Source organism: Schistocerca piceifrons, chromosome 3 (assembly GCF_021461385.2).
Source record: "Schistocerca piceifrons isolate TAMUIC-IGC-003096 chromosome 3, iqSchPice1.1, whole genome shotgun sequence".
Lineage (NCBI taxonomy): Eukaryota > Metazoa > Arthropoda > Insecta > Orthoptera > Acrididae > Schistocerca > Schistocerca piceifrons.
Genome location: NC_060140.1, coordinates 268,172,880 through 268,387,052, shown reverse-complemented (window position 1 = coordinate 268,387,052; position 214,173 = coordinate 268,172,880). Strand labels below are relative to the sequence as shown.

Sequence of the window (214,173 nt, the reverse complement as noted above, 5' to 3'; positions counted from 1 at the left end):
TGAACAGGACGACCTAAATCCCACCATGGAGGGCAAACAACTTGAAAGAGTACAGTGTGCAAAATTCCTGGGTATGCACATTGATGAGAAGATTAATTGGAAGGACCATGTGGTGAACTTAGCACTAAAACTAAATTCAGCATGTTTTGTGCTTAGAATAATTTCAAGAGTTTGTAGTAATGACTGTACCAGATTAGTATATTTTGGCTATTTTCAGTCCATTGCATCCTATGGGATAGTATTCTGGGGAAAAACAAATTGTCGTCTAAATGAGATTTTCAAATTGCAAAAACGTGCTATTCGGATAATGACCCACAGCCCACCTCAAACACATTGTAGGCCCCTTTTTAAAGCATTGAAAATTTTAACAATTCCATCATTATACATTCTGAAATGTCTGTTGGTGATCAAAAGAAATCAGGACAAAATGAAAACCAATACAGACTTCCATAATTACGATACACGGCAATGTAAAGATCTCTACATACAAGTTGTAACAAGGACCCGAAGCCAGAAACATGTATGTAATCAAGGCATCAAACTTTTTAATGCACTACCAAAACATATCAAAGAGCTGGAAAATGAGGATAAATTTAAAACTGTTCTAAAGAACCACATGCTTGACAAATGCTATTACAGCATAAGTGAATATCTCTGCGCAACTGTATAAAATATATGTTTAAGTTAATAAGACAAATGAAATTACATCAGTGCATAATAAATTATGTTATAAAACACTTATTAGTTGTATATTGTATTAAACATAAGATAGATTAGTATGAATTCAGCACAGATACAAATTTTGTAAAGATATTATATAGTTGTTAAAATGTACCCTGACAAATCCTATATCACAAATGTGATCATTGCGATGATAATAAATAAATAAATAAATAAAATAAATACTCGTAGATTACATTTTAATGAAAAATTTCTTTAAATACCATGATTCAATTTCTTTACAACAATTTTTACACTCTCTCTCATTCTTTTTTATTTCTCTCTCTCTCTAACACACACACACACACACACACACACACACACACACACATACACATTCTTTTTTTTTATTTGTTTGTTGTGCTCGACCATCGGCGAGGCACGAAAACGCCTGTGAATGAGTTTCTTAGTTTTGAGTACGCTTACGAAAGAAATATAAAAACAACAATGAGAGCTACTGATTTATGATGCTTAGTTTGCAGTCAGTCCTGAGTATTATTAGTAACTACCCTCCAGTCCCTAAACCTAGTTACAGAAATGCGAATAAGACGCATTACGTATTCTAGGCCATAGCAGCCGCGACTTGGAGACACCAGCTATGGTCACTTCCCAGCCCGCTGCAGGATCACAACGGTTCGTCTTCTTCCTGCTGGTACTGTAACTGAGATTTGGCAACAAGGCAACGTATGTTTGGCAACTCTGTGGTCGACGAGTTACTTCCTGGTGTGCATGGAATTAAGCCTCAAAGTTCACTTGATTTTACCTGTCATTTCCATTGAATAATCTGAGTTATTATCGCTTGAAGTGTAACAAAAGATTGTAAATTTACGGTTTTCAGCCCAGGAAAGTCGTTGCAGGTGGAAATCGCAACTAATCTCGACCTTTAAATAGTGGTTTACGAGTTCTAGGCACTATGGCCTTCTTAAGAGGAAGCTCAGACCCATACCTCTTCGCCAGCTCTGTGGTAACGTGCTGACCTGTGAAACATTGTCTATTATGGTTCGCAGTTCCAGTCTCACTGATTGCAACCTTTTTATCCCTTCTGTGAAAGAGCTACAAGCAGTCGGATCAAACATCAATAAGGAAATCGCAAGAAAATACTTTCGGCTCATAGTGCAATGTTGAAAAACTTACAATGCTGCACAACAGGTAACACGTCTTTCCGCTGCTGACAAGCGAATTTTGGGTTTCTAGGAATACGTAACTATATTTATGAAATGCCACATTAGCATACCTCTTGAGTATGACACAGCATACCAATTAAACACAGACCCAATCAAAATCTAAGTGAGTAGTATTTTACTAATTCGTGTCGATAGAGGCACGCTTGTGTACAGATACTCGGTTTTATTAAAACAGACTTTCATCGTAAAGTTATCGTGGTTAGTTTTATTTCATTTCTTATAATACAGTTAAAGCTGTCGAACAATGTTTGAAGAAGAATAAAATCTCACTACCACACGACAGCTAATGTAGAAAATACTTTTTTGACATATTATGACACGATGCGCTCTCCCCACACATCTTCGAGATGCATCTGCTGCCTGGTGTCTGTTAAACCTGAATAGAACAAAATGTCACAGTAGTTAGCCCTTTTTCCACATGTGACTACTTTGGGTTGAGAAGTGAAGGGAATTATGTTCAAAGTTCCATTAGATTGATAACTTCAGCAGACAGCAGAATTGCGTTTTAAAAAATGTAGCACTGAATGTATTCGAACTCGCGACATCTCATCTACGCTACTAGCTTACACGTAGCTACAACAGCTCCAGAGCTCGACAACTATTCCTCCGGAACTTTTGGATTCCACAGCACTGTGAGATTATGCATATGGCCAGGTCTTGACTTCTGAGAGACAAACAGTTACAGCTTTTCTTTTGGACTGAACGACGTTTTCTACAAACAGATAGCGCAATAGAATAGCTCAAGTGGAAAGGAACACCTCCTATTTAAACTTCTGCATCCTACACTGTTGGCAGTTCTGTGTAGATGGCAGTTACGTGATTTTATTTCGGTGATTACAAAATAGAGTCGAATGTATGCACTGGGTAGCCGAGGCAGCTAGTTCATGGTGATTCGGTCAACCAAGTAAATGAATTTACTGAACATGCTCCAAATTACTACAGGGAGCCTGTGTGTCAGAATTCTCATCCAGTGTGGCGCAACGGCGTTACGATAGAAAAATGAGTCGCAGAGAAGAGGATTTCGTGGTCTGTTGGACGGATGGTAGGTTGTTATACCTATGGTCTGGGTTCGATTCCCGCTTCTGTCAATGATTTTACATAGGGAGAGACAGATTCCATTCTCTCCTGGCTACACCAAGTGAAGAAGATATAATGGCAGTGTGGTCTGAAAATTCACATTAAAGATGATATTCCTTCTCTACCAAGTAGACGGTAGGTTGAACCACAATAAAGTCTGGAGTGGCGACATGTAGATACTCTATCACCAGTAACCTTTCTTATACTAGTTATTTATTTCAAGTGACGAAACAAACGCTATGTATGGTCACAGGACACTTATTCCATCTTTTATCTGAACTTCTGTATGTCGATAAAATTGGTTCTGAACTGGGAATGCAACTCAGACCGTCCTTAACGCGGAATTTGATCCCTTCGTGACAATACAGCTCGGCTACAATTTGTTGTTTGTTCAAAACTGCAGATTCCTCAACATCTCCACAATGGGATCGAATCCTGGCCCGGCACTAAAGATTTAATTATGTATTATCAAGCTCTAGCATGAGAACACCTATCAGCTGGTGGATAATTATTTTGATTTTTGATGTATTTTCATTCGTTCTCAACACTAACGATATCTGACGTTTTTAACTCCCAGTGAGACACAGAACTATTTGTGAGATGACTGCAAGTTCAAGATGTTATTCTGATCAGCTGGTGGAGAAAAATTCGGTAGCTGACGTCTCTTTGTGTGTAGTCAACAATGATATATGTGAGGCTCTATTTCCAGTGAGCGCTGAACTCTTCGCCATATTATTTCTAGTTCAAACATGCTCACATGTCACTGCTGGTGCAACAAACCCATATTTAACGTTCGTTTTCTCTAGAATATAACAGCGATAGGTGCCGGGTTGGTGCCTGGCAAGGAAAAAATTAATGTTTCGTCTCGTCATTTCAGTTAAAACATCTAGCTACTGCCGCGAAAATCCGATATGTCACATTTGAGTGTGCTTCGATAGCAATCAGATTAGGTTCTGGGTTCGAATCCGTGTCCAACACAGAGCTTTACCTCACGGCATTTCAAGTAAGTTACTTGTGAAGAAGCAATATTTAACATCTCTCGTAGTTCGTTAACAGGGACAATAGATGCCGGGTAGGAATTCGCGTCTGTTAAAAATGTTTGCGTTATGGAATTTAAAGTTGATATCTGCTAACTGATACTGTCTAAAATCGAGGTATATCACTCTCTGCATGCCTAATCAGGAATGACTGTTAGTTTCCGTCAGTCACGAAATCTTTGCTTACTCTGCATGAGCTGGGTTTGAATAAATATACGGAACAAGACGGTTCGTCGTGTCATTTGAAGTTCATACATATCGTGAATAACTTAAATTTTTAATGTCATTTTGTGTTAAATAATAAGTACGGTATGTTACTTTGAAGAGGAAATCATGAATACGACGAACTTACTACGTGCATTACCAATCTGACGTAATAATGAGAGTGGTGACATGTCAGGTATGTCATTTATTGTAATAAATGTGAGCTTACAAGCCTTAAGGACAGTCTTATCTGTGATAAGGTGTTCCCCGATATTTGTAGTATCGTGGTATTACTTTACATCTTGAGTTATTGCGATACAGAGCAGTGTTTTCTAGTGGTGACTTGTTGGAACTATTTTCAATAGTTACACGACTGTACCAAGGAACGATGAGAATGGCTCTGAGCACTATGCGACTTAACTTCTGAGGTCATCAGTCGCCTAGAACTTAGAACTACTTAAACCTAACTAACCTAAGGACATCACACACATCCATGCCCGAGGCAGGATTCGAACCTGCGACCGTAGCGGTCGCTCGGCTCCAGACTGTAGCACCTAGAACCGCACGGCCACTCCGGCCGGCCAAGGAGCGATTAGAGGACCTGCTAGACAGCTGCGTTATGCCGTTTGCATGCGAATCAGGCGAAATGCATTTCAGGTCGTTCGGATACTTTTGAGCACGACTGTACATCTCGAGGTGAAAACGTACGAAAATGCACAACTGCACTTTTGCGAACTTCTGTTTTATTTTCGCATCAATACTGTTGTGAACCCACCATCTGGTATCAATGCATTACATTATCATCCATTATATATAATCATTTTGATAGTACACTTGATATTATAGATGAGTAGGACACAAGACAGGACATAGATAACGTCCGTTTGACGTCAACAGTGTGTAACATTTTACTTTTTTTGAATAGGACAATGTTCCTCTCCAATAATGTTTAGATTAGTTACAATAAGCTTACGCTGCAAGAGAATTCGCTTGTATTTTTCAATATGTGGTCTGTTGTCGGTTTGATGGCCTTCCATTACATCGGCCGGCAACTCCACCGAGGGCTGTCTGGAGTAGGGTGGGGATAGCAATGCGAAAGTTGCGAGCTGTCGAAGACGATCTTCATATTCCTAATGCGATTAGGACATCGTATACTCTTGACGACGTTTAGCACCTGTGCGGTCAGTCACCCAATTTCAGAATTCATGTTGAGTAATCCTGCTAAATTCCCATAATGTTGTCTTTTTATATTGATGAGTAATATGGATAGTCGTCACGTTCATGTGCCGTCTACAACGCAAATTTAATGTTACTATCCTAGGAACTAACCTGCAATACGTTTTGTATTTCATAATCGGAACTATCTGCATTAACCGTCATCGGAGCAATGTCAGGGAACAGAATGCAGCAGTGCCTTGGTACCTACTTGGGGACCTGCTTGAGTCGTGTTCTAAGGAAAGGGTAGTTGCTGGTTCACATTATATTACACTAGCGAGAAGTACCGACTTTTCCTTTTCTCTGCAAACATCCAGAACTAAATTCAGTAACTAAATGCTAAGAATATATTTGCATTGTGCCAACTCAAAGATCAATAGATATGGATATAGATATAGACTTTTAAATTTAAAGCCATTCTCGTTCTGCGTTGGAATAAACATCATTCATTATTTGTTTGTTCTTGTTACGATTATTATTGTCATTCTCTCACTTTCAAGAGTTTTCACATCCCTATTTAGTATCGGTGCACATGAAGAGTGGCTATGAAAGAAGGGAATACTGAATGTTACGTCATGCAGAATACACTCTTTTACTTCGGCTCCTCGTGATCAACGCTACAGGAGAAGTGAGATACATAAAGTTGACAGTGTGAGGACAGACATGCTGGCACAACTCTGCAACTACACAGTGTTACCAGATAAAATGGTGCTGCGGAATCGAAAGTGTAGTACGGATTTTGCCACAGTAGCAGACAGCTGCTAATTTCGGACCATGACCATGGATTACACTTCGGTCAGTGCTGGTTAGAGTGTTGCAACTGTAAATGGAAGGCTTTGTTTGATAGTCTTGTGCTGATGCTGTCTGAATAAATTATGCCATTGGATAAAAAGCGGTTTAGTTTTGAGACCCAACCCACGAGGGGGAAGGCACAGTGGTCTGCTTCAGGAATTCCAAGCAATAAAACACAAAAAACAACCCAGGAAGGGTTCGAACAGCTACTTTCATGCAGACATGCATTTGGAATCTGTTCATCGTTACGGGGTCAAACAAGAGGGTAATATCACTGAAACAATGATCAGGTTACTTAGTATATAATAGAGCATACATATTTCAAGGAGGAAACGTATGAAGACGCAGACTTCCTCGTTATCAATATGTGCGGCATGTCTTTCGTGTTAACGAAAGTAATATCCCGCTTTACCTCTTCTTACGTCTCAAATGAAATGAATGCCATGAAGAATCGAATATTTGTTGACTACGTCTCTTCTTGCTTCCATCCTTACCAACATATTTCTTCATTCTCGTGGTAATCATGACATTCTATGTGTATGCTGCAAAAGATTGCACGTGGACAAATTCGACATCGAGGTGCAAAGCGTTTGGTATCTTACATTATATTCCATTCGAATAAGCTTCCGATGTATTTATACTTCGTTTGTATTTTTAGATGATTATGAACGTTACGGAAAATTATCTCACATGCTTTATGTTGAATGAGAAACATTGAATGGCCCGTTTTGCTTTCTCTACGTTGAAATGGTATAATGTCGGCGTCAACAGCCTTCTTCCACGCTGGAAGCTGAAGCTTGTATCATTCTGGATTAATGATAATTGAATGTCTCAAATGTATACATAGCCCACAAGGCGACGTCAGAAACCATCAGGGGAGAACGCCGCATAAAAAACAAACGTGCGCGCGCGTCTCCACTCTGAAGAACCGTATCGGAGAATCACGGCAAGCATTTCGCTGAAGAGCTGCCTCGTAAGAGAGCTGAGAAATGGCAGCGTCGTAGCAAGTATTTGGCAACACACTGATAGTGCATTTACTTCCGGGTGTAGGCCGGCATTACCTCGCTAAATTCACTTGACATTTGTTTTCCACATCGAAGACTCGTACGATATAATCCACTGTAAGATGAGACACTTAGAAGGCATATTTAATTTATGGACTCCAAGAACGGCGTTCTTCACGTAAGTAACACCTGTTTGTGTGTTTTAAGGTTGCGTTTTGAGGCTCAGGCAAAATCGCAGTGACTATAGTCCGTCTGTTGTCGCCAGTGTGTCGTTAGCTCAGAGGTTATTCGTCGTATTGTGGCTTTTCTAACGCGGGGCATTCTGAATTGGAATACTCCCCTTTCATTATTAGTTCCGGGACGTGACTATTTTCCTCGGACAAAGACCAATGCTGTGAACTGGATTCGCGGACATGCCATTCACTACCAATGAACATTTCTGAAGTATTGAACGGAACACATCAATTTCGAGAAGACGTGACTCAACATATTACCAGCGGGGCGCAGAAGGCGTCTGATCAATTACACAACAAAAATAAACAAAAAAAAAAAAAAATGAAAATAAAAATAAAATTCAGAAAAAGGAAGATTTTGTTTTGTTTGTAATGATAGCCCTAACTTTGAATTCCCATATTTCCCCTGGTATATAGGCAGCTCTCTGGGGTAGGTTTAGTCAGGAGCCAACACCTGAAGTGGACCAGATTTTTTTTTTTTTTTGTTATAGGATGGAAAGTGGCGGTGGCACTTAGTTTCTTTTTTTAGTGCCATTTTCCTAAGGGGCTTTAAAATAAGAGAGAAAAAGGGGTAATGGTAAAAAGAAGTAAAAGGAAAAAAGCAAAATTGAAAAAAAAGTGGTTCCCTTGTGAGTTGCGGTGCTCATATTATATGACATAGCAGTTCCAATCTCGGTGGAAGCCGCTGACTACAACCTTTTATTTTCCATTTTAATTAATGGAGTTGCAAACTGCTAGTAAAAATTCCTTATACGAAATCTGAAGAATGCCTTTAAACATCAATCTTCGTTCGATTTCGACTTAGTAAATTAATATCATGGATGTCTGCTTTGCAAATGCCAAGGTGCTTCACTATAAAATAGATCCTGAAAAGATTCAAACCGACTGTCAACGATTTAAATTTGAGCTTTGTTCGTCATATAGGTCTAACATGTCAGGAGGTTGTTTATGAAGTGCACATGTTGATTAATATAGTTCCCTTCTTCTAAATTTTTGCAATAGCATTTAACTGTAGACGTTTTCTAACACCGGCGTTAGTAATTCCTTTCCGTTCTCTGAAACCTCCAAAACGACAATTTTTTCTGGTTTAAATCTGATGACCTTAACTATCACTTCCGATCAACATTAAATACTTCATGAACCCATACATGTAACTCCAAATGTGCAGTGTTCCTGCACTGCTACAGAGCATGCATTGCAAAGTATTCACACAGTTTATCGCATAGACTTCCCTTTAAGGAATGAAACGAGAACTGTAATACACTTTACACCACAGACGCTCACTCTGGCTTGACGAAAACATCCGAACATTGACCAAAAGTTGCACAAATAATTGAGTTTGAAAGGAAAAGAAACGAGGTATGAAGCATTTATAAATTCATCGAATGTAGCGAGGTTGTTTAATTTCGTCCCAGTCTATAAAACTAATTTCGGGCCATACTCGGCTCTTGCCGATTAATGTAATATAATACCCGCCTACTAATCAGGGCGTCTGTCTCCGTTGCTTTTGAGTGTGAATGGAAATTGTAGAAATTTTCTGTGGAGCAACATTTAATAATAAAGCGTTTTAAATCATCAAAAGCGATGAGCGGTAGCAGGCGTTTTCGATAAAGAACGGGGGAGTGCAGCGCCGCTGCTGTCGCCACGGCCGCTGCCGGTAGCCAGCCAGTGGATCCCGGAGCTTTGCCGCATACGGCGTCCAGAGGAGGGCAGTCTGCAGGAAATCTGTCACAAAATCGTTACTGGATAAAATTTTGATATCGGTGTGTCAGAAAGCGAAATAGATTGAATCTGCGCTACCATTACATTCACGTCTCCAGCATTCAGACAGAAGAGGCTATAAAAAAATGTTATGCCAGCTGCTCTCGATCCACTGACATTATGAACAGAAACAACGCACGCTACCGCTAGACCACAGGCGTAATCAGCCTAGTGTTTCTCTATCATGGGACAAGTTTTCCTCCAGGAAGTGCCGCAGTCTACAGTGTTGCCAGATTGTGCAGATAACCGGACTTAGAGAATTAGCGAGTTGGCCATTTTTTTTTGTCCCATGTCGCGATCGGCGCGGACTTAGCCTCTGAAGCGGCCGGCCGCCGGTCGAGTTTTATGTCAAAGAGTGTACATGATGACTCCTCTTCTATCCACATTTTTCCACAGAAATAGCCTGTTAGTTTATAGTTCTCTATGTTTAACATATAGTTTTCTGTATTTACATGCTGCTCACACAAAAATAAGTCTCATACTTCAACACCCTTTCATCATTCTAAGTTATATAAACAGAGAAGTAGTTACTAAACTTTTCTTTAGCGCTCCAATATTCTGATGTAACACATAACTTCTCCAACCCAAGAACACTGTAATTTATTGCTCAAACAGTACACACACACACGTGCGCGCTCATACACACACACACACACACACACACACACACACACATGTGAAAGTCAACGTACAATGTAATTAGCAAAACATTAGTGGCCAGCAGAGCTTTGCCCTCCAACCTATATAGTCATTAGTTCCAACAGGGGGCACAGCCAGTATGCTGCACATGCAACTGCTGTCATATTAGCAGGCCTGGTGGTCTTTAGTGACCAAATAATGCACAAACATTGCGCACAAAATATGGAGCGGTGAACATCCTAAATTAGTAGTTACAGCACTAGTCTTCCTTCGCGGAGAAGCGAGCACTGTGCTCACGTCCATTTCTTCTGTGATCAACATACGTTGTTGAGTCATGTGATGCACTGCCACTGTTGCCTAGGGTCAGAAGCAGGGTGAGCAAGGACGGATATGGCGCCCACCCCCCTGTGAGAGGCCATATGGAAGGACAAGTGACGCCGGTGCAGCTTCCATTCCCACGTCCAAGTCCAGCCCTAGGGAAGGAGGTTGTGGCACAGGCGTGGAACAGGTAGCACCGGCTGTGATGGAGGTGGCTGCAACAGCATGGGAATGGGGTTCAGCCGTGGCCCCTGACAGCTGAAAGGGGTACTCACAGCAGAAGAGAGAGTTGTGAAAATGTTGGCAGAGAAGGCAAGGGCACTGCCTTCAATAGAGAAGACAACTGGGTGGCTGAAGGACACAGGGATGGTGGAGGTGCACCCAGTGCACAGCTGTCTAAGTTGGTTTACGTATCGCCACCCCTCACCCCTTCGGCAGCCCTGTGGACAACGTAGAGGTGTCGACCATGGGTATTCTCGATTACTGCCATTTTGGCCGGCAGCCAAACCCACGAGCCCAAATAGCTGTGCCAGGCCAGAAGTGATGTGACACCAGTGCCAGTGGACGACCGAAAAACATGTAGTACAATCTTGGGCTCACAGCTGTCCAGCTAATCTGCCAGACTCTTATTGCCAACAGATGTGAACCTATAAGAACTGAGGTGTCAGTAAGGCACTACTTCTAGTGGCTGAAACGTATGTTTACTCTTGAGTATTAAATGTTTTCGAGTATAGATTTAAATGTCAGGAAGTCGTTTCTGAAAGTATTTGTATGGAGTGTAGCCATGTATGGAAGTGAAACATGGACGATAAATAGTTTGGACGACAAGAGAATAGAAGCTTTCGAAATGTGGTGCTACAGGAGAATGCTGAAGATTAGATGGGTAGATCACATAACTAATGAGGAGGTATTGAATAGAATTGGGGAGAAGAGGAGCTTGTGGCACAAATTGACTAGAAGGCGGCATCGGTTGATAGGACATGTTCTGAGGCATCGAGGGATCACCAATTTAGTATTGGAGGGCAGCGTGGAGGATAAAAATTGTAGAGGGAGACCAAGAGATGAATACACTAAGCAGATTCAGAAGGATCTAGGCTGCAGTAGGTACTGGGAGATGAAGAATCTTGCACAGGATAGAGTAGCATGGAGAGCTGCATCAAACCAGTCTCAGGACTGAAGACCACAACAACAACAACATTAAATGTTTACACTTGTCATTTTCCTTTCCCTTGTGATTGAGGTAGAAAGGAGGACCTGTGACATGGCAAACACCACTTTTTTCTTCAAAAATCTTAAAAGTCCTGAGATATGGATTGGGGGCCATTGTTTTTAACTAATGTATACAGAAGGCCTTCCTTTGCAAAATTTTTTGACAAACCTGAAAGTAGACAGACAAAGCATCAATTGCACCAAGCCAGTAGAAAGCCACAAAATATACATGAATTCATTCTCAGGGTTGCTATGAATCCAGTCATTGTGTCAAAGAAGAATGGGGAGCCACCTGATGGGTGGCACATTGTGGGCAGGCTGCAACAACTTGTGCTATTTCCCCATCAACACCTGACCAAAAACAATGTCTGTGTGCTAATGATTTTGCACAACACACCCCAGTGGTTTGCAGGTAGTAAACACACAACCTCATGCTGAAGAGCAGACGGGCTTACAACAGGAGGGTGGTGTTCTCTGTAGCTAACAGCAGCACTCCATCCCAAACAGAAAGATGATTTTGTAGACCAAAACAATTTCTCGAAGGATCAGAGGCACAGACCAGACATTTGTCTGGCCAGTTGTGTCACACAAGAGAAACAAGTTTACTTAAAACAGGATCCACGGCTGAAATTTTTCTGCTAGTGATAGGGAAACCATTAACACCATTTTGCGCTTCCACATTTAAGTTAAAGCAAAGTAGTTCCTCTTTATCAAACTCTGGATCGAGATCAAGCAGTAAACATGATAAGGCATCAGCATTTGAATGTTGCACCCTAGATCGAAAATTTATCTCATAATTTTATCATGACAGGAAAAGAGTCTGCCACTGTAAGCAATGTCAGCTTTGTCCTGCAAGGACACTGAAGGTTTAAAAAGGGGCACCAGTGGTGTGTGGTCTGTGATCAGGTGAAACTTAGAAAAACATGGATTTTTTGAGAGCATCCACCATCACCAAAGCCTCTGGAATAAGGCTGTTGTGCTGAAGTTAAGGATATAGAGACATATACAACAAGGTGTTCAGATCCATCTGCGTATTTATCAACAAGGACAGCAACAAGGTCAAATTAAACTGATTCGCACCCATCACTAACACAAGGTGGAAGCCAGGCTGAAAAGTGACCAAACAAGGGTTCAACTGCAGCTTAGACTTCAGCAACTGGAATGTCCAGTCACAAGCTAGGGTCCAGTATGAATTTATGGTAGTACACAGGTTTTCCTAACAGTGCCTGTAATTCCTTACCAGACATTGGGTGTGGCAATGCAGCAACAGCATCAATATGCTGGTACAATGGTTTAATGGCAGCCCGCAACACTTTAAAACCAAAATAAATAATGGATGGTTGAAAAAAATGTGTCTCGTCCAAATTGCACTTTAACCCTGTAGACTGTAAAACAGAACACGAAGGTTCTGCAAATGTCCCTCTGTTGAGGCACCAGACACTACTATGTCATCTAAATAGTTGATGCAGCCTGGAACTGATGCAATCACACCAGCTATTTTTCAACACTTAAAAGAGCGTCTTATTAAGTTGCTCTTCCAAGTGTTGGAAAATAGCTGCAGTGATTGCCACACTAGAGGGCAAACTCAGGTAATGATATAGCCCAAATGGGTATTGATAACAAGAAGGTGTATAGATTCCTCATCAGGCGGCATCTGTAAATATGTCTCTGCCAAGTCAGGCTTTAAAAGTCAAGTTAATCTTTGAAGAATAATGGCACTCCAGTAATTTTGCTAACAGCTCGTCAGGGCATGGCAAAGGATAGGTGTCAATGATTGACTGTGCATTGATAAATTTTTTAAAACTCATTGCAGAGACAGATTTTTTGGCTATCACCAGTGGTGTTGACCATTCATTGGAAGAATTAGGTCGAGTAACATCAAGGGACTGAAGATGATCTAATTCTGCATTTACTTGATCCCGTAAAGTTACCGGTACTGGGTGGACCCAGAAAAACTGGGGGCAGGTGAACTGTTTCATCATAATATGAGTGAGAAATTCTGTTGCACGACCCAGTTATGGAGAAAATAGAGAGAAAAATCGACTCAAAGAGCGAGATATGGAACTTGATCAGAAACCAAATGCACTTCATCATCGCTAGAGAATCCAAACAGTATAAAAGCGTCCAAACCAAACAGATTTTCAGTTTAAGCAATGGGCACAGTTATGAATGTTAATGAACAAACCACAGCCTTGTAAGTCACAAGTAAAGAAAACTGTCCAAGAATGGGACTCTGTTGTTTGTTATAACTAGAGACCGGATTATATGCATTTGCATGCTGCATATGCATATTTGGCTCCTTTTCACCGGTTATTGCATATTTTAACTAAAAACTACTGGTATTGACAATGCATATTTCCGGCTTATGTTTACAATATTTTCGCCGGCCGTGGTGGCCTGGCGGTTTTAGGCGCTACAATCTGGAACCGTGCCACCGCTACGGTCGCAGGGTCGAATCCTGCCTTGGGCATGGATGTGTGTGATGTCCTTAGGTTAGTTAGGTTTAAGTAGTTCTAAGTTCTAGGGGACTGATGACCTCAGAAGTTAAGTACCATAGTGCTCAGAGCCATTTGAACCATTTTTTACAATATTTTAATAGTTTGGACGGGCGGTTTCTATCTCAATCTAGTTTTGATATCTCACAGATTGACCGCGACCTAGAACTGCGTGCAATCGCTAACGGAGAGGCCACTGCCTAGCGAAATCATTACAGAAGAGGAAAAGGAACAGGCAGACAGTCAATGCTCCTGCTCCCGCGCCCCCGTTTAATCCCCTCGCTGTCATACCGCACGCATAGGCAACAATTAAACTGAACTACACAAACTTTTAGTCGCACGTCCATTCTTTCAGTGTAGCTTTATATTTACTTGTACACGGCTGAGTGTTTTTACGACGTGTAGTGTGTAATGTGTTGTGAGTCATGCCGCCCAAATAAGAAACGTCGTTTTGTGGATAGCTGATAATCCTGGAACGTCTACATATGAAGAATTGTTTTATATTGCAGAGTTTGCGAGAAAAACGTTTTGTGTAAAAAAAAAAAAAAAAAAGCTTCAAATGGCCCAGCATGTCACAAGTTCATATCGCAGAAATCCAGAAGAAAGGGCCACAACAACTTCTGATAACAGGAAGTTGCACTAGCAGGAATTTGTCCAAACGTAACCAAAAAAGTCGGTTTAACATTGACCTATATGAAGTATCCTCAAAGCCCTCTTGCGCACGCAAATATTGCTTAAATCAAAATATACCAGATGAATCAACATTGTATAAGAATTACATACTGACAATTTACGTAAATCATCTGAAGAAAATAGGCAAGGAACTCTAGGATAGCATAACCTGGATTTCAGTTGACGATAATACAGACACATGTGCCCGTTACATTGTAAATTTAACTGTTGGTACTTTAAAAGTGGAGCCGCCTCCTTCCTATTTAGTGGCCTGCAAAGAACTTTAGAAACGAAATCATTCTACGATCGCCAGATATGTTAATGAGTGTATTAGAAAAGCATTTCCAGAATCTTCTGCAGATGAAAAGGTGTTTGTGTTTATTTCAGATGCTGATCCCTGAATGATCAAAGCAGCAAAAGCTCTCCGAGTATTTTATCCCAATTTGATTCATGTGATGTGCTTATTCATCGCCTTGTTGAAGAGGAATGTGTGTGTGTTTCTGCTCCTTTCGCAATTTTGACTTGTCCTATATTCAATGTACTGTTTAAGTATGTAATGAATCAAATGGACCAATAAATAAAATAAATAAATGAATAAATAAAAGTACGTTCCACGTTTGTGAATGTAAATAAACTGATTTCATCCACAAAGAAAATGTTTCTGAAGGCTCCTGCTCGCATCAAGACCTACAAAGAGAAACTACCAAATGTGCCTTTACATCCCAAATCGTTGGTAGCTCGTTGGGGTACGTGGGTCGAAGCTGTGTTGTTTTACAATGAACATTTTGAGGCATTAGAGTGTTAGTAAACGACTTCGATAGTGCAGAGGCTTTGGCAGTTTGCCAGTGCAAGGAAGCTTTTAATGATGCCGATATTAAAAAAGAATTCCTGTAATTAGTACTAATTTTTCACACATATCTGCAAGTATTAAAAAGCTTGAAACTCAAGGTTTGGCGCTGAATGAATCTATCCAGTTAATGAATAAAATTATTCTAGTGAACTCCTCATTGCCGAAAGTATTCCCAAGATATATTAAAGAAAAGTTTGAAAACATTTTAAACAATACCAGTAACCCAGGCTTTGAACCCTTGTGATAAATGCCAACACAGACCCAAATTCAAATATTGCCCAGTTACCTCAGTTGATATGGAACAGTCCTTTTCTACTTATAAATTGTTTTGAGTAATCGAAGACACAGTATCACTACCGAACATTTGGAACAGTACTTGGTCACCTATGTTTACAATAGTAGAAAAATGTAAAATAAATTGTAAATGATAATTTGGAGCAATAGTATGAACTAAATTTTAATGATGTTTAAAAAAATTCATGGTTGTATGTTTTTAAATAAAATATTACGTCGTATTTAAGCGTGCCCCTTGCGTGCTTTATAGCTCGAAGTTTGTCCTGTGCATATAGCGATTGTTTTGCAGCGACTCACTCGCATCGCATCCGGCTTGTTACAGACAACAATAGCAAAGAGGGAACCATTCTTGAAACACGGTATGGGTCCCATTTTGCAAATTTTTAGAATATAATCCCAGAAATCCTTCCTTCCTAACGTCTACCAGAGAGTATTCATAAAATGATATCAGCGTTCTAAATGCACCGATTTTTCGTGTGGCCAGTACTCGTCCTCATAATTGATATGCACAGATTCGACTTAGAGATATAATGCATACAGCAAGTACCATGATTTTTTATTATTTAATCTTGTAATATAGACACTTTTCACGCATCTTGATGCATATTTTAAGGTTTTTATTATGCATATAATCCAGTCTCTAGTTATAACTCATCAGCCTCCATGTCACTCAAGTCGGAAAGGGAAAACCCACATCCTCATAAGTCTAAGAATTTACAAACGTTTCTGTTGCACCCGTGTCCACCTGGTTTTTCCTTGGTTTTTTGAAGACACACCCTTCAATGTATAACTTGCTTTGCGGTACCGTCACTGCTGACTCACTTTTCACATCCATATTTATTTCATGCTCACTCAGGTTTGGAAAGGAGTCACATACAGAAGCAACGTGTCCTTTCTTAAGGACCTATTAAATGTTTCCCAGTGCTTGGGAAATAAACTCCGTTCATGTTGAATGAAGCAGTATGGGCATGAAGGCAGCAGAACATGAGGCTGTCACTGTTATGTCATGTACTGTTGTTGTGAAAGGCGACTACTACTCCTTGCGAACTGACTGAAGTATGGGAGAGGTGAAAGAAACTATTTCTGAAACTTTCGACCAGGCTTCTATCTACGTGCAGCCCTTGAAACATCAAATGACCGAGCTATGTTCAATACTTCCATGAGTAGAATTTTCACACCGTAGAGCTTGCTCTAGAAATTCCCTACAGCTTGCTCTTGAATGTCCCTATCAGGAGAAAAATGTACGATTGCATCACGAACTATCTGCTCTGCATAGAATTTCTTATGGACATTTGTCACAAAATTACAATACTAAGTCCATGTAGTTCTGCTGCCCATGCCCTTCAGGACTGTTTTGGCCACTTTTGGCAGTGGTAAAACTCCACATTAGCAGCAATAATGTGAGTATGTTTACAGTGGTAGATAGAAACTAACTGACACATTTAACCAAAAGAAAGACTTGAAGGTTTTTGTAAGGGAGCAAGCCAACACAGCAACTTATACATGCAAGGTTAAATCCACAGCAGAAAAAGGACCTTACAAAAGTTTATGTCTATTGCACCAAAGCATCATCGTGTGCAAGGATCGGCAGTGGATATGCCATTGGTGAAGCTGCAGATTATGCGAACGTAGTCATTAAATTGGAAATAATAACTGTTGCTCGAGAAAAGATTTAAGCACTGCTTCCATGGAAATTAAACTCAAAGGACCAATGACTGAAGTGTAGCACGTGGAGCCAAATGCCATCTTTGTTGCCCAAAAGTGTTCTGGCCCAAGAACACTGTAATTTATGCTTGAACAGTACACACACGTAGGAGGCAAGACCCATTACAAATAGCTATACATGAATGGCCACCATAGCCATGTGCCATGGTCTATACATTCATTAGTTCCAACAGGGTGCACAGCTGGAAGGCTGTGGATGCCCACTGGTGTCGTATTAGCAGGCCAGGCAGCCACTAGTGGTCGAGTTGGGTACAAACTTCACATAGAAATTACAAAGTGGTGCGCACATTGAATTTGTAGTTATGGCAGTAAACTTATTCAAACAAGTTACTTTTGTGTCTTTACACATCATTTTTCTCGATATATTTTAAAGCAATCCATGCGAGTAAGGTATTTAATGTTAAAAAGGCTTACCTTCCAAACCTGTATTATGGGAATTCTACCATGTGTGATGGTGCTCCCTCCCCGTTTCTTACACTTTTAGCTATCAGTTTGGTAGTTCAGTTCTCTTTCCCTCTCCTTGTAAAGTGTGAACTGTTTGTTGTGTAAAGCATCAACTGGCACAGTATCGAAGTGAGCCCTACATGAAGCTAGCAACCAGTTGGTCAGTTCCTGTTTAACTCACCTGACAGCTTTGTTCATTAAGATTTCATCATGCTTTTCAAAGACCTCAACAAAGCTCACATTTGTGTGTGTGGTTGCTGCATAGTTTATCCAAGACACTTCCAATACTATATTCCATATTATTGGCCATGATGTTGCTCCCTCATTGTTAAGCAATGCCTGTTCCTCTATAATCAGTGCCTCAATATCCTTTGTTGTTGTGGTCTTCAGTCCTGAGACTGGTTTGATGCAGCTCTCCATCCTACTCTATCCTGTGCAAGCTGCTTCATCTCCCAGTACATACTGCAGCCTACATCCTACTGAATCTGCGTAGTGTATTCATCTCTTGGCCTCCCTCTACGATTTTTACCCTCCATGCTGCCCTCCAATACTAAATTGGTGATCCCTTGATGCCTCAGAACATGTCCTACCAACCGATCCCTTCTTCTAGTCAAGTTGCGCCCCAAACTCCTCTTCTCCCCAATTCTATTCAATACCTTCTCATTAGTTATGTGATCTACCCATCTAATCTTCAGCATTCTTCTGTAGCACCACTCAATATCCTTAAAAATTATAATTGTGTCTTCCACTCCACTCTATTTCCTGATCCATTTGTCTTCCTCCTCCTTCTATTAATTTCCCATTATTCATCTCTCCATTGCTCATTGGGCAGCCCTCAGTTTTTCAACGATTTTCTCATCAAAAGTCTGTGTCTCACTGCCAAAATTCAGAACTGGCAACACACACTAATTTTAAGCTTTTTCTGCAGAAACTCTGGAAGCTTCATTGAGTTACTGTTTTAATTTACCAAAAGCATTCCAGACTATTTTTACTGTTTTATCTATTTTTTTATCCAATCTTCAATACAAGTGCTTTAAACAGAAACTCATCGTCTGTTCCTGTGGCTTAATTGCTAATTTGTACTATTTTCTTACATTGGTCTGATACTATTTTAAGCTTATTGTAACCAATTTTCAACTGTGTTCAAATCTACTCTATTAGGTTCTTCCATTTGCTACTGAAATTTATTGGCACCAGTGCCAAACAGTACAGTATTGTCAGCATAACAAACAAGGTTCGCGTATGCCTCATCAACTTGCATACCTTCTGCATTTTTCTAGTTGAAGGATCCAAAATCTGACTCTAGGACTGCAGAGAATAACTTTGGTGCTACAGGACCTAACTCCTGTTTCAATTCTAAGTTTCTTGCTATTCCTATGAAGATTAATAAATCCCAAATTGGTAATTCGTGCTCACTGCTGTATTCTGCAATTTCATTTATGGTTTGCAAACTGTCCATTGTGCATTATCCATTTCTAAAGAATGTTTGTTCCTTTGCTAGATTAAAATATGATGATTTTCTTTGTGGTTAGTGATAATTTTAGTAAATGTCTCCTATCCACATCCTTCCTTGTGAAGTAGAATAATTACAACAATGTTGGAGTTTTGGTGGACTGACTTCCTCCACAAACATTCTGTAAGTAATTTTCTAAATAGCTTTCCTATCACTTTGCACACAGATTTAATCATTGCTACTGAAGCTTAGTGTCAGCAATTTTGAGTTTCTTACTTGTATCATTGTACTAAATTTACCTATGTTTGATTTTCATTCATCTTGAAGTCTCCTTGTTACCCTTTTGTCATGCAACTGTTCTCATGTAAGAATGCATTGCCTTGTTATTTGTAATTTTAGTTATAATAGTAATGTTATTGGAGGTCCTTTATGTTTTATATAGAAGCAACTGGTCTGTATTCCTTTACTAATGAGGTATACAGAGTTTGTTTGTCTTTCCGCTATTTAACTACATTGGGAAATTATTGGTTTGGTGACATGTGAATAGTGGGCCATGAAATACACATTTACATTTTATAAGTTGACCTTGCAATCTAAATTTCTTATTAGAAAGCCCAATTACAGTTTCTGTGTAATGCAATTAATTTGTTGCATTATACTCCCTGTTCTCGTGATCCACTGCCACCAACTTTCTGCTCCCCAGTGACAACTCAACACCTGACTATAAAAGGAATCAAAAAATAACAGGTAATGGAGCTGTCTTTGGCCAAGTAGGAGTTTTAATACAAGTTAATATTAAAATTCTCATTATTATTACCTTTCTCATGTGCTCATGGTGTGGTCACTACGGTGTGTGTCCCACTTCCAAACAATTAGTTTTTGGGAGATTAAATTTCAGTCATTTTATTACATATTAATTCTTTTGCGGGATACATTACATTGGTGACTCTGAGACTTGACTGTATATAATTTTTATGTAGGTGGTAAGTTATCTAAATTTTATTAATGTAAAGCTGTTATATTTTTTTATTTTTTTCATTAACAAAAAAAAACTATCAGGAACTGAATGTTTTAAACTGATAAAGTGCAAGAGAGTCCAAAGGAAATTAGAAGAAACTAATGTAAGCAGTCCAAAAATGTATATGGAAGAACTAGGATTTAAAAAAAAAAATCTGATATCTGATGTATATGCTAAGTAGTAAAAGAAAAGGTACAGACCACTTTGTCTATTTCCCTTGCCTGCATGCAGAATGATTTTGCATATCATCTGTACTCATTCAAGGCAAAATTTTGCTTAGTTGATTAAAATTTGAGATCCTATAGTAGTTACTTTTAACAACAGTTAGAATTTAATTTGTGTAAGGTGACTGACTTCACATCACGAGCACGCATAGTGGCACAGCCATGTTTTGCTGTTTCATTTCAGTGATGTTGTATTTCCTGAACATTCTTGTTTAGCAGTATTAATCATTTGTGTGCTAGTATTAAATTAGATCAGGGTGTATATGTGGACAACGAAAAAAATTCCCGGATTATTCCCAGATTTCCTGGTTAAAAATACACTTTCTCCTGGATGAAAACACACTTTTTCGTTTTATTAAGTGACAGTATATTTTCCCTCGGAACTGTAAAACATATCAATTCTTTGAATGGTTATATTTTTATATATGGGCGTAGAATTTCCCGTATAAATTCGAATCCCACCAAACACTGCATCTTACTTTCCGAACCATGTAATCGAGATTGTGATACGCTTTTGTAAGTGAGTCGTTGCTCATGTCATGTGATCCCGCCAGCCGATGACAGTGGATATTCAGAGCGTAGGACACACGATGTAGTCCACTAATAGCAACATCACTGTTAAGTAGTGCGGATACACAAATAGGAAAAGTTAATGTTTTAAATTAATATACATAGTGTTCCTACAAGAAAAGCAAAGCTTTCACGTACAACATTGGTCTCTAAGGTTAATAAGCTGCAACAGAAGCTAAGTTTTCACATACAATGTTAATTTTTCTTGCCCGTGTTACACTTTTGGATACATCACACGAATGTGCTAGTAAAATTTTTAGCCGAGTCCAGTAACTTGTTCTCAAAGTTTTCCACAAATAAATTAGCTACCGCAGAGGAGCGAGAGCTTCCCGTAGCACTACATCAATTTGCTCATAATAACGACACGATTGTCTGATCTGGGCTCGAAATACTTCTAATGGCTCGTCATCAAACGTTCTGTGATTTAAGGAATTCATCGTACATTCTCACACAAAGTTCCACTCGCGAAAGAGGAAATTTGCTTTGAAAGTAACGTTTTTCAAACCACCATTCGCAATATTTTCCCGTGACCTGTTAGAAATAGGTTCCTTTCAGCAGCCGTCAGAGAGCGCCAGATAACAGGTGCCATCATGCTTTGGCAGCTACGATGACGTAGGAAGCCCGTATGTTCGTATGTGTAAAACATTAAAATAGCTTACGTTATGTCATAAAAAAAAAAGAGGCCGAAATATGGCTGTCTAATACTGCGTAAGCTGTTAATACAAATACTACCCATGACTGGTGTGGTTTCTCGATCTGATTACGTTTATTTTGTCACTGTCTGCTAGATAAAACAAAATAGGTCTTTCTAACACTGCAGAAATTGCAACACACACAAAATAAACGAGACTGTTTTTGCACAAATGGTCATTTTTATAACACGGCAGAATATAATTCACAGAGACCAACATAAAATGCCTATTAGGCCTACTACAAGCAAATAGTTTAATATTAGAAAATAGTTTCACATTTCATTCATACGCCCCAGTTTCTCGAGCATGAGATCGAAAAGTAGTAGTACGAGATTTTTAATTAAATTTGGAATCGTCATATTCTTCCCTAATTGGTGTGATGTCCCCGTTTCTTCTCCTTCCTCGTTCTAACAAACAATCTTGTCATGACTAATTCTGGAACTATTCCTGCCTTTGTCAAAATTTAGTCGCCGGTTAACTTCACTAACACTGCCAGAATCACCAGTTTAGTTATCCCTGATTATTCTCCAGTTAGGCGTTGACAAAATTCCATTTTCTTGGATACACCGAGAAGATAATACGTAATCTTTCTTACCTGTTATTCCTGTTGGTCGTTTATTTCCACTCTGGTAGTCTGACTCTATGGATTTCGCTAGTAATTATAACAAAGCTGATCATTCCAAACCCAATCAACCACATAATCAGACAGCGGTTGGCGTTCACTCGTTCGGCTTTACTCAGCTCTGCTTGTATAACCCGGTCCCCTTTTGCTTGCAGGAAAGTTTATTTCTAGATGCGACGAGGATTCCCCTGACAGACATCACGTACACTAGGCACGCATTCAAAAATTAACTTGTGATTCATTCAGAAATCAACTTACAGAGTGTGTTCAAAAACCAACAGGGATGCGTTTCAAAATCATGAGTAATCGGTAGACCAACGTGCGCTGGATGCTAGGCTCTTTGTGAAATATGATTTTTTTCTTCTCAAGAATATGAATTTGCCGCCCCCTCCTCCCCCCGCAATTGTCATTCGGGTCAAATACATCGGTTTGCCCCGCCGCTCAACTGCGCATGCGCATGAGCCCGCTCGTAACTGCTATAATGAATCTAGTTGTGACGTCAAGCTCATCGGAGACATTTTGTTATGAAGCATTGCATAGTCTTCCTAACGCCTTTGACACATTTTGCTGTTGGCAAACGTTTGTAGGAGCACTGTGTTTTGTTGTTGTATATGGCATATTTCCTTTGCAATTTATGTTTTATTTTCATATTTTTTTCTCATTCACGTTTTATTGTTGTAGTATTATTCTGCAGTAGCGGAGCAGAGTAATATCCTTTGTTAGAGTATCGATTCTTACCAGTCAAGATTACAAAAATTTAACTGAAACCTAAAATAATGAAAAATTCCTGGTATTCTAAAAAATTCCCGGGTTTTTCCCGATTTTCTCCCGGATGAAAAAATTCCCGGGTTTTTCCCGGATCTCCCGGTTGTCCCGGGTCGTATACACCCTGTAGATTACGATATTTCAGTCGTTTTATGTGTTACGGTAAAAATCAGAAAATTGTCCAAAATGAAACTCAAAAGCACTTTTTTAGATAGAATTTAATGCTGATGAAAGCAAATTCACTGATGTCGATAACCAAAGCTCTGCAGCCTTTCTAGTGAAAACAAAAACAGAGCATGGTAAATACTGTCAAGGCTTAAGGATAAAGTTACTTAAGTAGTCAGATTGAAAATGTTGAAAATAAAGTAATAAGTAAAACTGTAATGTTGACTACTATTGATTCATTGCAACAAGCAGAATTACAAGAATTGATGTTAAAGTAAGTATATATATTTGGGAACAAGCCTGGTTTTATCAACACATACTAATGACAGATGGAAGTTCGCACCCACAAAAGCTACTGTAATAACACATACACTGTCCCACGGACCAAGAGATTGATGGTCACTAATCAGTTGAGGGAAACAAAGTATATTAAACTGTATGCTACAGCCTACTGCAGCAGGTCTGAGCATTAAAAGAAAAGTAAACAGTTATACAAGTTATACACCAAAGATGGCAATCCTGCTGTGTTGCCATCAGATGACACATCAAATTTCACTTGTCAAACACAGAAGACCTGCTTACATGACTATAGCATTAACAGATATTAGTATCATGTTTTCGTCCCGAGGGAAATCCCACTGAATGTATCTTTTGAGGATTTAGTCATTTCATCAGAACCTACATACTCGGTAATCAAATAAAATGGAATATTTAGAGCTTTTTGAACAGATAGTGAACAATTTGCCATTGTACAACACACATTTCACTTGGACAGAATTCATAAGTATGATGAATGAGGAATATTAATGGATAAATCTACATCCATGTAGAGAAGAGTATTCTTGGGAAGAGAAGGTAAGAAAAGTCTTAATTTTACTGACCAAGCACACATGCTTGGGAAAGATGTTTTATGACAGGAGATTTCAACAAATGCAGAAACATCATGTAGGAGAATATATTCTGTTATAAACTCAACTGAAATTTTTGCTTCTTTGCAAAAGAAATTGTACATGGCAACTTTTGCGTATGGGTCCTTATGAAAAAGCGAGAGTTCCGTATGAAAGAAGCCTATCCTAAAATCAATAGAATTAAGGAATTACATGCCCACCAAAACTTTAAGAAATGCCTGCGCAAATGATTGGTATTATTCCTTTGTGATGTCTTATATTTTAGTGTGATTATTAATTCTGGTCTGGAACTGGTTTAACCAGCACTGTCAGTAGAACTCAGTTCAAAATGTAAGAAAAATACCTGCATGGACTGAAGGAACACTATGAGATTAATGCTCTCAGTACTTGGACATTAATTAGAAGAAAACAGTTTAAGACAGTTGTATCTAGATGAAGTTGGTTCTTACTTCGTGGCTACATATGTTGAATAAACCACTTGCTAGGCCCTGTACTGCCTAAGCCATTCCAAAAATTATTGAAGTATACAATTGTGTAAATAGACACTGTAACATTTGTATGCATACTGCATGGACGGTATTCTGGAACACAGGACTTATGAACAGAATGAGAAGATTCACTGCTTCTGATTAATAGATTAAAATGAGATCATACTATCACATGGGGGATCAGCTTATTTGTGATCAGAGACAAAAATTAAGACACTGATGTATTTGTATGAATTAACTCCTCATAGTGTGACCAGTTTATTGTGATATTTGGAGTACTAAGTAATTAGTGGCACACTATGTATATTTTTCCAGTACTTTTGGAACCAGTAAGGGAAAAACTTGGCACAAGAAGTAAATGTCAACCCTTTGTAAATACTAATATATCATGTTGCTACAAGGTAGCATTAAGAGGCTGATTTAGTATTAGTACTATTCAAAGCCATGTAAATATTAGCCTTAAGACACAAGCCAGCTTTGAATGAGTACAGTTTTCCTAACTCCTCAGAAGTTATTTGTATGTATGTTCTGCTCAGCTTTGAGCATAAGTTTTTGTGCTTTCATTTTACTTCTGCTAGTTCCACATACGGATTTGGTTTAACACTCAATGCAAAGGTTGAATTTTGTCCTGTAAGTAGGCAATGTTTTCTTAGCCTGCAAAATGTGATTCTTATGAAAAGCAGAAGTACGTAAAGTCAGGCCTGAGTGATGGGAGATACATTTAATGATAGTAAGCCTACTTCTTTTGTAAAATATGTACATGCTGCCTACAAAGGGATGTACATGTTTGGAAACATGTAACCTAATTATGATTCACTATGAACACTTGAAATACATAGGGGAGGAGAGACAAAGGCATAGACTGTAAATAGTAGATTAATGAACTGTGATACTGTGAACAATTTCTAAAGAAAAGGTTACTCTATTAGTCAATATGTGACAAGACTATGGGACATTGATGAACACACATCAAGGACATTAACAGTATAGTCAAACTAGAACTGTGTTAGGGTGTGTTGTCAGGCACCACAGAAACTGATGTGCTGGTGCATGCTCTAAGATTAATTTTGCAAGTACCTGGTGATGAACTCAGGTATATATCATCTGCTCCTCATGTAGTGCAGTACGATTAAGTTTTCCTGAGTGTGGGGTGTGACAGCTGTTCAAACACTTCAGAAACACTAACACTAAAGAATTCATAGTTTAGATGTATGTTCCAACCATCCTGCGAGGCAGGATGCCAGTCCTGATTGTCAATGCAAATGTTTGGAACACTGTCATTACCAAATTGAACCATGAGTTTAAAACAATAAAATTTGCCCATTAGAGACACTCACATTGTGCATGTTGTGGACATTAACTAAAAAAGTGATTTTGATTCAATAAACTCTTCATCACCAACTTTAGTAGTTTAAATCACTGTGGAATGACCAATGAATGAAACTGTATAAATCAAACATGGAAACATTCCCCCATGCTAAACACAGATCCATCTAGCATATTGTAATTATACCTTGTTCTTTATATTTACGTAAAATTTTTACTTGTGTCCAAACAAGAATTTCTTTCAGTACAACCTGTAAAGGTTGCAGTAGTAATTCAAATTGATGTGTCAGCCCAGCATGTAATTCAACCTTTTACACAATGACACAAGTTCAGCACAATAGGCTGTGGGATGGTAGGACTGAACCAAGTGACACATCAGACAATCACCATCAACAGTTGCACTGAACATTTATTTGGCACATTTAAACAAGACAAATAACAAATTAAACTATCAATACATTTTTAAAATTACCACACATCTTTAAAATTACCATTTAGATGAGAGAAAGTTATTTCAAAATTTAAACATTCATAAACCATGGCACTTATGGCCTATTACACATTTAGCGAAATGAGTTAAAAATTATTTACTCAAAAACTACGATCAACCTAAAGAACAATTTACTAAAATTTAACGAGAAAATGTAGTCTTTTGTTACTGCAGTGGTTGGTATTACCAAAGTAATTCAGAGTACAGGTAACAACAGATCAGATACCATGGCACACAACCACATTACTTAAATGGCAGGCACCCTACACTGTAGGATATAAAATATAAAATTTCATGTGACCAAGCAAACTCGTGGGATTCAACAAACTACGCCCAGAAGTGGACGCCCGCTCACTCAGCTGTTTCCAATACAGGCTCGGCATGGACCCCCAAACGGGAGCAGCAATGGTCTCGAATAGGCACAAAAAATCCCAGAAGTAGTGGGTATCTACAACAGACTGACATGTGCCTTAAGTAACTAGAAACACAATAATTCATTACAGCACATCATCTGTAGAATTAGTCAACCTATTAATGAACATCAGCTAAGCAGTACAAATCTATTATCTTATGTGCATAAGGCCAAAGGCCAATTATACATTAAGCCGTAAGTGAACTAGATACATGGCCAGCTGGCGGGAAAGGTGGCGGAAAATACACAACAGCACAATTAGGACACAACCCAGGAGCCCGCACCTGCTACCAAGACAAAAAGCAGAAGTCCTGATAAAATGATATCAAAATGCAAGTAACTAGCGTGTAGGTTAACGGTATATTGCGTCCCCCCCCCGCTGCAAACACAAAGTGATTTCCAGCAATAGCTACACTTATATTTGTGATTAAATCAGAATTAATTACAATATCCACATACTCTCATTGAAGGAATTCTTGTACTTTCATTAATAGAATCAGTTTCAAACTATTTAAACACACAACAACAACTGGCCTCTCAGTAACTTGTAAGAATTTATGAAACTACTCATTTAGAGATAGACATGTGTCTTTTAGACACACTATCACTTTAGATAGAAATGTAACAGTAATGTTATTGCAATTCACGGCAAAATATATCCAGAGAAAATTTTATCCATATATATCTATAGCAATTGACCAGCTTAACTCCATCATGTGATATTAATACAACAACCAGGCAGCACTTAGACAAGGACCAGCCAAACTGTTTTCAGTGGCAGTTAACACTCACAGCAGCAATCTACAAACAGAATGTATCAGCACTCAAGGCCCTAGTAAATATTACTCATCACATCACATAAACCTCTCACTAGAATCTTGCATACTAAGCAAGATAAAATTAACACATTTGAGGACAGACTCAGCAGGAGCAGAAACGGCCGCCCAAGAAAATGAAGTCAACAGCACTGAACCCAGTAGTCAATTCCAGCCACAATTTACAGCACAAGCAAGGCCCTTACCCTCTTGCTTGTTCAACAAAGCCAGCCACTGTAGATCCTGGTGCCAGGAGACATGCAGGAAGCGAAGTACACCAACGGCTTCCCAGTAACGTGACAACTCCCACGCTGGTGATATTTGCTATGGCGCCGTCACCAGGGTAAATGGCCCCTTTTAGATGTGCTCTTCCTGCTGCCTCGCACGGCGTCTGTACTGTCTGCCAGACTTCACAAACGAAGTCCCTGCTAAGCGTTCCAAAACAAAATCCTCGTTACTTGCTAGACCTTACCCCTTGCTCCCTGATCAGCCCGGTAGGTGGCAGCACCGTGCACTCTGTGCACACCACTGGAAAGATGATCCATACCAGCACCGGGAATATCGTTGATTGAGCCACATGGCTCACAAATGTACCACTTTTTCATGTAACCAGGTAATGCTGAAATCACTGAGGCAACCTTGTGATGCAAGGTGAGCTGAGTGGCTGCTTCCTACCTACTGACCTTTCTATCTAGAAGCTGATCACTAAGATGGGTCCTACCACAACTGAAAATGTTGCGTGCAGCTTATCCTTGGATCCGTAACACCTCATCATTGCTCACCACACCATCCAGCTACTCTTTACAAACCAGCAGCTAATGAATTGTAACACCTATTGTTTGACAAATCAAAGCAACAATAACCTTCCTTTTATTGCCTTTTATTGTGACCACTTTGTGCATCAGAACCAAGTGACTTATGTTGTTTACAGAAATGACTGAACTGATAAATACTCATTGCAATAACAAAGCACATAAAATATTTGTAGTTAACAAAGACCCATCACAAGAAATTAAATTGCCTAAGTGTAATGTTAATTTACATCACTATTGTAAATGGCATATTACAGCAACTTGTCTTTCAAATTTTCAACTAAACACTCTTGTGCTCTATTAGAAGTCCAGCCATTCATACTGCACCATGACACTTAATTTTCTACTACCAAGGTGTTTAGCAATACATAATTATTACCTTGTTTAACCAAATGTTATGGTAAGAGAATCACATCTTCCACATCAACTGTCTAAAACTAATTACATGAAAGAGAAAACTATTATGTGACAACTTCCAAACACTTGTTGATAAAGTAACTTGATACTTGATTAAATGTAACTTTGTAATTACTACTACTACTACTGCTACTGCTGCTACTATGTACCAACACTGTAATTAAAGAACAGCCCCTAAGTAATGCAGCTCAGTGACTTTTCCAAGATCTGAAACAGACATTGTCTTTGCCATTCAAGGGAGGAATATAGCAAATTACTGTATTCGTAATGTCAGTGATCTGATCGTTTTTATAACAGAACTTGTCTCATTGTACTATAAGTATCTATGTTTAATTTTTTCTCATTTCCTGTTTTTAAAACAATGTAAGGAGTGAAGTCTTCTTGTTGTTACTCTTTCATAACACCACTGTCTTCATGTAAAGATACATTTCCTTGTTACCTGTAATTTTTAGTTGTAACAATAATGTTATTTAAGTTCATTCATGTTTTTATTTAGAGACAATTGGTTCGTATTCCTTTACTGATGATGTATGCAGAGTTTGTTTGTCTTTCAGCTGTTTAACTACATTTGAAAGCAACTGATTTAGTGACATATTGATAGCATGTCATCACATACACATTTGCATTTTATGTGAAACCTTGCAATCAAATTTTTTTTATTATGAAATCTGACAACTATTTTTGTGTGGTGCAAATAATTTTTTGGATTATTTAATGGAGGGAAGTGTAATGAGTAAAAATTGCAGAGTTGTGAAGAGGCTTGCAGACGAGTATGGAGAGCTGCATCTAATCAATCTTTGGACTGAAGACTACCACACTCAATATTGGCTACGTAAATTTAACTTAAATGTACACTACAACTATTTAGGTTGTCTTGTAATCAAATGAAGAAGTATCAGACAACATGAAGTGGAAGATAAGAATAAAAATAATAATTTTATATGCATTTCAAAGTAATACTTTATTTTTTAACAAATATAATTCCATATAAAATAAGTTTAAGTTCCCTTTTTTAGGCCTAGTACAATGTCCTCTCTCAGAAGATCACTCAACAGATTAAATCAACAAGAGGGCACAAGAAATAGAATGATATGTTCTTAATGATTACTTAGTTTCACCAAACAATGATTCTCACCTGAGGGTAAGTTGTGCAGGTGATATTATATGCATTCAGGTATATTTTAGCTGTGGTTACACAGCATTTACAAGCTGTAACATCACTGCCCTATCATATTTCACCAATATTCAGTACAGTGGTTGACTAGTTCCAGATCTGTATGGAGTCATGGGATGGTGTACCTCTTCTGCTGTAGGATTCCACACATTTGTATCTGTAGATTCTTCCTCTGTGTCACGCAGTACATTGTACCTGCTATCAAGAATGCTACCATGAATACCAATTTAAAACAAATACAGAGTTATTCAAAATGATGTAGAAGTGGTTGTAAAGAAATTTTGTATTCAGGTGAGGTATTATATGATTATGTGTATGGTAACAGCAACTCAGTAAGCTTTTTCTCTTATTTTGTCAGTGATCTCCAATAACATGAAATACAGATCAATGAAGAATACATTTAGTGATGGAATTCTGCAAGAGCAAATCCATAACCACAGTGCATCAAAAACTAAGGACCACATTTTTTTAACAAGGCTCCACCTACACACAATCCATTTATGAGTGGGTACAGAAGTTCAAGGAAATTGGGATATCTTTGTAAAGGCAAAAGGAATGGGTTGCCATCAACATCTCAATAACAAGTTGAACAGATCAGGGAAACAATCTTTAGATATCCACAAAAATGGACAACTTGCCAGAGCCTCTGATCCTGGAGGCCTCTAAATTTGTCTTGGTATTTGAAGACCACCCCCCCCCCCCCCCATGCCAGATCATTTTTAACCAACTTCCAAACATGGTCAAAATATGTTCAATAAATAAGAGGCAGTTTGCAGTTAGAGGCCCCATAGAATGCAAAATCGAGCTCTGTCAATTGTCAAGGGGTTTGTTCAGAGTTTTTAGAAATTTTGTAAACTGTTGCATGAAACTTAAACACTGTAGTGTGAAACTTAAAAACTGCAGTGTGATAACAAGTTATGTGCTACACACAATTATTCGACATGAAACGCCGTGGCTCTAGCACTGGAGAATCTGGTACAAATTTATGATGAGTGTGATAAGGGGCAGGTGCTGCAAGAAATAAAAAGGTATTGTAGGCATCTATGTGCAACCAATATGAATGTGGATATTGCTGCTAGATGCACACCCCAGAAATCATTCAGTTTATTATTAAATGGGACTAAGAGAATCATTACCATGTACACCAATTACAATCCAATACTTCTTGGTCATTTGTGTGAGTTTTTCTAAACTGAAACTAATAAACAATTATCTTCACTCTATGATGAATCAAGAATGACTAACCAATCTGTCCATTTTATCAAGTGGAAGAAAAGTTGCAAATGAAATAGATTTCAGATTACTGTGGATTTCAGTAAAGTAAAGGCACAAAAACATGTACTATAATAATATCAATAATAAGCATTATCTCATATTAAGGTTATGAAAGTAACTGATATTCTAATTGTACCAGCTTTCTTTATAGACATATAAAATAAAAGGTAGTTTTCCTGTTCTCCTCTTTATTATGTCTATACCTTTAAGTATGTATATTACAGTTATTAAACCACAGAGTACACACATTATAAATAATTGATTTGTTTGTTAGCCATTACTTCTGTATTAATAATTTTTTTTAAATGTACACTACAAATACAGATTCATTCATTCATCATGTTCTGTAAAAGAAGAATCTTCAAGAACAGAGAACGAGCACAGAAATATGTGTTAATATGGAAAAGTAGCAGTAATAAATATGTACTTTGTATTAGCAATAAACTATCATGACATAACATCGTTACGAAACCTCTTGGCAGATAAAACTATGTGCCAAACCAAGACTCGAACTCAGGACCTTTGCCTTTTGTGGACAAGTGCTCTAGTTCGAGTCTTGGTCCGCCACACCGTTTTAATCTACCGGGAGGTTTCATATCAGTGCACACTATGCTGCACAGTGAACATTTCATTCTGATTACATTGTTAACTTGAATACATTTTTTTTTTAAATTCTGAGGTTATCAGGAGAAAATACAAGAAGTGATATGTTATTTATAGTATGTACAGGAATGAGACTGCAGTGATTGAAGGACATAACATGGAGGCAGCAGTTGAGCAGATTTGAGAAAGGGTTGTGAACTATCCCCTGTATTATACAATATGAATGTAGAGCAAGTAGTAAAGGAAAACCAGAAAAAATTTAGAAAATGAATCAAAGTTCAGGGAGAAGAAATAAAAGCTTTAGTTATAGCTGATGACACCATAAATCTGTCACAGATAGCAGAAGACTTGGAAGATCAATCAGAGATGAAATGGATAATGTCTTGAAAAGAGATTATAAGATGAACATTAAAAACAAAAACAAGGATAATGGACTATACATAAATTAATTCAGGGAATGCTGAAAGAATTAGACTGGAAAATGAGATGCTGAAAGTACTGGACAAGTTTTGCTACTTGGAGAGCAAGTGACTAGTGATAGCAGAAGCAACTTGGATATGAAATGTAACTGTAATTGTAATTTTATTAATCCTGTAGGTCATACATTGAGCACAGAGTGTCAAAAATGGAGATGAGATGATACATGGTTAAAATGATTACGGCAGTGTTCTTATAATGATACAAGTGTTCACATAATACATGTGTCATGCCAAGAAACAGAAAAGTGTATAGATGGATATTTTGTGAAAAATTCAGAACTGCACACTATATCTAAATAAGTTCACATTATTAAGAGAAAGAAATATATCAGCAAATAACATGGAAATTCAAGAGTATCATATCCATTACTAAAGTTAAACAGTAAAGGTGACACACTTCTGTATTAAGGTGTTCAGGTTTAGATACAAAATACAGAACATGGACAGAGCAAATTTTTATGTTTCAAGGTATTCATCTATATTGATGCTAAGAAGAAAAGCTTTTCTTGAAAAGAAAATTATTTTTATGGTCAAATATAAATTTAAGCATTAGAAAGTCTTTTAGGTGATAAACAATTCAGACAAGAAGGAAATGAGAGCTTTTGAAATGTGGTAGTACAGAAGAAAGCGGAAGATTAGGTGGGTTGATTATATTGGATAACTAATGAAGAGGTAGTGACTCAAAATCATGGACAAAATAAATTTTTGGTACTACTTGAGTGGAAGAAAGGATGATTGATAGCATGCATTCTGAGGCATCAAAGAATGATTACTTTAATAATGAAGAAAAGCATGAGGGGAAACACTATAGAAGGAAACAAAAGGCTTGATTACAGTAAGCAGATTTTAATGTATGCAAAGATGAAGAGACTTGCACAAGATAGAATAGCCTGGGTAAGTGCATCAAACCAGTATTCACGCTGAAGACAACAACATAGTGTTACACATTACTTCTACATAAATAGGCTGAATTTAGCATAGCAAAACTGGCATTAACCCTCAAATGGGTGTGCCTATGTATAAAGTCTTGTACTGTTCCATTGTTTGTTTACAATTGTGAGCCCATAGCCATTCTTTAATTATTGCATTAACTAACAAAGTGATAAATTGTTTTGTCATGCATCCAAGTGAGAAGCAGTAACATAAAACAAACAGTGAGCTATGCGAAAAAATTTATGATCCATGCAAGAAAATGGCCCAGATTATGAGCCAGCAGCACAATTCCATAATGAGGTAGTTGTCTACAAGATAATTACTAATCAAATACATGGTTGGCTGGGATCTGAAGCAATTGTGGCATTTAATGTTTCAAGTGGGTCATTACTGTGCAGTAATACTTGTATGCACCAAAAGTGTGATCTAGTTTACTTTATTATTGTTTAATTAACCAATGCTTTAGCTTATAGAATGTTACATTATCATTGTTGAATTAAATTAAGTTAAATTGTGATTTTGATGAAACATGTTTACCTTGGTAACATAAAGGCAGCTATTCTTTACATGTGTACAAAGTGCACTGCACGCCCATTCGTGTTACAAAAAATGGAGGTCCCACTCAAGAGTTAAGGAATTCTTAAAAAAAAAAAAAAAGCACGTGGTGATCCATCAACAACACTAAGAAGCTGCTACTTACCTTCCCAAGTTTAATATTTGCATGACCTCATTGATATTTAATAAGTGATTTTCAAGTGTTGGGAAATAACTCAATTGCTCTGTATTATTATGCCTTCTGGGTAATTTATTGCAATTATAGCGTGGAAACAAGAACAGATGTAGTCCTTTACTTAAGGTGACGTATCAATTTTTGAAATGTTTCTAAGTGGGCATGAAGTTTTGTCATCATATGAATCAATATATTTGCAACATTAATCATTAGTTCTAAGGGCAAAGTAAAGGGAAACTGTAGAGTATACTGAACTGTCATAGTTTGAAATAATTATGTGCATTACAGTAAATTGATTATGTTGTTTCAATTTACATTCAAATGCACATTTAAAACCACAATAAGGGAAGCCTGGGAAATCCGGGGTAGAATATGAATAATAGAGTCATCATGTAGAGAAAGTGCTGAGGGGTTAAAAGGCATAAAAACAAAGCTGATCACTGCAGCTCACCTCTTCCATACATAGACTCCCTCTCTCTTATGTTCACCCCCTGCAATCCCTTGCCTCTTCAGTGTTCATCACACCAACACCAGCTGAGACAACCACTTACCCTATCAGATTCTAGTGCTGGAAGAATGAAGGTGTGGTTGGACGAGTGAGTGTGTTGTCACTGTAGAAAAATGAAAGTTTGAAAGCTGAGATATAAAATTCAACTTCTTTTTTTATGTGCCTATTGACTCTTCAGTGGTTCCTTCCCATAATGGATGCTTATCTTTATGCATTCTCTCACATGACAATTGCTGAGATGATAGTTCCTATCTTGTGTCATTGTCAAAATGATGCTCTGCTTCCTCAGAAACTACAAGGGCAGGGTCAAATTAAGCAAAAAACGGCCACTTGGGGCCCCAAGCTGAGAGGGGCACCAGAAATTCCCAAGTGCAAAATTTGTGTACAGGGTGTATCATGTACATGATAATGAAGAAAAGACATTCCAGTAAAAACTGTTCCATGTTTCTTTATGAGCTGCCACAGACTTCAGTATCAAATACTGTCCTAGTTAGTTTAAATATATTTGAAATGTAAACTTTATAATTAAATACTCATCTAACTGGGGTCAAATTTTACCCTTAGCAAGAAACTCAATGCTATTTCATCACATATTTGAAATGAAATTACACATTGTAAAATATAGGGCAACTTGTACATTACATGACATACGAACAATTTCTTACCTTTGCCATAACCAAATTAATTCAATGTAAAAATATACAGCATTTTGTTTATAATAATTAAACAAAACGTCAAAGCCAATATTTTCAACACTGCACAAAATGCTGGTGCTGCAATCTGCATCCCAGTTGATTCGGAATAACACATGTGACAAGACACTTTGATGCTTAGATAATATTTTTTCGTATGAGAACCACTTTTCTTCCAACAAGTTTGAGGACTCTTTCCTCAGAGAGCAAGTATGGCCTGTTGCTGTGGTGATATCAACTTCACACGGAATATGGGAGAAAGAAACATCACAAACATCAGTATCAGGCCAATAGAAGGACAGGGATGGTCCATGAGGATGCATGAACCTTACTGTAACATCTCCTTCTTCACAATTCACCCTCTCAACAATTCCCAAATACCAAAAAGAGTCATATGCACTTGCAACATAGCAGTTGGTCTGCACAGTGCATTCTGGCATTAGTGGCAGAAGTGCATCTGAGAAATCATGCACGATACTAAAATCCGTATCACAGCTCAGCCTTCTTGCTCCAATCTTGGTTGGTGATATTGGTACAATGTGACGCATAAACTGTGTTCCAGGAATTGTTTTTGCACTTGTGAGCTGCTGAGAAAGATAATGTCTGATATGTACCATTTCATCTTTTGAAACAAAGAGAACTGAAATGCCTTGCAGGCTCTCGTGAGACAATTCAAATACCTGTGAAGCTGTAAGTATTTGATCTTTATAAACTCTTTAAAAACTTGTTTTTGTGACCAGTCTTAACAGAGCCACCAATATCATCACAGGGGGATTTGCCTTTGCTGGTGGCAAAAAAGGATCAGCTGCACTTTATATTGAAGTCGTGTTCATGGTAGCAGATATTTCTGAAATTCTTAGAGTTTTTATATTGTGCAGCACAACCATCAGTGAAATATTCAACATACACAAGATGAATTTCTGGAAATTCACACTTTAAAAAATTCAATGCAGTCTCCTGAATCTGGTACACCAAAGCAACATCATGTTATAGATCATCTGAAACAATACAAATACTTTTTTCATGCAACTGTTTGTCCTTTCTGTAATATACACGAACAGTGTGAAGAGTGCAGCTGCCATTGTTCTTATGGTACCCCTGTAATGCATCTTGAACAACAAAAGTGAGATTTTCACTGAAATCCATTAAAATTAACAATGAACCTTCATCAAGTGTTTCCTTCTTCATTTTCAGATAATCAGATTGTGTTTGAGAAATAAGAGTGTGGAGTAAGTCTTTCAATTTTCTTAATTAGTGTGTCACAGAATTCTGATAGAGAAGTGATTTGAACACTTAGTCATTCTATCAGTTGATACCCATTGACTGCACTGAATCATCTCATCAGGATCATAGTCTTCTATTTCATTTTATAAGTGGGTTTGAAGCAATGAACTGGTGGGGCATTTTTCACACAGACAAAGCATACAGGCTTGATTATTTATATCACATGTTATTATTTTAATTAGATCTTGGTATGTTTCTTTCATAGAAATGGAATTTAGAAGCAATTTAACGTTTTGGTGGTAAATTCACACACATACAATATGTGTTCCTGATGATCCTACAATTATATACTGTTTTGGTCGAAGAGAAGCAAATTTGGACAATCCTACTTTGTCTTCAGGATATCTTTTTTTTATATGGAGAGAATACAGTTCAGTTAAATTACTTAAAATGAGATGCTTTTGTTCATAGGTATTTATTGTGACACCGCGCAGTTACGTGTGTCCTCTTCATGCGGCGCTGTCTGCCAGCCAGCAGCAGCAGTGCCACCTAAGCGGCCAGCCAGCCAGCGGCCGCTAGACTTGGTCTCAGTTATGATTTGACTGTTAAAGTGTACACATGTCTTACTCTGTTTACCTGATCTGTGACTTTCATGTATTGCGTTTTCCTTGAAATATATTTGTTCAACTTGAAGTTATTGCAATTGGCGACAAGGTAGTGATTTTTCTTTTCCATTGTTCACCACATGTTTCCATGGCCACTTTAGAGCAACTATTGCAAGGTCTCATAGAACAGCAAACGCTTCTCACAAATGCGATTCGTGATTTCGTCGCGGCATCAAATGCGGGGCGTCTCTCATCATTGTCTCTGCTTACTTTTCCTCCTTACGATGAGACAGCGGAAGACTGGTCTGATTACGAAAAACGTCTTCGACTGCAGTTCTTGGCATTTCATGTCGCAGACAAACAAACATGTAAGTCTCTGTTCCTTTCATGGATTTCACCTCAAATGTATCGGTTGTTGTCGCAATTGGCTCCTTTGAAAGATCCTGCATCTTTGTCCTTTGCTGGAATGCCCTCACTTCTGTCCGTCTATTTTCAAAAGCAAACACATGTGGTAGCCTCTTGTGTTGCTGTTTATCGTTGTCAAAAACAACTGAATCAATCCTTTCGCGCTTGGGCTGCTGAACTTCACGGCCTCAGTAGAAAGTGTCAATTTGTTACTGAAGTTCACAAAGAATCCTATGCCAATTCCATGGTACGGGATGCTATTATCCGATCGGCACCCGACAAAGAAGTTAGGCAACGTGCCCTTCAGTTGGCAAATCCGACTCTAGATGAAGTCTTATCCATTGCTCAGTCTTTTGAAATTTCTCACTCCGCTGGAGCGCAAATAGAGGCATTGGGCGACGTCGGGGAAATACAACCTCTGTGTGATGTTGACGAAGCGTGTGGCATGTCCCCGCCAGCCGACGTGGCCGCAGTACACTCCCAAGCGCAGCCTCAGCCTAACCGTAAACAAACCTCTAAGAAACTGCAGCAAAACCCATGGCAACTTCCTTCTTGTCCGCGGTGTTTTATGAAACAGTCACGAGAAGATTGTCCACAATGTTGGGGCACGTGTCACAAATGTAAAAAAAAAGGGTCATGTGTCATCCGTTTGCAAATCCAACTGCATACATGATGTTCATGAACATGACGCTGATTCTGATTCTGTGTTGTCTGTCAATTGTACTTCTTCCCTTTCACGGAAGTTATTCCTCACTGTCCAAATACTTGGTTGACATGTTTGCATGCAGGTGGATACTGGTTCTGCTGCCACTATCATCAATTCTCAGACGTATCTTCAGTTGGGTTCTCCAATCCTGTCACCTGTCACTAGGCAATTATGGACTTACAATAAATGGAAGATTTCTCTCTTGGGACAATTTGATGCTGAGGTATCTTACAAATCTGTCGTTTTGCACTGTTCCCATATTTGTGGTCGACCATAGTAATGCGGAGAATCTTTTTGGTTTCGATGCCTTTTGCGTTTTTGGGTTCTCCATAGATGACTCTGTCAATATCATCTCTGATGCTATTCCTTATGCTCAATTGGATTCCTTGTCGACAACATTTTTGTCCCTTTTTTCTCCTGGGTTAGGCCGTGCAAGCGACTTTGAACCTCGTATCACGCTCAAACCCACTGCTCGGCCTAAGTTTTTTCAGGCTCGGCCCATTCCTGTGGCCCTTCGTGATCGGGTCAAACGGGAGCTGGATCGTCTCACTGCTTCAGGGGTCTTGCTTCCTGTTACTTCCAGTGAGTGGTCCTCTCCTGTCGTCATCGTTGCTAAGCCAACTGGTAATATTTGTCTCTGTGGCAATTTCAAAGCCACTGTAAATGCTCAATGCCTTATCGACACTTACCCTATGCCTCGACCTGAAGAATTGTTCACTAAACTTGCTGGAGGCCAGTATTTCTCTAAACTTGATCTGTCAGAAGCTTATCATCAACTTCCTCTTGACGCTGCTTCCTGGCAGTTTCTGGTCCTTAAATTACCAGGACGACATTGTTGTCACTGGCTCCACCACTGACGAACATCTTCAAAATCTTTGCACACTTTTTCATGTTTTGCAGACTGCTGGTCTTAAGTTTAATCTTCAGAAATCAAAATTTTTTCAGGCATCTATCTCGTACTTGGGGTTTCAACTCTCTCAGGAAGGTATTCGTCCACTTCGGCAAACTGTTGCTGCGATAGATGACCTTCCTTGCCCTACGTCTGTTGAGGAACTGCAGGCCTTCTTGGGGAAAATAGCGTACAATCACAAGTTTTTACCGTCTGCTGCTTCGGTGGCTCAGCCTTTGCATCGCCTGTTGCATAAAAATATGCCTTTTCACTGGTCCGTGTCATGTGATGCAGCTTTCCAGAAATTGAAAACTATGCTGAAACAGGTCCCGTACCTGGCTACTTATCGACCTGGCCAACATCTTGTTCTTGCCACGGACGCCTCTCAGTATGGGGTTGGTGCAGTCCTTGTGCACCGTGTTTCTGACGGTTCTGAACAACCCATTGCTTATGCCTCCAAAATGCTCACGGATGCCCAACAAAAGTATTCTCAAATTGAAAAAGAAGCTTTGGCCATTATTTATGCTCTTCATAAGTTTGGTGTTTTTCTCTATGGATCCAAATTTCATCTTGTTACAGATCACAAACCACTTGTTTCCTTGTTTCATGCATCAACGTCACTTCCCGACAAGGCTGCAAACCGCCTACAGCGTTGGGCTCTTTACATGTCTCATTTCAATTATGAGATTCATTTTCGGCCGACGGCTCAACATGCAAATGCTGACGCACTATCTCGCCTTCCCATGGGTCCTGATCTGGCATTCGACAGGGAAGAACTTTTGGGTTTCCACCTGGATGTTGCCGAGCAGCGGGTTGTGGTCGGGTTCCCCATCACTCGGGACCGGCTGGCAGCTGCTACGGGTTCTGACCCTACCCTCTCCCGGGTTTTACGCTGTATTCAGAAGGGTTGGCCAGATCGTCCATCTGCTAAGACTTCTGATCTGTTGTAGAACTACTATGCTTTGCGTTACTGCCTCACGGCTAGGGATGGTGTTATCCTCCTTTCCACCGAAAATACTTCACCGCGTGTTGTGGTACCTGCGTCTTTGCATGCTTTGGTCTTGCGCCTCCTTCACCAAGGGCACTGGGGTGTCTCTCGCACAAAATCTCTGGCATGCTATCATGTGTACTGGCCCAGCATCGACTCTGAAATCGCACACATGGTCGCTGCCTGCGGCCCTTGTGCGTCACAGGCCACTGCCCCGAAGTCATCTTTGCCACCGCGGCCTTCGCCTGAGAAGTCCTGGGAGCGTATTCATGCTGACTTCGCGGGACCTTTTTTAGGTACTTACTGGCTTCTCGTTATTGATGCCTACTCTAACTTTCCTTTCATTGTCCGTTGCACGTCGCCTACCACCGCGGCAACCACAAATGCTTTAGTTCGCATTTTCTCTTTGGAAGGCCTTCCCTCTACTCGTGTTACTGATAATGGTTCGCAATTTGCCTCTTCCGATTTTGCGGATTTTTGTGCCCGTCATGGCGTCATGCATGTCACAGCCCCTCCGTTCCATCCACAGTCAAATGGTGAGGCTGAATGACTGGTCTGCACATTGAAGGCTCAGATAAGGAAACTCCTGACTTCTTCTGCTGATGATGCGCTTCTCCAATTTCTGGCTTCTTACCGTTTCACCCCTATGGGCGACCATAGCCCGGCTGAGCTCTTACATGGCTGACAGCCCCACACACTACTTCATCTTCTGTGGCCTTCCACCTCACAGCTGCGGGTGCCTTCGCTTGGCCGGTTCACCGCCGACGACCTTGTATGGGTACGGGGATATGGCAGGTGGCCAAAATGGAGTCCTGGCTGCATCTTACAACACTGTGGCCGACGCCTGAATGAAATCCAGACGGACACGTGTGTTGCAGTGCAACATTTGGACCAGCTTCGGCCTCGTGTGCTAGCAACGCCTGTTCCGGATGCCGCTACACCACCTTCGGCTCTAACTGATGCTCGGGATACTGGAATCTCTCATTATTCACAACGCAGTCCTCTCACCATCATATCGGTGCCAGCACAAGAACTGACGCCACCAGGAGACGTACCCATGCAGGGACCAGATGACTATCAACTCTACTCGCCTCCTTCTCCTACAGACGTGGACACATTGCCCATGTCTCCTGTTATAACAACCAGACTTGCCGCAACGGGCAGATTGGTGCACGGGGCCCCAGCAGATTCGACCCCCACGTCTCCTGTCATCTCGACCAATTATCATTGGGGACACTTCCGTCCGTACAGGAAGCCTCCTCTGGATGTTAGCAATCTACAGGCCACCTCCATCAAGACCTGTGCAAAAAATTCAAAGGGGGGAAAAGTGTTGTGACTCGCCAATCTTTCAAAGTGCCGCCGCGCAGTTACGCACGTCCTCTACATGCTCTACATGCCAGCCAGCCAGCGGCCACTAGACTTGGACTCAGTTATGACTTGACTGTTAAAGTGTACACATATCTTACTCTGTTTACTTGATCTGTGACTTTCATGTATTGCATCTTCCTTGAAATATATTTGTTCAACTTGAAGTTATTACAGTATTTTTGCTGGTGCTCTCTTTGTCTTTTTTCCCAGGCATTATTCTTGTGTTTTCATCATCCAAATAAAAACTCTTTAGTTTTTGCACTGTATCATGTGGCAATGTCTTTCCTCTTTTCTTCTCAGCCATCAATAAAATACCCTTTTCCATTAAAAGAGCTCTTGCTTGTTGTGCCAAATATTCAGAAACCTGAAATCTGGAACTGACTTTCTGTCAAGACCAAGTTGGTGGCACAAGAGTAAGTAACTCATTTTTTTCACAATTATTTGCATATTCAATTTTCTGTTTGATTTTGTCCATGAGTTCATCATGATGTTTTGCCTTTTCTTCCATTTCTATTAAATCACTGTAAGGGACAGTGCTTGCATCAGCAGCCAGCTCAACTTGATATGTATGTGAAATTTTTGTTTTCAGAGCCCCAGCTGCTGATTCCAATTTTAGTTTGGCTGCTGCATACTGACTATGCCGAGCAACTGAATGCAGCTTTGCAGGAGATACTCCTGAGCTAGTATTGAGTACAGATTTTTCAGGAGTCTGCAACTTCACATTACTGTCATTTATATAGTCTGGTGATGAGTTGTCACTTGCTTGTTTTTCATTAATAAGTTTGATACAGGTTGAGCACATTTTATCCCCAGGATTACCGCTAAAGCCTCTCATTTTGAAGGTCTTTGCCTTTTCTAAACAAATTTCATGCAATCCAGATGAAACAGATCATTTATGGCGCTTGAAGACATCACAGCAAATTTTATTATGTAGAGAATTTGTGCAGGTGTCTTTGTGTTTAACACACACACATGAAACCCTTAAAATCACAGTATGAATGACTGTTGCTTCGCCATAATAAAAGTTCTTGTTCTTCATTGGTCAGTTCATCCACACAAGTCAGGGCTTTATCATATCTATCTTGTAGATAGTGTCCAAGAAAACACTGCCTACTTGTACTTTCCATACTGCTTCAGTCATAAAATCAATATTTGTCGTAAATAATTCAAAATATGATTGGTGTAACCTAAAAAGTAATTAAATAATGAAAAATCATTCTATCCCATTGTTTCATTACAAAAGTATTTCACATTATTATTGTTTTGGAGTGAATAGTTAAAAACTGCAACAATTGAATTTTTAACCAATAATTGACTCTGGGTACAAATCAGTACAAGAGCTCAGAACCGCACACTCGGTGAACACGACTCAAAACAAAGGAACTGGATGAAGCAATACATGTAGTGGCAATAAAACAGTGTTCTCAGATATGATTTGTTCCTAGGGAAATCCAGTGAAGCCAACTTCAGCAATTTAGTGATGACAATGGTAGTCATGAATTAGCAACTTCAATATTTCTGTTATAATAACATTGTTTTTCACACTTCCCATTATTTATACAAACTGATTCTTTTTGTGTGACATAATGGAATATGTAAATTTTTCAAAGGTATCTATGAGGGGGCAATGCCTTAACAAAATTATAATGTCCATACATGGATTTTGTTTAAAAGAAATTATTTACATTTTTTTCTGAAATGTAGATGATGGATATTCACTACAAGAAGCATGACTATGAAAATATAAACCTTCCTCTTTAACTAAAAAAACATTCATATAAACCTTCCACTGCAAAAACTGTGGGAACTATTGCATTTTTAAATTATGAAGGAGCTCGTCTACGAAAGCCTGAATTCCTTTTAATCATAAGTGAAAAAGTAATTGACCTGGAACATTTACATTTTGGAAATGTGAATATATCTAGATAAACTTCCACTACGCAAAATTTCAAGGATTTGCATGGCAATGGGTGTCATTTCCTAAAATTTCTGATGATTTGACATGGAATGACCCTAAAACAATACAACAGATCTCATTCTTTCTGCTTTCACTAATAGTTTTTGAAGACCTTGAGAACTATTTTAGATGGAAATTATCTCTTATTTTAACATTTGGCACTGGAATAAGATTAAAAAATTAATTTCTGTTACAGGATTTCTATGAAGAACTTGTTTTACATGAAAAAACAACTAATCTCCATTAACACAAAATGTAGAGTTAGTGTTAACAACTTATCAAGAGCTCAAGTAAAGGCCACAGTGTCTGAGGGGGAGGGAGATGTGGGCTGCCAAATGATATATCACTTTTGTGAAAGAATGTTCTTGTACCACCCCTGTGTAGGTGTAATTAATTTCTTCTCTATTAGAAACTTCAGTGTTTACCACAGCCACTACAGGACACTGTTTCACACAAATATTAAATTTTTGTATTTATGTTATCAAAAGTTCTGGCCAAATGTAAATAGTTACAGGACTGTTTTACAGTTCCACTGTATCAGTTACCTTTATCTTCCTCTTCTTATTTTTCCTTTCCCCATTCCTTCCAAAAAGTTGGCTAATAAGTGCTGCCTCCCTAGGTAGTGTCCTAACCATTTCTTTCTCCTTGTTATCCCTTATAATATTTATGAACTGTTATCATCTCTTTTTATTAATTTTTACTCTTGCTTTCTATCTTACCTTTTCTGACTTTCTCCGGTCTACCCCTCAAAGGTTTCTCATCTCCTTGCAAAGCTGAATTCCACACAAAACACTTTACCAGTCACTCTATTGGCTTTGTAAGATCCACATAACAGCTTTTCTTCCTGTTAAATACTTCCTTTGTCAATGGAGTCTTGACTAAATGTCATTTCCTCCTTGACAAAAGTTCGTAGGTACTCTTTCAGTATCATATTTTCACACTGAGTGTGAGTGCGGTATAAAATTGCCGATACAAGTGTGCATCTGCAAGTGTCATTTTATTTTAGCTTTTCTGTATCCTCTTCATGACTGTCATTGTTGCCATGAGCACCAGCATCATAATCGCCATTGTTCTACCTGTGAATTTGTCTTATGCTACAAGGTGCCTTTTTCTATAAAACTGTGGGAGAATATTAACCTTTTTTCCATAATATAGTCTGATTCCATAAAATATTCTCAGGCATATTACTTATGACTCAGTTATTGCTTGCTGAAAGGAATCTAGATTAATGATCAGTTTTGTGAACTTCTATTGAAGTAAAAATCTAATCTGATTCCTACAAATAAAGAGTTTTTGATTGTAGAGTTCAATGCCTAAATTTGTGCCAACCTGATATATATCTAGCTCCTGTTCTACTGCTCTGCAAATTAAAAATTATAGCACAAAATGTTATAGCCGTGAGTGACCAGCAAGCAGTGCATGGCAGAGAGTGGAGAAGCAAATCCGCCAGGCAGGCGAACTGCTGGAGGTATCACTAACAATGAACAGACAGGACAGATGAATGAGTAGGGGATGACAGACACTGCGACTGACCAGGACACAACACGAGGTGAGCAAGCAAGAACTGAAGTGATAAACATGGCAAGACTACAACAACACAGGAACACTTCATACAAGAATAGGTGTTGGGGGATGTGAGGTGCCATGAAGCAGTACGAGGCAGGAATTAGTTATGTGGGTGACGGTGAAGCCCCTTCTGTGTCTGTACCAATGTCACACGCCACCCATGGGTCGCGACGACTCTGGCTGGAGTCCCAGCAGCCTTGCCCCGATATGAGCAGGCCCACACAGCTCTGCCCAGGGTGTAGTGCTCAGAGGGTCGGAAGCGGGCCTCAGAAGGTGACGGTGTCAGCAGATGGAGCAGGGTCCATGGTTGCCGCCCATGGAGGAGTTCAGCCAGTCTATGGCCATCAATCGGCGTGTTGTGATAAGTGATCAGGAATAAGGTGAGGGCCAACGTGGTGCCAGAAGATTCGACTACTTTGGTCAGCTGTTGTTTAAACATACTGATCAGTCGTTCTGCTATGCCACTGGAGAACAAATGGGATGCAGATGTGTTTCATGCCATTGGCCTCACAAAATGTGTGGAAGGAGGCTGTCATGAATTGTGGGCCATTATCAGAGATCAAGGCACAAGGCAGGTCTTCGATGGTGAGAACTTGAGCCAAGGCCGTGAGTGTGGCATCAGTCATGGTGGACGCCCTCCCACCACATACAGGTATCTGGAGTATGCGTCCACAATGAGTAACCACATCGATCCTGAGAACAGACCTGCAAAATCGAAATGAATTAGGTCCAGGGTTGGTGGGCCAGGGTGCAAATCATGGCTAAGGGCGGGCCTGGTGACATGCACACACCATGCATCCATGGACCAAGCGTTTGATGTCACCATCAATGCTGGGCCAATAAACATGCTGGCGAGCCAACACCTTCATAAGGAACAACCCCCAGTGTCTACAGTGTAGCAAGCGTAGGATGTAGTGGTGCAAATTGGGCGGTATGATCACCCAATAGGCATCAGCCTCTGCGGCCAACAGAAGGGCACCCGCCACAACTGAGAGCCTGTGTAAGAGATGCTGCCAGTGGCTGAATTCAGTTTTCAACTGGCAAGTCAGATAGGTGGGACAACCATGAGTCATGTTGCGGAGAAAGAGAGAACCTGTGCAGCCGTGACGGGAAATCCGTCCAGTGTACCTTGGCGAGCCGTATCAATGTGAAAGTAGAGGACTTCCTGCTGGTCAAACTTGGGATCAGGGCACGAGGGGAGGTATGACAAGGTGTATGCGTTTGGGTGTTGAGAGGTGGGCTTATATGGGATGTTCTGAGACACCCCCATTCCTGTGAGTCAGGACTTCCCCAATACCATAGGATAAAGCATTGGCTGCCACAACCAAGGGGTGATCTAGAGAGAATGGAGTCAGGCAACGATTGGACTTAAGCGTAGTTTTCAAGCAGACAAATGCTTGATCACAGGTGGGAGTCCAGGTGAAAGACACCCCTTTGGGATGCAAGCGATTGAGGGACTGTGCAACATCAGCAGCCGGGGGGTAAAAATTTTAAGTGGTAGTTAACCTTGCCCAAAGAAACCTGGAGGTCAGATAAATCCTTGGGATGGTCGTGACGCTGCGATCCGATGGACAAATGCCATCCTTCTGAGTCAGTGCCCCAGGTATTCAACTTCCGGTTGAAAGAAACTACACTTTTCCAGCCAACAGTGTAAGCCTGCGGGGTGTTAAATAAGGTACTGAGGTTTTGCAAATGCTCATGGCATGTACGGCCAGTGACCAAGATGTCATCAAGATAATTGACACAAGCTGGGATGGGCTGTGTGAGCTGCTCCAGGTACCTCTGGAAAATGCCAGCGCCAAGGAAATACCAAATTGAAGGCTCTTGCATTTGTATAATCTGAAAGGTGTGTTGATGACAACAATGTTCTAGGATTCCTCATCTAAGGGTAATTGGTGGTAAGCCTTTGCCAGATCGATCTTAGAGAAGTACTTACCAGGCACAAGTCTTCCTGCTGGGGAATGGGATAAGTTTCAACCAGGGACTATGCATTGATTGCAACTCTGAAATCCCCACAGAGGGGAAAGAAGCCATTGGGTTTCCTGATCACCACTAATGCGGTCGTCCAAGCACTCGCTTTCATGGGCTCGGACACTGGAATGGATCGAGCCTGGAAGAACTGTGGCTGAACATCTGGCCAGTGAGCAATGTGTGCCTGGAAGTCTGAAGCACACTGAAACAAAGAGGTATAGGCCGAGCACAGGTCATCGAGGTCCTGGAATGGGACGGCAGTGGAAATGACCTTAACTTTGTCAAAAATCAAAAAGCCAAAGAGTGTGAAAGCATTGAGTCCAAAAATGTGTGAAGCCGAGGGATGGTCAACCATCTGTAGGGTCAAGAGCCAGAAATGTGTTTACAGGTGACCAACACCAAGAACTTCTCACAGAGGATCATAGAACCATCATCATACACGACAAATCGCTGAGAGGTAGATGACAGCTCCAGGGAACCCAGGCATGTCTACGTTGCCAGATTGATCAAGGAGATGGTGGCCCCCGTATTGACCTGGAAACAAATGTCCACGTTAAAAATGCGGAGCGTGAGGATCAACTTTCGCTTCAATGGGGCATCCAGTGAGATGACTGATTGCAGCATGTGCACAGTTTCCTGATGCCCCGTGGGTGAGGGGCAGGAGTGGGTTGAATGGCTGCGACAGATATATCAGAGATGGCCATCTTTCTGACAGAGCATGCATGTTGTCCAGTGATGAGGACAGTGTGTGCAAGATTGGGCAGAAAAACACTGCGGGCAAGACAGAAGTGAACCACGTGACTGCTGATGAGGGGTGATCGGCGGCACCAAAGCCATAGAGACATCAGACAAGGAGGAGGCTCAACGTTGTTGCACTCTGTTGCTGTACCACGCCGACACTGTGGGGGAGACACCCACGGGGAGGACTCTACTGCTGCCACCTGCGGCCTTGCCAAGAGATGCTTGATTGCCGCTTGTGTGATTCAAAGGAGTGAGCTATTCTCAAAATGTCTTCCAGCGAGGAGTTATCAACTTTCAACGCCGACATGTGAACTTCTGGATCAGGCGCCAGTCGAGTGACAACATCACGAATCAAGGAGTCAGCATACCACACTGAGCAATGCTGATTGGTGCAACTGAAGTTGCATTTGCAGCTGGATCCTGCAAGTCCATGACCCAAGAACAAGAACAGTATAATGACCAGGCTGTTTATGGTACTGATGGAACTCAAGCTGAGATGCCATGACATGGTATCACTGGGAATAGTAGTTAGTCAGCAGCACACATATCTTGTTAAAAGAGAGCCACAGGGTCTGTTAACAGTGATAACTTGCGAAGCAGAAGGAACATGTCTGGGGATACTCAGGACAAGAATAACAACCAATATAGGGAGTCATCCGTAACCTGAAATACTGTGAAATGTTGTTTCAGATGATGCAAGTATGTTTTCCAGTCTTCCTTAGTGTTGTTAAAGGTCGGAAACCATGGCGGACGAGGGGAAGTGTCAGAAACCAGGACACCCAGGAGTTGGTGCAGCAGGGAATCCCGTGTCATGACTTTGTCCATCATAAACTGCAAGGATTGCTGTGAGACATCTAACTGGTGCAGCTGCTGCTTTTGCATGAGCTGCTGCTGTTGCTCCAGGAGAAAGACCAACTTAGCCTTCATGCTACCGAACCTTTTACCTTGTCACCAATGTTATAGCTGCGAGCGACCGTCGAGTGGTGCACGGCAGAAAATGGAGAAGCGAAGGCCATTGGAAGTATCACTAACAATGAACCGACAGGACAGATGAACAAGTAGGGGATGACAGACACTATGACCGACCAGGACACAACACGAGGCAAGCAAGCAAGAACTGAGGAGATAAACATGGCAAGACAACAATAACGCAGGAACACTCCAAACAACAACAGTATGTTTCTCAACACACACTACTGGAACACAGTAGAGCCGAGTTGCACACCCTATGGTGAGTACCAGACTGCCGGGTAGCATGCATGGCCACCTAAATACATGACTGCAGGAAACTCAATTGGCCACGGACTTCATGTGGTATGGAGAGTGGTGCACTCGCATGGCAAGCCTCACGGCACAGGTGTGCACCAGGGCACAGAGACCCCTAGTGGGTCTGCAGGCCCATCCTCTCTGGTACGCATTCAACTTCTGTGTCTTCCGACACCAGACAAAGTGTGTTGATAATGGTTCGCTTAGGCATGTCAGTTTAATCACAAAATTAGATTAAGTAACTAACCTTTCATTAAATGTAACCATTAAATCACATTTATTTCTTTCTTTAATAGGCGTGTGAATCATTTCTGTACAAGATACATAAAAAAAAATATTTACATTATGATATAGGCCAAAGTAATAATTACAGCTGGCTTTAATTCATTTTACATTTTTATAAAGCAAAGGAACTGTGTTCAAAATTTTCATTGCAACAGGTGCCAGATTTTATAGTGGAGTTTTTATGTATTACGCATGAAAATAAAGAATGAAATCATTGATTTTAAATTGTATTGCTGTGATGAGAGAGGTTTACTTGAGAGAAAACATATTCTAGTATTTTTGGTTAATTAATATAACATTTATGATTTATGTTTTGATGTACAACTCCATGGAACTCTGTGATACTTGAGACATCCAGTGAAGGCACAGCAGGCACCAGGAGTTAAATGCTCCAATATGAGCAGCAGGAATTCCTTCAAGAGCAAAAACAATTTCTCATTATAATTCACAGTTTAAAGATCTGTCACCAGTCATATTCAGTAAACATTTTATGCTTAGTTTGTTTCTTGTTATGCGTGGTTATACCAAGGTATGTTTAGGCTCATGAAGGTAACAATCCACCACACATTTCATCATTATTTGATGTCATTCACTATTTGGACAATCGTGGTAAATGTACAAGTGCATGGTTTCACAGTGATATGAATTAATGAAACCTTCAGTCAAATTCTCCTTGGGCATTGGGAAGTAGTACTGGTCCACTGTGTAGTTGACAATCTCATACTTAATAGAACTTCACTTCTGGGTATGACATTAGTGGTGATCTTTTACTGAGATAAAGGCTCAACTTGCAACTATTCTACTCCTTAACTAAACATTCTTTTTCTGTTTTATACCCTTCATGTAATGCGCACAATGTGAGTCACAAAATGGTTAAATTCTTATTCATGCAGTGCTTGACAAAAATTTATTATTCACAGGATAGTTTTCAGACTACCAGTACTGATGATAATTATTTATTTAGTTAATATGGGAACATTTTATCTAAGGGAATATTTACAATTTTGCTTCGTATAAACCATGTGTACTTCATAATTTGATCCCTCTAATAATTGATGGTTTCAAAAGATACATAGTTTACTTGAATACCCTCATTTTTCTCTTTCAAACATTTGTTTTAAGCAATGGAAAATCCAGGATGGAATAATGGCAGTATTATGGAAAGGATAGATTGCTACTCACTGTATAGTCGAGACACCGAGTCTCAGACAGGCACAACAAAAAGACTGCTAAACAAATAAGCTTTCAGCCAAAAGGTCTTCTCCTGAATTAAGACCACCACACACACACACACACACACACACACACACACACACACACACACATGCATTCATGCAAATTGACTCACACACATATGATCACTGTCCCTGGTTGCTGAGGCCAGATTCACTTTACTTTTTCCAAAAACTTGATATTTCAAAAGTTATTCACAATCAGATTTTCATATTCCAGAGTGCTCGAATCTTAAAATCCAATCCTATCAAAATTCTACTTATATTTTAACAATAACATTAAAACTGCCTATTTGCTTCTGTCTTGAGTTCTTTGGCCAATGTTCGTCTGATGATTTTACTGGCATTTTGCAGCATGAGTGGCTGGCATTGTCAAAGCTTCACCCTGTTGTATCCACCGACCCAACCAACCAACCAACTCGTGTATGTGTGCGATGACTGTGCCATCGCTGGCCACAGTTCCTGTCGCGGCCATCAGCATCTCAGGCCGTTACCGCCGACAGAAGAGTTCGCGCCATGGCTGAGCTTGGGTCCGCAACACCCTCTGCCTTTTGCATATGAGGAGGAGCGCTGGCCCCGAGTTAGACAGTCTATTGCCTACAGTCTATTGCCTATAGTCTATTGACTACAGTCTACAGTCTATTGTTGATTGCCTATTGCTAGGCTTTCGTGTAGTTTATAGCGGAGCCATTGCAGTATGATATTTGCTATTGTATTCGACTAGGCTCAGTACACGGATTACTCTTGGATATTACTTGGACTTGTATTGTTGTTGCACATTTCGTCAGAAATAAAGATAAGTTATCTCTTCATTCTATCTGGCACAATTCTTGTCATTAATTATTTTTCGGCCAACAGACATAGCTACATCCTGGTCACTACCCACACTTTATACAATTTGTGGTGGCTGCCCCTAAAGTACCGCCGAGGACCTTGGGTTTGGGAGCCATCACAAAACACCCTCCATTGCCAGTGGTGAACTGGAGCTGAGCTCGCAGCTGCTGATAATATGTACCTGGCACGTCAAAGTCTAAGGGCCTCTCCGTGGTCATTTCTAGTGCGGTTCTCCTCTTGCTACCTGCGACAGTTGTTTGCTGCAGTATGGGAATTCAGGATCCGTTTAGGTCCTTCGCTGCAGTATGGGAAGCCAGGATCCGTTTAGGTAGTTCGCTGCAGTATGGAAAGCCAGGATAGCCAGCCACACATGCTGGCAAAACGTCAGTAAAATCATCAACGAACGTCAGCCGAAGAACCTGAGACACGAAGCATATATGCAGTTTGTCAACAAGTGGCTACGAAAGCCTTAACAGTTTTGTAATAACATTATAGTTTTGGGCCCTGATTTTCTCATTACAGAAATGAATAAATATCCTAAAATAACCTGTTTGTTAATTCTACAAATTATAAAATGTAACTTTCCCGAAAATTCTTGGTGGGCTCTGAAAATCCCAGTGTACAGAAAAAGTTCCACATCATAAAATTGTAACATTCATTTTGCCATTTTCTGTAATGCAGCTTATAGTTAATTAAGGTAACTTAACTATCTATTTTATTCTCATGTGTAATAGCTTGAGATTTTAATATTTTGTCATTTCTACCCTGCACACATCTTCATGTGGGTGTTCTGGACAAAGTCATAGTCAGTCTCTACCTAATCACCAACAAGTGCACATTCTACGTACAGTGTTAATCAGTTTTATCAAGTCAGTCAGCAATAGTCAAAATACATCCATCTATAGTTAGCTGAGACAGCCACTAAGTTTCCCCACGTATGAATTCTGTGAGACTGTTCATGGATAATGTATCTTACTAATCTGTGTTACTAAATGAATATGAATACATTACAAGAAAACTAATGACTGTGTGCTGTTAGTATCAATAAGTGTGAAGAGAATGAGAAAGTAAATTCAACAGTGTTGAGTACATTTATTTAATAACTTTTTTAATATTACATCTACACCTACATCTACATCCATACTCTGCAAGCTAGCTGGTGGTGTGTGGCGGAGGGTACCTTGACTACCTCTATCGGTTCTCCTTTTATTCCTGTCTCATATTGTTCGTGGAAAGAAAGATTGTTGGTATGCCTCTGTGTGGGCTCTAATCTCTCTGATTTTATCCTCATGGTCTCTTCGCAAGATATACGTAGGAGGGAGCAATATATGGCTTGACTACTCGGTGAAGGTATTTTCTCGAAACCTCAACAAAAGTCCGTACCGAGCTACTGAGCGTCTCTCTTGCAGAGTCTTCCACTGGAGTTTATCTATCATCTCCGTAAAACTTTCGCGATTACTAGACGATCCCGTAACAAAGCGCGCTGCTCTCCGTTGGATCTTCTCTATCTCTTCTATCAACCCTATCTGGTACAGATCCCACACCGGTGAACAGTTAAATAATCGTAGGGAGAGGGTCTGTGAAGATGATTATCTATGAGACTTATGGGGCACAAAACAGATCAATAATGCTTCAAATTCAGAAGCACTGCTACATGACAGTAGCATACACTCAATTCAGTGAGAGTTGTCACATGAAATGATGGGACAAGTCAGGCAAGGGAGATGTGATAAACAAATGTTTACTAATTTAACAAAGGACTATCTATTGTCTAATGAGTCAATACTGAGATTGTTACGCAACATTTGTCAAACATGATATTTTTACCATGACATGTTTTGGGACTATGCTGTCCCATTACCAGGTGCTTACAGCTTCTATGCCATTAGGTACTGTCAAAATTAAAACCTAGCAGCAAATATGCATTGTCAAACATTAAATACTTCTGAAAATATATCATGTTGATGTGCTGTACTCTCAGGGCACAGTGTGCACACTGTGTGCCCTGCTACGTATTATAGCAAGGGTCTCTCATAAAAATCGTTTGGTGTATTTTCTGTGTTGTTGCAGCAAATGTTTGCAGTTTTGTGCACACTGTGCCTTGAGCGTAAATACACCAACATGTAATGTTTTAGGAAGCATTTTATGCTTGACAATGCATATTTGCTGCTATTTTTTTTTTTTTTGACAGGGCCTAATGGCATTGAAGCTTTAAGCACTTAATCTTAAAAAAGGATACTGAGTCTGGTGTTTTATTTTTTATGTGGTGTTTTAAAGCACTAAGCATAATAAAATACAGTAGATATTAAAGTGTCAAGGCATGGACAATGAATCACCAGGCTGTTCTGTGAAAATGTCTTGGAAGTAGTACTGTACTGAGCTATGTTAGTACTGTAGCTATGTAACTTGCTTTCACTTAGTCTCTAGTGCAGTCAATAAAGATTGGTAAACATGAATTCTTCCTTGCTTGATTTCCCCATCTTGTTGCAAGGGTGACCATACTGAGTGGAAAGAGGAGGCCATGGCCCTCCGTTAGCACTCACGGAAAGGAAAAAATGTAGTGTACTCAGATGTTCTTCTTTCAAGAAAATGATTTAAAATTTGGTATTAAGCAGGTTTTTAACACGATCAGAACTGGAACCTTTTATAGGTACTAGTAAGTTGCCATTCATCTTCCAAAATATTAAAAATACTTCATACCACACTCCTCCAGATTGTGGACCCCTTCTCCTTCCTCCCCTACAATCTACTTTACGGGCACCATTGATCTTGTTTGCTGCACACACTGAGATTACTGTCTGCTACCACCATGCAGCTGCACTATTAAATCACTGCTTATTCTTTATGTTTTGATGTCCCTGTTAACACATATCATTAACCCTAATACGAGGCCCTTAGAATAGCAGAGGCATATGCTCTAAAGTATGCCTTTTTGGTTTTTTCTTGTGACATGTATGAAACTGTACAGGTAATTGTGAATGGATAACTTGCCTTGAAAATGAACAAACTTGCCATTTGACTACAGCCTGATCAGCTGGGCTGCAGTTGAATTGCAATGAATTGCAAGAACAACACAGACATATGAGCCAGGTATCTGCTGGATTCAGTCTGTTGTGTGTAAAGAAAATTGTAACATGCAATCTGGTGGCTTATAGCTCTCACACTAAGGTTTATTGGGTGCATTTAGTGCTATGTGTTGAAAGTAGTGCTGCGTAATGATGATACTATTCCACAAACCTTAAGTGCATTTAGTGTACTGGCGTACATTTATTAAACACAATGAGTGATACTGAACATGATTCTACATCTCATCATGTAAATCATCCTAGAAAATGCTGCATGCAACAACAGCGATGGAAAATGAATGTGGCCAAGAAGAAGAGAAATACAAGTAAAGAATATGTGAATTTTAAAACAAACAACTTTGTAAAGGCCAAGGTAGTGAGGCTTGCTTGTTGGTGTGGCTGTTCTGAGAAACTGGCTCATAATAAAGTGGATGAAATATTTCAAACATTTTGGGACATAGGGGATTAGAACGTACAGAATAGTTATTTAAGTAAACCAATGACAAGTCTGGATGTAGAAAGATCACATTTAATAGACTTGTAGATTGTGCACAGTAGATTATAAAGTGATTCATGGAAATAACTGTTACAATATTTGTACAGTTGCTTTTCGCAGCATAGATAGTTTGAGTGAAAAGTGACTGTGTTCTGTTCATGAGAAGGTTACAAGAACTGGAACCACAGATGTGGATAATTGTGGGCATCAGGAAGAATATCTGATTCAGAAACAGACAAAGTGAAGGCACACTTGAATAGTTTACCTGTCTTATACAGCCATTACAACAGAGCTGAAAGTCCACACAGGACATACTTAGCCTCTAATTTAAATATAATCAAAATGTATAAAGCTTACTGTGACTGGACTGTTGAAAGTCACATTGAAGATCATTCAGTTTCTGGGTCATTTTACCATCATACCTTTAACAGAGTTTAATCATGGATCTACTCCTACTACATCTGACACCTGCAACTATTGTGACAAAACAAAGCAACACCTGGAGACAATGAGACAAGACACTGATTCTGAACAAATAACAGTAATGAAACAGGAAATGAGTTTGCATGAATGCAGAGTTATGATGGCAAAAACACTGTTAAAACAAATGGCTGATAACAAGAATCCAACAGTTGTTGCTGTTGCCATAGACATCCGACACGTGCTTCCCACACCCAAAGTAAATTCCAGAAACCAATTTTACAAGAGGAAATTAAGGACTTACAATTTTGGTATCCACAATATAAAGGACAGAACAGCTTCATTGTATCTTTGGGATGAAACTACAGGAAAACAATACTCTGCTGAAATTGTAAGTTGTGTCACACACTATATTGAAAGTAAAATATTGCCAAAAGTGAAGACATGTATTTTCAGAAATAATTGTAGTAGGCAGAATAATAATGTGAACAGTCAGCTACCTGTATTGATAATATTCTAACAAATTTTATATTTGAAGTTGTTTATAAATTTTGCACAGATTTAGGAATCTCTAATCACTCTGCATTATTCACTGAACTACCAAAAATTAATAAAGAAATTCCATGTAACAAAAGCCATATGAAAAGGAACTTCAATGAAAAAATTCTATTTCATTTAGAAATAAGTTAAGAGAGGTTGAATGACCTTACAACGGCTGCATTTCAATATCAGTAACTTTAACAATTTCTTAAATAGCTTTCCTGAAATATTTAATGAAACTTTTCCACTTAGAACCACATGCAACAAAAAGACTAATAAACCTAAATAGATAACTCAGGATAAAAAAATTTCTAGTGCCAGGAAGAGGAAACTCCATAATGAACTGAAATATGATAAAAACAGATGTTTTACTGAGTATGTTTGTCATTATAAAGCTGTATTGAAAAAAGTTGTGAAGGCAGCCAAACAAATGGCAAACAGTAAGTTCATTGTACAACATAAAAGTAAAACAAAAGCAGAGTGGTCTGTTGTTAAATCAAGAGTTAGGTGTTAGAGTTAGTAGTAATGAAATATCTAGGATTAAAGTAGATGATAGCTTTATTGTAAACCCAGTTCAAATATCAGAGTGTTTAAATTAATTCTTCATAAATGTGTCAAAATTAGATGTTGATGAAGCAGAGTATCTGAGTCAAGTAAATCCCTCTGGATTGCACCAAGAAGCTGAGTATCTTACAGATTTTAAAAAAGTCACAATAAAGGATATGGAAAATGTTATATTATCATTAAAAAATAAAAACTCTGCTGGGTGGCATGGGATACCCACTAAAGCGATTAAAACAGTGTGTGACATAATAGCACGTTCCCTAATTAAAATAGTCAACCAATGGTTTGAACAGGGATGCTTTCCCGATGTTTTGAAGTATGCTTAAGTAAGACCTCTGTTCAAGAAAGGGTCATGGGAAGACGTGCAACACTATCACCCTATTTCTGTTCTTCCAGTGTCAAAAGTGTTAGAGAAAGTAGCTGCAAACCAGCTCAAAAATTTTGCTGTAAAAAATATTATTATAAGTAACTGATTTGGATTTCAACCAGGAAAAAATGGTATGGATGCAGTGAATGACTTTATTGAAATGATATGTAAATCACTGGATGAGAGGAGTAAAGTTGCAGGTATCTTCTGTGAATCATGACTTGCTTATCTGCAAATCAAACATGAGATTAAAGACAATACTCTAAATTGGCTCTCACCATACTTACACAACAGAAAACAATTCAGTGAGTTATTATTCTAAATGGAGTACAGTATCACAAGGTGTGCCTAAATGCTCCATTTTGGGACCAATCCTGTTCCTATTATGTGTAAACTTAAAATATAACATAACAATCACCTTATGAAAGATGTTGAAATTGTCAAATTCCTGGGACTAAATTTGGACAAGAAATTAAGCTGAAATACACATATTGACTTCCTACCAAGTAAACTATGCAGTTTTGCATTTGCAATGCAAATACTAGCAAATTCCACTGACCTGAATACACAAAAAATTTGTTATTAGATATTGTATAATTTCCTGGGGAAGTTCAAATAGTGTATCTCCATTACTGAAACTGCAAAAGAAAATTGTCAGATACTTCTGTACTGCAGAACAAATAGAGCCATATTGCCCATTATTTCAGAAACTGCAAATCCTAACTGTTTCCTCCATACACTTTTATGAAATAATAATCTTCTTACACAGCAGACAAAAATTTTTTGAGAAGAATCATTTTAACCACATTTATGAGATGAGAAATAAAATTAATTTTATACTACCGACACACCAGTTGAAATTATATGCACAGACTCCACAGTATGTGGGGATGACAATATATAACAAGTTAATGGACAAAAACATATTTAATATGAAGCCAGAAATTTTAAAAATGAGGCTACAGCAGATTCTCTGGGACAAATGCTACTATTCAATAGAAGAATTCATAGAGGATGAAATGATAATTTGAGCAAGGGGTATTTAAATGTTAGATTTTATTGTATGTTTATATAACAAAATTATATTATTATTATTATTATTATTATTATTATTATTATTATTATGCTGGCTGTTAATGTCAGCTGTCCTGTGTTTATGGTGAAATTTTACCACAATGTTGACATGTCTCCTGTACCTGAATCAAATGATTTAGATTACATATGTTATGAGACAAATACACCACAATTCATAATTCATGGTTCTGATCTGTCTCAGATACATCCACAAATACCATTTCTCGACACTGGAACACATCTTCATGGTTCCCAGCCACTCTTATTTTCCTTGTGATCATGTTTGGGGATTATAGAATTGTAACTCAGGAGAAGTGAAGTGTTTACTGGGATTCAGTATGACCAACAAATAAGAATTTGCAAAAGGAAGAACCCTTTTGATGTCATAATGGTAACAAGAGGGCAGTTTAAAGGTGTAGGAATTTTGCAAAAGCACATAGTGAAGTGGTAAGTTCTGGGCGCCAAATTTTCAGAGGTAAGAGTTTTTGTTTTCTCCATCAACTATAAAATGGGATTTGGCATTAAACCTACACACAATGGAGAACCTTATCAAGAACATCTGCAAAAAGGATGTGTGAAGAGCTACAATCATCATTTTAATGAAACTTCCTGGCAAATTAAAATTGTGTCTCCTGCGAACATTTGCAGCAGAGCTTCTGTGAAGTTTGGAAGGTAGGAGACAAGGTACTGGCAGAATTAAAACTGTGAGGATGGGACGTGAGTCATGCTTGGGTAGCTCAGTTGGTAGAGCACTTGCCCACGAAAGGCAAAGGTCCCGAGTTTGAATCTCAGTCCGGCACACAGTTTTAATCTGCCAGGAAGTTTCATATCAGTGCACACTCCGCTTTAGAGTGAAAATTTCATTCTATCATTTCAATCTTTCAACAGTCACTCTACCAAATAAGCACATTAAACCTGCAGTTATTTCACCAGAAAAACTGGCAGAACTTTGCTCACTACTTCTGTCCATTCCCATGACTCATCAAGCATACATCACAAGTATGTTCACTAATTAAAAAAACATGTATCACACACCAGAGAGAGAAGAAGAGGCAGCAGTGGATGATGATACTTTACATTACTGGCATTCTCATAGTTCCTCACAGCACAACCCAACCTGCACCCATGTTAAGTCATCTTCTGTGCACTACACTTTACACATTATGGTTACATATTTCTTTATATTCATTAGTTTATTCATTATATTTATTGTGTGTTTCTTATTTTTTGTATTAGTGATTAATATTAGATCAGTTCTTGCAAAATGTTAATGTTACAGGAAAACAGTTTCAGCTGTCACACACATGAAGACATACTTTATGTGAATAACACTGCTGATGAAATTGGCATTCAAAAACCTTGAATATCTTTAAGATAGCATTTTAAAATCATACTTTGTATGTTCACATCTGAACACTTCTTCATGTCTTTATTGATTATGTTAATAAAATCTTTAATTGTATTGTTCTCCAAAACTAGCTTTTGGCGCATTCACCTCTGCTATTAGAAGGGCCTCATATCACTCTGGACTGCTTTGGGACCACTCATTTTCTGTTAACTTTGGGTGCTACAGGAAACACATGATTGTCAGTATTTTCTTGGGGGTCACACTATCCAAACATTGAAAGAAATGAAATTGCAAATATTTGCTGAAACATCAGAGGAAATGTGCCTGACAGCTGTTATGAGAGACAAACATTACATATCATAGCAGGTGTCTCTCATAAAAGTAATTTGGTGTATTTTCTCTGCTGTTACAGCAGATGGTTGCAATTAAGTTTTTATGATGTGTCAGCCAGTTCAGCCAAAGCAAACACTGTTCATAATGTGTTACATGTAATGTCCAGCATCATTCCAAACACAAAAGTTTTTTAAACTGGAATTTTACATGCCCATCCTGTAGAAGAGCTAAATTGGTACAGTGTGATATTTAGTTCAATTAAGTTTAATTATATGTGTTAATATGGACAAAAAAAAGAATAAGCAGTACTCCATCAGCTACTGAGCAACACTGCTGTATAGCATTTGCAGACAGACAGCATGATACAGGCCAGCAACAATATGCAGTACATTGGCCTGTAATAGATGAGTAAAGAGCTGTAAAAAATCTCAAAGCTCTGCCAATACAACAGATATTATCATGTGTTCCACAACTTCCTCTGAAATACCATAACACAATGCACACACAAATGTGATACTAACAAATTTAAATCCTTTGAAACGTGTTGTGGAGATAAATAGTGACTGGTAACAGTAAACTTGTTGTTTCATTTAATGTCAATAACAGTCACAGTAAAGCTTAACCTGAAATGTTCACATTTAAAGATATTGCCATGAATAAGAATATTGAAACTGAAACACTAGGCCATTGCAAAAAGTCTTCAAAATGGTACCATATTGTTTGCGTTAGCACTGTGTGTCTATGACTTGCCCTTGATTAGTCTGTAATTCCAACAAGAAACACAGAAAATGAAAGACTGATAAAGATTTGTTCCCCATCTACCTGGTAAATTAAACTGTGAGCCAGACTGGATCTCCAACTTGGAAACATTGGCTTTGCAGGAAAGTGTTCTATTGATGGAGCTATCCAAGCATGTCTCACAACTTAACCCCACAGTTTTACTTCCTCCAATGTCTCATCTCCTAACTTCAAAACTTCACAGTAGTTCTCCAACATATCTTGGAGGACTAGAACTCCTGGAAGAAAGGACATTGCAGGGACATAGCTTAGCCACAGCCCGACAGTTGTTTCCAGAATGAATTTTTACTTTGCAGCAAGTGTGCACTGATCAGAAACTTCCAGGCAAATTAAAATTGTATGCCAGATCAGGACTTGAATCTGGGCTCTTTGCCTTTGGCAGACACATGCTCTATGGACTGAGCTATCCAAGTGCCACTTATGGCCCAGCCCTCACACCTCTACTTCTGCCAGTAGCTCACCTCCTAGTTCTCAAATTTTACAGAAATTTGCCTGCATACCTTTGGGGACTTGCACTCCTGGAAGAAAAGAAATGGCTCAGCCACAGCATTCCAAGAGTGCAAGGTATGCTGGAGAACACCTGCAAAGGTAGGAAATGAGGTTTGGCAGAGGTAAAGCTCTGAGCTCAGGTCATCAGTCATGCTTGGATAGCTGAGTTGGTAAAGCACTTCCCCAAAAAAGGTAAAGGTCTGAGGTTTGAGTCCCAGTCCAGCACACAACTTTAATCTGCCAGGAAGTTTTAAATCAGTGCACACCCCGCTACAGGGTGAAAATTTGTTCTGAATGTTTTCATGTCTTCCTTCCCAACCTGTCACATCTCATGTGCTGCCCCACACCATATGGAATGTCATCACACAGCAACACCACTCCGATGTTGCTGGGGCACTGTATATTATTTATATTTTGCTATTCCTGTTAAAACACATTATTAAGATGAATTGCACACTAGATTAATTTGGAACCGTTACCTCAAATTGCACATGAAATTATAGGTTCAAAAACATTTAGTTTATAATGAGAAACCAACTGACATTTTTCACTGACAAAGGAATTCACATGAAACACATGACGAGCAAAGTTTTCTGGACTGGTTTCATCCACACACTGAAAGATCAGAGCTCCAAAATATCTGCCAAAACAGCAAAGAAAACATGCCTGACACCTTCTCAAGAGACCTAATATGCAGGCTGAGGCAGTTAAAACAGTCCAGTACAAATATATCCAGAATGAATAAATATATCAAGGAGTGGTTTTCACTAAGTTACAGGGCACAATGTAGCAAATATTGTGACACATAAAAGCAATTTTTATTATTTTATTAATCCCAGTATCCCACCTTTACAGAGTCATATACTTTGCATGACTGGAAAGAGTCTTCAAAGAGGACTTCAACAACATAACATGTGTGGGACTTGATCATGTAGTAACAAGATAACAGAGCAACAAACCTTTCCCACTATCAAGAGAGAAGGTTCCACGAATGTCTACCTCAGTGTATCAAATGTAAGTAAATGTTTAACTGAGTTAAGGTTTGTGTGTTTACCTGTGCACTTGAAACCCTTCAGTCTAAGCTCCAGTGATTAGGCAACATGCTTGTGAGGTTATTCAGACTTTCACAAAGTGAAACAACAGATGAAAAGCTGAATATGGTATTCATTTATGATTAATGTTGGCAAACTGTTAGAGCAATGGAGTGTTTGTATGCTGAAAGGTATCGTGATTTTGCCAAGTCCCCACACTCTTTCTCAACACTATAAAAAAATTCCGAGAAATTGGGAAAGTAAAGAACAAAAAAATGTAAAAAATAAAACCAGCAACTGATGAGAGTCATACAATTAATAAAAAATGTTCAAATGTCTGTGAAATCTTATGGGACGTAACTGCTAAGATCATCAATCCCTAAGCTCACACATTACTTAACCTAAACTATCCTAAGGACAAACACACACATCCATGCCCAAGGGAGGACTCGAACCTCCGCCAGGACCAGCTGCACATTCCATGACTGCAGCACCTTAGACTGCTCAGCTAATCCCGCGTGGCTACAATTAATATTGTAGCAGCAGTAACACACAATCTACTTGTCACTACAAGGCAGCTAGAATGTGTGGCTGGGATCAGCCAAAAGAATGTTCTGCAGATACTACATTTAAATGCATTTCATCCTTTCCACATTTTGCTCTATTAGCAGCTGCTTCACAATTGCTTTCAGTAATGGTTACAATTCTCTGAATGGGTCTATGAAAACTGCAAAGATGTAATATTTTGCTTATGGATAAAGAATTGATTTCACAAAAAAGCCATGCATAAATCAATCATCGCAATACACACTACTGCTCAGTTTAAATTCCATACGAAATGAGAGAAATAGACAAACAACAAGCTTAGTTTGTCAAAATTTGGTGTGGGTTTTTCAAGTATTGCACCATTAGATCCTGTGTTATCATAGGTCTCTAAATAGCCATGAATATCTACATTTCCGAATAGATATGTTGCCATAGTTATTGGAAGACATCTCACTGGACATAAAGCAATCTAAGTGATACCACAATAATTCTCTTGTATTTCACTCTCAAACAGCATGCAGAGGAAACAAACACCTATATCGTTCCATGCAAGCTCTGATTTCCCTTATTTTATTGTGGTGATCATTTCTCCCCATGTAGGTTGGCATTGATAACATATTTTTACATTCAGAGGAGAAAGTTCACTATCAAAATTTTGTGAGAAGATATCCACAATGAGAAACGCTTTTTTTAAATGATGTCCACCCCAAATCCTGCATCATGTCTATCACACTCTCTCCCCTATTCTCAATAATACAATATGTGCTGTCCTTCTATTAACTTTCTCAATGTACTCTGTTGATCCCACACCAAGCAAAAGAGGACAGACAAGCATGGTGTAGGCAGTCTCTTTAGTAGATCTGTTGCTCCTTTTAAGTGTTCTGCCAATAAAATGCAGTCTTGATTTGCCTTCCCTGCAACATTTTCTATGTGTTCTTCCCAATTTAAGTTATTTGTAAATATAATTCCCATGTATTTAGTTGAATTTACAGCCTTTAGATTTTATTGATTTAGGGTGTAACCGAAGTTTAACTGATTCCTTTTAGCATATGTATGGATGACATCACACTTTTCATTATTTAGGGTCAATTGTCAATTTTTGCACCATACTGATATCTTTTCTAAACCATTTTGAAATTTGATTTGATCTTCTGATGACTTTACTAGAGGATAGAGTATCATCTGCAAACAACATAAGACAGCTGTTCAGATTGTCTCCTATGTCATTAATATAGATAAGGAACAGCAAAGGGCCTATAACACTACATTGGGGAATGCCAGAAATCACTTCCATTTTACTCGATGACTTTCCATCAGTTACTATGAACTGTGACCTCTCTGACAGGAAATCACAAATCCAGTTGCATAACTGGTATGATTTTCCATAAGCATGTAATTTTATTACAAGGTGCTTGTGAGGTATTGTGTTAAAAGCCTTCTGGAAATCTAGAAATACAGAACCAATTTGAAATCCTTCATCAATAGTACTCAGCACTCTGTGTGAGTAAAGAGCAAGTTGTGTTACACAAGATCGGTGTTTTCTAAATCCATGTCAAATATGTGTCAATAGATTTTTCTCTTCAAGGTAATTCATAATGTTCAAACACAATATATGTTGCAAAATCCTGCTACATACCAATGTTAATGATATGGGCCTGTAATCTTGTGGATTACTCCTACTGCCTTTCTTGAATATTGGTGTGATGTATGCAGCTTTCCAGTTTATGTGTATGGATCCTTCACTGAGTGTGTGGGTGTATATGATTGTTCAGTAAGGAGCTATTGCATCAGCATACTCTGAAGAGAACCTAATTGGCACACAGTCAGGGCTGGGGGACTTGCTTTTATTAAGTGATTTAACAGTTGCATACCAATGCTGTATGTTGCACTGGCCAATGCCAAAGGGAAGGGTCAGCGACTGACCCCACAACCATCACACATTCTCTATCTAGGATAAATCACATTACTTATGTATTTCCATAATTTTGACAGATTAGAAGATTAAAATGTTGTTTATTATTACTGGTAAAGGGTTTCTGGGACATTTTTAGTAAAAAATAAATGTTTTTTTGCATTTATTTGTATTAATTTCACAATTACAAGGATTACTCAGATTCACATTCAGAACACTTTACAATACGAACTACTTCTTCTTCCTTGGTGTGTGCAGGGCAGATATACTTCCTGCAAGAAGTACAAGCCTTCATGTACTTATGATCGTTGCTTCTGGCCCATAAGTAACAGCGTCCTTTCTTTGGCAGATTACGCACAGCTGCATGTGTTACTTTCTGTTGCGGCTCCGTAATGTTGTATCCTCTGCTCACAGCACCTTGATTTTGATTACACTCATACCCAAAAGTTGATAACACTGTAGTGTATTTTGAGTGTAGGCCTACAGCATTTTGAGTGTGTCTTTTCACATTGAGGTCACAAAGTTCACGAGCAAGATCTTTCAGGTACTTCTTTCTTCCAGAACTCTTTGTCAGGTAATTCTTTGTCCATTCCTTGTGTGTATCTTGAAATACAACATATTAATTGTATGCTGCAATGTCAATCAAGTTGAAAAACACCGCCATTGGCCATCGACACATTGCTCGACGGCAGCTGTACATTCGTACACACTTATCGAATGTATCCACTCCTGACTTTGTACAGCTGTAGAATAGGATGATGTCTGGCTTCTCTTCCATCACATTCATATCATGATGTTGGGTTGACAATACTGTAACAACCTTTCCTTTCTTAGGCACGTAACTGACTAAAGTGGCATCGTCACTAAAGGCAAATCGGATTGTTCCCGGTGTAGCTTTTTTAGAGAAACAGGACGGAGTTCTGTAGGAACATCGCGTTTGTCACTTTGAATAGTACCAACTGTAGATATTTTCTGTTTCAAAAGATCAGATGCGAGTGGAACGGTAGTGAACTTTCTGTCCATGGTAACATTTCTTTCAGATTGTTTCAAGTTAGACATTTCAATCACTCTTCTAACTATTTCAGGGCCACTGTTATGGTTCTTCTCATTAGCGTGCTTTCCAGCATAGGGATCCACAGCGAAGCAGTATTTCGTATCTGAATCACATAACAGGTTCACCTCTATTCCATATTTTCCTCGTTTTGTTGGACTATATAGCCTGAATGGGCATCGCCCATGGCGTGTCACAAGTTCTTCATCCACAGTGACTGACTCACTAGGATTATAAAACTCAGGAAATTTACTAATTATCATGTTCCATATATCCCTGATAGGAGCAAATTTGTTGGTCTGTTTTCTAGCTGCTCGAGTTAGAGCATCATCAAAACACAAGTGCTTCAGTAAGAACCTCAGTCTATGCTCTGAAAATGAAGCTCGGTACATTGGAAAGTTTTCTATACTAAATATATCACATAAACTGTCCTTGTTCTGTCTATGGACTCCACAGTTCAATAGAACTCCAATTGCTGACACAATTTCTTCCCTTTCAAATGCTTTCGAATTTTTTATGAAAATATCTTCAGATGATTCCCTAAGATTTCCAAGCTTTTGATTGGTACACATCAAAATGTTATCCAGGATGATATCATCGAAGTACATGAGAAAAGCTTTACCTGGTGTATCAGGTTTTATCTCTGGCTTAGTTCCTTTTGGGGTTCTCATTACGTTAGCAACAGATCTCCTCCTTTGATTTACATAAGGGCTTCTCTTCCATATCATACTTGACGGGGCCACCATGTCTTTTTCAAGTTGATCAATTTGTGCTTTCGGTCTGGGTCGTCTTTTTGTTGGTTGAATATCTATAAAAATATGAAAACAGAACTGAACACTAGCAAACTAAGCACTCTACCAAGACACACCTCCTAATATACTCCAAAATATCTGCAAAAAGTAACAAAAATCAATACTTACCCTGTTCACTTTCATCCAACTCGCTGCTGTCAGAAACTACTTGATCTGGAATTTCCATGACTCCATCTTCAGTTTCACTTCTTGAGCTTTCGGATAGTTCACCACTAAATTCATTGTCTGAACTCTCAAGCAAATTTCTAATTTCGTCACCTGTCAATTTCATCTTCTTGTACATTCTGTCAAATGCCACAAAGATATTACCTTTCACTCACCACACTGTTTACCTGTTGACTGCGAGTGGTGATTGTTGACCTGCTACACCTTCAGTTATAACAATCGCTATAACTCAACAATGAGTGTAAACCAAAAGCTGTTCTTATTGTCTATTGTAGCAATTATAATTACGATAAATGTCATGTATTTATTAAATAAACTACTGAACACGACAGGAGTTTTAGCCTAAAAACTTCATTGGGGTCAGTTACTGACCTCCCATTGGTATGCAACTGTTAAATTGCCTCACTACTCTGAGGATATCTACTTTTGATTATTAGCATGCTCTAGAAAATTTGCAACATTGTCTGCTGTAACTTAGGAAAAATAAGATCCAAATATGTTTACTCATTCTGGATGTATATGGGATGGTCTTTTTTAGCTGCCTCAGCCTATATACATCGGCCATTTTACATCTATTGCTAATAAAAAGGCCTCCTGTACACTTTTCCATGCATTATGATCTCCAAATACATATACTGTAACAGGAAAATAGTCTGGAATTTTTTCTTAATATACTTTTTCTGTATTGCACAGAATGTAAACAATAAAAGCAGTGTCACCAGAAAAAAGGTGATAGTTATAAGTTATGACTGACTTACTTCTGGGAGCTCGCATCACTGCAAACACGACAGTAGCGCCAGGTGGAAACAGCTAACAGCATCAGGGCAGTCACTGCCAGTGCAACCACAGCAGCACACAGAACTGTGTCTAGTGGCATCCACTGAACCTCATCACTCACTTCCTCTGGCTGCTCTGTTCTTAAGAAAAGATAATGATAATATGTGATCCACAGACAAATTTCAATAATTAGAAAAATCTTATTCTAAGTTATATGTTCTACTGAAGTATGTTGCAAATTACTAACATTTTATTGTGGATATGTTTGGCATCCCACCTGATCATTATATAAGGGATGACTAATAAGTATGGTCATGACTGGATGGGAATAATTTAAAACTAACACACGACCATTTTCAACAATATGGATGGCTAGAAAGCTACTCAACACATAGACAAGGCACTGAGATGCAGACAGGCACAATTAAAAAGACTGATAAAATATTAATTACTGGCGGTCAAGCTCCAGTGCCCAAAGAGAGTGGCCATATGTGTGTGAGTTATGCTTGAGTGAATGTGTGTGCGTTTTCTATTTGGAAGAAAGACCTTGTCTGAAAGATTAATACTTTGTTTGTCTTTTTGATAGTACATGTCTGTGACTCAGTGCCTCCTTTATGTGGTGAGTAGCAATCTATTCTCTCAACATTCTTAAAAAATGGAAACTCCAGGTTGGAAAATCAACAATGTAGGAACAGATAGATTGCTGCTTACCATAAGGATGACATGTTAAGTTGCAGACAGGCAATTTAAAGATTCTGGTTCGGGCTGCTGGACTTGGCAATCGTGGGTGTGTGTGTGCGTGTGAGGTGTGCTTGCTTGTGTGAATGAATGGTGTGTGTTTCTCTCTTTTCTTTCAGATGAAGGCTATGGCCAAAAACATATGTGTAAGTTTCTTTTAATTGTGCCTGTCTGCAAACTAACATGTCATCTGTATGGTAAGCAGCAATCCATATTTCCTACATTGTTAAACTCTCATATTGTTATTATTCCATCCAGAACTTTCCACTGTATAATTTTATACAACCGGCTTTTTTTCTGACTCCAACATCCTGACAGCTGCTGAATTTCATCACTGGCGTGGAAGTGACACCCATAAAGATCAGCCGTAAATTATGGAAATTAGAGGATGTTTATTCTGGTCTGTAGAACAGAAGTAACACTGTAAGGAATTTCAGCTTTCTGAGAGCTTCCATGGTATGTGTGTGTGGGAGGGCATGTCATTTGAATTTCTCATTAACTGACTTTTCAAAAATCAAATTACTTCTGTACAACAAACCAAATTTGTTATTTTTAACCTTTCCCAGCATATGCACAACAAATTACATAATTTTATCAGCCAGTAATGGTATATTAAACTTACTCTTTTCAATTTTGCTTCTTTCTGCTGATATTGTGTCAACTGATGTCTCTGACTGATTTTATAAAGGTACATCAAGTTTTGTCTGTAGTGAAATTATTGTACAGAGAAGCTCAGCTTATCATCTAATGACAAGACAGAAGTTGCTGACAAATTTTGAGTCTGAAAGGTTTTATTTCAGACCTGAACAGACAGGGAACTCAGTATCAAAGCAAAGTGACAATGTCATCCTTACACTCTTGTGAAATTCTTAACCTATGAAAAAAAATTGTCATTGGGGATGTATCAATTTACATGAATCACTTCATAGATTAGTTTCCTTTGGAAGTTTCTGACAGCTGAAAAAGATCAATCTATTTGTACTTAAAACTGTAGTTATCCCTACAAATGTGTAGGTAAGCCAATTCAATGGCTGAAGGACTGTTGGAGCATACTTATTCCAACAAGACAATATTTATGAAAACATACGATCTTCAAATTAACTTTTGGTTTTTGAATAGTGTTAATCCTTTTTATTCATTGCCAAGCATTTTCAGTGTTGTCACTTTCACCTCTGTACTCAATACGACACATTGCTCACATCATCACCTTCATAACCAAAAATTGCTTTCTTCATCAGTGGAACAATACTTTCTGCTGGTAAATAGTTACAGCATAGTGCTCATGTTATAATGAGCAACTTCCTCCACACGATTCCAGTTTTGCCACAATAAGAACAAAGTCAAGGCCAAAGGGGTATTGAGAAAAATTTGTGATTGTATTGATGATTCCTTGGTAGGCAGTATGCAGCATATTATCTTTGATGGAAGAGGCATGCCACAGGGAAATGTGTTGGTATCCTTGCTGGTCATGTTGTGTGTTAATGACCTCTAACTTTTGCAATGATGCACTCATCTGTAATGAAGTACTGCCTGTAAAATTTGCACAGATGTTCAGTGAGATCTTGATAGCATTTCAAAGTGGTGCAATGATTGGCAATTTTTAAACATAAAACTGTTCATTTAACAAAATGAAAATAATATAAAATTTTGTGACTACAATATCAATAAGTCGCAGTTGGCATCAATCAAGCCATACAAATGTCTGAGTGAACAATATATAGGGATGTAAAATTGAAGGATCACAAAGACTTAGTTAAGCAGGGTTTCAGTTTATCAGTGAGATACTGGGAAAATGAAATCAGTCTACAATGAAGATTGCTTACAACAAACCTCGCGCGACTGACTCTGGAATATGGCTCAGGTGTGTGGGACCTATATCAAATAGGACTATCAGAATACTAAATGTATACAAAGAAGGGCAGCGTGAACTGCCACAAATTTGTTTGCCCGACAGGAGAGCAGCATGGAGATGCTAAAAATATGAACTGGCAGACACTCCAAGAACCAGCTTCAAAAGAGGGACCTAGGAATATACTACAACCCCCTACATATTGCTCCCATAGGAGTCAGAAAAAATGAGATTAGTAGTAGTAGTAGTAGTAGTAGTAGTAGTAGTTGTTGTTGTTTTATTCATTCATAGATCTCTTTTTACAAGGATATAGGATATGTCAAAGTATTTACAAGTTTATAATAGAGGGAAACATTCCATGTGGGAAAAATATATCTAAAAACACAGATGATGTGACTTACCGAACGAAAGTGCTGGCAGGTCGATAGACACACAAACAAACACAAACATTCACACGAAATTCAAGCTTTCGCAACAAACTGTCGCCTCATCAGGAAAGAGGGAAGGAGAGGGAAAGACAAAAGGATGTGGGTTTTAAGGGCCTCCCTTAAAACCCACATCCTTTCATCTTTCTTAGTTTTAAATTATTCCCATCCAGTCATGACCATACTTATTAGTCATCCCTTATATAATGATCAGGTGGGATGCCAAACATATCCACAATAAAATGTTAGTAATTTGCAACATACTTCAGTTTTAAGGGCCTCCCTTAAAACCCACATCCTTTCATCTTTCCCTCTCCTTCCCTCTTTCCTGATGAGGCAACAGTCTGTTGCGAAAACTTGAATTTCGTGTGAATGTTTGTGTTTGTTTGTGTGTCTATCAACCTACCAGCACTTTCATTCGGTAAGTCACATCATCTGTGTTTATAGATATATTTACAAGTTTAGATCAATTTAAAATAAGCTAATTTGTATACACATATATTTACAGACTTCTAGTTAGAGACAATCAGTAGATTTACTCCTGGTATACAATACTTTTTTTTACAATTAACTTATTAAATAATGTAATGCAACACCTTTCACTCATATCTCACTAAGTCATTGCACACACTATACACGCATTGTTTCATAACACTTCAATAACTACACACGCAAACATACACACACACACACACACACACATACACACACACACACACACACACACACTGGTGATCTCTGGGCCATTTTCTGTACCACAACTTCCCATTTGCTATCCTGAAAAACTGAATCAGCATCCCTCCATAATGAGTGACATGTTGAGCTCAGAAAGAGGAAGAGGTGTTAGTATTGTGCTATGCATAGCATGGGGGTAACTATTTCTAGAAAGGAAAATAGGAAGGAAGAAAACCATAAAGTGAAGGTGTTATGTGGAATGTTGGATGTTTTATAATCATTATTATTATTATTATTATTATTTATTTATTTGTATAACTTTTTTATCAAACCCCTACTCTGTTTTGTCCAAGTAATCCTTCAATGTATAAAATTTATTATATAACAGGTACTTTTTAGCTGCCTTTTAAATAAGTGTATTTTTGCAATTTCTTTAATCTCTTTTGGTAATTTATTGTACAGTTTTATTCCTTGGTAGAAAATGCTGTTTTGAGTTTTATGTTTATTTTTTTCTTAGTAAATGTAAGTTGAGTTTATCTCTCGTTGCATGATCATGGACAGAGCTGTTTGTGCAGTAATTACCTACATTATTTTTGATGTGTACAACTGACTGGTAAATGTATTCACATGGAGCAGTTAAAATCCCCAGTGTTTTGAACAGATCTTTACAATGAGCTCGAGCAGTATTATTGATTATTACTCTTATGGCTCTTCTCTGGAGTTTGAAAATTGTGTTCATATTTTGTGTGTTTGTTCCCCCAAAAAGAATGCCATAGCTAAGAACTGAGTGTACATATGAATAATATGTTACTAAAAGACACTTCATGTCACACACTGATGATAGGATTCTAAGGGCATAACATGCTGGTGACATTCTGTTTACAAGTACCTTTGCGTGTTCACACCACTTCAACTGAGAATCAATATTCATTCCTAGAAATTTTGCATTTGTTACACAGTCTATAGAGGTGCCATCTACATTTAATTTAACATTGTCATGTTTCCTCTTCTGCATCTACATGCATACTCCGCAAGCGGAGGATACCTTGAGTACTCCTGTTGGTTCTCTCTTCTTTCCAGTCTCGTATTGTTTGTGGAAAGAAAGACTGTTGGTATGCCTCTGTGTGGGCTCTAATCTCTCTAATTTTATCCTCATGGTCTCTTCATGAGATATACGTAGGAGGGAGCAATATACTGCTTGACTCCTCGGTGAAGGTATGTTCTCGAAACTTCAACAAAAGCCCGTACCGGGCTACTGAGCATCTTTCTTGCAGAGTCTTCTACTGGAGTTTATCTATCATCTCCATAACGCTTTCGCAATTACTAAATGATCCTGTAATGAAGCACGCTGCTTTCCTTTGGATCTTCTCTATCTCTTCTATCAACCCTATCTGGTGCGGATCCCACACTGATGAGCAGTAATCAAGCAGTGGGTGAACAAGTGTACTGTAACCTACTTCCTTTGTTTTAGGACTGCATTTCCTTTGGATTCTTCCAATGAATCTCAGTCTGGCATTTGCTTTATCAATGATTAATTTTATATGATCATTCCATTTTAAATCACTCCTAATGTCTACTCCCAGATAATTTATGGAATTAACTGCTTCCATTTGCTGACCTGCTATATTGTAGCTAAATGATAAGGGATCTTTCTTTCTATGTATTTGCAGCACATTAAACTTGTCTACATTGAGATTCAATAGCCATTCCCTGCACCATGTGTCAATTCATTGCAGATCCTCCTGCATTTCAGTACAATTTTCCATTGTTACAACCTCTTGATATACTACAGCATCATCTGCAAAAAGTCTCAGTGAACTTCCGATGTTATCCACAAGGTCATTCATATATATACTATGAATAGCAACAGTCCTATGACACTCCCCTGCAGCACACCTGAAATCACTCTTACTTCGGAGGACCTCTCCATTAAGGATGACATGCTGCATTCTGTTATCTAGGAACTCTTCAATACAATCACACAATTGGTCTGATAGTCCATATGCTCTTACTTTGTTCATTAAACGACTGTGGGGAACTGTATCAAATGCCTTGCGGTAGTCAAGAAACATGGCATCTACCTGGGAACCCATGTCTATGGCCCTCTGAGTCTCATGGACTAATAGTGCGAGCTGGGTTTCACACGATCGTCTTTGTCTAAACCCATCCTGATTCCTACAGAGTAGATTTCTAGTCTCCAGAAAAGTCATTATACTCGAACATGATACGTGTTCCAAAATTCTACAACTGATCGACATTAGAGATATAGGTCTATAGTTCTGCACATCTGTTTGGTGCCCCTTCTTGAAAACGGGGATGACCTGTGCCCTTTTCCAATCTTTTGGAATGCTACGCTCTTCTAGAGACCTATGGTACACCGCTGCAAGAAGGGGGGGGGGGGCAAGTTCCTTCACATACTCTGTGTAAAATTGAACTGGTATCCCATCAGGTCCAGCGGCCTTTCCTCTTTTGAGTGATTTTAGTTGTTTTTCTATTCCTCTGTCATCTATTTCGATTTCTACCATTTTGTCATATGTACAACAATCTAGAGAAGGAACTACAGTGCAGTCTTCCTCTGTGAAACAGCTTTGGAAAAAGACATTTAGTATTTCGGCCTTTAGTCTGTCACCCTCTGTTTCAGTACCATTTTGGTCACAGAGTGTCTGGACATTTTGTTTTGATCCACCTACTGCTTTGACATAAGACCAAAATTTCTTAGGATTTTCTGCCAAATCAGTACACAGAACTTTACTTTCGAATTCGTTGAACGCCTCTCACATAGCCCTGCTCACACTTCATTTCACTTCGTGTAAATTTTGTTTGTCTGCAAGCCTTTGGCTATGTTTATGTTTTTGCTGTGAAGTTCCCTTTGCTTCCATAGCAGTTTTCTAACTTGGTTGTTGTACCACAGTGTCTCTTTTCCATCTCTTATGATATTGCTTGGCACATACTCATCTAATGCATATTGTACGACGGTTTTGAACTTTGTCCACTGATCCTCAACACAATCTGTACTTGAGATAAAACTTTTGTGTTGAGCCATCAAGTACTCTGAAATCTGCTTTTTGTCACTTTTGCTAAACAGAAAAATCTTCCTACCTTTTTTAATATTTCTATTTATGGCTGAAAGCACCGATGTTGTAACCGCTTTATGATCGCTGATTCCCTGTTCTGTGTTAACAGTTTCAATTAGTTCGGGTCTGTTTGTCACCAGAAGGTCTAATATGTTATTGCCACGAGTCGGTTCTCTGTTTAACTGCTCAAGGTAGTTTTCAGATAATGCACTTAAAAAAATTTCACTGGATTTTTTGTTCCTGCAACCCGTCATAAACATTTGAGTCTCCCAGTCTATATCTGGTAACTTAAAATCTACACCCAAAACTATAACATGGTCGGGAAATCTACTCGAAATATTTTCCAAATTTTCTTCAGGTGTTCTGCCACAACAGCTGCTGAGCCAAGGGGCCTATAGAGACATCCAATTACCATGTTTGAGCCTGCTTTAACCTTTCAGATCTCTGTCAATTTCATTCAATACTATTGCACTTTTTATCACTATAAACATGCCTCCCCCTTCACTGTCCAGCCTGTCTCTGTGGTATACATTCCAATCTGAGTTTAGAATTTCATTACTGTTAACATCTGGTTTCAGCCAACTTTCCATCCCTAGTACTATGTGGGCATTGTGACTGTTTATTAATGAGAGCAGTTCTGCGACCTTCCTATAGATGCTCCTGCAGTTTACTATTACCACATTAATATTGTCATTCCCTGTTGCATTTTCCCTACTGCTGCCCTGTCGCATCTCAGGAGGTGTCTTGTCAGGCCTAGGGAGGGAATTCTCTAACCTAAAAACCCACATGTGCACTCCACACATACTCCACTACCCTTGTAGCCGCTTCCTACATGTAGTGCATGCCTGACCTATTCAGGGGGACCCTACATTTCTCCAGCGATAGCTGAGGTCGAGAAATTTGCACCCCAGATATCCGCAGAATCGTCTGAGCCTCTGGTTTAAGCCTTCCACTCGGCTCCAAACCAGAGGGCTGCAATCGGTTCTGGGAATGACACTACAAATAGTTAGCTCAGATTCCACCACGCGAGATTCCACTCCGCCAACTGCCTGTATGAACTGAGGATGACCTCTGAACCCAGACGGCAGGAGTCACTGGTGCCAACATGAGCAACAACTTGCATTTGGGCGCACCCAGTGCTCTCTATCGCCGCCGGCAGGGCCTCCTCCACATCTTGGATGAGAGCCCTCTGGCAAGCAGACAATTTCAAATTGAAATTCATGGCATTAGTTTTCTTTATGTTCAATGTCACTTTATTGCTTATTGAGCAATCATAAACTTCCTTGAGAGTTTCATTTACTTTCTCGGAAAGGAGTTCTCTTGTTTTCTCAGCGACTGTAATATTGCTGTCATCAGCGAAGAGAATTTTTTCACTATGAGTAACACTACTGGGAAAGTCTCTGATGTACATTAGAAACAGTATTGGTCCTAATATTCTACCTTGCAGAACGCCTATATTAATGTATTTTGATTCTGATAGGTGTTTTACTAAATGTTTAGATCTATTTGAAGTATGTTATCTCTACTCTTTGTACCCTATCTGTTAGGTATGATAAAAACCAGTCATTTGCTACCCCTCTTATTCCTAATGCCTCTCCCTGTTTCCTTTTTTATAACATCTCAGACTGCTTGGCTTTTATTCTTTGCATTATATATTATTCTGTCATTAAATGACTTTTTTGTAGCAATCAGCACCTTCCTATAGACCTTTTTGTATCCATGACAGAAATTTAAGAATTCTGGATCATTGCAATTCTTTTTCATGGAACTGAGGTGTTTAAGTGTTTGGGATGACTTCTTAATACCTGCTGTTATCCATCTGTTTTTGTGAGATGTTGATACAGACATGCATACTTTTTGAAATGCCTTTTCAAAGTTCAATTTAAACAGTGTGGAGAATTTAGAGAATTTCATATTCACATTGGTTTTCTTATTCACTTCATCCCAGCTCTATTTTTCTAGTTCTTCTGAAACATCTTTTATTTTGATTTCTGATAGATGTCGTTTGCAGGCTTGTAGTTTAGGGAATGATTCAATGACTGATTTTACTGTTGTTATTTGACAGAGATGGTCTGATAGTCTGAGATCTTTTACATCTACATCACACTTTTCCCTGTCCATATTTGTGGCCACATGGTCAATTACTGATGCAGGCATTATAGTAACCCTTGTTGCACTATTGACCAATAGGGACATGCCAAAACTTCGAAGGATGTTTATGAAGGTGCTGCTGGATTCATTTATGATGTTAATGTCCCCATGCAGAATTATGTTGACCTTTGTACTTGAGACTTTATCTAGAACTTCTGTTAATTTATTGAAAAATGTGTCCACACTACCACTGGGAGATCTATACACACACAAAATGATTAATTTCTTGGTGATATCAAGCCCTGTTAAATCAATAGCTGATATTTCAAAGTGTTTGTCTTCGCTTACTGTACTAAGGTCATGTCTTGATTTTAACTGTGTTCCTTTTCTGATATAAATGCATGATCCTCCACCCCTTGAAGTAGTTCAACAGTAAGAGTTTGCCTTTTCATACAATTATGCTGGATTTCTGTGTCTCCACACCAGTGCTCAATAATACAAACTACTGAGCAGTTCAAAGATTGGAGCTCCACTTCTAATAGTTGTATTTTATTTTAGGCAGGGGAACCTGTTGTCTGGATTTATCCCAAAAAAAAAGACCTACTTTTCCTACCTATGACGACAAGTATTTAACCATGTGTGGCCCGAGATCCACCCCCTATACTTTCATGAATCCGCTGTACCAATCTTCCCTTCCCAGTCCTGTTTAGGTGTAGGCCATGCCTAGTGAAACGCCATCTGTTGATAGCCCCGATGGGCACAAGAGAAACATGAGCAAAGTTGTCTATCCTCAGAGCCATCTTTAACCCCACATTGATTCACCTCACAGTTCCATCAAGGTGTGGTCAATCATGACGTCTGAACAGCTCAACAAAGTGTACGTTGGTGCCATGAGTCAGGGAAGCTATCTTATCCAGGTCACCAACTATGTCATATGCCCCATCTCTGTCCAAACTGTTTCCTGCCCCATCCACTATCACTAAATGGTCCTCTTTTGTAAAGTCCTTACATAAAGACACTAGGTCCTCTATCACATGACTTAGTTCTGAATTTGGCTTGAAGATACTGGTGGCCTGATACGCTGCCCCTAAACTTTCACCGAGCGAGGTGGCTCAGTGGTTAGCACACTGGACTCGCATTCGGGAGGACAACGGTTCAATCCTGCGTCCGGACATTCTGATTTAGGTTTTCCGTGATTTCCCTAAATCACTCCAGGCAAATGCTGGGATGGTTCCTTTGAAAGGGCACGGCTGACTTCCTTCCCCGTCCTTCCCTAATCCAATGAGACCGATGACCTCGCTGTTAGGTCTCTTCCTCCACACAACCCAACCCAACCTAAACTTTCCTGTAACTGCGGGCCTACACCTCACCCATGGCTACTACCCAGCAACAGCACTTTCTTCTTCCTAAGACATTGTACATTCCTAAGCTTCTTGGCCTCAGTTGAAGTGTGCTGCACATTTCCTGCTCCTCGTTCTACCTGAGGCTCTTCTCCACTTAACTCTGGCAGGGTAGATACCTGTTTTTGGTGTTGATGATAAAACTGTCAGATTGCATTCTCTTTCTTCCTGTCCTCCTACCAGCTGCCAGTTCCCAACCACCCTCCTCCCCCCTGTTGCCCTTGATCCTTAAAGAGTTCCTTCCTTGCTTCCTCTAACTGTGCCTGAAGGGCACTCCTAACATTCTCCCCTCTGCATACCCCCCCAGTGAAAATATTTCCTACAAGATTGGCAACAAATCCCTCTACTCACTACCATATAACAGCTCCCACATTTCTCACTCATGGTCAGCTTCGAAAGAATAATTAAGTTTAAAGAATGTTTTAAATTTGTCAAGGATGCGAGATTGGCAGTGTGTACACAAAAAATGACACAAAGGCCTTATGTGCGGTAGAAGATTGAAATTGGTCATCTAACAATAAAAAGTTAACAACTTCAATTTGACAATGACTGTGTTTACTAAATAAGTTACACTATTAATAAGTCACTGTTGAAAAATTTAAATTATAGCAATCATTCTTCCCATACTCCACATGTGAATGTACCAAGAAGAAGCCCTAATGTGTGGTATAATAGGTAGTACCATATTCCATGCATTTCACATGCTTCAGTGAAATCTTCTTAGTTTACAAAAAGATTTGGGGGGAAAAAAAGAAATACTCGGTCTTTCGATAGCTGCCTCCATCTTCCTCATCAAGAATTAAAATCTTATAGAAGGTTCCAGACACTGCTATGGCACATACACAAGTGGAACACCATGCCAGTCCTGGCAGTCAGTGAGTTTACCTCCTGATGATGATGGCAGAGACAGCTATCAAAAGCTTGAATATTTTATTTAAAGTGGCATAGCTATAAACTGAGAAGATTTTATTGATGCACTTACTGTATGCTGCTTGCAGAGGCAACACATATTTGTCAACAGCTTAACTGTTTGGGTAGGGAACATGCATGTTAAAACATCATATACTCACTCCTGAAACCATTCTAAAGTACTATCTTGTCACCCAATTAACTAATTCATTCCTTGTGTTCTATATATTCCATGATGAAGGAGAACATTCAGAGATGAGTTGACATGTCAAGCTAACCATTAACAAATTGAATCATCTACTAGAAATGGTACTAATAATTGTTAAAATGGTATAAACAGTTTGTTGTTGCTCAAGCTAAGTTTATTATCACAAAATGAGCAGAAAAGCCATTATTGTGAAAAAAGCTTTAGTCTCCTACTGGTGGGTTAATTTCTCCATGACCATATTGACATTTATCACGGAACATTAGCTACCGGTGTTGTGGTAAAATAGAGGCCAGTTTATAATGAGTATTGTTGCCTGTCCTGTAGCTGCCAGAAATACTCAATTCTTGAATCTACATCGATGATTTGTGGGGTGACTGGTTAATAAAGTATGTTTTTAATTTTATTTTGAATTTATAATGTTCTTAATCTCAGAGTGATCATAATAAAACCAAACTTTTTGTAGTTTGAAATTAGAGAACAGTCTCTTGACTTTAAAAATATAATGTTAATATGTGTAATATGTGTATGTTAATGTGTTCTTCCTTTGCTTCACAATAGTATAATTTCAGAGCAGGTCCCTGTGCCACATACATACAGTGACAACTGAGAATTATAGTCCTCATTTAGTTAACCATTTAGAAAGGAGACATCTGCAACCAGTTCTTGTATAATTGATTGGGTAAAGTTTTCACAGAAGGTAGCATTCCAGTATCTCACTGTTCAGTGATAAAGTGCCAGACCTGGTAATTATTACACCATTGAAGAATTGCCCATCTGCCACAAATTCGTATCCATGTGAAGTATTAATGAAGAAAATGCAAACGATGTCTTGAACATCACAGAGCTATGGTGGGAATTGTCTCAGCCTTAACTTCATGTTCAACTGAAATTAATCTTCCAGCCATTCATGGGTGTTGATCATTTTAATATGGAACCTGATATATGGCATGATGTGCTATTCCTTGCATAACAGAGGTGTCAGATACAAATCAGGTACCAGGAAAAATTCTATTATCAACCAGTTTCTACTTAAACGTATAATAAAGTGAGATAAAATTTGCAGATATGAAAGTAACTCCAAAGTTTATCTTCAGTATGTATGACACATCTGCTACTACTCATAATCCACAAAGTGAGTCACATCAACAGTTAATCATTGAAAATATCAAAAAATGGTTTTTGAAAAGTAGCAGTTTGTAAAGAGACAGAAACAGGGCTGTATGGGCAATGCTTATAAATTTCATCTACCAAAATGTTAAGAAATTACAGTTTAAATCAAACAATGCAAAACCCGGGATGGAATAATGACAATATGGGAACATTTCATGTCTCCTTTTCTTGGAGGACACTAGCTTCATATCATGTGAACCATAGCCATTCCTTCTAGACATGTACTTCAGATGATTAATTTTGGAATCCAAGTCGTTCTTGTCAGAAACAGTTTTTGCTCTGTGTACCAATGTATTTACAAGGGGCTGGATGATGAAAACTCTGGGTCCTAAGATGTAAATCTGTGTGCTTCAACTTGTGGTGCACGGAGTGGCTGAGATGTCCATTTGATTTTAGCTGGAGCAAAACATCTAAAAATGCCAGACTTCATTCTTTCTCAGTCTCGACAGTGGGCTGGATGTTTGAGTGCATGTTTTTCACATGTTCAAGGAAGTGCTCAAGAGCTTTATTTCATCATTATGTTGATGACATGTTCATACGTCCAAGGAAGTGCTCAAGAGCTTTATTTTATTTTTATGTTGATGACATGTTTATGGTCTGGCCACATGGCACAGAAGCTCTTGAACATTTCCTTGAATGTTTGAACAGAATGCACCCAAATATCCAGTTCACTGCCAAGACAGAGAAAGAAGGAAGTCTGTCATAAGTCTGTCATTTTGAGATGTTTTGGTCCATCAAAAGTTAGATGGATGTGTCAGCCACTCAGTGCACCATAAGCTGATGCACACTGGTTTATATCTTAGTGCCCTGTGTTTCCATCATCAAGCCCAGAAGAGAGCAGTTTTAAACACATTGGTACACAGAGCAAAAACTGTTTTGTATGGGGACCACTTGAATTCCAAAATTAATCATCTGAAGGAATGGCTATGTTTCATGTGGTATGAAGTCAACATTTTCCAAGAAAAGGAAACTTGAAAATGTCAAACATTCACATGATGAGCTAACAATTGTATTCCTTCCTTTCTGTAGCATTACATACAGCAAAATACGCAGAGTCCTTGGAAGATGAGGTATAAGACCTATTTCCAACCTCCCAAGAAGATAAAAGCGGCATTGTGTCCTATTAAGGACAGTCTTGGCCTGAGAATCCCTGGGCTTTATAACATTCCTTGCGAGGGTACTGTCCTGGCCTCAGGATCTCTAGGATTATAATATCCATTGTGAGGGTGGAAGCAATTGCATTGATAAGTCCATCTGCACAATTTCTGACTGCTGTGCAGAACATCAACAGCATATTAGAAATTGTGAACTGGAGAAATCTGTAGTTGCTGAGCACAGCATTACAAACAGACACAAAATACTGTCTAACAAAACAAAGGTTTTGTACTGGGCTCCTACATACTGGTATTCTGTAATTACAGAGACTGTAGATGTAAGAATGTGCAAGAAGACCTTCAAACATGATAGCTGATATAATCTGAGTGGTGCATGGAAATGAGCACTTGAGGCAGACAAATTTGTCACAATGTTTGTGCTACAACAGGAGAGGTGGTGCCACCAGCACAGATATTGACAGTATCTATGACAGCATTATGTAATTACCAACCAATCAGAAACTGTCTATGGGCTGTTGTAAGGCCACTAAAAGAGCAGTTTTGACTACCAGTTGGTCTTGACAAAGATGATACAGGTAATCATCAAAAGTTCAATGTTCTACCGTGAACTGACAGGGCAAGAAGTCCAAGAATGTTCTATACAACTGTACCATTATGAAAGACTTAAGTCTCAATCTTTAACATGATTTGGAAGATAGTGGGTTGCATCAAATAATATAACTTTGACACTGAAGCCTCTGTAAATGGTTGTTGTTGTTGTTGTGGTCTTCAGTCCTGAGACTGGTTTGATGCAGCTCTCCATGCTACTCTATCCTGTGCAAGCTTCTTCATCTCCCAGTACTTACTGCAACCTACATCCTTCTGAATCTGCTTAGTGTATTCATCTCTTGGTCTCCCTCTACGATTTTTACCCTCCACGCTGCCCTCCAATACTAAATTGGTGATCCCTTGATGCCTCAGAACATGTCCTACCAACCGATCCCTTCTTCTGGTCAAGTTGTGCCACAAACTTCTCTTCTCCCCAATCCTATTCAATACTTCCTCACTAGTTATGTGATCTACCCATCTAATCTTCAGCATTCTTCTGTAGCACCACATTTCGAAAGCTTCTATTCTCTTCTTGTCCAAAATACTTATCGTCCACGTTTCACTTCCATACATGGCTACACTCCATACGAATACTTTCAGAAATGACTTCCTGACACTTAAATCGATACTGGATGTTAACAAATTTCTCTTCTTCAGAAACGCTTTCCTTGCCATTGCCAGCCTACATTTTATATCCTCTCTACTTCGACCATCATCAGTTATTTTGCTCCCCAAATAGCAAAACTCCTTTACTACTTTAAGTGTCTCATTTCCTAATCTAATTCCCTCAGCATCACCCGACTTAATTAGACTACATTCCATTATCCTTGTTTTGCTTTTGTTGATGTTCATCTTATATCCTCCTTTCAAGACACTGTCCATTCCATTCAACTGCTCTTCCAAGTCCTTTGCTGTCTCTGACAGAATTACAATGTCATCGGCGAACCTCAAAGTTTTTATTTCTTCTCCATGAATTTTAATACCTACTCCAAATTTTTCTTTTGTTTCCTTTACTGCTTGCTCAATATACAGATTGAACAACATCGGGGAGAGGCTACAACCCTGTCTTACTCCCTTCCCAACCACTGCTTCTCTTTCATGTCCCTCAACGCTTATAACTGCCATCTGGTTTCTGTACAAATTGTAAATACCCATTCGCTCCCTGTATTTTACCCCTGCCACCTTTAGAATTTGAAAGAGAGTATTCCAGTCAACATTGTCAAAAGCTTTCTCTAAGTCTACAAATGCTAGAAACGTAGGTTTGCCTTTCCTTAATCTTTCTTCTAAGATAAGTCGTAAGGTCAGTACTGCCTCATGTGTTCCAGTGTTTCTACGGAATCCAAACTGATCTTCCCCGAGGTTGGCTTCTACTAATTTTTCCATTTGTCTGTAAAGAATTCGTGTTAGTATTTTGCAGCTGTGACTTATTAAACTGATAGTTCGGTAATTTTCACATCTGTCAACACCTGCTTCCTTTGGGATTGGAATTATTATATTCTTCTTGAAGTCTGAGGGTATTTCGCCTGTTTCATACATCTTGCTCACCAGATGGTAGAGTTTTGTCAGGACTGGTCTCCCAAGGCAGTCAGTAGTTCCAATGGAATGTTGTCTACTCCGGGGGCCTTGTTTTGACTCAGGTCTTTCAGTGCTCTGTCAAACTCTTCACGCAGTATCATATCTCCCATTTCATCTTCATCTACATCCTCTTCCATTTCCATAATATTGTCCTCAAGTACATCGCCCTTGTATAGGCCCTCTATATACTCCTTCCACTTTTCTGCTTTCCCTTCTTTGCTTAGAACTGGGTTTCCATCTGAGCTCTTGATATTCATACAAGTCGTTCTCTTATCTCCAAAGGTCTCTTTAATTTTCCTGTAGGCAGTATCTATCTTACCCCTAATGAGATAGGCCTCTACATCCTTACATTTGTCCTCTAGCCAACCCTGCTTAGCCATTTTGCACTTCCTGTCGATCTCATTTTTGAGACGTTTGTATTCCTTTTTGCCTGCTTCATTTACTGCATTTTTATATTTTCTCCTTTCATCAATTAAATTCAATATTTCTTCTGTTACCCAAGGATTTCTACTAGCCCTCGTCTTTTTACCTACTTGATCCTCTGCTGCCTTCACTACTTCATCCCTCAAAGCTACCCATTCTTCTTCTACTGTATTTCTTTCCCCCATTTCTGTCAATTGTTCCCTTATGCTCTCCCTGAATCTCTGTACAACCTCCGGTTCTTTCAGTTTATCCAGGTCCCATCTCCTTAAATTCCCACCTTTTTGCAGTTTCTTCAGTTTTAATCTACAGTTCATAACCAATAGATTGTGGTCAGAGTCCACATCTGCCCCTGGAAATGTCTTAAAATTTAAAACCTGGTTCCTAAATCTCTGTCGTACCATTATATAATCTATCTGATACCTTTTAGTATCTCCAGGGTTCTTCCATGTATACAACCATCTTTCATGATTCTTAAACCAAGTGTTAGCTATGATTATGTTGTGCTCTGTGCAAAATTCTACCAGGCGGCTTCCTCTTTCATTTCGTAGCCCCAATCCATATTCACCTACTAAGTTTCCTTCTCTCCCTTTTCCTACACTCGAATTCCAGTCACCCATGACTATTAAATTTTCGTCTCCCTTCACAATCTGAATAATTTCTTTTATTTCATCATACATTTCTTCAATTTCTTCGTCATCTGCAGAGCTAGTTGGCATATAAACTAGTACTACTGTAGTAGGTGTGGGCTTCGTGTCTATCTTGGCCACAATAATGCTTTCACTATGCTGTTTGTAGTAGCTTACCTGCATTCCTATTTTCCTATTCATTATTAAACCTACTCCCGCATTACCCCTATTTGATTTTGTGTTTATAACCCTGTAGTCACCTGACCAGAAGCCTTGTTCCTCCTGCCACCGAACTTCACTAATTCCCACTATATCTAACTTCAATCTATTCATTTCCCTTTTTAAATTTTCTAACCTACCTGCCCGTTTTTAAATTTTCTAACCTACCTGCCCGGTTAAGGGATCTGACATTCCACGTTCCGATCCGTAGAATGCCAGTTTTCTTTCTCCTTTAACGACATCCTCTTGAGTAGTCCCCGCCCGGAGATCCGAATAGGGGACTATTTTACCTCCAGAATATTTTACCCAAGAGGACGCCATCATCATTTAATCATACAGTAAAGCTGCATGCCCTCGGGAAAAATTACGGCTGTAGCTTCCCCTTGTTTTCAGCCGTTCACAGTACCAGCACAGCAAGGCCATTTTGGTTATTGTTACAAGGCCAGATCAGTCAATCATCCAGACTGTTGCCCTTGCAACTACTGAAAAGGCTGCTGCCCCTCTTCAGGAACCACACGTTTGTCTGGCCTCTCAACAGATACCCCTCCGTTGTGGTTGCACGTACGGTATGGCTATCTGTATCGCTGAGGCACGCAAGCCTCCCCACCAACGGCAAGGTCCATGGTTCCTGGGGGGGGGCTGTAAATGGTAATAATTAAAATAATTGAATAGTTTTGCAGCAATTTGCATATATCAAAAACAAGTGTTCAGAATCAATACTTTATGAAATTTTGTATAAAAAGAAAATGCATACTGCCATTTGTTAAAAACCTTGCTTTGATTCTTGAAGACTTTTAGGAACATTTGAGATTAACTGATTAGGTGAACTATCATGCATACAGGATGTCCCAGGAAGAATGGTTGAGATTCAGGGATATGGCAGGAATGATCATTCTCTGGAAAAAAGTTTAGTAAACACAATCTCTAAAATGCATAGCTTAAGAGTTATGAGACTACTTCATCTTCAATACTGTGAAACAAGTCTCTTCTACTGCAAGCTCTTTGCTTTCCATATTTTGGGGGGTGGCAGTACTAAACAGCAGAAGTGGTGCGTTCACACACACACACACACACACACACACACATTCACACACACACACACACACACACACACACACACACCTATACCCCTACATGGTGCTGGCTGGGGGGCAGGGGGAGGGGGGGGGGGCATGCACTGAAGGTAGCATGGGGACATGAATTGAGAGAGGGTGACAGGATAAAGGGAGGGAAAACTGTTTGGCGAATGGTGCAGGGACAGTGGGTTACCTGAGACTGAGGCCAGGATGATTACAGGAGCAGAGGATGTGTTGTAAGGATAACTCCCATATGCATAGTTCAGAGAAGCTGGTAGTGGAGGGAAGGATCCAGATGGCCTAGATTGTGAAGCAGCCAATGCAGCTGAGCTAGTTGCACTCAGCTGCATGTTATGCCATCCAGTGGTCCACTTTGTTCTTGACAACTGTTTGGCAGTGGCCATTCATCCTGGTGGACAGCTTGTTGGTAGCCACATCAACATAAAAAGCTGTTCAGTGCTTGCAGCAGGACTGGTGTATGACATAGTTGCTTTCACAGATGGTCTGGCTCCTCATGGCTTGGGACAAGTCTGTGACAGGACTGAAGTAGGAGGTGTTGGCTGGACAAATATGATCCTTCTGGGAAGGGGTTGGGAGTGGAAGTGGGAGTGGAAATGGGAAGGTCTAGGTTCTGTAGGTTGGATGGGTGATGGAACACAACTGGAGGAACAATGGGTAGGATCTTAAGTAGGATGTCTCACATTTCAGGAAAGGATGAGAGATAATCAAAGCCCTGGCAAAGGATGTGGTTCAGTTGTTCTAGACCAGGGTGATACTGAGTGACAAGCAGGGTGGTCCTTTGCAACTGACTCCTAAGGGTGGTGGGAGGATTGGGGGTGTGTGAGGATACAGCATGGGAAATCTATTCATGGACTAGGTTTGGGGGAGTATTGCCTGCTTGCGAAGACCTTCGTGATGCCTGCAGTGTACCATACAAGGAGGTTTTCATCACTGCAGATATGTCATCCATGAGTGGCTAGGCTGTATGGGAGGGATTTTTTGGTAGGGAAGGGATGGCAGCTGTCAAAATGCAGGTACTGTTTCAATAGCTCCTTTAGAACATGGGCCATCTGGATCCTTCCCCCAACCACCAGCTTCTCTGAACTAAGTAAAGCAGTATTATCCTAACAACACATTCTCCGCTTCTGTATTTACCCTGGCCTCAGTCTCAGGTAACCTACCATCCCTGCTCTCTCTACCTGACAGTTTCCCCTTCTTCCATCCTATCAACTCCTCTCAATTCATGTCCCCACACCACTTTCAGCATGTACTGCCCCCCCACTGATCCCTACTGTCATGCATTACATACCAAGCCTATATACCTGCCAGCTCTCTCTCTCCCCCATTCATAGTCAGCAAACCAGCTACCTCACTTTGAGCTGCTAACCCCTCAGCTCCAGTCCCTCTCCCTGCCTCCCACCTCCTTCTCTCTCTTTACCCACCCAACCCAACACTTTGCCCCACCACAACCAGTCCACCTGCTGAAATACAACATTTCTCCAGCCAGCTCCATGTATGGGCATAAGGCACAGTGTGTGTGCGTGTGTACGTGTGTGTGTGTGTTTTACTTTAGTTCATCAAAGGATAAAGGATAAATCTGAAAGGCAGCAAGTTTTCTTTCTTTTATGTGTGTCTATTAGCATCTCAATACTTCTGCTTTTACGTGAATGGCCTCCTTCAATCCAAACATGTTTATATTCTACAAGAACTTTCATTTAACATTTACAGTCACTCTTCTACTGAAGAAGTGTTCATAGCTCTTTTGGTATGCAATATAGTGCCCATGTTTATCAGACATTTTTTATTTTGTTTTGGTCCATACTACATCCTTGCAAAATATGGAAAGCAGAGAGCTTGCAGCAGAAAAGATTTGTTTCATACTATTGAAAATGAAGAAGTGCTCATAACTCTTAAGGTATACATTTTAAAGCTTATGTTTACTAGACTTTTTTCCTTTGAATGATTTGTTCCTGTCGTATCCCTGAACATTGACCATTCCTCCAGGGACATCCCATATAAATAAGGTGGTAGGTAACATTAGCTGTCAAGCTGTTTGCAGGCAGAGCAATTATCTACATGGAAATCACAGTGCCTGAAAATTGTTGCAAAATGCAGGAAGACGTGCATGTTATCAATATATTTAGTGTTAAGCTGGCAGGTAATCCTCAATAGAATGAAATGTAATGTTACATATGTATTTAAGAGAAAGACCTGATATTGTTAGATTACAAGATCAGTGACCAACCACAGACAGCAGTCAGAAGAATTAAACAGCTGGTAGTATACCACTTGTGATTCACTGTGTAACAATAATACAAATCACTTCAAACTTGCAGAAAACTCACCTAAGTCATTATCTATTTATTTGTTTCATTCTTTGCACATCCATACACAATAAACATTGTATGGATGTTGCCTAAAAACTGTATTCCTGCAAGCCAGTGGTAGAGTATGAGTACATTGAAAAGCAGTATAAAGTTCAGGTCAGTTACACCGTACTTATATATGGAAAAATTATTGAAGTGGAAGTGCCATTCTAGCTCACAGCTCATAATTTTATCTGTATGAAAATCATAACCACCAAACTGCTTTTCATGGAACCTTTAGGTTCAGGTAGGACAAGCTGTCATAGTAGTACAACACTGGACGCTTTGAACATCCCTACAATACTGATCATACAAAGTGGCATCCTCAAGCACACACTATATTGCTTCCATTAATACCCATACCTCAAAGTAACAAGCATCTAGATTAAATACTCCTTAAATTTGCAGGTGATGTGAATGAACATGTAGTTCTTGCATAGTCATCTGACAACACACTTGAAATTTTACTTGTGAGGTAGTGTGTTTGTAATGCGGCCTTGTCCTAGCTAAGTTTCAGCACTCAAATTAATGCACCTTTTACCTGACTTAACAACTTTCGACTTTGGTAGTGGTCACTTTATATTTGTAGTAACTTTACTAAATCTGATAATGGACACTATATGAAGCCTGAAGATACAAGGAAAAGAAGCAGGTGTGATCAGAAACATCATATGGAATTCATGAGTACCTTAAATGTCGGATCTTATTTGGTGATGCCTTGGCTGCTGCCATAGCCACAGTATCCCCATCACTGCTGAGCGCAGCAACATCATCTCCAAGATCCTGAGCGAGTGCATGGAAGACAGACTTGGAGAGCCATGAGGCAAGGTGTGGATGACCTAGCTGGCGTAGGCGGCGAGACAATGGCTCCATTCCAGAGCGGCCTCGTGCCCCATGTCGTCCACTCCCAGAGTTCCAGCGCAGCAAGAGGTCTATGCAGTGGTCCGTCTGTGGAACCTGCCGCTCTGACAAAGCAGATGAAGTGATTCTCTGTCAAGTTCTGAATGTCAATGGGAATATATTTATTATGTTTACTTAGACTGAATGTAATCACTGTTATCTTTCTTTGGACTGCCTGTCATGATACGAAGGGAGGTAGTGAAGTGCCAAGATACTGTACTCACATTCAAGAGGATGGAAAGTCAAATCCTCATCTTACCATCCAGATTTAGACTTTCTACATCTACATCTACATTTATACTCTGCAAGCCACCCAACGGTGTGTGGCGGAGGGCACTTTACGTGCCACTGTCATTACCTACCTTTTCTGTTCCAGTCGCGTATCGTTCGCGGGAAGAACGACTGTCTGAAAGCCTCCGTGCGCGCTTGAATCTCTCTAATTTTACATTCGTGATCTCCTCAGGAGGTATAAGTAGGGGGAAGCAATACATTTGATACCTCATCCAGAAACACAACCTCTCGAAACCTGGTGAGCAAGCTACACCCCAATGCAGAGCGCCTCTCTTGCAGAGTCTGCCACTTGAGTTTGCTAAACATCTCCGTAATGCTATCACGGTTACCAAATAACCCTGTGACGAAACGTGCCGCTCTTCTTTGGATCTTCTCTATCTCCTCCGTCAACCCAATCTGGTACGGATCCCACACTGATGAGCAATACTCAAGTATAGGTAGAACGAGTGTTTTGTAAGCCACCTCCTTTGTTGATGGACTACATTTTCTAAGGACTCTCCCAATGAATCTCAACCTGGTACCCGACTTACCAATAATTAATTTTATATGATCATTCCACTTCAAATCATTCCACACGCATACTCCCAAATATTTTACAGAAGTAACTGCTACCAGTGTTTGTTCCGCTATCATATAATCATACAATAAAGGATCCTTCTTTCTATGTATTCGCAATACATTACATTTGTCTATGTTAAGGGTCAGTTGCCACTCCCTGCACCAAGTGCCTATCCACTGCAGATCTTCCTGCATTTTGCTACAATTTTCTAATGCTGCAACTTCTCTGTATACTACAGCATCATCCGCGAAATACCGCATGGAACTTCCGACACTATCTACTAGGTCATTTATATATATTGTGAAAAGCAAAGGTCCCATAACACTCCCCTGTGGCACGCCAGAGGTTACTTTAACGTCTGTAGACGTCTCTCCATTGATAACAACATGCTGTGTTCTATTTGCTAAAAACTCTTCAATCTAGCCACACAGCTGGTTTGATATTCCGTAGGCTCTTACTTTGTTTATCAGGCGACAGTGCGGAACTGTATCGAATGCCTTCCGGAAGTCAAGGAAAATAGCATCTACCTGGTGGCCTGTATCTAATATTTTCTGGGTCTCATCAACAAATAAAGCGAGTTGGGTCTCACAGGATCACTGTTTCCGGAATCCATGTTGATTCCTACAGAGTTTCCAAAAACGACATGATACTCGAGCAAAAAACATGTTCTAAAATTCTACAACAGATCAACATCAGAGATGTAGGTCTATAGTTTTGCGCATCTGCTCGACGACCCTTCTTGAATACTGGGACTACCTGTGCTCTTTTCCAATCATTTGGAACCTTCCGTTCCTCTAGAGACTTGCGGTACACGGCTGTTAGAAGGGGGGGCAAGTTCTTTCACGTACTCTGTGTAGAATCGAATTGGTATCCCGTCAGGACCAGTGGACTTTCCTCTGTTGAGTGATTCCAGTTGCTTTTCTATTCCTTGGACACTTATTTCGGTGTCAGCCATTTTTTCGTTCGTGCGAGGATTTAGAGAAGGAACTGCAGTGCGGTCTTCCTCTGTGAAACAGCTTTGGAAAAAGGTGTTTAGTATTTCAGCTTTACATGTGTCATCCTCTTTCAATGCCATCATCATCCCGGAGTGTCTGGATATGCTGTTTCGAGCCACTTACTGATTTAACGTAAGACCAGAACTTCCTAGGATTTTCTGTCAAGTCGGTACATAGAATTTTACTTTCGAATTCACTGAATGCTTCACACATAGCCCTCCTTATGCTAACTTTGACATCATTTAGCTTCTGTTTGTCTGGGAGATTTTGGCTGCGTTTAAATTTTGGGTGAAGCTCTCTTTGCTTTCGCAGTAGTTTCCTAACTTTGTTGTTGAACCACAGTGGGTTTTTCCCGTCCCTCACAGTTTTACTCAGCGTGTACCTGTCTAAAATGCATTTTATGATTGCCTTGAACTTTTTCCATAAACACTCAACATTGTCAGTGTCGGAACAAGAATTTTCGTTTTGATCTGTTAGGTAGTCTGAAATCTGCCTTCTATTACTCTTGCTAAACAGGTAAACCTTCCTCCCTTTTTTTATATTCCTATTAACTTCCATATTCAGGGATGCTGCAACGGCCTTATGATCACTGATTCCCTGTTCTGCACTTACAGAGTCGAAAAGTTCAGGTCTGTTTGTTAGGTCCAAGATGTTATCTCCACGAGTTGCTTCTCTGTGTAATTGCTCGAGGTGATTTTTGGATAGTGCACTCAGTATAACGTCACTCGATGCTCTGTCCCTACCACCTGTCCTAAACATCTGAGTGTCCCAGTCTATATCTGGTAAATTGAAATCTCCACCTAAGACTATAACATGCTGACAAAATTTATGTGAAATGTATTTCAAATTTTCTCTCAGTTGTTCTGCCATTAATGCTGCTGAGTCGGGAGGTCGGTAAAAGGAGCCAATTATTAACCTAGCTCGGTTGTTGAGTGTAACCTCCACCCATAATAATTCACAGGAACTATCCACTTCTACTTCATCATCATCAGTTATCTGCTATATTAGCAGGTCCTTTGCCTCTCCATTTTCTACGATCCATTGCTTCCTTCTTAAGGCTGCTGTATGTTGTACCGTCCATCATGTCATCCAGTATCTGGAATCTCTTCCTTCCTCGCTTCCTTTTCCCTTCTACATAACCTTCTAAAACTGTTTTTATCAGTCCGTCATTCTTTCTTAATATATGCCCAATCCAATTTCTTTTTCTTCTCTTTATTACATCTAGTAACTGCCTTTTCTCTCCCACTCTTCTCAGTACCTCTTCATTTTTTACTCTGTCCATCCAACTTATTCCTTCCATCTACTTCACTACAGGATAAACTACTACTAACAGCGACAAACACGCCACCACCGGTTGCATGCAATCTATCCTTTCTAAACACCGTCTGTGCCTTTGTAAAAATTTCAGCAGAATTTATCTCTGGCTTCAGCCAGCTTTCTGTACCTAGAATGATTTCAGCTTCGGTGCTTTCTATCAGCGATTGAAGTTCCGGTATTTTACCACTTTCTGTGGTCTTACTAAATTTATTAATGTACGAGGGCAGTTCAATAAGTAATGCAACACTTTTTTTTTCTCGGCCAATTTTGGTTGCAAAAACCGGAAATTTCTTGTGGAATATTTTCAAACATTCCCGCTTCGTCTCGCATAGTTTCATTGACTTCCGACAGGTGGCAGCGCTGTACGGAGCTGTTAAAATGGCGTCTGTAACGGATGTGCGTTGCAAACAACGGGCAGTGATCGAGTTTCTTTTGGCGAAAAACCAGGCCATCTCAGATATTCATAGGTGCTTGCAGAATGTCTACGGTGATCTGGCAGTGGACAAAAGCACGGTGAGTCGTTGGGCAAAGCGTGTTTCATCATCGCCGCAAGGTCAAGTAAGACTGTCTGATCTCCCGCGTGCGGGCCGGCCGTGCACAGCTGTGACTCCTGCAATGGCGGAGCGTGCGAACACACTCGTTCGAGATGATCGACGGATCACCATCAAACAACTCAGTGCTCAACTTGACATCTCTGTTGGTAGTGCTGTCACAATTGTTCACCAATTGGGATATTCAAAGGTTTGTTCCCGCTGGGTCCCTCGTTGTCTAACCGAACACCATAAAGAGCAAAGGAGAACCATTTGTGCGGAATTGCTTGCTCGTCATGTGGCTGGGGGTGACAATTTCTTGTCAAAGATTGTTACAGGCGATGAAACATGGGTTCGTCACTTCGAACCTGAAACAAAACGGCAATCAAAGGAGTGGCGCCACACCCACTCCCCTACCAAGAAAAAGTTTAAAGCCATACCCTCAGCCGGTAAAGTCATGGTTACAGTCTTCTGGGACGCTGAAGGGGTTATTCTGTTCGATGTCCTTCCCCATGGTCAAACGATCAACTCTGATGTGTATTGTGCTACTCTTCAGAAATTGAAGAAACGACTTCAGCGTGTTCGTAGGCACAAAAATCTGAACGAACTTCTCCTTCTTCATGACAATGCAAGACTTCACACAATTCTTCGCACCCGAGAGGAGCTCACAAAACTTCAGTGGACTGTTCTTCCTCATGCACCCTACAGCCCCGATCTCGCACCGTCGGATTTCCATATGTTTGGCCCAATGAAGGACGCAATCCGTGGGAGGCACTACGCGGATGATGAAGAAGTTATTGATGCAGTACGACGTTGGCTCCGACATCGACCAGTGGAATGGTACCGTGCAGGCATACAGGCCCTCATTTCAAGGTGGCGTAAGGCCGTAGCATTGAAAGGAGATTACGTTGAAAAATAGTGTTGTGTAGCTAAAAGATTGGGGAATAACCTGGTGTATTTCAACGCTGAATAAAACAACCCCTGTTTCAGAAAAAAAAATGTGTTGCATTACTTATTGAACTGTCCTCGTAAATGCTGCAGTAATTCTTTTTAAATGGACACAGACAATTTTCTTCCCTGTCCTTTCCCAACCTGAGCTTGTGTTCCATCTCAAATGAGCTCAATAAGGCCTTAGAAGAAAAAAGGATGAGCTTACTGATTATTGGCTACACTAAGTGAAAGCTGCTTTATAATTAGAACAGTTTACAAATTGTTAAATGAGAACATTTTGTTATATGTGTATATACATATGAAAATAAGTGGGATCACCTAAATTTTAAATTATATTAATATCCTGTTGTGTTTTCTAATATCTCATAAAACAGCATCAACCTATTCAATGAAAGCCTCTAAATGTGCCAATAGCAGTAAAAGAAGGAAACAAAGCATAGCTTACATAAGTTCCTAGTAGCTTTTCATTCACTCTTTTACAAAAAAGGAGAGGAGAGATGCACTGCAACTGTATGTAACAGGTTTGTGTGGTTCAGTATGGCACCAAGTCAGGTCCTGCAGTGGTTAGCACACTTGACTTGCTGTTGAGAAGATGACAGCTCACATCTGAGTCTAAGCATTCAGATTCAGATTTTCCATGATTTTCCTAAATTGCTCCTGGCAAATTCTAGGATGGGTCTCTTGAAAGAGCGTGGCCAATTTCTTTACCCATCTTTGAAACAATCCTAGTTTGTGCTCCATCTCTTATGACTTGCTTGCAGTATGGAAAAAATGAAATGACATTGTCACATCAGGCTATTAACAAACAAATCCACCAAAAATAAATGCTAAATATATCTATTTAAGAAAGCAGATAAAAATTTACTTGATGGCTTCCTATGAGACAGTCTCCATTTCTTCCAAACTAACAATGTAAGTGTAGAGCAGATGTGGCTTAAATTCAAAGAAATAGTATTGATGGAATTTGAGAGATTCATACCAAGTAAATTAATAAGAGATAGAAAATATCCCCCATGGTATACAAAACAGCTCAGGACACAGTTGTAGAAGCACTAGGGAAAACATGCCAGATTTAAAAGAATGCAATAGCCCGAAGACTGGATATGTATTATGGAAGCTCAAATTCTAGCTTGGATTTCAGTGCAAGATGCTTTGAATAGTTTCCACAATGAAACCCTGTCTTGAGATCTGACAGACAATCCAAAGATATTCTGGTAAAGTTTAAAGTACACCAGAGGCAACAAAAAACAATACCTTTACTGTGTGATAGCAATAGTAATGTTACCTATGACAGTGCCATTAAATTGGAGTTACCAAGCACTATTTTCTGATATTCCTTTCCTTCGCCAAAGAAGATGCAGTATATATTCCAGAATTAAAACCAAGAACAAATGCCAAAAAGATTAACTTAGAAGGAGATTCCCTTGGCATAACAACACAACTTAAGTTACCCATTAAAGGCAAGTCTTCCAGTCCAGATTGTATGCCAATTAGGTTACTTTCAGAGTATGCTGATGTAATAGCTCCATAATATTTAACAATGGTATACAACTGCATGCTTGAAAAAAGGACTGGAAATTTGCAAGATCACAGCAATATGTAAGATAGGAAATAGGAGTAATCTGCTGAATTACTCGTATAGACCCACATCAGTGACATCAGTTTACAGTAAGATTTCTGAATGTATACTGTGCTCTTGAATATTATGAAACACATTGAGAAAAATGATCTATTATCAAAAAGTCAGCATGGATTCAGAAGATATCATTTTTGTGAAACCCAAATGGTCTTTTATTCACCACAGTAATGAATGCTATCAACAGGGAATCTCAAGTTAATCTAATATCCCTAGATTTCCAGAAGTCTTTTGACTCCATTTGTGACATGTGGCTTCTAATCAAATTGTATGCCTACAAAGAATAATCTCAGTTGTGCAAAAGGCCATAGTTCATAGTAACTGATGGACAGTCATCAAGTGAAACAGAAGTGATACCTACATTCTCCAATGAAGTGTTATAGGCCCTCTGCTGTTTCTAGTCTGTATAAATCTATGGTGTATTAATTTTTAACAGTAACTGATAACATGAGAAAAAACATTGTGAGCTGAACATATGACACTGATTTACAGATTTTAAACCCAGAGTCATCCAGTGCCCTCACTGCATATGTAAAGAAACACAGTGAGTGCAGTGCTGTAAACAAGAACTTGTGGTAGAAGTCTGCAAAAGCAGCACCACATCCCATTGACAATGCTGCAACAGCATAAACACATAATGGCTCCAGTTGAACCTTTTTACAGAGTGTCTGTAAAAGTTTTTTCTCCCATTGACAATCAACCATGCTCATTCACTAGTTTATATTACAAATGGGGAAACCTGTGCTCAGATTGGTTCTCCACCTCTTGAGCCAACATCACAAAAGCTACAGTCCAACAGCAAGGACTGCACACTTTTGCAGGGTAAATGCACAGTAGTGGCATTGTTCATAAAAGTTAACCAGCCGACTACTTTCTTAGCTGTGCCATCATGGCAAGCACAAAACATGTTTTTGGGATGGATGCATTTTCTTCTTCTGGTTTTAAAACAATAGATGGCATCAACAGTGTCTCAACAGGTATACCATTCGATTATTACTATTCACTGTGCACTGAATACTCACATCTACTTTCACCAGGCTTAGAGCGTGCAAATTATTACGTAGCTCATATGAAGGTAAAGTCTTCTGTGCACCTCACTAGAGCTAGGGTCCGCCCCGGTAGCTGAGTGGTCAGCACGACAGACTGTCAGTCCAAAAGGCCTGGGTTCGATTCCCGGCTGGGTCGGAGATTTTCTCTGCTCAGGGACTGGGTGTTGTGTTGTTCTAATCATCATGATTTCATCCCCATCGATGCGCAAGTCGCCGAAGTGCCATCAAATCAAAAGACTTGCACCAGGCAAACGGTCTACCCGACGGGAGGCCCTCATCACACTAGAGCTAGACCAGTGCAGGTAGCATTGAGAGATGACATCAAATCTGAGTTAGGTTTTGTGATGCAAGAAGATGCCCTCACGTCCATCACATCCAGTCAGTGGGCAACACCATTGGAAGTGTTACCAAAACCAAATGGCTCCCTGCATTTCTGTTAGGACTTTAAATCAGCTATAAAAGTACAATCAGAGATTGTCTGTCTCATTCCACAGCCAGAAGAGTTCTTATCAAGACTATCAAGTGGACTATATTACTCTAAAACTGATCTATCATAAGTTTATTTACAATTGCCACCAGATGAATAGTCCCACCAATTAATGGTCATCAACACTCTATTTGAACTGTACAGATATAACAGGCTGCCTTTCAGAAATGCGTGTGCAACCAGCAATTTTCCAACAATCTCTGGAGCAGATGATTCAAAATATTCTGAACAGTCAGTTAGCTCAGCAGTATATTAGTTAGCAGTGCTACAAGAGAGCAACATCTTGCGAACATATGTCTATTGTACCAGACACAAAAAATATAGAATAAAATGCAACCTACAATACTCCAAATTCTTTAAGCATCGTCTATGTATTTAAAGGACCTTCAGTCATTTCACTGACATACGAAATGAATTTCCTGTGTGAATCTGTGATTATTGTGAATATTTTTTAACTAAAACCATCAAAATCAGTTATTATAATTTCTTTATTTTTTATGATGTTTTGGTTACTGCCATCATCAAATATCAGAAGAGTAGAACTTAAAAAGAAGGTTCTGTGTCAGAATAAATTATTATGCAAAATTTATTGCCAGATCCCATAATAATCTATGCAACAATGGCACTAAATATGAATGGTCACAGCAGACTCAGGAGGCTTTTCACAAGTTAAAAGATTATCTAAAGTCTGCTTCTTGTCTGGTGACCTATGATCCATCCTGTCATGGACATGTCTCAACATGGGATTTGAGCCATTCTTTCTCACATAAGTGATGATAGCCATGAGCAACCCATTGCATATACATCTAAAACACTCACTTCCATCCAGACAAATTACTCACAAATTGATTAAGAAGCACTGGCTATCATATTGGACATCAAAATATTCTTTACATTTCTTTATGGCACAAAATTTCATCTCATGATGGACCATAAACCATTAATATCATTTCAGAAACAAATGGCACAGTGTGTGCATTGTTGGACTCCCTTCCTCAGCAATTACAATTTTTCAATTCACTATTGGCTGACAGCACAACATGCTAATGCCAATGCTCTATCCAGATTACCTATGGGGTCAGATCTTACATGTAACTCTCAGAATACACTGTAATTCCACCTTACAAAACTAACTAAAAGAGTTTCCTGTCACTGCATCCACATTCACAAAGGAAACAGCTGAGCACTTTAACAGAAAAAAAGTTATGCGATACATCTGCCTAGGTTGGCCAGAAAGCCACTCTCCACAGTCCCTTCCAAATCTTTGCATATATTTTCCCCTAAACATCAGGATCCAGGTGGTACAACGAGAACTGATGCTGACATTGGATGATGACTGCCATGTACTCATCACATCATCAGCACGTCATAAACCTCCTCTATGCTGACCACTGAGTTATAACACACATGAAGGCACTCACAGGCGGCACAGCTACTGGCAAGGCCACTCCAGCAAGACCTATGTGTCAATCCAGTCAGCACCCCCACCACCCATATTTCAAGTTTCCTTACTTAATTCCAATGTCAGATATCACAGCAAAGAGACACAATAACTGCCTTGCAGAAAATACTCATCATTGGAGGTACCCCAGAAACAATCATTTCAGACATTGGTCTAATTTTCATCTTTATGTTTCAGGATTTCTGCTCTCAAAATGGCATAATACACATGACAGTGGTGCCATTACAATTGGTGAAGCTGAGCAATTCATCCACACCTTTAGTGTGTAGCCGCACACAAGGCCAGGGTCCTGATACAGTTCATGGTCTCCTACAGGACTTCACCAATACAGGCATTCAGTCTGATGAAAATGCTGCATGGCCACTGATGCCAGATCGTCTGGGGCCTACAATATGGATTGGCTGGACCCCGGACTATATGGATTGCTGTTTTGGTGTGTTCTGAAATTTATGACAATGGACTGGAATTGTGAACTTTCAAGTGATTAGAATTTATCCACATTTTCTGTGTGATGAAGAATGTTTATTCACTATGTAGCATCGTTACCTAGTCTTAAATGAAACATGTAAGAATTTATAACAAACCTCTTTGGAATATAGTGTTAGCTACTGCTAACCGGAAAGCACAGTGTGGAGACATTTAGGTTACAGCAATACACACTGGCAAAAATAAAAAAAAATAGTATACCATGTTAGAGGTCTCCAATTCACTCAAGACTTATTATTGCAACAGTGCATGTGGAATACATGAAATGATTACATTTACAGACCAATAGCATAAGAGGTTCTGAAGTACCAGGTATCAGCTCATGCTGAAACACCCATATTGGTACATTGGCGGCAATGCGGGCACTGAATCTAGCATCAGGTCACTCATACAGATGGTGAATACTGTCCTGGGATACATTATGCCACACCCGCTTGACCCGTTCATGTAGTTATGTGAGAGTTGTTGGTTGATGAGTCGCAAGAGTCACTTCCCACCCCATCATATTCCACACATGCTCGGAGACAAGTCTGGAGATCATTCTGGCCAGGGAAGTTGCTACACATCTTGCAGAGTGTGTTGAGTTTCACAGGGAATATGTGGGTGAGCATTATGTTGTTGGAATAAAACATCCCCTTTCAATTGCAAGAATGGCAAAAAAAAAGGGGTCAAACAAAATTCTGCCCACACCAAGCACTGGTTAGCATCCTCTCCAGAGATACCAAAGGTGAATGAGAATTGTAGGTTATCTCGCACCAGACCATAATGCCTGGGATGGGGCCAGTGTGTCATAAACATATGTACTCTACGAGACAGCACTCCCCAGTTCTATGTTGTACACACAAAAGATCATCACTTGCATGCTGGTAGAATCTGCTTTCATCGCTGAAGACCACAGCATACCAATCCATCTTCCAAGCGATCCTCTGATGGCATCAGTGGAGCGGTGCACATCAGTGCTGTGATGTGGGTGGAAGACAGGTTAGAGATGTGCATGCCCACAGTCCTGCTCTTATAACCGGTTCACAACAGGTCATTTTGACATGTCTGGGTTCACAAGCCCTCTTGTCTATGCTGTGGTAGCTGTACAATATGCCATTGATGCCCTTACAATATGATGATCCTGGTGGGTATCTGTGCTCTGTGGATGTCCAGATCCTTGTCTATGGGTATGAGAATGTTCATGTGTCTCCATGGCATGGTTGCCTGCTTGATTCCCACATTTGTTGCCTGCTTGATTCACATGTTTGCACTATACTCAGCCTTCTGGCTTTGAGCATTCCCTATTAAAGAGTAAACACAATGGCACTCTTGTAGCTATGCCACTTGCTATCTGTTGGTAGACAATGCTGAAACCATTATCAGTACACCTAATATCCCCCGGGTGGCATATGCCATCATTGGATTAAAATTGATATCATTCTTCCAGAAATACTATTTTTTTCTGGCAGTGTATATAGAAGAGGATTGCAAGATGGGTTAGCCACACTCATGCAAAAGCTGTACTGTACAGTGGTAATAGCCAGAGTGCACAAGATGGTGTCACTACACCAAGGCTGGAACCATGTTATAAGCTACATGACTGGTTGCCCGGCAAAGGTGCAACAAATGCACTTTGGAATGGTATAAATATGCAACAAATGCACACTGGAATGGTATAAATAAGTGTGAATTTTGAGACAGATTCATCTTGAGCACCACAGACTATCACAATCCAGGGCTATGCCAGACGATGAGATGGCTAGGTGCTGCCAGCTGCTCCCACGAGTTTCAGACTGGGTCAGGGAGCCACCTCCCACACTAAATCCATCCTGTGGGACTTGGTGCCACAGCACAGCAGACCTGCTGTCTGCACCTGCTGATGCCAGACTCCTGCTGGGAGGCAGGGGGTTGTGTCCCATGCATGGCAATCTTCCATTCTTCCCTCAGCATCAGGTTAAATGCGAACTGCACTTGGGACACCTGAGCATGGATTTTATCAACATATGGCAGATGCAACAAGAAGAAGTAGTACACCACTAATGTTGGGGCTTCATCTTAGGCTACTGATGGACCGCCAGCTTGCTGCCTGGCCTGATGTCAGAATCACGGGTCTTTGACGAGTGCACCATCCAGCTGAGCAGAGGTAAGCCATCCACTGACCATCGTTAGCCCACTGCACCATAGGGGGGCATGTCTGCCTCATATTGATGATGGAGAAATGTGGAATTGAAAATTGATACAAAGTATTTTTCTTGACCACCAGTCTATCACTGGGCCACACCGACCTGCTGCTCTGTCCTTTCCCCCCAAAGGGCCTCAAAAGAATGGTGCCAAAGGACTCAGCTCTTCCCCCATCCGAGGGCCAAAGCAGAGTGGTGTCAAAGGTTGCATCACCCTCAACAAGCTGGTGGCAGCAGCAGGACCTTCAAGCCTATGGCTGAGTTGTTTGGTGACAGCAGTGGTGTAGCAATGCCTACAACTGCCATCCACAGATCAGCAGATAAAAAAGATGACTTGACCATTGCAGGGGTGCAGTTTCATTGACACATGGTGGGGTGAGTGCATCTCTTTGCAGGGGTGCAGTTTCATTGACACATGGTGGGGTGAGTGCATCTCTTTCTTCTCCAGAAGTATATAAGCTGTGAACAATGAGCAATGATTTGCAAGCTGAAGCTAAATTAGTCATTGTTTTGATGCATAGCAATAATTACAGGCAGCAACTCAGACAAAAGTAATTAAGTTTAGTAGGAAGTAATGAGATAGTGATATGGTTAAGTGTTCTTCAAATTTGATTTTATTTTGTGCGTAACAGGGAATATGTCTCCGTTTTTAAGCATGTAAGGTAATGAGAAGTGTTGGAATAGTGGTATGATTAAGTGGTTTTTTTTTCCCTTTGATTATGACAGGTGAGGTACTGAGAATAGTAAGAGACTAAGGAGATGAGATGCAAGTGGATAATGCTGGGGTGTCTAAAAATAGAAAGCGATTCAGACTGAGGTGAAGAAAAAAGCTTTTTGCAAAACTCCAGAGTCCAGAGAGAAGTTGTGCAGAGAGCATGATAACTGGTTGATAGAAAATAGGCCTTCATAGGTTAGGAGTAGTTAATTATGGAGAAGATGGAAAGAAGGGATACAGAATAATCAGACAGGATGAAGAAGGAGGAAGCTGAAAGTGAGAGGAGCAGGCCTGAGGATAGTTTACCTGTTCCTGCAGGACAGCCGACTACCGTTAGTTTGGTCAAACCTGTCAGTCCTGTAAAGAGCAGGGATATCATGGATGGATGGATGGATGATCTTTTGAATGGAAAGATTATGATAATAGTTGATGGTAATATAATGCAAGATCCTGAGAATTTATCCAAGGTACAGAGTAATGACATTGCTGAAGTGGAGAAGAGTGATGTAGAAGAAGCAGCTTCATTACCAAGTGGAACTGTATAGTTTGGGGTAGCAGGAATTGGTGCGGGCAATACCAAAGTGATTTAAGTTTGGAGATAGCTTCACAGGTGATTTAAATGCAATAGTATCTACTCCAGTGGGAGATAGTAGGTGTTATGTTGAGGCACGACAGCCCTAGGCCAGATGCACAGGGAAGTGTGTATGTGCCTGTGATTTTTACAATGTGCAGAGCGAAATTGTAGATGCTGCTGTTGTTTTAGATATTACAGGGAATGCACATGAAGATGTTGGCAGTTTTGTTGCAGATGTTGTGGCAGATATAGTACAGTCATATACATTTCCCCAGAAACAGGGTGAATGGAGGAAAACAAAGAGGAGATGAGTTCAGAGAGCAGATAGTCAAGTCAACAGCACTGAATCTGTTGAAGAGTGTACACTAGACATTCACGAGGTACCACAAGTGCAAGTACTGTGTCACAGCCTTGTTTCAGGTCAAGCAGCTGATGCGCACAGTGAGCTGTTTACAGTGCAGCTGCAATCTGAAATGAAATGTTCTGACTGAACATCATGCCAAAGATAACCTTCAGTGACAGAAAGCTGTTGCCAGAGTAGAGCTGTCATGAGGTGCATCTAACATATGGGGCAAACCACTTAAACCAAGTACAGATACACTGAACATAATTCACATAGTATAGTGCCACCAGGCACGAGGAAGTTTCTTTTTTTGGCGGGGTGGGGGGGGGGGGGGGGGCAAGAGCACCAGAAAACCATGCATTTCAAGGAGAATTCAGTCTTTAATGAACGCTACAGAGAGAGGAATAAATGGGACTACTTTTTTAAGCAGTTTTCTAACTTTCTGTTTTGGTACAACTTTCGGAAGTTTGACCTTGCGACCAAAGTTTCCCTTACCCTTTCCCAGTAAATATACTCCCAAACTTATCCTCACAAGAAAACCACATAGTCAGTTCACATCAATGACCTATTAATAGACTGAATTCAGCAGCATTTGCCATTTGTTCGTGACTTGGAAACAATTAAAGCTGCATACCTAGGATATTTCCATTCAGTTATGACATGTGGCATCATATTTTGGGATAACCAGTCACAAGCAAACAAATTCTTTATTGCACAGAAAAGAGTCATAGGAATTGTGGCTAGAGTGCACCTGAGATGCTCTTGCAGAAACTTATTCAAATGGCTCGGGATCCTCTCCATGCCATTTCAGTACATCTTTTCACTAATGTGCTTTGTGAACAATAAGCACACAGTTTACAAAATAAACAGTGAATATCATGATCATGATACAAAAAGTAAACAGAATCTTCACAAAGACATACAAAAAATATGGTACAGAAAGGAGTACATTATTTAAGAATAAAAGTATACAATGAACATCCATTTCATGTTAAATCAGCCATTGGGGATATGACTAAATTCAAAAAACCAGCTGAAAATTTATCTTTTGAATAGTTCTTTCTATTCTTTGCAGGAATTTTTGACAATGTAAAAGAATTAGTAAAATGTGTTTAATTTTAAGCATTCCTGTAAGAACTGACTATGTAGCACTGGCATATCAATTGATGACAGAATGATTTTTATATGTATTAGAATGTAGGGCTTATAATTTGTTTGTGTAATCATTATTACTACTATAACCTATATGTTTTAGTACAGCCTCATGACCATTTAGATACACTATGTGATCAAAAGTATCTGGACACCCCCAAAAACATACATTTTTCATTTTAGGTGCATTGTGCTGCCACCCACTGCCACGTACTCCACATCAGCGACCTCAGTAGTCATTAGACATCGTGAGGGAGCAGAATGGGGCACTCTGCGGAACTCACGGACTTTGAACATGGTCAGGTGATTGGGTGTCACTTGTGTCATACATCTGTATGCGAGATTTCTACACTCCTAAACATTCCTAGGTTTCCGATGTGATGGTGAAGAGGAAACATGAAGGGCACATACAGCACAAAAGTGTACAGACCAACCTTGTCTGTTGACTGACAGAGACTGCCGACAGATGAAGAGGGTCGTATTGTGTAATAGGCAGACATCTATACACACCATCACACAGGAATTCCAAACTGCATCAGGATCCACTGCAGGTACTATGACAGTTTGACGGGAGGTGAGAAAACTTGGATTTCATGGTTGAGTGGCTGCTCATAAGCTACACATCCCTTCGGTAAATGCCAAGCGACGCTTCACTTGGTGTAAGGAGCATAAACGTTGGACGATTGAATAGTGTAAAAACATTGTGTGGAGTGATGAATCACAGTACACAGTGTCGTGATCTGATGGTAGGGTGTGGGTATGGTGAATGCCTGTTGCAAGTCATCTGTCAGCGTGTGTAGTGCCAACAGTGAAATTCAGAGGCGGTGGTGTTATGGTGTGGTTGTCTTTTTCATGGAAGGGGCTTGCACCCTATTCTTTTTGCATGGCATTGTCACAGCACAGGCCTACATTGATGTTTTAAGCACCTCCTTGCTTCCCACTGTTGAAGAGCAATTCAGGGATGGTGATTGCATCTTTCAACACAATTGAGCACCTATTCATTATGCACAGCCTGTGGCGGAGTGGTTACACGATAATAACATCCCTGTAATGGACTAGCCTGCACAGAGTCCTGACCTGAATCTTATAGAACACCTCTGAGATGTTTTGGAACGCCGACTTTGTGCCAAGCCTCACTGATCGACATCTATACCTCTCCTCAGTGCAGCACTTCATGAAGAATGGTCTGCTATTCCCCAAGAAACCTTCCAGCACATGACTGAACGTATGCCTGTGAGAGTGGAAGCTGTCATCTAGGTTAAGGGTGGACCAGCACCATATTGAATTGCAACATTACCGATGGAGGGCGCCACAAACTTTTAAGTCATTTTCATCCAGGTGTCCGGATACTTTTGATCACATAGTGTATGCTTATTACTGTAATAATCTGACATTTTCTACATCCTAGTGATACAATTGCACCAATGATCTATGAGACACACAAATAAATAAATAAATAAAAATAATGTGCAGTTAGCCTAGTATAAAATTGGGAGTGTGTCATTTATTTTGTGAAATGATGGTAGAAGTAATCACAGTGGCAACCTGTCCTGAGAAAGACCAAAGGGACTATGTCTTGCTTGTGGAGAGAGAAAGTGTAGCGTAACAACCAAGTCTTAAGTAAAATTTGTAAAAAACTTCTGTCAAGTGTTGCATTAGCTACTGCTGGCCGGTAAGCACAGTTTGGTGACTTGTAGGTCAGATCAATGTGTGTGCAAAAAGGTTGTAAGATCAATGTGCTGTGCTCTGCAAAACATGCACTGCACAGCAGTAATAGCTGGAGTGGGCAGGGAGGTGTCACCATACCAGGGCTAGTACCATGTTATGAGCTACGTGGGTGCTGAGCAATAGTGCAACAAATGCACCCTGGGGCAGTATAAATAACTGTGAATTTTGAGACAGATTCATCCTGAGCACCGCAGTACTACCACAATCCAGGGCTATGCCAGACAATGAGATGACTAGGTGTTGCCAGCTGCAGCCACAGGTTTTAGACTGGGTTGGGGAGCCACTTTCCACACTAGATCCACCCTGTGGGCCTTTGTACCACATCACAGCAGACCTGCTGTCTGCATCTGCCGAAACCAGATTCCTGCTATGAGGCAACAGCTTGTGTTCCATGCATGGCAGTCTTCCCTCAGCATCACAGAAGATATGACTGGTGCCTCAAAGATGGGACATTGAAAGACCAGCTGTTGCAGCCAGAAGACCACCAGATTCATTTTGATAGGACTCGGGTACTGGCAGCCACAAGTGGATCCTGTGAAACATTATACAAGGAGGCCATAGAAATTGGAAAACACCCCAGGGATTTTAATAGGAACAAGGAGGGCATGAAATCGAATGACATCTGGATTCCCATGCTGAAGAAGATATATATACCAGTTTCCACCATGGAGTGATAGCAACAGCAGACAAAGGCAGTGAACAATGGTAAATTGCTTTCATGCATTCAAAACATGTGATGTCACACCACTGTGCAGAAGCACATGGAAGCAGAATTTTGCTGTAGTCACTATCGAGACATTCAAAGAAGCTACAGTTTCGCTTGAAAATGTCCTCCACAGATGGGTATGAAACAGTGGGTTTTAAGATGAAATCCAATCAACCTTGGCATAACAGCCCATATATGCTTGAAACAAAAGTGGACACAGTCGGAAGCACATAATTTACTGTTTATTTAATTTCTACTTCCAGAACATTTTATTAACTGTCATGGAAAAATGTGTATTTGAAAATTAATGCAAAGTATTTTTTTCGATTACCAGTCTACCACTGGGAGGACCCAGCAGGCCACCACTCAGCCCACTCCTCCCACAGGCATGAGGGAGGGGTGCCAGAGGTCACACCGCCTTGAATGGCTAGTATCAATCACTGGCCTTAAGTTGAGGAATCAGTTTCTGAAAATGTACATCTGGAGCACAGCATTGCACAGAAGTTAATCATAGACTGTGGGAAAATCAGAGAATACAAGAATCGAAGCATTTGAGATGTGGTGCTATAGAAGGATGCTTAAAAGTAGGTCGACTGATAAGATAAGAAATGAGGAATTTCTCCACACAATCGGTGAGGATGGATATGTGTGGGAAACTTTGACAAGACAAAGGAAGAGGATGATAGGACATGCGTTAAGACACTGAGGAATAATTTCCACAGCACTAGGAAAAACTGTAGAGGTAAACAGTGTATGGGGGTGTGTGTGTGTGTGTGTGGGGGGGGGGGGGGAGTGATAGTGAATGGAATATATCTAACAAGTAATTCAATACATTGGGTGCAAGCACTATTCGGAGATGAAGGTGTTGGCACAAGACGTGAAGTTACGTAAGGCTGCATCAGCTCACTCAGTGGTCTGATGATCCAAACAACATACCTCTGAGCTAAGCACAATAACACAGGTGTGCACTAGCAGCCTTAACTACAGACGAACACACTACACCACCCAAGCAAAAGCCCTCTGCTTTGCAACACACATACCTTTACGATTGCCTGTAGTTGCTTCTAGCTATACCAGACCAAGTAGCTAACTTTTTTGCCTGATTAACTCAACTTATAGTCAGTTTGTGGTGACCTGTAGAGCATACTTGTAGATTTAAGACAAAAGTATCAACTGGTTGATTTCTGACACTGTTTCTATACACTATATTCTAGATAAAGAGGTAGCAGTGTCGTGTTTCGAAGAAGAACTTTTAGCTATGGGTAGGAGCATGTAGGTGAACTGTGGCTGAAGTTAAGAAGAATAGTTGACTAAGTGCTGGATAGTTATGTATTTAATAGAACAGTTTTTGATATGGGAGACCTCCATGGTATACAGCCTCTATAAAGAAACTTCTAAAAAGCACCAACTGTTACACAATAGGTGTAAAACAAAGTATAGGAGTATACACATAGAGAAATTGCATGAAATGTTTTTGGATGTCAAACGGCCAATGCATGAAACATTCAATGACTATTGTGGTGTCACCGCCAGACACCACACTTGCTAGGTGGTTGTTTTAAATCGGCCGTGGTCCATTAGTACATGTCGGACCCGCGTGTCGCCACTGTCAGTGATCGCACACCGAGCGCCACCACACGGCAGGTCTCGAGAGACTTACTAGCACTCGCCCCAGATGTACGGATGACTTAGCTAGCGATGCAACACTGACGAAGCCTCGTTTATTTGCAGAGAAGATAGTTAGAATAGCCTTCAGCTAAGTTAATGGCTACGACCTAGCAAGGCGCCATAGCAATTGATAGTTATCGTATGAAGCATGTCTCATCAAGAACGATGTATACAAATGATGGATTAAAGTTAAGTATTCCAGAAGCTACGTACTTTTCTTTATAGCATTCATTACGTATCCTGTTTCAGACCTCATGCCATCCGGCGTGAGCTTATAGCGTGCATTTCGGTCTCCTCAAACCACACTGTGTCGGCACTTCTGTCGACACATAATATTGGCGATGAGGCTTAAAAGAGGATTTCGCGTTCGTATTGCTCTAATTTCTTTGTGTCATGGCTTCGCCACAATCTCCAGATGTACTGTCCGACTTTTATCGCTTGCAGAATCAACAGATGCAGGCCTTATTGGATGCCCTTGGACAGCTCGTCCAGGGTCAACGTGCAATGCAAAACGATGCGGCAGCTGCCGCTCCACCGCTACCGCAGCCACAACACGCAGTTGCACCACATTTTAGGCCGTTTGATGCGGCAATGGAAACCTGGACGGAGTGGTCACGCCAATTTGGATTTCATCTCGCCGCCTACAGAATTCTAGGTAACGAGCGGCAGCCTCATTTATTGGCGTGTGTAGGGGTGCAAATGTTCCGTGTGATAGTGAAATTGTTTCCCCGACGCGACGTAGCAACTCTGTCTTATGACGAAATTTTGTCGGCATTAGATGCATATTTCAAAGAAACAGTCAATGTAGTTGCAAAAAGGTATACGTTCTCTGGTACAAAACGTACGGCCGGTCAGACTAATAGGGAGTGGGTTGCAAGTTTGCAAGGCCTTACAAGGGATTGTGCTTTCGAGTGTGAATGTGGACTCCCTTATTCAGATACTATGGTGCGTGATGCAATTGCACATAACGTTTCTGATGTTTGTATACGGGAGCAACTTTTGAAACTAGTCAATCCCTCCCTTCAACAAGTGATAGACATATTGGATAGGCAAGACACACTTGACTTTGCTCAGGAATCATTTGCGACTTCGCCAGCTGTGTGTCACATTAACCGGCCCGTCGGGCGAGCTGCACGGAATGGTAAACAGCCCTCGCGCACGTCCGTGCAGCCACGTGTGCCACGCAAGCATGCAAATGCAGTGAAATCATGGCCGCGGTGTGCTACTAGACATTCGCGTGAGAATTGCCCGTCACACCAAGCTATTTGCTTTTTCTGTAATAAAAAAGGACATGTTCAGAGTGTTTGCCAGAAAAAGCTCAGATCGGACACTCACAACGATTCCAGGCCCTTTGCTTCGCGCCGGAATCGAACCAAGAATACTCAGGCTTGTGAACCTTCACCCATGGACATTCATGTTGTTAATTCCACTCTGCCCAGTGCCACTCTCGCTAACGGTGACTGTGTTCGTCCCACAAAAAGTGTGCGTCGACATCGATGGAAATCACGTCAATTAGCAAGTGATTCTGTACCAGTGTCTGTTCAAATTGCACGAGACAGTCGCTCTTGTCGTCAGCAGGACAATAAACTTTTTGTAGACTTGGACATTAATGGCAACGTGATCCCATTCCAGCTCGATACCGGAGCTGCAGATTCATTGATCAATAAAGACACGTACAAACAACTGGGCAACCCTTCGTTGCGTGCCGCATATGTTAGGCTCAGTAGTTATTCAGGACAGCATATCCCTGTGTTAGGACAGTGCAGCCTTCTTGCAACATACAAGGGACAAACGAAACTTGTGTCATTTTACGTCCTTCGTTCTTCTTCTGCAGTGAACTTGTTTGGTTTAGATTTATTTCAGTTGTTTCACTTGTCTATAGTCAATCAGGTCCTATCAGTGAACCAGACTGTGCCTTCAGTCAGTGTTTCTAGTCTATGTGAAGAATTTGCAGACATTTTTGCACCGGGCCTTGGTTGCGCTAAGAACTATGAAGCACATTTGCAACTGACAGTAAACGCGCAACCGAAATTTTTCCGAGCGCGCAATGTTCCCCACGCATTGCGTGATGATGTCGCAAGAACATTAAATGATTTGGAATCACAAGGTGTGATTGAATGTGCGCAATGCCTCTTCCATTTCAGCTCCGCTTCATCGCTTACGCCGTCAAGGTGTTCCGTTTGTCTGGACGACGGAATGCGAACGCGCCTTTCGCCAGTTGAAATCGGCGTTGCTTTCAAATACTTGCCTTACGCCATTCGATCCCCAGAAACCCCTTTTGTTGATGGTAGATGCATCGGATTTCGGGATCGGTGCTGTGCTTGCGCACAAAGATGGATCGCATGATCGCCCTATTGCCTTTGCGTCAAAATTGCTCTCATCTGCGCAAAGAAATTATTCACAGATAGAGAAAGAAGCTTTGGCTCTCGTGTTTGGTGTTACAAAGTTTCATGATTTCTTGTATGGTCGTCACTTTACCATCATCACAGACCACAAACCTTTGACATCGCTTTTTCATCCGAACAAGCCTGTACCTCCATGTACAGCGCAGAAATTTATTCGCTGGTCTATTTTCCTCTCGCAGTACTGCTATGATATCTTGTGTCGGTCCATTGCTAAGCACGGAAACGCCAATGCGTTGTCCCGTTTGCCTGTTGCGGAGGATAGAGCATTTGATTCTTCCAAACTTGCTTGCATGTTCATTGATTCGGAAATCGATGACGTGGTCGAATCGTTTCCAATTGATTTTCGTCGTGTAGCTACAGCCACAGCTGCTGACCCTGTCCTTGCTACGGTTTTGCGTTTTGTTGCTACGCAATGGCCCTTGTCAAAGTCACGGATCGAGGATCCGTTGGTTCGCCGATTTTTTGCTCACAAGGAGAGACTTTTTGTTCGACGTGGTGTTTTGTTGTTGCGTTCTGATAATGATCAGTCCAGAGTCGTGGTCCCACGTTCATTACAGTCCTCTGTCTTAAGGCTTCTCCACCAAGGACATTGGGGTATAGTGTGAATGAAACAACTTACTCGTCAGCACTGTACTTGGTTCGGAATCGATGCTGCGATTACGAATATGTGCTCTTCTTGCATGGCGTGTGCCGAACAACAATCCACACCGCCGCGGAAATTCTTTGCATGGCCAAACGCCACTTCCCCTTGGCAACGCTTGCACATAGATTTTGCTGGTCCATTCTGTAATGCTCGATGGTTGGTTGTGGTCGATTCTTTCAGTAATTTTCCTTTTGTTGTCAGGATGTCTTCCACGACGTCTTCAGCCACCATCCAAGCGTTATCCGCTATCTTTTGCATTGAAGGTCTTCCTCAGACTATTGTTTCCGACAATGGCCCACAATTTATGTCCGCAGAATTTCAGTCATTCTGCAAGGCCAATGGTACTCAACATCTGACATCCGTGCCGTTTTCACCTCAGTCAAACGGTGCCGCTGAACGATTGGTCCGGACTTTCAAGTCACAGACGTTGAAGTTGAAAGAGTCGCATTCTCGGGAGGACGCGTTGTTGCTCTTTTTGTCTTCGTATTGCTCTCAGCCCCGAGATGGTCGCTCACCGGCTGAGTTGCTCCACGGTCGTCCTCATTGAACCTTGATGTCTTTGCTGCATCCGCCGCATCAGGTTCCTGTGCAGCGGCAGACTCCTGCTTTTGCTCCAGGCGACGTTGTATTCTATTGCAACTATTGAGGTTCATGGCGTTGGCTCGCAGGGAGCATTCTTCACTGCCTCGGCCGCGCAATGTATTTGGTTTTGGGGGCCTCTGGTGAGGTGCGTCGGCATCTCAATCAGCTGCGCCTCTGTCGTCGCCTAGGTTCTGCCGCTCCCCGTCTGCTTTCAGCGACGGTGCCGTCCGGTCTGCGCCCTAGGGACCCATCTACTGGCTCACCTCCTCCCCAGGTGTTACCGACGCTGCCTTCCATTTTGCCCCATGGCGACGCGCCGCCGCTGCCGCCGCCTGTTCTCCCGCTGACGCCGCCCGCAGTGGACGCGTCGCTGCAGCCGCCAAGCGCCTCCCTGGGTCACGCGCCGCCGATCGCTTCCCGTGACCAGCAGTCCTCCGTCATGGAACTCTTGCCCACTCCGGATCACATGGCGTCTTCGCACGTCGGGTACCCCGACGCGATGGAGGTCGACCCTTCGGCCCCTCCTGTCGCTTTACGGGCGCATACACCGCATATTGGCGTGCACCCTGGACTAGGTTTTCAGGCGTTTCCTAGCTCCCCTCGGACCGAATGGCCGGGTGCAGGTGGCACAGCCTCGCCTGTTGTTAGGCTCCCCACCTCATCGCATACGCCAACATGGGGTCCTCCCCGCGGCGGGCGGAAGCCTTATAACACGACCATTCGCCGATTTGCGGGGGAGGAATGTGGTGTCACCGCCAGACACCACACTTGCTAGGTGGTCGCTTTAAATCGGCCGCGGTCCATTAGTACATGTCGGACCCGCGTGTCGCCATTGTCAGTGATCGTAGACCGAGCGCCACCACACAGCAGGTCTCGAGAGACTTACTAGCACTCGCACCAGTTGTACGGACGACTTAGCTAGTGATGCAACACTGACAAAGCCTCGTTTATTTGCAGAGAAGATAGTTAGAATAGCCTTCAGCTAAGTTAATGGCTACGACCTAGCAAGGCGCCATAGCAATTGATAGTTATCGTATGAAGCATGTCTCATCAAGAACGATGTATACAAATGATGGATTAAAGTTAAGTATTCCAAAAGCTACGTACTTTTCTTTATAGCATTCATTATGTATCCTGTTTCAGACCTCACGCCATCCGGCGTGAGCTTATAGCGTGCATTTCAGTCTTCTCAAACCACACTGTGTCGGCACTTCTGTCGACACATCAACTACTGTAGCGGATTATAATCACAGGATCTCTCATAAAACACAATGAAATTCTGGCCATACTTAGAGGCTTTCAGTGATACCAAAGTATGGATAATGCGGGAACTGAAATTGAGGGTAGCAAAGTAAAAGCAGAATCTTGTTTCACAAATGAAAAATCATACTGCCACAGTTTAATTCTTTCACCACTGCAAATGTGAGCAATAGAGATATTAGTGTCAGTGACATTGAGAAACAGCTGAAATCACTAAAATTAGTCATTTATATAGGCTGAGTAGGAAATCCTGTCAGATTCTATACTGAGTTTGTAGCTGAGCTGGCGCTTTCAACCATAATATACTGAAGACCCTGTGAACAATAGTTGGAAGAAAGATGGTTCAAATGGCTCTGAGCACTATGAGACTTAACTGCTGAGGTCATCAGTTCCCTAGAACTTAGAACTAGTTAAACCTAACAAACCTAAGGACATCACACACATCTATGCCTGAGGCAGGATTCAAACCTGCGAATGTAGCGGTCGCGCGCTTCCAAACTGTAGCACCTAGAACCGCTCGGCCACTCTGGCCGGCTTGGAAGAAAGCAAAGATCACATGTGCCTACAAGAGGAGTAGCATCTTACCAGCCAATATCTTTGACATTGATCTCTTGTTGAATCTCAAAACATATTCAGAGTTCATACAGAATGAGATATATCAAACCGAATGTCCTCTTTCTTCACCACCATGGATTAAAAAAACATTGGTAATGCAACACCCATCTTGTGCTTTTCTCATGACATCCAGAAAGCTATGCATCAAGGCAGTCAGGTAGATGCATATTTTTTGACTTTTGAAAAGCATTCCACTCACTGACAAAGGTACAATCATATGGATAACAATGAAATTTGTGATTGGCTTGAAGGTTTTTTGGTAAGGAAGATATGACATGTTTTGTTGGCTGGAGACTCACTGACAGATGAAGAAGTAATGAGAGACATGTCCCAGGGAAATGAGTTGGGACCCAAGTGTTCATGTCATATATTAATAACCTCTAAAACACTACTAATAGTGACATCAAACTTTTTGCAGATGAAGCAGTTATCTATAACAAATATACCGCATTGAAAAAGCAGCACAAATATTCAAGAACTCAAACTGGTGCAAAAATGTTCACAAACATAAAACTGTACAGTTCACAAAGCACAAAAACATAGTTTTGTACAGAGTATCAGTGAGTTGCAACTGGAATTTGTCACTTCATCCAAATACTTCAGTTAACAATCTGTAGCGATATGAAATTGAATGATCACATAGAATCAGTCATAAGCAAAGCAGGCTACAAAAATCAGTCATAAGTAAGACACTGGGAAAAATGCGTAAAGGAGATTCATTCAAAACATTTGTATGATCCATCCCAGAATATTGCTCAATTATAAGGTAGACAGTTAAAGATATCCCTCTCCTCTCCACCCCCCCCCCCCCCTTCCTCCCAACTACCACTCCACCCTCCATTATCCCATGAGAGCCTACTTACAATGTTTCAAGACAGAGTATTAAGTGAGAAGACTAGGAATATACTATACCCATTAATGTATCAATCCCATAGGGACCATAAATACAAGAGTAAGCTTATTATAAGACACAAAAAGACTTTTAAGCCATCATTCTCTCTGTGCTACACATGCTAATGGAATCTGAAGAAATCCTAACAACTGGTACAATGGGAAATATACTCTGTCACACACATTACAATGGTTTGCAGAATACAGATGCGATATGCAAAACAGTCTCATGATTCAAGACTATTTCAGTTGGAAAGCAACAGTAAAATTTTCTAGGATCCTGCAAGAAGGATTGTAAAGTACAAAGGAATGAGGGAGGAATAAGAGAACAGAATTACTGACTTAACTGAATTCACACAAAGCTTACCTGCAAGTTCCAGTTGTGACTTGGAAGGTAGGTCACGTGAAGGGGAGCGCAATGCTGCCATTAGGCGGCGACACTCCCGCTTGTTCAAGTGATCTGCCACATGCTGCAACTCTGCCATATTTAAGTCCACACTGCTTCTGCACACTGCCTGAAATTGGGGTAATCAGAACAAATATCTGTGCCAAGTAGTTGGAAGAAAATATAGTTTACATCAATTGAGAAAAAGGTCAGCTGAAGTGATTCACAAAACTCCTTGACAGTCATCTGTTGTGGCATATTAGAATATATTCTGAGGTCAAATGCAATGAGGTATCTTGATGAGAAACATATGTCCTGTGAAACCAACTCAATTTTTTTCACGTGGCATCCTGAAGGCCACAGAACAAGGCAGAGAAGTAGATGCAGAATTTCTTCACTTCTGAAAAGCATTTGACTCATTACATCTACACATATTATCAAAAGTATGACTGTATGGGGCATCAAGTGAAATTTGTTACGTGATCATATGAATCTTGGTAGTGAGGATGCAGCATGTTATCTTGAAAGGAGTGTCATCAATAGATGTAGAAGTAACCTTGAGTGTGTTATCTTGAAAAGAGTGTCATCAATAGATGTAAAAGTAACCTTGAGTGTGCCCCCACGGAAGTGTGTTGGGACTCTTGCGGTTCATGTCATATATTAATGACCTGGCAGACAATATTAATAGTAGTTTCAGAACTTTTGCAGTGATGCTGTCATCTATAACAAAGTACTGTCTGAAAAAAGTTGCACAAATATTCAATAAGATCTTGGTAAGAGTTCAAAGTGGCACAAAGACTGGCAACCTGCTTGAAATGCTATGAAATATTAAACTTTTCAATTCATAAAACGAAAAACCATAATATCCTATGACTACAACATCAATGAGTCACAACTGTAATCAGTCAACCTGTATGCATACTTGGGTGTAATAATTTATAGGGACATGACATTGAATGATCACATAGGCTCAGTCATATGCACAGCAGATGGTAAACTTCTGTTTATTAATGGGATGATGGGAAAATGTTGTCAATGCACAAACAAAACAACTTACAGAACACTCATGTAACTTGTCTTAGAATACTACTCAAGTGTGTGGGACCCATACCAAACAGGCCTAACAGGAGATATCGAACAGATTTAAAGAAGGGCAGCATGAATGATCACACCAATGGAAAGCATCTGTCGTGGTGTCCTACTGCAGACTGCTCACGATGGTCCGAGCATACAGATTAGGTTTCCAGATATGTGACTGGCTCAAAGAATTTTTAAGCAACAGAACCCAGTACATTGTTCTTGATGTTGAGTGTTCACCAGAGACAAGGGTATCGCCAAGAGTGCCCCAGTGTGGTAGGACAGCTCTTATTCACTACATACGTAAACGATCTGACAGAGCATTTTAAAGCTGTTTGCTGATGATGCTGTGGTGTATGAGAATGTGTCATTTTTGAGTGACTATAGGATTATGATGTTTGGTTTTGTTGGGCGCCTCAACTGTGCAGTCATCAGCGCCCATAAAAAGTCCCAATTTTTCGCACACTACATTTTCTTTACTCAGTCCAATTTAGCCACTGTCATGAATGATGATGATGATGAAATGATGAGGACAACACAAACACCCAGTCCCCAGGCAGAGAAAATCCTCAACCCAGCCGGGAATTGAAACTGGGACCCCATGGTCCAGAGGCAACAACGTTAGCCACTATGATCCAGAGGCAGCAATGTTAGTCACTAGACTACGAGCTGTGGATGTGACTATAGGAGGATACAAAGTGATTTCAACAGAATTTCTAATTAGTGTGAATGAAAGCTTGCTATAAATGTAGAAAAATGTAGGTTAATGTGGATGAATAGGGAAAAAATCATGTAATATTCAAATACAGCATTAGCAGTATACTGTTTCATTCTGTCACATTGATTAAATATCTAGGGGTAACAATGGAAAGCGATATGAAATGGAAGGAGCACATCAGGGAAGTAGTAGAAAAGGTGAGTGTTCAACTTCATTTTATTGGGAGAATTTTGGGAAACTGTAGCTCAGCTGTAAAGGAAATGGTGTATGGAATGCCAGTGTGACCCATTCTTGAGTACCGCTCAAGTGTTTAGGATCCCCACCAGGTTGGATTAAAGGATGACACTGAAGCAATTCAGAGGCATCCTGCTAGACTTGTTACCAATAGGTTTGATCAACATGCAGGTATTATGGAAAAACCCTGTGAACTCAAATACAAATCTCTGGAGGGAAGATGATGCTGTTTGACAAGGCACTATTGCAGAAATTAGAGAACTAGCATTTGCGACTGACTGCAGATCATTTCTACTGCTGCCAATGTACATTTTGCATAAGGACCATGAAGATAAGATGAGAGAAATTAGGCATTATAAGGAGGCTTATAGACAGTTTTTTTCCTTCACTCTATTTATGAATGGAACAGGAAAGGAAATGACTAGAAGGGTAAATGGTATGCTCTGCTGTGCAACGTATGGTGGCTTAGGTAACGTATGGTGGCTTAGGTTGTATGTAGGCCTATGTAGATGTAGACATAGATATAGATGTAGCTTTGTTTGACCCACAGGAAAGTGACCTGAAGATGCTGAAAAAAAATGAACTAGCTGACAGATAGATGCAAACAACCATGTGAAGTTTCTCACACAAAGAAACTAGAAAAATACTACAACCCCCTATGTATCACTCTTCTAAGAACCATGAAAGGAAAATCACACTAATTACAGTGGTGATTAAACAGTCATTCTTTCTGTACTCCATAAATGAAAATATTGGGAAGAAGCCCTAACAACTGGTACAGTGGGGCATACTCATAGCCATGCACACTGCTGTGGTTTGCAGAGTATAAATGTAGAGTGTAAGAGAGTTGACATCTAAACACCAAGTTATACTATATAGTTCTCAATACTTTGCAGTTCACATATCTATGATAAGAAGTGCAAAAGTAGTTTCACTTTTTAAATGCAGTGCTGGTGCTCTCCCACCTACTTTATTCATAAATTAGATACTCATAGTTATGAAGTAATAAAGGATTCATTTGATTGTTACATCAACCAAAGTAAGCCTTCACAAAGAAGAAAGATTTTGCTCTATTCCATAAAAAATGCCAACTGTAATAATTGTTTCAGAATATAATTTATTATCTGTTGACTTACTACAGAAAATTTCATAAACTTCATATGGCAGTCAAGTACAGCAAAAATCATTACTTTGCATTTCAGATATTCTGTGTATTACTTACAGAAAACAGCCACATGTCACTTTATTAAAAATAACAGATCATCCTCAGGTATAACACGGCATCAGTTAGGAACATGTGTCAAGTCATGAGAACTTGTATCTAGATTAATGCTCCAGACCAAATGCACCACAGCCACACATCAGGTAGTATGTTAATGGACTGTTAGTGTCTTATGTGGCAGTGTAACAAATCTACAACAAGAAGATCATTTGTTGCATATATAGTTCGTGCAATAAACAATGAGTGTAATATTTTGCCGCCAGGCTTGTTTTTTCCAGAATGTGTCAGAAGCAATTCTGAGGCCATCATGGGAGCTACCTACAGTTGCTCAGAGAAAGTTTGTTAGAATATAGGTTGGAGCAAGGGAAATAATTAACTATTTCACCAAATGCTGCTTTTAAGAACTGACACACAATTAGTACCAATAAATATTTACATTTGTTGAAAACGAATATATAAAGTTTCAAAAATTACTAAACTGTTTTTCTGGACATTTAAGACATAGCTATGAAATGTTTCTTGTGTACTGTGTACACATCACTATATTCAACTGTACTTGACAGCAGTCCAAGGATGAGTTCTTGTTACATAGGACACAATATAGATGGATTTCATAATTAAGCGCGAGAACATAAGTGACAATGTAATGATATTTGATTAGGTACCTTTGGGTAGTAAGTCAGTCATATGCAAAATCCAGTAAGAACTCAAATTGTGTACTGGAATTTGTGCTTCCACTATCTCATCATTTTCTGTGGGTACTATAAATGAAATTGGAATTTAAAAGTTTTCCATGTCTATAGGAAACATTCATGAAGTCATTACTTAAATATGGTACTGTGCTTTCTAGCACCCCTATTTCTTACTCCAAATGAAAGACATGGAAATTAGGCAAAATAGTCACCAACTAAACTGTTTTATCAGTTTCTTCCATTCACGTCTCACTGATGATGCATTCCCTAATGTTTCAACCCTCTAGATAGAAAAGTTTCTAATTACCATATTGTTACAATATCTAGATTGGCTGGTATGCATATCATTTTGTAAGTATGGTCTACTATAGTGAAACACTTTTGTGAATAGCTGTTTCATATTAGTTTTTGTGTAATTGTATAAGGTCTTTACTACTAATACCAAAATTAGTACATCAAATTTCTTATAAGACTATGGTAAGATTGGCTTTGTTCACACCTCTGAAACTACGACACCTTTTTACTAAACATTACAGCTGCACCATCTTGCAGCATCACTTCTGCCACATAATCCAGATTTTAGAATGTCATAAAACAAATGGTGGTCTTTGTTCATAAATGATTACAAACATTGTGTCATGTTAAATGTTGTTTCCTAAATACTGAGAACACACAATTTGAATCAGTATCAATGATTTAGGTTCCACACAATTGACTTTTCTTGGGCATGAAAGTCACTGCCAGCCTTCTCTGTGAATTGTTTTGTAGAGACTTTTTCATTTTGATACATCAGCACTCTAATTACTACAACTGTAAAATTTGCTGTTTTACTTCCTGGATATAAAAGTAGAAGGAATGTTTTCATAATTCTTGAAAAATGTATGCCCTATGAGATGTTTTTTTTTATTTTTTATTTATTTATTTATCCATCTTTAAGGATTTACATGCAATCGATGTCATCATGAGTGATGTACAATTTACATATTAATAAATATAACTATTGTGAGGTATCACACAAAGCTAAAGTATACATTTTAAAAGAACATACATAATAAAGGAATACATTTGATACATAAAAATATCCCACATAACTAAAGTGTGTATTTTAAAGAAAGTGCGTAATAAAAGAATACATTTCATACATAAGGATTTCTCCACATGTTTAACAGTTAAATGTGGAATTACAGAGACAAAGAAAAGCTTAGGAAGAGGTACAAACAGAGTTGCAAGTTGTTTCGTAAGTCAGGTCTATTTTTGAAGAGTTTTCAAAATATATTAAGAGAGACACAATTTGCCTGCACAGGTAATGTGTTGAAAAGCCTTATTCCTATGTATTCATAACTGTCTTGTGTTTTCTTGAGTCGAGTTGTTGGTATGTCTATCTTAAATGTTTGACAGGTGATTATGAATGGACTTCCTAAGGTTGTAACTGTTAAAGTTTTCTTTTATGTACAAAAGGCAGCTGTACATAAAAAGTGAAGGGACTGCCATTATCTGTAATTCTTTGAAGTATGACCTACATGATATGTTATTTTTGGTAATCCCAGAGATGCTCCTGATGGCTTTCTTCTGCCAAATAAAAATTTTCCTGGACCATGGAGAATTACCCAATAGAAGAATACCATAGCTAATATGGCAATGAAAGAATGCGTAATAGGAATTAATCAGCAGGCTTTCAGAAACACAGGTGCATAATTTTTTCAGTAGATATATAACTCGCGAAAGCTTTCGAGATATGTTGTCTATGTGACTCTGCCAGGTTAATTTCGTATCTACGTATATGCTAAGAAGTTTGGTAGAAGTGTACTCAATATCAGCATTGGATAAGCTGAAATATATATTTACAGTCTTTTCATAGTTAATAGCTAACTCATTGGGTTCAAACGACATATTGGATAATCTGAGAAAATCTTTACTTTGCTCCTTCAGTTTATTTATGTCCTTCCCTGAATTGATGAAAGTTGTATCATCTGCGTAAAGTACAGATTTGCATGGCATATTGCTGGGCAGGTCATTTATAAATATTATAAACAGTAATGGCCCAAGCACTGATCCTTGGGGAACACCTCTAGTGACATTCAGTAACTGTGACTTTTGACCGTTGTAGCTTACAGTTTGCTTTCTGTTACTAAGATATGATTTAATGAGGGAGAGATCCAGATCCCTAATGCCATAACACCATAGTTTTTCCAGCAGTTTTGTGTGGTTTACAGAATCAAATGCTTTGCTTCAGTCTACTAGTGTGGCTTTAGCAGATAATTTGGATTCAAAAGAAGGTTGCACAATAGAAACAACATTTTCAACAGCATTAATTGTTGATAACTGGGCTCTAAAACCATATTGAGACTTAGTCAGTATATTGTTTTTTGACAAATGCATGTTAATTTGCTTTTGTGTACAATATTCAATTATTTTTGAAAAAATAGGTATCAGAGAAATTGGATGATAATTATTAGTGCAGGATTTATCACCCTTTTTGTGTAATGGAATTACTACTGTCTTCTTTAGACATTCTGGAAAAATACCACTGTCAAATATACAGTTTATGAGTGTGCAGAGAGGGAATGATATCAAGTCGATAATTTTTTTAATCACAAAATTTGAGAGGCCATAAATATCTTCTGATCTGGAGTCACTTAACTTTACCACTGATTTAATTACATCACTTATTTCCACATGTCCCCAATTACAGGTTGGCACAGTATCAGCAAATTTTTGTAAAAACTGGTTTATATAAGTAGATTGTGAATTTGATTTTGAACTCTTCTTATGAGGCGATGAGGGATTAGGGTTTGCTGCATTGATAAAAAAAGAGGTTAAACGCATCTGGGGTGACATCAGTTGTAACTTTTACACTATGACTACCTGTACCTAATTCTGCTTTAATGACCCTCCACACAGCCTTACACTTATTATTGGGGTTTTTGATGAAGTTATCATTTGCTCTACATTTTGCTAATCTGATTTGTGATCTATAGTGTCTCTTGAGGCTAACATAAGTTGCATTGTCAACACTACCATTTTTTACCTTATCATAGCATATCAAAACCATTAATCTTAGCTTCTGTAAATATGGTGTGAACCACCTATGTGGAGTAGTTCGACCATGCTTTCTTGCCATTGTTTTGTTTCATTTGGTAACCATTGGACAGGAGGTATTAAAAATTTCAGATAGAGTACTAACAAACCTGCTACAAGCCTCCTCAACAGTGTTGGAAGCATATATTATATTGGATTATGTGCCTTAGGTGGGTCTTATTTTTTTCATTTCTTCTCTCATTGATCCATTTTATTTAATGTGCTGGTGGAGATGTGAAAAGATATCACAGGATTCAGTGAACACAATCCACCTTCAACAGTGTGTGACCTTCCTACAATATCGCACTCCATTTAAAGTATAAGTCAATTGGAAAGTCAGCCAGGGTACTTGTCAACACCTTGTTTTTGCTCTGGAATGGACATTAATCAAAAATTAGAATTGCCTTCTTTGTATTAAGAGGACACTGCTATACTAGTCATTGGCTTTGACCAGTGGCATAGTGAACATGCAACAAACATTGCATACAGCATGGTGGCTGTAATATCTAATCAATGGAGCTATTTTCAGACATGAAAAATACAGAGAGTTTTGATAATGAGAATTTGTTATACCAGGAAAAAATAGAATTACAGCTATTATGATCAATCACATACGGGTATTAATAAGAGGAACGCTTCTTCGAAAGAAAGTGAATCGAGTACCATAAGCTCTACAGTTGTAAAAGACATCATGATGGGCAACATGAAAAGAAAGAGAGAGAGAGAGAGAGAGAGAGAGAGAGAGGGGGGGGGGGGAGATACGTAAATAAATTGTCACTAATATCAGAAAATAAATTTTATCAGTATAGCTCAAGTGGAGATTGAAATATGTAGCTTCGAATATATGTAAATACCTGGCAGGAAGAAACAGAATTGAGAATCATAAAAAAAGCTGTAGCAGAAACCAATATATCCAGTACAAACTAGAAAAAGGTTTTTTCTACTAGATAAATGGTAGCTAGTATTGAAAAATATACTTTACCTATGCAGCTCAAGAGGCAATTGCAATACACAGTTATGAATGCGTGTACTTCTCAGGAGTTAATTGAAACAGTGGTGACGAGAAGCAATTTAATTATTTGTCCGAAAGAAACTGAACTGAGTATCATGAAAAGAGATCTGCAGCTGCAGTGGGAAAAATAGTAATTATGAAGAAAATTCTCTTTAGCTATATAGCTCATGTAGGGACTGTGTTTCACAAGTTCAGCTGGAACACCAACCTCGGAACACATTTCACAAAAATCACATAACCAATTCTCATATTCCCAGAAAACAGGATGGGTGGGGATAGGGTAACCTATCATAGTCAGTACAGTAGTTAACTAAAAGAAACTGAAATGCATCTTAACAGGTCAGCTCAAAACCATCACACAGAAAGGGTAGTATCACAGTTATAGGATTTTCAGCAGTGCTTATCAATAGTGTCACTAAAAACTAATCTAGACTAAATATGAAAATATCTTGTAATTGGAGTCAGTAAATGAAGCTCAATAATAAGTCTACTTGTACAGAGTTTTTTTTAAAATACATAATAACAAAGAATTCAATGGTCAACAACAATAATTCACAAATACCTTCTTTTTAAATATCCAAAAACAGAAATTAACATAAACAAAAAGTAGTGTTCCCACCTTAAAACAACATTAACACCATACCACTAGCATCCTCCGTCTGTGTCAATTATCAGTGTTACAAAAACTAGATTACAAGATTTAAATAAGTCCTAGAAAGACTCTAAATTTTTCAAATTTAATTTTACCTAATGACTTTGTCAGAACATCAATTGCTTGTTCATTTTTGCTAATGTGATTTAACACAAGATTCTCAGCTGAAACTTTCTCTCTAACAAATTAAATTTCAACCTCCATAAGCTAAAGTTTATGATGGAACTGTGGGTTTTTGCAAAGGCTTATTACTGGCATATTATCTTCATAAAGCAGGCCTACAACAGCTCGTTGACTGTCCGAAAAGCTGTTATTCAAATTAATATTATAGTAATATAATAGAGGGAAACATTCCACATGGGAAAAATTATCTAAAAACAAAGATGATGTAACTTACCAAACGAAAGCGTTGGTATGTTGACAGACACACAAACAAACACAAACACACACACAAAATTCAAGCTTTCACAACCAACAGTTGATTCAACAGGAAAGAGAAGCAACCGTTGGTTGCAAATGCTTGAATTTTGTGTGTGTGTTTGTGTTTGTTTGTGTGTCTATCAACATACCAATGCTTTTGTTTGGTAAGTTACATCATATTTGTTTTTATAATATTATAGTAAATTTTTCTAGAGATATATATGATGTCAGACTTGCCAGCGGAGCCCTAGCTGATCATGAACCGTTGATTTTAACATTCTGCTGTGATCAGTTGCCTAAATCAGACACATCAATCGAAATCAAGTCTAATGTCACATGGATAAGAGGGCAGAAAGATGAATATATTAATTTATTTATTGACACATTATCTAATGGGACTTCGTATACAATGCACAACTTAGGAAGGGTGCTGGTGAAATGGTGTTTAACTACTTCCTGAAAATACTCACATGCTCACCATTAAGCAAAAGTAGCCCTGAGCATAAACAGAAAAACAAACAGCTAAAATGGTATACAGATGAGCTAGCTCTCATTAGGAAGGAGATGCTCAGCCTGTACAGAAAATATAAAAATTCATGTAAACAAGGACCTGAGCTAGATAATATTTCTTATAGAGCTTATCTAAAATGTAAAAAAACCTACAAAGACAAACTGTCCTTGGCCAAAAAACATGCATGTGAACATTACATTGAAAGTGCTCCCAACAAATGTAAAGCAGCAAGGGACATCATCAACCAATATAATTCACAAACTCACACACAAGATGCAATGCTGGTCCCAGAAGAAGTAAATAATTACTTCCTAACCTCAGTGAGTGAGCTGAAAAACAAAATCAAGCTAAATGGCACTTGTGCACTAGATCATCTTGGTGCTGTGCACCATAGGAGGTATACTTTTCAATGGAATGTTGTCACCCCAGAGGATATTGTAGAAGCTGTGGCAAGGTTCACCTATTCCAAAAGTATAGACTGTTGTTGGTTCTCTAACTATGTAATGAAAAAATTATACACTTTATCTGTCAACCTCTGTCTTCCATTTTTAATATGTGTTTAGAACCTGGAGTTTTCACAGTTGCACTCAAAACCGCTAAAGTGATACCAGTCTTTAAAAAGGGAGATAAGCATCTGCCCCAAAACTATCAACCATTTTCTATTGTCCCAATTTTCTCTAAAGTTTTTGAATATCTCATGTGCAGCCAACTAAATAACTATTTTGAAAACCATGATCTCATCTCCAACAGACAGCTTGCATATCAACATGGTAAAAATATCCTTACTGCTGTCACTGAAGTTGTTAACAAGGTGTTAACTGCATTCAAAAATAAGGATCTAGTATCAGTTGTACTTTGTGATCTTAGCAAAGCCTTCGACTGCATACCATTTAACACCATATTTGCAAAACTAGAATTTTATGGCATACACAAACCATCTTTAGATGTAATTGAATCATACTTAAGTAACAGGAGACAGTTTGTATCAATTAAAAGTAGATGCTCCTCGCTGAAGTAAGTTCGAACTGGAGTGCCTCAGGGCTCGATCCTAGATCCTTTTCTATTCATCATTGCAATTAATCACTTACCTTACTATGTAGGAGCAAATTCAATTGTTTGTTATGCAGATGACACAACACTGATCAATACACACCATGACAACAGAACTGCATTAGGCAACAAAGGAAAAACTAGAACTAGTAATGAATTGGTTTTCTTCTAATGAACTCCTATGTAATCCTGATAAAACACAAGAACTAATTCTGGGTTTAACTACAGCTGTTGAAAGCAAATCAGTAAAATTGTTAGGATTCCACATTCATTCAAAATTAAACTGGGAGGAACATATTAGCCATATCTGCAAGAGACTAGCAAGAGTGTGTTATCTCATCTGGAGACTGACAGATGTAGTCACTGATGAGCATCTAAAGGTGGTATATTTTGGCCTGTTTCAATCACAAATTTCCTATGGCACATAGTTATGGTGACATTCTTGATTTGTTAGTGAAATTCTGAAAATTCAAAAAAAAAGTAATCAGAATAATGATCAAAGTTAAGCCTAAGGAACACTGCCGCCCTCTCTTTAACAAGCACATGATATTAGCTGTTGTGAATCTACACAGGACTTCTTTATGTTAAAAGCAACTTAAATTAGTTCGAGACCGGAGAGAACATACATCCCCACAGCACCAGAGGCATCTGGACTTCGACATACAAAGATACAGACTTACGAAGACTGCAAACTCACACAAAATAATGAGTTTAAAACTCTTCAGTAAACTTCCAGCATCTGCTCGGTCACTGACCAGTAATATTTTCAAATGTAAGATTTATGACTGGTTACTCAAACACCCATTTTATAAGATAACAGAATGGTTTGAAATAAACATTGATATTGATATATATATGTACCTTGACAAACAGTAATAGTTCCCTCCCTTAAATTTTCAACAATATTTATTCCAAAATAGTTCCTATCATACCTAAATCCATCATTTTAGAGTTATTACTTAATAACAACTTTAAATTGTCAATCTCACTGCAAGAAGTCAAAGCTATCAGGCAGATCATTGGTGTAAATTAGTATGCATATTTTATTGCTATTTTGTGTCTTTATATACTAGTAACACTCAAAGTAACTTCTTACAAATTCTAAGCCACTTATTACTGTGTGCACTTTAACACTTCAATTTTTGGGTGACCTTCAAACCTTCCAGAACCTTTTTAAATTTACATACTTTATCATTCATTTTACTGCAACATTCAGAAGGTAATTTAACATAAAAGTATCCAACTCTCTCGCCAGAGAGAAAATCACTACAAACACGCTGTTGATAGATGGGAAAATTACTCTCATTACAAAAAAGGGGGAGTTTAACTGAAAATAATTATGCTATTACATTGTACTTTCTGAATAAGTCAATCTCACTTGGAAACCTGTAGCTACAAGATGAGCATCATAAGAAACAACATTACTTTTCTCATGTCTTTTTTGCCTAAAAACGCACATCATCCCAATAACATTACAATAATTTAGCTTAAATACATAAACCCATGCATTATTTTCTTCCAGGGCTTGCAGCACTCTTACTATTACATCTTTCCAATTTTCAGCATCACTAAATCACTTCAGCATAGCTGCTGGGATCACCATTATTCACTGCTGTCAACAGGCTCACCTCATGATCTGGATATCAAATATTTGTTATGAGTCTCTAATTGTGTGGCCTCTCATCCTCATCAGCTACATTTTTGTTTGCTTTCTACAAATAATCTTCTCTGCTATCTCTGTCTTCACTGATTTCTGGTTCTTTTCTAAGCTGACTTCTATTTCCTTCCACAACCTGTCATCATTTCTGCTTCTTCTGCCCCGCTGATTCTGAAATTTTATCTGTGTTTGAGTTTTATAAGTTAACTTCCACCTTATTAAGACTTTCATTACAGTTGCTAAAGACAACAATTACCCTATACAACTTGTATATGGGCAACCATGGAAAAAAGCCCAAAAAACAGAGAAGACAACATGCTTAGCTATGTTATCTTCATCACAACAAATAGTATCTTATTTTGTTACAGGGGCACCAGTTTTCTTCTTTCATTCAGGCATAGCTACCAGCAAGAAAACTACAACTCAATGCACCTCAATTTTCTTTGTGAAAGACATTGTGGCCCCGATGAGATCGACTCCAGCATCGATCTGAGTATCGTCTTTGAACTAAACTAAGATTATCTTTGGGTGAAACCGCCATGTTAGTTCTTTGTAAGCCTTTGATGTGTTTAGGTGAATAAACGAACTACAGCAAAATGGGAGTGTTGTTTGGCGTAACCGACCCGAACTTCTTCCTCACTGGCGACCTCGAGTTGTAACGTCTTCTGTTTTCGCCGTTTTACTGCGTCCACAACCTCCACGTCGGTTATTTTCACGTGTATTACATCAACACAGCATTCAAACAATGACTTCAGCCCAGTGCCTAACGCCAGATTTTGTGATCAACATGCATCGTGTTGCGGGCGATTTACACCCGCCAGGACTGCAACACGATGCCTCTCACTCGACGATTACGCCGATTTCGCCGGACGTTTTCGAGCCTGCAACAATAAGTGAGGTTAGGAGTGTGCATGACTCTGGCTATCAAACGCCTTTGTTCCCACCATATGTGACCTCCCTCATTGACTATGCAGTTACCTCTTACGGATCTCCGTGCAGTGCGGGACCAACGCCGACTTCTGCAAATGCTTTGTTGGGCAACCTACCACCGCCAGGACAACGATTTGCCACACCGCAATCCTTGCAGCACCACGCAGATACCTGCCACGTGGTTGGAACTGCTTTGTTCACAGGTCAACCTCCTCAGCATCTGACCATGCCTACACCTGCTTCGGTTCAGCATCAGCACATGCCTTGCTACTTCGATACCTCGGCCTGCAACAGGAACAATAACTTGTTATCTGTGCCTGACCTCCACCTCTGTTCCACTGCTATGCCTCAGTGTTTTGTGCCACGACATTCACCTTATCCGCACAATGTTTTGAGTGGAGTGACTATGAACAGTGAACATTCACACATTCTGCCCCACGTTCGACCTCATTTCCCACACTGTGCTTCCAGACAGCCCGCACCTCCGCAGCCGCCCTGTAACACAGGTGGCCCTGGCTCTGATCATACGTTGAGCTTTCCGTGGACTAACATGCGTTCTCAGACTTTGAACTTTTTCTCACCTGTCGCCCCCACGCTGGCTCCAGTCGAGCTTCTGCTACCGTTCTCGGCACATCTCGGTGCCTCATCCGCGTCGGTCTTCTGCAACACGTCAATCCAGACACACCTGCAATGTGTTGAGCTTCCAAAACCGCGACTGACACATTACGGTGTCTCACTCGCATCGGCCTTCCACGTTGCGACGGATCGCGCTCAACTACAACATGTCACCTTCACGCAGCCACCCGAACAGCCGTTGTTGCCACATCCCCTGGAGGCAGACTCTCCTGGGATACTACAGCAACAACAGCTCGATTCAGGCAGTGCCCCGATGAACTCAACTCAACCTGTTCTTCCGAACATTCTACAATGCTTACCGACACTGCCACCATTTGATCCCGATGGGGCAACAATCTGGTTCAAAATTGTGGATGAAGTGATCCACCATTACAAACTCGACGAGTCAACCCAGTTTCTGTCCCTCATCACCCACCTGCACGACCAGGAGAACTTGATTGCTGACCTGGTCGATGCCCGTGACTCATCTACCCAGTACACTCTAGCCAAAGAGACAGTTCTATGTCAGTTTGCGTGCTCAACTGAGGCAGAAATACGGCAAGTGCTCCACATCGAGCAACTAGGCAATGACAAACCTTCCCAGCTCTGGAGACTGTTACGTGTCCTGGTCAACGCTGATCTATTCACTGACACAGCTCTCCTCGCCATCTAGTCAGTTAAACTATCTCCTCACATCCGCTTTGCTCTGGCTCAAAGGCCTCCTGAACCCACTGAGCAAAGAATGACAATTGCCGAAAAGCTACACGATGCATCACTGCTCCATTTCACCAGCCACTGTCTACCTGACAAGTCTCAGGTTCAGGCTCATCGCCCTGCGGCCAGACACAGCTGGGACCGTACTGTGCCGACTGTTCTGCTCGCCTCGGGAAGCAGTAAACAAGCAACTGGGACGTCACCGGCTCTTACCGCAGTCACGCCCCCTCCTGCAACCGAACCTACTGCAGCCACCGAACCTTGGCCACTGCCACTGGCAACGAACTTTCCACAGGAAATGCAACCGCACTTTCAAGATGGCTCTTCGATGCCACAACTCTCTATGGATGGAGGCCCTTCCCCTTCTACTACTCGGCATTCATGCGCTCTATAAGGAAACCTCAAAGGCACAATAGCCGAGTTCGTATATGGCCAGAACATTGTTCTCCCTGGCGAACTTGTGAGCCCTTCTGCTTCTTCCCCTCAGTCTGACTTACCTTCCTTCGTGGACCGCGTCAGACACCACTTCACCAACCTCCATATCCCTCTGCCTGCCAGCCACTCCCGCCCTAAGATTCACGTCCCGAAATCTCTGGACAATTGTGAATACGTCATGCTCCGAGACGACACTGTCCATGCTCCCCTCCAACCTCCATATACCGGCCCATACCGAGTTCTCTCCGGCGCTCAGCCAACCCCTATGACATCCAGATAAAAGATTCAGCTGTTACAGTCTCTCTCAACAGACTTAAGCCTGCTCATGTCGAGCCCGCTTCTACCTCCCATCAGGCCACAACCACTCCACTCACTGTCGTGGCTCACAACGCTCCGACCACTCCCTCCACGTTGGACTTACACACTCGGTTGAGTGACTTCCAGCTCCAATCGTCAAGCTCTTCTCCTCGAGTGATCACATGCTCCCCACGTCGAGCTTACCTACGATCACGCCCTCGCCGCCAGGCCCTTCAACCTCTCCCCCATCGCCCGCCTCGCCCTTCGAGGTTTCTCACGCCCCCCCCCCCCCCCATCTTGAACGTGCCCTCGCTTGAGGTGTTAGTGTCTGTCCCCCTGGACATAATCCACTATACTATGCGATAACACACTGTTCATTGTGTGTTTCCCTTCATCCGGTGCTCATGACACAACCTCCGCCATTTCCTACCACCTGGTGGAATGTGTTCCCTTCTCGCCCGATGTCGACCTGGACATGCTTCGTGTGTTCGCCACGCCCACCGGAGACACTGTCATCGTCACTCCATTCCACCCGCAAACCGCCGGCCTCCCTGTCGCCGCACGACCAGCACGCCCAATATGATTCCCGGCGCGCTTCAACGACTTCCAGGTTCGGTGGCTGAACCTTCCTTCAGGACATCTACTGACACAGCTGCCCGATGACGCTGTCGAGCTGACCATGGTCTGGCTCCCGTGGACCACCCCTGCCGACGCCAAACCCCCCCCCCCTCCCCCGAGCCTCTCAAGAGTACTCCATACTGTGGGGGCGGGGGGGGGGGGGGGGCTATGTGGCGCTGATGAGGTTGACATCAGCATCGATCTGAGTATCATCTTTGAACTAAACTAAGACTATCTTTGGGCAAAACCGCCATGTTAGCCTTTGATGTGTTTAGGTGAATAAACGAACTACTGCAAAAATGGGAGTGTTGTTTGGTGTAACTGACCCAAACTTCTCCCTCAACATAAATATTTTGTACCCCCTCACATCATTATCACAATCCATAAGTAAAACTATGTGGGTCTAGTTTAAGTCTCATTTTCCTTAGGGTGCACGGTCAGACACACAAACCCGTAATATCTGCATGTCCTCTAAGGACAGTTCTCTGCCGTAAAAGGCTTCAAACAGAGTTTTATCTCTGACAGGACTTGGACTAGTTTGATTTAGTACATAAATCACCATATTAACTGCTTTAGCCAAGAAATGTTCAGGAATTCCAGAAATCACTGAACAAGCAGCTTAAAACAAGGTGTGCATTTCTCTTTCAGCTCTTTCAATTTGTTGCAGTGTATACACAGTGCTTCTTTGATGAGTTATGCCATTTTCACGCAGTAATGTATCTGAATCAGTATTCATAAGCTCCAGTCCATTATCACTCCCTAGAACTTTAATTTTTAGACCAGTTTCTCTCTCAACTTTTGCAGTAATGTTCTTGATCAAACCTTTAACCCCACCCTTTTGTTTCATAAAGAATACCTTTCGATAAACTGAGTAGTCATCCTTCAAAAGCAAAAATATCTCACTCCTTCAAGTGAATGGATCTCCATAGGTCCACAAACGTCTACATAAACTGATTCAAGTAGGGCATTAGTTCTCGACAGACAGGGAAAGGCATGCAATGTTATTTACCCACCAAACTGTCTTCCCAAATGACAAAGTTGTCAACGAAGTCCACTCATTTATGCAACAATAACTGTTTCACATGCATAATGCTCTAACTGAATAGTTTTCTTATGCCAAATACTCATGTTTTCAATACATTTACAAAAATTTACTAGATCAAAGTTCATTAACTTGTATGCACTATCAAAATGAGCAATGAAAAGTCACTGGTGTCATTACTGCCAACCATAAAGAGCATTTTGTCTGCACATGTCATAATAATCATTGACAGTTCTGATTATGTTCCATATAAGGGAAACAACCTACAATACATTTTATTAACATTTTTGGATAATGCATAAACTTCACTGTTACTGTTCAAGAATTCACATTGTTTCCTGTTTGACACTAAACACATACCTTTGTCCAACACAGTTCCTGCCAAAAACAGACTGAATTTCAGTTTAGGCACAAACAGCTCTCAACTAAGCACTGCTCTGCTATACTTAGCCCAGTTCCATGGATAGAGTTCCACTGTACCACACCCAATCACATCAAGAAGTTTACAATCACCCACAATAACTTTCACTGAGCTTCGCACACTGTCCAGTTTATTAAATAATTCTCTCTTATTGCACATACACTCATTAACACCTGTATCCATGAACCAATAACCTCCTAGATCAACTCCTTGATTAGTACACATAAAGGCATTTACATACTGAGCCTCTTTGCCTTCTTTGGACTTCAGCAGTATGCAGTATGACTTCCAATTACTTATTTTTTACAATAATTGCAACTTCTCATTTCTCTTCACTTTATTTTTACAGTCTTTTGCAAAGTGGTCCTATTCGCCACAAACATAACAGGTAATTTTTTGCTGCCTGCTTAAATTGGCCAAAGCTACATCTGGCTGATCTGATTGATTGTTTCTCTCTTTCTCATTTAAGTGTTTGCTTCTTACAGGTAATGGAGTCCTATGCTGAACAGAAATGTCTATATCTTTCTGGCAATCATATCAACACCTTTGTTATTACCATTTCCTCTGAAAGTGAGTCACCCACTTGATTTCTTCTTTTTTATACATAACTATAACCATTGACTCATCACCAAACCGGAGAGGGAAAAACTTTTTTTGAACTAGGTAAATGCCCACTACAAACTCTTTCTCATACTTGGTCTCCAATTTACCCACATGCCAGCAGAATTCATACATGACAGTAGGTGAATGAGTGGCACTAACTCTGTCTGCATCTCAATAAGTACCTGTACCTGTGCTTTTGTGTCCTTTTCCAGGCATGATTTTTTCCTCAGCTTCTTTCTCCATTAGTGGCTTAATAGCTAAGCCATTGAAAATATCTAAAAAGCCTTTATCTCTGAATATCACACAGCCCTATTGCCCCTCTGAACAACTTCAAACACTGATGCACAAACTTTCCCATCGCACCTCGCCAACAACATGCCAGTATAAAAGCCAACTTAGGAATTTTCCTTTGTGTGAAACCATGTACACAAGATTCATGCACCAATTTGAAGTTCTAGATTTGCATATTTTACTGTTCCCATCACTTATGCTTAAACTTTCATTGATTGTATCAATACCTGTTTGTATTGTGATATATGGTGAAACCAGGAACATTCATGAGTGCCACAATAAACTCATACTGTCAATTATAGGCTTGAACTTAATTGTGCTCTTTTTAAATTTTTGAGAACAGTAGGCCTATTCTTGTTCAAAACACTCATTCTGTAATTTCATTGTACAGTTATGTGAGAAATAAGTTATTTCTGATCATTTTCAGACACTTACAAAACTATAATTTTACTGGTACATGTGTTTTAGATACGTACTTTATTTCATAGTAAATCAGCATTTGTGGTTCACAGTTCTGCCAACGAAAACATCATCCATGAATTTTGTTCTATATCAACGCAAATAAATGTGCAGTTTTGAGAATTTTTGGAAGCTATCATTATCCTGTGCATAATTTAATTTTCAGTAAATCAGCATTTGTGATTTAGTTACTCTAACAGATATTCTAACTAACATAATGTGTTACATCTAGTTTCCCCTAAACAGGAGTAGCCCTATATATTATCTGAATGTATTGTAAATTAACTCCGTTTTTGAGTTTTCTGACAACTATAATTAACTTCTTAACATTTTACGAAACTATTATTTTTTACCACAAGTTTTCGTGTTGCTTTAATAGAAATCTTGTTTTGTGTATTTGCTTCAGTTCTCATAGGGAATTGGCAACTTCTTAGCTCAACAGTTTAAAAGATAATCAATGGGCTTGATTTAAAGTTCACTGCCTTGTAATACACTGCGCCAGTCAAAACGCAGCCCCACTCTGAATGCTGTTCTCAAACACGGGATGAGATGGTCTATCTTCATAAGCAGTTGGAAATTGCCCTGAATACTGTCAAACAATCAGTGTGATGGAAGAGCTCCCAAAACACGTCTTTCTGTGATACCTGCATTAGAGGTACCTCAAGTACTATCCTCTCCTGTGAATCCTGCCCCTGTGCAGAAAGTATGGGATCTGTCATTACTTGTCCACTTGACTGACAGGGGTGTGTCAATGGTAGATCTAGGTATCCTCTACAGGTCGGATGGGGACCAAGAAGGACTCAGAGTGTTTTATCAGTCCCCCTAACCAACAAGTTTGAGGTGCTGTCTTTCACTGAAACTGAGCCAATGGGATTCACTTTGCCTCTTCTGGGGGAAACCTGTTTTATAAAGTGTCAAGAGGAGGAAAACACAAAATTGTAGGGCTCTATTAATCATTGGTTGTTTGAACATACAACAAATGATGGTACCCATTGTGGTGTCACTGCCAGACACCACACTTGCTAGGTGGTAGCCTTTAAATCGGCTGCGGTCCGTTAGTATACATCGGACCCGCTTGTCGCCACTATCAGTGATTGCAGACCGAGCACCGCCACACGGCAGGTCTAGTCTAGACTCCCTAACACTCACCCCAGTTGTGCAGCTGACTTTGCTAGCGATGTTTCACTGACTACTTACGCTCTCATTTGCAGAGACGATAGTTTAGTATAGCCTTCAGCTACGTCATTTGCTACGACCTAGCAAGGTGCCATATTCAGTTACTATTCTGAACAGATAATATTGTGACTCATGTACCGTAAAGAGCTACGTTCATCATTAATGGATTAAAGTTAAGTATGAAACTAATTACATCCACTTTCTGAATTCTAATTCCTTGTCGTGTTCCAGACCTCACGTCAGTATAGTTCTTCCCTCCTCACGCCAGCCTGCATGAGCTAAAACGTGTGCAAATTGGCCTCCTCTAGTAACACAGTGTTGGCTCTTCTGCTAACACTACACCCATTAGGGAAATAGCAGCAAGGAACAGGACAGGACACCAGGTGCACTTGGTGTGTATGCCTGGGGCCTCATTCAATATGAGGGTGCAAGATGGTGGCACACATTGGAACAAATGATGCCTGTCATCTGGGCTCTGAGATCATACTTGGATCATTCCAGTGACTGGCAGAGAAGGTTGAGGAGACCAGTCTTGCACATGGAGTTTCAACAAAGCTCACAATATACAGCACTGTCCTCAGAAATGATCGTGGCCCTTTGGTTCTGAGTTGAGTGGAAGGACTGCACCACAGACTTTGAAGGTCTGTGACAAACTAGGCTGCAACTTACTGGGCTTGTACCACAGGGCCGAGAACTGCAGGCTCCCCCTAAATCGATCAGGTGTGTTCTACACATAAGAGGCTCCTACTTAGGTAGCTGACTGTGTGTGGGGTGCACACAAGGATTTTTTAGATTGACAATGATAGCTGTAGGAAACCCAGAAGTAATAGCGTAAGATCAAAAGAAATACCTTTCACAGGTAAGAGTATTAACATCATAATGGCAAACTGCCAAAGCATTCACAATAAAGTGCCAGAGTTTGAAGTGCTCATGAAAAGCAGTGAAGCTCACATAATATTATGTACAGAAAGCTGGTTGAAACCTGAAATTGATAGCAGTGAGATTTTTGGGGAAAATTTAAGTGTATATCAAAATGATGGGCAATGTGAAATGGAGCCAGTGTGTTTGTCACAGTAGACAGGAAACTCAGATCCACTGAGATAGCAACTGAAGCTGCTTGTGAGATTGCTTGGGCAAGATTTCGTATCAGAGTTGGGCTTAGATTGTTATTGGATCCTTCTATTGCCCACCAGACTCATTTCCTGATGTAACCAAAAACTTTAGAGAAAACCTCAGTTCACTGTAAGTTCCCCAATCATATTGTAATCATTGATAGAGACTTTAATCATCCAAGAATTAAATGGGAAAATTAAAGTTTTATTAGTGGCGGTCACGATAAGGAATGCGGTGAACCACTACTGAAAAGTGCCTAGAACAGATAATTAGGAACCTAACTCATGAAGGAAATTTATTGGATCTAATGGCAAGGAATAGATTTGACCTCTTTGAGGATGTCCACATCAAAACTGGTATTGGTGACCATGTGTTGTTGTGGCAACAATGATTACCAAAGTACAAAGGATAACTAAAGAAGCAGAATTACATGTATCTATCCAGTGCATGGCCAACTATTCTTTTAAACTTGAGCCATAGTTTCTCTACATGCTCCTGCTCTGTGCTGAAAGTTTCAAATTCCTCAGTGAGATATGACACTACTGACTTTTTATCTAACAGGAACATGAGAAACCCTTCATTCGCCAAAGATAATGTATGGGCTGCGATGTCAGCTCAAGGAATAATTAGCTCGTACTTTTCGAGGAGGAGGAACAGTCATGCAATTAAAGTGGATTCGGAACATTATATGATGATGTTAAATGACTATTTGGTGGCTGAATTGCAGGACTTCCCTAGTTATAAGCAAAGAACATGATTCCAGTAAGATGGAACCACAGCACACATGTCCAATGTATCTGTGCTGTGTGTCCATGAAATTTTCTATGTCAAATTGGCAAAGAGGTGTGATGTAAATTGGCCTCCCATGCAGTCCAGATTTGAGGCCCTTGATGTTTTCTTATGGGGATATGTCAAATCTAAAGTATATGTCCGTAATATGACTTTCTTGGAGCAATTGAAAGAAAATATTCATAGTGAAGTGGCAGCCATCCTGGTGTCTACATGCCAAGCCATCACGTAAAATTTTGTCATCATTTAAGTGAGTACCGTAAGTATGCTGAATTGCATTTAAATGACATTATTTTTCAGAAGTAAAGTTCTAAACTTCTATTTCAATAATAAATAAAGATTTTGTCGATAGACTTCAACCTCTGTTTTATTTTGACACATCAAATATAAATTTTCCTTTGAGACACCCTGTTTATTCACTCTTGTTTGCTTTCATGGAAAAATTCAGGTTATGGGCCCATTCAGGTTATGGACCCAAACAAGCTGGTCCAGACACTGTACAGGTGTGGACAGCTGGGACAGTGGTAACATGACAGAGACAGTAAGGTTCACTGAGGTGCAGAGAAGGAAATGAATGCATGTACTGGGCCATCCACTGAGCCTACCAAGATGACCCCAAGCCGTGTCACGGATGGGGGTGAGGTGGAGGAAGGGAAATGGCTCAGCCACGTCACTACAACTGCAGTTTACCGAGCTGGAGGTGTGCAGGGAGTACAGACCACGAGGTGCTACCATCAACCCTTGGCTGAATGGGGTGTCAAAAGGAAAATAGATCTGTCACTGCAGAATGATGGGCTGCGGGTAGAGGTGAGGAAGGAGTAGCGCAGTACTACACCAGAATCATGTGATATTCAAACTGTTTGATATAATACTGAAAAAATACACAGAATGAAACTATATACAAAATTCTGGTGGATTCAGACCTCTCTGGCCCTTACGAATGAGCCACCACTGGAATATGTTCTAAGATTCTACAACAAATTAATGTCAAGGATATTGGATGGCAGTTTTGTAGATCACTTACACGGCCCTTCTAGTAGACGGGTGTGACCCGTGCTTTTTTTTTCAAGAACTGGGCACAGTTTTATTGATGTTGGGATCTATGCTAGATTATTATTCAGAGCGCAGCTAATACAGCCACAAATTCAGTACAGAATCTGATAGGGATTCCATCGGGCCCTGGAGCTTGCCCTGGAGCTTTGTTCAGTTTTAATTTCTTCTGTTTTTCAACACCACTGACTGTAATACTTATTTCATTCATCTTTCCAATGGTTTGAGGATTAAATTGGGGCAGTTCTCCCAGGTTTTCCTTTGTTAAAGGAACGTTTAAAAATGGAGTTAAGTATTTCAGCTTTTGCTTTGCTACCCTCAATTTCAGTTCCTGTCTGGTTTCCTAGGGACTAGACACTAACTTTGGTGCCACTAACAATCTTTATACACAAACACAATTTCTTTGCATTCTGTGAAAGATCATTTGACAATATTCTTCTACGGTAGTCACTGAAGGCTTCACGCATTGTTCTCTTGACAGTCAAATGTGTTTCATTCAAAACCTCTCTATCTATAGCCCTATGCTTTGTTTTACACTTATTATGCAGTAATCTCTGTTACCTTAGAAGTTTCTTTACAGTGACTGTATATTATAGAGGTTCTCTCCCAATACAAACTGTTCTACTGTGTACATACCTTTCCAGTGTATGGTAAACTATTTGTTTAAACTTGAGCCGTATTTTCTCTGCATGTTCCTGCCTTTTGCTGAAAGTTTCGAGTTCCTCACTGAGATATGACACTACCGACACTTTATTTAGTTTACTGTGTGTGTGTGTGTGTGTGTGTGTGTGTGTGTGTGTGTGTGTGTGTGTGTCTATGAGAAAAAGGCTTTGAACTACACCCTTACAAAATACAATTGGTGCAAGAATTAAAGCCTCAGGATCACAGTATGGACTGCAGTTTGTTAATGATGTGACTTAGTGCCTCTTGTTTCCTGATGAGGTTCATTTTCACCTGCACAGTCACACCAAAAAGCAAAACTGCCGCTACTGGAGTAAAACAAATCTGAAACAGGAGCGAGATAAACCCCTCCTTCATTTGCCAAAATTTACGGTATTGGCGCAAAGTTGGTTCAAGGTACTTTTTCGAGGACGAGAGCTATACATATTTAAAGAAACTGCATGTTTATGACTGAGGGGTTAGGATCCTCACAAACACATCAATTTACACTCTCCATAGATTCACCCGTTCTTGATGACCTTGGTCTCCTGGATTTCAGTTCGATGAATGTTGAACTGGTCTCCTCAGATGTTTTGATGCAATTTGAGATAAGTGGAACACTTGGAGCATCATTTACATTATGCAATCCACGATCACTGCAAAATTTTCTCCGTGCTACAGTTGCCGAAGCAGCATTTTTCTAAAGGTCTCCTACACAGAATGTGTGATCCGCTCTCGATAAGCAATCCAAACTGACTAAATTCCTAAAAGCTAACCAAGCGATGAACACCCCCCCCCCCCCCCCCCTCCCACCTGCCCACCATCCATTGCATCGATTTGTTGCGCATGCGCAGAGAGCTCTACAAATATAAACTTTCTTTTGAAACACCCTGTATATCTATGATGCTGAATAAAATTAGAAATATTTGAAGGACCTGATCATGTTATCTGTAATGACATGGCTGATGTACAGTATATCATTGTCAGCGAATTTTGATGATAATTAAAAATGGTTTACCCAAGATTTCACTATCTCCCCTCTGACAAACTACAGACCTAAGTTAGATTTTATCAAGTAACCTTTGTGGCAGGCCATACATATATTTCACATTTTATTGATCATATTTTATTGACATTATCTTCCTTATAAGTACTTGAATAAAATCCTTGAACAGGTTCGCATACGACACTGCAGACATCAGAAACTATCTGATATGAGGGTTGGAACTTAAATAGTTGCAACTATTTATTTGCAAAAACAGACATAATGTCTGATGGGATACCGCAATCACTGGTTACACAATGTTATTTATAATCCGTCTTGATTGCAAAAATGTTTATTCACACGACCGGTTTCGGTTCCTCGAGAACCATCTTCAGATCTGAAGATGGTTCTAGATGAACCAAAACGATAATTATCATTTCAGATCTCAAGATGGTTCTAGAGGAACCGAAACCGGTCGTGTGAATAAACATTTTTGCAATCAAGACGATTTATAGATAACATTGTAACTATTTATTCACAACCCATACAAAAGAGTTACATGTTTGCACCTGTTACTGTCCTTCAAAGTAGTCATCAGCATTGTGTAGAACCCATTGCCAGTGATGTGAAGGTGTAGTATAGCGTTAGCAGAGCCTATTCTGTTGATGGTGCGAATGGAGTGGTCTAAAGTTATGGTGATTCTCGTGTACGACTGTGATGTGTTATCGCAACGCATTACATTCCTCCACAGCAGACTGTCAGTGCACAGTATAACTGTTCGTTTCTGGAGCATCACCTGCGACCAGCTTTGCAAAAGGAGCAGTGACACTTTCTTCACAACCCATCCATCATTTTGTATGACAATGCGCGGGCACATACTATGCAAGCTGTGGCTGCTGTGTTCGGCCAATGGGACTGGGAAGTAGTGTACCATCCACCATACTCCCCGAACTTAAGTCCTTGTGACTTTGATTTGATTCCAAAGATGAAGGAACCACTTCGTGGCATTCGCTTCAGAACTGTTCCAGAGATTCGACAGGCAGTATCAGTTGTGAATAAATAGTTGCCACTATTTAAGTTCCAGCCCTCGTCTATAATAGCTTCTGATATGCGAAACATTCACTAATGTAAATGTCTCCAGTTGCAAATAACCAGTGTTGATGCTAGCCTTTCTTCAGGTGTGTTGTCAGCCCCCAGTAGCTGAGTGGTCAGTGAACAGAATGTCAATCCTAAGGGCCTGTGTTCGATTCCTGGCTGGGTCAGGGATTTTCTCCGCTCAGGGACTGGGTGTTGTGTTGTCCTAATCATCATAATTTCATCCCCATCAATGCGCAAGTCGCCGAAGTGTCGTCAAATCGAAAGGCTTGTAACCGGTGAACTGTCTACCTGATGGGAGGGCCTAGTCACACTACATTTATTTCAGGTGTGTTGGATGTCCCTAATTATTGTTCAGCATTTAAATTGCGTTCTCAGTTGCAAAGAGGAGCCTGCAAAAAGCGTCAACCGGCTGTATACAACGCCTTGGACAAGTTCTAAGACCGAGGGAGGTGGCCCAGTGGTTAGCACACTGGACTCGCAATCAGGAGGACGATAGTTCAATCCTGCTTCTGGACATCCTGATTTAGGTTTTCTGTGATTTCCCTAAATCGTTTTGGGCCAATGCCAGGATGGTTCCCTTGAAAGGGCATGGCCGACTTCCTTCCCTAACGCAATGAGACCGATGACCTTGCAGTTTGGTCTCCTCCCCCAAATCAACCCAACTAGTACTAAGGAAAGTTGGATATGTGCCAAAATTGACAACTATATCCACGTACTTCACCTTTACGTACATTTCTCGACACTTGAGCAGAACGAACCAATCTAAAAATCATTCGTTTTAATGCAGTGTATCACTAAAACCGGGTTCCGGTATTTCCGTAATTCCCAAGTATAAATACGAAAACCCCCAAATATGGCATGTTAGTTTTGCAGATATTGGATTCAACATGTCGGCGTTTGATTATCTCGTGTTTTTCTACGTTCTCTGCAGTTCAAGTATTGAAGCTTGCACTTTGCTTGCACGAATGTACATTCACTCCACCTTCCACAAACGAGTTATACCAACTTACGGGCATAGCCCCTAGAGACATCAGAAGGAGAACAGCTCCAGGAAGCCGAGAAACAAAAACAAGAAACAGATCCCAGGCATCCAATGTTTGGACACTATCCCCAACCTAAAATACTTAAATCAAGGAAGAGTTTTCTACAAACAACCGATCCAACCCCTTTACCGCCTAAGGTACGACAACAGGAACTGTGGCAAAACTCGGAACCAGCAAGACGAGGAAATCGTTCCAGGGAAGGACCTACACCTAGCTTCGAACTCCCATACACGACCTGGAAAGCCTTGAATAGATTAAGAATAGGTGTATCACGATGCAAAGGTTACCTGAAGAAATGGGGCTATATCAGTACAGACGAGCTCTGCGATTGTGGAGAATTGCAAGACCCGCAACACCTACCAGTCTGCACGAAATTGGACGAACCTTGCACGATAACCTACTAACAGCAAATGACAAGGCCGTACAAGACGCAACGTACTGGGCTTCGCATGGGTGTAATGACTGTAATCCCAGGCAGAATCATACCAGCTCTTTTACATGAACATTGTCTTCTGTGTTTTTGTATTTTACTTTATTTATTTTTCACTTCTCTCACTACCATATGTATAGTATTGCTTTATTTTCTCTTTATTGTAATCTTACAGATTTTGTTAGAGTGATGTCTTATATGCGATAAATAAATAAATAAATACTCGCGTTCATTTTGATCGCTTCAGTGTAAAGGCTTTGTAACTTGCGTGTTGTGACAGTATACCTGTCCAAGGTGCTGGCCATTGAAGGTTTATCATAAACACATCACTCTTCGTGCAGTTTGTTATAATTAAATGTCAGTTAATGATACATCAGCGTTGAAAGCCTACAGGAAATCCTAAGATGAATGAAAATGTTGTTGTGAATTGCTTGCTTTCATCGACATCCACACTCCGCAAGCCACCTGACGGTGTGTGGCGGAGAGTACCTTGAGTACCTCTATTGGTTCTCCCTTCTATTCCACTCGGTGTTGCCAACATTAAAAAAAAAACCCGAGTCGCTAGATTCAATATCAAAAGTCGCTAGAAAGTCGCTAAAACTGATTTTACTAGGGGGTGTACTGAAAATTTCGTGCTGTGAATAGTGCAATAAGCCAGTGGGGCGGGGGGGTTATAAAATGTTAATAAAAATTGTCTCATACGTAATTGATATATTGTCTTAATTAAATGACGCATCGCTTGCAACTACATACATATAAAATACGCTAACGTTTAATTAAACACGTTATCATATTTGACGCAACACATAAATTGTTGTTTCAATCACAGTAGTCAAATATACTAGAAATATACAACTATATTTGTAACAAAAGAAAGCAAGAGCTCAAATTAGGTTACAAAATATACAGGGTGATTCAAAAAGAATACCACAACTTTAAAAATGTGTATTTAATGAAAGAATCATAATATAACCTTCTGTTATACATCATTACAAAGAGTATTTAAAAAGGTTTTTTTTCACTCAAAAACAAGTTCAGAGATGTTCAATATGGCTCCCTCCAGACACACGAGCAATATCAGCCCGATACTCCAACTCGTTCCACACTCTCTGTAGCATATCAGGCGTAACAGTTTGGATAGCTGCTGTTATTTCTCGTTTCAAATCATCAATGGTGGCTGGGAGAGGTGGCCGAAACACCATATCCTTAACGTACCCCCATAAGAAAAAATCGCAGGGGGTAAGATCAGGGCTTCTTGGAGGCCAATGATGAAGTGCTCTGTCACGGGCTGCCTGGCGGCCGATCCATCGCCTCGGGTAGTTGACAATCAGGTAGTTACGGACAGATAAGTGCCAATGTGGTGGCGCTCCATCCTGCTGAAATATGAATTGTTGTGCTTCTTGTTCGAGCTGAGGGAACAGCCAATTCTCTAACATCTCCAGATACTGTAGTCCAGTTACAGTAGCACCTTCGAAGAAAAAGGGACCAAAAACTTTATTGGCTGAAATGGCACAGAAAACGTTCACCTTAGGCGAGTCACGTTCATACTGAGTTGTTTCCCGCGCATTCTCAGTGCCACATATACAGACATTGTGACGGTTGACTTTCCCATTAGTGTGGAAAGTTGCTTCATCACTAAACACAATCTTTGAAACGAAAGATTCATCTGTTTCCATTTGAGCAAGGATAAAATCACAGAAATCGATTCTTTTAATCTTATCAGCTGCAGACAGTGCTTGAACCAATTTCAGACGATAAGGTTTCATAACTAACCTTTTTCGTAGGACTCTCCATACAGTTGATTGTGGAATTTGCAGCTCTCTGCTAGCTCTGTGAGTCGATTTTCCTGGGCTGCGAACAAATGCTTGCTGGATGCGTGCTACATTTTCATCACTCGTTCTCGGCCGTCCAGAACTTTTCCCTTTGCACAAACACCCTTTCTCTGTAAACTGTTTATACCAACGTTTAATACACCACCCATCAGGAGGTTTAACACCATACTTTGTTCGAAATGCACGCTGAACAACTGTCGTCGATTCACTTCTGCCGTACTCAATAACACAAAAAGCTTTCTGTTGAGCGGTCGCCATCTTAGCATCAACTGACGCTGACGCCTGGTCAACAGCGTCTCAAGCGAACAAATGTACAACTAAATGAAACTTTATAGCTCCCTTAATTCGCCGACAGATAGTGCTTAGCTCTGCCTTTTGTCGTTGCAGAGTTTTAAATTCCTAAAGTTGTGGTATTGTTTTTGAATCACCCTGTATACACACCGGTATGTGAGCTATTCATCGTCATCACTCAGAAGATCGAATAACTCTTCTGTTTCGTGCTCTGACAGAACTGTGGTTGATGTAGAGGGTTGAACGTCGCTCAAAAGATGATGCTGCCGTTCGACTGGTTTTGTCGCAAGAGAGTAACTTTTGTTCGTGGTGGTGGTGGTGGTGGTGGTGTGTTGGGTCTTATGGGCGCTCAACATCAAGGTCATCAGCGCCCTGACACACATTAAAAGGAACGAATGTGGACAGACCTAAGAAAACTAAAGCACACACTCAAAGAAAGCAGGAAAAGAAGAAAAATGCTATATAAGAAAGTAAAACCTAAGGAAAGGGGAAACATAGCAACAAGAATGTCACAAGAAATTGTTATTGGCTGGCCACTTACATAAAATATGGGCGAGCTTGTCACACAGTGAGCAAATTAAAATCCTCTCCCTAAAATCTTTGTAAAAACATTTGACAAGGCACAGAACTTTAAAACTTTAACCACATTCGTCCGAGTGTTGCCTAAAAGAGATGGCAGGTCCGCTGGCAAGTCAGCCGCGACCCGCTGGTCAGAAAATAAAACGCAATCCAATAAAACGTGGCGCACAGTGACCTGGACGCCGCAAGCACCACATATTGGAGGGTCGTCTCGCCGGAGCAGGAAGCCATGCGTCATAGGGCTGTGGCCTATTCGAAGCCGGTGAGGAGAACCTCGTCCCGTTGATGGGGCTGAAAGGAAGTACACCACACACGCGTTGTGGGCTTGACTATACGGAGCTTATTGTCAGTCAATTCCAGCCAATCATCCTCCCACCGATGCATGACCCGTGAGCTCAACAGCGAGGTGAGTGCGTGAAAGGGGATAGCACACTGAGATACTTGTGGGGCAAGACATGTCTCCTTGGCTGCGAGATCTGCCCTTTCATTCCCAGCAATGCCAACATGCCCCGGAACCCAGCAGAAAGCTACAACCTTCCCCAGTTGCTGTAGTCGGAGGACGGCATCCTGGATGGTCTAGACTATTTTGTCTGCTGGATACAAACGTTGCAATGAGTGAAGGGCACTGAGTGAATCGGAACAGACAAGAAATTTAGGAGAGGAAGAATGTCTCATGTGCTCCAGTGCCCGCAAGATTGCAAAAAAATTCTGCATCAAAGACAGTAAAGGTCTGAGGCAGTCGGACCTTGAGGACACGATATGGAAAAACAACTGAGCAACCAACAGAATCTCCTTGTTTCGACCCATCCATAAAAACAGATACATAGTCGTGGTGCTCAGATAAAATGGCAGAAAATACTGCATTAAAAACGGTGGCAGGAGTGCAATGTCTCTTGTACTGCAATAAATCTAAAATCACTCTGGGCCTCTTCAGTAACCAGGGTGGCAGGCGGTTAAAACCTTGGATTTGGGGTTGTACAGACTCCACACCGATGGACTCTAGTACACGTTGCACACGGATCCCAAACGGCAATGTAGCCCGAGGACAGCGGGAAAAAAGGCGGTCCAGAGGTGGATGGGCAACAAGACGGTGAGGAGGCGAGCTGGGAGCTGCAAGAAACTTACAAGCCTGGCGCACCAGCAGGAGCTGCTGCCGGATGGCGGTTCGCCAGACTCAGCACAGAGGCTGGGTACGGGACTGGTCCGATAAGCACCCGTGGCCAGTCGGATCCCAGCATGGTGAACAGTGTCAAGGATCCGCAAATAAGATGGCCTCGCTGACCCATATACTGTGCACCCAATAAGCTCCAATACGTCTGACGGTATGTCAAAAGATGCACAAGCTTTATTTTGTTTCTTCAGCTGGTCTCTCAATATCATCAAAGCATTAATTGTCTTTAACGATAATCTGTTACGTTGTTCAGTTTTTATAATGTTCATAAAACTGAATATTCTTTCCACTTCTGCATTTGAATGCGGTAGGCATAGAACAGTCATTGCTAGTTGTGAAATCAAAGAAAAAGGGTTCTCCCCTGAGGCATTTTTATACTGCAAAACCTCACTCCCAAATCGAACAGTTTTAGTAGTGTTATTCCACCTAATGAAATTGATACTATGCCATTCTTGCAGCATACCGTCTATGAAATCGCCACTAAAACCCAATTCTTTGGCTACATCCGCTAGAGCATTATTTTTATTCATTTTTAGTGTTTCTTAAACATTCAGCAGTGACATTTTTTTCAGGATCGTAATGTTACTTGGCAGTCTTTGTTGAATTTCTTTTATGAGTTTCAGACTAAACTGAAAGCATTTCTTCTTCAAATAAACTTTATTTTCTTCAAACTTGACTCAGACAATTTCTGTTCAAACATAAAGCCAAGGTTCGGTTTTGTGTACAGACATTCGCTTGGAACTGGTGTTGTCAACAAATAAACAGTTGGAAAAACTATGTTTTGTCCGAGTGACTGCATGAGAAATACAAGTGCATCTAGTAATTTAGTGGGGTCATTGTCTTCTCCTTCAAAAGTTTTTATTGCTATTTGTACGTCTTTTAAAGCATGTTTAAGGTAAAACACGTAAAGATGATTTGAGTCATCACAGTACATCTTGTACAAAAGATCGGCAGTGTAACAATTGTCTTGAACCATAGCAAGTGAAAAATGTAGCCTAAGTTCTTCCCACTGTCCAGAATTCTTCGTATTGTTGGTTCAATTGAAAGCCAACGTGTTGCACAGACTTTCAAAATGTTTAGTGGCTGTTTTCCACAATTTATTGTCTCATAAACCTTTTTATATTCCTCTTGTATTTTGGGCGAAATAGAAAACCAACTATAGGTTTCCTGTACAAGAAACTCTATGTTTCTAGGTATGGTATTCACTAAGACTTGCGAAACTGCAAGCTGAAGTGAGTGACAAATACAACTGATCAATACCAAATGCTTCAAACCATATTCTCTCTTGAGTTGTTCGAAAAGCCCATTGTTTATTTCAACCACTGCAGAAGCATTATCTGTGCCAATTTCTACCATATTAGCGATTGGAAGTTTGAGATCTTTCAAAGAATTCACAAGAACAGAAGCCAGATTTCTTGCATCTGCAGTTTCTACTACAGCGAGTTTGAGAAATGCTGATCTAATGGTTTGGTTATTACACTTTAGTACCGTATAACGATACCTAGCATTTTAGATATTGATACATCTGTGGATTCATCTATTAGTACACTGTGTTTTTGGTTACCTATATTGTCAACCAATGATTGTGTAAAATATGGAGCCAAAACTTCAGTTATAATGTTAGTGCACTTTGTACGATGTAATTGCATATTTTTAGCGCCCTCATCACCGGGAAACACCTCCTTGTGCAGTATTCCTAAATGATCTACAGCTAAAATAGAACAATCTTCAGTAATAAATAAAGAAAGGGCGTCTTCCGCTCTGATTGCTATTCTAACTGTAGTTTTCGGAACAATTTTCACAGGTAAGGTGGTTTGTGTTTTTCTTAAATCAATTTTTTTTGTTTATGCTTAATAGTTTTCGAATGCTGTATAATATCACACAATTTAGCATAAAACTCTGTTGCACACACTTGACATCTTGCCGTGGATAAGTCTCCAACGACTGGTATCAGCCACCCATTGAATTCAGGTTCTGCTTCCCACGGATCCCGATATTTTTGAGCGTATTGCTTCTTCTACTGTGGTAAATGAATTATGTAAGCCACCACTACATAAGTTTCACCAATTTATAATCACTGAAAATACATTAAAACTCAGGCGAACTAGAGGTCATGAAACAATCTACTCACTCGGTAACTCGATATCAGGAATTGTTCTTGCGCTACCACTGTGCATGTGGTAATAATTTGACTGCGAGTTAACATTTCGAAAAATTAGAGGTTGCTGGACAGAAATGTATTTTATTATGCTTAATATTACGTATGTTTTTTGTCAATTCGAAAAATAAAAGGAGTTCAAAAGTTGAAGAATTATAGATCGATACGCTATCGACGATAACAGGCTAGTGGGTAATGAATAATGAAAATAATGAATTGTTCTATAGTCAAGGTTTTCTTACTCATTAGGCAATTCCCACATTCAGGTTTACTAAATGCTGAACAATACTACGTGATCTGCTAAGAACTTAATTTAACTTAGTAAATCTAGAACAAAGTCAGTGTAGTACCCATTCTATAATTAAAATCTTAGTTTTGTTAATGAAAATACTGGCCCAAAATAGATTTTATTTGTACTTCAAAAGTCCCCAGTACTCCAAAAGTCGACAGACAAGTCGCTAAATAATTTTTGTCGCTAAAAAGTTTTTTTTGTGGCTAAGACGAAGGCAAAAGTCGCCATTTCTAGCGACAAAGTCGCTAAATTGGCAACACTGATTCCAGTCATGCAATACGCTAGCACAACAAACAAGTGCCTTGCACGCTAGCCCCCGCCGTGCAGGCAACGAACGAAGATTACCGAATCTAGCCGAGCGCTCGTACACTCGGCTGCGTATGCGACTGCGAGATTCAAAATGGCGGGACTGGGATGGAGTTATGTGTGTCTTGCAGTTATCTGATATGTTATTGTTTTGAAAGAGGCAAATTTAGACGATGAAAAATATTCATTCATTGCCCATGTCAAACTAAATTAAAAAATCTGGTTGATACTGAGTTGTGATACGTGCATCCTGTTGAACAATGATTAAGAGGGTAACAACAATGGATGTTCTGCTTTTTGTTTTTATTATTAATTGTAATATTTTCTTTGTAAAAGGAAACACTGTTGTTCTTATCTAGGTGTAGGTTAGGTAGGTACCTGGTATTATGAATGTCGTGGTCATCTTATCGATTTACGCAGCTAGAACTGATTTTAACTACATAAAAACTTCGCAGTTTCGTTATAGTCTGGTTAACGAAAGCTGAACCTGGCGTTTTTATGAACGTCAATAGCACTCAGTTCAAATATCACCTTTTAACACGTTATTAGACTTGATGTTCTTGATACTTGATTTTATAAAATTTCGTTTTTGTCCATTTGTCTTTTTTCGTAATATCGGTTTCTATCTTTGAATATGGACTTCAATAAAGATTATTTTGATTTTGAAACGTATTCGAACGTATTTCGTGATTTCAGTTGTTGTTTGATATATTGGTGCTGACAAATATGCATGACACATAAATATAATCGATTTATTGGTTTTTACGAAAATCATGAAATACTAATTACATACATACACACATACGGGTCGAATGAATAAAATCTTTCTTGAAGCTGATTAAAAATAGTGATCAGTGAGGAAGTGAAAACAAATTAATGAATTGATTAAGCAAGCTCTCGTTGGTCGGACTATATAACTGAAACATGATTTTTAGGCTTGTTTATTTTTGCAGCCTCAAAACAAAAAAGGAAAATAACTGGTAATGAGGATGATTCAGGTGGCAGTACATGTAGTGAGGTGAGTCTAGCGCCATTTACACGACGTTGTTCTGGTCGTCCAAGACACAGTAGTAAAAAAACGTAACTCACCACTGAACCCACTAAAGGGATTAGAATCTAACCCGTAATTCTGGTAATATTATTGATGAGGTGGTTTCTGAATCTCAAGCATCTGAATCTACATTCATTCTGGAAGATTGAGATAACTGTCATGAAAATGATATCGGGTGGTGGGTTGGACGATCTTTTCTGACTACCAAAAAGCCAATGGAAATGCTACAGCGTTGCTGGATACATCCAGAAGGTTATTTTGCTGGTGATTCTTCGTATTTGAAACACCAATTTAATAAAACTTGGTTAGAAATGATACCAGCCTTGGCTTGCTTGCTTACTTAAAAAGACTGAAAGGTGGGTTTTGTTTGTTTTGTGTTTTATTCCCGCCGAAACTTATAATTTATGTGGTATGCAGGGGTCCCTAATTGTCTGAACATTCACTAAGTACCGGTATAAAAAAAACTTTACTAAATGCCTTCTATGAAAACTACTTATAACAGATACTTAAGAGCCCCACTCATGATGGAAGCATATAGGGATGCTATAGTTTGATACTGATAGTGGCTATCGAGGCGAATCCAATTATGTGTAACAGTAAGGTCAACGAAGGTCAAAAAGGTGGCATGAACGCCCATTTACAGAAGGTGTTAGAAGTGATGATCATTGGTATAAATGCAGTGCTGCAATCTTCTTATATGGACTGAGTGGTATTCCTTAGCACTTTGGCACTTATCAAAGCACATGCTCTGACAATTCTCTCCCATATATCATGCAAATAGTAAATATTCGCTGGCTATGGCATATCCATTTAACGTGCCATTGACATGTAAACACCATTCGACGGTTTCGCAATACAACACTAATAGAAACGGTAAGACTAGTATCGTCGAATCAAGCGAATGTGAATGATGTATTCCTTCGAAGAACAAGTCGATACGCTTCTCATTTACAGAGAGTGCCAACGAAATTCAGTGAGAGCCAGAGACTTATACACTGAAAGATATCCTCAACGTACCCACACTACATGTCATACATTTTAATATGTGTATGATAAATTGAGAACAAGTGGATATTTAACGCATCGGAAACATATGCGGCAGAGGAAAGTTACTAACGAGGAAACGGAAATTGGTACTCTTGCCACTGTGGTTCGAGATCCTTGTGTTAGTTCACATCAAATCGCAAGGGAATCTGGCATGAGCCATAAATATCATCCTTACCATATCAGTCCCCACCAAGAATTAACTGGCACGGATTGTATGCATAGCATTAAATTCTGCCGATGGACTCAACTTCAGATTCAGAGGGATGACACATTTATTAATTTGATTTTATTTACTGACGAGGCTACATTCACGATCGATGGAAATGTTAATTTTCATAACACGCATTATTGGGCAACTGAAAATCCATTCTGGCTGCGGCAAGTTGCACATCAAAAACCATGGCCAGTGAATGTATGGTGTGGGATTCTGTAGGACAGAATTATAGGCCCCTATTTCATTGAAGGAAATCTTAATTGTAGGAAGTACACCACATTCCTGCAAGAAAGACTAGGACTGTTATTGGAAGAAATACCTTTAGGAACAAGGAACAGAATGTGGTATCAACATGATGGGCGTTCAGCATATTTTTCGCCGATGGCTAAAAATGAGTTGCATAGACAATTCCCAAATCGTTGGATTGGACGTTTAGATGTGTTTGCCAGACTCGACGCCTATAGATCTTTTCTTGTGGGGATTCATAAATGACATTGTTTATAAAGACGTTCCAACTATACCTGAAGATATGCGAGAAAGAATTGTCAGAGCAGTGCTTCGATAATTTCCGATGTGATAAAGGATACCACTCAATCCATGATAAGAAGATTGCAGCGCTTCATTGATTCTAATGGTCATCACTTCGAACAACTTCTGTAAATGCACGTTCATGCCACCTGTTTGACCTTCAAAGAACTTACTATTACACATCATTGGATTCATCTCGATAACCGTTATCAGAAAATAAGAACCAAACTACAGCATCCCATTTAAAAAAAAAAAAAAAAGAAACGAAGTTGACCTTCATATTTCTGAAGCGACCCCAACTAGCAACAAAAAACCAACATTATATTATGGCCCCCGTTGTCCCATGCAACTTTTGTCCAACAAATTTTTGAGCTACTATAATACATTCGGAGTTATTCTACGTGGCAACAGTTAGTGACTCACCCTGTATATATACCCGGTAGAACAGATCATAGTGGGAGGAAACCTCTGTGGTATTCAGTCACTGTAAAGAAACTTCTAAAGAAATGGAGAATACTGCATAACAGGTGTAAAACAAAGCGTAGGGCTATAGAGAGCAAAATGATGAATGAAACGCGTTTGGCTGTCAAGAGATGCGCGATGCCTTCGGTGACTACCGTAGCAGAATATCGTCAAGTGATCTTTCACAGAACACAAATAAATTCTAATCGTATGTAAAAACTGTTAATGGTACCAAAGTTAGTGTCCGGTCTGTAGAGAATGACACAGGAACTGAAATCGAAGGTAGCAACGCAAAAGCTCAAATGCTTAACTCCATTTCCAAATGTTCCTTTAACAAAGGAAAACCCTGGAGCACTGCTCCAATTTAATCCTCGTACCACTGAAAAAATGAATGAAGTAAGTATTATTGTCAGTGGTGTTGAAAAAGAAGTGAAATTATTATAATTGGACAAAGCTCCACAGCCCGATGGAATCCCTGTCAGATTCTATGCTGAATTTGTGGCTGAGTTAGCGCCTCTTCTAACTATAATCTATCGTAGATCCCTAGAACAAAAAACTGGTACTAGTTCCTGAAAAAAAATGGGTCACAACCGTCAGAATGAAGGATAGTAAAAATGATTCACAAAACTACCATTCCGTATCCTTTGACATCAACTTGTTGTAGAAGCTTGGGACATATTGTAAGCGCAAATGTAAAGAGGTATCTTGAACAGAGTGACCTCCTCCAGGCTGATCAGCATGGATTTTGAAAACATTGATAATGTGAAACCGAAAGGTTTGGATCAAGACAACCACGCAGATGCAGTATTTGATTTCCGAAAAGCGTTCGACTCTGTACCACAACTAAACTTGTCGTCAAAAGTACGATCTTATGGGATATCAATTGAAATTCGTGAATGCATTGAGGACTTTTTGGTAGGGAGGACGCAACATGTTATCTTGGATGGAGAATCAACATCGGATGTAGAAGTAACTTTAGGTGTGCTCCAGGGAAGTGTGCTGAGACCCTCGCTGTTGTATATTAATGACTTCGCAGACAATATTAATAGTAAGATCATGCTTTTTGCAGATGATGCAGTTATCTGTAATGAAGTACTATCTGAAAGAAGCTGCATAAATTTTTTCAGATCTGGATAAGATTTCAATGTGGTGTAGATATTGGCAACTTGCTTTAAATGTTCAGAAATGTAAAATTTTGCACCTCACAAAACGGAAAACGTAGTACCCCCCATGACCATAATATCAATGAGTCACTGTTGGAATCGGCAAACTCATACGTACATCTGGGTGTAAGACTTTGTAGGGATATGAAATGGAATTATCACATAGGTTCAGTCGTGGGTAAAGCAAAATGGTTAAAATGGCTCTGAGCACCGTGCGACTTAACTTCTGAGGTCATCAGTCGCCTAGAACTTAGAACTAATTAAACCTAACTAACCTAAGGACAGCACACACATCCATGCTCGAGGCAGGATTCGAACCTGCGACCGTAGCGGTCGCTCGGTTCCAGACTGTAGTGCCTAGAACCGCACGGCCACTCCGGTTGGCTGTGTAGAGCAGGTGGCAGACTTCGGTTTATTGGTAGAATACTGAGGAAGTGCATTCAGTCTACAAAGGAGATACTGAAGGAACTGAACTGGAAGACTTTTGAAAACAGGCGTAAAGTATCCGAAGAAAGTATGTTAACAAAGTTTCAAGAACCGACTTTAAATGATTACTCTAGGAATATACTGCAACCTCCTACTTATCGCTCCCATGGGGAACGTGAAGATAAGATTAGAATAATTACTGCACGCACAGAAGCATTCGAACAATCATTCTTCCCACGCTCCAAACTTGAATGGAACAGGAAGAAACCCTAATAACTGGTACAGTGGGACGTACCATCTGCCATGCACGTCACGGTGGTTTGCAGACTATAGATGTATAAGATATACACAGTTATTGCAAAGCTTATGTAAATAGTCAATGCCACTGCGATCCTTGTGCGCCTGCCCCCCCCCCCCTTTTTTTGGGGGGGGGGGATAACGCAATCACAAGCGTACAGGTTGCTATGCAAACAGGCCACGCAAAAACAACTGAAGATAGCAGGAACACATTACAAGCTGTAGTCAATACAATTATTTCTTGCGGAAATGGGTCATTTGCCAGTGAGGGGAAAAGAAAAAGATGACGGCGTATTTCAAGATTTGAACTAAAAATTGATTATGGTGATGCAATTTTGAGCAAACACCTCCAAAAAAAACGCTCAATTTTCGTCTCCAAAAATACAAAATGAAATTTTAAACATATTTGGAATCCTAATCAGAGAAAAATTGGTCGATAACGTCCAAACCATGCGTGCCTACAGCATTTTGTCTGATGAATCAGCTGATATACTAGGAAAGGAGCAACTATGATAGCTGATGAAATTAATGGATTCATTAATGTATTAAATATAAATGTTAAAAAGTGCATGTGAGAGGGCTTCAACGAGTGCGCTACAATGGCGGGAAAAGATGGCGGTGTTCAAAAAATATTGAGAGAAACAAAAAAAAAAATGTTCAAATGTGTGTGAAATCTTATGGGACTTAACTGCTAAGGTCATCAGTCCCTAAGCTTACACACCACTTAACCTAAATTATCCTAAGGACAAACACACACACCCATGCCCGAGGGAGGAATCGAACCTCCGCCGGGACTAGCCGCACAGTCCATGACTGCAGCGCCTTAGACCGTTTTTTTTATTTTTATTATTAGGGTGAAGTGGGGTAAGTGTAACCATGGGGTTAGTGTAACCACGGCTTATGGTGCCTTTAAGAAGCTGTATTCTTACCTCTTGACCTATCACACATGTTAATTTACTCCTTTCTTTGTTATATTTAACCATAAGTTGTCAAGTCTGACATAAATTGGTAACTAATTTTTGGACTTGAATTGACGTCTACATTTTCACTCTGCGAGAGAGTGACATGCTCAGAATTTGGTGGTCTGTCATTTTTGCAGTTTTAAAGATAACTGCACAATTTTTGGGTTACAAACTGACTTTTGCATGATAATTTCAAATATGAGATTCGTTTTACTCTACTGATAAAGCTCTTGATATGCTAGGCATGGTTACACTTACTCCAACTTTTTCCCATGTGGGGCAAGTGTAACCAATTGGCTGGAGCAAGTGTAACCAGGGGGGATTACACTTGCCCCAAACAAACTTACCGGAACATATTTATTTATTTAAGCTGTAACCCTGTTTTTGCCATCACACTAGATCAACTAAACTGGCATTCCTGTGTGTGATATCTACATGGGACCAAAAGTTAATTCATCACCATAGACATCATCAAGGGGTAATAATTAGCAAACGTGACTTTTCCAATCTCCTCACTGCTGTATGGAATGAAACACCACCTGAATTGTTGAAAAGTGGTTTTCAAAAAGCAGGAATATTCCCTTACAGTAGAGAAGTAATTGATAAAACTAAATATGATCCGGAGGCATATAAAAATCCATTGCCAGCTTACGATAATGCAGCCACAGACTGTGTGGAAGCTACGTCTCTAACAGAAAGTACTCAAGATTTTTTGGGAAGCTTCCAGCTGAACAACCTCCAGAATTTTATAGGCCTACATCTACTGAGCCCTGTAGTTCTCCCAGTATCAGAGTTCTTTCTCAACCATTCCCAAGCTAACCAATGTTTCATTATGTTCTGGAACTTCTGATTTGTCATTTGAAAGGTTATTATTGGAAACAGTCCAACAGTGTAGTCCCACTGGTAAAACAAAGAAGAAAAGGATTGCACGAGGTGCTGAAGTTACCACTTTTCAAGATGCCATCTATAAAGAAAAAGATTTTAAAGGAAACAGGAATAATAAGAAGAAAGCAAAACAAAAAGGCATTATCGGCATTAAAAAAGGGCTTGGTAATGAAAAGTAAATCTTCCAAACAAAGTGCTGTTGCTTTATCCGAAATGGCATCTCAGAATGTTGTGGGAAAAAATCCCCGATTGCTCATGTGGGTAACAAGAAAAAAAAACTGGAAGTTGAATCAACAAGTGAAGAAAGTGAACTATCTTTAATAAGTATTGATGAAGATGATAACACTGGATGATCTCAGGAAAGAAATTATAAGCTGTGAAGAAGAAGAAGAAGAAGAAGAAGAAAAAGAGGCAAAATTTTTTGAAGCCAAAGATAAAATTACAGTTGGAAACTATGTTCTGGAAGCATTTGCAACAAAATGTAAGAAAGTTCATTTTATTGGCCAAGTTAGCGAAATTATTGATTTAGGGGATCCAGAAGTGATTTTCTTCAGATGCAAAAATAAGACAAAGCATGGCACCACATTCTATTGGCCTGATAGGAGAGATGAGACGCAAGTTCCCTCCTCTGATGTCATTTCAGTGCTGCCTGAGCCTACTTTGGGTCACAAGGGAGACCTGATATTTGGTGTTACATTTGATTCATACAACATTCAGTGACTAAATAATAGTTAGGGCCTAAGTGTAAATATAATAAGTTGAATTAAGACAGTTTAGCATTAAACACAAATTACCAACAACTTTAGTTCAATTACCATGAAAAATAATAGAAAGTGAACTTATAAAGTGATTTTTTCTTTTCTCTTGAGACTAGATATTTTATTATTTTTGTTAAATTGCCCACTTTTGTAGAATTTAAACTAATAAATTACTGGCCTAAAACAAAAATAAATCATCTATGATGTGTTCTGTTTCAGTGTTTTATGGTTTAGGCTAACACTTATTTTATAATTTAGCTAAGATTTTCTGTGTATTTCATAATATACAAAGAGGCGTGTGCAAAAAAGTTCATATCTTGAGTAAAATTTAAGATATTTGAATAATTTAAAAATCCTCAAATTCAGTAAAAATTGGATAATCAGGTCACTTACCCCAAGTCTCTTTTACAATGCTCTGTATGGGTACAACAATGCGAGGTTACACTTGCCCCGAACTATGGGGCAAGTGTAACCTCACAACACAAAATTTTGAAAACAATTATTTGACCATATAATTTTTTCTTTCAAAAACAAAATGTATATTATTTAAAAGTCAATAAGTCAAACTTTAAGCATGAGAAATTTGAAAATCATATCTTCAATAACAAGTTGGCAATTTGGTGTCAAAGTTGAACTATGCCAAAACGTGGTTACACTTACCCCACTTCATCCTATTATATTTTTAATCTCATTTTGTACAGAGGGCAGGGAACCCCCCAGACCGAACACACTGAGTTACCGTGCCGGCGGACCGCTCGGCTAATCCCGCGCGGCAAAAGCATATAAATAGAGCTTTTATTTTCACTACGCCTCTCACAAATTAAACCTTCTAGTCAGCGGTTCATGAGATCCGCAACTGCATTGAAACTGAAAACGATACAGTAAGTTTTTTCAGTGAAACAGTTTCAAAAATATTCACTGAAAATACCACAGCTGTCTGAAACAGGGTGGTCTCATAAATACGAAAGTATTTCGGTGTTTAAGAAGCATATTGTCGCAATTGTGGAAGGTTAGGAAAAGCTTTCTCAGGATAAGAATTCTGGGACAAGAAAGGCAGCTTACCAGCTGGGCAAACCACATTCATATCGGCTTTATGTATTATAGACAAGTAATTCCAATCCCAAAGAAAGCAGGTGTTGACAGATGTGAAAATTACCGAACTATCAGTTTAATAAGTCACGGCTGCAAAATACTAACGCGAATTCTCTACAGACGAATGGAAAAACTAGTAGAAGCTGACCTCGAGGAAGATTAGTTTGGATTCCATAGAAATATCGGAACACGTGAGGTAATACTGACCCTACGACTTATCTTAGAAGCTAGATTAAGGAAAGGCAAACCTACCTTTCTAGCATTTCTAGACTTAGAGAAAGCTTTTGACAATGTTGACTGGAATACTCTATTTCGAATTCTGAAGGTGGTAGGGGTAAAATACAGGGAGCGAAAAGCTATTTACAATTTGTACAGAAACCAGATGGCAGTTACAAGAGTCGAGGGAAATCAAAGGGAAGCAGTGGTTGGGAAGGGAGTGAGACAGGGTTGTAGCCTCTCCCCGATGTTATTCAATCTGTATATTGAGCAAGCAGTGAAGGAAACAAACGAAAAATTCGGAGTAGGTATTAAAATCCATGGAGAAGAAACTTACACTTAAAGTAGTAAAAGAGTTTTGCTATTTGGGGAGCAAAAAAACTGATGATGGTCGAAGTAGAGAGGATATAAAATGTAGACTGGCAATGGCAAGGAAAGCATGCCTGAAGAAGAGAAATTTGTTAACATCGAGTATATATTTAAGTGTCAGGATGTCGTTTCTGAAAGTATTTGTATGGAGTGTAGCCATGTATGGAAGAGAAACATGTACGATAAATAGTTTGGACAAGAAGAGAATAGAAGCTTTTGAAATGTGGTGCTACAGAAGAATGCTGAAGATTAGATGGGTAGATCACATAACTAATGAGGAAGTATTGAATAGGATTGGGGAGAAGTTTGTGGCACAACTTGACTAGAAGAAGGGCTCGGTTGGTAGGACATGTTCTGAGGCATCAAGGGATCACCAATTTAGTATTGGAGGGCAGCATAGAGGGTAAAAATCGTAGAGGAAGACCAAGAGATGAATACACCAAGCAGATTCAGAAGGATGTAGGTTGCAGTAGGTACTGGGAGATGAAGAAGCTTGCACAGGATAGAGTAGCATGGAGAGCTGCATCAAACCAGTCTCAGGACTGAAGTCCACAACAACGACAGACAAGTAAAATTCCCTGCTGCAATCCGTCGCAAAACGCTGGACTTTTAAGTGTGCAGAACACACAAACCATAACAACTACAGTTACAGAACACAGGCGTTCTGGCGAAGAAGGGAGTAAGGAATTATTATAATTAGCTTATGAAATAGCTACGGCCTTAAATTCAGAGGTGCGTTTTCCAAGGACAGCAAGCCGCCAACAATATAGGGCAAGTCATCCGGGTGGTTCGTTAAGCAAGTATTTCCGTCGCTCGCTATATGTGCTCTATTTCCACTCGTTATCAGCGTCATTAGAGCCGAGATTCAGCAAACACCAACCACCAGCATTTGCCCTCTCACTGTTATGTCCTGCGCAGATAATAAAAATTACAGCTCCGAGATTTTAAAAAATGTATGGTGGAAGAATCCAAATTTTATGAATTAGAAGGGATCACATCAGAAGCCGAACTGTGGCGCACTTTTTAGATAAATAAGCAGGAGGACTTCGAAACTTTTTAGAGAACAGAGTTAATCTAGCAAGCCGATTTTTTTTTTATCGAAAGGTGACAACAGCTCTAGTAATTTTACTGACAATGCCTCATTCCACAGCTGCAACTGAAAGTGCCCTCAGACTAGTAAAAACATGCCTGAGAGCAACACTGATCGAAGAGATGTTTAATGGTCTTTGAATGCTCAGTATACATAAAACAAAAACGTGTAAACAGTATGGGCGATTTTATCACGGGGGCATCATATACCGTTTTGCTGAAGATTCTCGGAAAGTACTTTTAAAATACATGTGTAATAAAACAATTTAAATTAAATAAACGCATTTTTATGTTTGTTTGACTACTTACAAAGGTGTTCTCCTGCGGCTGTTTCCCCTACACACTACAAAATAAGCGCGGGGGACCTGGCTTAAGAAATTTTTTATTTGCCCCTCCCTCCACCCGGGTCAAAAGCTGCGTACGACCATGTGCTTCTTCCGTCATGATTTCCTCGAGTCTACTCACACATGAGAGAAGCTAGTGTAGTGTCAGTTCGCGGCTTACATGGGTGGCTGCTAACGGTATCGACTTTCGTGCTCAACTCGAGAGGCACGTCACTCTGCACAATATTCGAGTGATTCTAAGCAGGTTTATCTTCTCCCATCATAGTTCATTATAACAGATGAAAGATAACAGCAGCTTTCTTCGCCACAAGTTTTCTTCCTACATCATGTGTGTCAGTTATTTATCTTCTTCCAATTTCCCTACCTCATTGTGTGCCAGAAACCACACTGATATAGTACTTCAGTATGAATACTTTCTATTCTACATCTCATAAAATTTCTGCCTTTCGAAGTAGTTGTTTCCAGATTGACTACATTACACCTTACACTGCTGATGCATAGAATTTTTTGACATCTCCATTCACCTCACTAATTTGTTTCCTGCTTTCATGACACTTTACGCGACTTTTCTTGTCAGCGGTACTTCCTTGCATCCAAATGTTAGCGCCATGTTAGAAAAAAAAGTCTTTAAAGCCTCATCAACGTCAACAAATAACATGTACAGGACGATGTCTCATGCAACAACGATATTGTCTTCAGACAAACAAAATGAATAACGTCGTTATGTTAATAGCTGCTTTATACTGCGAACAAGCGTAGCCCACGGACGGTCCTTCAAAAAGTTTAGTCCTTTCATGAAATGGCGTTAAAATTTCACCACGATGTTAATGTTACTACTACCGATTGGACAGTTCAAATTTGCATTTTCAAGCTTAGAAAAATATTCGCCAAATCTTTTACCCTGAACGGCACCCTTCGTTTTTTTCTTTCAGTAGTTCGTTACACTTGCTTCTTCCCATTGTTCGTCATATTGGACAAACAGTTACGTATCGGTTGCGACATTATCAGTCGTTCACCAAATGAAATCAATATTGAACCAAATGCTACACTGGCAACGGTGTTGCTGGCTTGCACTTCCATGTTTTCAAATTACTTTTTTTTATGCGTACCGACGAAAATACGAGTGCCCATCAATGTATTAGGCGCGCTAGGCCCGGCACAACTGTCAATGCAGCCCTGTGCGTGCCTTATAATAGATGTCCACTGTAAACATTAGTTGAATTCATTTTAATATAGAGGTTGGTCAGTACAGTCATACGTTCATACCTTGAAATCGAGTTCTCGAGAGACGGTTTTCTATAAAGGTGTCCTAGTGAAGATTCTGCACAGTCTTTATTTAGAATTATTTCTCTCATATCATTGGGCACTGCCGTTTGACAGTACCCGTATGTTGTTTCTTCGTAAAATCTCTCAAAATCCAAGAGATCATTAATGTTAGATTTTCATTTCGCCAAACTTAGGCCTATTTACTCCTGTAGATTCTGAAATTTGGTCGGACATCATCTTTCTTTCTTCATTCTCTGCAACATCACATTTAGCGTATTCACGCTTTGTTTCCAGATACTTCTTTTTATGTACCCTCAGCATCTTGATTTCCTGTCTCTAAATTTTTCACGTTACAATTGTTGCTAGAAAGCTCTTTATTGTTCACTGTCAGCTACTCTAACGCGAGTGTTTGTTGATGATACGCGTGGAAATATAATTTTACTGTGAATTTCGTGTTCTAAAAGCATAGCACTTCCACTTTCGAAAGCGGATTGTGTTAAGTGCTGGTGGTGACACATCGCTTGCAGTACGGTACATTGCATGTTCTGCAGGGAGGATTTCTCATTAATGATTCAAATAATGTTCTGTCATGATCACTCCCTGGTATGGTGGTAAAAGTAGCCTGAAAAATTAAACGACAATATGATAAAAGTATCAATACCAGTCAACGAAATGTATTTAAATTTTCCTACGAAATATGGAAGTTGCAATTTGTCGTGAAATCAATAAAAGTGTGCCACATTGGGATTGTTAACGAAGAGAAAAATGTGCGAACTTGGTTGTACTTTTTCTGTGCTTAATAACAGCGTCTACACAGTTAATGTGTTTCCTGCTTCTTCTCTCTACGAAGCTCCAAACGTTTTCCTCTATTCCCCGTGGGCTAACATGTGTTATTGAAAGACTCTAGCGTCAACGAAAACAGCGAAATTTGGCATGTCAAGGATTCACTTTTCTTGTAACCAAATCTTGTACTGTACTACAGGGAGTGTCTCCCGACAGTACGCACTTGGCTGTTTTGACGTTTGGCTGCCGGAAGTCACGTGACTGTCCCTTCAGTAAACACTTTGCTGCGAGGACGGTTTTCATGCAGTGCAGTTGCATCAGTATGGAGATCACTGAGTTGCACACGTGAATACTGAAGGAATTAGTTAAGCACAAAGTAATTTCCATCTTATGATTTAGTCCTTCATGTTCAATAAACAGAATAGTGTAAAATTTCCGCAGTAGGCCCATACTGAAATTTACGTAATTGATATATGTGCGTACAAATTCGCCGAAATATTCTGCTGATTAGTGTCAGGTTTTTTTCCCTTTCTTTCTGTGGATCTTAGTTGTTATAACGAAATGTGCGTAAAATATGGAAAATAAATGTGGTTAAAAGGTTAACACAAGGCTATACTGCTCATAAGTCTGCTACCTCGGTTTATTTCGCATTCACATGTAGGGGGACCAAACCGGGGAATATGAAGTATTTTTAATATTTTGGACGACGAAAAGCGGCTTTTAAGTAGCCATAGTATAGTTCCAGCCCTGTTGAAAACCTGCATAGGGAATGCTGTATGGTGAAAAAAGATCATGGCTAGACCTGAACAGAGTCATAATTTGTACAACTCTAGAAAACGTCTTTAGCTTCCAGCAAAAAAAAAGGGGGGTGAAAATCTTGAAAGTGTTTACCCTGATCTTAGATATAATGTAATGGATAATGCTACATGGCCCAAAAATATTGTGATGTATCGTTTTTTTTATTCCGTAGTGTCGCCAATATTCCTGTGAAATAATCTTTTCTGTGACACACAGAAAGAAGAATTAAGTGTAAACGGGTCACATAGTGCTCAAAAAGTTACTCCCATAATGCCTGTATCTTAGAACTAAACTTAATGTGTTATCACTTTTTATAGAAGTGAAGCCAATTTTACTGTGTATGTAAACATTGGTTATCAGCACAAGAAGCAGGGTAGTATAACTGAATTGAATGCCTAAATTCAATAAGTGCATGGTGCAGAACACCTGCTTCCTTCGGTGATGTATCTAAATATACCAACAGAAAATCTAGTGTTAAAGAAATTGATTTAAAAAGCTACTGCGTGGACCTAGATTTTGAGTTGGCTGCTTCGGACTTATTAAATCTTATTATAATAATTGTTGTCTAGTATACCATTCTCCAGATTGTCTTGTGACAGCCAGAGCGAGAGCACCAGCAGCAGCGAGTACTGTTTGTATAAAGCGTTTATTTTGCATTTTGTTTACGACCTTCCACTAAGGAAGGGATTCTATTTGTGTTTATCTGCTCTGCATAGTAACTAACAGTTCTCGATAAAACTTTACGTAGTTTTCGTGTTAGATTTCTTAGTGTTTTCTTGATCGTTTAGAACAGAAAGCGCCCTAAAACCGTCTTTTGTTTGTTTCGCGGCCGTTAGCCACTAGTCACTTGAATCAGCAGTTGTCTTGTGACAGCCAGAGCGAGAGCACCAGCAGCAGCGAGTACTGTTTGTATAAAGCGTTTTTGTACTTATTTGCTGCGCTTAGCTTTTAAATAGTTTTTCTGGGAAAACCTAGCGTAGTTTTCGCGTCTCGTATTTCAGTGAGTGTTTCTTGATTATCAGAGTAGCTCATCAGAAGATTATCTTGGGAATTTGTCACCGTATAGAGTAGGGTAAACATAGCCATGTGTAGGGACTGTGGTTGTTGTGAGCGGACGCAAGGAGAATTGGCCACTCTTCGGGGGCAGGTGGAGGCTTTGTCTGTTAGGCTTATCGAGCTCGAGGCGCAGGCGTCGGCTCGTAGTGGCGTTGGGGCAACTGTGGTGAGACCTATGCCTACTTCGGTGGCCTTGGAATCACATGGAACCCCTGATGTCGCTGCGTCTTCCGGCAGTGAGCATCTTACCGGTCAGCCATCACTCCAAGGTGAATGGCGGACAGTGGTGGGCTCGCGCGTGCCTGGCCGAAAGGCGAAGGTGGGATCTGGCCGCGTGGCAGCTGCCTTACCCCTTTCCAACAGGTACGGGGTGCTTCCTAGTGGTGATGACATCGTTTCCGAGCCACCACAGGATGCCTCGCCTGTTGGGCCAGTGGCCGATTCTCCGGCAAGGTCCCGACAGTCACAGAGGGCGGGCCTATTAGTTATAGGGAGCTCCAACGTTAGGCGGGTTATGGAGCCCCTCAGGAAAATAGCGGGTAGGTCGGGGAAGAATGCCAGTGTGCACTCGGTGTGCTTGCCGGGGGGTCTCGTCCGTAATGTGGAGGAGGCCCTTCCGGCAGCTATTGAACGCACTGGGTGTGACCGGCTGCAGATAGTAGCACATGTCGGAATGAATGACGCCTGCCGCTTGGGTTCTGAGGCCATCCTTGGTTCCTTCCGGCGGCTGGCTGATTTGGTGAAGACAACCAGCATCGCACGCGGAGTGCAAGCTGAGCTTAATATCTGCAGCATAGTGCCCAGAGTCGATCGCGGTCCTCTGGTTTGGAGCCGTGTGGAGGGTCTAAACCAGAGGCTCAGACGACTCTGCGACTATAATGGTTGCAAATTCATCGACCTCCGTTATTGGGTGGAGAACTGTAGGGCCCCCCTAGACAGGTCAGGCGTGCACTACACACCGGAAGCAGCTACTAGGGTAGCAGAGTACGTGTGGCGTGCACACGGGGGTTTTTTAGGTTAGAGGGACCCCCCCTTGGGCGAAACGATAAAATACCTGACGGCTTACCAGAGAGGACATTATCATCGTTGATAAAGAACGTCCGTCCTCAGAGACCAAAAACAGGAAAAGTTAACGTAATATTGGTAAACTGCAGGAGTATCCAGGGCAAGGTTCCTGAATTAGTATCTCTTATTGAAGGAAATAGTGCGCATATAGTATTAGGAACGGAAAGTTGGTTAAAACCGGAAGTGAACAGTAACGAAATCCTAGACACAGAATGGAATATATACCGCAAGGATAGGATAAACGCCAATGGTGGAGGAGTATTTATAGCAGTAAAGAATTCAATAATATCCAGTGAAGTTATTAGCGAATGCGAATGTGAAATAATCTGGGTTAAGTTAAGTATCAAAGGTGGGTCAGATATGATAGTCGGATGCTTCTATAGACCACCTGCATCAGCAACCGTAGTAGTTGAGCGCCTCAGAGAGAACCTGCAGAACGTCGTGAAGAAGTTTCGTGATCATACTATTGTAATAGGGGGAGACTTCAATCTACCAGGTATAGAATGGGATAGTCACACAATCAGAACTGGAGCCAGGGACAGAGACTCTTGTGACATTATCCTGACTGCCTTGTCCGAGAATTACTTCGAGCAGATAGTTAGAGAACCAACTCGTGAAGCTAACGTTTTAGACCTCATAGCAACAAATAGACCGGAACTTTTCGACTCCGTGAATGTAGAAGAGGGTATCAGTGATCATAAGTCAGTGGTTGCATCAATGACTACAAGTGTAATAAGAAATGCCAAGAAAGGAAGGAAAATATATTTGCTTAACAAGAGTGATAGGGCACAAATCGCAGAATATCTGAGTGACCACCATCAAACGTTCATTTCTGAGGAAGAGGATGTGGAACAAAAATGGAAAAAATTCAGAAACATCGTCCAGTACGCCTTAGATAAGTTCGTACCGACTAAGGTCCAAAGCGAGGGGAAAGATCCACCGTGGTATAACAATCATGTACGAAAGGTACTACGGAAACAAAGAAAGCTTCATCATAGGTTTAAGAGTAGTCGAATCATAGCTGATAAGGAAAAGCTGAACGAAGCGAAAAAGAGCGTAAAGAGAGCAATGAGAGAAGCATTCAACGAATTCGAACATAAAACATTGGCAAACAATCTAAACAAGAACCCTAAAAAGTTTTGGTCATATGTAAAATCGGTAAGCGGATCTAAATCCCCTATTCAGTCACTCGTTGACCACGATGGCACCGAAACAGAGGACGACCGAAGAAAGGCAGAAATACTGAATTCAGTGTTCCGAAACTGTTTCACTGCGGAAAATCGTAACACGGTCCCTGACTTCAGCCGTCGCACGGACGTCAAAATGGAAAATATTGAAATAAACGATATCGGAATTGAAAAACAACTGCTATCACTTAGTAGCGGAAAAGCAACCGGACCAGACGAGATACCCTTAAGATTCTACAGTGATTATGCTAAAGAACTTGCCCCCTTTCTATCAGCAATTTATCGTAGATCGCTGGAAGAACGTAAAGTACCTAGCGACTGGAAGAAAGCGCAGGTCGTTCCCATTTTCAAGAAGGGTCATAAATCAGATGCGAATAATTATAGGCCTATTTCGCTTACGTCAATCTGTTGTAGAATAATGGAACATGTTTTGTGTTCTCGTATTATGACGTTCTTAGATAATACAAATCTCCTTCATCATAACCAACATGGATTCCGCAAACAGAGATCATGTGAAACTCAGCTCGCCCTATTTGCCCAAGAAATTCACAGTGCCGTAGACACTGGCGAGCAGATTGATGCCGTATTCCTGGACTTCAGGAAGGCATTTGATACGGTTCCGCACTTACGTTTAGTGAAAAAAATACGAGCTTACGGAATATCGGACCAGGTTTGTGATTGGATTCAGGATTTCCTAGAAGAAAGAACACAACATGTCATTCTTAACGGTTCAAAATCTGCAGATGTAGAGGTAATTTCGGGAGTACCGCAGGGAAGCGTGATAGGACCTTTATTGTTTACAATATACATAAATGACTTAGTTGACAACATCGGTAGCTCCGTGAGGCTATTTGCACATGACACGGTTGTCTACAAGAAAGTAGCAACATCAGAAGACTCGTACGTACTCCAGGAGGACCTGCAGAGGATTAATGCATGGTGCGACAGCTGGCAGCTTTCCCTAAACGTAGATAAATGTAATATAATGCGCATACATAGGGGCAGAAATCCATTCCAGTACGATTATGCCATAGGTGGTAAATCATTGGAAGCGGTGACGACCGTAAAATACTTAGGAGTTACTATCCGGAGCGATCTGAAGTGGAATGATCACATAAAACAAATAGTGGGAAAAGCAGGCGCCAGGTTGAGATTCATAGGAAGAATTCTAAGAAAATGTGACTCATCGACGAAAGAAGTAGCTTACAAAACGCTTGTTCGTCCGATTCTTGAGTATTGCTCATCAGTATGGGACCCTTACCAGGTTGGATTAATAGAAGAGATAGACATGATCCAGCGAAAAGCAGCGCGATTCGTCATGGGGACATTTAGTCAGCGCGAGAGCGTTACGGAGATGCTGAACAAGCTCCAGTGGCGGACACTTCAAGAAAGGCGTTACGCAATACGGAGAGGTTTATTATCGAAATTACGAGAGAGCACATTCCGGGAAGAGATGGGCAACATATTACTACCGCCCACATATATCTCGCGTAATGATCACAACGAAAAGATCCGAGAAATTAGAGCAAATACGGAGACTTACAAGCAGTCGTTCTTCCCACGCACAATTCGTGAATGGAACAGGGAAGGGGGGATCAGATAGTGGTACAATGAGTGCCCTCCGCCACACACCGTAAGGTGGCTCGCGGAGTATAGATGTAGATGTAGATGGCAACTTTGAAAATTTTCTCATCTAAATAGAATCTTGGCTGTGCTATTTTATGCACTTGAAATCAGAAATTGCACTGGGTGTTCATTTCAATGTACACTTTTGCAAGGAGAGTTCTAAGGAGGAAAATTTATGAATCTATTAACAATTTATGGACTATTTGTAGCATGTCATTTACCAACCAGAGGTGATGCCTGCCTTGGCACTGTTATCCCAAATCTAAATACATGGGACTATGAGATGACTTTAGTTGACCCAATGACGTCTGCCAACAGAGCACTAGTCATGGGACTTTATACAAAGAGAACTAATATCAACCAGCTGTTTCCTAGCATTCTAATTATGTATTCACAAAAAGGATCATTAACAAGGAAACATTAAACTCTTTTCAAACAGCGCTAACTGCAGTAGACTCACAGGTGGGATTACAAGAAATGGCTGTAATTAATGCATTTAAAGAGTTATTACAGACCATCAAAACCAAATTTGATTATAGCTATCCACAGAAGACCAAAAAATGTCGCAACACAGGCAAACTCTGTGTGTGGTAAAGTATTTTGTCATAACAGACATGACATTTAAGCACTTTTGAGAATTTCAGCCAGTTTTCTTTTACATAGAAACTAAGACTTGCTGTAGCGTGACACTAAATCCTTGATTTTTGTGCTCAAACACAGTAGTAAAATCATGACAAATTCCATTACTTTCTTTGTTGTCTTTCGTTAACTCAAATCCTTTACCAAACACTGATACAGACCAATTATAATGTTTCATTGTGCAATTCAGTTTTATTTACACAATTAGATATCACTGAATTATAGAATACAGTTTGAATGAGCCAAGATGGTGGGACAGCATTATTTTAGTATACCATGATTAACAAAACTCAAAAAATGCACAAGTAAATTTAAATTTTTATTCACCTTCAACTACATGGAATCTCTCTCTCTCTCACTCACAAACACACACACACACACACACACACACACACACACACACACACACAAATTGACATAATGTACAAGACCACCTTTATGTGCATTAACAATATTAGGAAAACGATAGTTTGCTATTCGCTGTAAAGGTGACATGTTGAGTTGCAAACAGGCACAATGTAAAGACTGTTACACATTTAGCTTTTGGCCAAAGACTTCTTCAGAAAAGAAAACACAAAAAGATTTACACACACAAGCACACTACCTGCACACATCTCCACTATCTGCAGTGGGATATATTGGTCATGTGTGCTTGCTAGTGTTAATCTGTTTGTGTTTTGTTTTCTGGAGAAGGCTTTGGCCAAAAACTAAATGTGTAACATTCTTTACATTGTGCCTGTCTGCAATTCAACATGTCACCTTTACAGTGAGTGGCAAACTATTTTTTTCCTAATATTGTTGATATTCCAACCTGGAGTTTACTTTTTTTTAAACACTTAATCACCCCTCACAAAATCCTTCTCTGCTTTGTGGAAAAAAATCTAGCCTGAGATTCAATCTTGGCATTCACATTTACTGTGTTTTCTTCTGAGAAAGAAAAATCTTTATTAAGATTACCAATGATCTTCAGATCCTTCAATACCTTGGCCTTAGTCTCCTGTCCACACTGTGTTCCTTTGCTGAGTGCAACTATAGTTTCACAGTGAGACATCACATCCTGTTCAAATGTGTCAGCAGATTTTTCTGAATTGCCAGAAAGCAATGCTGACACATATTCATTGTCTGCACTAGAGGGCAAGGAACACTGTTCACTCTCCTGGACAGCACCAGACAATGATTTGGCACATGCATGTACATGCTTACATATGTTAAAATTTAAAATGTTGTCTAAACAGCTGCATTTATACGAATGTACACATATGTTGCAGGTGTTGCACTTAAGTGAACATTTTCTTTCGCATATCAGTTCTGAATTTTTTACAACAACATACACTTCACAACCAGTGGAAGAAAGCACTTCCCACAACCCTTCACCCCTGCATGAAATCATCCCATTTGTTATAGCTGAGCTATCGTTGTCGCTTGCTTTCACTCTTGACGTCCTAGAGCACTGCTTACGTTTTGAGAGCTTCACTAAGCCCTCATATACTTTGTCTCTCACTAAACATAACAAAGCATTTAATGACTTATCCAGCCTTCTGCACTTTTCCCTTCTAGACAACTGTATTTAATAACTTTATGTAGGGACTCCAAGTAATTGTTTGTATTAATGCCCAATCGGTGCCTAAAATAATACGCCCACTTTTCCAGTCTCTGGCAGTACATCTTAAGAAAGTACCTGCCAAATTCTGCAGTATCTGGATCATTCAATAAGTCTTCCACCACTTTCTCCAGGCTACAACTAAAAACATCTATATCCAGTTCAGTCTGAAGTCGCTTTAGTGAACTAAACACTGCTGATTTTTTCTCACTACCCCCAGAAATTCTCCTTAAATTCTGAGACCAGTTCCGTTGTATATGCCAAGAACACAGCAACTGGTTTGGCACAGGTCCCATTACTGCTGACCATGCATTATAAAATGCTGGTGCATCGTCAGACATAAGCACATTGGTCTTTACAGTGCCCACCCTTTCTCTCACACATTTGAAATAAAAAGACAGTAAGCACATGTCTCCCCTATTTGAAAAACAAAATGCAACTGGCATTCCAGCACCATATCTATCAACAACGACAATAGTAAAAAGTTGAAAATCGTATGCAGTCATGCCATGAGTGCCATCCACACATATTTTATCTTCTCCATACTTTAGAAGTTGTTCGGCCTGAAAGTCTGTCATTATAATAAGAATGAAGTCTTCATCTTGAAAATTAGGATCCACTTGTTTTTGCTGCTTGAAATACAGTACTGGGTTGTCACTTTGTCTCTTCATTTCTTCAACCCACAATTTCACACTCACTGCATCATTTTCATGCTTCTTCGTTGCATAACCAATATCAAAATCCCTTTTTATATTATGCAAATCTTTTTTCTCAAGGAGTTGGATTCTCTCCACACTTGCAGCGATTGGTGCACTTCGGACATCTTGTAAGACTCGTCCAACAGGTACACCCTGTGACAGCCGTCCTGAAAAAAGAAAAAAAAGGAAATAAAAATGAAGCACATTGATAGACCCTACGTCTGTTCACACAAATAAATCTGATAATTTCATGTTTCATGTACATAAGTGTAACATAATCCATTTTACCTGCCAACTCTGCCCTCTCGTTCCCATGCAGAAATGTTCTTCCAACATCTTGGGTGTGTCCCATATGTTTTGGAAAAAATTTTAAGCAGCATTTGTCCTCTGTTATTGTCACTTGCATGTTGGATGGACAAGTACTGCCTATTTTATTCGTGCCCATACTTTTGACACACCTGGCACCTGTTCCTTTAGAATTGAAATTGAAAGAGCGATGGCAGTGGTAATATCGAACACGTTTTTCTAGTCGCTCCTGCTCCGAACAATTCATTACATAACGAACATGGTTTACTTTTTCGTAAGAAATTTTCCACTCTTCAAAGTCTGAAAAAATGTTAAGACAGTATTTTTAAGTCATGTACTTGGGATCAACAAAATTTACTAAAACGTGACTAACACAATAAATATAAAAAACAAACCTGCAAGACCACCAAATTCTATCTCCTGGCACTCAAAACTAACGTCATGGTTCTCTTGAATATGTGTTCTCAGTGTGTCATAGGTGAGAAACGAGAGAGAGCACTGTGGGCAAATAATGCGGCATTTCCGACTGTTTTCCTCCGACTTCATGCCATGCACAGTTATTTGATGACGTTTTAATGAACTGCATCTCATAAATGCAATTCCGCACTGGGGACACAATTCACTGCCTTCTCCTTTTTTAGACACATGGATATCAAGTTCATGAACTTTCCTCATATGGGCGTAGAGGTTCTTTCGCATTTTAAACTCTGAACTGCATTCCTCACACTTATAGAGCGTTTCTTGGGAATCACTCATGTTTGCTAAAACAAACTAAACAATAACAAGATACAATAACAAAACGTAACAGCAGCAACGAAATAACAAGAAGCAGCAACAAACAACGAAAGCAGTTAAATGGAGCACAAGGCAAACATCAACATGAATGGCGTCTTCGAACAGGATGCCTCGTCACGTGAAACCAACTTCCGGTCAGTCAACGTCAAAACAGCCAAGTGCGTACTGTCGGGAGACACTCCCCTGTACTACACTCCAGCGCATAACCGGATTGTTCACACTGTACCGATACAATTTTCACATAAATGTCCACATAGCTTATTTTGTTATGTGCAATGACGGTCTTCTGCTAAACTGTATTTCCAGTAACTGAAAATTGTAAATATTAGTTGCAGTATACTCTCAAGTAAGCTCTAAGTACAGGTTGTTATATGCTGTTTTACGTACCAGGAACATCGTCCACAATATCACCCCCGTTGACACCCCCGCGGATGACGTTCTAATCATTACTGTAAGCAATCCCAGAAATCTTCTACTTCAAATATCTGCTTGTATTTGATCCTGAATTACGAATGTTGACATATCTGCGGCTTTGCCAATTCGTGATGTTATTCAGGAACTATATTTCGTATCTCTGGTTGGTCAATCGATATGCATATTGTGCTTTTGTATAAGTTACATTTGTTTTGTGTTCCGCTGCCGAACTACGAATATTAGTTTTTAATACAAGAATACTGAACTAAAAAAAATGTTTTAGTGCAGGGTAAAGTTCATATCAATAAATATTTGTCTACGCTTTTCTTACAAAATAAATAAAAAAAAAATATTAAAAGGATCCATGACTCTCACTGTCTTAAAGAACCCTAATGAGTTCTACATCACTTAAAAGTTTTATATTATGCTACATTATGAGCAATTTTAGGGTTTGTCACTTCGAAACTTTTAAAGCTAATCGTAGTTTTTCACATACAGTTTTCCTTATAGATATGCGATCAGATTAAGCGAAGACGGGGGAAGAAAGTCGCTCTATTATGCCGTGCCGACATCTTTTCTTGTTTTCTTTGATGTAGTGTTGTTCTCAAGTTGGCTACGAGGCATATTCTCACTGTTGAGGTAATAAATTCCCATCACTGAATGAAACTACGGAACATAGTGTAGACTCTACATAGCGTACACTATTCCATAGTGTGAGATGTCTGCTGTGCACAAATTGCCATACGTGGCGATATGGGTCTCCGCCAAGGACACAGTGCGTAGGAGGCCTAAAAACATATCGGGTAAAAAGATAGAAAGGCGGTTTAAGAATTAACTGGCGAAAGTACATCAGTTCTCGGCCAACGAAGTCATTGGCTGTCGTTGATTTCCCTAGTGTGCACCAGCCTGTATGCGTACAAGTTGCTTTCCGGTCATCTTGCATTTATCAACCCACGCAGTTGTCCCAGATTTTTCTTTTTTATTACATGCAATCGTTCCAACAGATCCATTGTGAGGAGATCCACCTCTTAGTGTCATTTCGACCAAGCAGCATCATACAGAAACGACTACAGTCCAAGAGACATCTACCAGTAATCCCTCCAAACCCCGTTCTTTAAAGAAAAGCTAGTTTTTGACACATCTCGAAGTTGATGACGTCATACCTCATGAATGTATGCTCTACAATGATATAATTTTGCAGGTACATTAGGTGGTGAACGTGATTACTGTCTGTAAAATGTGTTGTGAATAGAGTTAAAGGTAGTAGTAAAGAAGTAATAAATTACAATGTCGTGCCTGATGGTGTCATTTTACTGCATGAATAGGGAAAATGCAGAAAGTGATAAATGTTTTCTTTTCATTAGTGTGAAGTCGGAGAGGGGGGGGGGGCTGTAAGCCAGAAAAAAAATTAGAAAACGTTTGAAATTTTATGTGTGTGAAAAGTATGCTGAAAATGGCCAACTGCTCTCATTTTCAAATATTGAATGAATATAGTCTGGGTAATTTGCACACTGTGAGTTACGTTGGCTCAAGACATACAATGTACACATTTTCTGACTTGACTTATTGTGTTCTACCTTTAATGTATGGGTGTACTTCTTAGTGAGTAGATTAAGACAGTATTTTCAATTTTTAAACATGTTCAGTAGTCATATGAAATATTGAAAATCAAATTTTTGTTGCGCCCCTGGTAGCTTTTATATAGATGGCTGTTTTAGGCGTTTAGTAATATGCACTGGTAACATGATTAATGTAGCAACAGAGTGCTTGGTTCACTGTGGTAACTGTAAGTTGGCCGATTTCAGAAGGGGGAGGGGGAAGTGGAAGAAGCAAGCCTGGGCCCAACATAGAACACCCTAGAGTGAGGATCTGTACGGGGGGAGGGGGTTGGAGACAATGTCTCGCCCATGCAGTGCTGGCACCGTTAACTGCTTCCGCAGAAGCAGAATTCAGACACAGAAGTGAAAAAATGTTAATGTTTGAGAAGTACACACAGAAGTAAAAAATCGCTTAAATGTTATTCATAAATAAAACTGAAGTCATCTTATGAATTGACAGGTTTAATAAATATCCTAACAGCAGCAATTACATACACTTATTACAAGGAAAAGAAACTGTACAAAATACAATGAAGTACAACAAGTAATCTGCCCCACACACTACACTCAGCTAACTAATGTTGACTATAGTCAAAAAGAAATTACTTCTGGCTGAAGCCTTCCCTCTTTTACTGACTTCTACCAACTGGGGATCAACCAACTTAAAGTAGCTGCCTTCTACACTGCTTTCTCATGTTCCACAATGAAATTCTTGTAGTAGGATTGCCACGGTCGACGAGCGGGTGCAAAAGCACTGAGGATATACAAGATGCAACTGTGGTGGTAAAAAAAAAAAAAAAAAAAAAAAATGGTGAGGTGCATACGAAATTTAATTGCCCCTCTAGCCAACAGTTTTGCTGTTCCCAAGTTTCATTTGGTATGATATGCTGTGTAAATTTAAAAGGATTCTAGAAACTTTGTGAGGCTGGATAATAATATTATGGTAATGATATAAACTCAATCATTTGAAAATGGGTCATAATTAAATAAACAATAATACAGTAAAATGGCAGTGTGTTCATTAAAAAAAATTACTACGGGAATTTTCAGTAATGCCTGGAGACACCAGTACCCCATTTATCAAAAGTGAAACCTTGTGTAAATAAACAAGTATTCTGTCAATGTATTAGGTTTTCAAGTTCCACGTGGAAAAGCTGATGAAGATCACTGACACAGCTTCCAGTTCGGATATTGTGAAGTAGTTCCCCCCCCCCCCCCCCCCCCCCCCCCCCCAAAGTATGGGATAAGAGATGCTTATCCAAACATCAAAATAGCTTTGAGGATATTTATGACAGTGCAAGTGACTTTAGAATCCTGTGAGCACAGTTTTAGCAAATTAAGGAGATTACTCAACAACTTAAGTATGGGTGAAAGCAGTTAGTCAGATTTAACTATCTTTCAAACAGAATATGACACAGTTGCTAAACTTGACTACTTTGGTCCGGTGCAGATACAGGGTTCAGTTCTGTGTGGGAGGAGGGGTAAGTTTGCTACTGCCTGTCTCCTTTACTCCCCTCTTGCTCCTAAAATAATATAACCTCCACTTTTAACATGCCAAAAATCTGTTTGATTTTAATAATAATAGTAATAATAATAATAATAATATTTATTCAGCATCAAATAATCAAATACAATCCCTAGAAATAATACAGTTTCAGGACTTCATACAGATTATTCTTCTGAATACGTCAGTTTATAAATTACAAACTAAAGATTTGTTTGTATTAATAAATTTTAAATTTTGATGGATTTTACATTTGGTAGTATACAATCACGATATTACAAATATTGTTTTTATCAACATTATATTAGTTGTAGGGTACTTAAAACTACGAGCTTGACATACTTATGAAGCACTTTTCATACAGATATAATACTCATCTAGGGAATAAAAAGAGTTTTCAATTAGAATTATTTTTAGCTGATCTTTTAATTTGTTAGTAGGAAGGGTTGTGAGACTTTTTGGTAGGGCATTGGCTAGCTTCAGCCCAGCATGAAGTGCATTTTTTTCATATAAAGCTGTTCTGTGGCTATTTACATGGTATCTGAACTTTTGCCTTGTATCATACTGGTGCCGGTCACAGTTGAAATTTGGATTTATTGTTTTCACAAGCAATATAACTTTCAATATGTATACACCTATAATGGTAAGCACACCTAATTTTGGGAACAGATTCCGACATGATTCTCAAGGTTTGGCACCACAAATAATTCTGATAACTTTTTTCTGTGGTATTAATAACGTACTTAGGTTGGCTTGAGTTGTTGCACCCTATATTTCTACAGCATAGTTTAAGTTTGATGAGAATAGGGCATGATAAGCAGTTTTTAGTACACACATGTCCTTACAATATTTGCTAATCATATTTATAGCAAACACATTCTTCGACAGCTTACATGCTAAGGAATCAATATGCATGTCCCATTTGAGGCTGTCCTGGATTGTAATTCCCAAGAACTTTGTCCATTTTTCCTTATTTACAATGTCATTTCCTATGGATAATTTCATGTCAAATTCTATTTGTTTCCTTGTGTTAAATTCCATCATTGCAGTCTTTGAAGCACTTACATTTAGATGGCTTTCATTAAAATACTTGACTATTTCATTAGTTACACTGTTGCACTGTACCTCCAGACTCTCATAGTCTTTGTGTTTACACACTATTGATGTGTCATCTGCATACAATATTTTTGTACAGTTAGGAGAACAATACTGTATATCATTAGCAAAAATCAAGAAAAGAAGGGGTCCCAAGACAGAACCTCGAGGCACTCCATATTTGATATCAGTAATTTTAGATTTGTAAGACCCATTGTTTGTTTTAAGCAAGACAATTGTTTTCTATTGCTCATATACGATTTTATTAGCTCATAGTCAGTTCCTCTGATACCCAGGTTCCACAGCTTGTCAAGTAATATGGTGATGTTGACACAATCAAAAGCTTTTTCTAGATCAAGGAACACTTCAGTTACATACTTCTTGTTCTCTATGGCTGTTATTATTTTGTCTATTAATTGTGCTGCTGCTACTGATGTTGACTTGTTTTTCATAAAGCCATTCTGATTTTCAAATATTAAATTGTGTTGACTCAGGAATGTCATTAGTCTAGTATAAATAACTTTCTCAACTACCTTAGAAAATGCAGGTAAGATTGAGATGGGGCGGTAGTTTTCAATTTTAGATTTATCACCTTTCTTGTGAATTGCGGTTACTTGTGCAATTACCATAAATACATACAATCTTTTCCTGTAATAATAATAATTATAATTATTATTATTATTATTGGCGAATTTTCCCTAAAAGGAAATCGTTAAGCTTATGTCTTTGAAGGCTTGTTCTTCTTGTCCTTCCAGTATTCCTTCATTCTCTTGGAGAGGGCCTCTTTTCTCTCCTCAGACCATTCTTGTTTGGTCCGCTGTTTTAGCGCTTCTGACTTTACTTCCCAATTGTCTATGTGTTTTCGGAAGGTGCTTCTGTCTGTGGTGTTTGTGGTGCCAATTGCTTGTAGGTCTTTTCGGACTCCTTCCATCCAGGGTGTCGAGACTTTAAGTGTCTTGATGTGTTCTAGAATTTTCTTGGTGAGTCTTGTTTCAGGGAGTCTATCTAAATGTCCATAGAATTTAAGGCGCCTTTTTCTCATATCGTTCTCGATGTTCGAATATGCTTCTACTGTTGAGTTCTTCTGTAGTCTGTAGCCATCTGGTGTGGGTCTTCCTCCTAAAATTTTCCTCATGATTTTGCGTTCTTCTTTTTTGATTTCTTCAATTTTGATTTTCCTGTTGAGTGCTAGTGTTTCGCTGGCATACAGTACGGCGGGTTTGATCACTGTGTTATAGTGTCTGATCTTGGTGTTTCTGAAAATGCATTGTTTGTTGTAGACGTTTCGTACCATGCCTAGTGATTTCCGTGTCTTCTGTTGTCTGTCTTCGTAAGCCAGTTTCTCTGTTCCGGTCGGTTCGATGATTTCGCCTAGGTATCTGAAGTGTGTGACCCCTTTAATTTTGCCGTACTTGGTTGTGATGTCGTCGCCTTCTCTTGTTAGGACTTGCGTTTTTTCAAAAGAGATTTGTAGGCCGACTTTCTCGGCGCATTCTTTCAGGATTTCGATCTGTGTTTTTGCTGATGTTGGATCATAGGTCAGTATCGCTAGGTCGTCTGCGAATGCTAGGTAGGGGATTTCCAGTCTTTTCCTTCCTAATGTGACTGGTCTCCAGGTGTTTTGTCTCCTGACTTCAGCTTCCCATTCGCTCATTACTTTGTCGAGGACGATGTTGAACAATAGCGGGGATAGTCCATCTCCTTGTCTTAAGCCAGTGTGGATTTCAAAGGAGTCCAAGATTTCGCCCATGAATTTGACTTTGGATTTTGTATTGGTTAGTGTCAGTTCGATTAGTCTTCGGGTCTTTTGGTCTAGGACTTTTTCTCTGAGGATTTGGATGAGGGACTTTCTGTCGATCGAGTCGTAAGCCTTTTTGAAGTCGACGAAAGTGCAGATGATTTTTTTGGGGCTTGTCATTTGGGATTTTATGATTGATTTCAGGTTGAAGATTTGTTCGGGGCAGGCTCTGTTGGGTCTGAAACCCGCTTGGTATTCCGAGATGGCGGGTTCCAGTTGTCCTTGCATTCTGGTGAGAAGGCAGGTTGATAGAATTTTGTAGATGACCGGTAGCAGGGAAATTCCTCTATAATTGTTTGTGTCTGTCCTGTCACCTTTCTTGTGTAGCGGGTGAATGAGTGCAGTCTTCCAGTCGTCAGGTATGATTTCGGTTGTCCAGGTGTTCTGTATGATTTGTGTGATTTCGTTTAGCGAGTTTGGTCCTAGGTTCTTCAGCAGTTCTGCCGTTATTCCATCTTCACCGGCTGTCTTGTTGTTTTTCAGTTTCTTTATGCAGTGGAGGATTTCTTCTTTTGTTGGTGATGGTGAGTCTTCCGGTGCGTTGGCCGGTTCTCGGGGTTCGAAGGTTGAGTTAGGTTCCGGGCAATTTAGTAATTTTGAAAAGTACTTCGCGAGCTCTTCACAGTTTTCTTTGTTGGTAAGTGCCAGTTTTCCGTCTTCTTTTCTGAAGCAGAGGTTCTGTGGTGAGTATCCTTTGACTTGGTTGGCGAACGTCCTGTAGAAATCCCGTGTGTTGAAATTTCTGAAGTCCTCTTCGATGGAGTTTAGCTGATCGTTTATGTATTTGCATTTCTCTTGTCTTATTGTTTTCGATGTTTGTCTTCGAATTTCATAGAAGTTGTCCTGTGTTTCTTGTGTTTTGTTGCTGTTGTAGTTTGTGAAAGCTGTTCTCCGATTTTGTAGGGCGATTTCGCAGGTAGTGTTCCACCAAGGGTGCCTGGGTTTTCTAGTCAGCGGGATCAGTTCTTTGGCTGTGTTCACAATTTTTTGTTTAAAGCTGGTCCAATCTTTCGCCTCTTGTTTTTCCCAGTGTTCTGTGATGTTCGATTCTCTGATCTTTCTTGTATCAAATTTCGGTGAGGTCAATTTCGTTTTGTGTTGTCTTCTTGGTGTGAGTTTGACTTTGATTCTTGTTAGGTAGTGGTCCGAATCTATGTTGGCGCCTTTATTATTATTAGACATGAGTGAACAGTACACTGCTGTAACATAACATCAAAAAATTAGAATTCATAAGAATATAGGTATCAGTTAGCATACATCTGAGAAATGATGAAGTACATGTTTCACACAATTAATTTAAGAACTAGAACAGTAAAAAGCTCTCACAACTTTGATAACATGATCATTTACACAATATAATATTGAAAAGTGGTGGTTTGACAAATACAGACAATGTCTCCAGTCAAAAGAATTGGAGATAAAGACACAGCTGAGCAGGACAACATGTATTAGAGAGATGTGAGGTGGGAGTGAGAATATAAGAAAACTGTGAACATGGAAAGCAGGTTTAGGAAGCAAATTGATGTATTCAAATATTATTGTAAACAGCTGCAGAATGACATTGAGATTAAAGAGCATGTAGAAGTCGGAATATTTCAAATAACAACATACACAGCAGGAAGGTATAGGACAACTAAGAATGCAGTCTTGTAAGGAGGTAGGCCTAAAGAAGTAGAAAACTGAGAAAGTTGGTAATTGCTGGCACACAGCAAAAGGATTTGAAATAAATTAACTGCTCAATACATGAAACTGAAAGGTTACATCTAAAAATAAGAAAAGAGAAAAAATGAAGAAAAGTGACAGTAATATAATGAATGCACATCTTTAAATCAGCAATAGGCCAATATCTCTTCTACTAAGATCCAGAAAAGGGGATCTTTCTGTTTGCTGTTGTGGCAGCCTTTGTTTACACACACACACACACACACACACACACACACACACACACACACACACACACACACACACAAATCTCCTTCCATTCCTTGCACAGACCTGCCGTACATATAAGAACTTTCGTTGGGCTCTGTGTCCTCCCACATGCTTTTGCCAAAGGACTCCAGGGTAGATCAACATACTGAAGAAAATTACAAAAAGGGGGTTGGTTTGTGGCTCCATATTTTGGGATTTTAACAATTGAGCCTCTCCTGCAACAACTCAAAAATGATGAAGACATAGATGATATGGTGGCATATGGTGATAACGATTTAGCAGTAGCACCTGAAAGTTCTATGGCCAAACTTGAGAAGAAAGCAAATTGTATACTCTCTGAGATGCAGGCACGGTGTGCTATCAATAAACAGACTATCACTGACCATAACACAACATATGTACTACTGTAGGAAAATCTGTCGTCTATTAGAAATCCCACAATAAGATTGGAGGGCATTTCAATTTGCTGTAGTGACACAACCGGATATCTGAGAGTGCTACTGGATGAAAGAAGTTTTATGGTCTGTCTAACAAAGGTCACACAAAGATTACAACACATTGTGCACAAATTAGTGCTTATGAGCACAGCTCATTACGAACTTCCATTGCTTGCTGTGAGAACCTACCATAGTGCAATTTTCTCGGCAATAGTAGGCTTTGCTTTAAATGTATGTGCACAGCAGCTCTGTTACCAATGTTACAGAAGCATCCTAAGACAAGACAAGTCTTCTTTGGCTGACTGGTGCCTTCAGTATGACACCTGTTGAAGCACTGTTGGTTATAAAGGGAATTAAGCCTGTGTACATAACTATCCCATATACTGTGCAGTCAACAGAAATTGGTTGAAAGTGGGAAAACTGGAGAAGATCTTTTGTATGACTGGAAGTGGAGTGGGCACTAGGCTTGTGGTGGTGGTGGTGGTGGTTGGGATGTTTAAGGGGGACTAAACAGCGAAGGTCATCAGTCCCCCATTCCAAAAACAGGCGAGACATGAATTGGCGAAACAGGTAAAACCCCAAGGGGAAGGAGACTCCCCCCCCTCCCCCCCCAAGCACTGAAAGAACACAAATGTGGCAACAAACACTACAGACAAGAAGAGTACAGATGAACACCAGACAGAAAGAAACAGAAGAAAAGAAGATGGCCGGAGACTGGTTGACTGACCACGAGAACAAAAAAAGGGAAAGAGTCAACGATCCGACTACACGCTAAAAACTGCAACCAAATATGAGAGACTCGAGGACAAGAGACACAGAAAGGGAAAGGTGCAGGACCTCCCTAAATGGAACCATAAAAAGGACTACCACGGATAAAATTTAAAACGTCGTCAGGCATGGAGGCATCGTTGCATAAAACCAAAGGCAAAGTGCCCGGGAGATTAAAAGACTGCCGGAGGGTGCGCAGTCGGGGACACTCCAACAAAATGTGGGCGACCGTCAGCCGGGACCCACACCGACACGGGGGGATCCTCCTGACGCAAAAGATGGCCATGCGTCAGGTAGGTATGGCCGATGCGGAGCCGACACAGGACGACAGAGTCCCTGCGAGAAGCTCGCAGGGAGGACTGCCACACATCGGTCGTCTCCTTAACAGCCCGCAGTTTATTCGGAGATGTCATGCCACGCCACTCAGCAGTCCACATCCGAAGCACCTTATGGCGCAACACCAACTGCTGATCACGAGCCGGGAGGCCGATCTACAAAGCTGGGGCGTCGATTGCCCCTTTGGCCAGCCTGTCAACACGTTCGTTCCCTGGGATGCCAACGTGACCTGGCATCCAAACAAGGACCACCGAACGACCAGAACGGGTAATGGCGGAAACATACTCCTGAATAGAGGACACCAGAGGAGAAGAGGTATAGCAGCGGTCGATGACCTGGAGGCTGCTCAGGGAGTCACTGCAGATGACGATGGACGTACCTGAGCAGGAACGCATATGCTCAAGAACGTGCAATATGGCCACCAGCTCTGCAGTAAAAATACTGCAGCCAGCCGGCAAGGAGTGCTGTTCAACATGGGCAGCGTGAGCAAAAGCGTAGGCAGTGCGACCATCAACCAGGGAACCTTCAGTGTAGACAGTCTCACAGCCCGAAAATGAGGCAAGGAGCGCAAGAAAACGGCGACGGAGGGCCACAGGCGGAACCGAGTCCTTGGGTCCCTGTGCCAAGTCCAGATGGACGGATGGCCGGGGCAAACACCAGGGAGGCGTAGGTGCACGGACTCGGAAGGGAGGCAGAAGAGGGAATGACCCCAGTTCCGACAGCAGGGACTGGACGCGGACAGCTGTGGAAAGCCCAGACCTAGGGCACCGTTAGGGCAGATGGAGGACCATCGCAGAGAAAAGCAGGCGACGACTGGGATGGCCCGGCGAGCAATGCACGTGGACAGCATAGTCAGTGAGCAGTTGATGGCGGCGAATCCGCAGCGGGGGATCCCCGGCCTCCACCAGTAGACTATCCACGGGGCTCGTACGAAAAGCGCCAGTTGCAAGCCGAACCCCACAGTGGTGTATGGGATCTAACAATGTCAACACTGAGGGTGATGCAGACCCATAGGCCAGGCTCCCATAATCAAGCCTGGACTGCACAAGGGCCCTGTACAATCACAACAGCGTGCAGCGATCCGCACCCCAAGATGTGTGGCTCAGGCAGCGGAGGGCGTTGAGGTGCCGCCAGCACTTTTGCTTCAGCTGAGTAATATGAGGAACACATGTGAGCTGGGCATCAAAGACGAGTCCTAAGAAGCGGCAAGTGTCCACCACTTCAAGCAGGTGGCCGTCGAGGTAAAGTTCAGGATGAGGGTGGACCATCCGACGCCTGCAGAAGTGCATAACTCGAGTCTTGGCTGCAGAGAACTGAAAACCATGAGTCAGAGCCCATGATGCTGCCTTGCGAACGGCTACTTGCAGCCTGCGTTCGGCGACTCCCGTAGTCGTGGAGCTAAAGGAGATGCAGAAGTCGTCGGCATACAAAGAAGGAGACACCGACGACCCCACGGCTGCAGCCAGACCATTAATGGCCACTAGAAATAAGGAGACGCTCAACACCGAACCCTGCGGGACCCCATTTTCCTGTGTATAAGATGAACTAGAGGCGGCACCGACTTGCACCTGGAAAGAGCGGCGCAATAGAAAGGTTTGAATAAAAGCCGGGAGCCGACCACGAAGACCCCACTCATGCAACGTAGCAAGGATGTGATGCCTCCATGTGGTGTCATACGCCTTCCGCAGATCAAAAAATACAGCAACGAGATGCTGACGTTGGGCAAAGACTGTACGGATAGCAGATTCCAGCCGCACCAAATTGTCCGCAGCAGACCGGCCCCGACAGAAGCCACCCTGGGATGGAGCGAGGAGACCACGCGACTCAAGGACCCAACACAAACGCCGCCCCACCATATGTTCGAGCAATTTGCACAAAACGTTGGTGAGGGTAATGGGAAGATAGCTGTTCACCGCCAGTGGGTCCGCACCGGGCTTCAAGATGGGGACAATAAGACCCTCTCGCCATTGCGACGGGAACACGCCCCGCTCCAAATGCGGTTAAAGATGGTGAGGATGTGTCTCTGGCAGTCCCTGGAGAGATGCCTCAGCATCTGCGCGTGGATGCAGTCTGGTCCTGGTGCTGTATCAGGGCAATCGGCGATGGCAGCAAGGAATTCCCTCTCGCTGAAAGGAGCATTGTATTTTTCAGAACGACGCATGTGGAATTATAACGGCGTCTGCTCGTCTCGCTCCTATAGAGAACAAAAGGCGGGGGGATAAGTTGCAGTCGCAGAGCTCTTAGCAAAGTGCGCGGCAAGGTGTTCTGCAATGGCGGCAGCGTCCGTGCAGACAGCGCCGTCCAAAGAGATCCCAGGGACACCCATAGGGGTCTGGTATCCATAAATCCGCCGGATCCGGGACCACACGAGCGAGGGGGAGACACGGGAGCCCAAGGATGAGACATACCTCTCCCAGCACTCCTGCTTACGCCGTGCAATAAGACGACGGGCCAAGGCACGGAGCCTCTTAAAGGCGATGAGGGTCTCTAGAGACGGGTGCCGCCTATGACGCTGGAGGGCCCGCCTACGGTCGCGAATAGCCTCAGCAATCTCCAGCGACCACCAGGGTACAGCCTTCCTCCGAGGGAGTCCAGAAGAGCGGGGGATGGCAGCCTCAGCCGCCGAAATGATTGACGTGGTTAAGACACAGACCACCTCGTCAGTGTCACCCTGTGGTGGGGGAGACTTGATGGTTGCAGCGGAAGTAAAAGCCGGCCAGTCAGCCCTGTGGAGAGCCCAGCGGGGCAGGCGCCCGGAAGAATGACACTGGGGCAGTGACAAATAGATGGGAAAATGGTCACTACCACACAGGTCAGGATGCACTCTCCAGTGGAGGGACGGGACAAGTCTGGGGCTGCAAAGATAGAGATCGATGGCCGAGAACGAGCCATGGGCCACACTGAAATGCGTGGGAGCACCGGTGTTCAAGAGGCTAAGGTCGAGCTGAGCCAACAAATGCTCCACGGCACGACCGCGGTCATCGGAGACAGTCCCACCCCATAGAGGGTTGCGAGCATTGAAATCGCCCAGCAACAAGAAAGGTGGCGGCAATTGGGCTATCAGTGCAGCCAGGACATGCAGCGCGACATCACCATCTGGTGGAAGGTAATGACTGCAGACAGTAATAGCCTGCGGCATCCACACCCTAACAGCGACAGCCTCTAAAGCTGTTTGTAGAGGGACAGACTCGCTGTGAAGAGAGTTAAGGACACAGGTGCAGATGCCACCAGACACCCTTTCATAAGCTGCTCGGTTCTTATAATAACCCCGATAGCCACAGATGGCGGGGGTTTGCATTGCTGGAAACCAAGTTTCCTGCAGAGCAATGCAGAGGAAAGGATTAAGGCTGATAAGTTGGCAGAGCTCAGCTAGATGGTGGAAGAAACCGCTGCAGTTCCACTGGAGGATGGTGTTGTCCATGGCTGGGAAAGGCGTGACGGGACTGGGAAGGCAGATTACGCCACTGGGTCACCTGCTGCCTCCGATTGAGCACCTGTGCTAGTGCTTTCCATGGCGTCGGAGGGACCGGTGAGATCGAGGTCTGCAGCGGACGCCAGGATCTCCACCTCATCCTCAGACGCAGAGTTGGAATGTTGTGGTGGGACAGGTGCCACCGCAATGTCAGAATGCTTGGGAGCCTTTTTCTTCAACTGCTTTGCACGCTGTGCCTTTGGAGGGTCTGGCTGGGAGGGCCCCACTGGGTCAGTCTCAGGGGCGGCCGACGACCGTGAAGCCCTATGACCAGCGACTGGTTGTTGTTTCGAAACTTTGTGGGTGTCCGCTTTGGCACTGGGCAAAGCCTGGGATGGGAGGGCCCCAAGGGAGCCCTTCCTGGCTAGAGTAGCCGAAGAAGCCTCACGCTTCTCCGGCTGGGAAGGGGGAACGAATGTCCCCGATGGTTGGGGTGGTGTTGCTCCTGGAGTAGATGGAGCAACAGAGGGGGAAGTGACCCCCCACAACCAAGGGGGCCGGTTCGTTCTGACATAGCTGAGAGGCAACAGTACGTGACGACACGGGAGAGGATCGTACCGGTGTTGCAGCAGCGGCATAGGTGGATGTCATGGGCACGGGATGTAGCCGCTCATAACCAAGGGGGCCGGTTCATTCTGACATAGCTGAGAGGCAACAGTACGTGACGACACGGGAGAGGATCGTACCGGTGTTGCAGCAGCGGCATAGGTGGATGTCATGGCCACGGGATGTAGCCGCTCATATTTCCGCCTTGCCTCGGTGTAGGTCAGGCGGTCCAGAGTCTTATATTTCATTATCTTCCTTTCCTTCTGGAAGATCCTACAGTCCGGTGAGCAGGGGGAATGGTGTTCTCCGCAGTTAACACAGATAGGAGGCAGGGCACATGGAGTATCGGGATGGGAAGGACGGCCACAATCTCGACAGGTGATGCCGGAAGTACAGCGAGATGACATGTGCCCGAACTTCCAGCACTTAAAACACCGCATCGGAGGAGGGATATATGGCTTCAAATCACAACGGTAAACCATCACCTTAACCTTTTCGGGTAAGACATCACCCTCAAAGGCCAAGATGAAAGCACCGGTGGCTACCTGATTATCCCTCGGACCCCGATGGACGCGCCGGACAAAGTGAACACCTCGTCGTTCGAGGTTGGCGCGTAATTCATCGTCGGACTGCAGAAGAAGATCCCTGTGGAATATAATACCCTGGACCATGTTGAGACTCTTACGCGGCGTGATGCTAACTGAAACATCCCCCAACTTGTCACAATTCAGCAACAGCCGTGACTGTGCAGAGGATGCCATTTTGATGAGCACAGAACCAGAGTGCATCTTGGACAAGCCCTCCACCTCCCCGAACTTGTCCTCTAAATGCTCCACAAAAAACTGGGGCTTAGTCGACATAAACGAGTCCCCATCAACCCGCGTACACACGAGGTACCGGGGCGAATATTCCCCACTGCTGTCTTTAGCCAGGCGTTTCTCCCATGGAGTGACCAGGTAGGGAAACGATCTCTGATCAAATTTCTTCCTGTTGAGGTTTGACCTTGATTGCTTAGAGACTGCTGGTGGAGGCCCACCAGTGAGAGACGATGTACCACGCTTCATTGCGGGTCATCCGTCCTGATGCCACCCACTCCGACCAGGGGCTCTCCCCACGGGCGCCACCCAGCCGCAGCAAAGACCACCTGGCAGGATGGCCTTTGCCGGGAGTCCCGATGCCCCAGAGGGATAAGCATCTACTCCTCAGCATATGTGGGGAGGTAGCAGCTCAGGCATCAGCAGTGCGATCCCTGTGTAGTCAGGGGCTACCACCAAGAGGGTACATGACACCCCACCACAACGGACTGGCTACCGTGCTGGATGTCGGGTGTCGAAATATCCATGTACATCATGAGGGCAAAGATGGAAGTGCACATTGGAGGGAATGTATGCCACCCAGAACACACTGCAGTGGATGTGGCCGGAAGCTCGATGTAAGTCCAACTCCATGAAAAATCAGGTGTGCCAGGTCTTAGGGCAAGAGGGATTTAAGATGCACCACGTAAGGTGTCCTTCCCCAAATGGTATGCACTAACGGAAAAATTTAGAAATGGAGTGGTCAAAACCCTTAGGGGACCATCACATTAAAGGCCAAAACAGTTGAGACCCCATTTAGTCGCCTCTTACGACAGGCAGGAATGCCGCGGGACTATTCTAACCCCCGAACCTGCAGGGGGACCAGGCTTGTGGAACTGGAAGATGCAGAAGTGGCAATGTGAATGGAACTCATTGTGAGGTGTAGAGTTCACGGAACATTTCCAAACGTGAAGGATAGACTACAACTGAAACACATCAACCCCGGTAAGAGACGGACTTTTTAACAGGGCATGGCCCATATCCCAATCACTTAAGAAGAATTCAAAATCGCAAACAAACATTTGTCATTGTGGTCATGAGGGAACCATAGATCACATTATGCTGCAGAGTCCGAACTATAATTAGGATACAAATGCAATAACACCTAATACTAACATGGAAGAAATAGTGATAAAAACAGAAGTATGGAATGTAGTTGCCAGATTGTTAAACAAGAGATCTGCAATTAGAATGATTATATACCATCAAAATCCAGGAAGTTCAAGAGTAGACTTAAGTCATCGGAATTTAGGGGGACTGGTGTCTGAGGAATCATCATAGAAGGTAGAAGGTAACATAATGGTGCCATATACTGTTAAAACAAAATCTTCCAGCAGGACTGAGCCATCTCCACAGGCTCCTGCAGCTCCAAGACCACATGTGCCAGTGGACGTTGTAATGGGTCATCCTCCTTTAGCACTACTTTTCCTCAACAATATTTGTCGATACCAGTATTATTTTTCAAATTTTGGACAGGTCAATATTATCTCAGCTGCTTTTCTGAAAACTTTCATATAATTTTATACACAATATGTTACTTTTCAAGCTAAAATTCATGAAGGGAAATTACTTTATTTTGGGTGTTATGAACAATAGCTAGTTCTGAATGTACAGTTAAAATAATTTTTTTAGAAACATTTGAAATTACGAATTGTTTCGCACACTTAAAATTTCTATTATTAATTACGCTATCTAGTACTGTTTATTATGTTTATTTCTGTATTCATTTATGAAATAATAATTGAAACTAATAGAAATTCATTTGTCAAGAAAAATTGTACAGCTTTGTTAATGTGAAAAATCAAAAGAATGTATGATATACTTAAATGTGACAAAATATATTAATGTAACAACAAAAATTCTGCAACAACAATGTTCAAACCATGAGGACCTAAAATGTGAGAATTTCAGCTTCTAGAATCAGACCCCTGGACAAGAAGCACTGGAGCCAACTCTATGTGAAAAGATAAGTAAACTAGAAAGTTTATTGTAATCTTCGTTCCTTTCAACTCTTCATAAAAGACTAATGTGGATAACAGCTGCAAATAGGAAGGAGCAGGTAGATTACAACGTGAACTGCAGAAGCTTACTCTGTGTGTCACTCAGGGGAATTTCCCATTTCACAGCCACTGGTATCCTCCAGGAAGCCAACCCAGTCTTCAAACTTGAAGAGACAACCAGTGATTTAGGCATTCCAGTAGAGCAGAACAGTCCCCAAAATCATACAGTGAAAATTTCCATTACTTATGGAAAGACTCGATGCACATGCTAGAACAGCCATTAGGTTCGTAGAGTTCTAACTAGATGTGGAAGAGTTGCAGGTTTTTTAGCTATCTATCACATTGTATTTTTACATGTTTAGTTGTTTCCTAAATTCACTTTTGTAAAGGCTGTGCTATACATTTAGTGTATCAGGTGTAATTGGTTTCTTAAGGGAAAACAACCTACTATAGTTTTCTAGCAAACAGATCAATGTAGTGTAACAAAAATTAAATAATTCTGGACTTGTTCAGTGACAAAAGATGACCAGGTTGAAAATTAAGTGCATTTTTGACAGTTCGTGATACAGATATTAATTTTTCAGCAGTTCTCCTCTTCTGGCAATAGGTTGTCCATATGCATAATGGATGAATACATGTGTTACTTGTTTTCTTTTGATTAATACAGTGAGGCCAAACTCACATCAGTAAAGTGAGAAGAAAGGCAAAACAAGTTATCTTTTTTCCGGTTTTAATATCCAAACAAATAACAGTATTACAAATAATGATATTACATTCTGAGAAATACATTTATATTTAAATATACATTGATTCGGCAGCTTATACATTTATCACAGCAGTTGCATAACATGCAGTCTTTGTAAGCAAGAAGACGGGAGAAAAGTTTTTTAAGGGTTGCAGATCTTTTTACATTCTATACTTTCATAGGTAATTTTGTCATGAGCTCAGAATAGGCATTTCCTTCAGCTTGCTGTGACTTTCTTTTGATGTATTCTATGGTTCTGGCCTGAAAAGCAAATAAACACGGAAGTATTACAGGCAATGTTAAGAACACCTCTTTAAGTTTCTTGAATGCAGAAATTATATTTCACTGAGATAAGAACTTACTGCCAATTTAACATCTGCTTGACCATGCCTGTGAGCTAGATTCCAAAGGTTCAATGCCAATGCTGTGATGCTGGGCTCTGATAAATTTCCTCTAATAATAATTCTTGTGAATAAATCGAGAGCCAAGGAAGACTGGAACAGAAATTTAAGTATCTCTGCAAAGTGTCAACAATACCAGACAGATGTCAAATACACATCTATTATACTATTCTTTTCTAAAGCAAGAAATAAAACCTAATATACCACTAGAAAATGTGCTAACAATCTCGACAAACTGTCAGATTCTAGTATTGCTATATACTGGACGAAAGCTGTGACTACGAATCCAGACCATATTCATGTAGATCACGTGCCACTGTATAGATATGTCATAACTTGTGCTTAACAACAAAAACAGCAACATAATGACATAAACATTTTCTCATTAAAGTAGTTATAGTGATTATTGGTTTCAAAAGTCAGTTTGGGTAAATTAATATGCTTACTTTCAGTGAGGACATCGTCAGCACTGCTTAGCATCTAGTTGCAAAATTCTGTAGCTACCTGAAGTTAAATTTTTGCTTCAAAATCAATAACAATTTGATGAGGGAATAAGGCAGTCACAAACAGTGACCAGTAAGTAAAGTTATCCTCAATGTAAAGGTTTTTTGAATATTGCAGTGCTCTACTAGGCATGGATCAATTTGAAGTAGTATGCCCATGATTTCTTCATACCTATGAAGTGACAATTCCATTCAGTAAAACGGGAACACACTGTTTACCATGGACCATGAGCAAAGTTCAAATTGGCATTTTTCGCAGCAAAAAATCATTGCATATGTGAAAAAAAGTGAAATGGAAAAATATGCTTGAACCAACCACTTTTGGATTAATATTCTGCTTCTTACCCACTAAGCCATCAAGCCACACAGTATTAGAATATACAGCAATACCACAATTCACAATGCCAGTTATTGCAATAAACTTGTGTCAGAGAGCACTTTCATCATCAACATTTGAGATTATAGTTGTTTTATATGTTATTCCAAATATATTTACCTGTTTTTTGTACTGCTCATTGGCACCAAGAAATTTCAGGTGATTAAGAATTTCATCTATGAGAGCTGAGCACGTCTTATTGATTTCTGCTATAAATTTTGGATCAGAGCCATACAGGGTGTCATTAGATACCACTGGAACAAATTTTTTACATTAGTGTGTACGTAACCTATCTGTGAAACACTGTAACTAAGCAAGGAAATATATAAACAAAAAGTAATTAGTATTATAGTTTTAAACATATTTTCTCTTGGTCTTTTTCTTATCTATAGGGTACAGAATTATCAGCTGCATTTTTTATAATTAATAATATGGTTTATCTTTAATTTCATCAACTTTTTTGCAAATTCTGAAAATTTTAGTATACATCTCATATGAGAGATAAGTTGTATTTAAAGTGGTGTGTAAATGCTGCCCTTCTAAAAGCTTTCTGTTTGAACACTGATATACAAAACAGACATTAGGAATTAATTTTTCTCTTTTCAAAACTGGAACATTATGAATGGATTTATACTTTTTGTATCATTGATTAGTCAAACCAAGCTCTATACATCGTGACTCTTTCGAGAAAAATGATGATGTCAAGTAGATATAAATTATTTATAAAAAATTAATTATCATGTTGTAGACTGCACACCATTACATAAAGTTTTGTGAAAGTGGTTAATATTTGATATTCCTCATTTCTCCCATTGTAAACAATACTGAAACTGTTTAACACAAAAAATGGAGTACATGTTGTAGATGATTCAGAGACTGCACATACAGGAGCATCCTAACAGCAGATACTATCATTCTGACTGCATTACATAAATGTCACAAACAGGTAACAGTAGAGACAATGAGCAAAATGTGGCCACAATCTTCATCACATATAATCCATAGTCTTGTGGAGTAATAAGACTAAGAAAACATAAGGAGCAAATGAACAAGCTCATATTAAATACTATAAGCTATATCTTTTATATTCTAGAATTTCAGCTCATCTTATCAGACAATTTCAGTGATAGGAGTGTCCCATTCATTCATTTTCAAACAGTACTGCCCTGATTATTTTATTAGTCACTGGAATAGAAGATGTTTCAATTAGGCTATTTCATGAATAATGCACCTACGGAAATTGCATGTGTGCTCCAAAATTTATGATTCCAGTTTTACATATACTCGATCTAGAAAATACTTTCATGAGAAATGGGGTAGTGTAAGGTCAGGAGAATGGCGCGCAGTTTGAATGTTGCTTGAAAGGCAAGGTCAATGTGATGTGAGAAATATTTAGTTGAACCACACACTTGCACATCATACTGCAAACAGATAGCTCATAGGATTGAACCATCATAGACTGTGTTACAACAACTTGCTGCTCTCCGCCCTTCATGCATTATTGTGGCAGAATGGTTTCCTTCATTTACTGATGAAAAATTCAGTTTCATCTCATATAGCACATTTGGACGAGATTTTTGGTTTTTATTGTATATATATGCACGTGTTTGACAACATTCTCCATCAATTTCTGCCAGGTGCCTTGAATCACGACATACAGTGGACATGGATATGTGGCTCTGAAACTGACAGTAACTTCTCAATTCAGCAAAAATTTATTTTCTGCTTTCATGAAACATGGAACTGTTCTCAGTACCATTTCTAATAGTGCCATGTTCTCTTTTTGACCATGAACATGAGTGTATTAAAAGAAAATTGTAGAAAACAGACAGTACTACCTGTTCCAGCACTTCACAGTGGAGGTTTATTTTTTAGTGCACAACCCAATTTTATCACATACATTGAAAAAAGATGTTGCATGTTGTGTGATGTTGTCCTTGATGCAGCATACCCTCAAAACAGCAGTTGTATTAGTTTGTGGTTTGTCTAGTTGGAACACAGTTCCATGAAATTGGGCAAGAACTATAAGAGATAAATGACTGCACTAACTTGTAACATGGTAGAAGGATGTTGGAAATGTACATCATATCAAGAAGTTGGTCTCTAAGTGGGATGATGCTCAACAGTAAACTATACCACTTGAAATTTGTCAGGGTGTCTCTATATATGGATTTATTGCTTGTCCTTACTTTGGCAGAAGTACAATTAAATTGCTGGACAGCACACCATACCAGTCCATGTCTATTCATATCCAAGTGTCAGCATTATTAAGTGCTTATGTTGGGCAACTATGAATGCAAAACCCAGTACGTGTAATAGAACCCAGTACGTTGTCCTCGATGGTGAGTGTTCATTGGAGGTGAGGGTATCATCTGGAGTGCCCCAGGGAAGTGTGGTAGGTCTGCTGTTGTTTTCTATCTACATAAATGATCTTTTGGATAGGGTGGATAGCAATGTGCGACTGTTTGCTGATGATGCTGTGATGTACGGGAAGGTGTCTTCGTTGCGTGACTGTAGGAGGATACAAAATGACTTGGACAGGATTTGTGATTGGTGTAAAGAATGGCAGCTAACTCTAAATATATATAAATATAAATCCTGTAATGTTTGAATACTCCATTAGTAGTGTAGCGCTTGACACAGTCACGTCGATTAAATATTTGGGGTAATGGCAGTTGCGGGGAAGGCGGATAGTTGTCTTCGGTTCTTTGGTAGAATTTTGGGAAGATGTGGTACATCTGTGAAGGAGACCGCTTACAAAACACTAATACGACCTATTCTTGAATACTGCTCAAGCGTTTGGGATCCCTATCAGGTCGGAATGGGGGAGGACATAGAAGCAATTCAGAGGCCGGCTGCTAGATTTGTTATTGGTAGGTTTGATCATCACGCGAGTGTTACGGAAATGCTTCAAGAATTCGGGTGGGAGTCTCTGGAGGAAAGGAGGCGTTTTTTTCGTGAATCGCTACTGAGGAAATTTAGAGAACCAGCATTTGAGGCTGACTGCAGTAAAATTACATTGCCGCCAACTTATATTTCGCGGAAAGACCACAAAGATAAGACGAGAGATTAGAGCTCGTACAGAGGCATATAGGCAGTCATTTTTCCCTCGTTCTGTTTGGGAGTGGAACAGGGAGAGAAGATGCTAGTTGTGGTAGGAGTTACCCTCCGCCACGCATCGTATGGTGAATTGTGGAGTATGTATGTAGATGTAGATGTACTGTGAATTCATTTAACAACGGTGATGATTGAAACAGGATAGTTTACTGAAGAGTCTGTTTGTTCTCTTGTCATCTGGGAATAAGGATGCATATCATTTACTGCCTGCCACATAATCCTCTGGCTACCTCTGAGCATAATTTGTCTGTTTTTATCAGACCTTTCAATGTTACATATCTCCTTTCATCCACTGCTTTTAATACCATGCAAGGATTACATTTTTGTGCCTCATTTGTTTTGTTATAGTTCACATGAAAAGCAGGAAAATCTTAACATGTAGATTTATGTACATGTGTATTTTTGTATGAATCTCAAGATCTGAAAAATAATGAATGCCTGAAAGCCTATGCATGTCATACCATTACTTTTCACATGCCTATGTGCCACTACTTTGCCTGAAAAGTATGTATTGGTTTGTCTCTCAATCACTATTTGTATTACATCTAAAACTTAGAACTACTATAAAAGATACTGCTTTTCTTTTTTATTTTGGATTTGTCCTAGATTTACATTTTTCATCAAAGAATTTGTAACATTTTTAATAGTTTCCTGAATTTATGATGTTCATATTAACTTTAACTTTGAACCTATGTTTTCTTCCCTTTTGTTACTTATTTTGATGGCACCATGATATTAACAGAATTCTTTCCCTTGGTCATGAATAACAGAATGACATTTGGCTCCTTCAGAATTTCTATTTTTTTTCTCTTCATTTATGATGAGTGACATTTGTTCCTACTACTCAACACATACCGTTTGTTTTTGCATAGTGCTGTCAAATAGACAGTCATCTTACAGCATATACTTTCATAGCCATTATTTTCAATCATGCAGATTTTCACCAAGACTGTCATCTTCTGGATTTTTGTAACCAAGTCAATGTAGCCATTTTTCTTTCCACATGATGGTTTGAGAACTTTCCCCTGTTATGTCCAGTAGATATTGAGCCTAGAGTTGTTGCCTGCTATTTGGAAAGCATTAACTCAGCTGCAAACCCAGAAATTTTAAAATCATCAATTTCACTGAGGAAGTGTGGAGAAAAGTAGTTCTGTCTCTTGCTGTAGTTTTGCTCCTGGACTGTGCGAGAAACAGATTTATCTTGTAATTTCTGTTGACAACTGAGCTCAATCCATTTTAAATAAATTATGTTAAATGGTGATAACTATAAATGTCACGGTTAACATGAAAAGTGTAACAGTGACAGAATCATAACAGTTAAAAAAAATAGTCACCTTTCTCAATGTGATATGGGTAACACTCTTGTGCTGCAGCTGACAGCATGTCCAGTACATGCAGGTAGACAGTACACCGTGCACTGCTGTTTGCTTCCCATGTATAATGCTGTAGAACATTCATCAGACCTCTCGCCAAATAAAGAACCCCTTGCTCTGGATTATCCTGCACAAAAATCATGGAAAAGTGCTATTTAATTTCTGCCATGGACTGCAATCCGCAGCAAAGTTGAAGGAAAGGACTGGTTGATCTTGAAACATAAAAATTGATATTTATAACCATAAATTATATACTTTTCATTCGTTTGTAAAAGTGTCTATTAGCTGTATAGTTTTAGAGCTCAGTATCAATATTCAGATATTTTAGATGATCCTCAAACTGAAACTACAACTGAAGAAATGAAACTTCCTTGCAGAGTTGAAATGATAAACCCACTATGATTTGGACTCAGACCATTGACTTTTGTGGGCAACACTCTACCAACTGACGCACTCAAGGACTGCAAAATGGTCAGACTCAAAGTTTGGGGTATGTCAGAACACTCACTCTGATGCACAGCATATACTGTAAAGTTAAAATAGGGGGGAAAAAAGAATTCGTGCAGAACTATTCTCATTATATCAAATTCACTTTTGTTTCAGTCCATTGTGAAGTGTATGAAGTGCACCACTGAAGAAATTAGAGCACAGTTTGGCTACTTTCAGAAATTAAAAGATATCATTTTACCCGAACAGAAACACAATAAAACTAGACTTCATTGTCATGATTCTCTTTTAGTATTGGAGCTCAATGTATTGCTATGAAATTTTTAAACTGTTTTATAATTATGCATGGACTAATGGCTATTGAATTTGCCAAACAGCACTCAAAAGTCATTCAATTCACAATTAATAAAATATTCCAGGCTATTACGCTGTGGTCAAAGAGATTTCACTTTAAAAACCGACAGTTTGTCCCCATCTGCGGAGGACATTTTCAAGGGGGACCACAGCTTTGTTGAATGTCCGGTTCACCCTGGCTCGCTACTGACTACAGCAAAATTCCACTTCCATGAGCTCCCACACACTGGCATGATGTCACATGTTTTGATAAGCAAGCGAAATTGGCTGTTGTCGATTGTCACCATTCCATGGTGGAAGACTGGTACACATCATCTTCAGCACCAGAATCCAAATTTCATTCAATTTCATGCCCTCCTCCAGCCTATTGAAATTCCTGGGGTGTTTCACAATGTCTATGGCCTCTCTGAATAGCCTTCTGTGGTATTCGTTTGTGGCTGCCAGTATTTGAATTCTATCAAAATGAATGTGGTGGTCTCACGGCTGTAAAGCATGTTCCGCAACAGCTGACCTGTCAGTCTCCCCTCTTCTGCAATTGCCCTTGTGCTCTTTGAGTCATTTGTGACAGTTCTTTTTGTAGTACCCATGTACACCTCCTGAAAACTACCCAGAATCCTATAAATTACAGATTTTTCCACCACTTGGCGAGCATCCTTGGCCGATTTTAGGTAATCCTGATTCTTCCGAGTGGGTGTGTAAATTACCACAATGTCACGCTTTTTTAAGATTCTTCCTATGCAGTCAGTCACTTCCTTAATGAATGGCAGGAAAGCTTTTGATTTCACTGGCACTTGAGCATCGCAATAATTTCTCTTAATACTCTTTTCACCTCAGTGAACGAATAAACATTCTTGAGCAATGCATTGGTGAGGTATTTTAATTCTGCATCATGCAGCTCTGGTGCATAGATTTTTCTTGCTCTATCCGCTGATATTTTTATGATGCCTTCCTTTCGTCGTGGGTGGTAGTTAGAATCTCAGTGTAGGTAACGGTCTGTGTGCATGCTGTTTTGGTAAATTATGTGGACCAAGATACCATCTTCTTTCTTGAAATCTAGCACATAAAGACAATTTAATCTTCTCCCTGCCTCCTCGTCCCTGGTAAACTGAATCTTGAGAACAATCCAGTTCCTCCCTGCCATGCTGCCACAAAGCTATCGTGTCAACCAAGTAACGGAACCAAATATTCGGTTTCTTATTTGCAGTTTCCATTGGCTGCTCCTTGAATTTTTCCACAAAGAAGTTCGCTATAACTGGTCTTAAAGGGCTTCCCACAGTGACACTATCCATCTGTTTACAGGATATTTTATTAACTGTGACAATTTCAGCCATGAAAGTTTACATTTTACAGTCACTGAATTGTATGACTTTACAACAACAATCAAACAGTTTTGAACTGATTAAACAGAAAGAGAGTTTGCAACTATCAAATTGCTAATAAATCTGAAAATATATTTGATGGGTATTTTGATAAATACTTGCAACTAATTTGTGATGACATGTCTTATTTTTGGTTTAGTGACAATTTCCAACACATTCTACAAAAATAAAAATATGTATTTTGAGGTAGTGAGATAATGCTGTTGCTCAGTGTAGATAGTGAAAATAAGTTGGTCTTTTCCTTGCAATCTCTCCATAAATATGTTGTATATTTATGTTTCTGTGTGATGATAGGCATTGTGGCTCTTCATGCACCCTTGCTTATCGAGACTTCTTGGTCAAGCCAAGTCTGCTGCTCACTATGTTTTGGTGCACAAAAAACAGTGTCAGCTGGTAGCTGCTTTGTAAGTCAAATGTATTCATTGCAGGTGAGGGACAAGGAAGGAGCCTCCCAGAAGATTGTACAAGTACAGTTGGGCGTCCCCTGGGCAACGGTAAATACCGGCAGATCCTTCCACACACTGAGCTACGTCTAAAACGACATGTATTCAGAGTCTAAAATGAAGGAAAAGCCCCTTTCAGAGCCATGTTTGACAGTCATATCTCTCAACATTGAGGGCATATCATCCGAAAAAGAAGAACTTATATCCAACACATGTAAACTTCATTCCTGCGACGTCCTGTGCCTCCAGGAGACACATAGAGGGCCATCACAACGCCGTCCAAATATTCCTGGGATGACCTTGGTGAAGGAGTGCCCTCATGACCAGTATGGAAGTGCTCTGTTTATTCGGCCTGCAATCAAAGTATCCAACATTCAAGTTTACACCGTTAACAACACGGAAATCATTTCTGTTACTATCGGAAGCATTACGGTGTCATCAATATATAAACCGCCAGGGGAAAGGTTTGCTTTCAGCCAACATGTCTGTCACCCACAGCTAATAATGGGATACTTTAACTGTCACAATAGAGTGTGGGGCTATCAAGACACAAATGAGGATGGAGAACTACTGTAAAGCTCGGCAGAAGAACACGAGCTGAATCTCATCCATGATCAGAAACAGCCTACGTCATTCAACAGTGCAAGACGGAAGAGAGGGTATAACCCAGACCTCATATTTGTTTCCAAAACCTTGTCCGGATCATGCAACAAATTCGTTCTCAACCCTATCCCAAAGACCCAACACAGACCAATCATGCTAAAGTTTAGACCAGTAATACTGCCACAAAAAGTGCCCTTTAAAAGACGTTTTAACTTCAAATGGGCCAACTGGAAAAAATTTGCGGACACCTTAGACATGGAAATCGTAAATTTACCATCAAACACTGAAAACTACGGAAAGTTCGTCCAAGCTGTTGAAAGATCAGCAAGACTCAGCATACCTAGAGGCTGCAGAACACTCTACATTCCCGGAGTTTCCAACGACATGAAACAAATATATAACGAATACCTGGAGCAGTACAGCATGGACCCTTTCAGTGAAGAAACCATAAAACTTTGGGATCAGCTAATTGAAACTATAAGCAAAGACAGACAAGAGTCCTGGAAACATACATTGGAGAGTCTTGACATGAAGCACAGTAGCAGAAGAGCTTGGAACATCATAAAGTGATTGTCCAGTGACCTGGCAGCCCCCAAGGATCAGGTTTCCGTAACAGCTAACCAAATCGCACATCAGCTCCTTTTGAATGGTAAACCAACCAGGAACAGTAAGACTGCCACCTCATATAAGAGGCCACAAGTGACTGAAATACCACCTGAGCCATACTTCACTTCAATAGAACTGGAATCTGCTATCAGTTCCTTGAAACCCAGGAAGGCCGCGGGTCCCGACGACGTCATTAATGAATTTATACAGAACCTAGGGCCCATAGCTAAGGAATGGCTTTTAGAACTCTATAATCTCTGCTAGTCAAACAAAACGATACCTAAGCTATGGTTGAAGGCCAAGGTAGTAGCTATCCCAAAGCCAGGTAAACCAAGAGATGATGCTAAGAACTATCGTCCAATATCGCTGCTGTGCTGCCCTTTCAAGCTATATGAACGTCTTATCTTGAATAAAATAGCACCACAACTAGAAAGGCAAATCATTCCACAACAAGCAGGATTCAGACCAGGTAAATCTTGCACTGGCCAGGTCCTCTGCCTAACACAATACATAGAGGACGGTTTTGAGAAGGGAGAAAAAACTGGCGTGGTGTTTGTCAACTTATCAGCAGCTTACGACATGATAAACTACAAAATCCTTCTGGGAAAAATTTTCAAAATAACGGGAAACTACCACCTTACTGAAGTTGTGAGATCACTGATCTCCAACAGAAGATACTATGTGGAATTTCAAGAACAAAGAAGTCGCTGGAGGAACCAGAAGAACGGGCTCCCATAAGGTAGTGTTTTGTCCCCCCTACTTTTTAATCTGTATACAAATGACCAACCAGTTGGATCAACGACAAGAAGCTTTATCTATGCTGATGATGTAGCCATTGCATGCCAATCTAGATTAATCAAACAGATTGAGAGAAACCTAACAGATGCCTTAGAAGAACTAACTGAATATTACAACAGGAACCAGCTTCGACCTAATCCAGCAAAGATGCAGACTTGTTTATTTCATCTAAACAACAAGGAAGCAAACAGGGAATTACAATTGGAAAGGAATTCAGTTAAACTTCAACACTGCCCAAACCTAGTTTATCTTGGGGTCATGTTAGATCGAACATTGTCTTACAAGAAACATGTAGAGAAAACTAGAGCGAAAGTCAACACACGAAATGGCATAATCCGTAAACTTACCAACTCACACTGGGGAGCAAACCCTGAAATTCTACGTGCATCATCCCTGGCATTGTGCTTTGCTCCAGCTGAATATGCATGCCCCGTCTGGAGAAGATCGACACATGCTCAGAAGCTAGATGCAGCACTGAATGCCTCATGTCGATTAATCACGGGATGCCTGAAGCCTACAAACCGTGATCTCCTTTATATGTGTTCTGGAATAGCCCCCCCACAGATCAGATGGCAAATTTTGGCGATGGCCGAACGAAGCAGGCAGTGCGAAGATAGAAGACATCCCCTGTACGCACATCAGCCAGCGGAGGCAAGACTTAAATCTAGGAAAGACTTCATAAAAGTTGAACGTCCACTAACCGAAAGTCAGTCTACAACTAGAGAATCAATGTGGAAACAGAAATTGGATAAAGGCAGTCTGAAAAGTTGGAACATTAAAGAAAAACTTCCTGCTGGATCACAATTGGAATGGAGAGTCTGGAAGAGCCTAAATAGACTTAGATGTCAAATGGGAAGATCACAGGATAACCTGATCAAGTGGGGATACGCCGAAGAAGAGCCCTGCCAAAGTGGAGGAAAACAAACCATGACACACCTGCTGACCTGTCCATCTTTGCTGGCCCCATGCACTTTCCAAGACCTGTGGTTGGCCAACGACACTGCAGTGAAGTGTGCCGAACACTGGAGAGAGATATGAGCCTTGCTTTAGATAATAATGACGACTTACAATATGTGAAGGTCATGAATGTATATATGAATGAATAACTATCATTTACTTGTATTTGTAATCTAGTATATATAGCATATTAATTAATTACAGATGTAGCTCAGACACGATTAAATAAATAAAGTCATTGCAGGTTACTATTACCAGCCTGCGATAAAGTTTTTCAGCTTCTTCTCAACGTGTGTCATCTGTTTACAAAAATTACATAAAAACTTGATTCACAAAGTGTTTAACTGGTCTTGCATCTGCTGACAAATTTTATGCTTGAAGTATACCTTTATTTTAGTTGCATTACATTTTCTCTCTTCCTCCTTTTTGTTACTAAAAACAAATAATTTATTTTTTAAGGGTACAAAGCATTGTGTGTCATATATAGGTTTTAACAATAATATCACACATTTCCTACCTTCCTATAAATATAAATATGTCTAGTGTAAAATTGCCTGAGGCATTAGCTGAGAAGGATGTAAGACAGGGTTGATGCCTAGTCTGCATGTTATGCAATCTATACACACAACAAGCAGTAAAGAAAACCAAGGAGATATTTGGAAAAATGATTAACCTCTGAGGAGAAGAAATACACTATTGTTTGTGAAAATTGCACTACCAAGAAATAATGGTCTAAATCACTCCAAAATCAGAAGATGTGTACAACAGTGGAATCATAATAAGCGATTAAGACTTCAGCGAGGAGGCATGTACATAGGCCCAGCAGTGCTCCCTTTTGTGTATCCCAACAGCGTTTGGCCAAGCCAAGCTCAGTTGGTGCAGTCTGTGTGGTCATAACTGACAAAAAAGCCTCATCCACGGTATTGACTCGACTTTGGAGTGCTGCAGTGGGTGTGGACATACCTGCATCGATGGCTTGACACAGTCTGCTTAGGACTGTGCTGGCAGCACACATGACATTGCACTGACTTCCACTGTCCAGAAATCAACACCACCTCAGACTTCTGTGGCCTTGTAAATGCACACTTCCTACATACTGAGGGGAATCTGAACAGCAACCATTCCATCATGAGATGTCTTAGAGCCCCAGGCACTGCTCCTCCTGCAGGCAGTTCCACATGCCCTATTTCAACAGGACAAAGCCTAGCCACATGAGGTGAGGAATTTGTAAACGTTCTTTGAAGAATGACGTGTTCAGCTGACTCCCTGGCCTGCACACATGTCTGACAAGTCATCCATCAAATACATCTGGGATATGGTCGTTCAGCAACTTGTTGTTCTGGAGCTCTTGCAACAACTGTTGACACTTTATGGATGCTCCTACAAACCACATGGCAGTGTGTTTCCCAACACCATATCCATGAACACTGGTTCCCAGTTATGATGTCTAGAGGCTCTGAATGCTGCGTGTGGAAGCATACTGAATTCTGACTGTCAGAGTGCATATCCAGCTCTGTACTCCAAATTAGTGTATTGTCATGTTCCTAAATTGTGGAATAAATTTCATTCTAATCACATATCTTGTTCTTGGTGATGCAATTCTCTTGAACAGTAGAGTAAATACTGTAAGGTTTGCTGATGCCATTATAATTCTATCAAAGGTGGTAAAGGGCTTAAATAAAAACAAGCTGAATGGTATGGACAGTTTCTTGAAAAGATGTTATACACTGAAGTGCCAAAGAAACTGCTATAGGCATGCATATTCAAAAACAGAGATATGTAAACAGGCAGAATACTGCAAGTGTCTGGCGCAGTTGTTAGATCAGTTACTGCTGCTACAATGGCAGTGATGAAATTACAGTTTTTCCCATACAACCATTTTATGAGTGTACCATGAATTTCAAGAATACAGTAAAACTTCAAATTTCCGACATCACAGTGCCCGGAATAACATCCTGCAGGAACAGGACCAATGATGACTGAAGAGAATTGTTTAACGTGACAGAAGTGCAACCATTCCACAAAAATGTGCAGACTTCAGTGACGAGCCATCAACAAGTGTAAGTGTTTGAACCATTCAATGAAACATCATTGATGTGTGCTTTCGGAGCCGAAGGCCCGCTCATGTACCCTGGGTGACTGCATGACACAAAGCTTTGCTCCTCATCTGGTCCAATCCACACCAACATTGGACTGTTAATTACTGGAAACATGTTGCCTGGTTGGACGAGTCTCGTTTCAAATTGTATCAAGCGGATGGACATGTGCGGGTATGGAGACAGCCTCATGAGCCCATGGACACTGCATGTCAGCAGGGGACTGTTCAAGCTGGTGGAGGCTCCAAGTATCTTGTCTGATCAACTGCGTCCGTTCATGTCCATTGTGCATTCCGACAGACTTAGGCAATTCCAGCAGGAGAATGCAAAACCCTACACATGCAGAATTGCTACAGAGTGGCTCCAGGAACACTCTACTGAGTTTAAACACTTTCGCTGGCCACCAAACTCCCAAGACATGAACATTATTGAGCATATCTGGGATGCCTTGCAATGAGCTGTTCAGAGAGATCTCAACCCCCTTATACTCTTACGTATTTATGGACAGTGCTGCATGATTCATGGTGTCAATTCCCTCCATGGTGTCAATTCAGACATAAGTCAAGTCCTGCCAAATTGTGTTGCGGCACTTTTGCATGCTCGCAGCAGCTCTACACTATATTAGGCAGATGCACCAGTTTCTTTGGCTCTTCAGTGTAAGTTGAATTGCTGCATAACATAATAACTTCAATGTAGTGTAGTCAAATTGCATCATGTGATGCTGACAGAATTACATCAGGAAATGAGATGCTGAATGTAATAGACAGGTTTTGTTATTTGGGCAGCGAAGTAACTGACCCTGGTATAAACAAACAGGAAACAAAATGCAATCTAGCAATAGCCAGAAAAGGTTTGCTTACTAAGAGAAATGTCAAATATAAATTTTAGTGTTTGAAAAGTTGTTCTGTACCTGTTTGTTTGGGGTTTAGTCTTATAAATAAATGAAACACAGATGATAAGTAGTACAAACATGAAGAGAACAGAATCTTTTGAAATGTTGTGCTACAGAAAAATGCTAAAGATTATACAGCTCTTGAAGAGGCAGTGAAAAGAATTGGGGAGAAAAAAATAAATGGCACAATATGACAAAAAGAAAGGATACATTGACAAGACACATCCTGAAGTATCTATTTGCTAATGGAGGGAAGTATCACGATACCAACTGTGGTGGGGAGATTGAGGCTTGATTACAGTAGTCAGGTTCAGGAGGATGTAAATTTCCATTGTTATGCAGAGATCAAGAGCATGATCTAGTGTGAAGAGGTGCATCAGACCAGTCTTTGGACTGGCGAGACTGATGACGATAACAATGACGATGATGATGACCACCACCACAACAACAACCTGAGTTACTTTATTTGCAGTATTTTAACAATGATTTACAATATGGTTCTAAAATCAGTTTGCTTTCAGAGGAAAGTACACACACACATGAAAGTTCATAATTACTATACATTTAGTTTCTATGCTGAGAAAAATCAAATTTTTTTATTCATTATCAATAATGTGTTTCACCACACTGGATACAAAAACAACTTCCTTTTTCTTAAACTAATAACACACTTTTCCCATGGATAATTCTAATCAAACAACTTTAATCAGTTCATATGTTATATTTTTATCTGCATCAATATAAAATTATGATGTAAAATGTCTGACTTGAGAATTCTGATGTAGGTGTATCTGGTACTTACTGGCACTACCAATAATGTTGACAGAAAGTGGCATAAATAGGAAACAAGATATGCTTCTGAACTCTTCAGCTTTCCATCCACTTCCATTGTGGTTGGTAATTCAGGGATCAGACTTAATGCTGCCTTGAAACATGCATCAGCTGAAAATCAGGAAGTAAAATGAATGTAATAAATAACAAGTACTAATCTCATTGAAACACAATTTCTGTAATTTAAGCAGCATTGTTTTCGCCAGAATTAAGTGTAAGCTTGTCACCACACATTTATTATATGAAGACACCCGAAAGACCTTGCGTTATCATCACAAATGGATGATTACAGTAAGGAATCTGAGAGTTCTTGAAGTCAGTAAAATAAAGATAATAGCAAATAACAAATTACAATATTAATATAATAGAGGGAAACATTCCACGTGGGAAAAATTATATATAAAAACAAAGATGAGGTGACTTACCGAACGAAAGCGCTGGCAGGTCGATAGACACACAAACAAACGCAAACATACACACAAAATTCAAGCTTTCGCAACAAACTGTTGCCTCATCAGGAAAGAGGGAAGGAGAGGGAAAGACGAAGGGAAGTGGGTTTTAAGGGTGAGGGTAAGGAGTCATTCCAATCCCGGGAGTGGAAAGACTTACCTTAGGGGGAAAAAAGGACAGGTATACACTCGCACACACACACACATATCCATCCACACATACAGACACAAGCAGACATATTGGTCTTTAAATATGTCTGCTTGTGTCTGTATGTGTGTGTGTGTGTGTGTGTGTGTGTGTGTGTGTGTGTGTGTGTGTGTGCGAGTGTATACCTGTCCTTTTTTCCCCCTAAGGTAAGTCTTTCCACTCCCGGGATTGGAATGACTCCTTACCCTCACCCTTAAAACCCACTTCCTTTCGTCTTTCCCTCTCCTTCCCTCTTTCCTGATGAGGCAACAGTTTGTTGCGAAAGCTTGAATTTTGTGTGTATGTTTGTGTTTGTTTGTGTGTCTATCGACCTGCCAGCGCTTTCGTTCGGTAAGTCACCTCATCTTTGTTTTTATATATAAATTACAATATTACTTTTATATTACTATAAATTAATATAACTTGTTAAGTAGGATACAACAATTGTCTCTTCAAGGTAGGATAATCACTTTAGATCCTCTTCCTCCTCCAATCACTCTCATTCACAAAGAGATCATAAATTTCAAACACATTTCTTAAATCTTTATGTTTCAGTGTGTTTCAATCTCACTTGTAGTTTTCTTGGCCAACTTTGGGTCTGAGATTTAGATTCTTAGAGTAATTTTTGGCTTCCTCTAACAGGATATCAAATGCTTCTGCTGTCCTAAGATTCACAAGAGCTCTTTTAGAACATCTATGGAAGTCTACTGAACATGTCACTCTGGCTGCATTAAAATTTTATTCTGGAGAGACCTCACTAGCTCTTCACAGAGTCCAAACACTTCAATACAGCCTTTCACATAAAAAATAGTCTCCAACTTTTCAAGCCATGTTGCATAGCCTTGCAGGGCTGGCCATCTTTTGCCTCTAACTGAGCTCTGTAAAGAGAAGATCTTCAGTTCTGGTACATTGTTTTTCATCTCATCGAGAAGTGCCATTAGGCATGTTGCAAGGCATCCCAGCTGTGCTAAATAATGTTCATGTCTGGGGAGTTTGGTGGCCAGGAGAAGTGCTTAAACTCAGAAGATGTTCCTGGAGCAACACTGTAGCAATTCTGGACATGTTGGTTGTCGCATTGTCCTGCTGGAATTGCCCAAGTCCATTGGAATGCTCAATGGACATGAATGAGTGTAGGTGATCAGACAGGACAGCATGCTAACATATGTGTCACCTGTCAGAGTCGTATCTAGATGTATCAGGGGTCCAATATCACTCCAACTTGTGAGGTAACGGGTGAGATGTGGCGCCCTGAAAATATTCTAAGTTTGGAGTTGGCTGGCCGCATGGGCTGCTCGGCAAGCCAGGGCTTGTCAGCAACTGTGTGATGCTGAACGTTAGCCGGACCAAGAGCAGTAGCCCCAGCGCGTGGTCCAGGCTGTTCGCGTGGCTGGGAATTCCATATTGAAGCTGCATCGAGGACTGCATTTTGTGTCGATGAAGGAGATTTGTATGCCGGGCTGACTTTGTGAAACCATAATGGCAAACATCTCACAGTTCATGTAGAAATTAATAATAACCAAAGGAGTCATGATAACTTAAAAAGAAACATGTATATTACCCTTATTTGTATGGTGATTCTGATGGTGTAATCAGATTTTCAATATCTTTATTAGTTTAAAGTTTAATATCTGACTGTAAATTATACAAGTAACACCCAGCAATGAATTTTCAAAATCTAAACGGTTCATCCGATTTTGTCGATCAATGTATCTTTAGTTAGCTATTAGTGTAAATCTAAATTGGTATGAATTACAGGCATATAACTTGAATAGTACATGAGTTATTGGAGGTAAAAGTGGCCAATTACTATTGATCGCACCTGACCACAAGTACTCCACAACTACACGAAAAAATGGTAGCAGCATGCTTACAAATATATTTATTCCTCTATGTCTTTTGTTTATATCCGATATATACTATTCATGAAGAAACTGGTCAAATATTTACTGTGTTTTAGAAAGCACAGAGACATTAGGCTTCTGGCCTGCTTTTGCTTATGTTTATTTGATTTGATGTGTTTATGTAATTAATAATGTGTGTTAAAGCATGTTTATGGCCCAGCTGTAGGAATATTTATTTAATTTCAAGTTATTTAAATGTAAATACAGTATTTTGTATGTGTTTCAAGATGTCTGAGAGTGTGCGTTGGCTTGGAGGCATGGCGGGAGCGCTCTAGCCACTCACAGCGTTCGTTACTACGGTAGGTGACTACTGAAGCCAATAGAGAGACTGGACGGAAGCAGGGGAGGAGCATCGGGTTGCATGGGACAGGGGAGTGCTGGATGAGAAGGCACAATGGATGGTCACAGGAAATACTTGGAGAGTGTCGAGAAGTTTGCGCGTGGTCGCAGGAGATAGAAATATTTCGTAGTGCCGATTTGTGCACTTGTGAGATTTCCGTGGCTTCTGCAAGATGATGTAGTATGCATTTAGAAGTGAATATCTCACGAGCAATGTTGTTGTTCACAGCTAATTATGTGAAGTAGGAATCTATTGTTTCCCTGTTACTCAACTTATATTTTATTTAAAATTTCTGGCCATCAACACCAATAAGTGTTGTGCAGACATAAACGGCATTCTTAAAAGTATTTCTGCTATGATACTCATCATTTAAAGTCATTAAAATAGGACCCGCAAATTTTATTTAATTGAAATCTTTCATTTATAAATTTCCATGTTACATTCAAAATTTGCAATTGCTGAGCGATAGGAACCTTCGACCATTCGATTCATGTGTATATTCATATTGTATACTGTAGACTCAACATTACTTGGCATGTAATGTGGCAACTACATATCCCACCCCCTACACAATGAAACCAGCCAAAACTTTCAATATTTCAACTCTGAGTCTGAGGGTAAGTAGTTGAGGGCCACATTTTTTTTTTTTTTTTGAAAGCCCACAACTGAAGGTTTCTCATCCGGGATTTGTGTCCTGCATATTGGTAATTCCTTTTGCTCTCTGTTTTTCAGTGTTCTATGTGAAGTGTAAAAACTTTTACAAAACCAGTAGAGATTTCAGTAGTGTGAACCTCTCACCAAACACAGGGTGAGATTGTTTTTTTTTTTTTTCCCCACAAGTAGGTTTCTGGAAATAGTGAAATTACGCAGTAATTTTCACAGCTAACACATGCTATCGATAGAGGTTCTAATCTATTACGTTAAAGGCAATTTGCATGGGGGCTCAGAGACTAAATAAGTTGATTGCAGGGAATGGTAGCGGTTAGCACATTTAACGGACAGCGGTATCGGAGACGACTGGAACACGCGGTAACCGGCAGCAACTACAGCTACACCAGGCGACTTCTCTAGTGGCAGACGCAGTTCAACAGCAGTACGATGGAAGCGTCTTTGAGTACTCCAGGGCAGTCTTCAATGTCGACTTCCACTACAACTGATGGCATCACCATGGCAGAGGGAACCATCTCAGATCCGATAAGTGTCTGCACAAATAATGAGATAGTGTTTAACTCTGAAGTTCGAGCTCCATGTATAGATCTCGCGAATATAAAATAGTCGCCTAATATGTGTAGTTCTGAAAATGGAAGTGAGCCCATTAGTCCAAAAACAGAGTTCAGACGTGTAACTAGTGGGAATCCAGGCAAGGGGAATGAATGTGGGGGAGATATGATGTCTCAGCTAATGCAAATGATCCACAGATTGGTAAATAATACGAATATAATGGCAAATAACATCAGTGCAATTCGAACAGATATGGGTACATTGCGAACAGATATGGGCACATTGTAAACAGTTACGAATACAATTCAGCCTGATATAGGTACAATGCGACCTGAAATAGGCTCTGCTATAAAAGAGGAAGTTGAAAAAACTATTGGTAACCTTGAAAAAGCAATTGATGATAAATTAAAATGTGTCCAAGGGGATATAGGGAAAATTACAAATGAAGTTGTAATAGTAAAATCTAAAATCAAATCAGTGGAAAAAGATCTTGGGGAAAAAATGGATAAGATACAGACGGAACTTGGAGGCAAGGTAAGTGACTGTATAAAGGTGCAAGATGCTCATAAAAGCAATATAAGCTTAGCAATTAGTGACATTGCCAATCGTATAGGTGAGGGTGAGAAAGAAGTGGGCAAAATTAAAGATAAAATAGAGTCCAGTATCACTAGTGAAAATGAAGTTAAAAAACAAATACAACAGATAAAAAGTTATTTAAATTCATTAACCTCCCAACAGGCCATGCCATTTATAAATATCCCTTGGGCAAATACCATATCTGTGAAATGTTACATAGATGATGGAAGATATCACGCAGTAAATTTCTTGGCTGCATGTAGGGGTGCTTTTGTTCAAGGCATGTCGGACGAAGCGAAAATAAAATACGTTAAACGGCATTTGGAGGGAGATCCACAGTCTTGGGCAAATGTGAAATGTAGTTCATGTGAATCGTAGGAAGGTGATTACCCAAAAATTTGCAGTGGGATCTTGTCCACAGTCCATGTGATTTCATGGACAAATTTCTAGAATTTGTAGAAAAATTAGAGAGGACTTTGAAGTTCAAACCTGAGAGCAAACTGGTTGGTAGTTATCAAAATTGGAATCCAAATAATCATCACCACAATAATAATCTTGAGAGAAATCAAAGGAATTCTCAGGGAGATAGTAGCTAGAATGAGCAGAATGGTCGGAGAACGAACGGGAGTGATAACTTCTGTGAACGGAACCCAAGTAAAGAATGCAGATTTGATGAGGAAAATTCGTGTGAAGTGCAATCGCGTAACAACCGGTCAGGAAACTGATGTTCGCCACATCTCAGGTCCAGGGATGGCGATCTGAACAGGCGATGAAAATGACTGGAGATAATGGTAATGGTAGGAATGTTGATAGGTTTAGAGAAAGGCAACAAATATGTAATATGGAGTATGTTAAAGAGGAAAAAGGAATAAAAGCAGGCACGAATGGTGGAAGCATACATTTGTGAGAGATTTAAGTAAAAGTAATGGAAATAAATCTGCGGGGAGTGATGTAAGTTATGGATGTGTAATGAATAAATGTGTGAATGGTGATGAATGGAAAGATTCAGTGGTTCAAAAAGAAGTTAAAGAGGAGATGAATTTTGTGAAAGCAAATTGTGTGGAGAGTTCTGAAGATTAGCAAACAGCAGCAATTGCAGTAAGGAAGGTGTTGTAGTAGCAATGTTACTAAGGGAGGCTTAGCATTGGTCTCACCAGCAGTTGAAATTAAAAATGTTTCGGCAGAGGTAGATGATTTCTGTTTACAGGAACAGAGTAATGGTAATTTATGTAATGATGTAAAAGCTACTGGTATTGATACTTTGGAGGAAGGAATCTACCCGTTTCTTGTCACGAATGAAGGCGAAACAAAACTTATTAATGAATGTATGGATCTAAAACGTTTGTCAGAGTGTGAATATGACAATGTATGTACAGTAGGATCGGGGGTTAATCTGGATGAAAAGTGTATAGAAATGGCAGTGTGTGCTGATTTTTGTCTAATCACAGGGGAATGTAGCAAGTCTGGAAGTCCAAAAATTGTACGACAAAGTAGCAGCAATTTGTGTGATGTAGCAGAGGAGGGTAAAGTTGCGTACGATTCACGTAAAGTTAATTTGTTGACGGAGGACAGTAAGGTTTCTGATGTGAATTTATATAGTGATTTAAATGGTTTATCAGCAGATATGGTTGCTGAGATGAATATTTATGGTGATGATGGCTTAGGCATCGATGTATTATATCAGGAAGATAAAGTGTTTAACGGTGAATTGATGTGTAATTTTGTTGAAGCTGCAAGTGTCAATATTTTGGAGGGGAAAAACAGTAAAGTTGTGCACGCTGTGGGTAGTGAATCATCGAAATGTGTGGATAGACTAACTGAAAATTTAGAGAGGGCTGAAGTAAATAGTGTGGATGGGGATAGTTTGTGTAATGAAGTTCAAACGAATTGGTATATGAAGTAGTAGTGTGATTTTAGTGTGACTGGTTGGCAATGGTACAGTAGAACAGTATGGTCATTAGTTCCACATAAGTGGAAATGGAAGAAGTTTAAAATTGCTAGAGGTTTAGAAAAGGGAAGGAATGAATTTGGGGTGAAGGAAATATTTAATGAATTATTTTGGGATGAACATGAGATTGAGGGATGGATAGAACAGGATGTGAGTACACTAGAATTGGAAGAGAATGGACGAGACATAGAAAATGGTTTATTAAGGGAGAAATATTTAGAACGAAAGGAAATAGTAAATGTAAGCCAATTATTGAAATTAAAGTTGGAAAAGAAATGGTAGAGACACTTCCAGATTCAGGTGGTAATGTGTCAGCGATATCAGTAAGTTTTATGAACGTGATCAAAAATAGGAAACTAGTAATCTTCTCAGTCAAATATTTACTGTGTTTTAGAGAACACAGAGACATTAGGCTACTGGCCTACTTTTGCTTCTATTCCTTTGATATATGTTTATTTGGTTTGTTTATGTATTTAATAATGTGTGTTAAAGCATGTTTATGGTCCAGCTGTAGGAATATTTATCTAATTTCAAGTTATTTAAATGTAAATACAGTATTTCGTATGTGTTCCAAGATGTTTGAGAGTGTGCATTGGCTTGGAGACATGACAGGAGTGCTCTAGCCACTCACAGCGTTCATTACTATGGTAGGCGACTACGGAAGTCAATGGAGAGACTGGATGGAAGTGGGGGAGGAGCATCGGGTCGCATGGGACAGGGGAGTGCTGGAAAGGGAAGGCGCGACGGATGGTCACAGGAAATACTTGGAGAGTGTTGAGAAGTTAGTGCGTGGTCGCAGGAGATAGAAATATTTCGTAGTGCCAATTTGTGCACTTGTGAGATTTCCATGGCTTCTGCAAGAAGATATAGTATGCTTTTAGAAGTGAATATCTCACGAGCAATGTTGCTGTTCACAACTGATTACGTGAAGCAGGAATCTATTGTTTCCCTGTTACTCAACTATATTTTATTTAATTGCTGGACCATCAACACCAACAAGTGTTTTGCAGAAATAAACGGCATTCTTAAAAGTACTTCTGCTACCGTACTCATTATTTAAAGTCATTAAAATAGGACCTGCAGATTTTATTTAATTGCAATCTTTCGTCTATAAATTTCTATGTTACATTCAAAATTTGCAATTGCCGAGGATAGGAACCTCTGACCATTCGATTCATGTGTATATTCATATTGTATACTGTAGACTCAGCAGTACTTGGCATGTAATGTGGCAACTACGTATCCCACCCCCTAGACAATGAAACCAGCAAACACTTTTAATATTTCAACTCTGAGTCTGACGGTACATAGTTGAAGGCAACATTCCCCCCCCCCCCCCCCTCGCCCCTGAAAGCCTGTGAACGCACACACTCCACACCATTACAGTGCTGTGCTTCCACCAGCTTGAACAGTCCCCTACTGACATGCAGGGTCCATGGATTCATGACGTTGTCTCCATACCCATACACGTCCATCCGCTTGATGCAATTTGAAACGAGACTAGTCTGACCAGGCAACACGTTTCCAGTTATTACCAGTCCAATGCTGGTGTTGACGGGCCCCGGCGAGGCATGTCGTGCGGTCATCAAGTGTGCACGAGTGGGCTTTCAGCTCAGAAAGCCCATATCGGTGGTGTTTCATTGAATGGTATGGTGTATACAACGCGGGACTACTGGGAGATCCGGGAAAAACCTGAGATTTTATCCTTCCGGGAGAAAACCGGCAGAAACCCGCGAATTTTTTAGAATTCCAGGAGTTTTTTTGTTTTAGTTTTCAGTTAAATTTGTGTAAGTTTGACTGGTATGAAACAATACTGTGATAAAGGATATTATTGTATCCCGTCACTGCAGAATAATACTGCAACAATAAAACATGAATGAGACAAAAAAAGAAACTAAAACTTGAAGTTGCAAAGGAAATGCGCCATATACAATAACAAAACACAATGCTCATACAAACATCTGCCAACAGCAAAATATGTCAAAGGATTAGGAAGATTATGCAATGCTTCATAACAACAAATTGCCTCTGATGAGCGTGAATCACAACTGTTTACATTAACGCGTTTGAGCAGTTGCGAGCAGGCTCAAGGGTATGTGCAGTTGTGTAGTACCTTCTCCCACTTCTGGCTACAGAAGTGTGGCTGTTAGCTGTATAAGCAGTAGCAGTGAGCAGCAAATTCATATTCTTGAGCAAAAAAACCTTGTTTTATAAAGCGCCTAGTATCCAGAGCTCGTTGGTCTATCGATTACTCATAAGATTTTGAAACGCATCCCTGTTGGTTTTTGAACATATTCTAAGTTGATATCTGAATGAAACATAACTGAATTTTGAATGAGTGCATAGTGTACGTGATGTCTCTGCCAGGGGAATCCCAATTGCATCTAGAAATAAATTTTCTTGCATACAGAAGGGGACGTGGCTATATGAACTGAACGGAATAAAGCCAAATGGGTGAATGCCAATCACTGTTTGTTTATGTGCTTAACGGGGTTTATGAATGATCAGTATTGTTATAACTGCCAGCGAAATCCATAGATTCAGATGACCAGAGTGGAAATAAATGACCAACAGGAATAACTGGTACGAAAGATTACATACTATCTTCAAGGTGTATCCAAGAAAATTAAATTTTGACAGAAAATTTTTGGCCAGACTGCTACACTAGTTACAGCGAGTTGTACAGTCCCCGGTAGCAGCTGCCTAAGTTCTATTCTGGGAGTAGTGCGGAAAACGCGTTGTACAAACGTGTAATAATGCCTAACCTGAAAATAAACGTGGAATAACTAAACCGTTGATTGTGGCAGGGTTAGTGAAGTTAACCGGAGAATAAGTTTTGACACTGGCAGGAATAGTTATAAAATTAGTAATGACAAGAATGTTTGTTAGAAAGAGGAAGGAGAAGAAAAGGGGAAAGCACACAAATTATGGAAGAATACGACGATTCCAAATTTATATAAAAATTGCTGCAATAACAGACAGATCTATTTCATTTTATCTAACAGACGGTGACAAAATACACATAATCAGATCAAGAAGCCAGATCAGTCTTAGATACTATTTGTATTAACAGCTTTTTCGGTATTAGACAACGACATTTCGTTTTTCGTGTAACAAAAGTTTGATGAACTTTGAGGAGGTAATAGAGTCTTTCCCAGAAAGGAAAGTATGCCATATGAAGCTGAAGTAAGGTTAGAGAGGAAAAATGCTAGGACTTAAGGATCGAAGAAATGTGTATTGTCTTGCTAGTCTCTTGTCTTTACTGCTTTTATGTATCCTATATTTAATTTTATGTCACACAAAAAAGCAAGTTATTAGCTAATAGGCAGTAAAGAGTGCAAATTTTCTGAAGAATTCTTACAATTCTTACAATATATACATTTGACGTCCACAGAGCGAAATACAGTGACATGTGATATAGAAGAATGCTGCATGAAGAGGTGTGGCACTGCACTTTAGCTCCCATAAGACCAAATAACATTTCCTTGAACATTATATGTTTCATATATCAGACTCTTCAAAAAGATGTGTGCTACGAAATTAATATATTTTTGAAAAATCGATTTTTTTTTAATTTTTGGTGTCCTACCTCAAACACTTGTGGAAAAGGGGGGGGGGGGGGGGGTGTACCACTATCTAGTATTGCCGCGGTTCGGAAATATCATTGATCCAGGGCTGATGCACAGAGCAGCCTGAGTTGTAGTGAGGGGGAGGTGGACAATCTCCATGTGCCCTGTGTTAATGTTTCGTGATTTTGCTGTTTCCTCTTCATTTATTGCTGTCGTGTCAAATGAAAACAAAAAGGATTTCTGTGGCCATGAGCTATCAAGTGAAGTAAGATATATTCACATAATTTTGGTAGGCTAAAATATGTTATTAGTTTCAGATTTTATTATATTTCCACTTTTCTGACAGTGAAGTATTAATCGCCTTGCAGAACAATGAAGTTATTTTTGTCGGTTTGCTAAAGAAATTTGGCTTTTATTAATTTTTTCCATTGATGCAGTCGATTTATTTGAAAAGAAGTGTTTAATTCCACACTACTGGCTAGTTTCAACCGTTTGCTGCATTTCAAAAGTGCATGTTTTCACCTTCTAGCACATAAGGCATTTTGCCATATTAAAGAACCAAACATGAGGAAACAG

The 214,173-nt window shown here is 40.2% G+C and overlaps 2 protein-coding genes across 2 annotated transcripts in view; both read right to left on the bottom strand.

Annotated features, from left to right (window-relative positions):
• Positions 1 to 30,174: 30,174 nt before the first annotated feature.
• Positions 30,175 to 171,231, bottom strand: LOC124789816. The gene is made up of 5 exons (XM_047257298.1): positions 171,119 to 171,231; positions 114,271 to 114,418; positions 88,485 to 88,761; positions 67,251 to 67,409; positions 30,175 to 30,422 (listed from the first exon to the last, which is right to left on the bottom strand). Exons 1-5 carry the CDS (start codon positions 171,176 to 171,178, stop codon positions 30,296 to 30,298), a joined length of 771 nt encoding a protein of 256 aa, XP_047113254.1. The 5' UTR covers positions 171,179 to 171,231; the 3' UTR covers positions 30,175 to 30,295.
• Positions 171,232 to 188,218: 16,987 nt separating this feature from the next.
• The window catches only part of LOC124789365 (VPS35 endosomal protein-sorting factor-like), a 105,509-nt gene continuing 79,554 nt past the window's right edge, over positions 188,219 to 214,173 (bottom strand). Inside the window, exons 16-20 of the mRNA XM_047256692.1 lie at positions 203,378 to 203,517; positions 193,962 to 194,127; positions 189,631 to 189,764; positions 188,593 to 188,724; positions 188,219 to 188,491 (exon numbers count right to left, since the gene is read on the bottom strand). Of these exons, the coding sequence (XP_047112648.1) occupies positions 188,399 to 188,491; positions 188,593 to 188,724; positions 189,631 to 189,764; positions 193,962 to 194,127; positions 203,378 to 203,517 (665 nt within the window). The 3' untranslated portion in view covers positions 188,219 to 188,398. The remainder of the gene's footprint in view (positions 188,492 to 188,592; positions 188,725 to 189,630; positions 189,765 to 193,961; positions 194,128 to 203,377; positions 203,518 to 214,173) is intronic.

Coding starts and splice junctions, on each gene's coding strand:
- LOC124789816 (XM_047257298.1), bottom strand. CDS start 171,178: ATGATTAGAACGTCATCCGCGGGGGTGTCAACGGGGGTGATATTGTGG. Junction 88,762..114,270: donor GTCACAACTGGAACTTGCAG/GTAAGCTTTGTG, acceptor CTGCTTTGTCAG/AGCGGCAGGTTCCACAGACG. Junction 67,410..88,484: donor AATAAGATCCGACATTTAAG/GTACTCATGAAT, acceptor TCTTTTCTTAAG/AACAGAGCAGCCAGAGGAAG.